Source organism: Bos grunniens, chromosome 7 (genome assembly GCF_055505025.1).
Source record: "Bos grunniens cultivar Pamir isolate PY7600 chromosome 7, Bosgru_T2T1.0, whole genome shotgun sequence".
NCBI classification, from domain to species: domain Eukaryota; kingdom Metazoa; phylum Chordata; class Mammalia; order Artiodactyla; family Bovidae; genus Bos; species Bos grunniens.
This window is the reverse complement of record NC_141171.1, coordinates 59,808,526-60,027,759: the sequence shown is the minus strand read 5'-3', so window position 1 is coordinate 60,027,759 and position 219,234 is coordinate 59,808,526. Positions and strand designations below refer to the sequence as shown.

The 219,234-nt window shown below is 40.4% G+C and overlaps 1 protein-coding gene across 4 annotated transcripts; it reads left to right on the top strand.

Moving 5' to 3' along the window:
* The first annotated feature begins 21,409 nt into the window (after positions 1-21,409).
* HTR4 (5-hydroxytryptamine receptor 4) lies at positions 21,410-218,863 on the top strand. 4 transcript variants are annotated; one of them, XM_086412333.1, is made up of 8 exons: positions 21,410-21,775; positions 44,900-44,972; positions 131,352-131,477; positions 132,971-133,171; positions 155,431-155,584; positions 156,818-156,859; positions 159,145-159,713; positions 217,892-218,863. In XM_086412333.1, exons 2-8 carry the CDS (start codon positions 44,947-44,949, stop codon positions 217,974-217,976), a joined length of 1,203 nt encoding a protein of 400 aa, XP_086268459.1. In that variant the 5' UTR covers positions 21,410-21,775; positions 44,900-44,946; the 3' UTR covers positions 217,977-218,863. The 4 variants fall into 4 exon arrangements, with proteins under 4 accessions (XP_086268459.1, XP_086268458.1, XP_086268461.1 ...); XM_086412332.1 differs by lacking the exon at positions 217,892-218,863 and adding an exon at positions 183,159-184,931; XM_086412335.1 differs by lacking the exon at positions 156,818-156,859.
* Positions 218,864-219,234: the final 371 nt, after the last annotated feature.

Below are 219,234 nucleotides of genomic sequence, written 5' to 3'. Positions count from 1 at the left end.
GGTTCAGGATAAGGAAGGCCCAGTGATGTGTGTAGGAAGGGAGCAAGTAGTGGAGGGAAGGAGGGAGAATAGATAGAGGGTGAGAGATGGAGAATTCAACTCTCTCCTTAGCTGTTCTATTGAGATTTCTAAGTTTCTTCAAAATTAGTATTTCCCACTTTCTGGAAGAAAATGAGTTCAAACCCATTTTATTCTAAACACTAACTTTATCATAGGATAAAATGGTGTTGAATTTGTTTTCATTCTATCATAAAATAAAAACAATCCTCCCCCTAGTTTTTCACATCTTGCTAAAAAGCATAACCCAATTGTTTATACCCAAAACCTGGGAGTCATTCTTGATTCCTTCCCTGACCCCCTACATTTATAAAGCAAAATTTACTGAGTCCCTATCATGTAGCAGACTTTGTTCCACATTATTGCAAGGAGTTTGACAATGAACAAGATAAAAAACAAAATAAGACAACATGTTAGAAGGTGGCAAGTGCCAAGAAGAACATTAAGACAGAAGGGTTATAAGGACTGACAGTGTAGGGACATGTAATCTCAAAGAACATGGTCAGTGAGGGATTTGATGAGATTCATTTGTGCAAAGGTGGAAAGATTTGAGAGAGTGAACCATGAGAGGAAAATGGTGACATCCTGGAGAAAATTATTTCAAGCAGAGGGAACAGAAGAACTGATAACATGGCTTTAATGTTCAAGAAACAGCAAGGAGGTGAGTGTGGTTGGAATGGAGCAAATGAGCGGGAGATGAGAGCAGAGAGGTGAGGAGAGGGACATCCTGCAGGACCCTTGCCCTACACTCTGAGTCATAAGAAGAGCTATCAAAGGGTTTTGAATAGAGGCATGACACAAGAAGTCCTTTCAAAATATTCCCCAAGCACATTCACATCTTCCTGTCTCTCCTGCCACTATACTTGTCTAAACCACCATCTCTTGTTGAAATTCTTGAAAATCTCATGCCTGACTTTCACATTTTGTTATTCATCCTGTCAAAACTGTTCTCTATGGAGCAACCACAGAATCTTTGAAATATATACTGGATTATAACACACTCCTGCTAATAACACTTCGGTGACTGAATTTCTCTCCACCACACTAGTCAATTTCCTTCTTTTGTACTCTGCTAAGGGACCCATGAAACTTCTTTGCATTCCTCAACCCCATGACTTTGCTTGTAGCTCTTTGCACCTGCCTGGAACAGTCCTCTCCCAGCTCTTCACAGGGGCTTCCCTAGTGGCTCAGTGATAAAGAATCTGCTTGCCAGGGCAGGAGATGCAAGTTCAATCTCTAGGTGGGGAAGATGCCCAGGAGAAGGAAATGGCAAGCCACTCCAGTATTCTTGCCTGGGAAATTCAATGGACAGAGGAGCCTGGCAGGCTACAGTCTATGGGGTCACAAAGAGTCGAGCATAACATGACTCACTTAGGAGTAAACAACAACAACCAGCTCTTCATAGACCAGACCCTTGGCATCCTAGAAGCCTCTTCCTGAGAGAGGCCCATCCGCACTCTCCCTCCGTCAGTTTCCATGAGAGCTCCTTGTAGTTTCTCTACCTCCCCTGGGCAGTCGGCAAGAATGTGTTTTGTTTGCTTGCTTTTTAAGTTATCTGTTTCTTCTGTTGACTGTGAACTTGTTGAAGGAAGAATTTCTCTTGGTCAGGGTTCTGTCCCCAGAGCTGATCATGGTGTCTGGAACATTATTATTAGCACTTGTTTAAACATGTCTGAATGAATAAACAAAAAGAAGAGAGATGGGCATAGATACAGACCCTGCAGGGACCTGTTTATACACATATGTATATATTTTCTGTTACAGTCACCACGGGCTGCTATAGCAGAATATCATAGGGTAGGAGGCTTAAATAACAGAAATTGCCTTCTCACAGTTCTGGAGGCTGGGAAGTCCAAGATTAAGGTCCCTGAAGTTCTGGTGTCTGACAAGAGTCCTCTTCCTAGCTGGCAGACTGCCGTCTTCTCATTCATCTTCACGTGGCTGAGAGAACAATCTTTTAGCTTCTGTCTGTTCTCAGAAGGACACAAATCCCTTTCAGGGTAGCTCCATCCTCATGACCTAATTACATCCCCAAAGGTCCCACTGTCATATTGGGAGTTAGGATTTCAACAAATAAATTTCGGGGTAGGGGGGCATAAGTATGTGGCCCATAGCACCATGCAATAAATTGTACAATTAAGATAAAAGAAGTAAGCTCTGTAAGTAACAAAAAGCCATAATTTTATAAGCTGTCATTTCTAATTGTTGCTGTGTTTATTTTGATTGCCATAGGAACATAGAGAGGTACTTTCCTTATTTTCCACACCCCTTTGGGCTTCAGTAAAGGAAATTGGACCATAAGGGATTCTTCAAGAGCTCCTTCAAAATTCATTGTTCAACAGGTGGTTGAGAACAACAAGTATTTGCTGGGACTTGCTAAGTGCCAGATGCTGTGCCTGGCATTGTGGAAAAGGAGGTGAATGAGCTATCTCGTTCTGCTTACCAGAGAGATCTGGGGTGCATTGTACATCTCAACACAGTGTAATAAGTGATGTGATAATCTTTGCACAAGGTGCTGTGTGTTAAACAGAGATGTCAAGAGAGCTTCTAAAGAGACAATGCTTAAATTGTTTGAATATTGTCCTGAAGTTACCCCGAAAAATGGAGAGGAGAGAAGAGTGGGAGGAAATCTGTCATCATTTATCAGTTATTTTCCCATTTCAACATAAAAGCATTAAGAAGAGTTGAAACACATAAGGAAAAATAATGAAAGGAATCAGATCTCCCCAAAATAAAAAAATATATTCTGCCCATTGGTTATGTCCTCTGCAAAGGATGGACATGAGTCTAGGCCAAGAAAACTGTGAACTATATAAGAAAAGGAAATAACTAAACTTTTGTCATTTTAGGTTTTTCCCAGACCAAAAAGCCACTTTTGGGATATCTTCAATAATCCCATTTAAGAGACTACTTTAGAGTGCATGTAGGGTTGGGAGGGGTGTATCCATCTGAAAGGGGGTGAACCTGCCCAGGTGACTCCTGGCCTCTCTGCAGCCAATGGGAAAGCTGATAGTGCCACAGGTTAGAGGGTGGGATGGAGTGGGGTGGTGCCCTGGTTGGTCTAGGGCTGGCATTTTATCAAAACACACCCAGTTGTCTACAATCATTTAAAAACAAATTTGTAAATTTGTCTCAGTAACTGAAGCGGAAACATAAACCCTAGGGACTTTCAAATTCCCCCTTTTCCTGCTTTCTCCCAGCCACCTGTCAAACTGCAGATTCCCCTTTCCAGTTTCTCTGCCCTCTCTGTCCCCAAATCCTCACATTCTTCCTGTTACCCTCACCCCACATGGTTTCCTTTTGATCCTGGATCCTATAATCCCAAGAATGATAGGGAGGATTCTCTTCCTAGGCAGAGAAGGACCTTCAGAAGATAATTATTGTCATTTTGTCAAATGCTCATTAATTGAATCTGCAGATCTCAATCCTGCCACAGACCTAGAATCCTAAGATGTGAGAGCCAGAAGGAAATGGGAGCTCTTTTAGCTATTAAAATATGAACATATGGCCTCACGTATCAGACAGTTCCTGGCCCTGAAAAACTATTCTGGCTTCTCTTCTACGTACTTCAGAAGGGGAAGCCAGAATAGTTTCTCAGGGCCAGGAGCTATCTGATACGTGAGGCCATATGTTCATATTTTAATAGCTAAACTCCCTTGAATGAGGCTCAGAACTTAATTTCCTTCTGTTGAATTCCCATCCCCAGAAGATTCTCTTGTGTCCCAGTGGGTTCATAATGTTACCTTAAAGATTCTCCTCATGAAGCTAGAATACATTTTTCCCCTTCTATTTTTATGTTTGAATTTGGTTATAACGTTTTTAAAAATTGTCCTCCTTGTTGGCATTTTTATTGATTCTTTCCCCTCAACCACCCAAAATAATTAAATGCATAATATGGAGCAAAATGTATAGAATGATCCAAATGCTTATTCTTGGTTATGATCTGCCAAATCAAAACCTTGCAAAGAGGGAGTTTAGAGCAAAGTGTAATAACAACAAGATGCCTGGCTCTGAGCCTAGGGGTTTGGATACCTCGTGCAAGCCTTACATTGCAACATCCCTGTAAATGACAGGCTGTCATGTTTTCATTTTAGTAAACTGAGGTTTAGAGAGTTTAGCTTCCAGGTCAGATGGTAGAGCCAGACTCCAAGCCTAGGTATGGTAAAATCAGCATCTGGTAACTTAATCTGTCCATTTTACAATCAGAAGACAAAATAAATTGATTCAAAGGTGTGATCATTTTACATTCCACAATCTAGTTGTCATAGATGGATGCCATGAGAATAAGCAGTTTCCACTGTGTGTAGAGCCCTGAAAAGGGTTTAATTTCAGGGGACTCTTTTGCATGGGCTGTGAGAAGGCTCGTTAGACAGCCCCTTTAGGGCAGACCAACCGGAGTATCACTGGTGACAGTTTTGATATCTTCTCAGTTCCTGATCTGAAATTCTGTCTGCCTGTTACATCCTGGGCTTCCAGTGTGTGTCTCCTAGAAATCTTTCTGGATTCCTGGGTCAACAGCAAAGTCAGTGCTTCCTGAGCAGATCATGTGGCCCCACTGGTCATATATGCACATGCTTGCGTGCATGCGCATACACACACACATACACACACGCACACATCATGTTTGTCTCTTTTGCTTCACAATTCATTGTCAGTGTTTTCTGGTTCAAGTACTAACATAAAACTATTTTTACATTCCTTTGATGCTTGCTACAATTCTGCTTGCCTATTAACTTTTAATTTTTATTAAAAATAAATAGGACACAGTCACTGTTAAGTAACTGAGCTTTGATCAGGAATGCAAGCATAATGTAATTTCTCTTGCTCTCTCACCAACCCATGGAGAAATCCAAGTAGTCGTAGCAGCCATTATTCAAGGTAATGTATTTTCCTGTAACTTTTTGTGGATATAACTAATAATGCCTTAACCTAATGGATGATCCCCTAGGAAGGATTTCAAGCTTGGTGGTGGTCATCCATATTTATGACATTAACAGTGTGAATAACTTCTTCATTTCCATTTCTAGCCTAATTTCTCATCCAAGGTCTCAATGCTTAATCTTCAAGTAACTTGGAGGCATTGCTTTCTACATGTCCTTTAGGCAAAGCAAATTGAGTAAGTTTAAAACTGAACTCATTGTTATTCTAGAACTGTGCTGTTCAACGTGCAAAGTGTGGCTATTGGGCACATGAAATGCAACTCGTTTGAATTGAGGTCTGCTCTAAGTGTCATCAGGCTTCCCTGGTGGTGCTGGTGGTTAAGATCTTGCCTGCCAATGTAGGAGACTTAAGAGATGCAGGTTTGATCCCTGGGTTGACAAGATCCCCTGGAGAAGGGCATGGCAACCCACTCCAGTATTCATGCCAGGAGAATCCCATGGACAGAGGAACCTGATGGGCTACAGTCGTTAGGGTCGCAAAGAGTCAGATACAACTGAAGCAACTTAGCATGCGTGCACACTAAGTGTCATCATGTTATCTATCAACCAACAACACAGAACATCTACATCTCAGTTGCTACAGGTATTTTTATAGTTGACCTTCACTTACTTGAGTCACTGAATTAAGGGAAGCTCTCTATTTCCTCTGTAGAACTTCCTAATGCCCACATTGTTGTCATTTACTTGCTAAGTTGTGTTTGACTCTTGCAACCCCGTGGAATGTAGTCCCACCAGGCTCCTCTGTCCATGAAATTTTCCAGGCAAGAATACAGGAGTGGGTTACTATTTCTTTTTCCAGAGGCTCTTCCCAACCCAGGGATCGAACCCACATCTATTGCATTGGTAGGTGGATTCTTTACCACTCAGCTCTAAGTGACATCCACACTCAACTTCAAATACTGAGTACAACAAAAAGAATGCAAAGTATCTCATTAATGGGTTTTATATTGATTACAGGCTGAAATGATCTTACATATATATATATAATTAAATAAAACATATTTTAAATTACTTTTGCCTGTTTCTTCTTTTTAAAATATGGCTATTAGAAAATTTAAAATTATGTAGCTTATGTATTTCTATTGGACAGTGATATGCTAAAATATCAAAACTGGGAGGGACAGTCTAATCTTGTCCTTCATTTTATGATAGAAGAGTGATAACAATAACTCATTACTGAGTAAGTTTTTCATGCCTGATAATGAATTAATACCTTAGCACTTACATATATTATCTCATTTAATCTTTACTGTAACACCAAGAGGTAGGTACCATAGTTATGCTCATTTTAGAGATGAAGTGCATGCAGGGGAAGTAGCTTGTTCAGTGTTACAAAGTTTGTAACTTGGATGCTCTCTGTGTAGCTTCAATTCCTATGAATGATGGAATACAAGAACTTTTCAAGACATAGATGCCATGGGTATACTTCTGTGGTTCTCTCTCACTGAATCTACCTTTCTCTGGTAGCCACTGTATCATGAAATAACTCCTCAACTAACTTTACCTCCAATTCTGATCTCATTTTCTCTTTGTAAAAACATACACCCAGTTTAAGGAAAAAGTCATTCTCTTGCAACAAGGATCTCTACAATTATTGCAAAATTGACTTTATTAACTACCAAAGGAAGGTGACAAAATGTTACGCTCTGTGATGGAAAGTGAGTTTCCATTCTGCCTAAACCATCTTACCTGTCACAGCAATATACACCCACGTGTCCTGGAACACACAGGAACACTCATACACATATTCACACACATTGAAAATCACTCTTTCCAGATATTGTAGACATTTTACAATGCAGTTGTATCTTAGACTTGGTCTCCAAAGTTAGTTGAAATGTGAAAATAATATATATGGGCAAAAATTGCAGTGTCGATAGAATCCTTGTAAGGGACAACATTGGAAAGCAACCTTCTATCTCAGAATAAACCTAACTCAACTGATTTCTTCTCCAGCTGAAAATCAATTGTAGCTCCTTAAATGAGTATCAGATGACTGGTTGTTTGTATTTAGGGGATATGTTATATAAAAAATGTATCACTTTAGACAGTAAAATCACACTTAGCACAATGAGATGTTCATTTCGACAAATGTGCAGGAAAACTGAGATCAAATGAGGGAAATGAAATTCATTTCTCTCATCTCGTGTTAAGTCTAAGACACACAGTTCTTGAAGGAAATGGAGGGCAGAATTGCCTTAATGTATTTAAATTGTTTTTCTCTATTTTTGACAAACATATAAAATTGAATTTGTGCAATTTAAATGAACATGCATATTACCTCACAGGCCTCTGGTAAATAATATTGGCTTCTGATGAGTCCATGATGCATAAAAGTCCTCAAGGAGGGGAATTCTGTGAGAGCAGGGATAAAGTACTTATCTTTAGTGGGCTTGAAGAATTCATGAGCTCATTCACTATTTTTACAAGATGATTGAGTGTCCTCTGTCTGCCTGATGCTGTACCAGGTCCTAGGAGTCAGTGGTGAATTAAGAGACCATCTTTGTCCTTAGCCACTAAGAAATTTTAAAAGATTTGCTCTTTAAAAAAAAAAAAATCAGAAGCATTCTGGGTTTTGTTCCCAAGGAGTCAGATGAATTGTTCACAATTTATTTATTGTCATTACTGTCATTATTATTAGAAAAAGGAGGAGGCAGAAGCTAGAAGGAAAAGGAATATTGGGAAAAGGTCCTGGCACCTGAGAGGTCTTATTGAGGAAGGCTGTGTGGTAAGAGTGGGAAAACATTTGTGCTTAGGAGAAGGCATGACATAAACCTTGTGAGAATTTGAGTAGAAAACAGAGGACATATTTTGCTGTTTAAAATTGAAGTATAGTGGCTTTACAATGTTTTTAATTTTAGATGCATAGCAAGGTGATTCAGCCACATATATATTATATATATAATATATATATTCTCTTTTACATCTTTTCCCTGTATAGATTACTACAAAATATTGAGTATAGTTCCCTGGGCTATACAGTAGGTCCTTGTTCATTATCTATTTTACATATTGTAGTGTGTTTATGTTAATCCCAAACTCCTATTTTATCCTTCTTATCCTTCCTCCCTCTTTTGGTAACCATAAGTTTGTTTTCTGTATCTGAGTATATTTCTGTTTTGTATATAAGTTCATTTGCATTATTTCTCTAGATTTCACATATAAATAATATCATATGATGTTTGTCTATCTCTGTCTGGCTAACTTAGTGTAATAATTTCTAACTGCCTCCATGTTGCTGCCAATGGCATTATTTCATTCTTTTTGATGGTTGAGTAATATTCCATAGTATATATGTACCATGTCTTCTTTATCCCTTCCTCTGTCAATGGGCATTTAGATTGCTTCCATGTCTTGGCTACTGAAGTAGTGCTGCTATGAACACTGGGATGCATGTATCCTTTTGGACCATGTTTTTCTCTGGATATATTCCCAGGAGGGGGATTGCAGATCATATGGTAGTTTATTTTTGGCTTTTGAAAGAGCCGTCATACTGTTCTCCATAGTGGCTGCACCAGTTTAAATGCCTACACACAGTGTAGGAGGATTTCTTTCTCTTCTCACCCTTTCAAGCATTTATTATTTGTAGACTTTTTAATGATGACCATTCTGACTGGTGTGAAGTGATGCATCATTGTAGTTTTGATTTCCAGTTCTCTAATAATTAGTAATGTTGAGCGTCTTTTCATGTGCATTTTGGCCATCTGTATGCCTTCTTTGGAGAAATTTCTATTTAGGTTTTCTGTCCGTTGTTTGATTTTTTTTTTTTTTTAATATAGAGCTGTATGAGCTGTTTGTATATTTTGGAGATTAATCCCTTGTTGGTAGCATCATTTGCAAATATTTTCTCCCATGCTATAGGTTGTCTTTTCATTTTGTTTATGCTTTCCTTTGTTGTGCAAAAGCTTTTAAGTTTAGTTAGGCCCCATTTGTTTATTTTTGCTTTAAACTATTCATGACAAGTGCACACAAGAGGATTAATGTTAATGAACTGGTGTCAATCTTACACTGGAATCATGCCTTTCCAGTAATTTTACTGTGTAACTTACCAAAAAGTGTAAAAAGGTTGATCTTACCTAATTATCTCATTTTTTAGACTATAAAATGAAGCTAGAGAAGGGACTTCAAATTAAATATTTACCTTTTAAAAAATTTACTTCATTTTCCTCTTAAGATTATGATGATTTTGCTTTGTATTTAAAAGTCAATTGGCTAATTCATGTCAAAGGCTCCTCTTTGACTCTGTGTTCTTAATCTGGAGTTTATTGTACTTACTGGTGCCAACATGAGAGAATATCTTTATCAACTTTGTACTTTCTTTCATGTTCTCTCCCCAGGGTGCTTTATGACCCAGGCTGCCTTCTGGATCAGAAAGATACTAGAAGCCATAAAACACACAAAGCCAGGCTTTGTTATCACCTGTGTGTGCAGAAGGACACCAGCCCTAAGCATGTGCCACTTCATGCCCCTGTCACGTGCTCCTCCGTCTTCCTGACTCCACTTTCTCGGGTCCACTCCTGGCCAGAAGATGAAAGAAGCCACAGTAAAACCTGGCTGCCTGGGTCTATCTTTCCCTACATGGAGGTGAGTTGCTGTTTAGAGTATGTGGGCTGCACTCCCTGCTTAAGCAGCTTTGTCTCAGGCTATACCTGCTGCTCTGAACCCTCAGAGTGCGGCCCTTGGCATGACTATGAGGACAGCGAGTTAGCCTTTGGGGCCAGGACGCTTCATTTCCCATCACTCTGAGACCAGGTGTGGTCATATCCCCTGCTTTAATCTCCCTCGATACAACTGATACCAGCTGGTATTCCAAAATAGCTATGTTATCAATGCTCAGGACTCCTTTTAATTAAAAATTATTTTTAAACACATTTGGAAAAAAGTATTATATGTTGCTTTTTTCTGATTATCAAATAAGATATACTCAATGTAGAAAATTTGACAAATACTGAAACGTGTAAGACAAAAAGGCAAGCATGAATTATGATTCTGCCACCCAGAGACAACCACTGCTAATATTTTGGGAAATACCAGAAAATTCCTCATAGATTTTTAGTCCTGTATCACAGTCATTTCTACAAGTAGGATGCTATTAAATGTGCTGTTAGGCATTCCACTTTTTTCTCTCCATATTATTTTGTGAACATTTTTACATATCATTTAATAGCCTATGAGACCTGTTTGAATATATTTATGTGTGTGTATATACATGAACACAATGCTTTCTAGTTATTTCTTCCATAATTTAAAATTTCCCTTAGATGGAGAATTATCCTGGGTTCTATATAACATTAATTTTCATAAGTGGTAGCCCTAGAGCTCCCTTAAATCATGTATTTTAGTGTTTACTTCTTACTCTGTGGCCTTTCCATGACTTGTTATATTGTCTTCCTTTTTTAATTTTTTATGTCAAAGTTTCAAAAATAAAATAATGTAGTGCTTATAGGAAAAGTGATAGTCATCTGGCTACTTTTTCAACTATCTGAGAATCAGTGGTCTCCAGAGAAGAGGATTTTTTGTTTCAGTTAATCTTTCAGGATTGTTCAATTTTTCAAATTATAGAAACACCAGCTATATTGGTTAGGAAAAGATTTACTGAATATAGTGGAAAATACAAATTAATAGAAACTTTAACACTTTATCATTTATTTTCTTGGGTAAAAGGAAGCCTAAAGATACACACTCAGTCTTTGCTATGTACGCTCTACATTCATCAGGGACCTGGGCTCTGTTATTTTCCTACTTCCTCATGCCTTCCATTTTCAAGGTTTCAAAATGCTTGCTGCTGAAACTCCTCCATCCACACACCAGGAAGGAGGAAGGAGCAAGAGAAACACAGCATGCTCTAGCTACATTAAGAACCTTGAAGGAGTCTTCCTGGAAGTTCCTTACAGCACATCTGTTTAAATTTCATTGGCCAGTGCTGGGGGTTGAGAATATTTATATGGGATCAGTGCCCCACTGAATAAAACTGAGATTTTATTGCCCATAGAAATAGATGAAGAATACTGTGTAGGCAATCAGGAAATATATTGCTTTACATAACTAAATAAGTCAAGGTTTATCTATGGCCCCATGTACAGTTTGATACCACTGATGATGGCATCATTTGGACTTTTGTTCATTTCTCTGGCTCATCGTCCTCATGCATTGTTTTTACCCCTAGACTGGCTCTGCCTAGAATGACAGAGATGGCTGGAGCATTTCATGATTTTGTAATCCATACTTCACTGTCAGAGAAGGGCACTTTTTAATTTCTTCATTTGTGGTTATTGACCTCCCAATATCATAGTCTTGATTCCTTCTGTGGTCACCTCTACAACTTTAAATAACACAATTAAACCTTCATTTCTCATTCCGTTAATCACAGGGATTCTCTTGATTCCCAAGCTGTATGATAAGGACATTTACCACACCTGCTTTCATTTACCACACCTTCTCACTTTTACCTCTCAAACTTTGTCAGTTGTACTGTTATTCATACAATGTTGAGGTTGAGAAATACACAATCTGACCATCTTAGTTAAGCGTTCTTAACTATCTCCAGGCTGAAAATAACACTAAAATCACTGTGATATTATTTTGTCCGTGAACATTCAAATGGTATGCTTACATTATGCTTCTTTCCAGGTGGTCAAAGAAGCAAGTCTGTGCCACTCAAGTTCAAATCCCTCCTTTTGTTTTTGTTGTTTTGTTTTTCCATACCACAAGGCACGCGGGATCTTAGTTCCCTGATCAGGGATCAAATTCTAAGAAGTGTGGAGTCTTAACCACTGACTGCCAGGGAAGTCCCCAAATCCTTCTGTTTTTAAATACCACCAAACACTGTTACATTTCTGTACGTTTTCTAAGATCTTGTTTAAACCGATTCACCTCTTTTTATGTTTTTCCACAGAGAGATCTCTTTCATGGTCATCTAGGCCAAATTAGACCAAGTATTCCCAAGACCAGCAGCCTGGATATCTTACATTCAAGAGATATAACTGGAGCTCTGAAAAGAATTCTGGGCTGGAGTTTGGTACCTGTTAGCATACAGATGATAATTATAAAACAAACACAGTGGATAGAATAGTATAGGGGCCTACAGAGAGTGAAAGAAGAGTAAAAGTTTTGACATTTAAGTGTTAGCCAGAGAAGGTACTGGCAAAAGAGACTGAGCTTTTCAAACTTCAACATAAGAAAATCAGTGAGCTGGGGAAGTAGCAGAGGTGATGTTGAACCTTGCATCTGGAACAGGAGTTCTTGTTTCAGCATTCCTGGAAGATGGCATTCAACCTGTGCTTTGGTACCTATAGTGCTAGACGGCTCCAAATGTTGAGACAGTCTTAACATCAAGCTGGATTGTTTCTCCATAATATCCTGGCCCTGTTTTGCTTTCTCATGCATCAAAAATTCAGCCTGATTTTATTGTTTCTCTCTGAATAATAGTTCTTGGAATAGTATGAGATAGTTTAAGTGTTGCTGTTGTTCAGTTGCTAAGTCATGTCCAACTCTTTGTGACCCCGTGGACTGCAGCACACCAGGTTTCCCTGTCCTTCACTGTCTCCTGAAATTTGCTCAAACTCATGTCCATTGAGTTGGTGATGTCATCCAGTCATCACATTCTCTGATGCCTTGTTCTTCTCCTGCCTTCAATCTTTCCTAGCATCAGGATCTTTTCCAATGAGTCAGCTCTTCACATCTGATCCCCAAAGCTTCAACTTCAGCTTCAGTCATTCCAATGAATATTGAAGGTTGATTTCCTTTAGGATTGACCGGTTTGATCTCCTTGCTGACCAAGGGACTCTCAAGAGTCCTCTAGCACCACAATTCAAAAGCATCAATTCTTTGGCACGCAGCTTTCATTATGGTCCAATTCTCACATCCATACATGAATACTGGAAAAACCAAAGCTTTGACTATATGGACCTTTGTTGACAAAGTGATGTCTCTGCTTTTTAATACACTGTCTAGTTTTGTCATTGCTTTTATTCCAAGGAGCAAGTGTCCTTTAATTTGGAGATTCAGGTTCGATCCCTGGGTTGGGAAGGTCCCTTGGAGAATAAAATGGCAACTCAGTCTGATTCTAGCCTGGAATATTCCATGGACAGAGGAGGTTGGTGGGTTATAATCATGGTGTCAGAAAGAGTCACACATGACAAACACACACTTTGGGCTTCCTTGGTAGCTCAGATAGTGAAGACTCCCCTACAATATGGAAGACCCAGGTTTAATCCTTGAGTCAAGAAGATCCTCTGAAGGAGGGAATGGCAACCCACTCCAGTATTCTTGCCTGGACTATTCCATGGACAGAGGAGCCTGGACGGCTATAGTCCATGGGGTCACAAAGAGTGACACAGGACTGAAGTGACTAACACATACTTTGGGCTTCCCTGGTGGCTCAGATGGTAAAGAATCTGCCTACAGATTCCAGGTCTACAATGCTGGAGACCTGGGTTTGATTCCTGAGTTGGGAAGATCCCCTGGAAAAGGGAATGGAAACCCACTCCAGGATTCTTTCCTAGAGAATTCCAAGAACAGAGGAATCTGGAGGGCTATAGTCCATGGGGTCATACAGAGTTGGACACGATGGAGTGACTAATGCACATTGACATAGATAAATGCCCAATACATATAACACATCAACAATTAACATTGTTTATATATCATTGCTATTATTGTTATGATTTTTTTTTTCACAGTTGATTTGGCAAAGTCTTTAAATTCAGACAGCCTTAATTCTAACCTTGACTCTGACACTTTCCAGCCATGTCATGTCATCTTAATACCAAGTTCCTTAAACTTTCATAGTGATTGACTAGCAAATAGTAGGCACTTAATAAGTATTTGTTATGTAATAATAAAATAATAGCAATAATAAATACAATGAGCTCTATTTACCACCTATGCTTACCTTATTAACATTTACAATGTGTTGAAATTATCTGTGCCCAACCCTGTCTCCTCTGATTGGCTCTGGGTGCTTTGAAAAGAAGGATCCATCCTCTTATCTTATTCACCATATTCTCATAGTTGAGCATAGGGCCTACCACATAGAAAACTAGTAAATCATTTGTGAAACAGATATTTGGGACACCTAGCCAACCCCCTAGTTACGCAGGTAGCCCTTCTTTAAACATAAAATGAGAGTTGAAATCCTTCACTAACCATCCTGTTATGTGCTGTGCTGTGCTGTTCTTAGTTGCTCAGTCATGTTCGACTCTTTGCAGTTCCATAGACTGTAGCCCACCAGGCTCCTCTGTCCATGGGAATTCTCTAGGAAAGAATACTGGAGTGGGTTGCCATGCCCTCCTCCAAGGGATCTTCCGAACCCAAGAGATCGAACCCAGGTTTTCTGCATTGCAGGTGAATTCTTTACCATCTGAGCCACCAGTGAAGCCCAACCATCATATTGTAAGTGCCACCTTATTATCTGTGGGAGACCCCAAAATGATTCCACACAAATACCTAGAATCCAGTGATCTCATCCATACTCACCTTGTCCCTCTTTGCTCTGACCACTTCTATAGCCTTCTACGCTTCTTGGTGACAGGTCCTTGCTGCCTCTACCCTTCCTGGGACTGCCAGCGTCTGTGCCAAGGGGTCTGGTTCTGAATGACCTGCCTCTTCAGGTACAAGGACAGACAGGCTTCCTCCCTGGGTCTGAGCTCTGCTTTACTAGTTGAATCCTAAACACAGGGTCTTGACTTGTGCCCAGCCTCTCTCAAATCCTTCCTGAGGGCTCCTGTTGGTTTCTGCTTCTAATCAATCCCTTCTTGCTACAACTCAAACCAGTCCAAGGAATCTGGTGGGGTGAGAGGCCACTCCATATCCTCCATTTTTCTCTTCTTTTCACTGTAGCTTCTGCCCTCATCAGAGCCCCATCTTCTAGCTACAGAGGAAAAGCTTCCAAATTCATGAATGGGACAAACTAATATAAGGCAGGGAAGGATGAGCAGTGTGGAGGGGGAAGAGATTTGTTCACATTAGCCAAAGCTAGTTAAAAATATCCCACTAAATATAATATTTAAAATTTACCCTTGTCCATATTAAAATTTAGTTTTGCCATATCCTGAATGTGGTTACAGAACTCTATAAATTTGTTAAAATTCACAGAACTACACACCAAAAAAAAAAAATCCCAGTAAATTTTTACTACATAGAAATTTTCAAATAAGTTGTACAATTTCAGTTGCATCAGAGTTTTACCTGGCAGATCACACTTATGATGTTTTTCTTATGACTTGGCTGTTCTTGGAAAGTTTTATTTTCCAGTTTTCCTTCCCAAAGACTAAATATTCATTTATTTGATTTTTATCAATAATAAAACATGGATTAGTTAATGGCCATAAATAGATTAAACCCAACAATATCAGAATGACTGGAGGACAAAGAACAGCAAAGCACAAAAAAGGGCCAGGAGCCTCTTATCTGGACATGATAACTCTGCTTGGCTACTTTTATTTGCCTCTGTTCTCTGCTAATTCAGGCACCCAGCTTTTCAGTGTTCAAAGCAGGTTCATAACAGACTTTGACATGTAGCAAGTTACTAAGAATAGCCTGTCTTTGAATTTTTGTGGTCTCATACTCTCTTACTTAATATTGTTAATCCCTTTTGGAATAGACTGACTTCTGGGCAGCTTTTCCTAGTTAGAAGCAACCTGAAGCTTCTCACCTCCTTCTTTGGATCGTCATCTGCTTTCAGTTGCAGGCATAATGTCAGAGCATCTAAATCACCTTTTCCATTTAACAGCCCCTCCCACACACGAGTCTCTATCTCCCAAAGCCACATCCTCTCACAGGAGTGAGTGATCATCCTTTCATCCACAGAGTTATGGGTTCTTTTGGTCTCCTTCGTTCTTGGGCAACTCTGACTCACAGGAAAGCACAGTCTCAAATTCTAGTGTCCCGTTCATATTTCGGGAGTGGATACCAAGGAGTATCCACTCTAACCCAGGCTCTTCCTGAAGTTCAGAGTCTTTTACCTCTAGTAGCTTATGTTTTATTGGAGAGGCAGAGAGTAAGCAAGTAAAAAATATGCCAATGAATTAGTTACAGAGTGAGACGAGGACTGTAGGTGACATACGCAGAGTGCCACAACAGAAAATAATGGGATGGGGACAGCCAGTCAAGGGGAAGCCTCTCTGTAAAAGGCCGGACCAGAGGAGAAGCATTTCAGGTTTATTAAACAGTCAATGCAAAGGTGCCCAGGCCAGAGAGCCATGCGTGACTAGACACAATAGCCCAGGATGGCTAGAATACAGTGGGAGAGCAGAGCGTGTGAGTTGGGCTAGAAGTGGAAGCAAGCTAAGACAAAACCTTCCTGGAGACTGAGTTGAGGAGCCTGAGCAACAAACCCTTCTCAACAGGTCTGCTTTGGGTTAGGGGATCTAGGAGATAATCATACACTCCAGGGTGTGTAGCAAAGTAAGAATAAACATAACCCTCTGTTGGGAGATTTGATTCTTACCAACAACAAATTGCAAATGTTTCTCCACTTTCAACTGAATTTAGAGGAGATTTTGTTAGAAGTTGTTTCTTGACATAGGATGATGCCACAGTGTCTTGTTCTAGGGTCTTATTTATTCTGTGGTGTTTATTAAAATGAAGGCAAAAACCCTGGCTTCATTACGGGAAAGGTATTCACAGTTTGGTTTCCATTCTTTTGCAGCTGCATTAAAACTCTTTGTTCAACTGTTTAAATTTTTAGAAGCTCTTAAGTGGATGGAAGGTATGCAGACTTCGAGTTTGTGAGTTCAAGAGAAGCATTGATTTATTTCAGTAATTTAGGTTTGGAATTTGATTTCTATCTTCTTTGTTCCTTTCTCTTTGTTCTCTGCCTACTTTCTTTCTCCCTTTCTGTCCCTCCCTCCTTCTCTCTCTCTCTCACACACACACACACCCCTACACCTTGCAGCTAAGGAACCCAGAGCCAAATAAACTTAAAACAAGCTTTGAAACTTTGAAGATAACCCTCATGTTGTGTTGCTGAGAAGATACTTCAATCCGTGGTAGGCTCCTACGGGGTAAATACATAAAAGGACTTTTGTACCAGCCAAGCAAAGTGTGGAGAACTAGAAGAAGAAAATAGTATTTTTTTTTCCTGCAGACTAGAAGAAATTAACAATAGAAAATCTTCACATTTTCAAGTTTATAAGTGAAATAATAAATCAAAGCTTTCTTAAATCTCCCCCTAGTGGTATTTCTGTATCAGAGGTTCCTAGCAGGGAAAGTGAGTCTAGAAGGATGCCTGGCACATCTCAGGGGCTTGGAGTGATCATTTACTATTTGGGGGCTGTCAACTTCCATTCTGCCTTCCTAACAATACCCCCAAATTACCAGGGATATGAAATTTCCCCTACTGTTTGTAGTCTTTGTGGAGGGACTGGATATTTCCTTCCTCATTCTCTGACTCAGAACAGGGGAAGGAGCAGATGCAAAGATAACTTGTGCCTGTGTGGTGTGTTTACCAGTAACTTTGGATTTGGTTGAGTGAGTCAAGGATGGAGAACTGGTAGAGGCCATTCACCGCTTCATGAGGGATGGCACATGGTCCTGATGGAGTTCCTCTGTGAACCAGGGGCTTAACTTTCTTCTTTTTTGGTTCTCTGGAGCTCTCCTGGTGCCTGCTTCTCTAAGCCTGGCTTCCAGAATCTCAGCAATTCTGCATCCCTAAATAACATTCCAATAATTTCCCTTTTGCTTAACTTTTCTAGAGTCCTTTTCTGTTGCTTGCTGACATTAATTGAGATGGTATGATAAATGTTCCTAGAGTGAATGAATTAATGGAATGAGTTATATTTCAAGCCTTTGTGATTTTCCCCTGCTTTTGTCATAGTCAGAGAATTTGAATCTCATCTGTAGATGAGTTTTCTTGGAATTTGAAAACATATTGAAGTTTTATGCAATTTTTCTTTTGGAGGCAAAACTATTTTATTTTATTTTTTTTTATTTTAAAACTTTACATAATTGTATTAGTTTTGCTTAAACCTAAGTTTTAAATATAAGCTTATTATATGGTGGCTAGAAAATAAAAATAAACATAGAAAAGAATATAAAAATATTCACAAACATCTTTCTATATAATAAATATCAGTTGACAAAATCATGTTTGATAATTGAATGGTATCTCATGGTGGAGATAATTTATTTAGATAACCCCCCATCACATTTTGGGGACTTCCTTGTGACTCAGATGATAAAGAATCTGCCTGCAATGCAAGAGACCCGGGTTCGATCCCTGGGTTGGGGAGATCCCCTGGAGAAGGGAATGGCCACCCACTCCAGTATTATTGTCTAGAAAATCCCATGGACAGAAGAGCCAGGAGAGCTACAGTCCATAGGGTAGCAAAGAGTCGGACCCTACTGGGTGACTACGCATTACTACAGTACCATTATATTTGGGCTATTTCTTAATCTTATAGAAGATCCCACACTAAACATGCTCTTAGGTAAACATTATTGTAATATGTAATATTACATATGTAATATGTAATAGGCTTATTATCCTTATGATACCTTTTTAGTAGTAGAATTGTTGGGGCAAAGAGCCTGCATGATTATAATAATTTTACTTATAATAGTAGCACCTTTTAAATAAAGCTGATAAAAAGAAACTTTAATGGTGGAAGTCTTATTTAGAAAAAGCAAAACAAAAACAAATAAAGAAAAGGAAAGAAAAGTCTATGTTTTAAGCTATGCATCAAAGCAGTGCCATTTAAAACCATAGCGCATTAACTGAGGTGCTTCAATTGACCAGCCCAACTAAATAGAGACAAATGGTGCAAGAAAAAATTATTGATAGTACTGTCTGTTCAACACAACCAGACATTGCACTTGTTCTCATCATCTGTTCATTCAAGAAATAGTCATTGAATCCCTACTGTGTACCTGGCATGGATCTAGGGGCTGAGACACAGAAAGAGAGGTAAGATGTGTCCACCTTGGAGTCACTCACCATCCAGTGGCCAAAGCATAGATCTAGGGGCTAAGACCCAGAAACAGAGGTAAGACGTGGTGTCCACCTTGGAGGCACTCGTCATCCAGTGGCCAAACAGATAAATAACTCATAGTAACACAGTGTGGTGGTAACTGCTGCAGCAGAGAGAGGAAAACAGCTTTGTGGGAAGAGAGAACCTGGAGCAGTTTCAACCTCCATGTAAACTCCATTCTTCTCTCTTGTTCCCTTCTCTCCGCTTAGAAAGCACCAATTGAAATGGAATATACCTTGAAAAATCAGAGTTCTGGAGAATCAGAGAAGGGAGAGATCACAAACAGCTCCATGGAATCCATGAGCACTGAAGAGAGGTAGGTCAGGCAGCATCTGGAGGAGGGCACTCTGGAAACAACACTGTGGGCACTGGTACAGACACGAAAAGAAAAACAAATGTTCAGGGGACAGATTGCTTGAAACACAAGGTTTGGGTATGCCAAGATGACTGAAAAGAGGTGCTATCTTGGGTTGCTGTTAATAATAAGACAAGGCATTTGTGTGTTTCTCCATAACTAAAAAGGGCTTCCCTGGTGGCTCAGACAGTAAAGAATCTGCCTGCAATGCAGGAGACCCGGGTTCCATCCCTGGGTCAAGAAGATCTCCTGGAGAAGGGAATGGCAACCCACTCTCGTATTCTTGCTTGGAGAATTCCATGGACAGAGCAGCCTAGCGGGCTACAATCCATGGGTTTGCAAAGAGTCAGATACGACTGAGCGACTAACACACACACCATAACTAAAAGAGCAGTGTTGTATTAGTTACCTATTCCTGTTGTATTGTTACCTATACCAAAAAATTACTTATTGGTTTAAAACAACCCAAATTTATTATTGTACAACTCTCTAGAGCAGAGATCTGACATGAGTCTTATTGCACTAAGATCAACGTATCTTCAAAGCTACCTTCCTTTCTGGAGACTCTCAGGGAGAATCTCTTTGCCCCATGTCTCAGCTTCTGCATTCCTTGGCATGGGACCCCTTCTTCTTCCTTCAAGGCTAGCAACAGCTGGTCAAGTCCTTCTCACACTGCATCACTCTTGACCTCCTCTTCTGTCTCTCACTTCTACTTTCATGGAGCCTTCTAAAGGCCCACCTTTGCAACCAGGACAATTTCTCATCTCAAGATCCTTAACTTACACTTGATTTGGTCCAATGGGAAGAGGAGGAAAGAACAGTTGCCTGTGGCAGAGTAAGGAGAGACTCCCTAGGAAATGGGAAGAGATTGACCAGAAACTGGGGAAAAGGGGAGGGAAGTAGAGTTGTGAGAAATGAATCAGGCTTTGCACTCTCATGAGTGTGAGGATCATGGTGTCATTCATCAGGAATATTTGGTTTAGGGAAGTGACATAGTGGTAAATTTAAGTTTCGATCTTTAGAGAAAAAACTGACAACTTTTCCACTTTCAAATTTTGAATGGGGGATGTATAGTCAATAAATATTCAAGACATACAAGCCAGGGAGAGAAACCATGGATGGGAATGACTGAGAGTGAGATCTGTTGAGATAGAGACAGGGCACAAAGAAGGTAGAGAAGAGACACCTGGGGTGGGGAGAGGGGGAGATGGGAAGAGAGAGATACAAGTGAGAGAAAGTGTACAAGTAAGATGGGGAAGAAATACCATTAAGATGGGCCAGGTTGGCAAAGGGAGGAAGTAAGAGACAGGAGTATCAACAGAGAGAATCTTAGAAAGGGACCAGCTCAAAGGTTTCTGGCATGAGTTTGTTGGTCAATTTAAATTTCCCGTTCACTTGGGGTGTGCTCACAATTGTAAGTTAATAATTTTTAAGATTGTCTGGAAAGATTTATTTGCTTTCGGAGGTTAATTACTATCACAGCTCCTCTGTTTTGTCAAGCTTCCCCGAAGACTGTGTGGTCCAGGAAGTGGAGGAGTGGGGTGAATTATCTTAGCAATAGCCCTTGCCACTTCCCTCCCCCTATCCTCCCCAGCTCCCACCCCACCCCTCCACCCCAACCTGTCTCACTAAAGGAAGACTTTCCCCTTCCCTTCCTAAATGACTTAATTCTTGAAATGGTTTGTCCCTGGAATTGGAGGCCTTGGAAAGACGTGTTGAGGAAAAATGTTTCTCATTCTGTCACGATTCCTCACAGATATTACTATGCACTAGTGACGCACAGGAGCTTTGGTAAGTCTCAACACAACTGGGAGTTTATGGTCCCCATTTTACGTATGGGAGCAGAGGGGCTAGTCTTCTGTCTAACCCCTCGCTCAAGGTCACAAACTGATAAAGCCAGAATAGGCTTCCTCCAGATTATGGAAGCAAAACTAGTATTGGCAGGGTCACTTGGGAAGACTAGTCAGTTGAAACACTGACCGGAAAACTTGGATGCCTTATATCTAAGGGACTACGGGTCTCACGCTGAACTCTGCTCCCAACTAACCTTGCCCTGGCGGAGTCAGAGGCTGAGAAGGAAGTAGACTGTAGATTTCCCCTGGAACGGACACCACAGGCACCTACCCTTTTCACGTTTATTATCTTTCGCTAGAGGAGTGAGTACTCAGAGAGGTTAATCAACTTGCCCAAGGTCACCCAGGAGCCAGCAGTGAGCCCAGGACTACCTTCCTCGGTTGGGCAGCGGTCTCCGGGGAAGGCGCCCGCAGGCTCGTCCCCGAGGAGTGAGGTCCCTCTGGCCCTCGCCGCGCCCACTCCCGTGCGCTCCCGGCCGCGCCCCCGCCGTCCCTGGCCTCCGGAGGGGGCGGTCGCAGGGAGGATGCGGGCTGGGGGCTGCTGAGCCCGCGCAGCCACCGTCGGTCAGCCGAGAGGACGACGATGCTCGGCGCGCTCAGGTGAGCCGGGGCTGGGGGCTCTCCGCCGCAGCCCCATGCGGGCCGGTGCCTCTCGCTCGCCGGCCTCCCAGCGCGGGGGCTGGAGCCCGCACCCGAGGGGGCGGCGAGGAGGGCGCAGGCAGCGGCTGGGAGCGCGGCGGCGGCGGCGGCAGAAGCTCGGCTCCGCGGCGAGGGGTGGCCGTTCCCGTCCGCCGGGCGCCTCGCTCCCTAGCCTCTGCCGAGGGTAGGTGCGGCGAGGGCCCTCGGGTCACAACCCTGCGAGCCCAAGCGTGCGCGGGGACGCGGCGGCGCGGCGGGGACGGGTTGGGGACTCTGGATTCCTGGGACCTGGCTTTAGCTCAGGGATGGGCTGCGTGGCGACTCAGACTGTAGGTGGGCTGGCTGGTTGTGTAGTACATGCCTTCAGCATGGGACCACTAGGGTTGGGGCTCATGCCCTGCACTTGGGTACGTAAGTACTTGAGAAACTGCTTGTGTCTTTGCTGACTCTGTAAGGTAGTATAACGTGTGCGTGTGTGTGTATGTATGTGTGTGTGTGTGAGAGAGAGAGACATAGCATAGGCTGTGCGTCTAACCGTGTGTGTGTGTGACAGGGTACATGTGGGGACAGTATGGATGATACTGGATGCATAACGGAGAGAGTGGGCTCTGTCTAACTCTCTCTGTGCATAACAAGATACGCATATCCAGCGTGTATAACTGGCTGTGTGGCTGTGTATGTGAGTGACCATGAGTGTGTGGGCACGTTGTACTGCATGAAATATTGGTGGTGGCTGCCAGAGTTAGCTTCCTGCAATTGTCTTTCACAGAATCCCAATCGCAATTTAAGATGCCTTTCTGTTCAGCTTGCTACCCAGTGTCTGGCACTGTGCTGTTAGTCCCCTTTGGAAGAAGTGGCTGTTGATACAGGGAAGTGGTGGCTGGCAGAGGTGGAGAAATCATGGCATGAACTCATGTTCCTAGAGTTCAATGTTGAGAAAACATTGGCTTGGCTTCCTATTGGTTCGTTAAAATGGATAAAAAATGTTTAAGGTACAGGTTCAGCATGACCCAAACAATGGCTTTTTTTTTTTTTTCTTCAAACAATGGCTTTTGATGGAAAGACCCTTAGGCTAGTTTGCTCTTCTTGTCTTAATATTACTGCGACGGAGTCCATGGGTCAGAAAGCTGTGGGTGACTCTGAGGGTGGTGGGTGGTGTTTGCCTAGGCTCCTGTGTGAAACCCCAGCCTCACTGATGAGGTAGGAGAAGTTGCTATGTGCTGCTGGTAAGCCCAGGTGATGAAGGGAAAGGACACTGATGATGGATGCAGCGCCCTAGAAACAAGGAATAAGTCAGGACATGGGATGAGACTCATGGAGTTCTGAGGAGCAGCTCTCCAGTAAGAAATGATGAGTGTGGGAAAAAAAGAGTAAAAAGTATTTGCATCATTCTCGCGTCATTTTTCTGTCTTATGTATATTTTTTCCATGCCACCCTTACCCTAAACTCACTCCTGTGTTTGTATCATTTTCCACCTTGGAAATGTCTTTATTATAATTATTATTGTACAGCTGAATGGGTCATCACTTAAACTCCAGGAGAACTGTAGTGCATCAGACAAGCGGGGGCCTCAGGGAGTGTTCAGTTCAGCACTTGCTGAGGCCCAGAGGACAGTGATGCTCTTGGTTCCTCTGAGTTATCTGGATTTTGTCCGTGAAGCTGCCCCTTCTAGGGGCCATGGTGGCCTTGTAACCGCCAAACTGAATACTTTTCTTCCACTTGAGTTCTTCCAAACCTCCCTAACACTGTTCATCCCCTCATCTCTTTCTTCAGCTTCACAGACTGAAGAACAGCACCTAAAACACAATGTAAATGACCTGCAGCCCAGACCTCTTCCTGACTTTCCTATCTTTTATTGAACCATCACCATCCTCCAAGTCACTGTGACTGGAACCAAAGTCACTTCTTTATTTCTCCTCTTTATTCACCAGTAGCAGCCATCGCTTAATTAATAGGCAGGTCTTATTCATTTTTCCTCAATACCTATTGAGCCTATTTTTTTGTTTGTTTGTTTTTTAATCTCACTGCCAGCACCTAATCAGGTGAAACCCATGTTCAGGGATTTCCAGAGATAGAGACTGATACAGGCTGTAATCGTTGAAAAAATGCAAAATAAATGCATATAGAGGAGTACCTTGATATTATCAGTGACTAATAAATAAATTCTTTGGAAGAATCTGGACCTTTTGATGATTGTAGTGTTATGTGATCTAGATCAAATCTCTTGGTCTTTTTAAATCTCACTTTCTTTATCCATGAAATGAAATGGAAGATTTCAAGTAGAATTTATTTGTTAAATCATATCCAAGGTTTTTCCCAGCTCTAAAATTCTCTGCTTATCATTGATGTTCTTTGTTTTTGTGAGAAACTTTTAATACCTTATGGTTACCTTCCAGTATCCAACCATCTCTAAAAAAAAAAAATTCAGGTTATCTTCGGGGAAAAGAACTAGGCAAAGAGAAAACAATGAAAACGCACTGTTGCCTTCGTTTTGTGGTTGAGAGTCCACCGCACACATCAAGTCTTAGAGATGAAAAGGCCTTATAGGTCACCTATCCCCGCCTCCCATCAAGTGCCAGAATCTTCCATACTATTGCCTGTTTGAAAATTTTAAAAAAGTGCCAAGTCTTATTAAAGTAACTTCAAACAACTTTGTAATTCAGGGTTTCTCAAACCTCTTGTACTATTAATGTTGTGGGCTAGGTAATTTTTGTCAGGAGGGACTAGCTTGCCCATAGTAGGATATTTAGCAGCATCTCTGCTATCATTAGGTGCCAATAGCAACTGCCTGTTGTGACAACCAAAAACATCTACAGATATTACTAGTACCTCCTTTGGGGACAAAGTTCCCCCTCCAGCACCTATTGAAAACAATTGTTGTAATTCAAACACAAGTCTTGGGACTTTGAACAGAAAGACCTTACAACAAAGTATTTTAATAGACAGAGGAATGCTGTGTTGTTAGCTGCTTTCCCACGCACTTCCAACTTAGCCACCATCACAGTTTACCTTTATACCTCCTGGTTTCTCACTGCCTTGTTGCTATGTCTGGAAATGCTCAAGATGCTGCTAAAGGCTGAGAAACGTTTTAGAGACAACATAGTAATAATCCTAATAGCGCACATTAATCCAGCCCTTATTATGTGCCAGACACAGCTCTAAATGCTTTACATGGATAATCTCATTTAATCTACATTAAGAATCCTTTAAGAGAGATACTTTATTTCCTCCATCTTAGAGATGAGGTAACTCAAATGGAGAGGTGGAATAGCATGCCCAAGTTCTCTCAGCTGTAAAGCGGTGAACCTGGGGTTAGGCTGTTTGCTCCAGAGTCTTTCTTCTGAACCTCCATATGAAACTGCCTTTTGAGAATGAGATCTTGATGTCACAGGGTAGAAAGGATCTTAAACATGGTGTAGTTCAATTGTAGAATCAAGTCTGATTCTAGGTAAGTTAGAAACTGTGAGGTTGATATTTGTGTTCGGTTGATGTATTTTGACTTCTTCCCTGTTATGTCTTCTCCTGTCTCTTTGAAATTGAGGGTATTCAGAAATAGCTCTAAGGCATATGCAGAGTGACAGAGGTGGTGGCAGCCTTGGTTAAATTAGGGGAGAAGGGCTCAGAGGAAAGGAAGAATGGCAGGAGGGAGCAAACAATGGATGAAACATTTCTTTTCCCATTAAGTCCTTGCTGCTGCTAAGTCGCTTCAGTCGTGTCCGACTCTGTGCGACCCCGTAGACGGCAGCCCACCAGGCTCCCCTGTCCCTGGGATTCTCCAGGCAAGAACACTGGAGTGGGTTGCCATTTCCTTCTCCAGTGCATGAAAGTGAAAAGTGAAAGGGAAGTCGCTCGTCGGGTCTGACTCTTAGCGACCCTATGGACTGCAGCCCACCAGGCTCCTCTGTCCATGGGATTTTCCAGGCAGGAGTACTGGAGTGGGGTGCCATTGCCTTCTCCACATTAAGTCCTTACTATTATCTAAACTTTAGATATCTATTTTATCACCCAGATAAAGTCTCCATACTTTTATCAGTTCCCTCCTTCTGTTTTCTTCTTGGCCTGCCCTTTCATTCGTCCATTCTGCTTACTGTTTTTATACTACGGGGCAGTAGAAAGTGGTATACATTTGGAAAGATGGAAATATAAATGTGATATAAATAGCCACTAAGAGGCTTATCGATAGGGCTAACCTTAAATACAGTCAGAGTAAGAATGATTACTTTAACAATTACCAATTACTTTACCAATTGAAGATCCAAGGCAAGTCCTAACAATTTTGAGGGTCTTAGAGGGTCTTTCCTCTAAGATCCTATATCAGTACATAGATTGCTGGTCCCTGCTCCTAGAGTTTCTAATTCAGTGTTTCTAGGCTAGGGTCTGAGGATGTGCATTTCTTACAGGTTCCCAGAAGATGCTGATGCTGCTAGTCCAAGGACCACAATTTGGGAACAACGTAGTTAAGACCTAATAACCAAATAAAGCTCATGACCCACCTATCTGAGACTTTTTAAACAAAAAGTTATCTTATTTTTAAGATAACTAAATATTTGGATTTATGAGAATCAATACAGCAAGATTAAAATAGGGACTAATTGACATCTCTCACTTAGCATTTTATTTTGAATTTCAGAAAAGCCTTTTTTTTTTTTTTTCCAGCTGTGGTATTTCTGGGTTAATATTTCTGATCTTAGATCTTTTCTTGTTCCCTCCTTCCACTTACTGCTCAATTTGGGTGACAGAAATCCTCATTATTCACAGGATAATCCAAATAAAAAGTACGTTAAAATCTTATCTATTGCCAGATAAATTCTGACCAGTCCTTCTGAGATTAAGAAAGATGTTACTTCTGCATCCAGTTTTTGTTTCCTGTTGCTTTATACTTCTTTTCCCTTTTAAATCAGTACCAGCCCAGTGAAGAAACCCAACAGAAATTCAAGTCAAAACAGTAATAGGTAACTGATTAATTTGTTTTAAATTTCAATCAGAGAACTTTCTTTAAAACCAAATTTCAAACTCAGTCAACCCCTTCCTTCTTTTTGACTGCCAGCAAGTGTTTCTTTTTGCAGGATCACACATCCTCCACCTAAACAAGGTGTTTCCAAATACTTAGAAAGATTCAGTGATTCTGAAGCTCAGATGCAATTTAAATAATGTTTATTGGATATTTACTCTGTGCTGTGGAGTTGTTACACTTATCATTTTTTATTTTTCCATCAGTCACAGAGAGATGAGGTTTTGTTTGTGTTGCTGCTAAGTCGCTTCAGTCGTGTCTGATTCTGTGCGACCCCATAGACAGCAGCCCACCAGGTTCCCCGTCCCTGGGATTCTCCAGGCAAGAACACTGGAGTGGGTTGCCATTTCCTTCTCCAATGCATGAAAGTGAAAAGTGAAAGTAAAGTCACTCAGTCATGCCTGACTCTTAGCGACCCCATGGACTGCAGCCTACCAGGCTCCTCCGTCCATGGGATTTTCCAGGCAAGAGTACTGGAGTGGGGTGCCATTGCCTTCTCCAGGGAATCTTCTCAACCCAGGGATCAAACCCGGGCCTCCTGCATTTCAGGCAGACGCTTTAACCTCTGAGCCACCAGGGAAGCTCCCAATTGTATTAGTAAATATATATAATTTTCTTGTATATAATAAAGGCCACATTAGTTTGCTTAAACAAAAAGTGAAATTTATTGGAAGGATACTGGGGCTTCTTGTAGATCAAGGAACTAGACCCCAGGAAAGATGCGAAGAGGGTCATCTCCAGAGAACTCAGTTCCAGGCATTCACAATCTTTTCCTCATTGCTCTTCAGTTAATGTGACACATTCCCACGATTGTGTCTCTTGGTTCAAATTCTCAAGAGAAAGGATCTGATGGCCCAAAGTTATAGCAGAAAAGTGGTTGCCAGGGCTCACTCTTGTACTGTGGTAAGTATTCCTAGTAAAAGTGATCTAGAAGATGCTTGAGTGAATATCTCCTGTTGTCACATAACTAGTTGGCAGAGACTGGATTTGAACTCTGGTTTGACTCTAAATCCGATGCATTTCTCCTACCAAAGGGATAGCTGAGAGAGAAGCACGTTAATTTGGCATGTAGTAATGGCCGCTTGCCTTTATTTTCAAGGTTCGCCCATGTTAGACCTTCCCTGTGTAGGGTCTTATAGCTTTCATTTGTGCATGCCTCTTGGGCTTCCCTGGGTGGCTCAGATGGTAAAGAATCTGCCTGCAATGCAGGAGACCTGGGTTCAATCCCTACGTTGGGAAGATCTCCTGGAGAAGGGAATGGCTACCCACTCTAGTATTCTTGCAAAATTCCATGGACAGAGGAGCCTGGCCAGCTACAGTCCATGGACTCACAAAGAGTTGGATATATGTGAGCAACTTACGCTTTCCCTCTGTCTCTACCCTGGTTTCTGATACTTCTGTGACTGCATCCTGGCCACTCTCTGTCCATCTGGTTTCTGTACCATGTGGCCTGGTTTCTCATTCTGCTCAGGCATGTCGTGTCTCTGGCTCACCTAGAACAGCTCTAGCTCACAGATTGTATGAGCTGAAGGAATCTATTGTCTTGTCCCATCTTCTACCTGTATAGTAAATCATTTCTAAAGTATGCCAGGCACTTACCATGAGCATTGCTGAGAGCTCTATATCTCATTCAACTCTTCTAACAATCCTGTTGTTGCCTTTTGGGGGGTTTATTTCCCAATATTTTATTGTAAAAAAATATTTAAGAGAAAAGTTGAAAGACTTGTATAGTGAATACCAAATACTTACCAAGTAGGTTCTGTAATATCATTTTACTGACTTCTTTTTAAAAACTATCACATTTCTATCTTCATTCCTCTGTCCATTCAGCAATTAATTTTTTTCGATGATTTCAAAGTAAGCTGTTGTTTCTAATTCTCATTTTTATCACTGGGAAACTGAGACCAAGACAGGTGACGTGACTTACCTGAAGTCATTCAGGAGGAGGCAGTCGATTGTCACTGGAGCTCTGACTCCCCCAAGCCATTTTCTTAACCACCAAGCAGTATTGTATTTCCTGGAAGGGCAGAAAGAAAGACTCACTCAAGATTGCTTAGTGTCAGGGCAATGACTAGCACCAGGTCATCTGATTCTCAAGCTCCCAAAATTTCCATTGCATTGAACCGTGATAAACAGCCTACTTTCCATGTAGAAGCAGGGTTTCTTCTGCTCCACAAATATCTGCAGATTTGGTGCTCTACAAAATCTCTGGAAAATCTGATTTTTGACACAGATGATTTTGCAGAACTAATACACTTTTTATTCCTTCTCAACATTTAAAAATAATTTGTGGAAACAACAGGCTGGGAAATTATCATTTTAGATAACTTTTTACAGTGTTCAGAGGACTTTCACATATGTTATCTTATTTGAACTTCATGAGTAATAGCAGATCTGCAAGACAGGTGGGCTGGATATCTAAACTACCTTGAACAGCTGGAGACCTGGAGATTGTGGAAGCAAAATGAGGAACTCAGTGTCACATACTGCTATGAGCAAAGTTGGGCTTTGTTTTAAAAAAAAGCATTCCCTTCAAGTGTCAGTAGACTTTCTTGTAGGTTTTAATAAGCTACACAAATAATTAATTAATAAAATTGAGGTGCAAAAGTTGAGGCGGGGAACTACTGAGATCTGGATCCTTCATGGGATAACTTCATGGTTGAAAGGTCTGGGCTATGCTGTGGCCTTGGATAATATCTTCTTTCTGTGCCTCAATTTTCTCATCTGTGAAATAGGATAATTGTAGTACTCCTTTGTAGCATGATATGAAGATGAAATGAGGTAATGCTTGTGAAGAATTTGGTCCTTAGTATGTGTTAAACAAGTATCAGTTACAGAAACATTATTCTTCTCCTGCTTCTTACCCTAGAAGTCTTATCTGTGTTAAGTGGGCCCCTTTAAAATATACAGTTTAATTTTACATTTTCCAAGAGGTTTGTTTGCAAACTACTGGTAGAAAACTGTGGGCAGCAGCCTTTTGGGAGGTAACATCTTATCAGTCCAGTAAAGATGCAGATTCTGCTCAAGAATTTACATCTAAGCTCTAAATAGCACATGTCCTTTGAGATTGCACTGGCATGCTTAATTATATATGCTAATCAGCACATGATATCTGGAGTAGAGAGTTCTGTATATACTGTTTTCTACTCCAAGATGTTTAGAAGAATTAGAAAAGAGTGGGGACAGAAGAGATAAACATGCTGGCAGAGATCTTTCTTTTGGTGTGCGTAGCAAATACTGTAATCTTGGTTTCTCAGCTGATGAGGTATTTAAACAGATATAGGAAAACAATGAAAGAGGATTTCAGAAGGATGTGCTCACCTGGTGGATTGCAGTCCAACCTTGATGTGTTTTCCAAACTGCTCTCCATGAATCATTTGCACCAGAATCACTGAGACATTTGTTAAAATGCAGATTCCTGGACCTACTGATTCAGAAATGCTTTGAATGAGGCACCCAAACCTTCAGTTTTGCAAGTGATTTTAAGTATTCTAATGTTTGAGAACCAGGAGAAGGCAATGGCACCCCACTCCGGTACTCTTGCCTAGAAAATCCCATGGATGGAGGAGCCTGGTAGGCTCCAGTCCATGTGGTCGCTAAGACTCGGGCTCGACTGAGCGACTTCACTTTCACTTTTCACTTTCATGCATTGGAGAAGGAAATGGCAACCCACTCCAGTATTCTTGCCTGGAGAATCCCAGGGACAGAGGAGCCTAGTGGGCTGCCATCTATGGGGTCCCACAGAGCCGGACACGACTGAAGCGACTTAGCAGCAGCAACCATCAGCGACATAATACTGCAAGATCTAAAACACTAATTTGGAAGCTTAATTTTGATGGAATGCAAATTTTAGCTTGACCTGCTCCCAATTCCAGGCCTCTGAAATCAGTGGTGACAAAACCTTTTGGGCATTTCCAGGCTCAGATTTCAGGGGCCTATTTTATAGAGAAGAGGAATAATTTATGTAACCATATCCCAAAGTAGGGAAGATCAGCCCCCAGATGCTTAGCTGCCTTTGTGGAGAAGCAGAGTATGAAACATTCAGACTCCAATGACTGAGGCACTGCCAAACTGGAGTAGCTGGCTAACATTATATTGTGAAATCTCTGGGCACCTGCTTTTTAAGTATTCATCTTTACTTGTTTTTTGCAGTAACTTTGTGACATTGGTATTACCCTTGCCCCTATTATACAGATGAAGCCACTGAAGCTAAGGAAAGTAAGCAATTCAAAGAGGTAGTGGTAATTGATGCCTTGAGTCAGGGGCTTGCAAACTATGTGACTGGCTGCCTGTTTTTTGACTGGCCTACAAGTTCAGAATGTTTTTTTACATTTTGTAATTGTTGAAAAAATTCTAAAGAAGGATAATTTTGTGACACATGAAAATTGTTAAAGGTTCAAATTCAGTGTCCATAAATAAATTTTACTGGAAAGCAGTTATGCTCATTTATTTATGTATTGTCTGTGGCAGATTTTGCATTGTAGCACCAGAGTTGAGTAGTTGTGATGATGACCTTATGCTTGAAGAAGCCTAAAATCTTTGCTAAATGGCCCTTTACAGAAAACAAAACAAGCAAACAAACAAACAAAAAGCTGCCAATTTCTGCTTTAAACTGCTATGCTAGCATTTCCCAAACTTCAGTTATTTGGGAATAACTACTGTTGTGATTACTTCTCTTGCAAGCATTTAGAGTATTATATGCATAGCACTTTTCTTTAGATCAATTAGTTTTCCTTAGATAAATTTATTTTACAAAGAAAAACAAGTATAAGTGCAAACCAGTATGAAGTTGAAAGAAATAGAAGGTAACTGTAAAAACAATGCAAAAAACACACAAAGCAATGTATTAAATTCAGCTAAATAGTTGGAGCAGATACTATCAACTCTTGCTCCCATTTTCCTGCAGATCCTCTCACCATTTCTGTGTATACCATCCTGACTTACAATGACGAACCAGCATAATATTTGGAGGGCTGCCCTCGGTCTGCTGAAATTAACCTTTTTTACTAGCACAATGACTGAAGGTGCCTAGGAATCCATGTCCCCCTGTGGATGGCTTGTAAGCAATACCTAATGGCTGTGGGAGTATCGGGACACCAGTTCCCTCCCCACTTGTTCAGGATAGTTCTCAGGCATATGTTTTATATTGTTTCCCAGAACTTCCCAGTGGGATTAAGCTTCAGTAGCTTAATAAGCTGCCTTTCATCCTCTCTCCTGTATCATTACTTCCCTGCCAGTGTACCTGCAACTGCCAGATCAAGCATGTGCATCTCTTTAACCCCCACTTCAAGATCTGCTTCTTAGGAGGACCCCAGAAGACAGCAGTGCTTCAAACGAAAGACTGTGAGACTCTGATCTGTTTTTTTTTTTTGTAATTATAAAAGAAAGATTACCAAATATCAGGAAGGACTCAACAATAAGCTGTCTGTGAATCCTTTTCTTCAATGTAAGTAAAAGTAAATAAAATAGAAAACAAAAAAAACCCCACATTGTTTACCACATGATCCAATGGTACTTCTGTCCTTTTTCCAGGAGATATGAGAACCATACTTGCAAAATCTATTTTCTACCTTAAGGAGTCATCTAAGAACAGTAGCATCAGCAACACCTGGGAACTTATTAGAAATGCAGATTGTTCACTTTAAACCTACTGAATCAGAAACTTGAGGCTCGTGCTCAACCATTGTGTTTTAACAAGGCTTCAGGTGATTCCTGTGCATGCTTAAACATGAGAACCACTGCTGTACAGTAAACAATCTCTTATTTAGTTCTGCTTTCATTGCATTCCCGGATTTCATCAGAATTCAGAATCATCCAAGACTTGCTCTTCCCCTCAAACGTGACTGACAGATGGTTTTCTGGCTTCTGTTGAGCCTCCCACTGAGATGGACCTTGTTGCTTGCCAAAGCATACAGGTCAATAATTGGACAGCTCTGGTGCTAAATGACCTACCTCACAGTGTGGCTCAAACTTCTCTTGAGACTCCCACTGATTCCCCTTTGGCAACTCAAAGACAAGTCTAATTCCTTTCTAATTATCAAGTGGAAGTTTCATATCATGTCATGCCATTCATTCAAGAAATACTAATCATGCACTGTGTCTTTCCTTGTAGAACCTGTGACTGTGTTGGGAGTGGGACATTAATCAAGTGATCAGAAAAGTAAATATGTAAATAAATGACCCGTGAATCTTTTTCTTTATGAAATACCCAGATCCACATTTACTGGGATCGGGTTTCTTGTAATATCAGTGTCTTTATCATATTCTTTGGTGGTGGTAGAGAATATGTGCTGTATAAAAAATATGATTTCTTGAACTGCTTTATATATACTTCATTCAGTTTTACATGAAATGGATGTTCATGTTCCTCCTTTTCATTTTCTGTAATTCATTTTTTCCCCCAAGGATAGAATGAGTATGCCTCTTAAATAGTCTTTCATTGGTTAAGGGCTGTTTTCAGTTTTAGTTTTTTAATAAAAAGACTAAAGTTTCCAGCTAAGAAATGTTTACTTATCTAGGAAGAATATTTTTTTAGTTATTTTGAAAAAAATTAAAAGCCATTTTTTATGCTAATTGTATATATCAGCATGGTAGTCCCTTAAGTGTAACTGAATCAGCATCTGTATGGATTTTCAGCTATGGAAATGAGACAGCTTTTTATTTAGACCAAATCTTTCTAGATGACTTAGCACAAATAGCATTTTGACATCAAGTCCTAGAAAAAAACACTTGCAATGAAAGTCCAGCTTCTAGAATACAGACCTTTTTTTCATGGTTTATACACATTTGCACTTGTGAACTACCATCACTTACATGTCTCAGTCAGTTCAGTCATTCAGTCGTGTCTGACTCTTTGTGACCCTATGGACTGCAGCATACCAGGCTTCCCTGTCCATCACCAACTCCTGGAGCCTACTCAAACTCATGTCTATCGTGTCAGTGATGCCATCCAACTGTTTCATCCTCTGTCATCCTCTTCTCCTCCTGCCTTCAATCTTTCCCAGCATTAGGGTCTTTTCCAATGAGTCAGTTCTTCGCATCAGATGGCCAAAGTATTGGAGTTTCAGCTTCAGCATCAGTCCTTCCAATGAATATTCAGGACTGATTTCCTTTAGGATGGACTGGTTGGATCTCCTTGCAGTCCAAGGGACTCTCAAGAGTCTTCTCCAACACCACAGTTCAAAAGCATCAATTTTTTGGCTCTCAGCTTTCTTTATAGTCCAACTCTCACATCCATACATGACTACTGGGAAAACCATAGCTTTGACAAGACAGACATTTGTTGGTAAAGTAATGTCCCTGATTTTTAATATACTGTCTAGGTTAGTCATAACTTTTCTTCCAATGAGCAAACATCTAGATAAACAAGTAATGTGAATTTTTACTAAACTAATTTATAGCAAAATTCTTTTAGAGAGTATGATCAGCTGATTGAAGTAAATTTCTGAGCCAGCATCCTATAGATTCCAAACATTTTCCAGAAAACAAAATCTTAGTAAATAGTCAAGGAGAGGACTTTTTTCTTCCATTTAGTGAGAATTTACACAGTTGCAATCTTTGAGATTATCCCTGAGTCTCTTTCACAGTGAAGGTAACTAGGAAATCATGATCATCATGGGATGCAGAAGACTTTGGGGAAAATGCTTGTTTGTTTGATCCTGGTGAGATTGACTGTTTTGGTATATGTGGCTGGTAGTGGGTTAGGGTAATGAGGTAATGAGGCTAACAACAAGCATTTGACAGCTAACTCTTAGCAAATATCTGGCTTTAGTTAATTGTACATTTCTGTGCTCTTCTTTTAGTCCTACATGTTCAGAAATGACTGGGATAATGCTCAGGAGATGGAATCTGTTTGAGACAGTATAGGTGAATTGAGCATGCGTTTGTTTTAATTGGAAAATTATTCAAAACACTTGGTCTCTTGCTGGGGATTCAAGCAGAACATAGACTATCACAGTGCTACAGTTTTAGCACTGCGAGAAACCTTACCAGTCATCAGGATCATATCCTTCATTTCAGTTCAGTTCAGTCGCTCAGTAGTGTCCAACTCTTTGTGACCCCATGAATCACAGCACGCCAGGCCTCCCTGTCCATCACCATCTCCCGGAGTTCACTCAAACTCATGTCCATCGAGTCAGTGATGCCATCCAGCCATCTCATCCTCTGTCGTCCCCTTCTCCTCCTGCCCCCGATCCCTCCCCGCATCAGAGTCTTTTCCAATGAGTCAGCTCTTTGCATGAAGTGGCCAAAGTACTGGAGTTTCAGCTTCAGCATCATTCCTTCCAAAGAATACCCAGGGCTGATCTCCTTTAGCATGGACTGGTTGGATCTCCTTGCTGTCCAAGGGACTCTCCAGAGTCTTCTCCAACACCACAGTTCAAAAGCATCAATTCTTCAGCACTCAGCTTTCTTCACAGTCCAACTCTCACATCCATACTTGACCACTGGAAAAACCATAGCCTTGACTAAATGGACCTTTGTTGGCAAAGTAATGTCTCTGCTTTTGAATATGCTATCTAGGTTGGTTATAACTTTTATTCCAAGGAGTAAGTGTCTTTTAATTTCATGATTTTGGAGCCCAAAAAGATAAAGTCTGACACTGTTTCCACTGTTTCCCCATCTATTTCCCATGAAGTGATGGGACAAGATGCCATGATCTTCGTTTTCTGAATGTTGAGTTTTAAGCCAAATTTTTCATTGTCCTCTTTTACCTTCATCAAGAGGCTTTTTAGTTCCTCTTCACTTTCTGCCATAAGGGTGGTGTCATCTGCATATCTGAGGTTATTGATCTTTCTCCCGTCAATCTTGATTCCAGGTTGTGCTTCTTCCAGCCCAGCATTTCTCATGATGTACTCTGCATATAAGTTAAATAAGCAAGGTAACAATATACAGCCTTGACGTACTCCTTTTCCTATTTGGAACCAGTCTGTTGTTCCATGAATAAATCCTTCATTTAGATATCCTTAATTACCCATATGCTGCCTAAATGCCTCCAATGGCAAGCAACTCACCTTTTCAAAATTTCCTTTAACTTCTGAGAAGTTCTAATTACTTGAAATTTCTTCCTTTGCTCACCCTGTCCAGTACTCTCTGGCCCAGTTGATTCTATCATTGGGAAAATTGAGACCCAGACTGATGAACAAACTTGCTTAAGAATAGGAACAGTGAGTTAGTAGTGGATCAGGCTGAGTGATTCCTGGTCTAGTGTTCTTTCCATTGTGCCAAGCTCCCCCTCTCAACTTGGCAATTAAGATAAATAATGTTTTACTTATTCCTGACACTTGTCCAAAACAAAGGTATTGGAATATGCCCTTTGATGTAGAAATTTAGTCCATGGAAGCATACTCTATAAAGAAATGTGGTCAATCCTTGCACAGTTATGCATGAATATATGCTCATGCAGCCAAAACCAAAGGAAAAAAACTAAAGTGCAACAAAGCAGGCTGAGTTATGACATTGCTCCAAGTTGGCAGATGTTGGCACTGCACCAGACTACATCGATATTTCACTCCAATAGGTGAGGACTATTTACAGGTGAGCCCTGTGCTCACACTTCTCATAATAGAGATGCAACTACACACCTTGTGTTAACCATTAACAACTGTTCCACAGTAATCTTTCAGAGTATTCTCAGTAAATGAGCACAGGTAAAGATGAGATGTGCTTACCTTCAGGGTTTGCCCTTTAGTTATATAAAATTTGTAAGTCAGAAAACTAAGGGTTGGAATCAGCATTTGCTGGCAAGAAGAATATCACCTCTTTCTTCTCCTTCTCCTTCCCTTTTAAGGAAAGATAAGTCTCAATGTATACAACAAAGAAAAGAAGCTTCAAGGAATCTGATGGAGTTGCATGTTTCTGTATCTTTACTTTTATGACAAAGTGTTTTGAATAATTAGTGGCTTGAGCTTTTCCTACTGCTGAGATAATACTGAGACCTTCATTTATACCTCACATGGTAGAAAGGTTTATTTGACTCCCTCTTTCTCTTGTTTCCGAGGACTTGCTGTGCTTTTTTCCCCTGGTTATGACAATCTAAGACTGTTTTTCTGAAGGAGATGAGGATACAGTATGACTGTCATTAAAACACAAATATACACATGCATGTGTGCCACAGACATACATGGTCTAATTGAATTTAAATTAGAAATTTTAGAAGTGACATAGCTTATATCTGAGCATGCGAGATAGTCAGTTGACTGTGCTTTTAATTAACTAGGTAGTATTTTGTTAAGGTGTCAGAAACATGCAAGATATGCAAAGTATGCAAGATAGAAGCATGGTTCCTTACACACACCTGTCACTCTGAGCATTCTTCCCAGCAGCTGGTGTCCCTATAATCACAGCTCTGATTAGATATTCCTGGTACGCACGACAAAAAATAGTGGACTGTAATCAATGAATCAATTTAGGATAGGTACTGATCACCATTTTCTCTTTTGTTATTCATCCTTTATCTCTAACAAAATGCATGTTCATACTGGTTTGTTAAATGGCAGTCATTTAAAATTTGCTCATTGAGTTTCCATGAGCAAAATATAATAATGTACATTGCTATGAATATATAGTTTCCCCCATGTTGTAACATTTTCCAAATGCAGTTTCAGTGACTCAAATTTAGCTAGCTTTTAACTGTTTTTTTTTTTTTTTATTTTTAGTTCCAGCTTTTCTTCCTTCTAATCTATATACAAATACAATATTGATTTTCCTGTATATCTCTAAGAAATTTTTTTGTTTCAAATAACGGTTGGAACCGAACTCAAATTGGCTTACACACGAAGAAAGAGAATTTGTTGGCTCAGTATAATTGGGAAGTTCAAGTACAAAACTGTCATAAGACACTGCTAGACCTTAAGTCTCAAATTGTTTCATCAGGATATGGCAATCTCTGTGTTACAACTCTGCTTTCCATTGGTATTAACTTCATTCTCAGACAAACTCTTCCCACATAGTGGCATCAATGGCCACCAGCAGCTTTAAATTGAAAGTTTAGCAACACCAGGAGAAAGACAGACAGACTCTAGCAAATATCTCAGGGCTGGCTTTACAGTCTAGCCAGTGAATTAATGAATCCTTGGGGCCAGAGAATGAACTGTTCTGATGGGCCAGTCCTGGTCATGTGCTCATCAGTGGGCTTGAGGCAGGGGAGGGGTTCCACAAAGGAAAATCAAGGCATTATTCTCAGAGAAAGAGGAAATAAATGGTTAGCAGAAAATTAAAGTAAAATGTTCCCTTTCATGAGGAGTTTCCCTTTTTAACAGCGGGGGCAAGAGTGATAGGATGAAAAGAACTATGCAAGATAAAGCTTGAGGATATTTGGCAAAACTAATACAATTTGTAAAGTTTAAAAATAAAATAAATTAAAAAAAAAAAAGATAAAGCTTGAGTTTCAGAATTCCCAGTCCTGAATTCAATTCCTAGTTTGGTTAAGTATTAGCTATGTGACTTTGGCAAGTCAGTTGACCTCTTTGATTTTTAGTCTCTCCATCTAACAATAAATTCTCAGAGGTTGGAGGAGAAAGAAAAGGACAGTATTTGGCACTTGTTAATACTAAAGAGTGAATAAATAAGATGAACTGATTTTTAATATTTTTAAAAATTATATTTATTCTGGAGTGGTTCATATACTACCTCCCTGAGGGAAAGTCACAAACTCTCAAACCTCACTTTCCTCATTTGCAAAACAAATTAACTACTTAGTTGACTCAAGAAATATCTATGAAGGGGATACAGTATGTTAGGCATTTTTATAGGCACTGATGTTATAATAGTGATCAAGATATAACTATGCCCTCTTGAAACTTACATTCTGGTAAGAGAGATAGATCACTAATAAAGAAGCAAAGGAGTATATATAATGTATGTACTAAGAAGGAAAAAATAGAGTGGATTACAGAAATTTTCAGAAAATGAGGCCTGAAATTTTACTTAAGTCATCAGGAAAATGGCATTTGGGCTGTGTCCCTAAGGAAGTAATGGAGTGATCTACATAGTAGCATTCCAGGGAGAGGAAACAAGTGAAAAGGCCCTGAGGTGAGAGCCTACACTGATGGTCAATGAAAAAAGCAAAACCAGTGAATACAAAGGCAGTGAGTGGATGGGACATTGGAGAGGAGCTGGGGTCAGATTATGATATGGTTGTTGTTGTTCAGTCACTCAGTCATGTCCAACTCTTTGTGACTCCATAGACTGCAGCACACTAGGCTTCCCTGTCCTTCATCATCTCCTAGAACATGTTCAAACTCATGTCCATTGAGTCAGTGTTGCCATTCAACTATCTCATCCTCTGTTGTTCCCTTCTCCTCCTGCCTTCAGTCTTTCCCAGCATCAGGGTCTTTGCTAATGAGTCAACTCTTCACATCAGTTCACTAAAGTATTGGAACTTAAGCTTCAGCATCAGTCCTTCCAGTGAGTATTCAGGACTGATCTCCTTTAGGATTGACTGGTTTGATCTCCTTGCAGTCTAAGGGACTCTCAAGAGTCTTCTCCAATACCACAGTTCAAAAGCATCAATTCTTTGGTGTTCAGCTTTATGGTCCAACTCTCACCTCCATATTTGACTACTGGAAAAGTCATACTTTTGACTATATGGACGTTGTTGGCAAAGTAATGTCTCTGCTTTTTAATATGTTGTCTAGGTTGGTCATAGCTTTTCTTACAAGGAGCAAGTGTCTTTGAATTTCATGGCTGCAGTCACCATCTGCAATGATTTGGGAGCCTCCCAAAATAAAGTCTCTCATTGTTTCCGTTGTTTCCCTGTTTATTTGCCATAAAATGATGGAACTGGATGCCATGATCTTAGTTTTCTGAATGTTGAGTTTTAAGGCAGCTTTTTCACTCTCCTGTTTCACCTTCATCACAAGGCTCTTTAGTTCCTCTTTGCTTTCTGCCATAAGGATGGTATCATCTGCATATCTGAGGTTGTGGATATTTCTCCCAGCAGTCTCGATTCCAGCTTGTGCTTCATCCAGCCCAGCATTTTGCATGATGTACTCTGCATATAAGTTAAATAAGCAGGGTGACAGTATACAGCCTTGATGTACTCCTTTCCCAATTTGGAACCAGGCGTTACATGTCTGGTTCTAACTGTTGCTTCTTGACCAGCATACAGATTTTACAGGAGGCAGGTAAGGTATTCCCATCTCTAAGAATTTTCCACTGTTTGTTGTGATCCACATAGTCAAAGGCTTTAGCATAGTCAATGAAGCAGAAGTAGCTGTTTTTCTGGAATTCTCTTGCTTTTTCTATGATCTGACACACGTTGGCAATTTGATCTCTGATTTCTCTGCCTTTTCTAAATCCAGTTTGAACGTTTGGAAATTCTCGGTTCACATACTGTTGAAGCCTGGGCTTGGAGAATTTTGAGCATTACTTTGCTAGCATGTGAAATGAGTGCAATTGTGCAGTAGTTTGAACATTCTTTGGCATTGCTCTTCTTTGGGATTGGAATGAAAACTGATCTTTTCCAGTCTTGTGGCCAATGCTGAGTTTTCCAAATTTGCTGGCCTATTGAATGCAGCACTTTCACAGCATCATCTTTTAGGATTTGAAATAGTTCAGCTGGAATTCTATCACCTCCACTAGCTTTGTTCGTAGTGATGCTTCCTAAGGCCCACGTGACTTCACACTCCTAGATGTCTGGCTCTAGGTGAGTGATCGATCACACCATCATGTTTATCTAGGTCATTAAGATCTTTTTTGTGTAGTTCTTCTGTGTATTCTTGTCACATTTTCTTAATATCTTTTGCTTCTATTAGGTCCATACCATTTCTGTCCTTTATTGTGCCCATCTTTGCATGAAATGTTCCTTTGATATCTCTAATTTTCTTGAAGAGATCTCTAGTCTTTCTATTCTATTGTTTTCCTCTATTTCTTTGCATTGTTCACTTAGGAAGGCTTTCTTATCTTTCCTTGCTATTCTTTGGAACTCTGCATTCAGATGGGTATAACAATCCTTTTCTCCTTTGGCCTTTACTTCTCTTCTTTTTTTAATTTTTAGAAATTTATTCATTTTTTAATTGAAGGATAATTGTTTTACAGAATTTTGTTGTTTTCTGTCTTTTCTCAGCTATTTGTAAGGCCTCCTCAGACAGCCATTTTACCTTTTTGCATTTCTTTTTCTTGGAGATAGTTTTGATTACTGCCTCCTGTCCATTATCATGAGCCTCCATCCATAGTTCTTCAGCCATTCTGTCTATCAGATCTAATCCCTTGAATCTGTCATTTCCAATGTATAATCGTAAGGGATTTGTATTTAGATCTTACCTTAATGGCCTCGTGGTTTTCCCTACTTTATTCAATTTAAGTCTGAATTTTTCAATACAGAGTTCATGATCTGAACCACAGTCGGCTCCTGGTCTTGTTTTTCATGACTGTATAGTGCTTCTCCATCTTCAACTGCAAAAAATATAATCAATCTGATTTCGGTATTGACCACCTGGTGATACCCATGTGTAGGAGTCGTCTCTTGTGTTGTTGGATGAAGATGTTTTCTATGACCAGGGCGTTCTCTTGGCAAAACTCTGTTAGCCTTTGCCCTGCTTCATTTTTATTCCGGGGTCAAACTTACTTTGGTTATCTCTTGACTTCCTACTTTTGCATTACAGTCCCCTATGATAAAAAAAGGGAGAAGGCAATGGCATCCCACTCCAGTACTCTTGCCTGGAAAATCCCATGGATGGAGGAGCCTGGTAGGCTGCAGTCCATGGGATCGCTAAGAGTCCGACATGACTGAGCGACTTCACTTTCACTTTTCACTTTGATGCATTGGAGAAGGAAATGGCAACCCACTCCAGTGTTCTTGCCTAGAGAATCCCAGGGACGGTGGAACCTGGTGGGCTGCCGTCTATGGGATTGCAGAGAGTCAGACACGATTGAAGTGACTTAGCAGCAGTGGCGTGATAAAAAAGACATCTTTTTTTGATGTTAGTTCTAGAAGGTCTTGTAGGTCTTCATAGAGCCGTTCAACTTCAGTTTCTTCAGCATTAGTGGATTAGGACGTGGACTTGGATTACTGTGATATTGAATGATTTGCCTTGGAAACGGACAGAGATCATTCTGTCGCTTTTGAGACTGCACCCAAGTATTGCATTTCTTGGACTCTTTTGTTGACTATGAGGGCTTCTCCATTTCTTCTAAGGGATTCTTTCCCACAGTAGTAGATATAATGGTCATCTGAGTTAAATTTGCCCATTTCAGTCCATTTTAGTTCACAGATACCTAAAATGTCGATGTTTATTCTTACCACTCCCTGTTTGATCACTTCCAATTTACCTTGTTTTATGGAGCTAACATTTCAGGTTCCTATGCACTATTGTTCTTTACAGCATGAGACATTACTTTCACCACCAGACATACACCACTGGGAGTTGTTTCTGCTTTGGCTCAGCCTCTTCATTCCTTCTGGAGCTATTTCTCCGTTGTTCTCCAGTAGCATATTGGGCACCTACCGAGCTGGGGAGTTCATCTTTCAGTGTCATATCTTTTTGCCTTTTCATACTGTTCACGGGGTTCTCAAGGCAAGAATGCTGAAGTGGTTTGCCATTCCCTTTTCCAGTGGACCACGTTTTACCAGAACTCGCCACCATGACCCGTCCATCTTGGGTGGCCCTATCTGTATGGCTCATAGTTTCATTGAGTTAGACAAAGTTGTGACCCATGTGATCAGTTTGAATTTTACCTATTAAGCAAAATCCAAAATGATAAGGGGTTTAAACTTTATTCTAAGTGTGTCAGGAAGCCACTAGTATTTTATATATGCAAGAAGTGATCTGACTTCCATTTCAAAAATGCTACTGTGGGGAGAAGAGATGATGGTGGAGCCAGCAGGAGACCAGTTACAAAAGTTAGGAGAGTGGTTAGGACACCAGGTGGGAAAGGAGATGGTGGCTTGGACCAGGTGTGGTTTTGGAGGTAATGAAAGAAAAAGTCAGGTTGAGGAATCATTTTCAAAGTAGAGGAGGGAGTTTGCTAATAGTTTGATTGTAGGGTGTGAAAAAAAAAAAGTGTAACTGGATAAATGGTGGAGTCATTTACTGTGATAGAGGATGCTAGGGGAGGAGCAGGTTATTGTGCTGGAGTGGGAAATGAGTTTAGTTTGAAATGCTTTTTTAATCATCCAAGTTGAGATGTCAGGTAGGTGATATGAGTCTGGGAAGGGCCTAGGATGAAGCTGTAACTTTGAGAATCTTTAGCAAATAGACTGTATTTTAAGACATGGGGATGAATGGTAATCTGTTATTTTTTGCTCTTCAAAGACATAAGTTATTTATATTATCTGCGTTAGGACTAACTACTATAAATAGGTTACTGTATTATTATGATTAAAATAATATGAGTATTTTCAGTTTTTTAAGCTCTTTTTGAAGTGGGTGGTTTATCCCTGGTGGCTCAGACAATAAAAGCGTCTGCCTGCAATGTGGGAGACCTGGATTCAATCCCTGGGTCTGGAAGATCCCCTGGAGAAGGAAATGGCAATCCACTCCAGTATTGTTTCCTGGAGAACCCCCATGGACGGAGGAGCCTGATGGGTTACAGTCCATGGGATAGCAAAGAGTTGGACACGACTGAGCAACTTCACTTTCTTTCTTTCTTTGAAGTGGGTAATCAACCCTTGATGATTGTCTGCCTAGAAAAAAGTAGATATGCACACACATCATTTCACTTCAGGAATGATTCTAGATAGACTTGTACAAAGGATGGAATCCCACCACTTCAGTAGTTAGGGCTTTGTACTTAATGTATTTCAAATAAAAGATTATTCCAGATTCAGAATGTAAAAGAGATAGAGGTAGACAGAGGTGTTTTGCTTGAGGTCAGAGTAGAGGATTGAGCCGTGTAGGCTCAGCCTTCCTCACACCTGTCATAGATGCACAAATGTACATGGGTGCCCATGTTAATCTTACAGGTTTCAAAGAATAAAAACACACACAGAAATCTATGTCCTTTCCAGCTCTGGTGGCCTGTCATTTTTTTCCTGGCTGCCAGGCATATATGTTTGGTTCATGCTGACCAAGGAATCCCAGGGCTCAGGCTGAGTTTCATGGTTCTGTTATGTACATAAACAGATTTACAGTTTCTTCCCTGTAAAATTTTACTGGAAAGCCAGCAGATGGAATTATAGAATATCAGAGCTAGAAGTAAACCCAGCGATCATCTCTTCCCATCCCTTCTGTTTATTGAGAAGTATTGAATAGATGATGTCATTAGAAGAAAAAGGGTCTTGCTTAGGGTAACCTCAAAAGAAACAGACTGACCTCTGCCCCTATGTTCTCTGACTCACCATGTTTTGGAATAAATGTGGTGAGAAATACAGAAATTTTTCTGTGAACCAAAACTACACAGCCAGGTCAGAGAACTGACTTGGTGGATATCAGTGAGTGTCTGTCCATTAAAGAGAGTAAGGTCTTCTTAAGGTCTGTGCTAGAGGAACTATCAGTAGTTTGAAAGTTGACCTCCTCTTTGATTGTGAGTCCTTAGCCTGGGGTTCATGGAAAGGCCTCAGGGAATTGTGGGCTCCCCAGAAAAGGTGTATGTGTGTGTATGCACACCTATTTCTTTTTTCCTAGGAAGACAGTTCTCAAGAGTTTACTATTATAGAGTCTTAAAGAGATATGATTATCCACCCTCAAAAAGGGTTTTAAAAATAGCAACCTGAAAAATTCTCATAGGAAGCAAGATGGCTGACCATCTTAGACAGTGTTCTGTTTTAAGTTTCCACCAGCTGGTGTCCTAATGCAGATCATATAAATAAGCTATGTTTCTGGGAAGAGCAAAAAATAATAAGTAAATAGATTAAACGTGGAGTAAAAAGAAATGCCTTTATGTTCTAATCTCTAGGAGATTAATCAAATGCAAAGAAACTCATTTGTGAGTTTCTTTGATGCAGCACTCATCTATGCCATATCTCAGAATGCCAATAACTTTTTAATGTAATATTGTTTATTACTTTTCCAATACTGTGCAGAAGTCTTAGTTATTAGGAAGCAATGATTATTTGACATTTTTTCCCTTAATGACTTTTATTTTTCTACATTGCCTTCTTGTCTAATCCCTTTTTTATTATTTCCCCATTATAGTACCCAGTGGGCGCTGACATCCAACTCACCTATGCCTATTTCCTGTAATGGACGAACTTGATGCTAATGTGAGGTATGTTGCATTTTTATATATGTTGTGCTATAAATTGTGGTTATTTGAACTCTCAGACTTCTGAAAAATCTGTTTGGGTAGAGTTACAAAGTTAATAAATGTGTATTTTCTACAACATTTCATATATCAATATAATCGTGAATGTGGTACTGTTTATTAATTTTTTAATTTCATTTATGCTTAAATGGTAAGTATAATATAGCTGTAAATGATTCCAGATGCCTGTGCTAAAAGTTAGTGTTACAAGAGATGCTGTTGCATGAAAATATTCATCTCTGTAACAGGAAGGAAGAAATCTATTTAAATGGGGGCAAAAATACCTTAAGAATATTTATGTGTGTTTCTAAACTTGAGATACATACTTAAATAGCTTTTTGTGACAAGTGCTAGTTTGCTAATTCTTTTATCAACCAGGTCATTTTATTGTATGGCATAATGGTTGCATGGTATAGTTACATAAAGCTGAATTACTTTTGTTTTCTTTTCCTATAATTTCCCGCAACTCTTGGAGATCAAACAATAGGATGGCTTCTAGGGAAATTTTTTTCTTAAAGGCTTGCTGCGTTTTATTCAGTACAACCAAATAATGTGAAAAAATGTGTTCAATAAGATTTAAATGTTATGAATTGGCATTTGAGGCTGAAGATATCATTGATATCAATAGCTGGAAGACATGCTCAAAAAATACAGTCTTGGTGCAAGCACAGGAGCAGTTTTTCTTTCATTTGAGATCTGTAGGAAAGCATATTTCAGGTATAGATCAGGGGCACCGTGCCTCTGTGTTTGATGTAGGAGAACCCTGTTACAAAATGAAGCTGTCAAACATCTTGACAGAAACTCTAATGTAATGTGACTGGAGTTGCAAAGATGTACTATCACCGTAACCCAGGGATTCCTTAAGGGTCAAATATGTCTCATGAATAATAAAAGGCCAAAGTGAGCAATGTCAATGGCTGTAAGTTTATCAAGTTGTTTTAAGTTTCAGACACTGTATTAAAGTGGATCAGTTGGTTAAAATGTACTTCTTTTTGGGTAATTCAGATAGCATGATCTCCGACATTTCTAGATTTTCAACATTTATTTACAGTGGCCTTGAATTCTAATAGCAGGATACAATTCAATTAAATTAACATTAGCCTTTCTTTTGGGTGCTGTAGAAGTGTTATGCAGGATACAAGATGGTATCAGTCCTCAGAATCTTGTCTCTGGACCATCTTCTTTGTCTGATTTCTAAACTGATCCCATCAATATATACTCACCCTTACCCACTCCCCCTTCCTACCCACAGTATTAGTAATATGCAAATGCAACAGACTTTCCACCCATTTCCTTCCCAGCCCACACTCTTGGTGTCCATGAAAGGACATTAATTTACCAAATTGTGATGTATGGATCACTAGTAATGCATGATGATTTTAGGTGGCACATGAACATCTGTTTTATTTTAAAGTAGGTATTTTAAGGTAATCTTATAGGGGCAAGTAATGGTGGCTCAGACAGTAAAGAATCTGCCATCCCTGAATTGGGAGGATCCCCTGGAGAAGAGAATGGCTACTCATTCCAGTATTCTCGCCTGGGAAAGTCTATGGACAGAGGAGCCTGGCAGGCTACAGTCCATGGGGTCACAAAGAGTCTGACATGACTGAGAGACTAACATTTAAACTTAATACTATTTTGCCACTGATAGTAGTGAAATAGAATTTTCTTCTAAAATACATTTAGTTAAAATTTAAAAGTAAGTTTTACTAAAAGAAAAGTTTTATACAACTGTATTAATTATATTTATCATGTTGTAGTTAAACTTATCCTGTAATTGGGGGTTAGCATCTTTTAACTGCCTTCATTCTTATTGAGAGTAAATCCTAATAACTTTCATGCCAAAGAAAAGTATTTTTTTCTATTTCTTTAATTTTTTATCTATATGAGATGGTGAAAGTGAAAGTCACTCAGTTGTGTCCAGCTCTTTGTGACCCCATGGACTGTACAGTCCATAAAGTTCTCCAGGCCAGAATACTGGAATGGGTAGCTGTTCCCTTCTCCAGGGGATCTTCCCAACTCAGAGACTGAACTCAGGTCTCACACATTGCAGGTGGATTCTTAACCACCTGAGCCATAGGGAAGCCCATATGCGATGGTGGATGTTCACTAAACTTATTGTGGTATTCATTTCACGATATATGTAAGTCAGCTCAGTATGCTGTATACCTTAAACTTATACAGTGCTATAAGTCAATTATATCTCAATAAAGCTGAAAAAGAATATTACGTATGTTTAAACTATTCATTAAAAATAAATGTGAAAAATCCAGATGGGTCCTATGAAGACAACTAGGGTCCAAAAGCCCATATTCTAGGTATAACTAGATAGAATACATTTTGTTATTGGAAGAATAGAAATCAGAAATTCTTACTTTGGTAAGGAAATGTCTTCACTTGGTAAAGTGTCCATATAGAGTGAAAGCCAAAGGGCCTGGGTTCCTGGCACAGGAGAGGAATTTTTTAAGTTGCTCTGAAGACAGGAAAATGAGTGGGCAGAGGAGGGAGAGGTAGGAAAAAAGTAAATTCCAAGAAGAAGGACAGTCTGGATTCTGCTTAGCAGAAGGTGAAGTATGTAGTCGTGTGGTGGCTGTAAAATGTTGAGAGGAGTTAGGTGGCATATTTTTTGTTTGTTTGTTTAAAATTCATGATGTGTGTGCTGACCTCTCCCAGCACTGAGTTCTATAGCAGAATTTTCTAGCTTGGCTAGGAAATCAGTGTTGAATATTTACTATGTATGAGGTCATCATAAACTATAAACTTAACATGTATTATCTCGTTTAATTTTTAAAACAATCTTCCATTTTACAGTGTGTGGTAACTAAGGTACAAAGGGGTTAAGTAACTTGCTTAAGGTCATAAAATCACATTGCCTCCTACTATACTACAGATATTTTATGAGTGTGTGTGTGTGTAAGTTGGTGAGATGGCTGACATTCCTGTCTTGGTAAATGTAGTTTGGAAGAGAGAATGAATATGTGAGAATGAACACCCCAAAAAGCACAGGATGGGAGAAGAATATAAATGCCTGGGGAAATTTCAGAAATCTGAGAGAAAGATTACTGTGGGATATAGAATTGAGAGACTCCATCCAGTTTTTCCCAGATATCAAAGAACAGAGAGGTCCTAGGATGACACTTAGGGCTAAATAAAAATGTCTAGCATTTAAGTATTTTGACAGGCCATACTGAACACCTGATTTTTGGTTTGTTTGGTTTCATTTAATTGAGTTTCTTATTTCATTTTGACCCTTGCTATTGTATATCTACTGTTATTGACTGTAAGCATCAGAAACTAACTTGCTAATATATTCAAAGGTAATTTTGGGGAAGCCATAATATATAGGTTCAAATAATTAAGGTGAAAATTCTGGGGGTCTTGGCTTGTAAATAAAAAGAACTTTGAGAATTCTAGTAGAGGTAAAAAGTGGAACAATAGCCAACCATAGGAAGAAGTGATCAGTACATTTCTGCATCATGGATGATGTCCAACTCTTTGCTCTATCAATATATGCTGTTCAAGAATCAGAATCAGACGTCTGATTGACCAGGCTAAGTCATGTGACAATTTGTTGTCCAGCATTCATAATGGGAGGTGAATATCAATCAGGAAGATGGCATGCAATGGAGGAAAGTTAAATCCCCTGAAGAAATTGGTGCTTTTTAGGAAAGGGGAATTGAGGCTTGGTAGCCAAAATATGCGGAGAAGGCAATGGCACCCCACTCCAGTACTCTTGCCTGGAAAATCCCATGGGCGGAGGAGGCTGGTGGGCTGCAGTCCATGGGGTCGCAAAGAGTTGGACACGACTGAGCGACTTCACTTTCACTTTTCACTTTTATGCATTGGAGAAGGAAATGGCAACCCACTCCAGTGTTCTTGCCTGGAGAATCCCAGGGACGGGGGAGCCTGGTGGGCTGCCGTCTATGGGGTCACACAGAGTCAGACACGACTGAAGTGACTTAGCAGCAGCAGCAGCAGCAGCAGCAGCAGCAGCAGCAGCCAAAATATCTTAATGTCAAACTCCATTTGTTTTGTTGCAGTTGGATTTATCTATGTTATTTATAAGTTAGTTGCTCCGTGGGTAAATAAAAATATGTAAGGGTTCCTTTATTAGTTTAATATAATTAAGCACCTAAAAGATGTGCCAGGAAGAGTTAACATAAGTGCCTGTTCTTAAAGATCTCAAGCTAGAAGACTGTTACACAAATAGAACTTAGTAAAATGACAAGAGAGCCTGAATAGTGAGCTATATACAATGAGCTGTATTCTCTGTGAACTAACTATAAGGTACAAGCTGGAATCAAGATAGATAGGAGAAAACATCAGCAACTTCAGATATGCAGATGATACCACTTTAATGGCAGAAAGCTAAGAGGAGCTAAAGAGCCTCTTGATGAGGGTGAAGGAGAAGAGTAAAAGAGCCAGTTTAAGACTAAAGATTTAAAAAATTAAGATCATGGCATCCTCCCCCATTACTGCATGGCAAATAGAAGGGAAAAAATTGGAAGTAGTGACAGATTTCCTCTTCTTGGACTCCAAAATCACTGCTGATGGTGACTGCAGCCATGAAATCAGAAGACAATTGCTTCTTGGCAGGAAAGCGATGGCAAACCTAGACAGTGTGCTGAAAAGCAGAGACATTAGTTTGCCAACAAAGGTCCACATAGTCAAGGTTATGGTCTTCCCAGTGCTCACGTACAGTTCTGAGAGCTGGACCATAAAGAAGACAGATGCCAAAGAATTGATGCCTTCTAACTGTGGTGCTGGAGAAGACTCCTGAAAGCCCCTTGGACGGCAAGGAGATCAGTCAATATTAAAGGAGACCAACTCCGAATATTCACTGGAAGGACTGAAGCTGAAGCTGTAGTATTCTGGTCATCTGATGCAAACAGATGACTCATTAGAGAAGTCCCTGATGCTGGGAAAGATTGAGAGCAGAAGGAGAAGAGGGCATCAGGATGATATGGCTGGACAGCATCACTGATGCAATGAACATGAACTTGGGTAAACTCTGGGAGATAGTGAGAGACAGGGAGGCCTGGCGTGCTGCTGTCCATGGGGTTGCCAAGTCTAACACAACTGGATGACTGAACAACAACAACAACAAAAAAAAAAAGAAGAAAGAAATACTAGGTGTGGATTTTAGAAATAGGAGAAGCATTACAAGCATTTTTCCCTTAAGAGCTTTCATTGCAGAGAGCAGTTGATGTAGGATGGATTTACTCAGGATGAAAAGCCAGCAGTGAATCAGGCCCTGCCTGGAGGGGCAAGTTCCTGATGAGTCCTAACCTTTGATAAGTAGTGTCTCAAATCTTGCAGCCATCTCTTTCCAGACAATCTGACACACACTTGATGTCAGTTTCTGGTCTCCTTGCTTCTTGTTGGGGCTCTGTAAGACAACAGCATTCTTTTTGTAGGGTTGAAGAAAGGAAAATGGAAAGAGTAGCTTTGGTGACTTTGCAGCAGATTCTTCTTGAGGATATCCCTGGCCCGCGTTTGGGCGGTGAACCTGGCAGTCCCTAACCCCCCTGCTCACCCCTGAGCTGCTGTGGCTACTTGATGTGGCTCCGAAATAGTTACTGCCTGACTTCAGACATAACCCATGCTTTTTTTCCTCCAAGTTGTGTAGCCCTTTATTAGCAACTAAAATAGAAGGTATCTGTTGTACAACATGGATAGTGATTGACTATAACTGGAGATTTTTATATCCTAAAGGCTGGAAGCTTTTTAACCCATGTTTTTTGTTTTAACTACTAGATTCTCCCCACTGACATGTGTCTCTCCTCAGCTCATGTGTGAGTCCTAAAGGTGACCCAGGTCTGTATCCTTTTCTTCCTGCTGCTTATTGCACATAAACAGTTTCTGCTTTCCAATAATTTTTTCCCTAATAGTTTATGATTCCACAAAGTATAGGGTTCAGGCAGCAGTTAAGTAAGAGCAGAAAAGTTCAAATATTCACAAATTTGCTCTTTGAAGATTTCTCAAAATAAAGAGCTCAGATATTGAATGGAGAGAAAATTTATTTTTAAATCTTGATTCTTTTTATTTTATTTTTCAGGTTTTTTTTATCGCTTTATTTTTGTATTTTTTGTGATGGTTTTTATTTTTTATTCTGTTGGTTGCTCTCTTAATTGCATTGTCTAATACAATCGTCTATTTCGTTACTTATTTATTCCTTAATTTGAATGATAATAAAATTTTTCAGTATTTGGTTCTTCCTCCTTTCCCTCTGCCCTTCAAAATTATCTAATTTTAATTGAATATATTATTTTCCTCAGTGTTTATCTTTATATCCTTAAATATACATTTTCATCTCTATGACTTGATTTATTGATTTTAAATACTCTTTCTGAGCACAAAATATAGATTAATTGGAAAGTAGCATATTCATATATGCGGTTCCATTCCACCTTCTGTCCAACTTCCTCTCTTGGCTTCTGTCTAATCATTTTAATTCTGTATTGTTGAGGTTTATCATTTACAGATTATTCTACAGCTGTAATTTGTCTTTGACAAAGTCCTGGAGTTCAAAATACTTAAAGCTCACCTTGAATCATTTTCCTATTATTTTCCCTTCAAATATATTATTTACCCAAGAATATTTTTTTAAATTTTATTTATTTTTAACTGGAGGATAATCGCTTTACAATGTTGTGTTGGCATACATCCCCATGAATCAACTATAGGTATACATATGTCCTCTCCATCTTGAACCTCTCTCCTACCTCCCACCCCATTCATACCTCAAATCTGGTGCTCTGCTCTGGTGTCGCAGAGCACCAGATTTGAGCTCTCTGCGTCATACAGTAAATTTGCACTGGCTATCTAATTTTACATATGACAATGCATGCGTTTCAGTGCTACTGTCTCAATTTGTCCTGCGCTCTTCCTCTCCCGCCCCCGTGGGTAGCCACAGGTCTGTTCTTTCAGCTGTGGCTTCCTCCCAGCCTTGACTCATCTCCCTGCTCCAGTACACTTTGCTGGTGCACTGCCTCTACTCAGTAAGAACACCTTGGTTTAATACTCTGTTTCTCCTCCAAAGAGTAACTGTTATGCTTACTCAGTAATGTTTCTCATTAGCAACCAAAACAGCATCATACAGGAATGATGAATCGTGTAAATGGTAGCATTTCCCTCCTTTTTGCTATGGTTTCTAGCAGTCAGAACTGCATTTGTAACTACCATTAGCAAGTATAGAAGATCTCTAGGCCCTTATTGTGGCTCTAACATGCCTTTATTTTATTTTTCCAATTCTTTTTGCCACTTCATCTTGTTTCTTTTGATTTTTTTTAACTACAACTTATATTGTTTATTTTTGTAAACCACTTTAAGAAATGAAGGGAAGAAGGAAGAGAGGGAGAAAAAACTCAAGAAGCATTTTTTTCCCAAGAGAGAATCTTTCTTCTTTCTTTGGTAGGGCTTGCCATGTGACAGGGAGCACTTAGCATCACTGAACAGAAGATCAAAATGGCAAGCTTTTATATAGAGCACAAATAAATCTGAATACATACCAAAAGCTGAATACTTAAAAATATAAAATATATACACAATGTAAATGCAGTCACCTGCTGTACACATGTCATAACATTAATTAAAAACCATGACATGATAAGTATTTGGTTGACCCTTGAACAACATGGATTTGAGCTGATTGAATCCACTTATGTGCAGATTTTTTCAATAGGAAATACTACATTATTGCATGGTTTAAGGTTGGTTGAATCCATGGATGTGTAACTGTTGGTACGGAGGGCCAACTATAAGTTATACATAGATTTTCAACTGCTCAGAGAGTCAGTACCCCTTACCCCTGAGTTATTCAAAGGTTAACTCTAATTACCCAATTGCCTTAATTCTGTCATGGCACTAAGTTGCAATTTACTACTTCAAATCAGTAAATAAAATTCATTGGAAATCAATGTGACTACAGGAATTAATTGAAATGATCCAATTTTAGCAGAGAAAAAAATAGCAATTTTACAAATTAGAGAGTGTTGTATAACACAGGGAAGTTTAAGCTGGTGCTCTGTGATGACCTAGAGGGGTGGGATGAGGAGATAGGGTGGGAGGGAGGGGATATATGTATACTTATGACTGATTCACATTGTTGTATGGCAGAAACCAATACACCATTGCAAAGTAATTATCCTCCAATAAAAATAAATTTTAAAAGATAAATAAAAATAAATTTTAAGTAAAAAAAATAAGGGAGTTGATTTCTGGTTTGATTATTAGTACTGGTGACAGTACTTACTTGTATGCGTGTGTTTAGTCACCAAGTCATGTCTGACTCTGCAACCCTTGGATTATAGCTTGCCAAGCTTCTCTGTCCTTGGAATTTCCCAGGCAAGAATACTGGAATGGGTTGCCATTTCCTTCTCCAGGTGACAATGCTTAGATTTCACTAAAGACTCAGGATGAAGTTAGAATTTTTAATGCTAAATATCCTAAAGCCTTGAAATAACTTCTAGAGTTTAAAATCAAGGTGTACAAGTTGTCAGCCCTGAAGACTTATCAATATGTAATTGATTTGGAAGCAGAGTTAATTCATATTTGTAACCTGGCAATTGCAACTGTGAGCATGTGCAACTTTAAGTCAGTGAAATGTTTTGCAGGAAATCTGTCTTCAGGCTTTGAAATTATGACATGCATTAGCATATAAGGAGAAAGTGAGTGGGTACCATTTAAAAGGGGTTATTTTTATGTTGCTTTAGAAATGTAAATGAGAATCATACTCAACGTTATTACTTGACTGATACAATGGTGATTGTTCAGTCAGTTTTCTGATTATATCAGAAACCTACAAACTGGAACTTACCTTGTTCCTCATGGGGTCACAGGGGACCTTAAAGGGTAGGATGACATTTATGGTCCTAAAACAGTAGTCTCTTGCAGTGTGTGAAATTTGCTGGTTGTGGCTTGAAGCTAGCAGTCCTCTACATGATGTCACTCTATGATGTCAACTGGAACCATCACAGGAAGCTGAAAGAGTGGGGTTTTGGGAAATAAAACGGCATGGGTTCAAGTCTTGGCTTTCTTATTTACTAGCTATATGACTTTGAACTAGTTATTTCATTCTCAGATCCTTTAGTTTTGGCATCTTGAAAATGGGGTTTTTGTAAGGATTATAAATAATGTAGGTAATACTCTTAACATAGTGTCTCACACATACATACATCAAACAAATGGTGAATGTTGTCTTTAGTGATCACAATAATCATGAGATATAGGCTTTTATTACCCCCGAGGACTGCTGATTAATTGCTATATAAGTTTATTGATTGCTTAAATTTGGTATCCATTTAATTGGCTGAGCTTATTAATCACTTGTTCAATTTTTTGGCTGTTTGTCCTTGATTGTGCCAATTCTCTGCTGAGAAAACTGAGGCTCTCTGAAAGGTGATAGAAAACCTTCAGTGCTGGGTCTCACAAGTGGCATAATTGGGATACTCTTCTCTACCCTATTCAGCACTGTTTTCTCTTTACTCTGCATCTTCCGTGAACATGGATCCATTCCTGTTTGGGAATTGGAGGATCTAAGATTCAATCCTATGTCTTGTTGACTCAGTCTTATGCTCTGTTCAATAAAGCCATCTCTCTATTATATGCAATGCATCCCTTAACTGATGATTTTTTGTTTAGAGGCAAGCATCTCTGACTTTTTTCTTTCTGTTTCTATGTGTATCAGTGTCCTGTTGGGAAAATAGAGGCTGTTTAATAAATTTCAAACAAAGGTAGGTTTAATGCAGGGCATTGGTCACAAAGCTCCCTGAAAGGACAGGAAGGAGGGGGTGTGAACCAGAGGTCATGAAGCTTCGGGGAACTGCCCCAAGCCCTGCTGTCATCACATTTGTTGCTTACGGACTCATTTGCTACTGCTATCACTGCTGATGGCACTTCCAGATACTGGAGAGAAATGTTTCTTTTTTCCTCTCAAAATCCAGTTTCCCATTCTTGACCTCTTATTTAGAGAACATAAGCAGAAGCTATCTAGTAAGAAGTAAGGAAAGTAGAGTTTTTAGATTTCTTCCCTCTCTGATTGGGAGCCACATTTCTATAAGAGGTGAAGCCAGTATTTTTACTGGGGTTTGCTTGATATCAGACTCTAAGTTTCACAGTTTGCTTGTGCTGAGATTTCTGTGTTGTAGAGTATCTGTTCTGTTAATTTTAAGACTTGGGTTTCCAAACTAAAGGCCTGGCACATACATTTGTTTGTCCTGTTTCAGTTTTTAAAAAATGACTGAAGCGCCTGTGGGGAGCCTGGGCACTCTCCAGTTTACCAGAGTAACAATGAATTATATTATCTGCAAACAACCATTTTGTTACCCCTACCTAGCCATAGCATTCAGTTGGTCAGGGAGTTCAATCTGCCTACCACATCCTCAAAGGCTTTTTATTTTATTAATTAAATTTTGAAAGTGGGGTAAGAACCATTTAAATTTTTATAGACCATATTATGACATTTAGTACCTGCTATTTTTCTCCCTGGAAATTTCTTTTATTATCAGTTAGCAAATAGGGTTGTGTTGAATTAAAGAACTTTTTCAATTAAGGAATTGAAACAGGTTTCTAACTAAATATCTGTTAAGTGATTACCATTTTATCAGTCAGGTAATGATGTGCAGGCAATGTTCTTATTTGCATTTCTAAAGAACTGTAAGAATAATCTTTCTTTTTCCCCATTCTCCTCTGCCCACTCACTTGCTCCTGAACTTATAATGGCTTTATTAATTTCAGTGCTTGAAAAAAGTATTATAGAAAGTACTCATCCTTGAATGTTCAGTACTACCATGTATTTTGCTTAACAGATATAGATGCATATTTATTGTAAGATCTCCCTGTCTACAGTGTAACTGGCTTTTTTAGCCTCACCATATCTCAAATGTCACCATTGTTCATTATGTATAATTATTGCAATCCAAACCCTCAAAGTTGAGTTCTAGAAAAAGTGTATGTGTAGGTAATATAGCACTCCTTTGTTGGTGGTGGTCAGTCACTAAGTTGTGTCCAACTCTTTCCAACACCATGAACTGCAGCACGCCAGGCTTCTCTGTCCATCACTATATCCCTGAGTTTGCTCAAATTTATGTCCATTGACTCAGTGATGCCATCCAACCATCTCATCTTCTGTCTTCCCCTTCTCTTCCTGCCTTCAATCTTTGCTAGCATAGATGTCTTTTCAATGAGTCGACTCTTCGCATCAGGTGGCTAAAATATTGGAGCTTCAGCTTTAGCATCAATCCTTCCAATGAATTCAGTTCAGTTCAGTCACTCAGTCATGTCCGACTCTGCGACACCATGAACCACAGGATTCCAGGCCTCCCTGTCCATCACCAAATATCAGAGTTTACCCAAACTCATGTCCTTTGAGTCGGTGATGCCATCCAACCATCTCATCCTCTGTCATCCCCTTCTCCTCCTGCCTTCAATCTTTCCCAGCATCAGGGTCTTTTGAAATGAGTCAGCTCTTCACATCAGGTGGCCAAAGTATTGCAGTTTCAGCTTTAGCATCAGTCCTTCCAATGAACACCCAGAACTGATCTCCTTTAGGATGGACTGATTGGATCTCCTTGTAGTCCAAGGGACTCTCAAGAGTCTTCTCCAACACCACAGTTCAAAAGCATCAATTCTTCTGCATTCAGCTTTCTTTATAGTCCAACTCTCACATCCATACATGACTACTGGAAAAAACCATAGCCTTGACTAGACAGACATTTGTTGACAAAGTAATGTCTCTGCTTTTGAATATGCTGTCTTGGTTGGTCATAACTTTCCTTCTAAGGAGTAAGCATCTTTTAATTTCATGGCTGCAATCACCATCTGTAGTGATTTTGGAACCCCCCAAAATAGTCAGCCACTGTTTCCACTGTTTCCCCATCTATTTCCCATGAAGTGATGGGACAAGATGCCATGATCTTAGTTTTCTGAATGTTGAGCTTTAAGCCAGCTTTTTCACTCTCCTCTGTCACTTTCATCAAGAGACTCTTTAGTTCTTCTTCACTTTCTGCCATAAGGGTGGTGTCATCTGCATATCTGAGGTTATTGATATTTCTCCTGGCAATCTTGATTCCAGCTTGTGCTTCTTCCAGCCCAGCATTTCTCATGATGTACTCTGCATATAAGTTAAATAAGCAGGGTGACAATATACAGCCTTGATGTACTTCTTTTCCTATTTGGTACCAGTCTGTTGTTCCATGTCCAGTTCTAACTGTTGCTTCCTGATCTGCATACAGGTTTCTCAAGAGGCAGATCAGGTGGTCTGGTATTCCCATCTCTTTCAGAATTTTCCACAGAATATTATTTTATTTATCTATTATTTTATTTACGGAGTATTATTTTATTCATTTTATTTTATTCTTTATTCCACAGAATATTCCAATGAATATTCAGGACTAATTTGCTTTAGTGTTAAGTGGTTTGATCTCCTTACTGTCCAAGGGACTGTCAAGAGTTTTCCCCAGCACCACAGTTTGAAAGCATCGATTCTTCGGTGTCAGCCTCTTTATAGTCCAACTCTCACATCCATACATGACTACTGGAAAAACCATAACTTTGATCATATGGACCTTTCTCAGCAAAGTGATGTCTCTGCTTTTTAATACACTATGTTTGTCATAGCTATTCTTCCAAGGAAAAATCGTCTTTTAATTTTGTGGCTGCAGTCACTGTCCAAAGTGATTTGGGAGCCCAAGAAAATGAAATTTGACACTGTCCATATTTTCTCCATCTATTTGCCATAAAGTGATGGGACTGGATGCCATGATCTTAGTTTTTTGAATTCTGAGTTTTAAGCCAGCTTTTTCACTCTTCTTTCACCTTCATCAAGAGGCTCTTTATTTCCTCTTTACTTTCTGCCATTAAAGTGGTGTCATCTGTATATCTGAGGTTGTTGATACTTCTCCCAGCAATCTTGATTCCAGCTTGTGATTCATCCAGCCCAGCATTTTACATGATGTACTCTGCATATAAGTTAAATAAGCAGGGTGATAGTATACAGCCTTGACTCTCTCCTTTCCCAATTTTAAACCAGTCTGTTGTTCCATGTCCAGTTCTAACTGTTGCTTCTCGTTGTGCTTATAGGTTTCTCAGGAGGCAGGTAAGGTGGTCGGTATTCCCATCTCTTTAAGAATATGCCACAGTTTGTTGTGATCCATACAGTCAAAGGCTTTAGCATGGTCAATGAAGCATATGTAGATTTTTTTTTTAATTACCTTGCTTTTTCTATGATCCAGCATATGTTGGCAATTGATTTCTGGTTTCTCTGCCTTTTCTAAATCCAGCTTGAACACCTGGAAGTTCTCGGTTCATGTACTGCTGAAGCCTAGCTTAAAGAATTTTGAGCATAATCTTGCTGGAGTGTGAAATGAGTGCAATTATACACTACTTTGAACATTCTTTGACCTTGCCTTTCTTTGGGATTGAAATGAAAACTGATCTTTTCCAGTCCTGAGGCCACTGCTGAGTTTACCAAATTTGTTGATAAAATGAGTGCAGTGGTTTAACAGCATCATCTTTTAAGATTTGAAATAGCCCAGCTGGAATTCCATTACCTCCACTAGGTTTGTTAGTAGTGATGTTTCCTGACTCACTTGACTTTATGCTCCAGAATGTCTGGCTCTAGATGAGTGATCACATCATCATGGTTAACTGGGTCACTAAGAGCTTTTTTGTATACAGTTCTTCTTGAATGTGTATTCTTGCACCTTTTCTTGATCTCTCTGCTTCTGTTAGGTCCTTGCCATTTTTGTCCTTTATTGTGCCTATCTTTGTATGAAATGTTCCCTTGGTATCTCCAGTTTTTTAAAAGGTATCTTTAGTCTTTCCCATTCTGTCACCATAGATCCAATCCACTGTCCAGGAACCAATACAACTCCTAAGTTGCTTCTTAAATATGAAAAAAAAAAAACAAACTACTTCTCAATATTTGAAAAATATTGGTAATAGTAAATGAATAAAACTATATATGGAAGGTCCATAAATGTGATCAGTGTGCACAGAAGAGGGAAAAGTCATGTCAGGTATTGTGGGAGGATGGCTGAGTGCAGGCTGAATTAGGGTGGATGACAGGAGCTAGGGGCTCAGGGACTCCAGAGACTTGTCCAGAGAACAGTGGATGAGGACCAGAACTAAGATTGAGGGAGCAGGGATAGAAGAAGAAGACATAGATTCTAGAGGAAGTTAAGCAGTAGAATTTCCAGTAGAAAATTGAATGAACAAGAAGAGGAAGACATTTAGAAGGTGACATGGAGGAGTAGGGTGTATGGAGAAATCGAGTATAGTTTGGAGCTGGTAGAGATGGGAGAAACTGTGAGACATTCTGGTGATAAACAGCTAATAGAAAGTTGGCTAAATTAGTGTGGAGCTCAGAGGGGAAATGTTTGGGGAAAGATTCTCGTCCCATATGATGCATGATGGATTGAATGGAATAGATATTGATCCCCAAAGCTTCAGTGATCTTCTAGACATGGGAAAAATGAATGTAGCTCTCTAGAGAGACTGCCTATATATGAAACAACTTCTTACATGAGGCTTCAGGAATTATTTCATACTCTAACTTACAAGTAATAAAGAAGTTTTGCACAATTATATGTGTGTAAAAGTTACAACTATGACCCTATTGAATTTCTAAACTCAGAAAGTTTATGGTAAAAGCTACCTGCTGTACATCTGGAAGTACTGAGTTATTTCATTTGTACTTTCATTTCTAGTCACTGTAATTGTGAGAATTGAGTCAAATATTTTTCATGGTAAATAAATTAGTGACTCATGAGGGTTATGATGTAAGAAATGCACAAGTATTTGGAAAATAAACAGTTCATTGATTTAGTGTGAGCTTTATACAAGCTATTATAATTAAGGATTTCAACAAATGTAGTACTTTAGTAGAAGATAGGATAAAATTCCCTCCTTAAAAGGGATTTTTTTGATGGCTTCTTGTGGAATTGAACTGAATTTTGTCATTGTATCACTGATAGAAGTTTTTGAAAATAAATTGAATTGCCCCCAAAGAATCCCAAGAATCAGGAAAATTTGGCAGGTTTCTGTTTTTAACTACAAACTTGTTATTTTCTGTGGTGTTGTTGACGGTTATCCAGTTTGACACTCCTAATTGATGGGAAGAAGTACCAGCCAACTAGTCTAGCTTGTTGAAAGATTTTATAGGCGTCCCAGAACAGTTCTCTGGGCAATCAGCCTGAGGTCAGGGTTGTGACTTTTTACACTAGCAAAAGAGGAATTGGTTGTGGGCAAAGATCAGCTTTGGAATCTGGGAAGCACATTTGTGGGAAGAAGAGCAGAAGAGAAAAAGATTCAATCCACTTCAGAGAAGAATTTTGCTTCAAAGAACCTTATTTAAATTGTTTGCAGGAACATTGATGCTGCTAATTAAAATCAGGGAAGTTGAAAGGTATTTAAAGTATCTCACCTAGTCAAAAAACCTTAAGCAGTTAGTCATATTTTTTAAAAATTTGTAATTCATATTTGATTAATTGTGACATGCTTCTGTCCAATTATGCTGAACTGATGAGGTTTAACTCTGTGGGAAAAAAAAAAAAAACAACTAGTAACCTTTTTACACCAGCTTAATTTTAAAACTACTTCATTTAGAATTATGTAACCTTGACTCTGCAACCCTCTTCTTCCCTTCCTGTCATTTCTGTCATTAGACCTCACCGTTTCTTTTCTAAAGTGATTGGCGTCATCACCAAACACCTTTCTTGACTATGGCTGTCCTACCTCCAATTCATTTAGCAGTTCCAGACGGGCCATCTTCTATAGCTTAAGTTTGATCATGCCTATCCCCTGTCTTTTGTAAACTTCCTATTCACACTTCAAATTGAAACTCCTCTTCTACAGACCCACAAGCCTTCCCACCCTGCCCTCTATGCTCCCAGAGCTCTGTATGTGAATTGCTGTTATCAATTGTTTTTAATTGTCAGAGTTGATTGTAGTTATTTGTTTAATAGGTCTGCCTCCTTTGCTGGATTTCATGTTCTTGTTGTTCTTTAGTCACTAAGTCGTATCTGACTCTTTTGCCTCCCCATGGACTGTAGCCTGCCAGGCTCCTCTGTCCATGGGATTTCTCCAGGCAAGAATATGGGTTGGATTGCTATTTCCTTCACCAGGGATCTTCCTGACCCAGGGCTCGAACCTGTGTCTCCTGCATTGGCAGGTGAATTCTTTACCACTGAACCACCTGGGAAGCCTGGATTTCATATAGCCAGCATTTAGTACATTGTCTAGCATATTATAGTGTTGGAGGTAAGAATTTAGCTGAAATTGAGAAAGTCTTTATGTTTCACCTTACAACTCTTTAGACAAGATCTCATCATCACTGAAGGCCTATCTTAGACAGGTTTACACCCAGTAGATATTAACAATCTCTACCCGCCCACCCCCTAAACACTGAATTTCACTTGCAGTTATGGATTCTGAAGCTATGAGATTTTGAGAGGAGATAGGAGGATGGACAGAATACCAGTTCCTATTTGAAGTTGGAAAGGCCTCTCTGGTGCGGCTCTTTACAGATTTCATGGCATGGGATGTCTAGTGACAGGGCTCATGTCCCTTTACCTGGGATGGACTCCTGCAGTGTTGCCATCACCACCACCATTCCTTCTGTGTCTCACTAATAGGTATCAAGCACTCAATAATGTAGGTGTGGGGCTTCCCTGGTGGCTTAGTAGTAAAGAATCCACCTGCCAATGCAGGAGACATGGGTTCAATTCCTGGTCTAAGAAGATCCCACATGCCGAGGAGGAACTAAGCCCAGGCACCACAACTATTGAGCCTATGCTCTTGTGCCCAGGAGCCTCAACCATTGAAGCCTGCATGCCCTAGAGTCCAAGTACCACAACAAGAAAAGCCACCGCAACTAGAGAGTAGTTCCCACTTACCACAATTAGAGAAAATCCACACAGCAGCGAAGACCCAGCACAGCCAAAAATAAAGTAAATTAAATAAATAAAATTTAAAAAATATTGTAGCTGCTATGCTAAACCCTTTATAAGTTCTTTTTCATTCATCCCATATAATAGTTCTATGAAGGGGGTGCTCTTATCATCTGCATTTAATAGATGGTAACATTGAAACATATTTGCTTGCTTGTTGCTTGCTTGCTAAGTCGCGTCAGTTGTGTCTGACTCTGTGCGACCCCATAGACAGCAGCCCAACAGGCTCCTCTGTCCCTGGGATTCTCCAGGCAAGAATACTGGAGTGGGTTGCCATTTCCTTCTCTAATGCATGAAAGTGGAAAATGAAAGTGAAGTCGCTCAGTAGTGTCTGACTCTTAGCAGCCCTATGGACTGCAGCCTACCAGGCTCCTCCCTCCATGGAATTCTCCAGGCAAGAGTATTGGAATGGGTTGCCATTGCCTTATCCAAAACTGCAGTGGGTAGCCATATCCTACTCCAGGGTATCTTCCTGACCCAGGGATCGAACCTGCATCTCCTGCATTGGCAGGCGGATTCTTTACCACTGAGCCACCAGGGAAGCCCCTGAAACATATTAAGCCAGTATTATTACATTAAGTCCTAAGACCACCATTTGTCATTTACTTCTACAGCTTGTACTACTACTTCAACTATTACTTGTAATTCTATTATTTCTACTGTTTGTACTACCACAGCTTTGAGTTTCTAATACTTTCTTTGTTCTGAATACTATGCTAAGTGCTTTATGGGCAATGCCTTGTATCACTGGGGAACAACACAAATGGGCAGCTCTGCGAAAGGCTGTGTCACCCCAGAGAGAGAACCTTGTGTGCTCTGTGATCAGAGGAAGTTAGGTCCTTTTCAATGGGCATTCTATTTCTCTATGAGTGCCTCATTCTGTAGAATTCTTCCTCACCTCTAATAAGTTTGTTAGATGCATTACTTCTGTTTTTCTTTTTTCCATACTCAGAGGAGACTGGAGGACCTGGAATATTAGCATAATTATGGTCCTTCAGGGACCTTAAGAGAGTTGAAGTTTCTCCCATATATCAGAATTCCCACTGTGGTGTCCTGGAAAGTGGACACCTGCTTCTGCTTGAAAATTCAAATCCTCTTTTTAAATATGTCCAGGTAATTGGCTAAATTAGACTTAATCATCCATTCAATCCAGATTGTTTTATATTTCAGTGAAGAAAGGTAACCATGGTGAGACTGTGTCAAATTGCACAATATTTTGATAGTCAAGTCTGGCGATAGGTTTCATTTTATAGACTGTTAAGCATGTGGCCTCTGTCCCTTTACTCTTTTTCTCATTTCTGTGCCATAGTTCAACATCCTACTTTTTTGTTTGCGCAATTGCTGTCTCCATCTCTTCCCACAGAGCAAACATTGTCTGCATCTGCCTCACGGGGACGAGTTCGCTGGACTGGACGGCTTTCCTTAAGACAAAGTCAGGCAGGCAGTTGGAAGCCACTGGGGAGCCAGGAACCCTTTTCCACTCAGTCCCTGGGTTTCCCAAGCAGATGACTCTAGTTTAAGACTAACTGATACCTTTTCTCTTCTGTCACCTTTCCCTGCTCCCTGCTGTCTTTTCCTCTCCTCCGCTTCCTCTTCTATAGTGAGTTACTGGCAGGTCATCTTGCATGCCTCTGGCTCTGTCTCCTCTAGTTTCCTTTTCTCTCGCCTTTCCACTCTGACTAGGACTTCTACTCTCCTTCACAGCCCATCACTTTCTACCTCAATGTTTTTATCTCCCCAACCCCTCATAGGTCATTGGCAAACGTTTCCCTTTTGTTTTACAAATGAATTTTCAGGAATACTTACATACATATTTGTAAATTGACAAGTATTCACCAACTATCCACAATATGTGTGGCTATTTGTAGTTGAAAAGCAACATGAGATAGTAGTTCTGGCTAATGATAAGACCTCATATTTACAGTTTATTTACATGGTATTTCAGAGTTTACATTGTGGTTTCACATCCATTGTTATCTAATTCTCACAGCATCCAGCAAAATAGGGCAACTATTATTAACCTAACTTACAGATAAAAGAAATAAAAATTTGAGAGGTTATGAAAGATATTTTTAGTGCTTAAAGTCATACCACTGGTGTATGACAGAACCAAGATTAGAACTCAGATGTTTTTGTTCTCAGTCCCAGATTATTTTTAAACTATACATTGGGCAGTAAGTGCACACAAGAATATCATATCAGCATGATAACAGTAATGTTATAATGTATAACTAGAGGCATGGTGTAAAACCTAGGTATTTGTCCTAGGCCAGGACATGTGGAAAGGTTAACTGAAGTTTGGTGAGAAATAGCTGATAACTAAAGACAAATTATCCATCAGGATAGATTTGTTTATGGAGAAACATAACAGGTGCATGATAGAAAGGTCAGTCCATAAAATGATGTTTTAACGAGCAACTGGCATCAGACAAATCCAGCAAATGGTAATATTCATACCCAGCACTGGGGAATCTGGAAGTCAACCATTTAAAATCATATAGATAGATCATTGTCCTTAGGGAGGTTTCACAAGATGTACTATGGACTGGTGGGAAGACTGGTGAGGGAGACCTCTGATGGTGAAGTGACTGAGTTTTGGGGGAGGTTATTGCAAGAGGCTTTCAGAAACATAGGGGTGCATTTGGATACCAGCAAAGCTGGAATGTAAATTGGCAGCTGGGTCTCAGTCTCTATATTGAAGCCAAGAGCCCAGAGCTGGGATATAATCCAAATGAGCAGTAAGGATGACTTGATGTCAAGCACTGTCGGTAACTCAGCATGAAATATTGAAGTGACCTTTGAATTCTCTTCTTTATAAATGAACCAGCTCTCCATGGCAGGTTCTAATAAAGATAGTGTACCCTGCTGCTGCTGCTGCTGCTGCTAAGTCGCTTCAGTTGTGTCTGACTCTGTGCGGCCCCATAGACGGCAGCCCACCAGGCTCCCCTATCCCTGGGACTCTCCAGGCAAGAACACTGGAGTGGGTTGCCATTTCCTTCTCCAATCCATGAAAGTGAAAAGTGAAAGTGAAGTCGCTCAGTCGTGTCTGACTCTTAGCGACCCCATGGACTGTAGCCCACCAGGCTCCTCCATCCATGGGATTTTCCAGGCAAGAGTACTGGAGTGGGGTGCCATTGCCTTCTCTGAGTGTACCCTACAGATGATTTATTGGAAAGGATAAAATAAAAAGGAAATTCAGGATGAGCTTACATCAACAGGAGAGACTTAATAAGAAGTTGCTTTTGAAATATAGGAAAAATATAGATTATCCATGTAGTGGCTAAATATTTGAAGAGTGCTGTTAGAATTCTTGCAGTTTCAGGCCAATTCAAAGTTATTTCAGCAGCAATGAGAATTCATTAGCTTCCCAAGCTGAGAACTTCAGGAGTGCAACTTGCTGGACAGGGCCTTAAACAAGATCCTTAGAATTGGTCTCTGTGCTCTGCTGCTGCTGCTGCTGAATCGCTTCAGTCGTGTCCGACTCTTAGTGACCCCATGGACTGCAGCCCACCAGGCTCCTCTGTCCATGGGATTTTCTAGGCACAAGTACTGGGTATCCTGCTAAAGCAGGGCCTTTCAATGTAGCGCTGCCTTGATATTTAGGCTTACATCCTACTACCTTCTAATATGGATAAAATAAAGGTATTCCTTCCTAACAGAATCCCACAGTTAAGTCCCTTGGACCAGTTTGCATCCATGTGCTGTTGTATTGTTTTAGTCACTAAGTTGTGTCCAACTCTTTTGTGACCCCATGGACTGTAGCCCACCAGGCCCCCCGTCATGGAATGTTCCAGGCAAGAATACTGGAGTGGGTTGCCATTTCCTTCTCCAGGGGATCTTCCCAACCCAGGGACCGAACCTGTGTCTCCTGCATTGGCAGGCGGATTCTTTACCACCGAGCTACCAGGGAGAAGCCCTTCCATCCATGTTGCCATCTCTTAACCACTGTGGCTTGTACTGTATTTCTATTGAATTTCTAGAGGAACTAAATATGGCAGTTGGCTAGTCCTAGATTCTGGTCTGTCCCTGGAGATGAGAGTGGGGAGAACAGGCTCAGTCCTGCCCAAAGCACATGGACCAGAGTAGGAGCAAGATGCTTCCTCCAAGGAAAATGAAATTTTGTTACCAAATGAAGAGGAGATGAGTGCTGGACCACTTAAAAGTGCAGATGTTCAATATATGGGCCCAAATCCTTACTTAGAGGAGACTAAGCTCAATGGTCAGAGTTCTTTGAGGTTCCTTTGTGAAAGAAATCCTTTAGTGTATCATTATGCAAATTTTTGTATAATTGTATCATTATGTTAAATTATTGTGTCACCATGGTGGACCAAACAGAATTTAGATCAAGAGTTTGATGCAGTTGGCAGGTACTGAGAGATGGGTGTGCCAGGTGATAGGTTCCAGTGAAATTGACAAGGCTGTAAGAATCAGGTGGCTCTTAGGATTCACGAAGAGCAGAAGTCCAGAGAAGACAACTAAGAGAGTGGGATCCAGTTGTGCTGGCTGGTAAATCACGCGAGAGGTTTTCATTATAAGACAGAAGCTTGGTTTTCACACTCAGTTATGTGTGAGCAGCCCTGGAACTCTGGATAATAGGTAGAAGATTTATGCTAGAATTGCCTCCTCAGTGAACTGGTTTCTTGTTAGGAAATGGAAAACACAAAGTTCAAACATTCTTTTGAATTTTAAAGAATCTCTTCTTATCAATAAGCACTAATGACTCTCTTTCATTCAAACAAAAGATTTCTGTCAACAGTAGAAATGTAAATCTCACTGTAACTAATGATTCTGCTAACATTCCTTCCCTATTTATGAATATTATTCTGACACATGTAAGTATGGTTGTATACATATATGGTAAGTGGGTGTACACGTGAGGAGGTGGTGGTGACTGTTTTTCTAAGTGTATATTCCTGAGTGGATGTGAGTTGTTGTGTGGATACAGCAGCTGTCTAATCTCAATGTGGTTTTCTTTTACTTAGACTGAAATTAGGCTCTGCTTGAGATAGGAAAGACAGTGAGGGTTAAGTTTGTCTTCTCCAACATAATATCACAGAAGCCTGTAGAGAGAGGAAAGAACTTTACACAACAGCTCTGTCCAGTTGAAATTATAATGAGGACCACAAATACATGCTACATAAGTGGTTTAAAATTTTCTAGGCTCCCCTTGTGGTTCAGACAGTAAAGAATCTGCCTGCAATGCAAGAGACCTGGGTTCCATCCCTGGGTCAGGAAGATCCCCTGGAGATGGGAAGGGCTACCCATTCTAGTATTCTTGCCTGGAGAATTCCATGGATTGAAGAGCCTGGCAGGCTATAGTCCATGGGGTTGCAAAGAGTCAGACACGACTGAGTGACTAACACACGGTAACTGTATTAAAATAAGTAAAATGAGACAAGTTAATTTTAATAATTTATTTTAACTCAGTGTGTCCAAAACATTGTATCTGCATGTAATCAATATAAAAATTATTGAGATCATTCACATTTTGTTTTCATACTTAGTCTTCAAATTTTGGTATGTATTTTTCACTTACAGCACATCTGAATTTAGACCAGCCACATTTCAAAGGTTCAATAGCTATGTGTGGCTAGTGGCTACCATAATGGATAATGCAGCCCTTGAACTCATGTTCCAAGGTCAGCAAATTACTCAAATGAGCCACCACTCTCCATTCTTACCCCACCCCTCGCCCTAACTGCAAATGCTAGAGACCAGTTTATTGCTCTGTGTTCCTGTGTTATGGTCTTGTGACCTTACCATCCTTCTGGACAGGTTTTAAGGCAGACACTACCAAATGACCAGTTACTGGACAAGTGATTTGAAACCATTTTGCCAATGCACATAGTTCAGCCTCTGATTTCTTCTATTCTTCTCACTGGATTCTGCTACAGGTATCCTGTCCTTGCTTGACCTTTTCCTGAGTAAACATCTAAATCTTCCCCTCTGTTTTCCCCCAATATACTCACAAGCTTAGATTCCCACACTCAGTCTGTCTATTGCCTGTTCTTATATCTGACTATAATGGATATTTCTACCATGAAATATCTCAGAGCTTAAAAGGTTTTTTTTAAAATCCTTTTTAATAATATCAACTGCCTCATTCTTGAATAAACAGGCTACATTTTCCATGCTCCTTCTTCAGACCTGATATGTTTCATGTTTTTCTATTGTGTGTGTGTGTGTGTGTGTGTGTGACTCTGTCAAGTTACAGCTCATTTCCTGCTTCAGCCTTTTTTTGATCTTCCTCCTACAGCTTCTATGGTCTTGGCTGGACCAGGGGAACTACACAAAGTAGTGCAGAGACTCCTTTCTTTGCAGACTTGCAGCTGTATTTCTAATCTTGCTTTGCGTCCATGGTCAGGCTGTGTGGGCTCCTGCTGGCTTCATTAGTGCTTTTCTTGGGCTTCACTGCAGATTCCTATTGATAGTCCCACATTGTCTCTACATAAAATTTGGTCTGAGGCAAGAAGCCGAACAAAAACAATTTTGTTTTGAATTGAGGTCAGTGCCTCAGATTTCCATTCCATTATTGACTTAAATGAATGCCTGGTTTTCAAAAATAATTTACTTTTCTTGGTCAGGAGAGACATTTTTATCCAACTTAGTAAAGTATCTTTATTTTCTTTGAATTGGCAGTGTTTGTAAGTGCATTTGTTTTGCAGACATTATTTATTGTAGTTTGTTAGGATTTAACAAACTACAATAATTACAATAACTACAATATTATTAAAATTCCAGTATTTGACAGATCAGGACAATGAAATCCAGTGAAAGACCCAAACATCTTTGTTATAGGCAAAGTTGGGTTGAGTTTTCAGGTTTACTGACTCCAAAGTCAGAACTCTTTATCCCTATATTTTTCTTTCTTTTCCTTCTTTCCTTCCTTCCTTTCAGTTTTTATTAGGAAAGCTGGATCAACAGCATTGAAGTATAACCTTCACAAGTTGTATTCTAGATGTGCTGTGCTAACTTGCTTCACTGGTGTCTGACTCTGCGACTCTATGGACTGTAGCCCACGAGGTTCCTCTGTCCATAGAATTCTCCATGCAAGAATACTGGAGTGGGTTGCCATGCCCTCCCCAAGGGATCTTCTGGACCCAGGTTGGCCCACGTCTCTTACTTCTCCTGCATTGTCAAGTGGGTTCTTTGCCAGTAGCGCCTCCAACAAATATGAAAGCAGGTGGAATGATTAGTATGTGTTATAATCTTCAGTGTATTTCTGTGGTTGCCAAAGCTTAGATGACAGTGACAGTTAATTGTATTAAATTGACTGTAGTCCTTAGCCTTGAACTTTCAATGTTCACATTTATTTCTTGAATGAGGATTTTAATGGTTAACCGGATTTATGGTTGATCTGAAGGAGCAATGATAAGTTGTGCAACCTGATTGGAGGCTGCACCTGCCAAGGTTCCCCAGGAAAGAGAATGTGAGTGAGGTAAAGTCGTGCAGGGTTAAAAGAACAGGGGGTAGTGGAGTACCCTGGAGCTCACACAACACGGAGCTGTTACCACCCATGTGTTTGAGAAGCAAAGGAAGAGTTATTAACAGAACCCAAAGAGGATCTGTAGCGGGTTGTAGAAGTTAATCCAAGAGGAGCTGTGATCTTTAGTATGGGGGTACAGCTACTGCCAACTGGAGACTAGCAAGGAGGGAGGTGGAGATATTCTCTGACCTGACTCTCCTGTTGACTAATCCCAACCAGAAGCCAGGGGAAAGGGAGCTGATTGATATGGTCCCTACACAGGGCCCAGTTGGAGAAAGGTGGTGAGTGGATCTGAAGGAGCAAATGGGGCACAGAGGAAAATGGCAGTGAACAGTTGTTGTTCCTAAATGCCCAGTATCTGTGCCCACTTTCCCTGGTAATGGCACCCTGATTTTGCTTTGACCCTTCCTTGACTCTTGGGCTTTGTGGTTATTGGATGTGGTAGACTTTGTCCCCAGGCTCCAGAATGGGCGTGTCCTCTAGGCCTGGCCCTCATCAGAGCACCTGGCCTCTGGCCAGAGTGTTTGGTTCAGGTGGGTACAATCAGAGTAACTTCTAGGACTAAATCAGAGGAATGCTCTTTCCCTTGGAATTCCTAAGAATGTAGAAGCCTAGAGATGTCGATTAGCCATCTGGTCACTATTGGGGGAAGCCTTTCCAAGAATTAAGCCTTTACAAAAGATGGAATTGCCAGGAGGTAGAGGGAGTGAGGCCTTGTCCCATTGATTTTATTTAAGTTCATGGATCTCACTATGCATTCAGCTAGTTCCTGCTAGTGAAACTTTCAACTGTATAGCTATTCATTTATTTTTGCTTCAGCTGCTTTGAGTTGGGGTTTCTGACATTTAGGACCAAAGCGAGTGGAAAAAGTTGCTCAGTCGTGTCTGACTCTTTGCAACTCCATGGACTATACATTCCATGGAATTCTCTAGGCCAGAATACCAAAAAGAGTCCTAAATAATTCATAATTGTAAGAAGCCAGGTAAGAGACTTGTACTAGGTTAATACTAGTAAAAATGGAAAGGAAGTAATGATGTGAGACTGGGGAATTAATAAAGCTAGCTGTGGTTATATTCAGGAGATGAACAAAACAATGCAATAAGATTAGTAAAAGTATCTGCAACTGGTCATTTATGCTGTTAATTATCCCACGTTTTATGGAAACGGTTATATTATTATGGCATAGTATGTGATGTGTGCTGTGCTTAGTTGCTCAGTTGCGTCTGACTCTGAGACCTCGTGGACTGTAGCCCACCAGGCTCCTCTGTCCATAGGGATTCTCCAGACAAGAATACTGGAGTGGGTTTCCATGCCTTCTTCCAGGGGATCTTCCCAACCCAGGGATCAAGCCCAGGTCTCCTGCATTGCAGGTGAATTCTTTACCATCTGAGCTACCAGGGAAGCCCAAGAATACTGGAGTGGGTAGCCTATCCCTTCTCTAGACCAAGGAGTCAAACTGGAGTCTCCTGCATTGCAGGCAGATTCTTTACCAGCTGAGCTACCAGGGAAGCCCAACATAGTATAGAAGCCATTAAATACTATGCTGGCTCTTGATTTTATGATTTCATGTATACAGGTGATGCAATTATGTAAGAAAAATTCTGTGTGTATAGGCACAGAAAATAATCTAGTTTGATACACACTGAGATATTTATGTTGCTTGTCTCTCGTGAATGAGATAATGGATGTTGATGTTCATTTATGTGTCTCTATTTTTCTGCTTTTTGTTAATTATTATGTACTACTTTATAATAAGAATAAAATAAATCAGAGTTAATTATAGTCAACAGTGTTATTTTTTCACCACAACTGAATAGGGTAAATGCTGATCATAGGGGATGGGAATTGCTTGTAAGGAGATAGAAAACGTCCTTGTAATTAATAAGTTAGGTGAGATGAACTTGTGTGGATGGGGAGAAAACAAGTAGGGATCAGGCTGAAGGCTATTGGAATAGCCAGTTATCGGGAATGCATACTTGAACTTGGCAAATAGAGACAGAGATCATTTTTACCTACTTTCTCCATTTGAGCTGATAATCATTATAGCATACTGTGCCAACTTTCCATTGAAGACAATTTTTAACATATCTTAGAAAAATAAACCACCAGAAAGGATTAAAATAAGTGTGCCTTCTCCATTCTCAGGCAAAGCAGGAGCATGTATGTCAAAAAGTAATAACCCTTGCAGTTATCAAGACAGTTCACTCATAGGCTTCTTCTATTTCTCCTTTGCGCAGATGCTCAGAATCCATTCATTGAGCTCATACATGGCCCTTGTTGCCTAGCAACATGAGTAGAATTGCATGTTTGCTTCTTAATCACTATAAAGTCTTGTCCTTTATTTTATATCAAAAAATAGAAGAAAGGGAAAGGAAAACTATGGGAAACAAAATGAAAAAGGAAATGCCCAGACTGTATCTCTCAACTGCAAATTAAATCATATGATCTGAGTAGATTTAGGCAGGGGAACATTTTACAAAAATATTTTTGGTTTCACCTGAGGGATTGATTGACAAATGAAAGTCCTGAGTCACATTTTACCTGAGCAGCTGAAAAGAAAAGCAGTCATAGAACTCATTTCTTCCGGAATATCCATCTGCAAGGTCAGGAGGGCTGCGAAAAAATCCTATTGATTCTTTTTCTTGGATAGTTGTGACGAGCGATGTTTTCTTTTTTTTGGAAGGATAATATCATATTAGCATTGTTCTGAAACCTTTCTAGTTTTTTTCATAACCTTTCTGGAACTTATAAAATTGCTATCAATTGGAATTTTTAGGTTCTACAACTTTTAGGATAGTGAATTCCATTATTACTTTTCCTTGAAGTTGAATTTCACTCAAGGGTTTTTAAGATCAGTGCCTAAGTTGTATTTTCATAGTAAAAAAAATCATCTTTAAAAATTCCTTAAGCTATAAAAGTTAGAGTACAGTATACAAAAGAGACCAAATGCCCTCTTTCAGTAAACCTACATCACCATTTTTCTTCCCTTGAGAACAATATGAAGCAATTGTCTTATATTTTGGGAAAGCATGTTCTTAGAAATTCAAAACTGTGTATTTTTGATTATCAAAATTACAACCAGAAACCAGAGTGGCAAGTTTTGTACCCAGTGTGGAACAGTGGGAGTCAAATTGATTGAATGAACAGCTGATTACCTGGCTCCCTTCTCATGCTTGTTTCGGGGCAGTGGTCATTCAGTGGAGCAGTGAGCAGAATGCCTGTAGAATTCAATGGCCCCTCCCTTTCTCTCAGAGTTAGTTAAATGAGTGCACAGTGCAACTTCATTATAAGTAGTGTGCTTTATTTTTATGTCCAATAGTTTTCCAATTTTCAGGCAATAAGGGGATCCCTACTTCTATTATCCAAGAAATTAGTGAATAAGGAATTATTTACTCTTAATCCCTGTTGCCAGCACAAAGTCAAAGTATTGCAGACTTGAAAGGGATCCTGAGTGATGTGAACCAGCCCCCTACCTGACATAAGAATCTCTTCTGTATTTAAACCTTTAATAAAATATATCATCTTGATTAGCCACCTAGGAGTTGATAGCTGAAGATCAGGCAGGCTCAAAAACTAATAAAATATTAAGTCCTACTGTTTCTGTCTTTTAGAACATTATCGACTCTCTTCTGGCTTACTGCAAAAGCCTCTTCGTTGGTCACACAGAGGACTGATGGAAATGTTTTCCTCTCATCTCCCTTCATTCCATTCTGTCACTGCATCTGGAGTGACATTTCTAAACCATGAATCTTGTTATACTGCTTCCTTACTTAAAAACCTTTATCAGTTCTCAGATTAGATCCAAGTTTCTTAACATGGCTTTTAAGGATTTCTGCAATTTGGCCCCTGGTCTGTCTCTCTCGCATCATACCACTCTCCCCTTTACAGATTGCATTCAGTCCCAGTGAAGTACTTCTGTTTTCTCATATATTGCATTCTATTGCTACTGAGAGCATTCTTCTCCGTTTCTTTACCTGAGTAAGTTATATCACATCCTCCAGGTCTCAGCTTACATGTCGGTTTTACCAGAAAGCTTTTGTGGACCACCCAAGCCTGGGTGGTTAGATAACCTTCCAAGGTATCCCCCTAATGCTTCATTATAATATTTACGATTTTATATGATAATTGCCTGTTTGTTTTCTCTACAGGGTCTTAAGATCTATGAAGGCAGAAACTGTTTTGTTTTAGCCGAATTCTTAGCGCAGTTTATGCCCAATAAATACTAGTTGAGTAAGTGCAAAGGTAAACCAGGTTTACACGTTGGGTTCCAAAATAGCCATAGTTGCTTCTTGATAAGATAGCTCTTCGTCCAGACAAGACTATATAGACTGTATTTTTGGGTGAAGTTCAGATCTTGGAGTGTGATCCAGACTACCTAAGTTTCTAGTTGTAGTTATTACAGAGTAAGTGTATAGGCTTCTCAACCATTCATAATCTTAGCTGTTACTCTCCAATGTTCTGATGAATCCAGTGATCAGGGACTTGGCAGTGTGAAACTTTGTCAAGTTAACTTTGGAAGTCTAAAGAAATAAGTTTATTTTTTTTTTCACTTCTACTTTAGCTCACCTAGAAACTAGTCATTGAGTAAGGTAGAATTTAAACCATAGAACTTAATTATGTTTTATGTTCTAAGTATTCAAACACAGTAAGGAGAAAAATAGTCTTCTCTTGGTAGCTCCTACATATGTATCCTTATTCTTATGAATGGACCGACTTAGATCATCTGCACAATGATGAACCATTGAATCAAAATCATACTTTTAATTTTTTGTTTCATCATCATTTTCCTTTATCATTTTCACTTCATCACTGTTGCCAGAGAAATTTGGTTCTCTGACTGGGCCTGAGTCACATGCTTTATCTCTGAAGGCAAGTGGTGCCCCTCCCTCCCCCAAGCCACTTGGACTGAATGGGGGAGTGGAGAAATTTGTCAAAACGATTTAAGGCCCTGTTAGGAGAAAAATGGGGAAAGGATACTGGATAGAAGGGTATAAAAATAACAAAGACCCATCGAAAATGACTAATTTTATTTCCTTCAACTATTAATATCTTCAATCAATTATAGCCCTTGTACAACATTCATTATTACTTCTGATGGTGGAGAATTGGACAGGCTAGGTCAGTGTTGAAACTATCTCAGGTTGTCTGGTCCAATCTGTGCCCCACTACAGTTTTTGTTTATGTGGTGCTCTGAGAAAATGGAAAAGGAATAAATAGCATATGCCTCAGTACTGTGTTAAAAACACAGGTATTTTATTTCAGTTTACAAATGAGGAATTGACTGCCTGAGAGATGAATCAACTTCTTTGAAGAGAAAGGAACAGAATTATACACTAGTCCAGATCAAGCTGATTTCAGAGTTAGTGCTTTTCCCAAGAATACCTTTTTATTTCTCCCATGATGATTAAGGTTTAACTGAGACAGTACTTTGGCCACCTCATGCAAAGAGTTGACTCATTGGAAAAGACTCTGATGCTGGGAGGGATTGGGGCAAGAGGAGAAGGGGACGACAGAGGATGAGATGGCTGGATGGCATCACTGACTCGATGGACATGAGTCTGAGTGAACTCCAGGAGTTGATGATGGACAGGGAGGCCTGGTGTGCTGCGATTCATGGGGTCGCAAAGAGTCGGACACGACTGAGCGACTGAACTGAACTGAACTGAACTGAGACAGGACCGGCTTTATTCTTCAGAAATGGTTTACTGGAGCCCTGCTCAAATGAGAGGGGCCTGGAAACATTAACAGGTAGGCTTTATAGCTAGAGTATCCACATCCTTCAACTAAAACTTGCATACTTCCAACATTCTATTATTTTTTATATGAGGCTAATGGACAGGGAGGCCTGGCGTTCTGCGATTCATGGGGTCACAAAGAGTCGGACATGACTGAGCGACTGGACTGAACTGAACTGAATCCATGAAGGTGACAACTGAGTTATATACCTCTCTTATATATATATATTGGAGCTCTCTTATATATATATATATTGGAGAAGGAAATGGCAACCCACTCCAGTATTCTTCCCTAGAGAATTCCATGGACAGAGGAGCCTGGCGGGCTACAGTCCATAAGGTCACAAAGAGTAGGACATGACTAAAGTGACTTAGCATAACACAGTGTATATATATATATATTTAAAAATAGGTTCCCACCACTGTATATTATCTACAGACTTAACCTATAGCATCACATACACAAATTATAATAAAATTTACAATACTTCAAAAGCTGATTTTTAAGCATCATTATGTACAGGCTTGAGAATGTATGTTACCCTCCTTCGTAGTGGTAGCTGTGGAGTATGAGGATCAGGAGCTGTCAGATACTTGTTTTATTTATCTAGGGAAATCTAGTTTGCAGTAGCAGAGAAAGACTCAAACATTTGGAGAAAAATAGAGACCCCAAGAGAACACACAGGAACATGTCCTGGTCATGTTAGATCCGTTGGGTCCAGTTGGTCCTAATACTCAGCTGAACCAACACCCTTTATTGTGGCTATGTGAGATATTTCAGTGAGTTTCTATATTGCCTGAGCTATGAAATAGAATGGGTATAGTAATATCTTACTTTGCTTAGTGGTTTACAGTTTGCAAAATGCTTTCCTTCCTCATCTCATTTAATGTACTAGATAGCCAGCCATCTTCTCCATCTTCCTACCCAGCTGGCCTGGGGAAGTGGTAGAAAAATGTATTACTCTTGGAACATCTGCGCCTGTGATTTTACTGTTTTTACAACAGTTACAGCTATATTAGGGATGAAGTATTCTGCATTTGTAACCTTCTATATTATGTAAGTGGCATTATTATCTTGTTAAGATGTCAGTTTTGATAAAGGTGTTTCTGGAATCTTTTCAAATGAAAATTGGATTATAAAGTCAAAGGAAGAAATCAGGAGGACTAGGAAATGACTTGCATAAGAGAAAACAGATTGAGGAAGAGCCTGATGAGAAAAGCAAATATGGCTAATTATTTTTAAGTAAAATTTTTATTGAATTATAAAATGTACCTAGAAATGTACCGAGATAAGGGTACACCTTGATAAATCTTCTCAAATGAAAAGACTTATGTAACCTACACTCAGATCAAGAAATGTGTTTCCTACACCAGAACACCCAGTTACTATCCCTCCCCATCAAAGGTATCCATTTTCCCACCATCTGACATCTTAAATTAGTTTTGAATTTCATATAAATGGAATTGTAGGTCCTGTATTTACTCATTTTATCTTTGAAATATCTTTATAATGTTTATTCCTTTCGCTGCTTGTAGAAGTTGTTAGTCCATTCTCAAGGCTGTTAAGTATTTCGTTGTGTTGAGTGTACCACAATTCATTTATTCATTTTACTGTTGACTCTTTGTTTACAAATGTAGGCTATCATGTTTAATGCTCTACAGACTTTTTATTTTAGTGGATATGCATACCCATTTGTACTGTGCATGAATTAGCAGTGAGATTGCTTGGGCCACGGATATAAGTGTGTTTAGCCTCAGAAGAAACCATCAGTTTCCTATAAAAGTATATGAGAGTTCTAATTGCTTCATATCCTTGCCAGTGGTGGTATTTCTCATGAAATTTTTGTTCAAATCTGTTGCCCATTTTACTGTTGAATTGACTGCCTTTTCCTTGTTGACTGTTAAGGACTCTTTCTACAATTCTGGATTAAACTTTTTTTTCCTCTTGATATATGTATTATAAATATCTTCTGCCATTCTCTAAAGGGTGACTTTCAATGAACAGAAGTTCTTAAAAATGCAGTCCAGCTATCAATAGCATTTTTTATGGTTAGTACTTTTTAAAATCTTTGATTACCTCAAGGTCAGAAAGATATACCTCAAGATACTTTTTAGAAATTTGTTATCTTATTATTCATATTCAGTTTATAATCCACGTGGGATTGATTTTTTTATATGGTATATAGCAACAATTAAAATGAATTTTTTTCAGTATAGATATTTAATTGACCCAGCACTACTCATTAAAAAAGTCATTTTCGCCCATTGCACTCTGTATTCTAAGTCAGTGATGGGGGTCTGTTTCGGGAGTCCGTTGTGTTCTTTTGTTAGTCTTTTGTTGGTCTATTCTTATGCCAACACCAGAGGCTTAATTACTGTAGTTCAAGATATCTAATGTATGATTGTGCATCTGTTAATAGCATCATTTGAAATTTCCCATGCTAATTATTTTGTTGCTCATATATAGAAATAAAATTTGCTTTTAAATTGACCTCGTATCTAGCAAATTTGCTAAATTCTTTGATTAACTTGTTTCATATTATTTTGATTTTCTCTATATATAAAACCAGATTTCTTTGAAAACAATGACAGTTTTGTTTTTTCATTCCTATCTTTGTGTTTTATTTTCTTGCCTTATTATACTGGCTAGGACCTCCAACACACTGTTGAATAGACATGGTGAAAGTGAACATCTTTGCCTTTTTGATCTTATAGAAAAGGTGAGGTGAGGTCACTCAGTTGTGTCTGACTCTTTGTGACCCCATGGACTGTAGCCTACCAGGCTTCTCCATCTGTGGGGTTTTCCAGACAAGAGTAGTGGAGTGTGTTGCCATTTCCGGGATCTTCCTGACCCAGGGATCGAACCTGGGTCTCCTGCATTGCAGGCAGACACTTTCCTGTCTGAGCCACCAGGGAAGTCCAGGGTTTCATCTTATAGAAACGATTTCACTATCTCCCTATTAAATATGATATTTGGTATACAATATCATTATAGGTTATTCTTTGAGATTAAGGAAATTTCCCTCTACCCCTAGTTTGCTGCTGCTGCTGCTGCTGCTAAGTCGCTTCAGTCATGTCCGACTCTGTGCGACCCCATAGATGGCAGCCCACCAGGCTCCGCCATTCCTGGGATTCTCCAGGCAAGAACACTGGAGTGGGTTGCCATTTCCTTCTCCAATGCATAAAAGTGAAAAGTGAAAGTGAAGTCGCTCAGTCACGTCCGACTCTTTGCGACCCCATGGACTGCAGCCTACTAGGCTCCTCTGTCCATGGGATTTTCCAGGCAAGAGTACTGGAGTGGGTTGCCATTGCCTTCTCCACCCCTAGTTTGCTAGTTGAGGTTGAAAGACTTGCCTACATAGGTTTCCCAGGTAGCGGTAGGGGTAAAGAACCCACCTGCAAAAGACATAAGAGATGTGGGTTCGATCCCTGAGTTGGGAAGATCCCCTGGAGGAGGAAATGGCAACACACTCCAGTATTCTTGCCTGAAGAATCCCATGGACAGAGGAGCCTGGTGGGCTAAGTCCATGGGGTCGCAGAGTTGGACACGACTGAGTGACTGAGCACACACACACAACATGTGTCTCTGATATGTTCCATATTTTATTTCTAACACTAATAACTGGTGCCTTATCTCTCTCTTTAAAAAAATTTTTAAAATAATGTCTGTCGTCTGTCTTGGATCAATTTTATTAGTCTTTTCAAAGAAGGAAGTTTGGGTTTGTTAATTTTCTGCATTGTTTGTTTTAATTTAACTAATTTCTACTTTAGGTTTTTCAATTTTCTTCATTCTACTTTTTTTTGGGATTCTACTTTCTTTACCTTGTTTTTGTTTTTCTAACTTCTTAGATGAACATTTAAATTACTTAAGTTTTTATTATGTTCTGAATAAATGCTTTTCTCAACATGTGAATTTACGATTATAACTTTACCTCTAAGCACCTCTTTGTTTATGTCTCACAAGTATTAATATGTCATATTTTAATTTTTATTTAGTTCAAAATACTTTCAATTCCCATTCTGATTCCTTCTGTGGCCCATGGTTTATTTAAAGACATACTGCTTGATTTCCAAATATTTTTTAAAATCTTCTAATTGTTTTGATATTGATTTCTAGTTTAATTCCACTGTGGTCAGTGGATTACTCTGTTCTAATTTTTCAAAAAATTTCTTGAGATATGCTTCTGATCAGCATATGGTCAGTCTGATAAATTTCCATGTGTACTTGGAAAAAAACTGTCATTGTTGGGTACGGTGTTGTATGTGTCAGTCAGGCCACATCTGTTAATTCAGATTCTCTGTCCTTATTGATTTTTTTAAAATCTGTTTTTTTGCTACTAGTTCATGAGAAGAGGTCATTAATGTCTCCTACTCTGATTGTGGATATATCTATTTTACCTTTTAATTTTGTCTCTTTTTTCTTTACTGTATATGTTTTGAAGATATGATATTAAATACATAAAAATATGGAATAAATATATCTTCTTGATGAATTGACAGTTTTACAATTTTGAAATATTTATTTTTACCTCTGAAATACTTTTAGCCTTAAGTTTATCTGTTCTGATGTTACAGTTTTCTTTTAGGTAATGTCATGTATATATGTGCATATGTATGTATGTATTAATGTAAATACAATTTGACCCTAGAACAATGTGGAGGTTAGGAATGCTGACCCTCCCTGTAAATGAAAATCTGTGTATAATTTATAGTTGGCCCTTGGTATACTTGGTTTGTCTGCATCTCCCATTCCACATCTGTGGATTGAGCCAACTGTGGATCATATTGAAAGAAATTCACATATAAGTGGAAACATACAGTTCTTGCTCTGTTATTCAAGGGTCAACTGTATTTATATTTATGTTTATATTTTACTTGTGTTCTTAAACTATATTATAAGCAGCCTGTATTTTTAATCATCTATCTTTTCCTTTGTATTGGTGTATTTAAACTATTTATTTTCCAATATACTTGAAAAATATATTAACTATTTATTATATTATTATATTAAAACTGTAATTATAACATATTATGATTAATATTGTAACTTGTTTATTATATTTACTATTATATTAACTTTTATTATTATATTAACTATCAAATTAACTTTTATTTTCTAGTTGTTCTATTTTATTATTTTCTTTGCTTGCCTGCCTTATTTTGCAATAACACTTTATTTTTAATTATTGCATTATCTTCTTTATTAGCTTGTTAGATGTACATCCTTTTAGTCATTACCCTAGAGATTAAAATATGCATTAATGTGTTATTAGAGTTTAATAACACATTATTAAATTTGTAAGTCATAAATTTGTACTTTTACCACTTCTCAGACAACTCTAAATTTTTAAATATTTTCCCATATATTTATTCCTTGTTTTATGTTTTGCATATTATCTACATAAACATCGCATTATGTACTGTTTGTATAGTAAAAAGTAATTTAGATTTATGCGTATATTTAACCTTCCCATTTTTCTTTATTCTTATCCATATTCCCTTGTTTTTCTCTGTGGTCATTTTCATTCATAAGGAGAACTCTCTTTAAGATTGCCTTTAGTGAAGGACTAATGATGACAGATTCTCTTAATTTTACTTGCATGAAAGTGCTTTTATTTTTCTTTCACTTTTTAAGAATACTTTCACTGGATACAAAATGCTTAGGTTGACACTTGTTTTCTTTCAGCACTGCAAAAATATTTTATTGTCTTTTGGTTTGTATACTTACTGTTGAGAAGTTTGGTATAAATCTTGTTGCTAGTATTTCTTGAATCTGGAGTTTGATCTATTTGAGTAGTTTTTAAAATGTCTTCAAATAATGCTTTTACCTCTTCATTCTCTTCACTTTTTCCTCAAATATTGATTTCATTTATATTAGGCCTTTTCAAAGTATCCTATTTCCATGCTATGTTTTTATTCAGTATTTTTAAACTCTTTAAAATTTATTTTAATTGTAAGATAATTATATAATATTGTGATGGTTTTTGCCGTACATCAACATGAATCAGTCATAGGTGTACATGTGTCCCCTTCCTCCTGAACCCCCTTCCCACCTCCCTCTTCACCCCATCCTTCCAGTTTGTCACAGAACACCAGCTTTGGGTGCCTGCAAGATTCAGTCAGCGTTTTTCTATTTACCTATCATCCTGATTTTTAAAGTTCTCTTCATACACATAAAATCTGCTATTAAACTCTTCTAGTGTTAGTCACTCAGTCGTGTCTGACTTTGTGACTGCGTGGACTGTAGCCCACCACGCTCCTTGTCAGTGGAATCCTCCAGGCAAGAATACTGGAGTGGGTAGCATTCCCTTCTCCACGGGATTTTCCTGACCCAGGGATCAAACCTGGTTCTCCCATAGGCAGATTCTTTACTGACTGAGCCACCAGGGAAGTCCCAAACCCATCTATTACATTCTTAATTTCAATAATTGAATTTTAATGATGTAGAATTTCCATTTCAATTTAAAGAAATAAAGTTTTTTACCATGAAATCCTGTCCATCTTGTCATCTATTTTCTTGGATGTATTAATTATAGTTATTTTACAGTCTTCATCTTTTTTAAAGTTCAAGGTCTGGATCACCCACCAGTAATTCTACCAGTTATTCATTGTGCGATTCAACATGAATTTTGTTACCAGAAGGAAAGCTAATAGGCAGGCAGGCCCAAGGACATTAGCCATACTGCTGAATAGTAGGTTTATTTTAAGTAGAAGGAGATTTGGTTAGAAACTATTAAACAAATGTTTATTTAGTACCCGCCATGTGCCACATCACTTTTTTAGAATGCTAAGTTACATGGCTTGATGATCTCATTGACCACTAACCTTCACTAATTTCACTTACTCTGATCTCAACTCCAGCCTTCTGAGCACCACCTTCGTATTCCAATTCTTCACCCCCCTTCCCTTCCCACCCGAATCTATTTTTCTCTCATTTTCTCACTGCTTCTGACTGTTCTATTCCACCTATATTTTTACTATATGTTTACTCTTAATCTCAGAATCTCAGAGTTCACTGGATTCAAGCTTGACAGATACTTAAGTAATCTCAAATAAACCTTTCTCTGCCTCCAATAACATTTAGTCAAGAGCTTTGAATGCCTCGGTAAGAACTGAACTTTGAACGGTGCACAGGGAGACCCAATCTAGGGTTGACATAAGGGAATGACTGAATTGAAGCTTTTTGTTTTAGGATACTGAGTTAGGATTATTTGTTAATGAGTTAGGGGTAATTGTACCATTTCAATGGAAAAAAAAAGTTTGCTGGGATACATTCAGAGACTACTAATAGGCCATGTCACCATGCCCTAAAGCTTTCACAAGCACATTGTCACACGTGTGGTGCTTGTCAAAAAGGATGTCAAATAACCATAATCCATACATTTTTGGGTTGTAAGACAGCCCATTAGCATTTGCTTAATTACCATGTCCTTATTTGCTGCTCTAGGTTGTAATAGAAGCAGAAATGCCATACACTGTGTTTGATTGCCAGCCACACTTTGATCGGAAGTCTGTGGGCTGCTGATTGGTGTCTGAAGTAACTGATCTTTTGTGCTATATTTTTAACTAACTTGGAAAGATAAAAGCATAATGTTGCAATGATTATTAGTCATAGCAATAAATAAATGTGTCACTACTCTAACTCATGCAGCCCACAGTTTTATGGATTTCATCCCTGTAAATCATTGGTATCATTTTTAGAATTTATATCATTTAAATTGGAAAGAGCTTATAATTTTTTTTTTGAAAATGCTGGAGGATGGAGTAAGTAAAGTCCAAAGAAAATTTAGAAATTATCTCTCACATCTGGCATAAATGAATAGGAAAGGATTAAGTGGAATATTTCCTGCTGTATCAGTGAACAGGGATGTCACAGTCACCAGCAATTGCAGCCACCATGGATGGTGAGCTGATGAGCTCTGAGGGAACTCAGGAAGGAAAGAACACCTGTTATCTAGCAGCCATCAGACTGCAGCCACTCCCTATGGTGAGCACTCAGGAAACTCAGAACTTGAAAACAGAATATTGGCCCCAGAGAGCTAAGGTGCATATCAGAGGAATGATTTCAGTAAGCCAAGCCTCCTGCATCTTCCAATACATAAAACAATTGCTAAATTCCTTAACTTGAGATATTTGGTTTTGTTTATTAACAATAGACTACCTGCCTTTTGTTGCAAAACTTCATAACCTGGCTCCTCCCTTCACCTCCTCAGAGCAGTTCTCTCAGGATTACTTGAGATGCTGTCTCCCAGGCTTGGAGTCCTAAACATCTCCACCAAATAAAACACAGCTCTCAACTGTTAGGTTGTGAATATTTTTTAAGACCACAGGACAAATGAGTTATTTACTACATTTGGAATCAATTTTAATTGCTTTCAGCAAGGTGATTTTATAGGTCAATGTGTCAGTCTCATCAGGTTAATAATATAATGATGTCAGTATAAATTAAAGCAGCCATGAAATTAAAAGATGCTTGCTCCTTGGCAGAAAAGCTATGACAAACCTAGGCAGCATATTAAAAATCAGAGACATCACTTTGCTGACAAAGGTCAGTATAGTCAAAGTTATGGTTTTTCCAGTAGTCATGTATGAATGTGAGAGTTGGACCATAAGAAAGCTGAGCACTGAAGAATCGAGACTTTTGAAGTGTGGTGCTGGAGAAGACTCTTGAGAGTCCCTTGGACAGCAAAGAGACCAGTCAATCCTAAAGGAAATCAACCCTGAATATTAATTGGAAGGACTGATGTTGAAGCTGAAGCTCCAATATTTTAACCACTTGATGTGATGAGCCAATTCAGAAAAAGCCCTGATGCTGGGAAAGATTGAGGGCAGAAGGACAAAGGGGCAACAAAGGATGAGATGGTTGGATGTAATCATTGACTCAATGAACATGAATTTGAGCAAACTCTGAGATTCAGTGAAGGACAAGGAAGCCTGGTATACTGCAGTCCATGGGGTCACAAAGAGTCAGACATGACTTAGTGACTAAACAATAACAAGATAAATTAAAGCAACAGAAATATATGAAAATTTCTCCTGCTACAAATGTTATGCAAGTGAAAGAGGAGAGTGAAAAATCTGGTTTAAAACTCAACATTCATGGGGAGGGAAGTGGGAGAGGTATTCAAGTGGGAGGGGACATGAGTAAACCTATGGCTGATTCATGTTGATGTTTGGTAGAAACCAACACAATACTGTAAAGCAGTTATCCTTCACAGCAATTATCCTTCAATTAAAAATAAATTTTTAAAAATCTCAGCATCAAAAAACTAAGATCATGGCATTTGGTCCCATTTCTTCATGGCATATAGATGGGGGAAAAGTGGAAACAATGACAGATTTTGTCATCTTGGGCTCCAAAATTACTGCAGATGCTGACAGCAGCCTTGAAACTAAAAGACACTTACTCCTTGGAAGAAAAGCTATGACAAACCTAGACAGAATATTTTTGAAAAGCAGAGACATCATTTTGCTGACAAAGATCTTAAAACTGATTCTTCCAGTAGTCATGTATGGATGTGTGAGTTGGAGCATAAAGAAGGCTGAGCACTGAAGAACTGATGCTTTCGAATTATGTTGCTGGAGAAGACTCTTGAGAATCCCTTGGATAGCAAGGAGATCAAACCAGTCAGTCCTAAAGGAAATCAACCCTGTCTATTCATTGGAAAGACTGATGCTGAAACTGAAGCTCCAGTACTTTGGCCACCTGATGCAAAGAGCCGACTTATTGGAAAAGACTCTGATGCTGGGAAAAATTGAGGGCAGGAGAAGGGGGTGACAGAGGATGAGATGGTTGGATGTCATCAGCAACTCAATGGGCATGAGGAAACTCTGGGAGATGGTGAAGACCTGGTGTGCTGCAGTTCATGGGGTCATCGAGTTGGACACGACTTGGTGACTAAACAATAACAACAACCAATGTTATATCACTCTATTGTAAGATCTCTAAACAGCTCTCCTGTTTGGGGCATTTTTTGGTCTTTGTGAGTTGAGTATGTCCGGTGTCCTGGATGCTGTTAGTCAAATCCACTTTAGTGAAGTATTTGGAAGAGAAGAGTATGAGGATGCAGATGCCATGGGAAATCCATTTTCTGGCTTTGGGAGGCAGTGGAGGACCTGGCTTTGGCGGGAGGTCAGTACAGGTGATATTGGTTCTAATGCCTACCCAAGACCAGAATGTGAACTGTGGCTTCTGTGCCCAGAGGTGGTCAGTCAGTGAGTTCAGTCACTCAGTCATGTCCGACACTTTGCAACCCCATGAACCGCAGAACACCAGGCCTCCCTGTCCATCACTCCTGGAGTACAGCCAAACCCATGTCCATTGAGTCGGTGATGCCGTCCAACCATCTCATCCTCTGTCATCCTCTTCTCCTTGTGCCCTCAATCTTTCCCAACATCAGGGTCTTTTCCAATGAGTCAGCTCTTCGCATCAGGTGGCCAAAGTATTGGAGTTTCAGCTTCAGCATCAGTCCTTCCAATGAACACCCAGGACTGATCTCCTTTAGGATGGACTGGTTGGATCTCCTTGCAGTCCATGGGACTCTCAAGTCTTCTCCAACACCACAGTTCAAAAGCATCAATTCTTCAGTGCTCAGCTTTCTTTATAGTCCAACTCTCACATCCATACATGGCCACTGGAAAAACTATAGCCTTGACTAGATGGACCTTTGTTGACAAAGTAATATCTCTGCTTTTTAATATGCTGCCTAGGTTGGTCATAACTTTCCTTCCAGAGGTGGTAGCAATGTTGAAATTTCCCCTGAAGTAGTCTCATAATGTTGTTTGTGGCTTTCTGGTCAACTGGACTCCAACCCTAACTCTTTTATCTTCCTAGAGATTCTGAAACTTCCTAATGTCTTTTAATAAATGTCTTCTCTGTCTAAATTAGCTGTATTTTGCTATTTGCAACTATAAATGCTAGCTAATAACCCTTGTATGATACTATTTGGGTAAAAGAAATTATGTTTGCATAGAAAAAAAAATCTTGGTTATTATTTCTGCCAGGTGGAATTTCTGGAGATCTCAATCTTTTATGTATTTGCTTGTCTTCAGTTTTGAAATTTTCTACAATGAATAGAAGTTATTTCTTATGTCAAAGCTTCTGGATAGTAAATATATGGGGAAATATGTTATTTTATAGCATTAATCCATTTATGGACAATGAGAAATGAGAAATTCTATTGATTTTCTGAGATTAGGTTGATATTATTGTTTTTTTAAAAAATAGGAGTCATAGCCATAGCAGTTCGTGAAGATTTAGGGGATGGCATTCATTGCCAGCATTATCTTTGACTAACTGTGTAATCTTGAGTACATCATCGTCTTTTTGGGTTTATGTTCTTTCATTTGCACAGTGACTGAGTTGGGGTAGATGAATGATTTTTAAATTTGGCTCTGTATAGCCTCTGTGTTTCTGGCAAAGGATAAAAGGATTACATGTGCCAAGGGCTGCAGTGCCCTATGCTTTAAATTAAACGAGAAAAGATTGACATGCATTTGTCTTGTATGTTGAATTTCAAAGTTTTTTTTTTTAAAGTTTCCTGACTTGTAACAGATTTGAGAAACTATGGACCTAAATTATCTCTAAGGTCACTTTTTGTCCTGATATTCTATGATTTATTACTTTTCCCACTGAATTTCCTTTATTATAATACTAGGTAACTTTACACACACACACACACACATAACACTAAAGTACAGAATGCTGAAAGAACCTCACATTTTTACTCTAATAGTTTGTGATCATATCTAAGAAGAAGTTCCCTTTTAAGAGTTCACTTGTCTTAAGAAAAGCATTTATCTGTTTATGAAGAATCTATCATTATATTTGCCATTGACAGTATATTTATAGAACATAAAATACATTATTATTATTATATATTATGCTATGACTAGAATATGAACAAATGAACATAATTCCACCAGAATTACCTAAAAAGTAGACTATTGTTGCTGACTACAACAATTTAATATCCTTTCACTGTTAAGCATAATGAAGAATAACAGTCTCATTGTCAGGAAAGATATGACAAAAATTCATGCTGAGAAGCTTGCACCTGGACTTTATGGATCAGTTCGTTGATTTTTTAGTATATTCAAAATACTATATTCTGGGGAACTGAAGTAGATTAAAAATTTAGGATGGTTGAGGCATTGGTCATTTGGAGGCATTGAGAAGAAATTTGTTTAAGAGATGAAAGCTTAAAAGAGAGTTCAGATTATCCATGGCCTTGAATTTCATCTTAGATTTTGGGTTTTAGCTTGAAGGCAATAGAGGGATTGTAAAGGTTTTTAAATAGAAAAGTGATATAGTTAGATTTGAGTTTTAGAAAGATCAGTCTGGCTGCAGTACAGATAATAAGTTAGAAGAAGTCAAGTCTTGTGGCAGAGGGAATAACTAGAAGGTATAACCAGTCAGTCTTAAAGGAAATCAACCCTGAATACTCTTTGGAAGGACTGATGCTGAAGCTGAAGCTCCAATACTTCAGCCTCCTGATGCGAACAGCTGATTCATTGGAAAGGACCCTGATGCTGGGAAAGATTGAAGGCAGAAGGAAAAGAGGACGACAGAGGATGAGATTGTTGGATGTCATCACCGATTCTGTGGATGTGAACTTGGGTAAACTCTGGGAGATAATGAGGGACCGGGAAGCCTGGTGTGCTGCAGTCCATGGCGTAGCAGAGTCAGACACAACTTGCCGACTGAACAGCAACAGTATTCTAGATATGAGATTTAAAAACTAAATTAGTTGCATTAGAGGTGGAGGAAAGTAAATGCATTCCAGAAAAAAATGGTAAGAGAAGCTATCAGTCAGTCAGTTCAGTGGTTCAGTCGTGTCTGACTCTTTGCGACCCCATGAATCGCAGCACGCCAGGCCTCCCTGTCCATCACCAACTCCCAGAGTTCACTCAAACTCATGTCCATAGAGTCAGTGATGCCATCCAGCCATCTCATTCTCTGTTGTTCCTTTCTCTTCCTGCCCCCAATCCCTCCCAGCATCAGAGTCTTTTCCAATGAGTCAACTCTTCGCATGAGGTGGCCAAAGTACTGGAGTTTCAGCTTTAGCATCATTCCTTCCAAAGAACACCCAGGACTGATCTCCTTTAGAGTGGACTGGTTGGATCTCCTTGCAGTCCAAGGGACTCTCAAGAGTCTTCTCCAACACCCCAGTTCAAAAGCATCAATTCTTTGGTGCTCAGATTTCTTCACAGTTTAACTCTCACATCCATACATGACTACTGGAAAAACCATAGCCTTGACTAGACGGACCTTTGTTGGCATAGTAATGTCTCTGCTTTTGAATATGCTATCTATGTTGGTCATAACTTTCCTTCCAAGACATATTCCTGATGAGGGAGTAAAGAAATAAGAGACATATTAAGGAGGATGTTGTATTATTTTCTTAGTTTAATGGAATCAAGTCAGAAGGAAGAGTAATTTTGGAGCAAATGATGAAAACTCCTATTTTGTAAGGTAGATGTGAGGTTTGAATTTCTGCTACTTTACTAGTCCAGTAACTGGCAAGCCAAGAAAATATCATAAAATTGGACCTGGAAGGTCTCCTACCTGAAGAAAATTCAGATATCTTCTGGAGAGACACATGCTGAACCTAGGTTGTCTAAAATTCTCACAAAGTCCCACCAAAGATGAACTTAGTCCAAAACTTCAAAGTATATGAGGGAAAACACTGCTTTCAGTGAGTCATGCTATGCTATGCATGCATACTAAGTCGCTTTAGTTACGTCCAACTCTGTGCGACCCCATGGACAGCAGCCCACCCAGGCTCCTCTGTCCACTGGATTCTCCAGGGAAGAACACTGGAGTGGGTTGCCAGTCAACAGACCCCCAAATCAATGGGATTTTAACTTAGAGAACTTGAGATAATAGACCAATGTAATAGAAGCTACAAAATAATTGCTTACAATGCATAAAACTATAAAAGAAGATATCAAAACCGTAAGACAGTCATGAAGTAATATTCAAAGAAATTATGACTGAAAATTTTCCAAAATTGTTGGAGATCAGTATTAATGTATAAGAACCATAACATATCCTAACCAGAATAAATGAAGAGTAAATACATTTGTAAACACATTTTAGTGAACTTGTACAACATTAAAGATGTATAGAAGACTATTAATAAAAGTTATCAGAGGGAAGAATAAGTTTAAGTGCAGAGCAGCAGCAAACTTTCAGCAACAATAAAGGCCAAAAGACAAAGGACTTTCAAAGAGCTGAGAGGAAATAATTATTAATTTAGATATCTGTATCCAATCAAAAATCTTTTGATTTTAATTAAAAAAAAGACATTTCAGGCAAGACTAAGAGCAATTATGAACAGTATGAACCCCATGAACAGTATGGAAAGGCAAAATGATAGGATACTGAAAGAGGAACTCCCCAGGTCAGTAGGTGCCCAATATGCTACTGGAGATCAGTAGAGAAATAACTCCAGAAAGAATGAAGGGATGGAGCCAAAGCAAAAACAATACCCAGTTGTGGATATGACTGGTGATAGAAGCAAGGTCCAATGCTGTAAAGAGCAATATTGCATAGGAACCTGGAATGTCAGGTCCATGAATCAAGGCAAATTGGAAGTGGTCAAACAAGAGATGGCAAGAGTGAATGTCGACATTCTAGGAATCAACGAACTAAAATGGACTGGAATGGGTGAATTTAACTCAGATGACCATTATATCTACTACTGTGGGCAGAAATCCCTTAGAAGAAATGGAATAGTCATCATGGTCAACAAAAGAGTCTGAAATGCAGTACTTGGATGCAATCTCAAAAATGACAGAATGATCTCTGTTCGTTTCCAAGGCAAACCATTCAATATCACAGTAATCCAAGTCTATGCCCCAACCAGTAAAGCTGAAGAAGCTGAAGTTGAATGGTTCTATGAAGACCTACAAGACCTTTTAGAACTAACACCCAAAAAAGATGTCCTTTTCATTATAGGGGACTGGAATGCAAAAGTAGGAAGTCAAGAAACACCTGGAATAACAGGCAAATTTGGCCTTGGGATACAGAATGAAGCAGGGCAAAGACTAATAGAGTTTTGCCAAGAAAATGCACTGGTCATAGCAAACACCCTCTTCCAACAACACAAGAGAAGACTGTACACATGGACATCACCAGATGGTCAACACCGAAATCAGATTGATTATATTCTTTGCAGCCAAAGATGGAGAAGCTCTATACAGCCAACAAAAACAAGACCAGGAGCTGACTATGGCTCAGATCATGAACTCCTTATTGCCAAATTCAGACTGAAATTGAAGAAAGTAGGGAAAACCACTAGACCATTCAGTGATGGCCTAATCAAATCCCTTATGATTATACAGTGGAAGTGAGAAATATATTTAAGGGACTAGATCTGATAGATAGAGTGCCTGATGAACTATGGACAGAGGTTCATGACACTGTACAGGAGACAGGGATCAAGACCATCCCCATGGAAAAGAAATGCAAAAAAGCAAAAATGGCTGTCTGGGGAGGCCTTACGAATAGCTGTGAAAAGAAGAGAAGCAAAAAGCAAAGGAGAAAAGGAAAGATATAAACATCTGAATGCAGAGTTCCAAAGAATAGCAAGAAGAGATAAGAAAGGCTTCCTCAGTGATCAATGCAAAGAAATAGAGGAAAACAACAGAATGGGAAAGACTAGAGATCTCTTCAAGAAAATTAGAGATACCAAGGGAACATTTCATGCAAAGATGGGCTCAATAAAGGACAGAAATGGTATGGACTAACAGAAGCAGAAGATATTAAGAAGAGGTGGCAAGAATGCACAGAAGAACTGTACAAAAAAGAGCTTCACGACCAAGATAATCACAATGGTGTGATCACTGACCTAGAGCCAGATATCCTGGAATGTGAAGTCAAGTGGGCCTTGGAAAGCATCACTACGAACAAAGCTAGTGGAGGCGATGGCATTCCAGTTGAGCTCTTTCAAATCCTGAAAGATGATGCTGTGAAAGTGCTACACTCAATATGCCAGCAAATTTGGAAAACTCAGCAGTGGCCACAGGACTGGAAAAGGTCAATTTTCATTCCAATCCCAAAGAAAGGCAATGCCAAAGAATGCTCAAACTACCGCACAATTGCACTCATCTCACACACTAGTAAAGTAATGCTCAAAATTCTCCAAGCCAGGCTTCAGCACTATGTGAACCGTGAACTTCCAGATGTTCAAGCTGGTTTTAGAAAGGCAAAGGAACCAGAGATCAAATTGCCAACATCTGCTGGATCATGGAAAAAGGAAGAGAGTTCCAGAAAAACATCTATTTCTGCTTTATTGACTATGCCAAAGCCTTTGACTGTGTGGATCACAATAAAGTGTGGAGAATTCTGAAAGAGATGGGAATACCAGACCACCTGACCTGCCTCTTGAGAAATTTATATGCAGGTCAGGAAGCAACAGTTAGAACTGGACATGGAACAACAGACTGGTTCCAAATAGGAAAAGGAGTACATCAAGGCTGTATATTGTCACCCTGATTATTTAACTTCTATGCAGAGTACATCATGAGAAACGCTGGGCTGGAAGAAGCACAAGCTGGAATCAAGATTGCCAGGAGAAATATCAATAACCTCAGATATGCAGATGACACCACCCTTATGGCAGAAAGTGAAGAGGAACTAAAAAGCCTCTTGATGAAAGTGAAAGAGAAGAGTGAAAAAATTGACTTAAAGCTCAACATTTAGAAAATGAAGATCATGGCATCTGGTCCCATCACTTCATGGGAAATAGATGGAGAAACAGTGTCAGACTTTATTTTTGGGGGCTCCAAAATCACTGCAGATGGTGACTGCAGCCATGAAATTAAAAGACACTCCTTGGAAGAAAAGTTATGACCAACCTAGATAGCATACTGAAAAGCAGAGACATTACTTTACCAATAAAGTTCCGTCTAGTCAAGGCTATGGTTTTTCTTTTTTTTTTTAGTATTTTAATTAATTTATTTATTTTTTTTTAAATTTTATTTTATTTTTAAACTTTACATAATTGTATTAGTTTTGCCAAATATCAAAATGAATCCGCCACAGGCATACATGTGTTCCCCATCCTGAACCCTCCTCCCTCCTCCCTCCCCACACCATCCCTCTGGGTCGTCCCAGTGCACCAGCCCCAAGCATCCAGTATCGCGCATCGAACCTGGACTGGCAACTCGTTTCTTACATGATATTCTACATGTTTCAATGTCACTCTCCCAAATCTTCCCACCCTCTCCCTCTCCCACAGAGTCCATAAGACTGTTCTATACATCAGTGTCTCTTTTGCTGTCTCGTACACCAGGTTATTGTTACCATCTTTCTAAATTCCATATATATGCGTTAGTATACTGTATTTCTGTTTTTCCTTCTGGCTTACTTCACTCTGTATAATAGGCTCCAGTTTCATCCACCTCATTAGAACTGATTCAAATGTATTCTTTTTAATGGCTGAGTAATACTCCATTGTGTATATGTACCACAGCTTTCTTATCCATTCATCTGCTGATGGACATCTAGGTTGCTTCCATGTCCTGGCTATTATAAACAGTGCTGCGATGAACATTGGGGTACACGTGTCTCTTTCCCTTCTGGTTTCCTCAGTGTGTATGCCCAGCAGTGGGATTGCTGGATCATAAGGCAGTTCTATTTCCAGTTTTTTAAGGAATCTCCACACTGTTCTCCATAGTGGCTGTACTAGTTTGCATTCCCACCAACAGTGTAAGAGGGTTCCCTTTTCTCCACACCCTCTCCAGCACTTATTATTTGTAGACTTTTGGATCGCAGCCATTCTGACTGGTGTGAAATGGTACCTCATAGTGGTTTTGATTTGCATTTCTCTGATAATGAGTGATGTTGAGCATCTTTTCATGTGTTTGTTAGCCATCTGTATGTCTTCTTTGGAGAAATGTCTATTTAGTTCTTTGGCCCATTTTTTGATTGGGTCATTTATTTTTCTGGAGTTGAGCTGTAGGAGTTGCTTGTATATTTTTGAGATTAGTTGTTTGTTGGTTGCTTCATTTGCTATTATTTTCTCCCATTCTGAAGGCTGTCTTTTCACCTTGCTGATAGTTTCCTTTGATGTGCAGAAGCTTTTAAGGTTAATTAGGTCCCATTTGTTTATTTTTGCTTTTATTTCCAATATTCTGGGAGGTGGGTCATAGAGGATCCTGCTGTGATGTATGTCAGAGAGTGTTTTGCCTATGTTCTCCTCTAGGAGTTTTATAGTTTCTGGTCTTACGTTTAGATCTTTAATCCATTTTGAGTTTATTTTTGTGTATGGTGTTAGAAAGTGGTCTAGTTTCATTCTTTTACACGTGGTTGACCAGATTTCCCAGCACCACTTGTTAAAGAGATTGTCTTTAATCCATTGTATATTCTTGCCTCCTTTGTCAAAGATAAGGTGTCCATATGTGCGTGGATTTATCTCTGGGCTTTCTATTTTATTCCATTGATCTATATATCTGTCTTTGTGCCAGTACCATACTGTCTTGATAACTGTGGCTTTGTAGTAGAGCCTGAAGTCAGGTAGGTTGATTCCTCCAGTTCCATTCTTCTTTCTCAAGATCGCTTTGGCTATTCGAGGTTTTTTGTTTTTCCATACAAATTGTGAAATTATTTGTTCCAGCTCTGTGAAGAATACTGTTGGTAGCTTGATAGGGATTGCGTTGAATCTATAAATTGCTTTGGGTAGTATACTCATTTTCACTATATTGATTCTTCCAATCCATGAACATGGTATATTTCTCCATCTATTAGTGTCCTCTTTGATTTCTTTCACCAGTGTTTTATAGTTTTTTATATATAGGTCTTTAGTTTCTTTAGGTAGATATATTCCTAAGTATTTTATTCTTTCCGTTGCAATGGTGAATGGAATTGTTTCCTTAATTTCTCTCTCTGTTTTCTCATTATTAGTGTATAGGAATGCAAGGGATTTCTGTGTGTTGATTTTATATCCTGCAACTTTACTATAGTCATTGATTATTTCTAGTAATTTTCTGGTGGAATCTTTAGGGTTTTCTATGTAGAGGATCATGTCATCTGCAAATAGTGAGAGTTTTACTTCTTCTTTTCCAATTTGGATTCCTTTTATTTCTTTTTCTGCTCTGATTGCTGTGGCCAAAACTTCCAAAACTATGTTGAATAGTAATGGTGAAAGTGGGCACCCTTGTCTTGTTCCTGACTTTAGAGGAAATGCTTTCAATTTTTCACCATTGAGGATAATGTTTGCTGTGGGTTTGTCATATATAGCTTTTATTATGTTGAAGTATGTTCCTTCTATTCCTGCTTTCTGGAGAGTTTTTATCATAAATGGATGTTGAATTTTGTCAAAGGCTTTCTCTGCATCTATTGAGATAATCATATGGTTTTTATTTTTCAATTTGTTAATGTGGTGTATTACATTGATTGATTTGCAGATATTGAAGAATCCTTGCATCCCTGGGATAAAGCCCACTTGATCATGGTGTATGATCTTTTTAATGTGTTGTTGGATTCTGATTGCTAGAATTTTGTTAAGGATTTTTGCATCTATGTTCATCAGTGATATTGGCCTGTAGTTTTCTTTTTTTGTGGCATCTTTGTCAGGTTTTGGTATTAGGGTGATGGTGGCCTCATAGAATGAGTTTGGAAGTTTACCTTCCTCTGCAATTTTTTGGAAGAGTTTGAGCAGGATAGGTGTCAGCTCTTCTCTAAATTTTTGGTAGAATTCAGCTGTGAAGCCGTCTGGACCAGGGCTTTTGTTTGCTGGAAGATATCAGATAAAATAGACTTTAAAACAAAGGCTGTGAAAAGAGACAAAGAAGGTCACTACATAATGATCAAAGGATCAATCCAAGAAGAAGATATAACAATTATAAATATATATGCACCCAACACGGGAGCACCACAGTACGTAAGACAAATGCTAACAAGTATGAAAGGAGAAATTAACAATAACACAATAATAGTGGGAGACTTTAATACCCCACTCACACCTATGGATAGATCAACTAAACAGAAAATTAACAAGGAAACACAAACTTTAAACGATACAATAGACCAGTTAGACCTAATTGATATATATAGGACATTTTATCCCAAAACAATGAATTTCACCTTTTTCTCAAGCGCACATGGAACCTTCTCCAGGATAGATCACATCCTGGGCCATAAAGCTAGCCTTGGTAAATTCAAAAAAATAGAAATCATCCCAAGCATTTTTTCTGACCACAATGCAGTAAGATTAGATCTCAATTACAGGAGAAAAACTATTAAAAATTCCAACATATGGAGGCTGAACAACACGCTGCTGAATAACCAACAAATCACAGAAGAAATCAAAAAAGAAATCAAAATTTGCATAGAAACGAATGAAAATGAAAACACAACAACCCAAAACCTGTGGGACACGGTAAAAGCAGTCCTAAGGGGAAAGTTCATAGCAATACAGGCACACCTCAAGAAACAAGAAAAAAGTCAAATAAATAACCTAACTCTACACCTAAAGCAACTAGAAAAGGAAGAAATGAAGAACCCCAGGGTTAGTAGAAGGAAAGAAATCTTAAAAATTAGAGCAGAAATAAATGCAAAAGAAACAAAAGAGACCATAGCAAAAATCAACAAAACCAAAAGCTGGTTCTTTGAAAGGATAAATAAAATTGACAAACCATTAGCCAGACTCATCAAGAAACAAAGGGAAAAAAATCAAATCAACAAAATTAGAAACGAAAATGGAGAGATCACAACAGACAACACAGAAATACAAAGGATCATAAGAGACTACTATCAACAATTATATGCCAATAAAATGGACAACGTGGAAGAAATGGACAAATTCTTAGAAAAGTACAACTTTCCAAAACTAGACCAGGAAGAAATAGAAAATCTTAACAGACCCATCACAAGCATGGAAATTGAAACTGTAATCAAAAATCTTCCAGCAAACAAAGGCTATGGTTTTTCCAGTAGTCATGTATGGATGTGAGAGTTGGACTGTGAGGAAGGCTGAGTGCTGAAGAATTGATGCTTTTGAACTGTGGTGTTGGAGGAGACTCTTGAGAGTCCCTTGGACTGCAAGGAGATCCAACCAGTCCATTCTAAAGGAGATCAGCCCTGGGTGTTCTTTGGAAGGAATGATGCTAAAGCTGAAACTCCAGTACTTTGGCCACCTCATGCGAAGAGTTGACTCATTGGAAAAGACTCTGATACTTGGAGGGATTGGGGGCAGGAGGAGAAGGGATGACAGAGGATGAGATGGCTGGATGGCATCACTGACTCTATGGACATGAGTTTGAGTGAACTCTGGGAGTTGGTGATGGACAGGGAAGCCTGGCGTGCTATGATTCATGGGGTCACAAAGAGTCAGACACAACTGAGCGACTGAACTGATTGACTAAGAGCAATTATATTTCTGTCCTCACTTAAGTATTAAGGGTGGAATTTAGGAAGAAGGAAACTGAGCCAGAAAGTAGAAATACAATGCAAAAAGCAATATTAAGCAAAGAATTTGATGAACATATGGATAATACTAAGCAAGTATCTGTTATGCTGTTGTATGAAAATAAAATAATAATAGTAACGATTTGATGAAATAGAACAAGGTGGAACTAAGGATATTTCAAAGATCTAGATATTGGAATAGGAAAAACATGATGAAAAATAGAAAAAAATGATATTGGAATAGGAAAAAAACATCTTTAATGAGACATAAAATCATAACCTATAATAAAAGGTTGCTATGTTTGATTACATTAAAATTAAAGCTTCTATATGGCAAATATACTAAAACAAAATTACAAAAAAACGAGCCAAACTAGAGAAATTATTTGTAAACCATATAACCAACAAAGAATTAGTGCATGGAATATACAGTCCCTACAAAGCAAGAGAAAAAAAACTAACAACCAGAAAATGAGAAATAGGGAATTTTTTTGAAAAAGGAAACTGAATGACCAATAAATAAATGAAAGTCCATATGATCTCAGTAGGAAATACTTACTACCACACACAAGATACCATCTGATACCATCTGATACTTACTACCACACACAAGATACCAAATCAATAAGGCAGAGATACCAAGTGTTGACACATAATGTAGAGAAACAAGAGCTCTTATTAATGGGATAATTAAAAAATATAATTATTTTAAAGAGCCATTTGGCAAAATTTTCATCTATATATTTTGCAAAGTTTTAATATAACTATTTTGAAGAGCATTATAATTAAAGAACCCACACCCAGTAACTTAGCAATCTGCCTTCTAGGTTTTCTCATTAGAGAAACTGAACTTGTGCACAGGAATGTTTATAGCAGTTAGCTTATGACAAGACAGTGGAAACAAATTCTCTGTCCCTCATAGGAGAATGGAAGCTTTAGCTATACTTGGTTTTTCCTGTCGTCAAAGCCCAGTGCTATCCTAAAGTTTAACCTGTAGTCAGCTGTGATAGGGCTTCCCTGATAGCTCAGTTGGCAAAGAATCCAAAACAGGTAGCAGGAGATCCTTCGATGCGCAGCTTTGATGTCTTCTGAGAGGTGTTGAGTCTAATTTACTGACTCTCACTTCTTGGTAGGACTTTCTCTGGAACCCAGGTGGGAGGATAGGCAAGAAAAGAGGAGAGCCCTCTACTCAGGACTGTCTTGTTTCCTCAGAGGTTTGGTTAAAGGAACATCATTCTCTCCCACAGTTTGGATCCCCACATAACCAGCTTGGAAAGAGTAAACAGTAATTAGTTATATAAAGTGACAGAAAAGATACAGACACAAATTAGTGAAGGAGGATGAAAGCACACATGTATCATTATGTGGGAGGAGCAATCAACCTACCTTTCAGAGTGCGGCTGGGAAGAAAAGCTTGTAAAAGGTGGGCTCAGCCAAGACAGAATCTTGATGATGTTCTGAAAGCCCACGCTCCCATCACCCAGCTTCCTCTCACCTCCAGGGCCTCAAAGTACCCCTACCCTGTACCAGACCAGTTTGGTGTGATATAAGCAAGTTTGAGTTCCCATCCCAGATCTGCCAGTATGTTGCTCTGTGATTTAAGCATGCAATCTGCCTTTCTAAGCTTCACGTTCCCCATTCTCAAATGAAGAAGTGGAATCAGACCACTTCTACATTTTTTCCTACCTCTGATATTTTCAGTTCAGTTCAGTTCAGTCACTCAGTCGTGTCCGACTATTTATGCAACTGTAAATATCTTTAAGATATTTCTCTCCATGCCACAAAATTAGCCCTGAATCCTTTACTCTTGGTCATGTTTTATCTACTGCTAAGAGTTGGGGAAATTACATTTTGGCCCTGATACCAAGATGTCTTCAGGAACCAGGGAGGTAATATAAATTTCTGAAGTAGACAGGTGTGACATAGTAGGGGGCAGTGTGGGTGTTGGGGAACTGGAGAGTGTCTGCTTACCGAAAGGCATTCACGTGCAAATGTTTCATAAACACTGTGCTGAACAAACAGTTTTCTGGGGCTGGGTTTGGGCCAAAAGCCACTAGTGTGCAGCCTCTGATTAAAAGAAAAGGAAACTCTGATGGAATTTTTGGCATCGATCACAGGAGGTTTAAGAGGACCGGGGGCAGCAGGGAGTGAAGAGATGAGAGATGTAAGGGCATATTATAGTCAGTCATCTTTTGCTGTCTCATCCAGCATTTATCTAACTCTTTAGGCAGTTAGCCTGTGATAGATTTCACCCCCAACCTCATCCTCTATTACACCTTAGTTGAATTTAGTCAGTTGAATGTTTTTTTTTTTTTTTTTAAGATGGCTCAGATGGTAAAGTGTCTGCCTGCAATGCGGGAGACCTGGGTTCGATCCCCCGGTGGGGAAGATCCCCTGGAGATGGAAATGGCAACCCACTCCAGTACTCTTGCCTAGAAAATTGCATGAATAGAGGAGCCTGGTGGGCTACAGTCCATGAGGTCTCAAAGAGTCGGACACGACTTCACTTTCACTTTCACTTTACAGCTGCTTTACAGTACTGTGTCAGTTTTTGCTGTATAACAAAATGAATCAGCTATATGTATACATAGATCCCCTTTTTTGGATTTCCTTCTCATTTAGGTAACCACAGAGTACTGAGTAGGGCTCCCTGTGCTGTACAGTATACACAGCAGTGTATAAATTCAATCTCAATCTCTCAATTAATTCCACCCCCTTCCCCCTTGGTTCCATATGTTTCTTTTCTACATCGTGTCTTTATTTCTACTTTACAAACAAGGTCATTTATACCATTTTTCTAGATTCTACATATATGCATTACTGTACAATATTTGGTTTTCTCTTTCTGATTTATTTCACTCTGTATGTCAGTCCCTAGGTCCCTCCATGTCTCTGCAAATGACACAGTTACATTCCTTTTTGTGACTCAGTGATTTTCTGTTGTATACATGTACCAAATCTTCTTTATCTATACCTCTGTTGTTGGACATTTAAATTCTGTGTCTTGGCTATTGTTAATAGTGTTGCAATGAATATTAGGATGCATATATCTTTTTGAATTATTTTCTCTGGGAATATGCCCAATAGTGGGATTGCTGGGTCATATGGTAGTTCCTTTTTTAATTTTTTAAAGAACTTCCACACCGTTCTCCTTAGTTGCTGTATCAATTTACATTTCCAGCAATGTAAGAGGGTTCCCTTTTGTCTACACCCTTTCTAGCATTTATTGTTTGTAGATTTTTCAGTCATGGCCATTTTGACTGGTGTGAGGTGACACCTCATTGTAGTTTTGGTTTGCATTTCTCTAATAATCAGTAAGTTAGTTGGATCTTGAGGCAAGTCCTGGGCTTCACTTCCTTCCTGTTCCACATGAAAGGTTGAAGTAACTTTGTTCCAAGATCTCTTCTGAATCTTATATTCTACAAAGCTAAATATGAAATCGAAAGCGTCTCTGAGTACCATGCTTTGCTGACCTGATTTATGTCGATTATGGAATGACAGTTGAAAGAATGAAGGGCGTTAGTTTAATAGGCACAAAATGTTTTATATTCTTTTATAAGATGTGAGAGAGCTTTTGAATACCACTTGTCTCTACTGAAAGCTGAGTGAGAGGGGGTGAAAAGCTTAAAAATAAATAACAGGTAAAATTAGACAAAGGAAGTTGTATAACCAAGAAACAAAGATCAAATGAAAATGCCAAGAGGATTGGATTTTTCACTTCACAATGCAAATTTCACCATCAAGTTGATATTAAGAAACTGGAAACTTCTGGATTCTGATGTGGTCAGTTCGGGTATTAAAGAACCAGCCAAAAAAAATGACCAAGCATCTTCCCAGAGAACAGCTGCTCCATAGAAATGCCTTACAAAGTGCTCACCATCTCCAGGGTCTTTTCCTGGCTTGTGTGAGGAATAGGTGTTTGGTAGGTGCTTCTCTAGGCTTTTTAGGTTCTCCTTTCTAATATAAGGGGCTTCCCTGGTGGCTCAGACAGTAAAGCATCTGCCTGCAATGCGGGAGACCCAGGTTCAATCCCTGGGTCAGGAAGATCCCTTGGAAATGGAAATGGCAACCCACTCCAGTATTCTTGCCTGGAGAATCCTATGGACAGAGGAGCCTGGTAGGCTATACACTCCACGGCGTCGCAAAGAGTTGGACACGACTGAGCTACTTCACTTTCGCTTTCTAATATAAGAGTTATGATGGTGATGGTGGTGGTAACTAATATAAATTTATGAGCATTAATAGTATATGCCAGAGGCTGTGATAACCACTTTATAAATATTATCTCTAAGCCTCAATTTATTCATCTTTAAAATGTAGGTGTATTAGTCTCTGCCTCATTCTTTTGTAGAATGAATAATTATTAGGGACCTAATCAGCAGCATCATCCAAAGAGCTTCTATACTAGGTTTGTTTCAAACATCTGCTCAGAAGATAAAATATTGAAAACAGAGAAACTAATCCCAAGCGTATTCAGTGCCTGGAAGCATTTGTCATTGTTTCTTTGTATCCCACTGATTTTTTTCTGTGTAGTGAGACCCATTGTCCCTATTGTATGCCTGAAGCTTATGGGGCCAAAGTGGCTTTCCATGAGTGTCAGAACTTGTAGATGCCCCCCAAGATTTCCTGCTCCCTGCAGTGCTCATTCCTTCTTCTGTGTACTCAATGGAACACTAATCTAGGTACTGCAGTGAAGGCATTTTGCAGATGAAATTAAGGCCCCAGGTCAGCTGACCTTAAAATAGGGAGATCATCCAGGTAGGCCTGAGCCAATCACACGAGCCCTTTAAATCTAGGGCTGGAAATAAAAGTCAAGGAAGTTGGAGAGGGAGTTGATGTGAAGGAAAATGCCTACTGGCTTTGAAGATGAAGGAGGAGGCCCCATGGCATGGAAGGTGGGCAGTCCCCAGGAACTGCGTGTGGCCCCAGCTGTCAGCAGCACAGAATGGGGGCTTCAGTCCTTCAACAGCAAGGATTTGAATTCTGCCAACAAGCACAGGATCTTGAAAGAGGACCCTGAGCTTCCCATGAGACCCTGATCTGCCTACATCTTGATTTCAGCCTATGAGATACTGAGGAGAGAATTCAGTCATACTGTGCTTAGACTTTTGACCTACAAAAATAAACTAAAGAGTGAGTGTTGTTTTAGGCTGTTAAATGTGAGGTAATGTGTTATATAGCTATAGAAAACTGTGGTGCTTACCCTGAGAAACCTGACTGGCCAATGACGAGCAAGAATTTGAATTCAGGCCTGGCTGACTCTAAAGCTTTTGTTCTAAATCTCTGTTATATTGGGGAATGATGCAAATTCCAAATTTTATATTATATATTTTAAGTTGTTCGTGCAAGTTTGCTGCTGCTAAGTCGCTTCAGCCATGTCTGACTCTTTGCAACCCCATGGACTGCAGCCTACCAGGCTCCCCCGTCCATGGGATTTTCCCGGCAAGAGTACTGGAGTGGGGTGCCATTGCCTTCTCTGAGTGCAAGTTTAAACAAGTATTAATAAATGATGTGGTTGATTTGAGTAAACACTCTGAACTATAAGGACAATAGATTGCCTGAAAGTTAACATGTTCTATGAGTAACTCAACCTAAAATATTATTAAAATGAATGTGAGAGAGGAAAGTTGGCCATGACACCAGGCTTAATTAAAAAAAAAAAAGGAATGGTGACATATAAATACTTAAGTGTATTTTTCTAGTTGCCAAATTAACTTGGCAGTATCTGACAGCTATGAGCGAGCTGAAGAAATTCTTCTGTAAGAAAAGAATGGCTGGAATTTGGACAAATAGAACTTGGTGTGCAGAAACCCAGAGACTGAACATTGCCACGGGTTCTGTGGTGTTTTGAATGGTAACTGATTTCCAAAGTCTAGCACAAGTAGAAGAGGTAGACAAAGGAACATCACAATTGTCCTATGGAGTGGTCGTTGGGCTTAGTGTAAGGGTGTTGTTGGGAGAACCCTTCCCCATAATGTATAATAGACAGTAGCTGTAAATAATGATAGTAGTGTTTATCAAGGGCTCCCTGTGTGCCAGGCATTTCTCTAAATGCTTTTCATGAATTTCCTCATCCAATCCTTAAGCAATCCTGAGTGGTTAGTACTTGTAATTATCTCTGTTTTAAAGATGAGAAGCCTAAGATGGGAAACTTGAAAATTTACCCTAGGTAAATATTAAGCATTAACTGGAACTCAGGCATGTCTCCAAAGTCTATTTTATTAGTTGCTGGATCCTTCTCCCTGGAAAAAATGTTAAAGTTCTAGGAAAATGTATTTTTGTTAATGAGGAAAGTGTACTTATATGATTAAGAGATAATGTTAAATGAAAGTATATGTTACATTATCACATAAAAAGGAAAGACACTGCTCAAGCCATGCTATATATATTGAGTAGAGAAGAACTAATAATTAGTAACAGTATATATCTTTGGAGTATGCCCTGAATGGACATTGGATAATAGTCAAAATGAGGTTTAAGATTATTTAAAATGTTTGATTTTTTTTCGAGTATTTACAAGTTATTACTAATTATTACAATAATTAGCATTGCAATTTATTTATCTATATCATTTGATATAGCTCAAATGAACAAAGTGGCACATAGTATAATAGAAAAAATTCCCATACAGCATCATCCAGTTTAGGAAATGAGACATGATGAATATGGTTGAGTCCCTCATGTTTGCATTTCCTTACTTCCCCCAACAGAGGCAGTTGTACCCGAGAATTTGGAGTCTGTTGTTCTGTTGTATTTCCTTATACTTTTTAGTATATAAAGCATGTATTTAAAAATGTATTAAAAAATAAATTATTAATAGGTTAACGAAATAGCCATGTTTCATGTTTTTAACTTTATGTAATAATATGGTGTATGTGTTATTCTACAACTTAGTTTTTTAAACTCAGCATCATATGTGCAAAATATATTGATATTGATATGTTTATCTACTTTAGTTTAATTTTTTTCCCTCCTGTGTAGTCAGCTATACTCTGCTTTTTGGTTCTGTTGACAAGCATTTAGATAATTTCTAGTGTTCTGCTGTTACAGAAAATTATATTATCATGTCACTGGGTATATGTGTGCATTTCTGTAGATTCTCTGTCTAGGAGGTGTTTGTAGGGTATATACATCTTGACTTTATTAGGCAGTGCCCATATCCTCTCCCATGTGACTGTACTTCTACCAGCAGGTCAAAAGAAACTCCATTGTTTCAGATCTCTGTTAACACTTGGCCACGACACATATTAATTATTACAAATCCAACTTTTTTTTACTAAAGAATGTACATGTCTTCTTTAGTAATTACATGTACCCATGTACTTACAAAGAAAGGAAAAGGGGAGGATAGAGGGAGACAGAGAGATAGAGGCAGAGAGAGAGAGAAAGAGAAAAAGGAAATCAGGCAAGAGGCACAGGAAAGGAATCCCGTTGCTGAACCAGAGTGCAGCTTTGGTGTTTGAATAGGGCCAAACTGGAGCCCCAAGCAGGCTGAGCTGAGGTTGAGACCTCTTGGTAACTGACCAGGGCTGCTTACCTCTCCTTTTATTAAAGGCTATGTTTTGTGAAAGTGTCAGTCGCTCAGTTGTATCTGACTCCTTGCAACCCCATGGACTGTAGCCCACCAGGTTCCCCTGCCCATGGAGTTCTCCAGGCAAGAATACTGGAGTGGGCTGCCATTCCCTTCTTCAGAGGATCTTCCTGACTCAGGGATTGAACCCCAGTCTCTTGCATAGCAGGCAGATTCTTTACCGTTTGAGCCACCAGGGAAGCCCATACTAGCCTCAGAACTGGAGGTTGAGAGGAGCCGGTAGTGGTTCCAAGTTTGTGAGAAGAGAGAGGAGCCTGTAGTGGTTCCAGGTTGGTGAGAAGAGACAGGCAGAAACAGGTAGACAAAGAGGAGATGCACTCAGAAGCTTTTCTCTGACTGGACCATAGACAGTCAGCCCTTTTATCTACAGATGATGTGGCTCATTTTCAGGGTGCTTGGTGGTTAACTCTCATGCAGACAGAGTCATTAATTATCCTATAATGCTGGCTTCTCTTGGGATACAATAATCAGCTTCACTATGAGGACATTTTAACAGCATAACCAGAGGAAATTACTTTATGTCACTTGGCGATTTATGAAAAGTAAAATGAATTCCGTGGTGGATGGAAATTTGACTTAATGTAGAATGTCAGAGATAAATAATTTCCCTGAGAACATAAGAAGGTACCTTATAGTACAGGACTCATGGTGCCTCAAGCCCAATCTTCCATCACTGACTCTGACAATGGGGAGGTGTTAGTGGGGTGATGAGATGGTTCTTTTTCCCTTATGTCAACATGTCAACTTTGACACATTAGGAAGTCTGTTTTTGGCACACACCCATTCAGAGGCTTTCTTGTGCACTACATATACACCCATAGAGAGAGAGAGAGATACTTAGATAAGAGTGAAGGAATAAAGTTCATCTTTTTGAAGCTGAGTTTCCTTATCTGAAATATCAATTATAATAACAATCCTAACCTCTCTGAAGCATGTACATTAAACAGGAATATCCAGGGAAGTTTTGCTAACTGAAGGCTGAATTCAGATGCTAATTTTAAAAATCTTTTGTGTGTGTGTGTGACAGCCTTTGACGCAGTTTCTCGCATATTTTATCTGTCACTACTTAGTCTGACTGGCTGCTAATGGGCTTGGGTGAACAGCCAGTTGTTTCCTCACCTAACCACTTGCTGTCCTATCTGTAGCTGAATAGGGAGGCTTCTAGTAAGGTTCTGGTTTTTATAAGGAAATTTGGTAGAGCTACAAATCTTGCTATAGGGGTTTCTTCCAGCGGAAGTCTTCTGCCTTGTTTTTGTTTGATTTTTCTGATCATCATCTCTCCCCAAGGAGAGAGGTAATATGATTGATTCTCTTGTGAAGAAGAGAGGCAATGACACAACAGTGATGGTCAGCCCACGTTTTCGTCTGTTTCAACTGAGTAAAATTCATGCCAGTGCTTGGCCATGTAGCTGGTTCCAGAGCTACTTATTTCTCTCTAAAGATCTGGCTGCATTTAGTACAGGGTTCCACAATGCCCAATTTGTTTTATTTTATTGTGGTATTGTATTTATTTTATTATTTTATTTTATTTACCATGGGCTTCCTTATTGTTCCTCTAATCTTTTATAATAGATGGGGCTTTCCTGGTGGCTCAGCAGTAAAGAATCTGCCTGCAATGCAGGAGACGCAGGAGAGGTGTCTTCATCTGGAAGATCCCCCAGAGGAGGGCATGACAACCCTGGGGGAGGGCATGACACTCCAATGTTCTTGCCTGGAGAATCCTGTGGACACAGGAGCCTGGCGGGCTACAGTCCACAGGGTTGCAAAGAGTCAGACACAACTGAGCAACTGAGCACACACGCACACAGCCTATTAGATAGGAGGTAGGCGTTGCGGTGTTACGGACTTACAGTTCTCTAAGCTTTTCTGGCACCCTGTGGTGTTGAATAGCTCACTACATTTTTGTAGTGAGAAGTTTTGTAGTGAGAAGTTTTGCAGGGTAGCTCTGGTGCTTAGGGTAGGAATGAAAAGTATCAGACTTAAATGCCAGAATGTCTTAACTGGACCCATGAGGTACACCACTGCTCACTGTGCTGCTTGGGGTGCTCATCACACTACTCACTGGTCTCTCCTGGGCACATTGTGGGTGTGAATATCATATCCCCCTCATGGATGTGTGGGGACATGTGTCTAGTTCTGGCCAGTTGTTGAGTGGAAGTGACGTGAACCAGTTCCAGGCAGGAGTATTTCACTGCCAGTTTGTGATACACACATGCACCCCCCCCACTGCCTGAGTTCTTTCCCTCTCTCATGGCAGCTAGCAGCATTTTGAGTGAAGTGAGTGAAATCGCTCAGTTGTGTCCAACTCTTCGCGACCCCATGGACAGTAGCCTGCACCAGGCTCCTCTGTCCATGGGATTTTCTAGGCAAGAGTCCTGGAGTGGGTTGCCATTTCCTTCTCCAGGGAATCTTCCTGGAGAAGAACCCAGGTCTCCTGCATTGATAAACAGATGATTTACCGACTGAGCCACCAGGGAAGTCCAGCTTTCAAGCAGCATTTTAGATGGTGCCTACTCTATCAATCTGGGTCCATGAGTGAAGTGATGGGCAGGGCCTCCCTGACCAACCGCCATGAACATGTACACTGAGTGAAAAAATAACCCTTTGTTATTTTATTATTATTATTAATTTTTTTTGGTCATGCTATGTAGCATGCCGATCTTAGTTTCCTGACCAGGAATTGAACCCACACCCCCTGCATTGAAAATTTGGAGTCTTAACCATTGGACCTCTAGGGAATTCCCTAAACCTTTGTTCTTTGAAACTACTGATGATTGGGAGTTGCTCGTTACCAGACAGAATCTAGCCTATTCAGGCTGACACAATGTTGACCGAGGGCCCTTTCTCAGTAACCTTCCCAATGTAGCGTTTCAGCTATATAAGTGGATTAAGCTTGTAATATGAGAAAAAAAGTATTTGTCATTTTCTCTTTGGTTGAGTTGAATTCTACCTGTCAGTATTTTCCCTGACTGGATCCCATCACACTTTTCAGAGCTATTTGACAGTGTTTCAGAGACTGCAGTTTGCCATCCCAGCACCTCTGAGCCTTTTGGCCTTTAGGCTGAAATCCCCATTTCCCCAGCTGCTCTATTTGTGATGCAAGGAATAATTCAAAGGGCTTTTTAAAATTCTGGTTAACTTTCTCTAGATATTTTTTACATCCCTGGATAATCATTATCCAAGACAATTCTCGGGATAGCCTTAGACTTCTAGCATCTTTATCATTCCTGTATTTAAGATCCCATAACCTATCGGTGGTATGTGATGTTCTAAGGTAAGAAGAGTGAGGGCTAGTGAAAAAGTGTTAGGATCAATGGGTTGACTATCCTGGGAGAGTCTAGGAGTTTCTAGAGTTACACTGCTGAAGGAATGGGTTCTTAAGATAGGAAATAATGGTTGGAGAGTGAAATATTTGAAATTGAGTAGTTGGGAGTTACAACTATTGATAATAAATTTAAGGTTTGAACATTGGAGTAACTGAGGAAGTATGGAACACAGCTTACTGTAGGAGAGCAGGTTCAGAAACTGGTATTAATGGTTCTCAAAGGAGTTTCCAGGAAGTTAGAACATTTTTAAGACGTAGCATTTATACTCATCTGTATTCCAGATTATGTATCTTAGCTTTTAGATTATCTTCATAAATTATACCACTGATTATTGAATTTTCTCTAACATGTTGGAACATTTATCCTAGTACATCATAGGTTCTGGAATTAGGGAGATCTAGGTTCAAACCTTGAATTTACTGTTTACTGGTTGTATGGCTTTGGGCACGTCAGTTCGAATCTTTGAGTATCAGTTTCTTCATCTGAAAATTGGATAGATTTGGAACAGCCATCTTGTTGTGACAAAGGAATGAGTTGATGCCTTCTGCTGGCATGTGGTGGCACTAAGGTAATGATAACAACTAATATTCTTTATCCCATTATTATTAAAGTAGAGAGGCCAAAGAGGCCTGAGGTGTTGGAAAATTGCCACGGTCAACCCTCAGGGAATATCCTAATTATATTACATCACATTATGTTACATTACATATTGCAGCCTAGCATTTGTTTTGAAGTTAATAAAAAAATTAATTTTTCCAGCTCAGCAGTTTCTAGGAACAGAGAAACATTTCTACCCCATAAATTACTGAGAATGACTAACACACACACACACACACACACACACACACACACACACACACACACACATACCAGAATGCCACAAACTTGCTTTGTCAAATTAGATATTCATAAGATAATGAAATACAGCTTTTTACAGAAGATGTGTATTATAGCTGTTAAAAACCCTTCAGGGTTGTGAATGAGAGAAACTTAAAGCTAGAGTAGATCTTTCTGATTTTCTTGGTAGATAAGTAGTGTGCTGTCTCTGCCCCTGCTCTTTTATTTCCAACCTTTGACATTCACTGATCTTCTTTAACTGCTTTTTTCCAGGACTGATAAATCAGGAAAATTTCAGTGCTTTCATTTTAGACAAGACACCTGAAGTTCAGGAGAAGAAAAGCCAGGCTCTTGAAAGTCATTACACTTTGCTCGACTAGTGATTCTTGACCATAATCAGGTCAGCCACTACCCTGCCCTATTTTAAACAAATATTTTGTAATAACCCTTGACTATACGGAAATGAAATCCAAGGGTAATATAACCTATCTACTCATAATTAAATTATGCACATATTTCCTTAACTATAATACAAAAAAGCAATAAAGCAAAAGTTATTTATAATAAAATAATATATGTTTCATTATATAAATGCTCAGATTTGTCTACAGTATAAAATATAATAAAGCAGTCAGATACATGTCTGCACATTAAATCACTGTGAATGCACCCTACGAATGACAGTCAGCACACGTGTGCTGGATTGTCGACTCTGTTACCACAGGTGGGATCACTGTCGGTGACATTTAGAGAATCCCTGTTCTGAACAAAAGGAAAGCATAATTTCCCCTTTGTTTAGTGTATATAAATTACCATGCAAAAAATTATTAGTGTTTCTATGTAAAAGGGGTTAAGTTTTAAGTTGAGTGATTATAAATAAATTTTTACTCATGATAGAATGTGGGATCATTCTATCATGAAGAATGTGGGATGTAACCTCTTTAATGAGATTGTCCCTCATATTATAATGTCACCTGTCCTCTTCCTAAATGCCCATGTGTGTGTGTGCTAAGTCTCTTCAGTCCTGTCTGACACTTTGCAACCCTATGGACTGTAGCCTGCCAGGTTCCTCTGTCCATTCTTGTCCAGGCAATAATACTGGAGTGGGCCATGCCCTCCTTCAGGGGATCTTCCTGACCCAGGGATTGAACCCACATCTCTTGTGTTTCCTGTCTTGCAGGCAGTTTATTTACAGCTGAGCCACCAGGGAAGGCTTAAATGCCTATGGTGTTCCCCAGTCATAACCGCAAACCTAGGCCCCACAAGGATCTTAAAGTGCTTTGGGGGTATTAACACTTCTACTGAGAACCATGTTCTAGATATGTTGACTGGAGTACTTATAAGTTTTAAAAATTACTAAGGCCAAAGGCCTCCAAAAATAACCCTACAATTGTCCCTTTACACTCTACATTCCAGATATGTCAAAGTGTAAATCTGATCCTGTCATCCATTTGTTTTTTTTTTTTTTTTTTTGGCTTGTGCTGGAGCTTCATTGCTGCACAAGGGTTTTCTGTAGTTGTGGTGAGCGGTGACTACTCTTTGTTGCGATACATGGGCTTCTCATTGGGGTGACTTCTCTTATTATGGAGCGTAGGCTCTAGGCACACGAGCTTCAGTAGTTGCAACACACAGACTCAATATTTGTAGCACATGGGCTTTAGCTGCTCCAAGGTGTGTGGAATCTTCCCAGACCAGGGATTGAACCCATGTTCCTTGCATTGGCAGGAGGATTTCCACCCACTGTACCACCAGGAAGTCCTGATCATGCCATCCTTTATGCCAACTTTCTTTAGACAGTTTGTGACTCCACAGAACTCATAATGAAGACCTAAATACTTAGCCCAGTCTGTGGTCCCCTTCTGATCTGACCCTTGTTGACCCCAGCTGCTGGTGGCTCCCCTGGATCCCAGCACTCCAGTTACGGTGGTCTTCTTTCACCTGCTAGAATACATCATATTGCTTTCACTGCTACACTTCCAACCTTGTGCTGTGCTGAGTCACTCAGTCATGTCCCACTCTTTGCGACCCCATGTAGCCTGCCAGGCTCCTCTGTCCATGGGGATTCTCCAGGCAAGAATACTGGAGTGGGCTACCATGCCCTGCTCCAGGGAATCTTCCCAACTCAGGGATCAGACCCAGGTCTCCTGCATTGCAGGCACATTCTTTATCAACTGAGCCACCAGGGAAAACTCCCTAACATTTCCTACCTGTTTTCAGTTAACTCCTGTTCCCACTTTAAATTGCAGCTCAATGACCACACCTTCAGGGAAGTGTTTGCTGATCTGGAAACAAAGTTAGCGCCACCACGTACATCTCTTCTCATAGCCTCCACTTTTATAGCAGCTGCAGTTTTACGTATACACATAGTTGGATTCATGTCTGTCTGCTCTGATAGTCTCTGAGCTTTCTGAAGGAAGGAACCATGCCTGCTCTCTCTTCTCAGTGACTGAAATAGCAAAGCCCCTCACATATTCTGTTGAATGCATACACAAATAACTGAGTAGACAAAGGGATGGCTGAATTAACAAACGAGCAAACATACGCCTATAGCTAAGCTAACATTCCTGGGCCAAGTCTAGTTGAGTCAATGAATTTATTTGTTTTCTAATCATAGCAGAGCTCACACCCAACTGCTTAGAGAAATTAATGCTGTCATGTTTGACTTATTTGGCAAGAACAATATGTTCTAGTGTAAAGTAAGAAGTGTTGTGGTTGAGAAGTACAAGATGAGATTCACAGCAGAGGGGATAGTACTTCCTTATTCTTCAGTTGAACAAGTAATACATAAATCTATTCTTGTCATTTCAAATTCCAATAATGTCCCAAAGGAAAAAGTCTCCCATTATCTTCTAGTCCTCCACCCAAAACATTTATGATTGACAATTGGTTATATATTCAAATGGCCATAACCTCTGAATTTAATGTATTTATATGCTTACATAGCTCTCCTTCTCTCCCTGTTTTTATTTTCGTTCAAATATAATTTTGTTCAGACATAAAATATGTAAAGCCTTTGTGGAAAAGATAGCATGTTTGATTTGTAAGTAGATTATTAACGTATGTGAAAGCAGTAGTTTGGTCAAAATAAAGAACTACATGTTACTTGTTACAGATTGAATTTTGTTTCCTCCCACTCATATGTTGAAGCCCTAACCTCTGAGTGTGGTGGTATTTGGTGATGACACCTTTGGGAAATAATGATAATTAGATTTAGAAGAGTCCCTCATGGTGGGGTTAGTGCCCTTTTAAGAAGAGAAACCAGATACCTTGCTGTCTCTTCACTGTGTAAAGACACACGGAGAAGGCAGCCTTTTGCAAGTTTATAAGAGAGTTTTCACCAGAAACTGATCTGCGGGTACCTGGATCTTGGACTTCTCAGCCTCCAGAACTATGATAGAATCAATTTTTGTTGTTTAGTCCATTCAGCCTGTGGTATTTTGTTATGGAAGCCTGAGTGAACTAAGGCATTATTGTAGCAAGTGATATAACCATGATTTCCAAGGTAATCTTATAGCATCGTTTATTCCTTAACTTAAATATTTGCTGAGTACCCACTATGCGCCAGGAAAACAAGGGCTCTGCTTCCATGCTGCTTACAGTCTTCTGAGGGCTGGGGGGAGCAGGGGAGACACATTCAGCAGCATTATACAGCCAAGCAAAGAAACAGGCAATATGTGAGATAGATGTTATGAAGGAAAATAAACTATTGAAAGGAATTTTACAAAATTCAAGTATAAGAAATGCCTCATTTCTTGTAATCTCTAAATTGGTTAATTTTTAAATGAAGCCCTCAAGTGGGTTTCAGGGAGAAATTTAATCTCAGACCTTTGGTGGACTTCTTCCAGTTGATGGGACAAGCTGGGCCTTTTACTTTCTAGTCCCCTCTGATTACCACACCAGGCTACTTGTCCACTGTTACCTAGTCCCCAGAAGAACGGTGGTTTTGCTGCTTCCATGTCAAGTTGACATTGATTACAGACGTTGGTCTCCATGGAGGCCGAGAAGGAGTATGGTGTTCCTTCTAGCTCTTCTTGGGATCTACAAATCCCTGCTTTCTCCTTGTTATAGCTCTTCAAACCTTCCTTCCCCCGTAGTTGGATACTTCTGCCTTTAGGTCAGGTGGCTGTGCTCTCGTACTAGAAACAACTGCCGTCAACTCTGCAACTTAAAAAACCCATAGCCAACGTTGCTAGTGATTCAAAACACAAATTTTAGTTTTCTTCTTGGGACAGAGGAGAAAGATAACTACTCATTCCTTCTAGTCTTCTTTTGTGTTATTAAGAAAAAGGTCACAAATCAATCTCTCAATGTTATCTTTCCGGACCTTTATGTAAAGACACATTTTTATTAAAAAAAAAATGTACTTGCTTTTAGCACTGAATAATATTAATGACTCTGTGCAACCCCATAGACGGCAGCTCATCAGGCTCCCCCATCCCTGGGATTCTCCAGGCAAGAACACTGGAGTGGGTTGCCATTTCCTTCTCCAATGCATGAAAGTGAAAAGTGAAAAGTGAAGTCACTCAGTCGTGTCCGACTCTTAGTGACCCCATGGACTGCAGCCTACCAGGCTCCTCCACCCATGGGATTTTCCAGGCAAGAGTACTGGAGTGGGGTGCCATCGCCTTCTCCGAATATTAATGAAAACTTTCCCCTGTTGTTAAATATTATTTTCAATCCTGGATTTTAATGGCTTTGTAAATATTAAATACATATGAAATTGTTAATGTAACTGATGCTCAAATTTAGATTTAGGTTGTCTCCAATTTTCCTAATTATAAGCAATATGGTTATGACTTATACATAAATCTTTAATAGCAGTTCTAAAACTTTCTTAAGGTTAAATTCTTAGAAGTGGAATAATTGGAGCATGAATGTCTTTAAGATTCTTTTTAAATTTGTCATAAGCATAATCTGGACATGCATTTATGAATTGTAATACAGTACGTTCTTAGGTTTGACAAGTGAGAAATCCCAGCAGTCATTTTTAAATGATCTTACTTTATAAGCTCTAGAATGTCTATGAGTATCCAGCTGGAGAGGCTAACTCTGATCTGTCTATCCTTGACCGACACCACAGTTACTCTCTACCTGCCTTCCTTTATCCCCGTCACTGCCCAGCCTACTCTTTTGGGTTGTGTTCATGGAGGTGTGAATGAGTGTGCTTGTGTGATGGTGAACTTGAACGCAGAATCTTTCTCTTCAAAATCCTCATGCCTATCAAGATGTTAGATATCCCCCACTTATTTTATGCTTATGGCAGCTCTGTATGCTCCCAAATTCTTACTCCTTACATTTGTCTGTCATTGTTCTTTAGTCACCAAGTCATGTCTGACTCTTTTGCAACTCCATGGAATATAACCCACCAGGCTCCTCTGTCCATGGGATTCTCTAGGCAAGAATACTGGAGTGGGTTTCTATTTCCTTCTCCAGGGGATCTTCCTGACCCAGGGATTGAACCTATGTCTCCTACATTGGCAGGCAGATTCTTTACCACTGAGCGACCAAGGAAACTTCCAAACTCTGTCTCCACGTCTGTGAACTTTCAGCACATTTTTTTCCTTCTCTGTTCAATCACATTTGCTTTTCTACTAGCTCTGTCTGGAAGAACTCCAGTGCATTCTTACTATCTCTCATCTCTGGACTCTATTTTTACTTGTTATTTCAACAGCCTCCAGCCAAATTACAACATGCTGTCATAGTGATCAGTCATCGACCAGACTTTCTTGCAGTTCTATGAGCTCGAGGACCAGGAAAAATGTAAATGCCATTTGTGCATTTTCAAAATGAACAGAAAAGAGGAATACTGATAGCTAACATATATTGGGCATGTAGTATATGCTATGCGATATCTCAAGTGTTTTACGTGTATTTTCTTAATTACTGCTTATAATAGCTTCAGTGCCTAGGAAATGACTAGAAAATATATTTAGAAGTGTTGTTCTAGGAAATAGGTTTGGAAGTATTGTTAGCCTTCAGAGCAAATTGTGGGAAAGGCTTCAATTATTCACTGGAGAAACTAGCAAACTATTTGGTAATCTGTAATGTTAGCAATTGTAAGTTGTAATTCAAAGAGATGATTGATGACCCTAATACTCCTGACTCAGGGAGTGGTTTAGATGTAGGATTAAATAGATTTAATAGATTAAATAAATAAGAACGGAATAAAAAAAAAACTTCTTTCAGATGAAAGAAGAAATTGGTTAGCATTACTCTACTGAGAAGTAGCCAAACAATGGCCAATGGACCAAATTCAGCCAATTGTCAGTTTTGTAAATAAAAGTTCATTGAAACACAGGCACACTCAACTGCTTATGTATTTTCTATAAATACTTTCCACTATAAAGGCAGGGGTGCGTAATTACAGCAGCAACAGTATGGCTGCGGAGTTTAAATTTATAGCGATTGCTGGAGCTTAAATTTCTTTCAAGTAAGGGCTAACATATGTATTTTTTTAACTTGTTTGGTAAATATTTGTTGTGCTAGGCAACATGGATACCAAAATGAGTAAGATAGTATGGTTGTGCTGACATACATTTAAATGAATAATTAAAGTATAATGTGATAAAAGCCATGATGTGCTGTAAAGCATGTAGAAAGAACAAGTTCTTGGAGTCAGGGGTGGGATGACTTCCCAGAGAATACGTTTACTTGAGTATCAGTGGACATGAAAGAGCCTTCCAGGTAAAGGAGGGGAAAGAGAGGTGGGGCTTAACAAGTGTGTCCCAGCTCCCTGTGTGGGCGTTTGAGTACTTCCCTCTGGTAGAGTTATGGAGCAGTGTCAGAAATAATCCTGCAATGCAGGAGATACAGGAGACATAGGTTTGATCCCTGGGATGGGAAGATCCTCTGGAGCAGGTAATGGCAATCTACTCCAGTATTCTTGCCAGGAAAATCCCATGAACAGAAGAACCTGGCAGGCTATAAGTTCATAGGGTTTCAAAGAGTTAGACATGACTGAGCAACTGAGCATGCATGCACTCATGTCAGGAATAAAGCTGGAGAACTAAGTAGGGACTGGGTTAAACGAAGTCAAATTTGATACTTTACCAAAATTACAATGAGACTACTTTAAGAATTTTGGACAGGCTAGGGGTGATGGCCTAATTCCTTTTTAGCCCAAAAATACAGAAAAAAAACTTTGACTTCAGTGCTGACAATGGGTGGGAAGAGGAAGAGTCAAGGCAGAGATGACCAGTGAAAGGTGACTCCATTCATTCATTTATTCCACAAATACTTTTCTAGTACTTGTATGTGCAAGGCACTGTTTTAGGTACTAGAAATACGTCTACATCTGTAGACATAACAGACTAAGTTCCTGCTTTCAATGAGATTTCAATCAAGCCATTCTAGTGTGTGGGAGGGCATACTAAGTAACAGCTGTGAAAATCAAAACTACAAGATACAGGAATAGAGTGAGAGGTCCTGTTTTGAATATGGGAGTCAGGAAAACCCTTTCTTTAGAAGTGAGTCTGAGCATGGACCTGAATGAAGTGATCCCTTGGGATAAAGAGATCCAGATGGAGGCAGCATCAAATGAGAGACCCTAAAAGGGAAGCCTGGTTGGCTCCTTTAGGGAATGATGAGGAAGCCTTCATGGCAGGAGCAGCCTGGGAAAAGGAGAGAGTGGCAAGAGCTGAGATCATAGAAGCAGCCAAGATCCAACCTTATGGAGCCATTTGGGCAAAGATAAAAGGCAAAGGTAAAGGGCAAAGGTATTATTCTGAGTGTGATGACAAGGCATCTCAAGGGTGGTGAGTAGGACAGTGATATGTTCCACCCTAAACATATTGCAAAGCTCGATCTGTCTACTGCTTGAAGAGAAGATTATACACAGAAAATGGTGGAAACAGGAACCCAGTTGGGAGCCTTTGCCATCACCCAGGTAAGGCATGATGTAGTTTAAATTAGGGTGGCAGAAGAGCTGGAAAAGAGCCAGAATCAGAAAACATTTTTAAATTAGAGCTAATAGGATTTGTTGACATATGTGAGGTCTCAGAGAGAAACTTGTTAGGGATTCCTCCAAGGTTTGGCCTGAGCAACAATATACTTGCTGCTTATTGAGACAGGAAGCAGGTTTGAGGTGAGGGAAATCAAGAGTTCAGTTTTGAACGTGTCTAATAGACTGGTAGCTGAGGACAGAGCAGACAGTACTGCTTGTAGTAGTCTAGGCAAATGAAGATGACAGGAAGGCTTCCATTAGCGCAGGGGTCCCCAGCCTCAGGGACCTAAAGCATGATGATCTGAGGTGAAGCTGGTGCTGGAAATAAAGTGCACAGCTAATGTAATGTGCTGGAGTCACCCCGAAACCATCCACCTCCACCATGCGGTCTGTGGACAAATTGTCTTCCGTGAAACTGGACCCTGGTGCAAAATAGGTGGAGCTTAGAGTATTGACAGTGGACTGAGAGAAGTGAAGAGGCTTAACAGATACTCAGCGGACCACCCTGGTGGTCCAGTGGTTAAGACTGTGCATCCGCACTGCAGAGGGGGTGGGTTCAGTCCTTTCTGGGGGGGCACCTGGGATCTCACCTGCCACAGAGCCAAAAGAAAAAAAAGGGGAGGTTCTCAAAGTAGATAACAACTTAGGTAAAGGAGAAGAAATGGGGAAAGGTGCCTAGCTTCTGGCTTGGTCAACTGAAATGATATTGTTTCTCACTTAGTGAGAAAATCCAGAGGAATGAATCACCCCCAATTAAATAGAAAGTCTCAGTGTCTCTCCTAGACCTAACATATCTCTGGTTCCAAAAGAGCGGAGTCATCACACTTGTTTCATAAAGGGTCAAAACGTACTTTCACCTTTTGTAGGCCGTACTGTTGCTGCTGTAATCACTCAACCCTGCCTTTGTAGTGGAAAGCAGTCATAGAAAATACATAAGCAGTTGAGTGTGCCTGTGTTTCAATGAACTTTTATTCACAAAAACTGACAGTGCGCTGAATTTGGTCCATTGGCCATCGTTTGGCTACTTCTGCACTAGAGTAACGCTAAGCAATTTCTTCTTTCATCGGAACATAAGATTTTTATATTTTCAGAAGCAGAGGTGAGACAGGAAATCATAACATTTACCATACAAGCCAGAACCATGGCAAAATGTGCAGAGCTGGATTCATTAGCAGTGAGGCCCAATGACAGAGCAATGGGGAGCAAGATGTTATCCGAGGAGGGGAAATTCCGCTTTTCCTTGAGGCCTTATCTTTCTGGTAAATGATTGACCATAGTAGAGAGACTCCATGTGGCCTATATTTTCCCTGGGCTGGATTTCTCATAACCATAAGAATAATTTCAAGGAAGTAAATGATCAGCTAAATACTAAAAACATGCCATGTGTTTTACTCCAAAGGAAGACCTTTCTGTACCTGATGAATATTTCTATACGCTGAGCAAATACGGGCAAAGAAACTTTTGTAAAACAAACCAGAGAAGAAATAACATATGGGAAAGAAAAAAAGAGCTGTCTCTGGAACTGTTTGCTGAGTTCCAGTTTTGGAAGAATAGGTTTTCTTAAAGTGAAACTCACCTCTAAGGTATAACTTACTGGCAACTGTCATCTAGCATTTTATTTCCTGGAAGAATGGAAGCCCTGGTAGTTAACACACTGTGCAGCAGCGAGAATCTTGTCACATCAGTTCTGGCTTGGCCTTACATCCAGACATGGCCTTGGAGCACCGTGTCTTTGATCCTGATATCTTTTGTATTCCTTGCAGCTTTGAACTCTATTATACGCTATACAGACAGATCCTCTTTGGGCTTTGAAGTTTTTCTCATTCCCAATGTGTGTGATCTTTGAGGCTCTGGAAAAGTCTATTAAGAGCTTGCCATAAGAATTTTCCTCTACGTGTTGGCATTTGAAAGGTACCTAGCCTACTTCCCTTATGTACTAACCCCCACCCTCACCCTCCCACCTTCCTGTATTAGGTCTTCAAAAACAATCAAAAGGAGTTCTTTTAGAATTGCATAGAAAATCCATTAAGCATAATTTCCATCTGTGTGAATTTTTTCCCTGGCATTTTCTATAGCCAGCATATTTTTAAAAGGCATATTAAGCTGTCATCATCAACATGTTTGATTCTAGGTTTCTAGATACACAGTAAAACTTTAGCTTGTCTTTTTTCTCTTAAAAGGAAATTTATTCAATTTCAAATGAGCACATTTAACATTTAGTGGGTAAAGCATTGATCTTGGAATCAGAAGGTGTAGGTTTAAAATCCCAGGTCTATTACTTGATCTTAAGTAGGATCTTAATTCTCCTTACCATGCTGAGCACCAGTCTGTTCTGAAAAAAGGGCATCATGGTATAGATTATATAGTTACTGTGAAGATGAAATGAGCCAATGCTAAAACTGTCCTTAGTGTGTCGCTTGCCATGTGATAGGAGTTTAATCAATGTCACAGTCTCCCCACTTCCAAGCAGGAAGTTCTAAATCTAGGAACAAAGAAAGCAATTTGCAGTGGAGATGTGAGGGTGAGGGCATCTTTCACGGTGCTCTTGGTCAGCTGGTCTTCAAAATGTGGTCCCCAGACCAGCCACGGCAGCATCACCTAGAAACTTGTTAGAAATGCAGGTTTGGGGCCTCATTCCAGATGTACTGAAACTCTGTTGGTGAATCCAGCCATGTGTTTGAAACAAACTTTCCTGGTAATTTTGATGCTGTCTTGTGATCCTGGAGTACCACTGCTCTGATACTCTTATGAAAATATTTCATATGAGTTATTTTAGTCCTTCTGTTTTTTTAAAGCATTTTTAAGAATAAAAGCACACTGTTAAAAAAAGAAGTTAACTGAGCCACCTGAAAAGTTACCATTAAAAACCCGAAGTAACATAAACCAAAATATAAAAAATTTTTTCTTCCCCAGAAAAGATTCTACCTGGTTTGAAAATATAGGATTCTGGGTAGGTGTATATCTAAAAATGTGGAAAGAAAGATCACATGGATAAGAACAGAGGCTGTTTCTTCAGCACTTGCTGTAACAAGGGAGTCAGTCATCATCACTTGCATTTAGCAAAGACTTAAAGTCAGGATGGGGGGTAGAAAAGCTCATCATGAAACAGAACTTTAGCTGTGCTCTGATCAGAGATTGTTGACCTAGGAAAGCAGAAAGTGCACAAACAAGAAGTGGGGCATCTAATGTAATTGCTTTGGGGAGTGCATTTGGCTTTCTGTGGTAAGTCTTGAGTTGGAAGCAGGTAGGGTGGGTGGTTTTTGTCAGTGTGTCCCCTAAAAGTAAGAAGGGAAAAATATGGAAGCTAGCAGTCACTGAACAAGTCCTAACCTTTCTGGGGCCGGTGCCACAGACACTGCCAGAGTTTTATTGCTATATAGGGTCTGGCTATTGTTTGTATGTCAATCTCCCAAGAAATCTAGAAAGAAAATGGCATAAATTTAAAGGAATGCTGACAAAGGTCAGTTTAGTCAAAGTTATGATTTTTCAGTAGCTGTGTACAGATGTGAGAGTTGGACCATAAAGAAGGCTGAGTGCCAAAGAATTGATGCTTTTGAACTGTGGTGCTGGAGAAGACTCTTGAGAGTTCCTTAGACTGCAAGGAGATCAAACCAGTCAATTCTAAAGGAAATCAACCCTGAATATTCATTGGAAGGACTGATGCTGAAGTTGAAGCTCCAGTACTTTGGCCACCTGATGCGAAGTACTGACTCAACAGAAAAGCCCCTGATGTTGGAAATGATTGAGGGAAAGAGGAGAAGGGATTGACAGAGGATGAGATGGTTAGATGGCATCACTTACTCAATGGGCATGAGTTTGAGCAAACTCCAGGAGGTAATGAAGGATAGGGAAGGCTGACATGCTGCAGTTGATGGGGTCACAGTCAGACATGACTTAGCAACTGAACGACAACAAAGGAAAGACAAAGTAGTTTTACAACTTGGAGCAATGTGCCCACAGAAGATAGGACCATAGGTTTCTATTTTCTCACAGAGACTGGGAGATGGGGGCTTTCTCTACCTTGATTGCACTTCAAAGGGATGGCTACCATATCTTTGCAGAAGACATCCTTGCTTGAAAAACTGGCAAGAGGCTTTTAAAAAGACTTACATCCCAAAGGGCAGAGAAATAATTTACAAGTTTTCTGAAGTAAAATGCTGTAAGAAAAAGGAGGCCAGAGTCTGGAATAAGAAGTCTATCTAAAGTTTAGTCAAACTGAGTGAAAAAGTTAAGGCCTTCTTGTTCAACATCCAGTCTTTTATCACAATAGGAAACATCATGGACCTTACACTTAAGGTTAATAAAATTCACACTGGGAAGAAACCATCCAGTTTTAGTCAGGCTCTCCCATTTAATTCAGAGTGCTTTTGCATTCTTTGTACTGACTGTTGATTGGTAAGAAAATGAACACTGTTTTCTCTAATTTACTTGCAATTATTTGACAAAGGACTTCGCAGTGGTGGGCAGGATGGGTAAAGAAAGCACTTGGTTAGGGAGTATTTTGAACTGTTTGGAATGCTTAATGGATGTGCTATGTGTATTTTCAAGAAGAGTGTTTTTTGTGTGGTTGGCATGCACAGCGGTGGCAGAGGAGAGCCTTCTGCAGAGGTCGTTGGTCCAGTGATGAAGCTCTGTGGTCAAACATAATTTTATTGCAAAGTGCAATACGTAAAAAGAAAAAGAACTACTGTTATTACCCTGTCTCCTTGTTTCCCTTCCTTCCCAGAAGGGGCCCTGCGGTGATTCCCAGGGAACTGTCAAGAAACACATTTTTTCCCTTCACTTGATATTTTCTTTGCACTTGACTTTTATAGCAGCACACTTACCTGGTGTTCCCCAGTGATCTCTCCTCTGCTTTCTTTCTCAGTTTCCTCTGCTGGCTCTTCCTTCTCTACTGCATATCTCAGTATCAGAATTCATCAGGACTCTGGCCCTCTTCTTGAATGATTTCATCCTTCCTCAAGGCTCTAAATTGAATAGAAATGCTGGAAATCCCAAGTGTGTATCTCAGACCCAGTCATCCTTTCTGAGCTCCAATTGCCTGCTTGATATCTCCACTTGAATGTTTTATACATATCTCACACTTAATGGGTTTCCCATCTCATTTAATGGTACCATCATTTACTCAGAGAAGCAAATCAGAATTATAACATTCATATCTGCTTCTTTCTATCCACTCATGGAATATATTGTTCTTACCTATCCCTCTATTTCTCAAATATATCTTTATTCCACCCACTTCTTCTGCATCTCCAGGGCCACCTCCCTACTCCAAGCCATTGTCTTCCCTTACCTGGACCCTGGCAAGGTCCAGGGTTTACTTACTTTCTCTCACATTTAGATCCCCAATGTCATTTTTCTCCTTAAATCACTTTACTGTATTCCTGTATTCTCATTTATTGGCTAATAAAGCATGAACTTCTTACCAGCCCATCCAAAACCCTCTGGATCTGACTCCTGACTGCTTTTTGAAGTTCATCTGGATTTTTTTATTCCTTGTTCATTCCTGTATGATAGTGAACACAAAAAACATCTTTCCTGTCTCAAGGCCTTTGTATTTGCTCTTCTCCTGGTTCCCCTAACCCTAACTCTTGGATCCTTTGTGTGTATCGGAACAACTAAATCCAGTGTTCCCTGATTGCTTAAATGTTCCCTTTAATCCAGTTGTTCTCTATCACCATCATACCAATGCCCTTGAGAGTCTTACAGCCCCACGTGTGATTCATGAACTAGTGGCAAGAGCATCACTGATGCTCTTCATGAGCCTGTATGTGGGCTTGTGAGGAACGCAGAACCCCAGACCCCATGTTAGGCTAAAATAAGCAGAATCTGCAGCCTAACAATATTCCCAAAAGAAACATATGAGCACTAAGGTTTAAGAGTGTAACTTTGAAACACTGATCACAAACTGTATTTCTTTGTTAGTTATGTACTTTCATCAGTGGTGAACTCCGTGAAGGTGGGGACACTATCCACCTTCTTTACTGCTGAATCCTAGTGCTTGGCATAGATTTTGGCATATGGTTGGCAATAAATATATATCTGATAAATAAGAGATTTACTCTGACTTCCTCAATTGACCCAGAATGAAACTGAGGCTCAGAAAATTTTGAAATTACATAGCTATTTTAACAAAGCCAGTGGGAGTGCAGGAGTGGGGGGAAGAGAGATGTCTGTGTATGCCCTTGAGACCAATTATTCTGGATGATATATCAGAGCATAACCTAAAATTTCCTTAGCTATTGTCCCTATATGGGCTTCTGGCATTAATAACAGTGATTGCTTGTTTATATTACATTTTGTCATTTACAATCCATTTTCATGTATAATAACCTATGTAAAAATTTACCCGGAATTATTGTCATAGATATTCATTTGTTAAGAACAGAGAAAGTGGTAAACAGAGCCAGCAAATTCATGGAATTTCCTTATTCATGGGTCAAGAGATCACTGGAAAAGCAAAAGAAGAGAGGGAGAGAAAGTAAAATTTCTCATAAGAATAACTGTCAAAGAACCGATTTAGTGGAGTGGCCAGCCCTTTGGCCAGATGAGAATTGTCTGGTGGTGGTTGAAAGTAATCTTGAAGGGTGTCAGAGGTAATCCAAGGACCTACCATGAAGTTAGTAGACATAGTTCCTAACTTATTTTAATTATCTTGACTGGACTTAAGTTTAGTTCAAAGGACAATTCTGCCTAATTAAAAATTCTGTGGTTACATTTTGCCTTGCCCTTGCAAAGTTTCACTGTATCTAGCTCCTAATTGGCATGCCATAAATGAACCATAACATTGAACTTGGGGATCTCTGACCCTGACATTCCCACTTAATTTGAAATATACATTCTCTGGAGCCAAAGGTGTTCACTTCAGACTCTGAATCTGTTCTTTTCTTCTGCAAGAGGAAAGGCAGTTCAGGGGAGATGGTTCTTATGGTGAGGGTGTGGTTGATGGACAATCTATGTTCTGAGGATATGTTCAAATACTGTCCATAGACAAGAGAGGGACCTAAAATCAGTTAGCCCTACCTGCCTCAAGTACAAGAAACCATATAGCATCCTGATATAGGGTCATCCATGTATTCACTAGGAACAAAGCTAGTGGAGGTGATAGAATTCCAGTTGGGCTATTTCAAAACCTAAAAGATGATGCTGTGAAAGTGATGCACTCAATATGCCAGTAAATTTGGAAAACTCAGCAGTGGTCACAGGACCGGAAAGGGTCAGTTTTCATTCCAATCCCAAAGAAAGGCAATGCCAAAGAATGCTCAAACTACTGCGCAATTGCACTCATCTCACACGCTAGTAAAGTAATGCTCAAAGTTCTCCAAGCGAGGCTTCAACAGTACGCGAACCATGAATTTCCAGATGTTCAAGCTGGATTTAGAAAAGGCAGAGGAACCAAATATCAAATTGCCAACATCCGTTAGATCATTGAACAAGCAAGAGAGTTCCAGAAAAACATCTACTATTGCTTTATTGACTATTCCAAAGCCTTTGATTGTGTGGATCACAACAAACTCTGGAAAATTCTGAAAGAGATGGGAATACCAGACCACCTGACTTACCTCTTGAGAAATCTGTATACAGATCAGGAAGCAACGGTTAGATCTGGACATGGAACAACAGACTGGTACCAAATAGGGAAAGGAGTACATCAAGGCTGTATACTGTCACCTGCTTATTTAACTTATATGCAAAGTACATCATGAGAAATGCTGGGCTGGAAGAAGCACAAGCTGGAATCAAGATTGCCAGGATAAATATCAATAACCTCAAATATGCAGATGAACCACCCTTATGGCAGAAAGTGAAGAAGAACTAAAGAACCTCTTGATGAGAGTGAAAGAGGAGAGTGAAAATGTTGGCTTAAAGCTCAACATTCAGAAAACTAAGATCATGGCATCTGGTCCCATTACTTCATGGCAAATAGACGGGGAAACAATGGAAACAGTGTCAGACTTTATTTTTTGGGGCTCCAAAATCACTGCAGATGGTGACTGCAGCCATGAAATTGAAAGACGCTTGCTCCTTGGAAGAAAAGTTATGACCAACCCAGAGACGTGACTTTGTCAACAAAGATCCGTCTAGTCAAAGCTATGGTTCTTCCAGTGGTCATGTATGGATGTGAGAGCTGGACTACAAAGAAAGCTGAGCACCAAAGCATTGATGCTTTTCAACTGTGGTGTTGGAGAAGACTCTTGAGAGTCCCTTAAACAGCAAGGAGACCCAACCAGTCCATCCTAAAGAAAAGTAGTCCCGAATATTCGTTGGAAGGACTGATGCTGAAGCTGAATCTCCAATATTTTGGCCACCTGATGTGAACTGACTCATTTAAAAAGACCCTGATGCTGGGAAAGATTGAAGGCGGGAGGAGAAGGGGATGACAGAGGATGAGATGGTTGGATGGCATCACCAACTCATTGGACATGAATTTGAGTAAGCTCCAGGAGTTGGTGATGGACAGGGAGGCCTGGCGTGCTGCATCCATGGGGTTGTAAAGAGTTGGACATGACTGAGCAACTGAACTGAACTGATGTATTCTTTTTTATTGTGATAAAACGTACACGACATAAAACTTAGTTAATATATACAGGAACCATTTTACATGTACAATTGAGTGGCAAGATGATCACTCACAGTGGTGTGCAGCCATTACCATTATCCATTTCCAGAATTTTTCATCACCCCAAATAGAGATTCTATACTCATTAAATAAATCCCCATTCCCCTCTCCTCTACCTATCCCAGCCCCTGGTAAACACTATTCTACTTTGTTTCTCTAAGAATTTGCCTGTTTTAGGCTGTTCGTATAAATGGAATTATACAATGTTTGTCTTTTTGTGTCTGGTTAATTTCACAGAGCATAATGTTTTGACGGTTTATCCATATTGTAGCATGGATGAGAACTTAATATCTTTTTATGACTGAACAAAAATTCCATAGTATGTATGTGCTGCATTCTTTTTATTCTTTCACCTGTTGATTGACTCTTGAGTTGTTTCTACCTTTTGGCTATTGTGAATAATGCTATTATGAACATTGGAGTGAATATCTCTATTCATGTCCATGCTTTTGATTCTTCAGAGTGTACACCTAGGACTGATACTGCTGAATCACATAGTTATTCTATATTTAGCATTTTGAGAAAGCACCAAACTATTTTCCATAGCAGTTGTACCATTTTACATTTCTATCAGAAATGCACTGAAGTTCCAGCTTATTGTCATTCTCACCAACACTTGTTATTTTTCAGTTTTGTTTTGTTTTTATAATAACTATCCTAATATGTGAAGTCGTATCTAATTGACACCTAGATATTCTTAAACACTTCCTGAGCCAGGGCACTCAGAACGACACTGGGAAGCTACTGTGGATCATCCTTAGTTATTAGAAAGATATTGTGCCCACGCTCAGTCGTGTCCAACTCTTTGCAACCCCGTGAACTGTAGCCCACCAGGCTCCTCCATCCATGGGATTCTCCAGGCAAGAATACTGGAGTGGGTTGCCATTTCCTTCTCCAGGGGATCTTCCTGACCCAGGGATCAAACCTAGGTCTCCCTCATTTCAGGCAGACGCTTTAACCTCTGAGCCACCAGGGAAGCCCTTCCCTCCTTTTAGCAGTGATTCTTAACTTTGGTTGCACATCAGAATCACTTGGGAGTTTTTAAAAATTCTAATATTCAGGCTGCGACCCAGAGTAACTAAATCAGAGTCTTTGAGAATCGGGTTCTAGTATCAGCATTTTCTAAGGCTCTTCAGGTGATTTCCATATGCAGCCAACGTAGAGAGCCACTGTTTAGAGACTGTTCACTGGTCCCACATAGTTACATAACCTGGAGGTCATAAGCTGTGACAATCCTATCGCTGAGCTTCACTGACAACCCCCATTTAATAACCAGGCTTTCAGCCCCCACTTGCAGTTCATATTACTAACTAAATGTATCTATATTCTTGCTTATCTATTTATTGCTCTCCGTTTTGCTTATTTCTGCTGCTCTAAGGCTACAACAATGCCTAATGCAGGGCAGGTGCTTAGAAAGTATTGTTGAATGAATCAATGCATAAATCTACTCTTATTTCAAAGGACAGTCCTCAGAGAGTTAAAAATAGCTTTTATGTTTCATCCCTGGGTCTCCTCTTGTCTAGGTAAAACCTTTTCTATACCTGCAACCTGTCCAAAGACATTGAAGAATAAACCTCACCATTATGATTCAATATCTTTCTCTCAGCAAGTGATCATGCACTTCCTATATACTGCATCTACCTTTACACTGCACACAGTATAGGTTAGACACTGTGCCAGGCACTAGGAATTGTGGTGAAAAAGATAACCAAAAGTCAGCCTGTGGAGGTAGGGCACAGACAGTAATAGCAGAAGTTATTATTCTGGATAACAATAAAGGTTATAAGAAAATGAAAAATGTTTGAGTGTAGCAATTAAATGGGGTGAACTTTAATCTGAGACATGAATATTGAGAAGAAGCATTCCAGGAAGAAGGCACAAGTTTAGAGACCTAGTTCAGTTCAGTTCAGTCGCTCAGTCATGTCTGACTCTTTGTGACCCCATGAATCACTGCACGCCAGGCCTCCCTGTCCATCACCATCTCCCGGAGTTCACTCAGACTCACGTCCATCAAGTCGATGATGCCATCCAGCTATCTTGTCCTCTGTCGTCCCCTTTTCCTCCCACCCCCAATCCACCCCCAGCATCAGAGTCTTTTCCAATGAGTCAACTCTTCCCATGAGGTGGCCAAAGTACTGAAGTTTCAGCTTCAACATCAGTCCTTCCAATGAACACCCAGGACTGATCTCCTTTAGGATGGACTGGTTGGACCTCCTTGCAGTCCAAGGGACTCTCAAGAGTCTTCTCCAACACCACAGTTCAAAAGCATCAATTGTTTGGCGCTCAGCTTTCTTCACAGTCCAACTCTCACATCCATACATGACCACTGGAAAAACCATAGCCTTGACCTAGAAAGGGGAACAAATTTCACAAGGGTTCTGAGTCAGAGCCTCCAAGAAGACAAGACAAAAAGCATTATTACCTCCTTTATTAGACACTTTACCTCAATTAACATGGCCTAAAATCGAAATAGTTTGGGGTGGGCTAAACAGCCTACTGAAGTCTTTCCTCATTGAGTTAAATCTCACCTGTCTATGATTTGTACCAGCAACAGTTGGAATTTAGGTGCAGAAGGGTGATTTAGATGGACATAACCTAAAATTCTTTTCATTTGAATCCAGCCATAAGGACTTCAGTGAAGCAACAAAGCTACTTGTGAGCTGAGTGGAAATTTCTGATTCTTTATTCCAGTTGTCATCTTGTCTTCCATGCCAGGTTTAACAAAAAGGTTTCAGACAAAGCCAGAGCCCAGACTTGGCGGGCTGCTGCCATTTCAAACTAGAAGCTATCTTGGTTTCCAATCAAAAGAGCTCAGTGAAGATATTCTTTCTTGTTGGGACCTGTGTGCCCAGTTCATTCAGTTTAGTCACTCAGTCATGTCTGACTCTTTGTGACCCCATGGACTGCAGCACTCCAGGCCTCCCTGTCCATCACCAACTTGGGAGCTTACTCAAACTCATGTCCACTGAGTCTGTGATGCCACCCAACCATCTCATCCTCTGTCATCCCCTTCTCCTCCCGCCTTCAATCTTTCCCAGCATCAGGGTCTTTTTAAATGAGTCAGTTCACATCAGGTGGCCAAAGTATTGGAGATTCAGCTTCAGCATCAGTCCTTCCAATGAATAGTCAGGACTGATCCCCCTTAGGATGGACTGGTTGGATCTTCTTGCTGTTTAAGGGACTCTCAAGAGTCTTCTCCAACACCACATTTCAAAAGCATCAATTCTTCAGTGCTCAGCTTTCTTTATAGTCCAACTCTCACATCCATACATGACTACTGGAAAAACCATAGCTTTGACTAGACGGATCTTTGTTGGCAAAGTCATGCCTCTGCTTTTTAATATGCTGTCTAGGTTGGTCATAACTTTTCTTCCAAGGAGCAAGTGTCTTTCAATTTCATGGCTGCAGTCACCATCTGCAGTGATTTTGGAGCCCCAAAAATAGAGTCTCTCACTGCTTCCATTGTTTCCCCATCTATTTGCCATGAAGTAATGGGATCAGATGCCATGATCTTAGTTTTCTGAATGTTGAGCTTTAAGCCAACATTTTCACTCTCCTCTTTCACTCTCATCAAGAGGCTCTTTAGTTCTTCTTCACTTTCTGCCATAAGGGTGGTGTCATCTGCATATCTGAGGTTACTGATATTTCTCCCAGCAATCTTGATTCCAGTTTGTGCTTCATCCAGCCCCGTGTTTCTCATGATGCACTCTGCATATAAGTTAAATAAGCAGGTGACAATATACAGCCTTGATGTACTCCTTTCCCTATTTAGAACCAGTCTGTTGTTCCATGTCCAGTTCTAACTGTTGCTTCCTGATCTGTATACAGATTTCTCAAGAGGTAGGTCAGGTGGTCTGGTATTCCCATCTCTTGAAGAATTTCCCAGAGTTTGTTGTAATCCACACAGTCAAAGGCTTTGGTATAGTCAATAAAGCAATAGTAGATGTTTTTCTGGAATTCTCTTGCTTGTTCAATGATCTAACAGATGTTGGCAATTTGATATTTGGTTCCTCTGCCTTTTCTAGATCCAGCTTGAACATCTGGAAATTCATGGTGCATGTACTGTTGAAGCCTGGCTTGGAGAATTTTGAGCATCATTTTACTAGTGTGTGAGATGAGTGCAACTGTGCGGCAGTTTGAGCATTCTTTGGCATTGCCTTTCTTTGGGATTGGAATGAAAACTGACCCTTTCTGGTCCTGTGGCCACTGCTGAGTTTTCCAAATTTGCTGGCATATTGAGTGCATCACTTTCACAGCATCATCTTTTAGGATTTTCAGTAGCCCAACTGGAATTCTATCACCTCCACTAGCTTTGTTCCTAGTGATGTTTCCCAAGGCCCCCCTGACTTCACATTCCAGAATGTCTGGGTCTAGGTGAGTGATCACACCATCATGATTATCTTGGTCATGAAGATCTTTTTTGTATAGTTCTTCTGTGTATTCTTGCCACCTCTTCTTAATATCTTCTGCTTCTCTTAGGTCCATACCATTTCTGACCTTTATTGTGCCCACCTTTGCATGAAAATTTCCCTTGGTATCTCTAATTTTCTTGAAGAGGTCTCTGGTCTTTCCCATCCTATTGTTTTCCTCTATTTCTTTGCACTGTTTACTGAGGAAGGCTTTCTTATCTCTCCTTGCTATTCTTTGGAACTCTACATTCTAATGGGTATATCTATCCTTTTCTCCTTTGCCTTTCACTTCTCGTCTTTTCTCAGCTATTTGTAAAGCCTCCTTAGACAACCATTTTGCCTTTTTGCATTTCTTTTCCTTGAAGATGGTCTTGATCCCTGCCTCCTGTACAATGTCACAAATCTCCGTCCATAGTTCTTCAGGCACTCTGTCTATCAGATCTAATCCCTTGAATCTATTTCTCACTTCCACTGTATAATCATTAGGGGTTTGATTTAGGTCATACCCGAATGGTCTAGTGGTTTTCCCTACTTTCTTCAATTTAAGTCTGAATTTGGCAATAAGGAGTTCATGATCTGAGCCACAGTCAGCCCTGAGTCTTGTTTTTGCTGACTGTATAGAGCTTCTCCATCTTTAGCTGCAAAGAATATAATCAATCTGATTTTGGTATTGACCATCTGGTGTTGTTCATGTGTAGAGTCTTCTCTTGTATTGTTGGAAGGTGTTGCTATGACCAGTGCATTCTCTTGGCAAAACTCTATTAGCCTTTGCCCTGCTGCATTCTGTACTCCAAGGCCAAATTTGCCTGTTACTCCAGGTATTTCTTGACTTTGTACTTTTGCATTCCAGTCCCCTATGATGAAAAGGACATCTTTTTTGGGTGTTCGTTCTAGAAGGTCTTGTAGGTCTTCATAGAATCGTTCAGCTTCAGCTTCTTCAGCATTATTGGTCAGGGCATAGACTTGGATTACTGGCTAACAGAGTTAGCTTCTCCTGGTCTAGATGCTAACACACTCTGGCAACTCAGTTCCTCTCACTGAGTCTTAGTTTCTCCATATTGAAATGTGTGTTTGGGTCTAAAAGTTTTAAGATCCTTTGAAACTTCATTTAAAAAGAACATTTTAAAAAACATATTAAAAAGCAAACATTTCCCTGCAGCTTCTGAACAATCTGCATTTATTGTGCTTTTATCGACAGGGGACACTCACTTCCAAGTTAGTAAGACAGAATGTTGAATTGACATTAGGAGGGCTGGGTTTATAGAAATGAATCAGTTGCTAAAATTCACAAGTGCTCAAATTTGAACTGTTGTATTGGGCACAAAAAGAAATGTAGTTCAAGGCAGTGAAAGGAATCCCTGGGTTTATTGATGGATTCTGTATTTCCAGTGGGCTTCACATAATCCAAGAACAGTTTGTCCAAGTCAGCCATTTAGGAACAAACAACCTTCAAGCCGTGACCTAGTCCTTGGACAGCCCACCTGCACACAGAAGCTTCTATGTGGACTGGGATGAGGTACTGAACACAGATGGCCTTTGTGTTCACACATATTACTGGTTCAAGTTACCTTCATTTGCTCATTTGATGCCATCATTCCTTCTTTCACTAAATATGAATGATGTATTGAAATTGAATTGTCAATGGAGAAAACAGGCAATGTCCCTGCATCATGGAGCTTACAACCTAGCTGTGTTGGTGTGCCAAACAAGAATCAACCAAATAAGCTTTCTGAGCACAAGCTAAGCTCAGTGCTCTTGAAGGAAAGCCTCAAGTTCTCTCATAGAGAATTACTGTGCAATCTCAGGGTAGTTAACACCTCTCTGAGCCTCCTCCTTCTCATTATGTAGGAGTTAACCAGAATAACATGTAAAGTGACAAGTGCAAACATTGGCATGTATTAGGTGTACAATACATGTGTGTTTGCAGCTTCGACAGTGAAGTTACTTTTCTGAAAATGAATGAAGGAAAAAACTAATTTTCTTTTTGTGTCTTAAGAGTTTCCTTCAGTTCTTCGTGTTTGTGTGTCTTCCAGTTCCAAGGCGGGTTTCAGGTCAGTGGAGAAGGTCGTGCTGCTCACATTTCTCTCAGCAGTTATCCTGATGGCTATCTTGGGGAACCTGCTGGTGATGGTGGCTGTGTGCAGGGACAGGCAGCTCAGGTGAGTCATGTGAGGCAACCTCATGAGAAAACCTGGGTGGAGTTTGGGGCTCTCCATGGAGAACTGGAGTCTGAATTTATAATTTCCACTAGAATTTATAGCTATGAAGGGAAAAAGATACATGGCAATGATGTTTGGAAGATGGAGCAGGGGAAAAAAATCACATATAATCTCACAGTTCTGACATAACAAGTATAAGCATGTAAGTGCATTTCCATCCTGACTTTTTTCCTATGTTGTTTTTTCTGCAATAGTTGTGATCACTATATGTAATGTCTGAGAGCATATCTAACCTCCTCACTTTATTAACTGATTCAAAGAAAGGATAGCTGTGTGTGTGCTTAGTCGCTCAGTCATGTCCAACTCTTTGTGACTTCATGGACTATAACCCACCAGGCTCCTCTGTCCATGGGATTCTCCAGGCTAGAATACTGGAGTGGGTTGCCATTCCCTTCTCCAGGGGATCTTCCTTACTCAGGGATTGAACCTGGGTCTTCTGCATTGTAGGCAGATTCTTTACCATCTAAGCCACCAGGGAAGCCCCAAAAGGATAGCTGACTAGTGGCTGATCTAGGATTTAAACCTTGGTCTTCTGCTCTTTCCACTTCATCCTTGGCTGCAATTAGAACCACCTAAAGACTCTTTTAAAATTACTAATGTATTGCAGGAGTGTGTCTGACATGATATCTGGAATATACTTATATTAGAAAATTATTTGTTGTGTATCTGAGGTTCACATTTAACTGAGTGCCGTATATTTTATTTGGTGAACTTAGGGGTGGGTAAGTGGGTTCATCACACAGAGTCCCTTAAGTAATAGATCCAGGGCAAGACCTGGGCATTGATATTTAGACACATTTACTAGGTGATTCTATTGTGCAGCCTAGATTAAGATCCACCAGGCCACAAAAGGGGATGAAAGGTTCAGTTCTGTCCCATCTGTTGCTATCTTCCTCTTAAAGTAAGACATGCTCTAATCAAGAAAACATAAAAACGAAATTCTAAGCACTGTGACAAATGTGAGGCACATGGTAGTCAGTCTAAAAGTAGAAGATGGTGGAATTTGACTCTCTTTGTGAGGGGGGCACCTTGGGAGGGATTCCTGGGAATGACTAAACCAGGCTCAACGAGTTGGTAGGGTATAGCTAGGCCAACAGTAGGGAGAGAAAACACCCCATAAAGACCCTCGGGAGGGTCTCTGTGCATGGGGGAGCTCAAGTCAGGCCAGTGTGGTCACAGACGAGGGCAAGAGAGGACTTATGGTGCCAGGGGTCTGGAGAAGTCCAAAGTGACTGGACCACACACAAGACAGATGGGGAAACTGAATCTCACAGCATATGTTGCACATCTGACTTTTCTCTCCTTTTCTTTCCTCCCTTCTTCCCTTATTTCTTTGCTTCCTTTTCCTTCTCTTTTCTTCCCTGCTCCTTTTCCCCTAACCTCTTTCCTTCATCCTTCCCATTGCCTCCTCCCTTACACTTTTTCACCCACAGGAAAATAAAAACCAATTATTTCATTGTGTCTCTTGCCTTTGCGGATCTGCTGGTGTCAGTGCTGGTGATGCCCTTTGGTGCCATTGAGCTGGTTCAAGACATCTGGATTTACGGGGAGATGTTCTGCCTTGTCCGGACATCTCTGGATGTCCTGCTCACAACAGCATCGATTTTTCACCTGTGCTGCATTTCTCTGGATAGGTAAGGCCAGAACTGTGTACAAAGTGTAGCTCCGTACTGGAGACAACAACCTGATGGCCATTGGGCTGTGTCTTTTTTCTTCTTTGATTCATAAGAGGAAATGAATCTCAGAGAGGTAAATCTGGCTGTTCACTTATTTATTCACTCTCCGGCTTTTGTACAGCACCCTCTTTTAGTCAGGCATTCTCTAAGGCACTGCAGACACAGAGATGAGTAAGGCCTAGAAGCTGCCTGCAAGGAGCTTACAGTCTAAATAGTGATAGGTACCGGCAACCATGTTTCCCATAGGTAAGCCTGAAATTGTATGCTGATGGCACGAAGAAAATCCTGAGGATGCTGAGAAGCAAGAATTAACCTATCTGCCAAGTAGGCAGCAGGGTAGTTCAGAGTGATAATGTTCTGTTTGAATACAACCTTCTGATAATGCACCTGTATCATAATTTTATGTGCATATTTAGATTTGTGCCTGTGACCGGGGAGGCTCTTTTCCAAAAAATCAAAGGTGATTATAAAATCCCTAATAATTGTTTGCTTTTTGGGCCCAAGTTAGAATTCCATTCCTTTTGCATAGCTGGGTTCTTCTTTTTTCACATTTGACTTCAGGAGGCCTAATGATTTCGATCTTTGCCTCATTTGTTGGAGACATGTGTTTATCAGTTGTATCAGCACTTTTCATTTTCTAGTTCCTGCTTATTTATTTTCAATAATAAAGGGAGAATACAATTTAAAAGTCAGATGATTAACCGAACATATACTGCCATCACTGTAGTCATATCTTAGGGGTAGATCCCAAAAGAAAGTATGGTGTGAAAGTCTTGTGTTATCAGAATTGCCAGGGACAATCTCTTACTGTCTCTTTATTAGTCCAGGAGACCCAACTTTCCCCCTAATCTTGGGATAGGTCACTAGGATAGGTTCCTTAATAGAGCAATAGGAAGAATAGTTGACTTAAAATTAGATTGTGGTTTATCTAAAATATGTACCTTTATACACTAAAATCAGAGTTTGTCCAGATAATTATCCATACTGGAAAAGATCCTTAGGGACTCAAATCAGTTAATTCATCTATTTTATGGGACACGTGTTTATGGATTAGAATGGCATGCATAATGGCCTGCTCTGTTTAAAATGTGCATGTTCTCTGTCTCTTGCTCTGCCAAGAATATATAGATGAATGTGTGTAATTTAAATGCAATGAGATTCCACTCGACAACTAGAGATAATAACATTGGTAAAGCAGAGCTGTTGTTTGGCCGCCAGAACCAGAGTGTCACAGTTTTTGTGTTTATTAGCTTATTTACGACAATCTGACTTCAGTGCTTGAAAGGCTTTATAAGACAGTCAGTACATACTGTTAAAAAAAAAATCTACAATAGGAAAAATAAAATGTGAGGAAGTTGAGAATATATGGACATCCTGCAGGGTAGCCCTCATGTAAGTGTTGCCAAACTAAGTGGTGAGACTGAAAATATCATATTAATTCAGAGAAGGCAAAATTGAGGAGATGAGGGCAACTGGAGGTAACCTTGAAGGTTGGCCAAAAGCCTGAGTGGGTGGGGAGTGAAGGATGGGAGAAAGTGTAGAATCATCTTGCTGATGTGGACAGTTGTTCTGGGAGGCCTGGAGAGGAAAACTGAAGGTTTCCGAGGAAGGTTTGGCTTCAGAGTTCTAGGGTAAGTATCATGCCCTTTTGAAACCATGAAATTTTTCCTAAGTAGACCTCAGTTGTCATGAAGCAGTATGGGCTGGTAATTAAGAACCATCTGCTTTAGAGCCAAGGAAATCCAGGTTCACATCCCAGCTCAGCCAATTTTTAGCTCTGAGAATGGCAATAAATTACTAAGCCTTTCCAAATCTCAGTTTTCTCATCTCTAAAAATGGGAGCAGCAGCACCTATTTTATAGGATGGCAGTTAGGATGAATTAGATGATCCATTTAAAGCATAGCATTGACCCAGCTTGGCACAGCCCTCAATGTTAGTGGATGCTAATTTCAGTTTCTGTCCATACAACCCATGGTCTTTCTTACCAAACTTGGACCTCCTTCTCAGTGAGTAGCTTTTCCAGCAGCTGCCACACCTAGAAACCAGGTAGTTACTCTTAATGTGGTCTTTCCTTATCCACTGCATTTAAGTAATGACAAGTCCTATTTACTTTCCTTCCATCACAGATCTGAGTCTATTTCTTCCCATCTCTGTCATTCTAGTCCAGACTATTATTGTCTTTTGGATATCACTGCAACAACCTCCTAATTATTTTCCCCACATTCCTTTTATCCCCTCTAATCCACTCAGTGTTTACAAGCTCTCTTCTAATACTGCAGCTCTTATCCTGTTGTTCTTTTGCTTAAAACCCTTCAATGGCTATTCATTGCACCAAAAATAAGACCAAACTCCTTGGCTTGTAGAGTTTTGCATCATCTATTTGCTACCTATATGTCCAGCCCCACTTTATGCTCCTGATGCCCTTCACCAGCCTCACTCTTGACCTTTCTAGTGCTCTGTACTCAGCCACCTCAGGGCCTTGGCTCATCCCTCTGCCCACAAAGCTCCTTTGCTCCCTCCTGTCTCGCATATGTTTCACATTTTAGCTCAATCCTCTCCTTCTTGCAGAAGTCCTCTCTGAGCTGGTCAGATCCAGTCTTCTCCTTTAAAAACTTAGTGCAATTGTGATTAAAACCACAACTGATTTTTCTTTCATTTTTTTCTCTTAAATGTCTCTGTCCCCCTGCCATGGGAAAAAGTGCAAGAGTATGAGTAAGGACAAAGCTCTTGCCCTCACAGAACTTACGTTTTATTTGGGAGACTGTCAGTTAACCAGTAATTACATAAATACTGATTTAGGAATTTTATAAATACCGTTGAACAAATGGAATGTTCAGCACATTTCTCTTTTTGAACAGTGCTGCCAATAATTCCATTTCTTTCTCTGAGAGTGGACGTCAGAAACTCCAATACCATAAGTTATTAATAAATGAAGTCAAATGATTTTGTTTTCTTCTGAGAGTCTTGGAAACTTGCCATTTATCTCCCATCATTTTCTGTCCCAAGAGTGACATTCTCATTGAGCTGGAAGGTTCACTCTAGATGTTACAGGACAGTTTAGCCTGAAAGAGTGGGATCTTATTTGTATCTAGCTTCTATTTTGCTGTGCTCCTCCCAGCCATTACAACTGGGCTGGGGCAGGCTGGGCTGAAGTACAGAATGAATGTCTCAGCGAAGTGTGATATTACTGCTCACCAAGTGATATCTAGCAGGATGTCTTGTCCTCTCTAAAGCTGCTCTGAGTCTTTGGGGTGACTGATGTAGGTAGTGCCTCTCGACCAAGAATGCTCACCTTAATTCCTAATTCCACCCAGATGGTAGACCTCTGTATCAAAGCAAAATGCAAGACTCCATTAATATATTATTAAATGCCTATGTATGGCTGAGTTGCTCTGCTGTGCACTTGCAACCATCACAGCATTGTTAATTGGCTATACTCCAATATAAAATAAAAAGTTAAAATTATATATATATATATATATACACATATAATGCATTACTCTAGCTATCTTTCTCTATCCACTGTGCTTCCTAGTGCTTTGAGGACTGAAACCTGTTAATGAAAGTTTATTGACTTATTAGAAATAATTTCCAAAATATGATTAAAATACATGCATCACATAATATGGGTCATGGGAGGTCAAAAACAGCATTAAAGCTTTACATATAATTGGTTGTTTTAAATCTAAGGTTTACTGTGAAAATTAAAACCAACCAAGTATTTGTAATAAAATGCTAATTTTTAAAGTGAAATATAATGCAACCATTAAAACCATAAGAAAGAGTTATGTGTGATGTCCTAGAAAGATATCACTGGTATATTATGTGTAGGGGGGGGAAGAAAGTTTCAGACTTTAATGTTTAGAGTAATTTCACTTTTGGAAAATAAATATGTAGATGTTTGTATCTGGGTGTACATGAGTTAGTGTGTATGAGACAAAGTAGGAATGAAATTGTACCAAACTATTAAAATGGTTATCTGGGAGCAGTAGAGAGTAGTGTTGGCTAGGCTGGATGGTCATTTGGATCTTGGTCATTTTTACTAATTTCTGAAATATGCACTCAGTTTTCTCTTTATTGGAAGTTAACACTTCTTGACTGTAAGTGTGTCCACAGAGGGCTTTTAGCTGGACATGCTCCTTGGATAGCACATTCCTCAAATCTCTGAGAACATTCTGACATAGGTGTGAGAAGTTCCTTCTGGGGTCAGAACAAGGTGGGGAGCATGGACATCTTTCTGACCAAAGAGTTCTCTGCTTGCTCACAAAATGCCCTAAAGTCTCCCCCCAGGGGAGCCCTCACCATCTCCTATTAGCAGATTCTTCCTCACGATGACCCTCACCTTCATCTTCATTCGTCCAACTCCAGTTCATGACCTTGTGTTTGATTTCGTTCACCAAGGTCCTTTCTAATCATTATAGTTTTAAAATATCATAACAATACTATCTGAGCATTGTAAAAAAGTCATTATTTCACAAGTAAAACATAAAAATGTCCCCATTTCTTCCTCTCCACCTCCACAACTGTATACTCTAGAGTTAACAACTGTAAATAATAGTCCCCTCTAAATGCCGATCATTTCAAATGCAATAAGCATACTTGTTATGTGAATATATTTTTAGTTTACTCAATGGTTTTATGTTTTAAATAAGACCTTGAAGAGGGCTTTCTCTTTATATGTCCTAATGAATTGCCTGAGGGTAGTGTTTTTACCAACCTGCTTCTTGGGTGATATTTTAGTAAGGTCTTTTTCATTATTGTGTGACAGAAAATAAACTGATTGATTTGTAGCTGAAAAGTCAGGCTTCAGACATGGCTCTGCAGGGTTTGACCATTATCATCTAGTCTAGCTCTCTCCCGGTATCTCTGCTCGCTCTCCTTTGTCTCCTCTTTCCTTCTCTTTCTCTCTGTCCTTCTCTCTGTGTCTCTATTTCTCTGTGTCTGTCCCTCTCTGTCCCTATGCTGTTTACTTGTTGGATTCATTCTCAGGCTGGGTTGAAGAATAGCTGTAGGCAGCATGAGTCTTAAAGCATCCTTACCTCATGAATCCAAAGAAGATAAACCTAAATGCTATTTCTCATTGAAGACTATTGACTGTGCCTGAGCCAGACACTCTCCTCTTGACTAATCATCATGGTGTGGGGCTGACACATATGGTTGCTGGGCAGAGATGAGGCCCTGTGACTGCCACCTTTACCAGAAGCATCCATCACATGAAAATGACATTTCATTTCCCTCTGGAAAGAGGGATGTTGGGCGACATGAATAGCAGCTATCAACTTCTCTTAAGCTGACCTGAAGACTGACAGGTATCTTTATGGAGTCTCCACAACACGACAGAGGTGTGTCATCCCCAAGTCTTCTTTACACTAAGGCATATATCGATAGGTCCTTCCACTGGCTTCGCATACTGTACTTCTTGACTTTTTGCCACTGATGCTCTTTCTCTGATCATGCTGTGTATTGCCCTGTATTTAGCTCAAATGTAGTTCCCTTTCTCTTCATTGAGGATACCATTATCTGTAGCACCGCATGAGCTTCTCTTTTATGTGTCCATCTGAATTGCCATCCTTTCTCTTGGCAGCCCAGGAATTTGATGTGTTTTATCTGCAAAATTCCTCCAGCAGATACTCAGTCACACATTTTCTTTTAAAACAGTTTTGCTTCTGAAACATACAATTCTGAGTCAAAGATTGTATATTTCATCCTGTGCTGGAGATAAATGTGCTGGCATTTCTTAATGATCTCCCTGGAGCATAACTCAGTTTTGCAGTGTATAAATGAAAAGTGTCTGTCACTGTGAGCTTGTGTCACACAATTAATTTGTTTTCCCAACAGGATTGAAATGCATTTCTGCAAGGAGTGGGGATTACAAGTTTCCGCTTCTCACATACTCTCTGAAGTTCATGCTTTTATATAATAGTAATATTTGTTGAGTTGAAGTTCATGCTAGAGGATATGAAATCTTATTTTTATATTCATTTTATCAGCTATTTATTGAGTGCTTACTAATTGCTTTGAGTTGAGTAGAGCACTGGGAGTACAATGGTGAACAATCAGAATAGCTCTGAATTACAGAGATTTTAGTGAAAAATACAGATAGTAGGTAGATAATTACAGTAAAATTGGTGGTTATTGAAATAGAATAAGGGGAAGTCAAAGGAGTTGTTGGAGCATGTGACCTCCTATGCAGGGACAGGTATCAGAAGAAGTGATGCTGAAGCTGGGGTCTGTAGGTGAGGTAGGTGCCAGTAGGTGAAGAGGGAGAAGGTGAGGTGTGGGGAGCAGCAGTTCTAGGAAACAGCGTGTGCAAAGCCCCAGAGGTTTTTTGGTGACACATTATTAAATATAGGCTAAATTCTTAGCTTGTATTTCAGTCCTTTTCCTCAGAATTATCCTCAGTCTATGTGTTCCTGTCTCTGTTCCCACCCGGGAGTGGTATGTTATCATTTCCTGAGTGTGGTGTGATTCCTCATAATTCCACATTGCACCTGTGTCTTGAGTTCCTCTTCACTTCCAGGTGAATATCCACCCTTCTTCAGTACTCACCTTCTCCACTAACTGGCTGAGCTTCATTCCCAAAGAAGATTTGTTATTTCTTTCTCTGAGCTCCCATAGAATGTTAAAAAAAGAGAGAGAATGTTAAATATTAACACAGCAGTTATCACTTTTTAAATAATTGGTTTATTTATCTGTCTCTCACCAGCTCCTTAAGAGTCAGTCTTTATCTCGTCTGTTTCTGTGTTCTTACAGATCAATAGTAGCTGCTCCAGGCATGTTTAGCTGAGCACAGAATGCTCTGAAATGTGACTTGTGGTTTGATATGACTTTAGTGTTAGTTTTTCTACCCTTTTAGAAGTCTTGATGTATACATGTAGAAGAATGAGACCTAGGATCCTAGGTTTCCTAAATTCAAACCCAGCTTTGACTAATTACCAATTATATGGTCTTAAGTAAGTTACTTAAATTCTCTGGTTTTTGTCTTCTCATCAGCAAAATTGCATTAATAATATTAATGAGTGAATGAATAAAAGTTGCTCAGTCATGTCCAACTCTTTGCAACCCCATGGACTATACAGTCCACGGAATTGTCCAGGCCAGAATACTGGAGTGGGTAGGGATCTTCCCTACCCAGGGATCGAACCCAGGTCTCCTGCATTGCAGACGGATTCTTTACCAGCTAAGCCACAAGGGAAGTCTGATAATATTAATAGTGTATTCCATTTTGTTGTTGTTCAGTTGCTAAGTTGTGTCCGACTCTTTGCCATCCCATGGACTGCCGCATGCCAGGCTCCTCTGTCCTCCACTCTCTCCCAGAGTTTACTCAGATTCATGTCCGTTGAATAAGGGTCCTTGAATACAGCAGTGAGTTGCCATTTCCTCCTCCAGGGGATCTCCCCAACCCAAGGATCAAACCCACATCTTCTGTGTCTTCTGCATTGGCAGGTGGATTCTTTACCACTGAGCCACTTGAGAAGTCCCATATTCCGTTTGGAGGTTCTGAAGATTAAATTACTGAGTATATGCCAAAAAAAGGTATACTAGTGTGTGGCAACTAGTAAATGCTCAGTAAAAGTTAGCCACAATTATTATTCCATTATTGCTTCCCTGTCCCAGTGCGAATTCCTGGTGGCTATTGTGAGTGCCCTCTCTGACACTGATAGTCATCTTTTTCTTCCTGTTGCATAGTTGAGTGTCCTTCAAGGTTAGACCCTCAGCCTTCCAGCCCTGGATATCTTCTTTCTCTTTTTTTGGAGGGATCAGCCATCCTGTGGCTTTATCAGCACCTCTGCCTTCATCTCTCCTGCTGTCTTGTCCTATGTTCCATGTCCCATGCCTCTGGTCTCTGTAGAACAGGCAGCTGCCTGTTCAACATCTTGCCTTAAGCACCTTTACGTCTTCTTAATCCCAAAGTGGAAATTTCCATCATAAATATTATCCTTTTCCACTTTGTACATCAAAGGTGCATTTATTAGTTAACTTTTCATCATTTAAAGGTAATTCTTTGAGGGCATCTTTTACTTATCTACCATGACCAGCCAAATGCCGAGTCTTAGCTATATTTTCATAAATATCTTTCAAATCTATCTTCCCCGTCTTAAAGTTTTTTCATCTTGTTTCTAGGTTATTGCAGTAGCTTCTTCGTTATTATTCCTGTGTATTATCTGTCAGTTTCATCTTTAAATATGTCTTTTTTCTTGTGTCCTTAGCTCAGAAAGCTTATAGGACATTGCATACAGTCCTTCCTATGTCTAGATATGAAGGCTTGTGTCAAGCCTTGCCCTTTTGTTAGCATTACCAGGGTATGAACTTTGGCAAATGTGGGATTCAGTCCCAGTTCTACCATATCTGGCTGTGTGATGTTCAGCAAGTGTATTAAATTCTATGGGCTTCAGCCTCTTTATATTTAAAGTGTGGATGTTGAATGCTGCCTTGCAGAGTTGCTGTAGGAATTAAAAATAACATAGAATACTCTGACACAAAGTGTGTCCTAAAAAAATAGGTGGTGTGTATAGTAGGAATGGGCTTCCTTGGTGGTTTAGTGGTAAAGAATCCACTTGCCAATGCAGGAGATGCAGGTTTGACCTCTGGGTAACAAAGACCCCCTGGAGAAAGAAATGGCAACCCACTCCAGTATTCTTGCCTGGGAAATTCCATGGACAGAGGAGTCTGGGGGACTGCAGTCCAGGGGGTTGTACAAGAGTCAGACACAACTTGGCAACTAAACAACAGCAACATGATTTGAATAGTAGTAATTGTAGCAGAGAAATAAGTGAACAATTATAATATAGCTAGAGAAACGCTGTGTCACCCATATATACGAGGTACTGTAAAGCACCAGGGCAGAGGGATTTCCCGGGTTGTCCAGTGGTTAGGACTCAGCACTTTCACTGCTGGGGCACGGGTTTAATCCCTGGTCAGGGAACTAAGATCCTGCAAGTCATGTGCTGCTGCTGCTCTTTAGTTGCTCAGTCATGTCCAACTCTTTGCAACCCCATAGACTGTAGCCTGGGCTTCCCTGGCGGCTCAGATGGTAAAGAATTCGCCTACGATGCAGGAGACCTGAGGTTGATTCCTGAGTCGGGAAGATCCCCTGGAGGAGGGCATGGCAACCCCCTCCAGTATTCTGGCCTGGAGAATCCTCATGGGCAGAGGAATCTGGCAGGCTACAGTCCAAAGGGTTGCAAAGAATCAGACACTACTGAGTGACTAAGCACAAGACTGTATCCCTCCAGGCTCCTCTGTCCATGGGAATTCCCAGGCAAGAATACTGGAATGGGTTGCCATTTCCTTCTCCAGTGGGTCTTCCCGATCCAGGGATTCAACCCACATCTCCTGTGTCTATTGCACTGCTGGCGGATTCTTCACCACTGAGGAACCAGGGAAGCCCACAAGTCATGTGGCATGCCCCGTCCCACCTGCCCCCCCCCAAAAAAAATGCAGAGATGAAGAACCAATCCACATCTCTGACAGGAGAGAGTCTCCCCTGAGCTTTTTGGGGCCAGAAGAGCTTTCCAGGGAATGTGACCCTTGGGCTTAGTCTGGAAGGGTCAGTGGGATAATCATCCAGTGTCTACTAACAGATTGATCAGTTCGTATATATCAAAGTATACCTTGGAATCCTTTGTGTGTGTTCAGTAAACCCTTCTAAGATTTTTGCAGATTATATTTTTAGTGGATTATCCTTTTTCTTTCAGTCAGTGATAACTCAGGAGACACCTTCCTAGACAACTGATATTCCCCTTCTTGCAAGTTTTCTTATCATGAGTGTACAGAAGAATATTTAACCAAGAAGAACATAGTAAACTTTAAATCTTCACATTGCATGTGGGATTATGTGCAAAGACTCGATCTGATGCCCTCTGCATCTCTGACAGGAAGCAGTCTTTCCCTGTCCTTCCACCCCTATAGTTTTTCCTTACTGGAACCCACAGTTTTATCTCTGCTCATGGCTGCATTCTCAGCCCCTTCTTGTGCCTGGCTCCTGGGGAACATCACTGTGAGGTCTTCCCCATAGATCCCCCAGGTGACTGGCAGCTTGCTGACCCTCTTTGGATGCCAAGAAAAAGGGCTTTAGTTTCTTCTTGAGCTACTGGTGCTTTTCTGTCTTCTCCACCTCCTTAAAAGATAACTGGAGGAACTAAAATATAACAAAATCAAGAGCAGAAAGATTGGTCTCTTTCTCTAAAATTCTGCCCCCAAAATATGGATCACCTCCTGGAAGGAGAATTACTGCCCAGCTGGTAAACCCCACAGTTACCTCCGACTGTATGCTACCTGATTACCTCTGTGGTTGGGTGTAACATCTACCCCAAAACTTAATGCCTTATACAACCATGCATTATTATTAGATGTCACAGTTCTGTTCATCAGGAGTTTCGGCTTGGCTGAAGTCACTTGGTGGCTTTTAACTGGAGACTGAACTGGCCTGGAGGGCCCAAGGTCATTTAGTTACATACCTGGCATCTTGGTGGGGTCATCTGGAAGGCTAGGCTCAGCCAGGCTCTTCTCTCTGCCCATGTGACCCCTATTCATGATCTCATGTTGATGCATGCTAGATTTTTTACATGACAGCTCCTGACTCCAAGAAAGCAAGAGTCTTATTAAAAATTGAACCTGGGACTGTCATACAACACTTCCAATGTACTCTGTTGGTCAAATCAGTCACAGGGCAGCCCTGTGGGAAGGATGCAAATCCCCTATCCCTGGATGGGAGATGTGGCCATCTTTAATTCATTACAATTACAACCTCTTATAAAAACTCAGATGTAAGTCAATACCCTGTTTACACATAAGAAAACAGAGACACAAGATGTGTAGTGTCCAAAGATATGTCCAAAGTCAAAAGGAACACGCATCAAATGTTTGGGACTAGAACTTACCGATTTTCTTGCTAAAGGCAAAATGCACTTGTAAATCCTAAGTTTGCTGGTTCAATGAAGATCTTTAACACTTTACTCCTAAATTTTAAAGATGACTGTGGTTTATTGATTAGGAATTGTGAAAATATTTGTGGTGAAAGGTTTCTGTTTTCTTATTCCATTCCAAAATCCAGATCTTATCAGCCACCTGATACTTCATCTCTTCTCTACAGTGATTGACATTTTTTTCTTTAGCTTATCTTAATTGGAGATTTTATTTCTGTGGATCATTCAAGATGTGATCTTCAGCCATCCCAGGTAGAAAAGCTGGGCCTGGATTAAGTCTATGAGAGGATGCTGCATCTAATCAACCTCACTGCTTGTAGCCAGTATGGTCTCATTGTTTCCATTCAACTTGAGGGATCAACTCATTTGCCTTTTGTTTCTTATAATCAAGGACCAGGAAAGAGGTTGAACTCAATGGCTTCTATGTTATTTGTTAAATGATTTAGAGTCCCTGTTCCAAAACGTATTTAAATTAGTTTACAATAATATTTATGATATATATACATATACATATATACATATAAGATTGGAGCTTCCCAGGTGGCACCAGTGGTAAAGAACCTGCCTGCAAATGAAGAGGATGTAAAAGATGTAGGTTTGATCCCTGGGTTGGGAAGATCCCCTGGAGGAGGGCATGGCAACCCATGCCTGTACTCTTGCCCAGAGAATCCCCATGAAAAGAGGAGCCTGGTGGGCTGTAACCATGCAGTCACACAGAGTTTGACACAACTGAATTGACTTAGAACACATGCATGCATACATATATCAGAGGGGCTTGGAATAAAAAGCATCACTACGAACAAAGCTAGTGGAGGTGATGGAATTCCAGTTGAGCTATTTCAAATCCTGAACGATGATGCTGTGAAAGTGATGCACTCAATATGCCAGCAAATTTGGAAAACTCAGCAGTGGCCACAGGACTGGAAAAGGTCAGTTTTCATTCCAATCCCAAAGAAAGGCAATGCCAAAGAATGCTCAAACTACCACACAATTGCACTCATCTCACGTGCTAGTAAAGTAATGCTCAAAATTCTCCAAGCCAGGCTTCAGCAATACGTGAACCGTGAACTTCCAGATACTCAAGCTGGTTTTAGAAAAGGCAGAGGAACCAGAGATCAAATTGCCAACATCTGCTGGATCATGGAAAAAGGAAGAGAGTTCCAGAAAAACATCTATTTCTGCTTTATTGACTATGCCAAAGCCTTTGACTGTGTGGATCACAATAAAGTGTGGAGAATTCTGAAAGAGATGGGAATACCAGACCACCTGACCTACCTCTTGAGAAGTATGTATACAGATCAGGAAGCAACAGTTAGAACTGGACATGGAACAACAGACTGATTCCAAATAGGGAAAGGAGTACGTCAAGGCTGTATATTGTCACCCTACTTATTTAACTTCTATGCAGAGTACATCATGAGAAATGCTGGGCTGGAAGAAGCACAAGCTGGAATCAAGATTGCTGGGAGAAAGATCAATAACCTCAGATATGCAGATGACACCACCTTTATGGCAGAAAGTGAAGAGGAACTAAAAAGCCTCTTGATGAAAGTGAAAGAGGAGAGTGAAAATGTTGGCTGAAAGCTCAACATTCAGAAAGCTAAGATCATGGTATCTGGTCCCATCACTTCATGGCAAATAGATGGGGAAACAGTGGAAATAGTGTCAGACTTTATTTTCGGGGGGCTCCAAAATCACTGCAGATGATGATTGCAGCCATGAAATTAAAAGACACTTACTCCTTGGAAAGAAAGTTATGACCAACCTAGATAGCATATTCAAAAGCAGAGACATTACTTTGCCAACAAAAGTCCATCTAGTCAAGGCTATGGTTTTTCCAGTGGTCATGTATGGATGTGAGAGTTGAACTGTGAAGAAAGCTGAGTGCCAAAGAATTGATGCTTTTGAACTGTGGTGTTGGAGAAGATTCTTGAGAGTCCCTTGGACTGCAAGGAGATCCAACCAGTCCATTCTAAAGGAGATCAGTCCTGGGTGTTCATTGAAAGGACTGATGCTAAAGATGAAACTCCAGTACTTTGGCCACCTGATGCGACGAGCTGACTCATTGGAAAAGACTCTGATACTGGGAGGGATTGGGGGCAGGAAGAGAAGGGGACAACAGAGGATGAGATGGCTGGATGGCATCACCAACTTGATGCACATAAGTTTGAGTGAACTCTGGGAGTTGGTGATGGATAGGGAGGCCTGGCGTGCTGCGGTTCATGGGGTCGCAAAGAGTCGAACACGACTGAGCGACTGATCTGAACTGAACTGAACTCTTTCTTAAGCTTTATGTGTCAGGAACTTTCTTTTAAACAAAAAAAACTTTTAACAAAAAAACTTTAAAAAAGTTTTAAACATGTTGGTCATCAATTCTCACAGCCAGTCAATTAGCTGGACATAACAGTCCCAGATGAGGAAACTGAGTCTTGGAGAGGTTAAGTAACTGATTCTAAGACCACAGAGTTGGTGGTACCCAGATGCAAAAATGTAAGATGACTGCTAAAATCTCCTCTGATTCTGAAAGTGTAGGGCTCCAAGTTCTTTTCGCTCTTTCTGCCTTCACTGTGGTTGGAAGGGCAGTAAGTGAGGAGGAAGAATTTTCCTTAATTGCAAGAGGAGTGGGAAAGATTAGCATGGAACATAAAAATACATGACTGCCTTCTAAAAGTTGTCAAAGTAAGTTGTGTCTCCAGAGACATTTAAAAGCAAGTTGATTACACATTTACACATGGCTATAGTTGGGGAGGGAGAAGGCAATGGCACCCCACTCCAGTACTGTTGCCCGGAAAATCCCATGGATGGAGGAGCCTGGTAGGCTGCAGTCCATGGGGTCACTAAGAGTCGGACACGACTGAGCGACTTCACTTTCACTTTCCACTTTCATGCATTGGAGAAGGAAATGGCAATCCACTCCAGTGTTCTTGCGTGGAGAATCCCAGGGATGGAGAAGCCTGGTAGGCTGCAGTCCATGGGGTCGCACAGAGTCGGACACGACTGAAGCGACTTGGCAGGCAGGCAGGCATAGTTGGGGAAGCTAGTGACTGGTCTACCAAAGGGGATTTTAATGGAGTTTTGTGAGCAATACTTGGAAATGTTTTGCATAATATATTACTTTGTAAATATCCTTGTTACATTTTAGTTAATCCTGGCCATCTGGAACCTCATTTGTCATTTAAACATTTACTTAACCACTTTGTAAAAGTATTCTAGTTAAAAAAAAAGAGTGTGAATTGTCCAGTGGAAGACTAGAGAACAGACCTAGATTAATCCAGTGGATTAACCCACTTCAGTACTCTTGCCTGGAAAACCCCATGGATGGAGGAGCCTGGTAGGCTGCAGTCCATGGGGTTGCTAAGAGTCAGACCCGACTGATCGACCTCACTTTCACTTTTCACTTTCATGCATTGGAGAGGGAAATGGCAGCCCACTCCAGTGTTCTTGCCTGGAGAATCCCAGGGATGGGGGAGCCTGGTGGGCTGCTGTCTATGGGGTCGCACAGAGTCGGACACGACTGAAGTGACTTAGCAGCAGTGGCAGCAGCAGCAGATGAGACAGAATTGCTTTTTCTGATGAATACTATCCAGCTAGCCTGTGAACCAACCATTCTTTTTCTTGAATTTGTTGTAATTCAGTTTCTTTGGTAGAGCAGTGTTTGATTGTGATGGACATTTCCCAGTTCAAAAAAACTTTTGGTGACTCTTCCTAGCATAGCATTCAAAAACCTCTAAGACAATTGTCTCAAAGTGTGGTCACCAGATGACCATCAACAGATCATTTGGGAATGTATCAGAAATGCAAATTCTTAGGCCCCATTCAGTTACCTGTACTTGTGTTTCAGTAAACTCTCCAGGTGATTCTGAAGCACATCATCATTGGAGAACCATTGCACTGAGATCTTCCCCTCAATCAGCTTTTTTAGGCTTACTTCCTTCTGCTTCCATATAAACACTCTCCCATCCAGCTAATTGTACTCTGTTATATTTATATGTGTATGTGGAATCATGGATGTATATTTATAGATGGATGTGTATATATATAAAATTTCTGTTCCGGGTCCTTGTCCATGCTCTTTATAACACTTGGATCATATTTTCTCCTCCACTGTCCTTGTGCTGTGTTGTGCTAAGTCGCTTCAATCCCACTCTTTGCAGCCATGTGAACTGTAGCCCACCAGGCTCCTCTGTCCATGGGATTCTCCAGGCAAGAATACTGGAGTGGGTTGCCATGCCCTCCTCCAGGGGATCTTCCCAATCCAGGGACTGAGCCTGTGGCTCCTGCACTCCAGGCAGAATCTTTACCTCTGAGCCACTGGGAAAGCCCAAAATCCAACTTAAAAGACACTTATTGGAGACAACCTTTCCTCATCCCTCTGATAGACACAGCTTTTCACATTCTCAAAACCTGGTCCCACATTTTAGTGTTATTTATTTTAATTGGTAGTGATCAAGGGTTTACTATTTATTCAGCCCTTTTGTGAGTATAACTCTATATACAGCATTGTACTAGGCATTGAGGATACCATTGAGAACTGGCAAACATCTGTGAAACGTATAAACCAGTTAGGGGTGGACTTTCTCACAGCCTGTCCTAGATCATAGCTCTGAGAAGGTGCAGGTCTCTTATACTGTACTGCTGGGTGTCCTGTAGCTTGTATTAAGTTATGGTGGGTAGAGCGGAAGGTAATATTCTAGGCTTCTCTGATCTGTATAGAATACACCAGAGAATTATGCTGCCCTTATAGCTACCATTCTTAACAGGGACTGGCACTCTAACACATGCAGAGGACACAGAGTCCCTGCTGTTGGTGAAAATCACCTCCCCTGGACCAAAGGTTTTCAACTGCAGCACTACTGTCATTGTAGATCAGACGACTCTTTGTGGTAGCGGGCTGTCTTGTGCATTGTAAGACATCTGGCAGCATTTCTGACCCCTGTTCCCTGGATGTCAATAGCATCATCCTTTCCAATTATGACAACAAAATATGTCTCCATACATTGCAAAATATACTTTGGTATGAAAAATCAACCTGGGTTGCATGCAACTGGGAATATTTTTACCAGAAAATAAAACTCAAGAGAAACGTAAAACCTCTCCTTAGATATCTAGGACCACTGTGCAGAAGGAGAATCAGAGATAGAAATTTTAATTTGAGACAGAGGGTAAAACTGGAAGTTACAGAAAACCACTTTTGAAGGAGACCTTTTTAACTTCGGGATAGTCTTAAGTTTACAGTGTACTGTTGTAGGACTTGGTGAATTCCCAGTCCTTCGTGCTTTCATGCAGGCTTGGATATGCTTCATTTTAGAAGAGATTTGGGGACCTGGGGATTTTGAGGATCCTTCAAGTTTTGAGATTCAACGTTTTTTATGTTTTGATTGTTTTTTAAAATGGCTAGTAAAGAATTAGAATAATCCCTTGGGGGTTTCAGGGGTGTGACAGACTGAAGTGATAGTAATGAGGTCAACTGTGTCAGGCTGCCTGGGCTGGATCCCAGCTTGGTTCTTACCACCAGTGGGACCTTGGACAAATCTTGACACTTCTCTGTTTCCTCATATGTGAAATGGGTGCATTTATAGTTCCTTTCTCAAAAGTAGTTGTGAGGAGGACCAAATGAGATTATACAAGTAGGAACTTTCCTTGTTAAGGAAATGAAGAGTAGCTCTTATTATTAACTCAGCATGCTTTTCGTAAATTCCAAATAAATTGCAAATTTAAGTAGCTATTTCTGTCAATGTTGCACATGTGTTTAGGGGGCAGGTCATTATAGGAAAAATATGTTTGTTATTAACACTGGTAATATAATCCAAAAGTAAGTATTAAAAGCAACCATGATAGGTAAAAAGTTTTTTTATATCTATCTGGTCCTTGATCTACAAACAAAGCTAGAATGTTAAAGAAGCTCCCTCCATTAGTCAGTTAATAGTGGAACTCAATTTTTACTCATCATTTTTTTTGGTGATATTGATTTTCACATACTTAATTTACATCCTTCAAGAGGATGTTTATTTTTCTGGATCCTTTGCTAGAAAGCAAATATTGGAGAGATATGAGTAAAGAAATTAGAAGGATATGAGGTGGCTTAACAGCTGTCTCAAGGGTGTCAAGGCCTTGGTAAGAATCTTGGGCCCACAAAGTCAAGTGAGCACTCTAATTTGAGCTCCAAATAAAAACCTTATAGTTTTTAGTCTTAAAGTCTCTATTCCATGTCACTTAAAAATCATATTATTTTTATTGTAGGACATGACACCAGATTGAAAGTGTAGAGGAGAATATTTAAGTAAAACACATACATAGACACAATTTAGTATTTTTCTTACTCATCCTTACCTGTAATTCACAATTTCAATATAGTTTGGAGAAGGCAATGGCACCCCACTCCAGTACTCTTGCCTGGAAAATCCCATGGACGGAGGAGCCGGGTACACTGCAGGCCATGGGGTCACGAAGAGTCGGACACAACTGAGTGACTTCACCTTCACTTTTCACTTTCATGCATTGGAGAAGGGAATGGCAACCCACTCCAGTGTTCTTGCCTGGAGAATCCCAGGGATGGGGGAGCCTGGTGGGCTGCTGTCTATGGGGTCGCACAGAGTCGGACATGACTGAAGCAACTTAGCAGTAGCAGCAGCAGCAATATAGTTTAGAGAAAATAAAATAAAATTCTTTTTTCCCCTTTACTTAATGTTAGTTTTTATAGTAGGAAATAAAGGATTTTTCCTAGGCTTGCTCCACCACCTAACATCAGTTTGTGTGTGTGTGTATATTAGTTGCTCAATCATGTGACTCTTTTCGACCCTATGGACTGTACCCCATCAGACTCCTCTGACCATGGGATTCTCTAGGCAAGAATACTGGAGTGGGTAGCCATTCCCTTCTCCAGGGGATCTTCCCAACCCAAGGATTTAATCTTGGTCTCCTACATTGTGGGCAGATTCTTTACCATCTGAGTCACCAGGGAAGCCCCACCTCACATCCTGCAAGAGTAACTTTCTACAGCTGTCTGTGCTTGAAACCATCACTATGTCCTACCTTATCTCTCTGGGAAATGAACATTCCAAGCAACTTTATTCCAGGCCCTCAGTGTTCAGGGCACAGACCGTGTATGTAAATGTGTAAGGGATAGGTAGGATGTGTACTGCATCCACAGGATACCTCTTAAAGTTGAATTTCAAAAAAGAACCTTTCACCTTTATTTCTTTAACAGCAGCTCCAAGTAGCCAAGGGCAATGCAAGTTAAGTGGTCAAGAATCCACCTGTCAATGCAGCAGGTACAGGTCCGATCCCTGGGGTGGGAAGATTTCCATGGAGAAGGAAATAGCAACCCACTCCAGTATTCTTGCCTGGGAAATCTCATGGACAGAGGAACCTGGCAGGCTACGGTCCATGAAGTCACAAAAGAGTCAGATACGACTTAGTGACTAAGCAACAACAATGCAAATTAATGTATCGAACGTTTGGACAGCAGAACTTGGGGAGATCTTATTATCCACATGATATTCATCATGCTATGAAATCAGACAATCACCTTGGCCAAACTGGGCTTAGAAAAGAAAGTGAAAGTGAAAGTCACTCAGTTGTGTCTGACTCTGCGACCCCATGGACTATACAGTCCATGGAATTCTCCAGGCCAGAATACTGGAGTGGGTAGCCTGTCCCTTCTCCAGGGGATCTTCCCAACCCAGGGATGGAACCCAGGTCTTCCGCATTGTGGGTGGATTCTTTACTAACTGAGCTATGAATGAGCATGAGTATAACCATATGGTTATAGTCCTTTTCTGTAAATTCTATTGTCTTCCCAACATAATCCTCTAAACATACATATCTACTTATGGAAATCAGAAGAATCTTCATCTTGCCCCTTCAAACATACCTTTTGTCCTATAAAATACTTGATTTTGTTTTGTCTTTTTGAATTTTTGGATCTACGTAAACAATGGAGATCCAACCAAATTCCTAAAGTCTCTTGTCTTTATCCAGTATCTTGGTACCTGTTCCAAACCTCAAAAATCATAAATTATTCAGCAAAGATAGGAACACACCCTTTTCCAGTTATCTTTTGATTGCCTTCTTTGGGTTGGTGGATGAAGAGATGCTATAATTTGAGCTTTGACCTGGAGGTGTAGTGAATAAAATTGAAAGCATTCTTACTTAGAACAAAGTTTCTATGAAGGACATATCTGGCATTCAGAACCATTTTCACTGAGGCAGGGTACTTTGGTTACAAGTAGCAGAAACCTCTTTTAGCCAACTTTATTAGGTTTTGCTAGAGCTGACATAACAAAGTACCACAAACTGAGTGGCTTGGAACAACAGGATATTTATTATCTAAGTTCTAGAGACTAGATGTCCGAAATCAAGGTGTTTACAGGCCCCTGCTCCCTCTGAACCTGTAGGGAAAAGATTCTTCCTTGCCTCTTCCTAGCTTCAAGTGTTTTGCTGGCACTCTTTGGTATTTTTTTGGCTTGCTGAAGCATCAGTTCAATCTTCTGTCTTCACATTGCCATTTTGTCTCTGAGTGTGTCTGTCTTGTCTAACTTTCCATTTTTATAAGGATTTCAGTCATGTTGGATTAAGGCCCATCCTAATCACCTCATTTTAATTTTATTTCTTCTTTAAAGAACCTGCTTGCAAGTAAGTCCATATTCCAAGGCACTGAAGGTTTGTATTTCAGCATACCTTTTGGGAGAGGGAAGCACATGTCAACCTATAACATCAACTGCGCAAAAAGGAATTTAGTGGAAAGATATGAGGTGGCTTGTTTAATTGAAGGAAGAACTAAAGAATTGAGAACCTAAAGGGGCAAGAGCATGACTGCCCAAATATCTAAGGGGCAGGAGCTGCTCTCAGTCCTGCTCAGAGCGGGAGGCAGCTGTGGGAATAGAGGGACCTTTGCTGACTTTCCCATCTTCGCATCACTCTGCATGACATTCAGAGTTCCAGGAAAATGTCTGATTAGATCACACCCTGGCTGGAAAAGTCATAGTCACATCATTTATTTTCCCAACTATACAACAACAAGTGAAAAGAGAATTCCCAAAGGACTTTGGATGCTATTACCAAGGAAAAAGAGGGAAGATGGTAAATGTACAAAACCAACATATAATCTAGCTAATCTAGGCCCTCTAGCAGGAAGTGAGGAAGGGAGCAAATTTTGAAAAAAAAAAATTATGTTTTCATGTACTCCAAATTCATCAACTTTTTGTAAGTAAACCTCTGATGATTATTAATAACAGCCATTCAGAAAAATTTGCCTTTCTTATATAAGTCAAGAGTGTGAAGAGAATTCCACTTAATTGTTATTCTTTCCATTACTGAGTTAGCCTTAGTTAGATTTGGCTACCATGTCAGTTTTATAGATAAAGAAAATGAGTTCCTGAGTAATTCCCTCTCCCATTCTTTGGTTTGTTGTTCTTTGCACTTTGGTCCAGATCAGGACACTCCACTGTCTTGCTTGGCACAGGGAGTTCCCTGACACAATGTGGTCAGCTACTCTTTGATGCCTTAGAGGGAAGGGTATAATTCTCCCCTCCCAGATCCTATGGCACTCTCTTCTCATGCTCCAACACTGGGCTCTCCTTCTCATTTCACCCTCTCTCCCAACTCATCCTACCACCAGCTTTTCAAAGAATATAGCCTTTGTTCTATTAGTTAGGCTTTGAATTAAGAAAAGAAAGGAAGAGGTGGTAAAAATTAACAAAGTGAATTGCATAAAATGAAGGGTATAAGGGGGTGGCTTATCATTAAATGGTATAAAATCTTAAAGAATAGACTTAGCCTCCAGGCTGTCTTTTTGCATTTTTTTCTTTGACTTTTCCAAAGACAAATGGCTGATAAGCTTACCATGATATTTTACTTGTTGTCAGATTCAGTGAACTGTCTGGGCATGGAAGTAATGGTCTCCAAGATTGGAACAACATACAAGAAGCAATCTAGGAGTTAGAGGCCCGATCATCGAGTGGGGCAAGTTGTACCTCTCTCTGGAGATAAGAAGAAAGCTAGTACCATAGGCGGGACTTCCTTGGTGGCACAGATGGTAAAGCGTCTGTCTACAATGCAGGAGACCCAGGTTCAATCCATGGGTTGGGAAGATCCCCTGGAGATGGAAATGGCAACCCACTCCAGTACAATTGCCTGGAAAATCCCATGGATGGAAGAGCCTGATAGGCTACAGTCTGTGGGGTCGCAAAGAGTCAGACATGACTGAACGACTTCACTTTCACTTTCAGTAACATAGGCAGAATCTGAGCTCTGGAAACCATGAGCAGAGAGTCCCCGGAAAAAGATAAAACCCTGATAAATGGAAATAAGATGGTCTCTACCAGTAGGTAGGAAATGATGGAGCAGGAAATATTTGAAACTTTACTTTCTTGGCCTCAGAGAAACAATTAAATGCTTCAGTCCAGAAATAACACATGTTGATTTTATTCATAACTCAGGCCAAAATAGTCAATTGGCCCCACTCAGCCACAAGGAGGCCAGGAACTGGACATATGTAGCAAACAGCAGTGATGATTTCCACTTGTCAGAATGCAAACTCCAGGTTCCTCCCCCTCAGGCTCTATTTCAGGAGATATTTGAATTCTGCATTTTAAGCAGATCTCCTCAGGTGAGTCTAATATAGAGAAGAAGGGCAGAATCCCTGGACCAAAATTTAAAGAACACTGACTTAGAGCATCAACTCGGTATAGGTAGGTATCAAGAGGATGAGAGCAAGTTTGAGATGCTGTTCTTAGAGCTCAGATGTAGGGCCAACTCTGGGTTACCTCATGTTAAAAGGACTGCGTATATCTGGATGCAGACGCCCAGAGAGCTGGGCAGTAGCCTTTAAAATTCCTAGGCATGAGGGTAGTGTTAGGTCTGTGCCTGAGACAGAGCAAACTCTCAGGTATATGATGAGTTTCTCAGGTATCAGGAGAGGAAGAGGGATATGGGACCAATGTCTGGTAATGGTTCTCATATGTGTGATCTAAAGTTTGTATTTATAGTAGCAGAAACTCATGGACAATACAATATTTTATTGTACAATTGCTTTTTATTTTCTCTGTTCTTCTCCCACTTCTCTCTCCCTTCCTCTACTACTTACTCATCCAATTTCCCCGTTCTCTTTCTTTTCTCTTCCTTCTTTATTTTTATTCTCTACTTCCCCCTCTAATTTGCCCCTTTCCCACTATTTCCTCTTCTTATTTCCCTTCTCCTCTGTACTTCTCTCTCATGAATTATGTGTCCTCCTTCTCCCTCTCATCTATCCTTTCCCTTGGCACCCACCCCCTCTATTCTCTCTCCAGGTATTATGCCATCTGCTGCCAGCCTTTGGTCTATAGGAACAAGATGACCCCTCTGCGCATCGCATTAATGCTGGGAGGCTGCTGGGTCATCCCCATGTTTATCTCTTTTCTCCCTATAATGCAAGGCTGGAATAACATTGGAATAATTGATTTGGTGAGTACTCATGCAGACCGTATGGATTTACTGTCTGACTAACTTTGTTTGCTTGGGATTCTAAATAAACAAACAATGTCAGGTTAAGTGGGTATCCTAAGAAAGATCCTGACAGAGTAACAACAATAACAACAACAAAAAGCAGGCTAACATTTTTCAAAGTTTGCTGCTAAGTCACTTCAGTCGTGTCCGACTCTGTGCGACCCCATAGATGGCAGCCCACCAGGCTCCCCTGTCCCTGGGATTCTCCAGGCAAGAACACTGGAGTGGGTTGCCATTTCCTTCTCCAATGCATGAAAGTGAAAATTGAAAGTGAAGTCGCTCAGTTGTGTCCGACTCTTAGCGACCCCCTGGACTGCAGCCTACCAGGCTCCTCCGTCCATGGGATTTTCCAGGCAAGAGTACTGGAGCAGGGTGCCATTGCCTTCTCCATTTCAAAGTTTACTGTATGCCAAAAAGTAGTACAGTAAATACATGTGATCCTGACAGCAGCATCCCTTTGGGAAAATTATAATAATTTCCCCCCATTTCACAGATGAGAAAACTCAGGTTCAAAAATGGTGAAGTAATATGCCTGTGAATTCACAGCTAGTGAATAGCGGAACAGGTATTCAAAGCTTCGCAGACAAACTCCAGAGCCTGAGGGATGTGATGTATCCCAAAAGGCCTTCATCTCATTTCATGCTGAGACCCTTTGAGGCTTATGGTGACTCACGGAAAACCTGTCGGGGGGGTGGAGGTTTCCAGAGAATGTATGGGCCCGGAGTCCAGAGAACTGGACCCTGAGCCCAGCTCTGTCATTGAGCCACTTCCTGAAGGGCTGTGACGAGATCTTTGGGTCCTCATTGGGAACAGTGTCTTTGAGCAGTGTAGGAAAACACAGGTTGCAGGCATTATCTGTCAACTCCTGTCTAGATGCTCTTGGAGAGTTTCCAACTCTGACATACTTTGTTTTCAATATCAAACTTGCATTGAAGATTGAAAGCTATAATCTGGATCCATTAGCAGGGATATATATATATATATATATATATATTTTTTTTTTTTTTTTTTTCCCCGCCTAAGGAAGTTGTCAGGTAGTCACTTTAAGATGGATCCCAGGACTCTGACCAGGGAATGGGGAGGAGAGAGTGAGAGTGAACTCTGACCCAAGAGGACCAGTCAGAATAGGAGCTGCCCCTTCCTCTCTCCATCTCATTCCTAGCCCCTAATCTTGCCTTATTCTTTGTCCAGGAAAGGATATCCAAGCCAAGACTGGGCCAGGATTTGCATGTGGTATGTCAGAACAAGAGTTCCTTGGGCTTCTGAAAGAAATGCTGGGGACAGAGGAGTGGAAAAATGAAAGGGGATCCGTACAAGGGAGACTGTATGGATATTTTTTAAAAATCCTATCCCTTTTCTTTCAAGCTTTCAGTTTTATCGTTCTTGGGGGAAATGAAATTCAAATTTCTAATAATGAGTAGATAAATATAATAATGGCCAGCAAATGTTGAACACTTACTGTGTGCCGAGCCCTGTGTTAATTTAATCATTGTCTCACTCAGGACTCACAACAGTGCTGTGAAGTAATCCTGTCATCATCCTCAGGAAACTGAAGGTCAATGAGGTTAAGTCACATTGGTAGGGAGTGGTGGTGACTAGAGCTAAGCCCAAGCTGACTGGACCCAAGAGCCTATGTCCTTATGTTTGTGCTAAACTTAATCCCTAATGAAACTTCTGTGCATCAAAATTTGTAACAAGGACTCAGCACACTAACCTTCTGACGTAGAACTTCCAAGAGAAATAACCTAGTGAGCTGTGTTCTTTTGTGACAGTGAGATAGAAGCATCCCCTGTTTAATTCATGTAACTGGGGAAAGGGGCATCTCCTTACTATTAACATGCTTAGTGTTTGCTCCATGATATTGTAATTGCATTTCATATCTTTCACTCATTTGCACATTGAATTGGCCTAGAGAGAAACTAGTGTAACCCAGGTGTTCATTATACATGTGTAGTTGATCCTTGTTATTCATGGTAATAAAGTTGCTGCAAATACTGAATTAGCAAATCATGAATCTTTGTTCCTAGGTGAAATATAGGATTAGGTTCCTGTGACTTGAGGCAAGTAATACTGAGATAAAAAGAGATTTTATTATGATAAAAATGTCAATTCAATAAGAAGGTATACTATAACCTTACAATATACTATAAGACAAAATACTAAATGTGTACACAGTGAATGAAATAGCATATTATTTATCATACATATTTTTATTCACATCTCTATTCATGTGTATGTTCACACTGGATGCAGGCTGACCTCAGGAAGGGAAGTGTCATTGGGTTACACAGCTCTCTTCAACCAAGATCTATTCCTAGAGAAGACTGATAACTAAGAGCCATCAGCATGCAGAGTTTATAGGTGGAAAAAGTCTTTCAGTTCCTAAGATGAATCTAATATATCACAGTATTCAAGGCGAGTGAGATTTACACCAGTATATAACACTATATGCCACTGTCTGAATTAAAGAAAGAAGAGAAAACCCACACGATCATCTTATTACTATCAAAAATGCATTGACAAAATTCAATATACAATCATAATTTAAAAATTTTTTCATCACAGTAGGAATAGAAGGGAGCTTTCTCAAACAGAGGACATTGACAAAAAACTGACAGCAAATGTCATACTTGATAGTAAAATATTGAAATCTCCCCTCCTAAAACTGGGACTGGAAAAATGGTGTTCACTGTTACCATTCTTATTCAGTATTGTACTAGAGATCTTATTAAGTTCAACATGCAAGGAAAAATGGTATTAAGACTATAAAGATAGAAATGAAATTGTCATTATTTGTAGATCACATGATTATTCATGGAAAACATTCAGAAGACTCTAAAGATGAAATATTAGTTACTAATTTAACAAAATAGTTGAATACATAGCCAATATACAAAAATTTTCAGAGTTCTACATATTAGCAGTGGACAGTTTGGAATATGAATTTAGCATAGTACTATTTGCATTAGAATAAAAATGCAAATATTTAGGTTAAATCTGGCAAAAGATGTTTATACAAAAATATAAAATATTATGGAAATAAATTCTGAAAGACTTACATAAAGAGAAAGAATTATCATGCTTGTGAATTGGAAATCTTAACATTGAAAAAATGTCATTTTTCCTCAGTCACACTATTCTAATTCCTATCAAAATTCTAGAAGATTTTTATGGAAATACTGAGATATAAGAAGACCCAAAGCAGCCAAAAGCGTATTCCTTTTCTACCGTCATGGTTCTATATGCTGTAGGCTTATTAGAAGAAAAACAAAAGCTTTGCTGATAAACCTTTTTTATTTTCTTTCCCTTCACCCTTTTCTTTTATCTGTCCCTCCCTTTCATTCTTTATCCCTTTCCTCTTTCTTTCGACCTTCCAAATCCTCCTTTTCTCTTCTTCTTTTTTATCCTTTGTGTTTTCTTACAATTTTTCTCATTCTTCTCCTGCTTCTTCCTATTCACTTTTTTATTCCTTTCCACCCACCCTGCTTCTTCACTTCCTCTTTCCCTCTAACTCTCAGATAGAAAAAAGGAAGTTCAATCAGAACTCTAACTCTACGTACTGTATCTTCATGGTCAACAAGCCCTACGCCATCACCTGCTCCGTGGTAGCCTTCTACATCCCATTTCTCCTCATGGTGCTGGCCTATTATCGCATCTATGTCACAGCTAAGGAGCATGCTCACCAGATCCAGATGCTACAACGGGCAGGAGCCCCCACAGAGGGCAGGTTCCAGCCAACAGACCAGCATAGCACTCACCGCATGAGGACAGAGACCAAAGCAGCCAAGACTCTGTGCATCATCATGGGTTGCTTCTGCCTTTGCTGGGCTCCATTCTTTGTTACCAATATTGTGGATCCATTTGTAGACTATACTGTTCCCGGGCAGGTGTGGACCGCTTTCCTCTGGCTTGGCTACATCAATTCTGGGTTGAACCCCTTTCTCTACGCCTTCTTGAATAAATCTTTTAGACGTGCCTTCCTCATCATCCTCTGCTGTGATGATGAACGCTACCGAAGACCTTCCATTCTGGGCCAGACTGTCCCCTGTTCAACCACAACCATTAATGGATCCACACATGTGCTAAGGTGAGTGCTCTGGGGCTTGTTAGATTTTGATCACTTGCATGACTCAGAAGAGGTAACTTTCAAGTTTTCTGTTTCCAGATGGATTATTCTTAAAAATCTGTATACTATTTTCAAAGATTAAAATAAACTTCTCCCATCTGTTAATGGAATAGAGTAGTGAATAAGTGCTTAGGCACTGGGGCACAATGACCTGTATTCAAATCCAGCCTCCAGAGTTCTTGGACTTCAGGCAAGTCATTTAACCATTCTGAACCTTTGATTTCATTTAAAAAATGAAAATCATAATCACAATTTCTACATCACAGTGTTTTTTTGAGAATCATATTAGCTATTTTGTATAAAGCACATAGTACAGAATCTGACACCTAGTAAGAATAGAGTGTATATTATCTACTCCTATTTACAGGTACTATTTTAGGGTAGTAATTAAAGCCATAGTAAAATAGTCTTTATTTTGATCCTCAGAGCCACTACTAATCATTTGCGTAATCTTTCTTGATTTTTACTTTTTTCAACTGTAAAAAATGGTAATAATTATAACACCATCATATAGGACTTTTATGACAGGGGTAATGTAGTCATATATGGCCTGACACATAGAAAGTGCTCATAATACTACTAATAATATTGTAAATATTAGTAGGAGTAGAACTAATAGCATATAACCTGATACCATAAGATGGCTATAAAATAACATGATAAGCTAAAATAAAATAAACAAAGTGATAAATTGCAGTAGTAATGCCATATGATAAATGATAATGGAAGTATGGACAATGTAGACTGGGGATATGAGTGAGAAAGAAACTGATTTGGTTAAGGGAATGAGGGAAAACTTCACAGAACAGCATTTTTTAAGAATTTTAGAATTAGAGGAGCTGTCAAAGAAAGCATTCCAGATAGAATGAGCAGCATGAGGAAGGTATTGGAATATGAAAGAGTGGGGAAAGGTCAGGTGATTTACCCAAGGTCACATAGGTTGATGGAGGTAGGCGAAAATTTGGAGTTGAATTTCAGTGACTAGGCATGATGCCTCTTTCCAAACTCTGATAATTTTCTTGCTACCCTGGCTTACAGTTGTTCTTAGCTGTGAAAAGCCATGTATGATAAGTACATTTATCCTTTAGCAAAGATGAATCATCAACATTTTTTTTCCTTTGTCCTGAGATGCACAGGAATTTCCACAGAGCAGTTCCTTCTTTGAGACAAGCATTTAATTTTTCTGATGATGACAGTATTTAGCTGTTTTGGCAGCTGAAAATTGGGGACTTTTCATTTGCATGTGTAAGAAAAGAAGAAAACATAGGAATTTCTATGAAATATCAATACTTTGCTTCAGAGATTTCTCAGAAACATAAATTCAATTTTCTGCTACCGGTGTGAACAGACTTGTAGTTAAATCCTAGTATGATGTTGAGATTCCAGCTGGTGGAAAGGCCTCAAACGATACTCCTATAGGCTGGCATTCTTATTTATTAATAATTATTGCGCCTTCATGAGTGTCGCAGAAAGGATCTTACAGTAAAGTGAAGTTTGTGTATAAGAACTTCTGTGTGGGTGCCAGAGACCTTTTAGTTATTTAAGCTTAATTGCCTACTACTTGGCACCCCACTCCAGTACTCTTGCCTGGAAAATCCCATGGGCAGAGGAGCCTGGTAGGCTGCAGTCCATGGGGTCGTGAAGAGTCAGACACGACTGAGCAACTTTATTTTCACTTTTCACTTTCCTGCATTGGAGAAGGAAATGGCAACCCACTCCAGTGTTCTTGCCTGGAGAATCCCAGGGACAGGGGAGCCTGGTGGGCTGCCGTCTATGAGGTCGCACAGAGTCGGACACGACTGAAGCGACTTAGCAGCAGCAGCAGCCTCCTACTTAGTCTGTTCTAGTACTGCCTTTATTAAGACAGTTGTTTAGAACTGATGCCTTTCCCCACAGTAACAGTCATAGAGTTTAGGGTTTCTAGGGCAGCCCAGGAAACCTATTTTACTAATACTGTATTATTTTATCCCTCCTGATTTTGGAAATCTGCAGCATGATTGTTAAGCAGAGAGAGCAGTTTAGAGATGGCTTATGTGTTTATTCTTCACACTTTGTTCCTTAGATTTATTTCTTCCTGAGGCCATGAAAAGTACAGGAAATTGGTATCAGGTATTTCACTGTGGAGGTGAAGAATCTTGTAAGAGTGGAGGTAGCCTATATAGGGAAGAGAAAACTATTTGAAACTTGAATCCACTGGAGTGTAAGCCTTACAAGGACAGGAATCCTGCCTGTTTTATTTCCTATGACATAACAAATGCACAATATGGTGCTTGATGGATAATTTAACAAATCATCAAATTAATTCTCCAGATTGACTATTTTAATTCAATCTAAGAAAAATATGTGTTTTTCCTAAAAATCCCACAAGTAGGATGTCAACAAATTCAGGTGAATGAATGAAATATAAAGCCTATAGCAATGAAAAGTAAAGTCAGCTTTTATCCTACTAACCCAGCCCCTAGACAACAATTACCACTAGTCTATAATCTTTTCAATGCATTTACAAACCTTCATAAAAACATACAGAGTCTCAGATTTTTCTCCCTTCATTTTACATAAATGGAGCCATTCAGTGTATACTTTTCTGGACCTTGCTTTTTATTTTTTAACAATGCATTTTAGAGATCATCCCACTCAGACATATAGATCTAACTCATTATTTTTAACTGTTACATAATATTCTGTACTAAAAATACATATTACATTTTATTTAATTATTTCCCATTAATGGATATGTAGGTGTCTCCAATCTTTTGCTATTACAAACTGTACTATTTTTAATGTCCTGAAACACATTTCTTTGTGCATGTGCCAGTATTCCTTTCAGATAACTACTGAAAGTGAAACTGCACTATTGACAATTATGTGCATTTAAGAACGTTATGCTTACCATAAAACTGACCCCCCGGAGCACCATAGTACCTTGCATTTCCATCAGCAGGCCATGAGAGTATCTGCTACTCTTTCCCCCCAATGGATATTATGCATCTTTTATTAATATACTACTTGAAATATGCTCTTTCATTTTATTTGCATTTCCCAGATGATTTGATAGATTGGCCCTTTTCAAAATTAGTTATTAAATGTACCTTCCTATATTTGGTACTTTGTCTGAAAACTATTTTCTATTTTTCTGATTAATTTCTGGATGTTCTTTATTATATTCCAAATACTAATCCTTTGTTAGATAATTTGCAAAAACATACTCCCATGTTCTGCTTGATTTTGAACTTTGGTTAACTTTTTTCTTACAGAAGTTTCAAATTTTGAAAAAACTCTTATTTGACCTCTTGCAGTTGATTCAGCTTTTTTCTTGAAAAATTTCCTCAATTAATTTTCTTAAACACCATATTTATCTGGTTTTCCTCTTAACTCACTAGCAATACCTTCTGAGAATCCTTAACAGGTTCTTCCTTTTCTATCTGGCCTCTAAATGTTGGAATTCTTCAGCACTTGGTTCCTAATACTCTCCTCAAACTACATTCTCACTTTATGTGATTTAAGCATCCATGGCTTTAAATGCAATCATCATGCTGTCAGCCCTCTCATTAATTTATATCTCCAGGTCATAGCTGCCCTTTGAACTCCAGACCACAAGATCCAATTTGCTTCCTTGACAACCCCATTTATATGTTTCTTTGGAATATCAAACTTCATGCATCCAGAATAGAATTCTTCTATTTCTCATACCCCAACCACAAATTTCCTGAGTCTTCCCTATCTCCATAAGTAGAGCTATCATCTACCATATTAATAAATGGCCCTGAGGGACAGCTAACATTTTAGAAGGCAGACTTAAAGGTTTTAGAAAGGAAAAGCAATCAGCCAATGTTGGAAATATGGAGTTAAATCTAAATAAATGCAAAATTTAATCATACAAGCAAAATATAAGTCACAGAAATGTAGCATGATGCCTGAACAAATTTATAGCTTTCTGTGTCAAATTTGGAACTGTGTGTCAGTTTCCTCTTCCAAGGCATCTATTGACAAAGTATGGGGCAGCCCACCAGAGACCTCCTTCCATATCATTAATAATTATGATTATGATCATGATGCCTAACATAATTCCAGAAAAGTGTGCCAGTTTTTAAGAACTGTATTTAAGAACTTTGAAATCATTGTTGCATTTAATTTTCACAACACCAAAAGAACTTGGTGTTATAATTATTGTCATTTTAACGATGAGTAAACCAAGGTTTAGAGAGGGTAAGTAACTGGCCCAAACTCATACAAGTAATAGTAAATGATGAAGCTTGAAGCTGGAATCCAGATCCTACTCTTCCTGACTCCAGAGTTCAGTCTTGTCCAGCCCACTTAGAGTCAGGAATAGGGTTACCACTTCTCATGTTCATCTTGACTCTCTGCATAAATTAGGTGAGACATTTATCAGTCTGTCAACTCTGCCATCATGCTCATGTTTCTCTATCTTGTCTGCAAACTGTAGTAGTTTGCAGTAGAAGATTAGTAACTTGTTCAAATCCAGGCCTTTTTTCCATCTTTTTTCTAAAAAGGAACTAAGGTTATATCAGATAAGTCTATTCTTTATAATCTCATATTGACTTCTTGCCTGGGCACACACTGACTATTCAAAGAAATAATATACTTAATAGAAACTGATCTCAGGATAGATACTAACCTTTTCTATAGAAAACACCCTTTTTGTGTTTTTTTCAATTGGATTGTTTGTTCTCTTCTTCCTCTGAATGGCAGTGACGTGTTTACAGTACTCTTTCTCGCATTTGTACTGCTTGAGATTATAGAGTTCCTTAGTTAACCCCTATAAGGCCAGTTATTCCTCGAGGGTAGAAACCATGGCTTTCTTTTCTCTGTATACCATTTAGCCCCTCACACAGTGTCTGCAAAATAGTATATAACCAAATGATCAGTACATTTTTGCTGATGAAATATCTTCATGCTTATCTTCAGGTTTATGAAAGATTCACATGCTCAAAACTGAAAGTTACTTTTTTTTTTTTTAATCTTCTTTGAGACTCTTAATGTAGAGGACTTAGTCTACAATCCAAGACTCACACTGAGGAGAGCCAGTTAATGGCAGCACTCTGAGACTCTGACCTTTTTTCCTCTTAAAATCTTTTTGAAAAAATGGAATTTTACTTTTCCAGGTTGAATTAAAAACAAGCCAATCTGGCCTCAGTGGTTTAGAATAGTAGATTTCCCATACTTGGTCCTATCTTCACAGCCCTTTGACGTACATGACATTTTATTGTTAAACAAGCAGTTGGGTAGCCAGTGAAATAATACATTTTTGCAAGACATTTTTCGAGGGCTTTGGTCACTCAGCTTGTACTGACTAATGTGCCCATACTAGCAGAATAGTCTGCACTTGTGTTTGGTTGTTTTCTGTTGGATAATTATCTTCTTTGGGACTATCCAGCCCACAATCAAAATAGAAGTGAAGATACCATTTGGTTAACTAATGAAATAGTTTGTCCAGACATGTAGGTTGCATAGTCTTTTTAAAAAACAGTTTCCAAACATGAATTGTATCATATGAATGTTTCCTGGGGCAGTTTGAATTTATATGCGCACATATATAAGAAAGAGGCATAATGCTAGTAGCATGCGAGCAATGGATTCTAACAGGTTCATCCTGTGTGTAAACTGATTATTAGTGAATCTGGAGCCAGCTTCTCTCTCCTTGTCACGTCTTTAACCTGATTCTATAGCTAGGTTTTCCCCATCTGCCAATCTCTCTCTTAGTCTTCTAGAAGTTGCTTTATAGGAAACTCACATCAAATATAATGGCAGAGAAAGGAAGAAATAACTTAATGAGAAAACATTGGCTGCTTTCCTACTCAAGTCAGGAAAAAGACAATGATGCCTTTTCACCTCTGCTGGTCAACATTGTGTATACAAAATTCAAATGACAAAAGGAAGAAACATGATAATTTTATCTGATATTAACCAGTAAAATATGAGAGAATATTCCTTAGGAAGCTTGCCCCAGCTCAGTCATTCTTTAAGTCAAGGGATGTTCCACACTTGGGAGGCATAGAATGGACCCATAGACTGAGACCATGCATGGGTGACAGATGACAGGAATAAGCCATGTTGATTTGATGTGGGGTTATATAGGGATCTGATTCTGGAGTTCTTTGTGCATTGGGTAAATGCCAAGGATTTTGCCAGTCTTGTTCACTACTGTGTTTTCTGAGCCTAGTAAAGTGCCCGGAACATTGTGTGATTTGACAAGGCAATGAAGGATGGTTCTGTTTCTTCTCCCTTGGTCTAGCTTCTCTTCTATTTATGTTGATTAGTTCAGATGATCCCTGGCAAAGTAGGGACTTGGGGTGCTAACAGTAACTTCAGAACAGAAATCTTTCTCTACCTGAAATCCACTGAGAATTCCAGTTTGGGCTTCTTGGGTACATAATTCCTTTCTTGCCTAACTCGCTGTGAAAATCAAACAAGATAATGTATGTGAAATTGCTTTGCTAACTGCAAAGCTCTGTCCTCATGGGGGAGATAATTATAAGAGCAGACTATTTATAAGTTAGGGAACACAAGCAGAATTTGCATGGAAAGTTTAGCTTCGGGGGTGGGTTTCTCTGCTCATGCCAGGTTTCAGTATCTTCCCTGACATTCTGCAAGATTAGATCCTAATTCCTAAGAAAGCTGAACATTCCTTCAGTACTTCCCAAAGAACTTCTTACATATCTGACTTGGCTATCATCTTCTGTTCTCCACCCTCAATCTCTTTGATGAAGTCTTTCCATTGACCTGGAGGTCTCCAGACTTGCCCTGTCTAGTAGCCACATTCCAAGAGCTCGGTGGTTACATACAGCAAGGTTAGATAGTGCAAACAAAGACTATTTCATTTATCGTAAAAAGTCCCAATGGACAAAACTGCTCCAAAGCAATTTGATCCTTCTCTCTGGAAGGAAGCAATATATATTTTTCCTCATATTATTAACTCTTACTATCCACTAGAGCTTAATAATAAATAAAATTATTCTAATGGATGGACTGTATGATCTTTGACATTTCCATGCACAAGATTATTATATTCAGATTTATATGTAGAAGCAATTAAAAGAAATGTGAAAATAGGAAAAAGTAAAACTAAGAAAGAGAATGAGTTTCCCCCAAAAAACACTAGGAGGAAAAAGTTCTTCAGGTTCATTATTACTTCCTGTTATCAGAATTTTTAATTATATTTATGTTTCATTTACTTCTTTATTATCTGCAAGCACACTGTCAGTCCCTGAGGGCTGATAATGTCCATTTTATTCTCAAAAGTTCCCACAGGGTGTAGCTCATTGTTAAGTTAATACATTTGTCTAATGAATAGATGGATACCCTTATCAGACCCTACCTAGACCCTATCATTTACCAGGACTGTGTACTCAAATAAATTTTCACCACAAAAAGAAATTTTTTTTGGTTAACTCTTAACTGGAATAGTTGCTTTATTCATGGTGAAGCCACTTGCCAACCTTTATTTTTTTTTTAATTTAATTTAATTTTTAAACTTTACAATATTAGTTTTGCCAAATATCGAAATGAATCCGCCACAGGTATACATGTGTTCCCCATCCTGAACCCTCCTCCTTCCTCCCTCCCCATACCATCCCTCTGGGTCGTCCCAGTGCACCAGCCCCAAGCAGCCAGTATCGTGCATCGAACCTGGACTGGAAACTCGTTTCATACATGATATTATACATGTTTCAATGCCATTCTCCCAAATCTTCCCACCCTCTCCCTCTCCAACAGAGTCCATAAGACTGTTCTATACATCAGTGTCTCTTTTGCTGTCTTGTACACAGGGTTATTGTTACCATCTTTCTAAATTCCATATATATGCGTTAGTATACTGTATTGGTGTTTTTCTTTCTGGCTTACTTCACTCTGTATAATAGGCTCCAGTTTCATCCACCTCATTAGAACTGATTCAAATATATTCTTTTTAATGGCTGAGTAATACTCCATTGTGTATATGTACCATAGCTTTCTTATCCTTTAGTTTCATCCCGTCAGAATTCTGTATTTAAATAAAGGTTTTCATTTAGTAGATTGGAAGATTACCCACAGACGAGGAAATAATTTAGGTTTGATTTACTTTAGATCCCTAGAGGTTTCTGCTAATGTTGAAAAGCTGTTTGGCATTTAAAAGCCTTTTTTTTTTTTTTTTTTTTGGCCTTTACCTTGAACTTTGGAGGCTACAATTGGATTCAACATTTATCTCATTGTTTTGAGCCAATGCAGATTTACTCCAGGCAGGTCAAAGATGGATGAGAGGTGCTTCCCTGATAGCTCGGACAGTAAAGGATGGATGAGAATGACCTCGCCTTCTCTTCCTCGATCACCTCCAGAACTGGCTACATAATTTGTAGCCCCAGTGAAAAATGAAAATGTGGGGCTTCTGGTTCAAAGGGCAGGAACAAATTTCTCTTAAAAGTATTAAAATGTAAAGCCATTTTCTTTCCTCCTCAGTCTTTCTCTTAATTTGTCATATATATTTTATTTGCTACGTACCTGTTCTCTAGTAGAAAAACAAAATGCATTTTTAAATTATTAGCAGAAAGTTTACCATCTATCTTTATGCTGTGCAATGGCCGTGTTAAATACAAAAATAAGAGCGTTTAACTTGTATGTGGAATAACCAAAATTACACAAATTGTATTTTGAAATTCAGACGTGCTTATGTATTTTATTTTTACCAGACAGTGCATAAAACTAATGCAATTATTTTTATTTTACTTCTTGATGCATACATATTCTACTAACATTCTCCCCTCAGCTTACTGAGGAGTAAAGGAGGACTGCAGAGAAAAGAACCACGACTTGCTCTATCATATCCTTTCTTTCTATGTCAGTACTTTAAACATAAATGCTTGGCTAATACAGGAGAGTAACACTGTGAAAAAGACATGGTAGGGTTCCTTGATAGTTTCTTTTTCTTAGACAATCTCTGCCTCTTTCTGCATCCGGCAAGTTCTGGTTCAGATGGAAAACATGTACTCTCAGGGCCACCAGTCATCTGCTGGTGTTGGTAGAGGGTTGATAGGAAACATGGGTGCAGAACTGTAGTGGAACCATGTTCTGTGGAAATTCAGTGAGACAGCAAACACAGGGTAAAGCATGTTAAAGAAGCTGCTGACAGAAAGACAATTTGAGAATGGAAAATACTTCATATAAATTATATGTTCACATTGAGCTTGCTTTGAATCTGACTAAACTCCATATGTTTGGTGAGTCTACCAGAATTCTGTGCTCACGGGGCATCACTAATGTGACGGGCAGCAAGGAACTACTGTGTGCATGCACATCGCTCATGTCTCTGCTCACGTGCATGCCTCATTGTCCCTCAGGGTTCATAAGTTCAAAGATAAAGTTATTGCAAATTCCAAGATGTGGACAAGCAGCGCAGTACAGCAAGCTCTGAGTTCCTATGTGATTGCTCTGATCACACAGCCATGAAGCTGGCCCTGTCCTCAGTTTTGTCCCATCCCTACCTGAGGCAGCTCTCACAGAACATGGTTCTTGTTGATATCACACTGGAACATAGTCAGAGTAACATTACAAGAGCTCCACTTGCCTCATCGAATACTCAGGGTTAGAAAAGTTAGTGGTGTTTGAAGAGTGTACCTGCAAAAGTTTGGTAATCAAGTGGCTTAAGCTTTCCTCCAGGATGCCCACTTCTGGGCTAAAGTGCTGAGACCTAAACATTTTCCCTTCCACTGACACGTATTGTCAAGGATAAGTTCCAGTCTCTGACTCAGAGAAAGATGAGCTTTGGTCTGTAACCAAACAGGCATTCGACCCAATGTAGCATAATGGCTGTAGGGGCTGAAGTCTGTCACACCTGGCTGTCAGTCCTGTCTCAGATCTGTCATTTACCATCTATATAATCTTTAGCAATGTGGCCAAACATCTTTAGGCTTCTATTTTCTCACCTGTAAAAACACCAATACTTTGGCCACCTGATGCGAAGAGCTGACTCATTTGAAAAGACCCTGATGATGGGAAAGAGTGAGGGTAGGAGGAGAAGGGGGTGACAGAGGATGAGATGGTTGGATGGCATCACCGACTCAATGGACATGAGTTTGAGTAAACTCTGGGAGCTGGTGATGGACAGGGAGACCTGGCGTGCTACGGTTCATGGGGTCACAAAGAGTCGGACACGACTGAGCGACTGAACTGAACTGAAAACAGGGATAATATTAGAACCCATCTCATAGGACTTTTGTTAAGATTAAATATGATGACATATATGCAGAGCTGAGCCCAGCTCCTGTTACATAGAAAAGTGCTCCATGAGTGGAAGCTGCCATAACCATTGTTACTATAATTGTAGATATAATGTTGCTCATGTCTTGGTTAAAACAAACAACTTATCCAGTTATTTTCTCAGCTTCCTAATAAGCATTTCTTGACGAATGAGTCAATAGAAATCTCTATGTTATAAACACTGCTTAAACAAGGAAGGTTGAGCTTCCTCTGTTACGAGAAAAGCCAGAAATGAATGAAATGAAATTACTCACACTGTTTATAAATAATTGTTTAAACAACATGAGACAAGACTTGTTTCCTGAGTACATGATGCCCTGTGCTGAACAGTTGGGACTGTTATTTTGAATATGACTTCTGGCTTTTAAATTACCTGTAGGCGTTTCTTTGATCTAGTGCAAAACATGCTACCTTGTTGAACAAATTGGTTACACACTATGTGTATTTGTTTTCCCCCTTTTGCTCTGCAAGTGCTCTTGTTTCTAGGGTATTAGGGTCCCGTGTACCAGGCGTCTGAGATTGGTGCCCCACTGTGCATGTCACCCTGCAGGGCAAACCCCAAACCACACCCAACTCCAGAGGTGCTCAAGGTGGTTTATTGGTGGCAAGAACAGAGGCAGTGTGATGTGAGTCTCTGACCCTGGACCCTGGCTGCACACTAGAGGCACTGGGAACTCCTGGCTTCCACATGTAGAGATTCTATTTTAATTGGTCTGGTTAGGGACCAGAAATGCATATGTTTTAGGAGCTCTAATGTATATAGCAGGATTGAGAACCATTAGTATACTGGAACAGGTGAAGCTTGTCTTCTAATTTCTTACTGATTGCTATCATTTCTCTCTGCAGCAATAAAATGAGAAAGTAGATGTAGATAATGCTTCAAGTTTAGATCTAGCTCCATGTCTTAAGGGGCTTCCTTGGTGGCTCAGACAGTAAAGAATCTGCCCACAATGCAGGAGACCCAGGTTTGATCCCTGGGTCAGGAAGATGCCCTGGAGAATGGAATGGCTTACCCACCCCAATATTCTTTCCCAGAGAATTCCATGTACAGAGGCTACAGTTGCAAAGAGTCAGGCGTAACTGAGCAACTAACACCATGTCTTAAACTATTGAGATAGTTTGGATTTAAACTGGCAATTCTCAATTAGGGGCAGTTTTGTTTGCCAGGGGACATTTAGCAATGTCTGAAGGCATTTTTGGTTTTCACAACTGGTGGATGTTGGACTTCCGTGGCAGTCCAGTGGTTAAGACTCTGTGCTTCCATTGCAGGGGGTGTGGGTTCTATCTCTGGTCGGGAAGTTACACATGCTGCATGGTATGGCCAAAAAAAGAGAAAACAAACAAACAAACTAGTGGATGCTACTGGCAGCCAGTAGATAGAGGCAAGAGATGCTACTAAACATCCAAGAATGCATGAGATATCCCACTCCTCCCAAGAACTGTCTGGTCCCAAATTTCAAAATAAATCTGAGGTTGAGAAACCCTGCTTTAAAGTAATCCTCTGAGCTTTGCAACAAAGAAACTCCTTACCTCTGCCAGGGGATAGCAGGAGCCAAGAGTTGTGTGTACTCTTATCTGCCTAGTACAGTGCAGCCTCTGCATCATTTGACTCCTCTTAATCCACACCCACTCCCAAGATAGGACAATAGAGTGGAAACCCCTGTAAAAGCCAGGTGTTTGTGAGAGGAAGGGCTCTGAATGTCCGTGGTTAGAGTGCTGGCAGTAAGCTTGCAGATAAGCCCTTTCTATAAGGCAGGCTCTACAAGCTTGTTCCCTTACAGCGTGTACTTGGCAGAGACATAGCCCTCCCGATTTAGTCAGAGCAGCTGTTCAGGAAGGAATCGCTTCCAAAGCACACTAAGAGACCCACTAGAAAAGCATACCACCGTGTAAATGTGTGCTTGCTGCTACTGCTGCTAAGTCGCTTCAGTCGTGTCCGACTCTGTGCGACCCCATAGACGGCAGCCCACCAGGCTCCCCTGGGCTGGGAATCCCTGAGATTCTCCAGGCAAGAACACTGGAGTGGGTTGCCATTTCCTTCTCCAATGCATGAAAGTGAAAGTAAAGGCGCTCAGTCGTGTCCGACTCTTAGTGACCCTATGGACTGTAGCCTATCAGGCTCCTCTGTCCATGGGATTTTCCAGGCAAGAGTACTGGAGTGGGGTGCCATTGCCTTCTCCGAAATGTGTGCTTAGTCCTCTCTGTAGTGACACTCGGCCCTGGTCCATAGCAGTGGTAAAGCTTCATCTTATTCTGGGTGTCCACAAACAGGAGTGTCTCCAGGAGAAGATAAACATCATGATTTTTTTTGTTGTTGTTGCAATATTTATGCCATGTGAAGAACAATGTAAGGAATGGGGGATGATGAGCTTAGGTTTCAAAGATGATTCAGGTCATAAGTGTTGTTTTTAATATATCTGAGGGCTGTTTTGGAAAGAGGGAACCAATTTGTTTTGAAGGATCCCAAGGAAAAGAGGTGGGCTTCCCTGGTAGTTCAGTGGTGAAGAATCCATCTCCCAGTGCAGGAGACATGGGTTCAGTCCCTGGGTTGGGAAGATCCACTGGAGAAGGAAATGGCAACCCACTCCAGTATTCTTGATTGGGAAATCCCATGGACAGAGGAGCCTGGCAGGCTACAGTCCATGGGATCATAAAGAGTCAGACACAACTTAGCAACTAAACAACAACAAAGAAAAGAGGTAGTTATAAAGGATTGAAGTTTTAAGGATACATAGTTCAACACAAAATGGAACGGACTGCTTACTAAGATGTTCCTAATTAAGTAGAAGGATAAAATTGGATGATCACCAGTCACTGGAAGCATTGATGGATTGTTAGTCAGCTTAGTCAAGGAAAGGGTGGGGGGTCAAAGGAGATGTTCTCAGACCCTTCATTTGTGATTGTGTGAGTTACAGATCCACAAAATCCTCCCACAGTGCAGTTAAACACAAAAGAGAGCAAACCTTCAACCAGCATAGCATTTTCTTTGGTTGAAGCTGGAGACCTTCTGAAAAGGTTACTTGTGGGAAGAGATGTGCCAGAGTGATGCTGTCAATTCTCTTTTCTTTATGATTCTTCTGGCTGGTAGGAAATTTAGACGCATCTGAGGCAGGAATCTGGGCTTCCCTGGTGGCTCAATGGTAAAGAATCCGTCTACAATGGAGGAGATGCAGGTTCAGTCCCTGGGTCGGGAAGATTCCCTGCAGAAGGGCATGGCAACCCACTCCAGTATTCTTGCCTGGAGAATCCCATGGACAGAGGAGCCTGGCGGGGAGTAGGAGTCCATAGGGTCGCACACAGTCAGACATACCTGAAGCAACTGAGCACGCATGCGTGCAAGAAAGGAATCCATTCCCAGCCTCTGTAGGTGATCAGAGCTGCAGCTGGTTTTATGCCTGACATTGTGTCTGAGAAAAATGTTGTCATATCCACCCATCAAGATAAATTTCTATTGTTTGAGGCTTTGATATGAAAGGAATTGCTGATAAAGATTTTTAAGGAGAGGGATTGAGATTCAAGAAACATCCCCTCATCCTGGTTTTCATGTTCTTCCTTTTTAACATGTGAACAGTTAAGACTGTTAGGACTTCACTGGTCTGAAAGTAATAAGGCAGGATCCCAATCCAGAGGAAATCAGAACACTGGTGAAGCAGTTTGGTATTGTGGCTAAAGGAATAGGACTTGGCATTTGATGAACCTGTCTGAATTCAGGTCCTGCCACTTTGAAGCTGTGTGATCCTGGCAAGTTCCTTGACCTGTTGGTGCCCCTGTTTCTTTCTATGAAAAAGTGGGAGTGAAGATGATTCTTGCCTCATAACATTATTATGATGCCGATATGAGATATTATACAGATGGAGCCTGGAATAAGTAAGTTATTGATGAATTGTGTTCTCATAATCATGATCTTAGTAGGAGAAAAAAGGAGGAACTCTAAGTTGGGAAGACAAGGCTCCTATTTCTGAAACTGGTTTGTTGTCAGAACTGGGTCTGAGGGGAAATGGTTTGGGATCAAATCACATAATATCCTTTTCATAAGGTATAGGATAGTTCCTGAGCAAGAAATTCAGAAGGAGAAGGAAAATTACTTCAACTGCAAGGAAAGGGGAACTGTGGGGAAGGGAGTGAGGCAGAAAGTTCTAGCTTCTGTCCTCCAAGAAGCGCTGTGAAATCACCCCTAACCTTTAGGGGAAGAAACCTGGTGAACGGCTTCTGGTTATGTAAACAGACATCTGACTGTGCTCCAGGTTGTGTTCAACCAAAGAGCCAAGAACCTGCTTTCCACAAGATGATTTCCGAATTATTTTCTCATCCTTGTTTTTTATAAGATTCTTCGAAATATTTCACAGTTAGAATTATTCTTGGAGAGGTTTTTGTTCTCTAAGAAATGGGTGAATCTGTATTTTGATAACCCTGACAAACAAACATATTTGGTGCCTACTCATGTTCCTTTTATTCTTCTCAGACTTTTATTTCCTTTGCTGGTGTTATAATGGAATTTTTCTTCTATTTATGAATTGGCATTGCCTGCTTTGAGTTTCTGACTGTGGGGGAAGGTATGTGTGTGTGTGTGTATGATTGTCATGTATACCAACGAGTTGCCTATGAATACTTTGGTTCCTGGTCCAGACATCACCATCTTTATTATCATTATCTTAGCATCGGCCATTTACTGAGAGTTGGTTTTATTTGCCAGGGATTAAGCTAAGTGCATTACATATGTCATCTCATGGAGTTCTTAATATAACCCATGGAGCAAGTATTATTATCCCTATTTTACTGATGGGAAAATTGAGACTCTGAGAGGTTAAATTACTTGGCTACTATCCTATAGCTGGCAAGTGGTGGGCCAGGATTCTAACAGATATTCATCTGATTTCAGACTCTTGCTGTTAACCACTAAGCTATGCTCCTTGCTAGTTAATTGAAAACTCTTGAAATAATGGAGGACATTTGGTTCTTAGACAGGGGCTGGGCTTCAGAAGCAATATGGTCAAATATCCCAACCAGTGCAGTGATCTCCTCTATAACTTATCTGGTAGGTAGTTGTCTGTCTCTCCTCCCAGTGAGGGGTAACTTACTATTACCCAAGGCAAGACATTGGCAGGGTTTCAAATTATAATTTTTTTGCCTCTGGTTTTCTTTTGGGACTATGTGTATAATATCACCATAGAGAGAGAAGCTATTTCACATGTATCATTTAAGAGGATGTTAAGGCCATTCAGGCATGTGGGATTTTAAACTGTAAATGCCAACTGGATTGAGCTGTAATAGAATAACCTTGAGCAATACAGTGTGATTTGCAGTGGGCAGATAGTGAAGGGCATGTAAAGTCCTTCTTGCCTGACCCAATCTGGTTTCCCAACTCATTTCTCCCAACTCTCCCCTGACCTAACTCCCCATGCAATAAGCATGCAAGATTGATCAGTTTTCTTTAGGTAAACAGTGAATTCTCCAGCCTCTGAGTTACTTCTGCTGCCCCAAATGCTCTTTCTCACTTTCTTTCCTGGTACAAGCCTACTCATTTCTTGAGGCATGGTTCCAACATGAGCTCTAAACTTTCCTGATCTCTACTCCCCCAATCTTTGAGCTAATCACTTCCTCCTCTGGGCCCTCACACCACCTGCTTCTCTTTTTCTTGGAGACTCAGCTTATCCTGTGGGATCTTAAGTACTTTTACGTATTTAAAACACTCTCTGCTCACCTGGGCAGCTTCTAGAAAGCAGGACATTTCCTGCCTGCAGTGTCTAAGAGTCAAGGGTACTTACTGAGTGAAGGTGCACATTTAGCCGTTGCTGCTGTTGAATTTGCCTGGTTCAGATTGTGGCTCCATCTCTCCCTAGCCCTTTGACTTGGACGAGTTGCTAAGCCTCACTCAACTAGATACTGTAAAAAAAGCTCTGTGATAGGATTGTTGTGAAAATTACATGAGATAATCCATGATTAGCCTAGCACAATCACTGACACATAATAAGCATTCACTTAAATTTATACTGGCTGATTTTATCATGGATCCATACCTAAGACATTTTTCTCCTGCAGATTTTTAGGTTCTTTCATATCAAAATAGTTTAGCAGAAGAAGCAGGCAGACAGTCTGATCCCCCAAAGATTAAAAGTTCTAGTCTTTTATTTGTCTTTCAAGAACTATGATAGGCAATGGAAAAAAGTCTCACAAGCAACTTGGTTTGACTTTAATTATATGTGCATATGGATAAACAGAGTAAGCTGTGTGTACTGATTTGATCTTGTACTTTGGCATGTTGAAACGTGGACATATCTGACACTGGTGATGAAACTAAAGAACCCCTTAGAATATATTTTGCCCAAGCTACAAGGTTAGGTGTTCCGAACTGCAAATTCAGCTAACTGGGGTCCTTTCTGCAAGCAGCACAAAATAATAAAAAGAGTGCTGTCCTAAGAGCCCAGAGTTTCTACCCTGAGGATGCATTGCTTTATGTCCTTGTCAAGACTCTACTCTCTGCAATTAGGTTTTCACAACTGTCTGATAGGGTTTTTTTTGGTCATTTGCCTGCTATTTTCACAATTTTTACCCATATCAGCATTCTGCCCATGCTGTTTGCTATCTATGTTTAAATACATTTTTTGAAATTTGAATAGATCTATTTGTAAAGGAAACTCTCAGTTCAGTTCAGTTCAGTCGCTCAGTCATGTCCAACTCTTTGCGACCCCATGAACTACAGCATGCCAGGCCTCCCTGTCCATCACCAACTCCCTTACCCAAACTCATGTCCATTGAGTCAGTGATGCTATCCAAGCATCTCATCCTCTGTTGCCCTCGTCTCCTCCTGCCCTCAGTGTTTCCCAGCATCAGGGTCTTTTCAAATGAGTCAGCTCTTCGCATCAGGTGGCCAAAGTATTGGAGATTCAGCTTTAACATCAGTCCTTCCAATGAACACCCAGGACTGATCTCCTTAAGGATGGACTGGTTGGATCTCCTTACAGTCCAGGGGACTCTCAAGAGTCTTCTCCAACACCACAGTTCAAAAGCATCAATTCTTTGGCACTCAGTTTTTTTTGTAGTCCAACTCTCACATCCATACATGACTACTGGAAAAACCATAGCCTTGACCAGACGGACCTTTGTGGACAAAGTAATGTCTCTGCCTTTTAATATGCTGTCTAGGTTGGTCATAACTTTCCTTCCAAGGAGTAAGCTTCTTTTAATTTCATGGCTCCAGTCACCATCTGCAGTGATTTTGGAACCCAAAAAAATAAAGTCAGCCACTGTTTCCCATCTATTTCCCATGAAGTGATGGGACCAGATGCCATGATCTTAGTTTTCTGAAAGTTGAGCTTTAAGCCAACTTTTTCACTCTTCTCTTTCACTTTCATCAAGAGGCTTTTTAGTTCCTCTTCACTTTCTGCCATAAAGGTGGTGTCATCTGCATATCTGAGGTTATTGATCTTTCTCCCAGCAATCTTGATTCCAGCTTGTGCTTCTTCCAGCCCAGCATTTCTCATGATGTACTCTGCATAGAAGTTAAATAAGCAGGGTGACAGTATACAGCCTTGACATACTCCTTTTCCTATTTGGAACCAGTCTGTTGTTCCATGTCCAGTTCTAACTGTTGCTTCTTGACCTGCATACAGGTTTATCAAGAGGCAGGTCAGGTGTTCTGGTATTCCCTCTCTTGAAGAATTTTCCACAGTTTATTGTGATCCACACAGTCAAAGGCTTTGGCATAGTCAATAAAGCAGAAATAGATGTTTTTCTGGAACTCTCTTGCTTTTTCAGTGATCCAGCGGATGTTGGCAATTTGATCTCTGGAAATTGGAAACTCTATCATGACCTTAAATGCAAAGTCACATACAGAAGATGATTTAAAAAACAAATACAATGAAAACAAAACAAATTATTGTTATTTGCATAAATTTTTATTAGTATTAAAATTTAATAATATTGCTTGCCAAAAACTCTGAGCAAAGGCCTACTCTCCATTTTATTAGGTACTAGAGACTTGTTAAAGCCAGAGTGGGGCCAAACTAAGTATTTCTGTTTAGAATAAGCAGAATGAGTGAAAGAAGTATTGAATCTCCTTACTGCAATTCAGGTTGTTTAATGCTATGCCTCTTTGTTTGGTATATCATCTGTGGAAAGCACTGCATATTTGGGAAATACTGGATCTTCCAGCATCAATATTCTGTTCTGGTTGATAGTGCTCTAAAGACACTAGTCTGTCACCTTCTGAGCCATTAAACTTACTAATAACTCAGTACAAGTTTATATGCTCACCGTTTATAAACAGTTCTAGTAGTTTTTATCAGTTGTTGTACCCAGTCATTGTTTTTTTCATCACATAAAAAACACCTTAAAAAATATTGCTTTGTGCAACTCATTTTTTGTGCATTTACATTTTTTGCTATCTCATTTTTATGATTCATCACCAAATCTTTCCTCATTTCATCATCAATGTCATAAAAGCCAACAAATACCACTTGTCCACCCAGCTAAAATGAACTGTTTGCATGCAATTCAGTGCTTTCTTTCTGATCCTTTATGAAGAATCACTGAATGCCTCAAACTCTAGTTCTTCCTATTCACATGTCTTTTCTCTTCCCTATGTTTCTGTTGCTAAACTCTGCTTCAGGTGTAAGTAGAATAAAGGGACATTCACCTCCTCGGGGAATCATGCTTCCATGTGCCCAAGAATAATGTGAAAGCACCTTTTAAAAATGCAGATTTCTGCTCTCCCCTCCTCACCTCTGCCCTCTCCCTACTCCCACACTGTCATTAGAGGTCTGGTGTGTGGGTCCTAAGAATCTGGATTTGTTATGGGTATTCAAGATAACTCTGATGCACGTAGTCTCTGGACAGTTTTGTAAAAGATGACTTAGTGATCTTTCTCCTCTTTTCCTCTTTTTCCTTCTCTTCCTCCTTCTCCCCCTTCTTCTGGAACAAATGTAATTTTAACTCTGTCTCATCAACCGATTATATTAAACTTCATCACAAAACTCTTCCCACCGTACAATGATTTCCATGTTTCCCAGTGGACAGAATTCCTAATTTGGAAGGCAGGCCACCTGATTTATAGCACTAGATCCACTATTACCTATCAGTCAATCCATGCCCCTACATTGTACCTACCTGCCTTCCTTACAGAGTTACGTTGAAGGTTATATGTGGAATGATATAAGAATGTTTCATGAATTGTAGAGGATTTTACTAAAACTATTAAAACAAGAAATTGCATTTAAAAAATTCATCTGTTAAAATATCAGAGATTCTTTTTTAATCGTGTTTTGCACCAGGGGTTTTGAGTGGCTCTGCCAATGTTTCTGATTAAGCATATGTTTGAGGAATGACAGTTGTGATCTCACTGCATTTTAAGTTGCAGCATCTCCACCCCTCCCTGTCCTATCCTAGCCAGATACATTTAACAGCTTTGCAATGTGACTTCACAGATTCAAAAATTGAGGTATTTCAGATTCTTGAATACAAATCCCAAAATTATCTTCCTGTGTTTCCAGAGAAACCTCCTCCCTCCACACAGAATATAAAGTATCAGATACTAACAATAGAATATTAAAAGCCAAATTCAAATACCCACAGCTTTGGAGAACAGTCCCACACACAGCTGGTGCCCAGTCAGAAGGTCTGTATCTGTCACCCACCATCTCTGCTACTCATAGAACCAGAATGTCAAAGCTGCAAAGGATCTCATAGATTATCTCTCTGGTTTAACGCATGAGGAAAATGAGGTACAGGAAAGGGACTCAGTCATCAGAGGCATGCCATGATCGAAGGCTAAAAAGACATCAGAGTCCAGGTTCCTGTCTCCTGGTTTACTGTTTGCATTGCTTAGTTAATAGGGTGGCCTTGCAGTTGAAAGCAAAAGGTACTCACTGAATGTTAAAGTCATGTTCCCATTGTATGAGGCTTTCCAGTGGCTCAGTGGTAAAGAATTCACCTGCCTATGCAGGAGATGCAGGAGATGTGGGTTCAATCCCTGGATTGGCAAGATCCCCTGAAGTAGGAAATGACAACCCACCTCAATATTCTTGCTTGGAAAATTCTATGGACAGATGTGGGAACAATATCTCTTGGGGCACAGCACACTGCACCATGATTCTGTATCTTGAACGAAGACCTAAAAAGAAGACATTAAACTGTTAATTGTGATTCATACAATAGTGTCAACTGAGACTGACAGGCCAACCAGGATGCAAGATCACCCCATCGTTATTCTCAGGTCTCCTTTTCTCCTGCTGAGAGGGAGTTGGTTGTGAGTTCTCCATGGAGTTAGGAGACTGGGATATTTTCCTTTCTTCTCTCCTCGACAAGAGCTATATTGATATTGTCTGGATAAAAAGGAGTGGTACCAGCAATTCTGCAGAAGTCTCAATCATTAGTTGACTATCTGGAAGGATTATATGAGAGAACCAGTGTAACCTCTTGGAGATACTTCTCAAAGAACCTCCTCCCAAGCTCTGCAACTGCTCTGGAGCCTTCCACACACCCAACTCAGTGGTTCTGTTTATCCCAGGTCTTCCTGCTCTGTCTTCCATCCCCTCTGCTCATTCTTTGTTGTGTTTACTCACTTAACCCCTTCCTCTACTTTCTCTGCTATCCTGACTTCACACTTTCTTTTCCTTTTTCCACCTAGTCTCCCTGGTTCTGCATCACAGAAAATATGTGCACCTCTTGGCAAAGATGCTCCTTTAGTGGGCAAGAGGAAAGAGTTCCATGCTAGTGTCCCAGTCACACTGTGTTTCAGTAAAAGAAGAAGACACATCATACTGTAGGCTTCCCATAGGAGGAGTAGATGTAATATACACCCATGTACATATGCCTTTTGCCCTAGAGTCCATCATAACGGGACATGGAAATGCTGGGGACACAGAACCTGAATACTGAACTTAGCAGTAATGGTTCCTAAGATGACGAGTGACAGTGTATCAGGACAATTCAGGGTCCAGATTTTGGAATCAAAACTGACCAGAATTTTTAAGGTCTGATTTACTTATTAACTGAATAAATTTGGGCAAATTATTTAACTCTGAAACTCAGTTTCCTTGTCTGTTAAGTGGGTTTAAACTATACTAATTAATGCACATAACACACTTATCCCAGGCCCTGACACACAGGCGCTACCCTAATGAGTGATTGTTTTTATTGTTGCTAATGATAATAAAAAGTATGATACAAAGGGAATTTGGCCAGTGAGAAATGAGAAACCTTTCCTTCTCCTCTTTCTCCTCCTTTCCCTCCTTCCTCTCTCCCCTTCTTCTTTCCTTCTCTCCTTTTCTTTCTTCCTTTCTATTCAGTCATTCTTTTAATAGATATGTTCAGTGAATAAAAACAGAGGAAAATACAAGGGGTATGTAAAGACATGAGGTTGCATTTTGAGTTTTTCTAGGGAGCTCATGCTTGAAAATGGCACGTGAAAAATCTCAACGAAGGAAAATATAACTAAGGATGAATCAATAGCTATGTTCAGAGCAAGTAGAAAACCCAAAAATAGTTAGCTCTCATTATTTAGGGAAGAAATCTTACATATTCTGCTTCAGTAAGAATAGTCTTCCAACTGGAAAGAAGAGAACATCACAGGGAGAAAGTTGCTGCCTGAGATTTATGGAAAGCTTTTAACTGTCTCTGAGCCAAGATGTATTATTAATATTTCTCAGGGGATTAAAGGAACTGGTTGATGAGACCTCTGACTGGTGCTCTTTTGTGGACTCAGGGTTTTATAGCAGCCTGGAGATCAGTAAATATTGCCCTAGTTCTTAAAGAAAGAATAAAGTAGACTCCAGAAACTGTAGCCTCACAACTTGAAATAGACCTTACCAAAAATCGAAAACAGTTATTACACAAATGGTATGTATGCAAGAGTCAGTGTTGTTTCATTAAAACAACAACAACAAAAAATTGATGTCAACTCATTTCATTGTCTATTAGGACAGACTTACTGCTTGACAGGACATTTCAGCAAGGCATTGCACAAAGCCTTCCATGGGTGGGTCCATTCTCAGGCACACTGATGATTACCCATTTGCTGGGAGGCTAGTCTGTGTTGGGGTACCATAGGTTCTGGTTTATCCCTGTTTGATCAATAGTTTTTTTTTCTCTTGACTGAAAATTGAAGATCTAAAAGGCAAATGATACTAAACTGAAAGATCTAGGTAGCAATAGTTATCTGATCTTCTTTTTTCATGTTTTTAAAAATTAATTTATTTATTATAATTGGAGGCTAATTACTTTAAAATATTGTGGTGGATTTTGCCATACGTTGAAATGAATCAGCCACGGGTGTACATGTGTCCCCCTGTCCCGAATAGCTGATCTTCTTATGTGCTTGTAGAAGCCTTAAAGTCTGACTTGAGTCAGTGCTAAATAATCCTATCTTGAATGTTGAAATTGTTATGATTTAGAATGATTTCAATTGACTAAAATGATACCAAATCAATAAAATGAAATTAAACTGAGACAAATGTAATATCTTATATTTTGGCAAAATAAGTGAATGAGTAAATAAATAAATATACATATAAATAAAAATTGCACCAGTGTAGTAAAGAACCACAGGAATTGACAGCTATTTGTATGAAAAAAGATAAAACCTGGCAATTAACTGAACACGTAGCCAATAGAATATTATCATTGTCGGAAATGAACTTAATCACATCCATAGAAGTAAACTAAATTGATGATGAAAAGTTTGTGACATAAATTAGATTCACTATGTAGATTTGGGCTCTTTCCTGGTTCTGTATTCCATAAGAGATAATTTTAATAAGGATTGTGTTTAGAGGACAGTGACCATTATGGGCAATCATCTGGAAACCATAATATATAATGAACTATTAAAGAAAATGGAAATGTGTAGCCTGGAGAAGAGAAAACTTGGAGGATATAATTAGCAGAGAGAAGAATTTTGAGTGGGCCTGGAGGGCATAGTAGTTCCACTGGATAGAAGCTGTAGGAAGGCTCATTTTGGCAGAATATTAATAAGCTATTTCCAATAACTAAAGCTGATCAAAAATACTATGGCCTGGTGAGTCAGTGGAGATTTCTAAGCAGGGGCCAAACAACCACCTGTCTGCATGGCACAGGGGCTTTCCTGCAGTGGGTGGGTTTTTGCACCAGACTCTCTGTCCATTCCAACTCTGAGGTTCTGTGATCTTCTCCCCTCTCTAGGGATGCAGTGGAATGTGGTGGCCAATGGGAGAGTCAGTCCCACCCCCCAGCAAGTTCTCCTTTGGTGGCTGCACAGCCCAGTGACACTTAGGCCCCTGGGGCAGTGACCCTGAAGACAGCCATCCCTCCGAGAGAGGGCCAGGTCCTAAACTGCTGCTTGTGCATGACTGCACCCGGTGTTCTCTTCACCCAGCATTCCGTCTGTTGGTGCAGGCACCCTGTGCTCGTCGAGCTTTTCTTCCAGGATTCCAGCAGGTGGCAGGGGACAGGGTGGTCCCCTTGTTCACTGGGAGGTTCTTCGCCAGAGATCCCCCTGGAAGGGATCTTTTTATCTCCTAGCACTCCCTCTTTCTGGCCTCATAGTCTCTGTTGTCCCCAGTTTATACCCTTACTATGCCTGGTTTGTCTTGCTCATGTTCCAAACAGGATCGCTCATTGTGTCCTATCTCAATCATAGACGTTTCCAAATATTCCTTCTTTGCTGTGCCTGCTCACATCACTGCCAAAATATATCCTCCCTGCGCCTGCCTTGGTCAGAGTTCTGTTCCAAAAGCACTCATCTCTTGCTTGTTCGTGTCTGTCACAGCCATGTTCAGACTGCTCACTGGCTCATCTCTGTCCTGCTCTGTGCCAGACACTAATACACTTTCCACCCAGAGTCTGGGTCCAACTGTGCGTCCTCCCGTGTCCATCACAGACTTCTACTTGCTCTTCCTTATGTCCTTGTCAGTCCTTCTCTTCAGGACATGCTCCATTTATTCACCATGGAAGAAACAGGGCAACGATCTTTCAGAGGAAAACCATGTCTGCAGCAACCTCGGAGGGAAGCAGAAGACAGACAGCTCCCAACCAGTGCCATGACCTCAAGCCCTCCTGCTCTGAGATGCTCACTTTCCTAGAACAAATAATTTCCTCGAGAGCCTTGGGCAGGACCAGCGGCATCATCGTGTTTATTGAAAGATTTTGGAATCTTTCCCATGAGGTTGTGGCAAAGTCCATGGTACCAATTTATAACCCTTGAATCTGACCTTGCTGCTCCCAAAGGAGAGAACTGTTGGAGGCTCACGCTGCCAAGACTTGTCACTCACTGCAGTTTCCCCAGGTGGAGGAGCAGGACCAAGCAGTGCTCAGGGTGGAAAAATAGCACTTCACTCAAAGCCAGAGGACCTGGATTCCAGCCCTGGCTCCACTTCTAACATGATGTGAGATCGTGACCCATGCCCTTCCTTCCCTGTACCTTACTTTCTTCATCTATCAACTGAAGTTTGGACCAGGGGATCTCTAAGATTCCTTTCTGTTTCTATGACAACAGGATGCTGCTATAGCCATCAGCTACCTCGAAAAGGTGTGACCTGCCTGCCTTTTGACTTTGTTTCAAAGGAACTAGCCACTTCATAGCCACTTCATCTGGGCCTTCTAGACTTTTGACTTTGCCAGCTTTGCCCTTCAGATAAACCTGGATGTCTTTCATTCAAAACCAAGTTCACAGCTCTTGCACATGTCCCAGAGTGAAGGTCCCAGGGAAGTAAACACTGCCACATCCCAGAGCCCTGTGAGGTTTCCACTTTGGTCTTGGCCGTGGTTTGATAGCATCTCAGGACTTCATCATACTGTCCTTGTTCCTGCTGTTTAAGAAGTCAGATGTCATTTCCACTGATGTTTACTTTATTTCTGGAATTGCACCAGCCTGGAAGAGACTTTGGAATGAGAAAGAAAAGATTGCCGTCAGACAATCCAAATGCCAAAAAAAAAAAAAGAAAAAGAAAAGAAAAATTCTGAGTCCTGCTAAGGCTTACAATTTTTTTGTGGAGAAAATCACTTGTTAGGGAACGGGAAAAGACTCTAATGAGAAATGTGACTTGGAACTCCCAAATGTTGTTGAGAAAGATGCACCATGCTGAAATGCTCCTGGTGTAGCCTGGGGTTGTCACTGATCAACGGGAGCAGATTCGTCTGGGGACCTATTCTCATCATATATGAAGAAAGTTTATCTAAGTCCTGTCTTGTATATTGACTCTGGATGGACCAACTGCCTGTGCTTTTTTGAGTCACTGTCCCTGTGCCATTAACAAGATTGGAGCTTAGGAGACAACCACCTTTATGAGGATGATCCTCCTCTAATACAAAGGAGAGATCAGCAAAGTTTTGAACTGCAAGGCCCTGATCCTGGCAGTGAGACTCACACTATATCTGTTGGGCTGCTGCCCACATTGTCCACAGCTTCCATGAATGTGCAGTAAGGATGAGGGAGAAGAGAAGCTTCAAGGGCCCTGAATCAATTGCTGTGACTTACTGTGTGACTGTGAACTAGTAACTGGACCTCTCCGGCCTCAGAAAGAATCTCTCCTGCCTACTTCATGAAGCTGTTGTGGAGATAAATTAGATAATTTTTGTGAAGATGTTCTGTAAATCATAAAATGCCATTTTGTTTACTATGACTTTGAATTACTTTGAGTGCTCCTGGGTAGTCAAAGGCTAAGAATTTCTTCACTAAAAAGTGGACCAGTTTAGAGAGTGAGCTTCCTATACTGAAAAACAATACCAAGGGATCATCTTTTGGGGAGTCCATTCTCCCAAATTTACCCCCTCTGCATTTGATTATTCTAAGCTACCCAAAACACACCAACACTGCAAATTTGTACATTACAAACACTCTCATTTGAAGGGATTTTGTTGTTCTCAAAGTAAAGAGGTAGGTAGAGAGAGATGAGGACTACAGTCTACATTTTGTGATAATGAGCCTAATTTTTCATGTAACCTCAAAGTCACATGGAATAAATTCAAATACCTTTTTGCCATGAAAACATTTATTTAGACAAAGACTTGGGTCATCGAAATTGTCCCCACCTTGTTAATTCTCTCTCTCTCTCTCTCTCTATATATATATATGAAAAGAACCCTCCAACATGAATTAGATCATGAATGATAAGCTAATAGTTATATAGAGTCTATTGAGATACTGAAGCAAATAATTTGAGATTTTAAAAAATCTGATAGTTTATGTAAATTATTGTTAATTGTCACTTAGTGTTGTCTAGATAGCACCTTCATTTTGTTTACATTTTTAATAAAGCAGAATTACAAGTGGGGCCACTCATGAATTTTCTAGCAAACTAAATCCCCTTGTGTAATGAACATATAAAGTACATGTGTGCCCATTATACACAACATGGGATTTAAATATATATCTTCAAAGGCTTGCAAGTTTTAATGATGGTTATATTTTGGTTTTATGAAATTGTTAGTTATACATATGATTTATTTGAAGCTAAAGTTTTGAAGTACTAGGACCCCTGATTCTAATTTGTTTCTATACCCTTGGCTTTATGATGCAATCCACTTTTTGACACAGGTCCCAAGAATGTGTTCTAGGAAAAACAGGAGCCTTGTTTTCTTTATTGATAAATTCTATTTATTGATAAACATTAATAAAATACATATGTTTATATTTGTGCATTCTTTACATGTTATAGAAATTATATATGGAGGGAAATCTAATGTCTTAAAACTATTAGGAGAATTTTGACTATACAATAAAATGCCAAAGTCAATCCTGTGCCTCAGTTCTCTGCAGCTTCTCTGTTATCTCATAGCCCAACTCACCCCTCAGAAGCTTTGGGTGTTTGATGCTGGAGAATTTTCTGTCTCCAGCATCAGGCTCTCTTCAAGGTAAAGACAGAAGCTCAGGACTCCTAAATAATGTGATTTTGCCTGTCTTCCTGTTACCTTTGTCAGCCTCAAGTACTAGACATCTCTCTCTTACATGGGTCATCCCAGGAAGGGCATAGGGAAGGCTTCAGCCCAGCCACTCTCAGGGCATACGACATAGGCGTCATTCAAGTCAGCATGGCGCTTGTACTATATACTCACTGGTCTTGAATTGAGGTTGCTAATCATGTGCCTCCTCTTTTTGTGTCATAAACAACTCAGGATTCTGGAGTTCCTGGAATTTGAGGCCCAGAATACATGTCAGTGAAATTCAAGTCCCAGGTCTTCTGAGAATGGGGTGATGGAAAGACCCCCATCAGCAGGCGGGGGCAGTGTGCTCACCCAGTTCTTCTGTTTAATCCTTGGGCCACCATCATCTCACATATGACATGCAGCGGGTGGGCAAGAATTAGGTTTTCAAATCAAAGCTCTTTCTTCATACACAAGATTTACCTGGAACTCCATTGCAGTAGGTTCAAGTAGGATGGAGAACAGGTATATCTGGGTTCCCTCATCTCTACTCATTATGATCCATCGCTGGAAGGAGATTTCTTGACATCTAAAAACCTTAAGCAGCTGGAAAAGTCACTCTCCACTGAAAGTCTGTGATGGTGCGTGGCTTTTCCTTCCTTCTTTATTTTTCTAAAGCATTTGTAAGATTCCTGCAAGCCATTTTTCCTGATGATTTTCCTCAGAATCACACTTGTCCACTTATTTACAGAACCTCTTCCTCCATAAAGAAAAAGCCTCATCTCCTGAAACATCCATCTAGAATGACCACCTGAGCCTTCACCTCCTGTGAAGCATCTGCTGTGTCAAGGCAGAGAACTAGACCTCAAAACCTGGGCTGACCTAACCTTGGACAAATCTACCCTCTTTTGGTTTCCTTTCATCTTGTCTTTCTTCACTTTGGAGCAGCCATTCTCTGGACCCATGCACGGGGGTGGGAACTAACATTGATTTAATAGTCGCCGTGTTCTGGGTAGTTTCTGTGTGTTACATAGTTTCTGTCAATAGTCAGAGAAACATATTTTAAACATCTACTATCCGGTCCCATCACCTCATGGGAAATAGATGGGGAAACAGTGGAAACAGTGTCAGACTTTATTTTTCTGGGCTCCAAAATCACTACAGATGGTGACTGCAGCCATGAAATTAAAAGACGCTTACTCCTTGGAAGGAAAGTTATGACCAACCTAGATAGCATATTCAAAAGCAGAGAGATTACTTTGCCAACAAAGGTTCGTCTAGTCAAGGCTATGGTTTTTCCTGTGGTCATGTATGGATGTGAGAGTTGGACTATGAAGAAGGCTGAGCGCCGAAGAATTGATGCTTTTGAACTGTGGTGTTGGAGAAGACTCTTGAGAGTCCCTTGGACTGCAAGGAGATCCAACCAGTCCATTCTGAAGGAGATCAGCCCTGGGATTTCTTTGGAAGGAATGATGCTAAAGCTGAAACTCCAGTACTTTGGCCACCTCATGCGAAGAGTTGACTCATTGGGAAAGACTCTGATGCTGGGAGGGATTGGGGGCAGGAGGAGAAGGGGACGACAGAGGATGAGATGGCTGGATGGCATCACTGACTCGATGGACGTGAGTCTGAGTGAACTCCGGGAGTTGGTGATGGACAGGGAGGCCTGGTGTGCTGCGATTCATGGGGTCACAAAGAGTCGGACACGACTGAGTGACTGATCTGATCTGATCTAATGTGGTGAGCTACAGTCCATGGGGTCGTAAAGAGTCAGACTGAGCGATTTTTCTTCACTTCACTTCATGTGCTAGGGCCTGTTGTCAAAGATCCATTAAAAAATAATACTGATGAGATTCCCTCATTGGGAGCCAGGAAATAAGAAAGGAGTCATATAAAACATGAATGAGACAAGTTTATATACACACAAGTGCTATGAAGAGCAAAAAAAAAAAAAAAAAAATGAGATGAAGCAGGGGTGTGGACATTGTTTGAGGTATTCAGAAAACATCAAGAGATCAGCCCCCTATGACCTGGGAAAAGAATATTGAAGAGGAAGGAGTCTGCGTGTGTTAATCTGGGGGAATATTATGTCAGGCAAAGGAAACTGCAACGGCAAAGAATCTGAAGCAATAATGAGCCTGGTAAGTGTACATGGCACTGAGTAAATGTGGGGAAAGTGGTTGGAGATGGGATCACAGAAGTAAGTAAAAACTGACAATAACAAGGACATTTTAGTTACCATTCATCAGTTAGTTACTATGGGCCAGGCTTTATGGGAAGTATTTTAACTGAAACTCTACCAGGTAGGTATCATTTTTCCATCACATAGAAGTTAACCTGGAATTTCCCCAAGAACAAAGAGATTATTTGGATCCAGAAATGGGGAAATGGAACCCTGACCCTGCCAAGTGTAGCCTTTCTCCCCAGTGTCACTAGCTGAGGGGACTTGATCCACCTGATACCTGTTCTCTTTAGCAACAAGAACCATCCTTAACACAGATAATCCTCTTCTTGTCTTTTTCCTCTTGTCTCCCTTATTTCTCCATGAAGTGTTGCTTACATTTGTAACGATCCTTCATTTATTTTACATATGCTAATTCCAGTGAAAGTGAAAGTGTGAGTCACGCAGTCCTGTCTGACTCTTTGTAACCCCATGGACTGTAGCCTGCCAGGCTCCTCTAGCTATGGGATTCTCTAGGCAAGAATCTCTTCTCTAGGGAATCTTCCTGACCCATGGATTGAACCTGGGTCTCCCGCATTGCAGGAAGATTCTTTACTATCTGAGCCACCAGGGAAGCCGTGCTAATCCCAAATAGCACATAACTGGAAGTTCAGTTCAGTTCAGTTGCTCAGTTGTGTCTGACTCTTTGCAACCCCATGAACCGCAGCACACCAGGCCTCCCTGTCCATCACCAACTACCAGAGTTTACTCAAACTCACGTCCATCGAGTCGGTGATTCCTTCCAACCATCTCATCCTCTGTCGTCCCCTTCTCCTTTTAGCATCAGAGTCTTTTCCATGAGTCAACTCTTCGCATGAGGCGGCCAAAGGATTGGAGTTTCAGCTTCAGCATCAGTCCTTCCAATGAACACTCAGGACTGATCTCCTTTAGGATGGACTGGTTGGATCTCCTTGCAGTCCAAGGGTCTCTCAAGAGTCTTCTCCAGCACGACAGTTCAACAGCATCAATTCTTCGGCACTCAGCTTTCTTCACAGTCCAACTCTCACATTCATACATGACCACTGGAAAAACCATAGCCTTGACTAGACAGACCTTTATTGGCAAAGTAATATCTCTGCTTTTGAATATGCTGTCTAGGTTGGTCATAACTTTCCTTCCAAGGAATAAGCATCTTTTAATTTCATGGCTCCAGTTACCATCTGCAGTGATTTTGGAACCCAAAAAAGTAAAGTCTGACACTGTTTCGACTGTTTCCCCATCTATTTGCCATGAAGTGATGGGACCAGATGCCATGATCTTAGTTTTCCGAATGTTGAGCTTTAGGCCAACTTTTCACTTTCCTCTTTCACTTTCATTAAGAGGCTTTTTAGTTCTTCTTCACTTTCTGCCATAAGAGTGGTGTCATCTGCATATCTGAAGTTATTGATATTTCTCCTGGCAATCTTGATCCCAGATTGTGCTTCTTCCAGCCCAGCGTTTCTCATGATGTACTCTGCATAGAAGTTAAATAAGCAGGGTGACAGTATACAACCTTGACATACTCCTTTTCCTATTTGGAACCAGTCTGTTGTTCCATGTCCAGTTCTAACTGTTGCTTCCTAACCTGCATACAGGTTTCTCAAGAGGCAGGTCAGGTGTTCTGGTATTCCCATCTCTTGAAGAATTTTCCACAGTTTATTGTGATCCACACAGTCAAAGGCTTTGGCATAGTCAATAAAGCAGAAATAGATGTTTTTCTGGAACTCTCTTGCTTTTTCGATGATCCAGCGGGTGTTGGCAATTTGATCTCTGGTTCCTCTGCCTTTCTAAAACCAGCTTGAACATCTGGAAGTTCACGGTTCATGTATTGCTGAAGCCTGGCTTGGAGAATTTTGAGCATTACTTTACTAGCGTGTGAGATGAGTGCAACTGTGCAGTAGTTTGAGCATTCTTTGGCATTGCCTTTCTTTGGTATTGGAATGAAAACTGACCTTTTCCAGTCCTGTGGCCACTGCTGAGTTTTCCAAATTTGCTGGCATATTGAGTGCAGCACTTTCACAGCATCATCTTTCAGGATTTGAAATAGCTCCAGTGGAGTTCCATCACCTCCACTAGCTTTGTTTGTAGTGATGCTTTCTAAGGCCCATTTGACTTCACATTCCAGAATGTCTGGCTCTAGGTGAGTGATCACACCATTGTGATTATCTGGGTCGTGAAGCTCTTTTTTGTACAGTTCTTCTGTGTATTATTGCCACCTCTTCTTAATATCTTCTGCTTCTCTTAGGTCTCTTGGAAGTAAAAAACCCAATTATTATCTAGCCAGGAAGTGATTTCCTATAAAACTATTCATTTCATCAGAAATAAATGGAAATTGAAATTGGTTATGTAATCAGTAAATTTTTTCTCATGCAGTTTTTAAAATCTACATCCTACTTGACATCATCCTTCTACAACTGATGCTGTCACCTTCTGGCCTGGGGAGTTAGGCTATAAACACAATTTTGAGCATGCCATTTCTCAGATCAAAACCTCCAAAGGACTCCTTCAATGGACTGTCCATGGAATTCTCTAGGGCAAAATACTGGAGTGGGTAGCCTTTCCCTTCTCCAGGGGATCTTCCTGACCCAGGGATCGAACCCAGGTCTCCTGCATTGCGGGCGGATTCTTTACCAGCTAAGCCACAAGGGAAGCCCAAAGGACTCCTCATTGTTAACCAAATCTGGGCTGCCCATAATTTTCTACATCTACCAGAGTTTTGCCTCCAGTTATTTCTCTTTATACATAATTATATCCCTACAAAGCAAGCCATCTGCTCTGTGTTTCCCTAACATGCTCTTCACATTTTCATCCTCAGTTTACTGATTCCTCCATTCTTTCCCTTGGGCATACATCTCCTAGCATCTCTTATATGGTCTATCTCAAATACCACCTTCTACCTGAAGTCTCTTCCAGCCTCCAAGACAGTGTGAGGTTTTTTAATCTATTTCAGTCCCTGAAGCACTTTATTTGTTCTCCTAAAACTTTTTCCTGTGCTTTTCAGTGTGGTTTGTATTGTTAGGTGCTCAGTTGTGTCCTACTCTTTCTGAATCCATGGACAGTAACCCACCGGGCTCCTCTGTCCATGGGATTTCCCAGGCAAGAGTACTGGAGTGGGTTGCCATTTCCTTCTCCAGGGGATCTTCCATACCCAGGGATCAAACCTGGGTCTCCCGCATTGCAGGCAGACCCTTTACCATCTGAGCCACCAGGGAAGCCCTCATGGTTCGTTAATGATTCCTGGCCTGGGGAGTTAGGCTATAAACACAATTTTGAGCATGCCATTTCTCAGATCAAAACCTCCAAAGGACTACTCCAATGGACTGTCCATGGAATTCTCTAGGGCAAAATACTGAGCCCTTCCAGAGCTCAGATTTTGTGCTCCTTGAGGACAAGAGCCAATTCTTATCAATCATCATTTTTTTGCCTTTTTCTTGTGCCCAACACAGGTTTTTATGCACTGAAGCTTTTCAATAAATTCATTGAATTTACTTATTTGGAAGAACTTGTTTTTGTTTATAGCATCTGCACTGCACATCCTGCTTAGCTCTTTCAACCCTCAAATCTCACTGCTCCTCTGCTATTTAATTCTCCATCCACTGCAGTAGCTGCAGCTTTCTGATAAGAAGAAAATTTTCCTGTGACCATTTTGAATAAAATCAAGATTTTATCATATTTATTGCAAGTAGCAAAAGATTAGAGTTTTAAAATACCATTATTTCCATGGTTTATGCCAAGCTTTCCCCCCCCTTTTTTGGTTCATGTCTGCCTGTCGAAAAAGAACTTAAGCTTAAATAAAGTTTTGTATTTATAGAACATGGTGGTGAATCAGACTGATGTGTGAGTTACTTGACATTGTATAATCCTAGAGAGTATTGGCTACCGTTTCACCTGTAATGGCGTTATTGACACAGCACAGAGAATGGAGTGAATGTTGGATGGTCCAGGCCAAGGATGTAGGAGTTGCCCAGGCTAGGGTATGATACAGCATGCTCAAGAGATGTCAGGAAATGTGTCCTTTTCCCCCAGCATCCTAACTTACTGTATGACTCTCCACATATCCCTGCCTCTCTCTGCCTTCAGTTTTGCATATACAAATTGAGAAGCATTTCATGGTTAAGAGCTTGGGCTTTGTCATTAGATAGACATGGGTTTAGGTTCAGACTTCTCCAGTTACTGACTGTGCGTCACTTTGACATCACTGTTTCTTCTTAGTGGAGGGATAATCATAGCCCATCCTGTAGAGTGTTGTTGTGAGATTCAGTGGGTTAAAGTTCACAAACAGAGGAGCATAGTCCCTGGCATACACACTCACTGAAGTGTACCTGTTACTATTAGTGCTCTGATTCTATGACATTTGAAATTCTGAAGCTGCGTTTAGAGACATATGGAAAGGAAATTGAGAAACCAGGGATGGGGAAGTGGTGAAAGTGGCAAGCAGTGGTTATTTCTACGCCAGGTGTCTAATCCAGAAAAGGGCAGGCTGTGAACACTATTCAGGGGAAGCTGGAGATGGTAAGATATTTGGTTACAGAATCAGAGAAGATTTATATGATGTGCGTAGGCAAGAAACAGAGTTGAGTTGATTCAGTGTCTTATTATGGAAAGCCTAAAATGTCTCTTCATTTTCTCCAGTTCATGAGTTTCCTAAGCAGTAGCTGCACTTTACCTTTTAAGATGGTAAAGGGACACAACTTTATTGAGCACCTAAGATATGTCAATACTACTTTGAGGCTTTACATGTATTGTATCATTTAATTCTCAAAAATAGTATTGACTATATTGACTCTTTCTCAAGTTGCCAGCTAAGTTGCCTTGGGCAAGTTAATTAACTTCTCTGAGTCTCAGTTTCTTCATGAGTAAAATAGAAGTGTTAATGCTACCTGACTTATGAGGTTATATAATTTAAATTAAATTTGTATATGATAGCAATTATAATACCACCAGGCAGATAATTGGTATTTTATTATTATTTTCATTGTCATTTTATATAATAATCCATTTTATGGATAAGTGAAATGAGGCTGAGGGTGACTAAGTTTCTGAACCTAGGTTATACAAGTAATAAATGAGCAAAACCAGGATACAAGTGTAGAGGTGTCTATCCTAAGAGTTCAGAGTTCACACTCTGTTTTTTTGCCTGTGTAGAAACAATGTCATCAAACTTTAAAGAGGCACTCCTTCCAAAATTAGAAGACGTTTTATAATATGTCTGGATATCTTGGTAGCCTGGATGGATAGTCTTTTAAATTGGTCTAGAGCCTTCGATAAAAGCTCAGACATTATCCGTGTTTTTAGAATACTTGGTGGAGATCACATAATTCAATTTCAGTTGAATCTTTCTCAGTACTGAATGTCATTGAAGGATTATATTATTTCATTCCAGCATTGGTCCCCTGAATTAGCATGGTAATCATTAGGGTATGGTCTTCTTGTCAACCGGGTCCAAATGGGGGCCCATACGCCATTGCTTGATGATGAAATTCTTGGCCAGAACACAGAACCACCCCCCACCCCATACCCCATATTCATTCTCTGAAGCCTTATAGCAATCTCTCTTTATCATCCTCAGGAACTTGCCATGGAGAAGACTGTGAGTCATCCGTTACTAAGGCTTTGTGAAAGGGAAGTCAAGCCAGGGATTCATAATTTCCAGTGAAAAGCCCCTGGATGACTGAGCCAAGGCACCATTTCTAGTGAACCTTTTGTACCAGCTGGCCAGAGAGTGGGCAGTTGGTCAAGGGGATGTGAGTCAATGGAAGGAACCAGGAAAGAGTGGTTTTATCAGGGTTACTCTTATTAGTGCATCTCCTCATCTCAATGCAGAGCCTTCCGGAAACATTGAGTTATAAAAGTAAAATGCCAAAGTCATTCCAGAATTCTGTCTCATCTAATAGAAGCCCTCTCAGTGGGGAGCAGTCTCTGTTTATTTTCTAATTTCCTGGCATTTATTTTCTATTTAAACCTTCCTTTGTAACTGATGGTTTCACTTGTGATAGCCTATATGGAAAAAAAAAAAAAAAAAGCATGAATTCTGATCCCACTGTGAGTCACCAGCTGGGTGACTTCTGGCAAGCCACTTCCCTTCTGGGTCCCAAATTTCTCATGAAACAGATTCCGTAGCCCACCTCACAGATACCAAACTTTATTTATTCACTGGGCAAAGGTTTTTGTGCTGCTGGAGGAGAGAGAAATAAGTCTATTTTTTGGGGGTGGGGGCATGGGCCTTTAATGGCTATAATATTAGTAGTCAGGGAAAGATACAGTTACAAAAACTAGAAAGCCAGGCAAAAAGTGATGTTTGGTGAGGTTAATTAAGACACAATATTCTATCTAAAATATATAGGAATGGACAACAAATGCAAAGTAGTATTATTATTACTAATCCAGTACTAAGTGCTAGCTAAGTTCTAGCAATGGGGGGAGAAAAAGAGCTTCAGGCTTGTTATGACACCCTCTGTGGCCCTGATCTCAGGGGCAAAGGTAAAAATGGAAGAGACCCTGCTGCTGCATTTTGTAGCTGTTTTTACCCTGCTGGTTTCCCTGAGTGTTGGTCACTCACCCAGCATGGATGGTTGATTAATCTTCTGGATGGATTCCAGACCCAGACACCTGTGCTAGAGGGGAACTGGGGAGCTGCTGTAGGACCCTAAGTGGGTATCTTGAGAGTATAACAAAGCATCATACTGTCAGGGACATCTGGAAAACCTAGCACTGATCACTATGCACTGGCAGGTTCTATCTTTCCCTTTTCCTCATCAGGTGGAAACTACACTGCATCAATTTTATTGTAGTTCTAACAGGGTATAATAAAACTCTTTTGAGAGTCTGACAAATTCTATAGCCTTTCCCTTAGAAATCTGGAAAGAATTTTGAATACATTTCCAAGAAGTTCACTTGTTCCTTGAAGTGAGAACCCAAGGTTAAAATAAAAATCGCTGCTTTGTTATAAGACTGTATTGGTGGATACGACAGTATTAACTTGATGAAGTCACAGACTCATCCTTATTGTCCTATTTCTAGCTATTGATGTATGTATCTCAAAGTCATAAATAGAGTCTTCAAGTGCCATTGTTGTCAATAGAACAATTCATTGTGAAGATCATATTTCTTTACATACTATTTTTCTGCCAAATAGTTCTATGGAAATGATCCCATAAATTGTTATAGATTTCCTATGAGCTAGACCAAAGAATATGTCATTGCCTTCATTTACAGACTCAAACACAAGGTCTAGAGAATTGAGCAAATGGTTGAGATCTTGGTTAATTGCTGAATCTAATCAGAAATCTTTCACTCAATAGAGATTTATGGCATGCCTACTCTGTGTCAGGCATTGTACACAGCATTGGGTCTGCTAAACCTCAGACTGTTTTCTTGTCCCCAAGACAAGATACAGGGAATTTGTTCAAATAGGGAAAAGCCTGTTCTTTTTGGAAATTGACTGGGATGAGTATAGTGTCCCTAACTCAGCGATAATATCTTACACTTTAACAGCATATGTGAAAGCAATTGGAGAAGGCAATGGCACCCCACTCCAGTACTCTTGCCTGGAAAATCCCATGGGCGGAGGAGCCTGTTAGGCTGCAGTCCATGGGGTTGCTAAGAGTCGGACATGACTGAGCGACTTCACTTTCACTTTTCACTTTCATGCATTGGAGAAGGAAATGGCAACCCACTCCAGTGTTCTTGCCTGGAGAATCCTAGGGACGGGGAAGCCTGGTAGGCTGCCATCTATGGGGTAGCACAGAGTCGGACACAACTGAAGTGACTTAGCAGTGAAAGCAATAGAGTGTGGGTTAACACACTTTATGAAAGCCAATAAAAATGAATTAGAATCCTGATTTCAATGACTTAAGTACTTGAGTATTTGAGCATTAGTTTCCTTATCTGTAAAATTGAAATTATCTCTAGAGCAAAGGTCATCAAGTTATGGTGGGCCACGTCCAGCCATAGGCCTATTTCTGTGTAACTCTTAAGATAAGAATGATTTTACATTGGTAAAGGGGTGTGAAAACTCAACAATAACAAGAACTAAATAGACTTCCCTCTTAGAAAAAAACAAAAAGGAAGAATATGCAACAGAAATGGCATGTGGTCCCCAAACCTAAAATTCTTACATCAAGCCCTTTATAGAAAAAGTTTGCCAACTCCTGTTGAATCAGAATGCCTATGTTTGGATCCTGTGGCCTCTTTCCACCAGCTTAATCTTGAGCAGATCACCCAACTGACGTATCCAGTTTTTCTCATATGTGTCAGTTTGTTGTGGTTCAGTCGCTCAGCCATGTCCAACTCTTTGCGGCCCCATGGACTGCAGCATGCCAGGCTCCCCTGTCCTTCACCATCTCCCAGAGCTATATCAAACTCGTGTCCATCGAGTTGGTGATGCCATCCAACCATCTCATCCTCTGTCATCCCCTTCTCCTCCTGCCCTCAATCTTTCCCAGCTTCAGGGTCTTTTCTAATGAGTTGGCTCTTTGCATCAGGTGGCCAAAGTATTAGAGTTTCAGCTTTAGCATTAGGCTTTCCAGTGAATATTCAGGACTGATTTCCTTTAGGATGGACTGGTTTGATCTCCTTGTAGTCCAAGGAACTCTCAAGAATCCTCCAACACCACAGTTCAAAAGCATCAATTCTTTGGCACTCAGCCTTCTTTATGGTCCAACTCACACATTCATACATGACTACTGGAAAAACCATAACTTTGACTATACATGTGTCAATTAGAGATGATAATAAGTACCTATTTAACATGATGTAACATCTATAAAATGCTGACACTGGAGGCCAGTATATGGTAAACACTTAAGAAATGTTAGCTATTATTATTAACATCATTATTACCACCATCATCAATTTTTCAAAAGATTTTTGTAGGTATTAAATGAAATGGTGTCTATTAAATACCCACTAGGGTGCCCTTTCCAATAAGTCAACTCTTCGCATGAGGTGGCCAAATTACTGGAGTTTCAGCTTTAGCATCAGTCCTTCCAATGAACACCCAGGACTGATCTCCTTTAGAATGGACTGGTTGGATCTCCTTGCAGTCCAAGGGACTCTCAAGAGTCTTCTCCAACACCACAGTTCAAAAGCATCAATTCTTCAGCACTCAGCTTTCTTCACAGTCCAACTCTCACATCCATACATGACTACTGGAAAATCCATAGTCATGGCATCACCGACTTGATAGACGTGAGTTTGGGTGAACTCCGGGAGTTGGTGATGGACAGGGAGGCCTGGCGTGCTGCGATTCATGGGGTTGCAAAGAGTTAGACATGACTGAGTGACTGAACTGAACTGAACTGAACTGATAGACTGATCCTAAAGGAAACCAGTCCTGAATATTCATTGGAAGGACTGATGTTAAAGCTGAAACTCCAATACTTTGGCCTCCTGATGTGAAGAGCTGACTCATTTGAAAAGACCCTGATGCTGGGAAAGATTGAAGGTGGGAGAAGAAGGGGACAACAGAGGATGAGATGGTTGGATGGCGTCACCGACTCAATAGGCATGAGTTTGAGTAAACTCTGGGAGTTGGTGATGGACAAGGAGGCCTGGCGTGCTGCAATCCATGGAGTTGCAAAGAGTCAGACACAACTGAGTGACTGAACTGAACTAAACTGAGGGTGCCCTTTCATGATAGGCTCTCAGTAAATGTCAGCTAACTTTGTTATTATCATCAGCAGCAGCAGCAGCAGTATTATAGTTTTCAAAGCTCTTTCACATACAACATCTCATTAAAATCTTCCAACAGCCCAGTGGTTGGTGCTGTGATCTTACTCTAATAAATGAGAAATGAAAGCGCAAAGAAATGAAAGGAGAGACACTGAGCCAGAAAGAGGCAAAATATGGAATCACGTTAGATTTTGTGTTCTGGACCAGTGCATCCTCTTTCCTCACCATGTTGCCTTTCCATCAAAACATCTGAGGGTCTGTTGTTTATTAGTTTTCTGCAAATGATATACTTTGAGTCTTGGGAGCCTGACAAGGCAGGCAAACATGACTGTGTTCTTCCCTGGCAGGGCTCAGCAGACAGGAAGCTGGGATAATTGGATTCCAGCCTTCCAATCTTAGGGCTGCATTTGTAACCAGCCAACTGCTGATGACCAAACCTAATGGAAAAAGCCCTGACCAAACAAACACAACCCCCCTGCAGGACCTCATTGTTAATGCTACAGAGAGTGAAATTCATCAACAGCAACCAGATCCCATCTAATAGTTCCTATCAAGGGCAGAGGTGGCTTCAGAATGTGCCAGAACTTAGCCTCCCACTAGGGACAAGCAGAGGTCCCTAGCACAGGGAAGAGTGAGGTAAGGAGCCAGGACATTTTTGACAGCAGGGCTGATGTAGTCACATCAGAACTATATTTTATTTGGCTTTGGCTAAACTTGATTTGAGCAAAGTGTGCCCTCAGAGTGATGTCACAGCAAGTTGTTAAGATCGTTAGTAGTGGAGCCTCAGAGTGAGTTAATGACTATAAAAATAGGTGATATTTCAAAGTTAGCTTATGGAAGGAGTGCCAGTCATTTCCAATCAGCTTTAGCTTAGAACAACTTCAGGTCAGATGTTTCTAAGGCAGTAGATTAAAAACACACACTGTTGTTGGGCAGTATGTAAAGTTGTGTTTCCTGATATTGTTACTGCAAAAATAATGAAAATTACCCTTAAGAAATTTCATCGTTGTCCCTGATGTATAGGGCAGAATATATAAAAGTACACTTTGTAGGGATTTGCCATGCTAGGGGAAGCTGTCTTTGGTTATGGCATTAAGCTTTGCTTAAAAACAGCCTTGAGACTTGGTCCTCAACTGTTGTCCAGGAGACATAAAGCCCTCAGTCTAAGGAAGAGGATGATATGACCTCCCTTCCCAGGGAGGATACTGCTGTGGGTCCCTACCTCGGGCCAGATACAGGCTTCTCCTCTGAGCTTATGGCAAATGATTTTAAGGTATTAACTCAGTATTTGTGGATAAGACCCTGTCTAGTAGCAAAGAATTCCTCCAAGCGTAACAGGGATTGAGCTAATCGGGAAAGCCAAGGTACTTAGTCACAGCAGGTGGCAGGAGCTATCCAGGTGTTCGAAGCACTCCCAGCCATTATCTAGGATGCCAGCTCTCTGTCTGACCTCTTCCCTCTATCTGCCACCAAACATTGTCTTTTGGGGTATGAGTTTATCTAACACCTGCTGTCAGGCTGTTGGCTAACCACCAACCAATCCCCAGCCTGTCACATCCATATCCAAACTGTAGCCAAGGCAGCCTGTACAGTGCTGTTTCCTGGCTTTGTGACCTGCCCCAGCTCTGTCCCAAGCTGCCAGGCCAAGGCTCTGCCTGGACCAAACATGTCTGAATTTAAGAAAGGTAAGGCTGATCAGTTAGCATGGTCTTCTACATGTCTTGTCTGGGCAAGGGAAGGGATGTGTGATTTCTTTTCTGCTCATACTTTCACAATACCAACCTCTTGGGTTCATGGTGGGTAAAAAGTAAAATGATGGATGTCAAAGGCTTTGTAAGATCATGGTCTACAGTACAAATGTAAGGGAAAATCGTTGTATATAAAAACATAGATTCAGCTGGGAGAAATCTTACATTAACACTCCAGCCAGTAAAAATTCAAACAGCCAGAGGTCACAGGAAAACTATTCAGCAAGGCTGACATGGACAAGTGATAGGGAATAAGGTCTTTAAAACATTTTATAAAATTTATGAAAATCTAAATTTTTATTTTATACAAATATTTTAAATTTCATCTTAACATTTCTGCAATGTGTAATTTTAATCTCATCCCCCATGTTTAAGTATAGTGCAGCACAAAAAAAGTGTTTGTAAGGTTATATCTTCTTCTGAGATTTTTATAAGGAAAGTTTTTTTTCCCCTAGAATTGCTCACTATTTCAGACATGTCTATAACTTACCTATACATTGCACTCCCAAAATTTGCTCATTGAACTCGTTAAGGGTTATATCCAAGAAAAACAATATTGTTACTCACATTTAAAAGGATGTAAGAGTAATTACAGTAATTAAAAGGAGTAAGAGTTATGTAAGAGTAATTAAATTTTTAATTAAGTAATTATTAAGGTCTTACATATATTTGTAGTATTAGTTATTTATAGTAGTTTGTATTATCCTATGTGTAATCTCAGCCCCACACAAATACTGGAAACTATTGAACTGTGGAAGCTCAGAGCCATGGAGTGTCTCAGCTCCTCTTGCACTCAGAAACATCCTGGCTCCTACTGTTTGAGTAGCCAAGAACTAATTGTCTGATTTCCAGGAAAGCATATCATACAAACAGACACTCAGATATTTAAATCTTCGGCTGATGGTTTATAGCTCACTGAAAGTTTCTGAGCTTCTTTCTTAAATTTTCATACCATATATGAGTTATTGAAATTGAAACTTTTCATAGAATCGACATAGTATTTGTTATGGCAACCCTTAGGAGAGCCTTGATTGTGAAGGATATTAAAAGCATGTCATCAGGCTAATGAAGGGCCAGAGAGAACCAATTGAAGGAAGAAAAAAGATGTGGGTCCATGTCACTGTGAAATCTTGTAGTTAATATTTGACTAGTGCAATACTGGAGAAGGAAATGTCAACCCACTCCAGTACTCTTGCCTGGAAAATTCCATGGATGGAGGAGCCTGGTAGGCTACAGTCCATGGGGTCGCAAAGAGTCGGACACAACTGAGCGACTTCACTTTCACTTTTCATTTTCATGCATTGGAGAAGGACATGGCAACCCACTCCAGTATTCTTGCCTGGAGAATCCCAGGGACAGAGGAGCCTGGTGGGCTGCCGTCTCTGGGGTCACAGAGAGTTGGACATGACTGAAGCGACTTAGCAGCAGCAGCAGCACAATACTGGCTAATAGTTCATGAGCACCATGCCAGGCACGATGAGCAATATGATCATGTCTCACCATAGCTAGCTGAGGGAGATACTGTTTTTATCTCTGTGGCAGATGAGGAAACCGTGGTATAGGGAGGTCTGAGGTTGTGAGGCTTCTAAGTAATGAAGTTGTGATTAGAATTCTGAACATTTGACTCTCAACCACCATTGTTTGGCTAATGGTCAATAAAGTAAACACCACTAGATGAATGAGTCATAGTTCCTTCCCACAAGAGGCTTGTAATTTATCTGGAAACACGCTAAGTGTATATACAGCTGTATTTAACAAGACACAGTAAGGGCTATCACACAGGCAGTTTATATTGTTAAGTAAATTATAGAGGCAGAAAGGGCTATGTTTGTTTAAAAGAGGGAAAGGTGTTAGGAAGTGGTCTAGTTTCATTCTTTTACAAGCGGTTGACCAGTTTTCCCAGCACCACTTGTTAAAGAGATTGTCTTTAATCCATTGTATATTCTTGCCTCCTTTGTCAAAGATAAGGTGTCCATATGTGCGTGGATTTATCTCTGGGCTTTCTATTTTGTTCCATTGATCTATATTTCTGTCTTTGTGCCAGTACCATACTGTCTTGATGACTGTGGCTTTGTAGTAGAGCCTGAAGTCAGGCAGGTTGATTCCTCCAGTTCCAGTCTTTTGGACTCTGTGGGAGAGGGAGAGGGTGAGATGATTTGGGAGAATGGCATTGAAATATGTATAATATCATATATGAAACGAGTCGCCAGTCCAGGTTCGATGCATGATACTGGATGCTTGGGGCTGGTGCACTGGGACGACCCAGAGGGATGGTATGGGGAGGGAGGAGGGAGGAGGGTTCAGGATGGGGAACACGTGTATGCCTGTGGTGGATTCATTTCTATATATGGCAGAACCAATCAATATTGTAAAGTTTAAAAATAAAATAAAATAAAAAAAATAAAAATAAAAAATAAAAGAGGGAAAGGGAATATCATGTTGAAATGGCCAGAGATGGCTGAAAGGAGCAAGTGGCCCTACCCAACAACATTTTCAAAGATTCCTCAGCACGGACATACCATAGGAAGTTAGCTAAAGAAGAGGGAAGAAGGGCAAAGAGGGTATGGTCTGTGCTTTTTCATCCTTATGATGAATTATTTTGGGCTTCCCTGATAGCTCAGTTGGTAAAGAATCCGCTTGTAATGCAGGAGACCCTGGTGCAGTTCCTGGGTCGGGAAGATCCGCTGGAGAAGGGTTAGGCTACCCACTCCAATATTCTTGGGCTCCCCTTGTGGCTCAGCTGGTAAAGAATTTGCCTGCAATGCGGGAGACCTGTGTTTGATCCCTGGGTTGGGAAGATCCCCTGGAGAAGGGAAAGGGAATTGTTTTAATCAGCTTGCCCTTAACAATTCTGACTCCAGGATCCCGGCTTTCCACCTGGTCTCTTGCCTCATGAAAAAGTGAAATTTGATGTCTTGTTGAGGGAAGAAGTGGGCAAAGCTAGGAGAGCCTTTTAGAACCTGGGGCCCTGAAGGTATGAAGGAATATTTGGATGGGGTTTCCTAATGCAGGGATTAGGGTAGCTCTGGGAAATATAAGAAAGCCATGCATGGCTTTTCTTTCTTGGAATGGGACCCAGAGCTCAAGAGGAGCTTCATTCCTTGCCTGATCCAGAATCTACTGGGGGCTAGCTGGATGGGGATGGGGAATAGATTGCTCTAGCCTTTAGAAGGGAGGCTCTGTGATCAAGATGCTCGCTTTAAATGTGTGTGGTTTTGTCAGAGGGCCTTGAGGTCAGATCAGGGTTTTCCCTCTTGTGGTTTTCCCCCCACAAAACCATTTTAACTTTACTCAACATTACACAACAATCAACATGACTTCCAGTGTTTTCTCAGTCTTCTCTTGGTTAAGTCTTTCTCCTTGAACTGTTTTCAAAGATCATAGAACTGAACCCCCCATCTCTCTTACTAACCAGATTATTTTGGTCACATTCAATCCTGCTTCCAAGCCTCAGGTTCCACATTAGGAAATGAGAGTTAATAGTGTCTACTTCACAAGGTTGGTTTGAGTATTATGTGCAACATTATATATGGGGATGTTGTATATGGGAATACTACATGGGATGATTCAGGTATGGAATACAAGACGAGGCCTGGCTAGTGATGAGGAAGAGGAAGGGGAAGGAAAGAGGGTGGCTTTCTGTACATAGCTTGGCCATAATACCATAACAGGTAATTTAGGGTACTGGGCCTTGCTTCTGCCTCAGATGCTAACTACCGGGTGCCCTCGGACAGGTAACTTTCCTCCCGGTGCCTGTTTTCTGACTTGGCTAATTAAGATAGAAACCTACAATGTAAACCTCCCAAGCATTTCTGTGACTCAAATGAGATTCTAGCTATTAAAGTGCTTTTCAGAGGTACAGCGTGGTATAACCGTGTTGTGCAATAATTATGCTCCCTTCCTTACCCTCCCCTAAAGGCACTTTGATTCTAGTAGAATGTTCACTTGGGCTAAGATCACCTGTACACTAACCTCTGCATTTTTTTTTTCCCCCAACTTCTGTGGCTGTTTTCTGTTTCAACTAAAAGTGGCTGCTCCTCTGTCTCCAGCTTTTTCCTGCTCTTCTGCAATAGACCAGTTCCTGTATAGCTCTGAACGTACTCTGTAAGTCTGTCACTGTCTGTGTTGTGAGTATGCCTGCATCTGTTCATTCACTTCTTCCCACAAAAGGTCCTTGATTTTTCTTATTCTTCGGCCCTCATTGGGCCACGTTGAGTCCAGTGGACACATCACATATCATGGAAATGTCACAGTTGTTGGCTGAAGCCTGTGCAGAGGTCCTTCTGGACGTTGATTGCTGTTGACCTGAAGGCCAAAGATTCACATGGTTTGAGAGCTTTATTTTATTTTCTATTATGTAATTTTAAATATTGTTTTGGGCTTCTTCCCTGTTCTGGGCGCACAGTCTTCTCAAGCCCTCTAGGAGATGAGCACTTGACCGAACTGAATTCCACCAGTGTTAACTGTGGTCCTCGGAGGCTTTTCCCAGGCCCCAGTTCATCCTGTGTCTGTCTCCTTGGCTGTAAGTGGTGAACTCCATCTTTCTCAAACAAATGATTGTGATTAATTTTTTTTTCTTTCAGTTTTTAAAAAATCCTTTTGTTTTGAAATACTTTTGTATCTGTAGAAGAATAGTAGAGGGTCATCCCTGGTGGTCCAGTGGTTAAGAAACTGCGTTGCAATGCAGTAGCACGCATGCGTGCATGCTCAGTCATGTCCGACTCTTTGCAACCTCATGAACTGTAGCCTGCCAGGCTCCTCTGTCCATGGGATTTTTCAGGCCAGAATACTGGAGTGTAGGAGATGTGGGTTTGATCCCTGGCCACAGAACTGAGGCCCCACATGCTGCAGACCAACTAAGGTCACGAACCACATCTAGAGAGTTTGTGTGCCACAGTGAAAGACCCTGCATGACGCAACCAAGATCCCGCATATGGCACAACTAAGACCCACCACAGTCATAGAAATATGTTACTTAAAACGAATAGTGCAGTGATAGTACATGGTGTGCATATACACCTTGCGCGCAGCTTCCCCTCATGCTAACAGTTTATATAACCTCGGGACATTCATCAAAAGCTAGAAAATTAGCATTTATCCAATACAATTAAGTGAAACACAGACTTTATTTGGATTCCCCTAGTATCAAATCAGATTTTGAGTAACTTTGTTCAAAGTCATTATTGTGAATTTCCATCATTAAGTTATTTTACACTACTGTAATGGTCTTGAGGGATGTTTGAAATGTTTTCTTCTGGCCTGTATGGTCCCAGTTGGTTCTGCTGTGTTGATTTTTGTAGACATTCTTGTGTTTCTGTTCTCTCTGCCCATGTTGCCTATCCTTGTTTCCTGTAATCAGTGTATCTACAGTAGCATCACATATTTCCCTTCTCATCCTGGTTTCCAGTCTTTGCTCTGCTGTGTGTAGAAGGGTGGAGCTTTCTAGAATTGTATGCAAACTTACATATTCTCTGAGTGAAAAATGAGGAAGACTGCAAGAAAAGTCCACACGTTTGGGACAGCTACTCTGATTATTCAGAGACCTTTGAAAAGAACAAACAAACCAAAGTTGTAGGTTTCTGGATAATTAAGGTCACTGGATACTGACCTTTGGATAAATGAAGTGAAGGCAATGGCACCCTATTCCAGTACTCTTGCCTGGAATATCCCATGGACGGAGGAGCCTGGAAGGCTGCAGTCCATGGGGTCGCTGAGGGTTGGACGACTGAGCGACTTCATTTTCACTTTCACGCATTGGAGAAGGAAATGGCAACCCACTCCAGTGTTCTTGCCTGGAGAATCCCAGGGATGGGGAAGCCTGGTGGGCTGCCATCTATGGGGTCGCACAGAATCGGACACGACTGAAGCGACTTAGCAGCAGCAGCAGTAAAAGATTCACAGGAACACATACATACAGATGTCTCCCTGATGGTTCATTTTCTCTTGATGCCTTAGGTTTTCCTGAATTAATGGCTAGCAGTGAAAAGTCCTGTCTCTACAACATATACTGTTGTTTTCTTTTCTCTCTATCCACATTCTTTCTTTGACTCCTTGAGACCTCCTGTATTAGCCTGCTCAGTCTGCCATAACAAAATATCATAGACCAGGTAACTTAAACACCAGACATTTATTTCTCACAATATTGGAAGCTGGGGAGTCCAAGATTCAGGTAAAGGCAACTTTGGTTCCCAGTGAGAATCCTCTCCCTATCTTAAAGACAGATGTCTTGTGACTCTCCTCACATGGCAGAGAGACAGAGACAGATGGTGTGGAGGTGGGGGATGGAGAGAGAGGACTCAGCTCTTTCTTCCTCTTCTTATAAGGGTACTAACCCCATCATGGATGCCCTACCCTCATGATCTCTTCTAAACCTAATTATCTCCCAGAGGTTCCACCTCCAAATACCATCATATTTGGGTTTAGACCTTTAACATATTAATTTTTGAAAAAATAAAAACATTCGGTTTATAATACCTTTCCATCCTGTACCAGCTGAGAGATATTCCTTTTTCAATCTTCAGACTCCTAGCTTCTTTGCCAGGGGGTTTCCATGGAGGTGACCCAACCCATGATGTGAGTTTTGTCTTTCTCAGTATCCTCCTCATGGAAGGATTGAATGACACAGCGCCCACAATCCCTGTATTCCATGTCTACAATGACTTCCCACATTCTACCATGTACAAATCTTACGCACCCTTTAAGATCCATTCAATGCCACCTCCTTCCAGAGCCTTCTACACCACCCATGAGCATTTATAATCTGTAGGAACATAAATTATCTGCTAATGTGAGGTGTCTGATTGGACATATGTCTGGCCTCCTGACATGAAATACCCACAGCCAGAAATACCCTCAGCCTGTTTTTTTCCAAAAGAGGAATGTGTGGAGGGGATTACATCTCCCCACTCCATCCTCTGGAAGATCTGGCGTAGTACGTGAAAGAATGGAAAGTGCCATCACTATTGCAGAGGTAATCTGAGTGGTGAACACACAGGGCTACTGCGAAGATCAGTGGGAGAACAGTTGCCAACATACTTTGTAATCAGTATAAATTCCAGGCAATGTGGAGGAGGATTGTCTCATTCTGTAATCCAGTCAGTAAACATTTCTGTATATTATATGATATTCTGCACTATATATTGTGAGCTATGTAGCAAGTATTAAAAAGAATAAGGCTGCAAGTACTAATAGCAAAAAGGGCTTGGGATTCTAGCATGCCTGGGTTTGAATCCTGGCTTTGCCATTGCTAGTTGAGTAACCTCTGGCAAATCTTAACCTCTCTGAGTTTCAGTGTTCTCATCTGTGAAATGGAAATATGTAAAATAACAGTGCTAACATCATAGACTCATTGTTAGTATTAAATGCAATAACATTTTAAAGTACTCAGTGCAGGGTCTGGTACAGAGGGCTGAAAGAATGATTCTTCTTTTAAAAAGATGCCGGCTCTGCCTTCCAGGAGTGTCAGGAGGCCAGACATATGTCCAATCAGATACTTCACATTAGCAGATAATTTGTGTTCCTACAGATAATAAATGCTCATGGGTGGTGTAGAAGGCTTCTGGAAGTAGGTGGTATTGAATGGATCTTAAAGACTGGGTAGAATTTGGAAGTCATTGTAGACATGGGATACAGGGACTGTGGGCATTGTGTCATTCAGAATACTTTGGCCTGTAAGTGCTAGAATTCCTAACTAAAATTAACTTAAAAAATAAGATTATCCATTTACATGATAAAAAGCCTGGTTTGGTAGAGTTTGGTATTTTAGGATTGGTTATTTCAGTGATTGAACAGCACTGTGAAGGACCCAGATGCTTTTCCTCTGCTCTTTTCAGCCTGTTAGTTTTCATTCTAAATGATACTTTTGTGGTCACAAACTAGCTGCAACAGTTCCAAACATTGCATCTTCCTCACATAATCATAACCAAGTGCTAGAAGACAAGGTAGACTCTTACTGTACTTGTCTGTTATTCAGGAGGAAACATTTTCCATCCGCCAAGCAATGGCACCCCACTCCAGCACTCTTGCCTGGAAAACCCCATGGACAGAGGAGCCTGGTAGGCTGCAGTCCATGGGGTCGCGAAGAGTCAGGCACGACTGAGCAACTTCACTTTAACTTTTCACTTTCCTGCCTTGGAGAAGGAAATGGCAACCCACTCCAGTGTTCTTGCCTGGAGAATCCCAGGGACGGTGGAGCCTGGTTGGCTGCCGTCTATGGGGTCGCACAGAGTCGGACACGACTGAAGCGACTTAGCAGCAGCAGACCTTCAAGTCTTGTTAATCGGAAGACGATCACAGGCCAAGCCCTTAGCTGTAATGCACCTGGTATTTTTGCCTATACTCAGAGACAGGCTCTGTTAGAAAGAAAAAAGAATGTGTGAGACTTTGCTTTAAATAGCTCACAATGTTTACTACAGACTGTAAACCCATTTATCCTTCCTGAAGAAAAACAGGGAGATTTATTGAAAAGAGATGTCTCATGGGTCCCCAGAATAGCAAACTCACTGGCCTTCCTGGTGACAAATAAGGAACATGGGTGCTTTTAAGGATTAAGTTCCTCTTTCCATCTCTCTGAGACCATAATCTATTTCTATTTTTCACTGAATATCAGCTTTATTCTTTTCTCTTTCTAGATCACCTTTCTTTGCTTCTATGAACACATGAGTCAAACCTGGCTCCCCTAGGCAGCCCTTCCCATTCTCAGTTCAAGCACTAAGACCATGATATATCCACGTTCCCCAGTCACATATTTCCTGGAGATAGAAGCAGAGTTAACTTTGGATTCTGCTATGACCTGGAGGTGGACTTTCCTATAGCTCAGATGGTAAAGAATCTGCCTGCAATGCAGGAGACCTAGGTTCGATCCCTGGGTCAGGAATGGCAAGGAAATGGCAAGACTAACACATGACCAAGAGGTAGAGCCTCCTGACTAACACATGGCTAGGAGGTAGAGCCTCCTGCAGGGGGGGGGACTGGTCCTTAGATTATGGAAGAAATGGCTGGAGACCACTGCCACAGCTCTGTGCTGTGGTAAAGAAGCACGTGTAAGAAACCATGAGCCTGTGATAGCATGGGGTGGGGAGACCAAGAGAGGAACACAGTTAAAGGAAACATTTCCTGTTTTGGAGTAGTTATAAATTCCTGTGTAAAAACAAACAGCTGAATTATAGGTGTGGACTTTAATCCCGGCTCCACTGATAATCAAAGAGAGGACCTGAGGCCAGGGTCCCTTAGCAAGAATATCTGTGTTCTAATTGCAGAAATAAGCTAGTGCAGAGGGGAACAACCAGGGAGCCAAGGGAGAATAGGAACCCTGGTCTATGAGGAATCCTGAAGGACTTGGAGGTGTTTCTCCTAGAGAAGAAAAGTCTCAGCACAGGTGATTGAGAGCTCCATCATTAATGACATTGGAATCCCATTAGGTTTGCAGGCTAAATTCAGACCAGATACTCTTCTCAATCGGTGGGACCAGTGAGGGTGCCCTGCTCCCCGCTCTCTACAATGTCCTTCTCTCTCCTCCCACTTACTGCTCCTACATGTTCTTATGACCTGTCTTATCTCTTCCTGAGGAACGAGCCTGCACACTGGTCTCAGTGTCCCCATTGTCCCAGGTATTTCCCGCAGTGCAGCCTGTATTCATTTCATTCTCCTTTACCGCAAGATTCAGTCCAACTTCCTTACCCCCAGTCATGGAGCCTCAACTTCCTCTAAGCCTCATGTCCCAGCAACCTCATCCCTACCATGTAGGATGCTTTTAGAACAATCAGCATTCCACAAACTAAGGATGCCACTCTAAGCTCTTTCCTGCCTCCGCCCTTCACCTAGCCCATGCCAAACCTTGAAAGCCCTCATCGTGCCCATGTCCAGTGCACCACCAGTCCTGTGAGCCCTACCTTCAAGGCAGAACCTGAATCTGACTACTTCCCAACACCTCCACTGCTACCATCCCAAATCTCTGATCACTGATATCTCATCCAACCATCTCATCCTCTGTTGTCCCCTTCTCCTCCTGCCTTTAGTCTTTCCCTGCATTAGGGTCTTTTCAAATGAGTCAGTTCTTCCCATCAAGTAGCCAAAGTATTGGAGTTTCAGCTTCAGCATCAGTCCTTCCAATGAATATTCAGGACTGATTTCCTTTAGGATTGACTGGTTGGATCTCCTTTCAGTCCAAGGGACTCTTAAAAGTCTTCTCCAACACCACAGTTCAAAAGCATCAATTCTTTATAGGAGCTTAGCTTTCTTTATGGAGAAGGCAATGGCACCCCACTCCAGTACTCTTGCCTGGAAAATCCCAAACATTTTAAATGAACTATACCACAATAAAAATTAAGAAATGACTAAAAATAAAGAGTGCCAGTCCACACTGCCTACTCCCCCAACATAAGCATAACAACGATGTTAAACTGAAGTCAGCATGTTGCTGTGCTCAGTTGTTCAGTCGTGTCAGACTCTGACGTGTTACCCTAACATGTTACTCTAACAGCCCATGTTACCCCATGGGCTGTAACATGCCAGGTGCCTCTGTCCATGGAATTTTCCAGGCAAAAAAAAACTGGAGTGAGCTGCCATTTTCTACTCCAGGGGATCTTCCTGACCCTGGGATAAAACCTGTGTCTCCTGCATTGGCAGGTGGATTCTTTATCACCCGGGAAGCCCCTAAAATCAGCATGTGCATGTGTGCAAAGTTGCTTCAGTGTATACCATCTTACAAAAAAGAAAAGAAAGAAAATCACCTGTAACAGGCAAAATAGTGTCCGAAGAGGTTCACATCCTAATCCTCAAAACCGATGAATCTATTACCTTAGATGGCTAAGGGACTTTGTGGATGTGATTAAGCTATGGTATCACTACCATAGTAGAGATTTTCCTGGATTATCTGGATGGGCCCTCTGTAATCATAAGCATCCTTATAAGGATCAGGGTCGGAGGAAGAGATGTGATGGTGGAAGCAGAGTTCAGAGCAGTGAGGCCACGGACCAGGGGATGAGGGCAGCCTCTAGATGCTGGAGAAGGTGAGGAATGGTGTTCTCTCCTGGGGTCTCCAGAAAGAGTGCAGCTCTACCCAGAACCTTGACTTTAGCCCACTGACTTCCATTTTGAACTTCTGACTTCCAGAACTGGAAGATAATAAATTAGCATTCTTTTGAGCCAGTAGGTTTATAGTAATTTATTATAGAATCAATGGGAAGCTGAGATAACTCCTGATTTGCCTCTGGCCCCCTCTGCAAGCCCACCTCTTCCCACTCTACACATCACAGCTAGAATAGTCTTCCAAATCATAAAGTCCTCATGAGCCCACTCTCGGTCCCTTGGCCAGCTTCCCACTGCTCTGAGGATGAGCAAAACAGCCTTTGGCAAGGTGAGCCTTGGGCCTTCACCCTCCTGCTAGACTGCTGAGCACCCTGTTCTGCGGTCACACCTGCCTCAGGACTGTGGTCCTCTACTCTTGCTGGCCCTTAGCCAACATCTTCCTCCTCTTTGCCTGTTTAACCCTTACCCATCTTTCAGCTCTCATCTCCCTCACCTCCTCAGTCATGCTACCCTGACACACTCACCTCGGCCCCATCCCCTATGACATGTTCTCGGCACCACCAAGTACCTCTCATCCCTAACTCTTCTCAGGCTGGCCATTTTCCATCTTGCTGTGGGTCTCCCACACTGCCCTGCGAGCTCCTTGCGGTCAGGGACTGTAGCTTTTCCTCACTGCCCTGTTACCTTCAGGGCATGACACAGTGGTAAGCACTCACAATATGTTTTTAAACAAATAAGTGGCCGAATGAATAAATACCTAAGAACTTTAAAATCTCATATTCCCCTGAACATCAAACAAGCACCCAGTATGAGATCTTTGTTTCCAGGTGATGGTGCTCTGGCTTCCATGAAACTTTGCCTTAGGGTTGAATCTCTTTAAACTCATGCACCTTGCATTTTTAATTAAATCATCTTCTCCCAAGTGCCCCCATGTGAGCACTGCCATGAGGGGGAGGGCCGAATGTGTAATAAAGTCTAATCATTTCCTTATAATACTAAGTTGGGCAGGCAGAGGGGGCTATTATCATGCAACTAATTATTGCATCCAGGCTGCTCTAAGTGCGATGCTAATTGCTCAGTGAATAAATTGTAGACTCAGGTAATTACCAAAACTAATGTAGCTTCAGTCATGTTTGAGTAAATTAATGCAGAGAGGGAAAGCAATCCAGCTTGAAGGGAGCTGCCTCCTGCCTTCCTGTTGCTTGGGAGACAGCAGTCGAGTTTTTTCATCTGGACTCAGAGCTGTCCAGGTACACTCACACATATGGGGTCTGCTCTCCACAACTCAGCTGCAAGATTGCAGCTCTTACATCAAACATATCTTACACCAAACTGAGCCGGAGACTTTTGTCACTCAGAACAACCTCTCTCTGGGGCTGTTTCTTTATCTGTAAATCCATCTTGAAGGTTTCCTTCAGCCCTATGATCAGTGACTAAGTGAACAAATATTTGATTAATTATTAAAGAATGGATTTCTGCAAATCAGCCATCAATTACTGGGTTCAGGTCTTACTTCTATCATCAAATAGCAACAGTTCTGATAAACACTTATGGAGTGCTTACCAGCTGACTGGCACTGTTCTAATAAGCATTTTATGTGTGTTATTTCACTGAATGCCCACAGTGACTCAGAACATTTTGAGTAAATCACAGAGCTAGTCAGTGCTAGAGGTAGGATTAAACTTAGGCATTCTGACTCAAAAGCCTATATTCCTAACTGCCTCATACATAACTACTCTAACCCTAGGAGTGTCATATTTTTTGCACCTTGGTTTCCTTACCAGTGAAGATTTCTGCACCCACTACATGTCCAGCCTTTTGCGAAGGTCTTTACAGTTGTTGATTTTATCACAACAAAGCTGTGAGGTAGGTAGATCTAAGCTACTTGATCAGGTAACACACCTAGTAAATGGGAGAGTCGGGGTCTGAATGCTGTTTGGCAGCATCGTGTGCTTTCATGCACCCTCGTTAGAGAAATGCTGCCCAAAGCCAGTCACTGTCACCACATCAGGCGGACCTAAACTCACAAAGCAGTATGAATTCATAAGATAACTTACCATACCATCCCAAATCTGCTCAGGTTACTTATTTACTATCAAAGTGAAAATACCAAATTGAAAAGAGGTCTCATGAGATTTGGAGAAACCTCTGCACGTCAGACAACCATGTAAGACACACCGCCCTCTGCTAGAGTCCTACTGAGGATACCTCAGACTGGCCTCTCCTTCCTGGGTGTATCACCCACGATGGTGACAGGACCATCCAAATGTTCTAACAGGACACACACCCATGTATAATAGGAGCTTTTGCCTTTCCACGGAACTCTGGAGCCTCCACTTGTTATTCCTAAAGAACTCACTCATTAGCACACGAGAAACAGATACTCAGGAGAGACATGTTAAAGGCTGCTGTGGAGGTGTGCCCGATTCCATGGCAGCATATCTTTTTATATAAATATGAAAAGATGCCTCAAGCAGGACACCCTCTTCATGTGGACTTGATTGATTGCCAATGAGCAAGGCTATTGGCCATGAAAAGGGCAAAGGTTTGGGAATGTGTTTTGAGGTTAAGAGTGTGGGTGTCATGGACACTGTGGCCTTAAATAAATTGCTTGACTTCTCTGAGTCTTAGTTTTCTCATCTGTAAAATATGTTCTAGTATAGTTTCTACTTGGGTTCCAAAGCCACTGTGGATGATGACTGCAGCCACAAAATTAAGAGACCCTTGCTCCTTGGAAGGAAAGCTATGACAAACCTAGATAGTGTTTTATAAAGCAGAGACATCATTTTGCCAATAAAGGTCTGAATAGTCAAAGCTATGATTTTTCCAGTTGTCATGTATACATGTGAGAGTTAGACGATAATGAAGGCTGAGTGCCAAAGAATTGATGCTTTCAAACTGCAGTGCTGGAGAAGATTCTTGAGGGTCCCTTGGACAGCAGGGAGATCAAACCTGTCAGTCCTAAAGGAAATCAACCCTGAATATTCATTGGAAGGACTGATGCTGAAGCTCCAATACTTTGGCCACCTGATGCGAGGAGCCAACTCATTGAAAAAGACCCTGCGGCTGGGAAAGATTGAAGGCAGGAGGAGAAGGGGACGACAAAGGATGAGATGGTTAGATAGCATCACCGACTCAGTGGATGTGAATTTGAGCGAAAAGGTGGGCATCTGACTGTGATCCTGGTCAGGCTCTGCCACTCACTTACCACAATGCTCATTACTCACTCGGATGCACAAAGTTTCACTTTTTTCTCCATATAATGTTGGTCTTATTGCCTACCTTGCCTGGCCTGAAAAGCTACTTATGAGGTCATGGGTGGGAAAATCAATTAGTGCTGCTTTGGTGCCCATGCTTGCCAAATGAGAGCTTGTGTTTCTGATAAGGGAGAAAGAACAAGATCTGGGAGCCTTCAATATCTTGAGTTCTTTTAAGTTTTGCCTGTAAAGGAAATAAAGGAGGAAAATATTTTTAAGCCTAAATTATATATGCTGTGCATATATAATTATTGTCATTATTATATACTCACATCTAAATGAGATATTGAGGGAAAGAAGTAAATAGAATAATTTAGCTTCAATATTTTGAGATTTTGTTTTGTGTCAGACTCTGTGCTCCTGTTTTTCATGCATGATGTAATTTGGTCCATACACCAGGACTGTGAGGTGTCTCTGTCACTCTGTCACACTGGAGGAAAATGAGGCATAGTGACATTGAACAACTTGCTAAATATCACAAAGCTGGTAAGTGGTAGAGCCTGGTTTGGGAAAAGGTCTGCTAACTCAAGTCACAGTTTTTATCACTGTGCTGCATAACACAGCCTCTAGTTGGTGAGACAAGGCCAGGGAAACACCAGCACACATACAGAGTCTGAGAACAGTTGTAGAGGCTGGATCTTCTTGTAGAATTAAGTATAATAGCAAACTACTCTCTCACTCAGATTATTGCTGTAACCCCCTGAATCCCTGTGCTCATGGTCAACTCCATTCCATCTATACTCTCCATAAAGCAACCAGAGAGAGCCAGCTAAGAAGTCATTCAGATTATGTCAGGGGACTGCTCAAACCTCTCACATGTAGTAAAAGTCAAAGCTTTGCAGAAATCTGCAAGCCCTGGCCCTCCCACCTCCACTCTGGCCCCAGCTACCTCACTGACCTCAACTCTCAACTCCTTCCACTCTTCCCCTCACTCTTTCTGCCTTGGTACCCAGCATTTTTGCTTTTCTTCAGACCTTCCAGACAGAATCTAACCTCAGGACCTTTGAACCTGCTGTTCTCTCTACCTGGAATGTTTTTCTCCCTGATATGCACCTGTCTCCATTCTTCATTATATTTCATAGAATTTAGTCAGAAGACAGAAACCACACCAGCTATTTAAACAATATTTTAATAGGTAGCAACTGTAAGAAGCAACTGCTCCCTCTAGGGCTGAGAGAACAAAAGGAGTAACCACTTCCCCCCCCCCCAAAAAAAAACGTAGAAACTTATATCCCACAGAGCAGAAACTTGGACCTCTGAGGAAAAGGAGGTGCTATCTCTGAGGGGCTGTTATGAAGCTGGTTATGTAAGAGTTGGAAAGACTAAACAAGACTTTCCGCTGCTGCTACAAGGCAGCGCTGCTGCTACAAGGCAGCGCTGCTGCCGAGGAAGCATGGGTGGGTGATGCTCACGAGAAGCAGGAGTGGGTAGGAAGCTCACAGGAGGAGTGAGGCTCTTCTCTTCCATCCAGGCCTCCAGCCCTCTGCTGGAGGAGCATGGGAGGAGCCAGCTCACAAGCCAGCATTTGATTTGCAGAACCACAAAGCCAAGCTTAGAAGAGTGGTGTTGAGGCGGAGAGATTAGGACTCTATAGCTGGAATGCTGACCACCCTAAAGCCTTTACTCACATATCTCACTGGGACCTGTCCTGGCCACCCTCATGAAGACTGTGTGGTCCAACCCTCTCTATAACTCTTTCCACTTCGTTTTTCTCCTCAGCACTCACCTAGCAGGTGCTTGTGGCTCTTCAGGTCACAGCTCTGCTGCTCACCTCTCCGTTAGCACCATCTGCAGTGACAGTTCTGTCACCGAGCAGACTCATGCCCTTCATCTTGTGTTCCTCAGCTAACACCTGCTTCTGTCCAGCTAGGAGGACATTTTACTCTAGATCAGGGCACCATGGACATTTTGGGCCAGTTAATTCTTTGTTGTGGGAGTAGATTCTGTGCACCGAACAATATTTAGCAGCATTTTTGATCTCTACCCACTAGATACCATTAGCATCACCCCTGCCATGACAAGCAAAAGTGCCTCCAGATTGTTTCTGTTGAGACTCAATATTCTAAATTTATAGCTGGTCCATGACTTGTGTGTGAACCAGTTAAGCACATGGGTGCTGGCATCAAATAGACCAGGTCTGATAGGTTATATCTTCACATATTACTTGTACTCCTTTGGGCAAGTCACTGAGGCTATGTGTAATTTGGCTTAAATGAAAAATAGAGATAATCTTATTTCATGGGGTTGTTGTACAGATTATATAGAGTGGAGAGAGTTTAGTACGGTACCTGCTGTATACCAACCGGTCAACACAAGTCAACGATAAATTAATATAATTCAAAGGAAAGCATCAGTATAAATCTTGAGAAACCACCACCAAGTTGGTTGTCAACATATGATGCCAAGTAACTTGTGTGTGTTTATTGAATGGACTTGACACTGGCTGTGAGAATGAGAGGTAATAGTCCTTCTAAACTGTAGAAATGTCAAAAAGAATCACTGCCAGATGCTGTAAACTGGATTACTGATGACAAGACCCACTTGTGATTGAGACTGATTTAAATGCAATTAACATATTGAGTGCAAGTGTGTGATACTGCAGAAAAATAATAAACACTTGTAAAATAGTAAAGTTCACTCTGATGCTTGGAGTCAACTTGCTGTTGGATCCATCTAATTGAGTTACTGTCCCCAGTGTCACCAGAAGAAATCCAACTAAAAAGTATAGCTACATTGTCTTTCAGGCTCTGAGTGGTTTATGAATCTCAGTTCAGAACTTGGGTATTGCTGAACCCAGAACCACCCCTGCTAAGCTATTTATAATAGACACTGCTTGAAGTGGCACATAGGGTCCATTTTGATGAGTAACACGAGAACTCCAGGTTTTGTTGCAGGGAAAGAAATCTGAGTACCAATGCCAGTTCTACCCTCACTCTATATAACCCTGGATCTGTCCTTTCCTCTGGGACTTCAGTTAAAAGGAGCAGTTCAGATGCTCTTCCCTCTTGCTGAAGTGCCAGCCCTTGCCCAGCCCTCGCCAAGCTCTCAGAAGCGTGCAGGGAAAGGACATCAAGAGTGATGGGAATGCTCTCTTTGGTACACTTGAAGAATGCCTGTCAGATTCTCAAGCCTTCTTTTTTTCCTCCTTAGGTACACAGTTCTGCACAGTGGACACCAGGAACTCGAGAAACTGCCCATACACAATGACCCGGAATCCCTGGAATCATGCTTCTGATTGAGGACATGGCTCACAACTAAGCCATTCATTCCCATTCATGTCTGCATGAACAGGACACCCTGGCATTTCTCCTGATCCTCATCACCACCTGTGAGGCATGGGGCCATGGGGCCATGGGGCCGAGGGCCCAGGGAAGGCATGTGGGTGACCGGGTTGGATGGGACCCAAGGGCCGAGCATGGAGGACCTCAGAGCTGAGAAGAGGCCTCAGGTGCCATCAGATGCAGGCTCCCAGCCAACACAGAAGCGGCGTCCTCCATTGCATCCTGGAGGCTGGTCAGGCTCTGCTTGTAAACCTCCAGGGACAGGAGCTCACTCCCTCCTAACACAGCTCCTTCTATTGCGGAGAAGATTTAGTTATAAGGAAGCTCTTTCCTTTGTTGGGACACAAATTTGTCTCTGTTGTAGCTTGCATCTGGGACCAAGCAATTGGCCCCCTTCTTCCACTGAGAGCTCTTAAATATTGGAAGACCATGATCTGCCACCTTTTAAAGTCTTCTTTCTGAACTCAACAATTCCATTCTGGCCATCTTCTTCTGGATGTGCATTGGTGGGTGAATTAATCAAGGCTCTCACAAAGAAAGTAGGTTGATGTCGGTGCCAAGATGTCTGTCCAGAAGCACTGAATTTTCTTAAGTGAAGCATCAGTGTTTATTGGTTCATAGACATGAACATTTTTCTTTCTTTTTTTTTTCCTTGGGGATACACTTTGGAAACTGTGCTTAGGTTTTGGTTTGGATCCATTGTCAAAAGGCCTCTTTACAGCTGGTCTGATGTGTGTATGTATATGTGTGTGTGTTTAAAGATATTTTCTCATTGGCAGACTTGCTGTGAAGTCATTGGAAATAAATCTTGATTCACTCCCCTTCCGTGACAGTGGGAAAAGGACTTACACTTTTACCAAGAATGTTGACTGAGAATTGTCCTACAATTCGGATTTTGGGAGGGAAACTCAGTTGCTCCTATAAGCCCTTCTTAGGGGCTTACTTTCTTGGGAAACTTCATTGGCCTCCTTCCCGTGAAGTTCCTGGGCTACCATTTTCTACATCTTTTTAGGTATCCTATTTCCTCCAAGCTCCTAAGGAGATGCTTCCCTGATGTCAAAGCCAACACCAAACGACTTTACGTTGGACTGAATTATCCCCTCAGCTGGAGGCTCTGTGGTTTTTCAGTTGCTTCTCTTTTGGTTGCTGATAAAAACCCCACTGAGAGTGTTCACTGCTGGTCCTTATGGGGATGCCTAGGGAAGGGGCAAC

Bases quoted from the DNA above. Each gene is read 5' to 3' on its own strand.
- HTR4 (XM_086412332.1), top strand. From the start codon at position 44,947: ATGGACGAACTTGATGCTAATGTGAG. The intron at 156,860-159,144 runs GTATGTCAGAAC...TCTAACTCTCAG, and splicing joins TGGGCCAGGATTTGCATGTG to ATAGAAAAAAGGAAGTTCAA. The intron at 159,714-183,158 runs GTGAGTGCTCTG...TCCCCTCTCTAG, and splicing joins GGATCCACACATGTGCTAAG to GGATGCAGTGGAATGTGGTG.